The sequence below is a fragment of the Manacus candei genome, unplaced genomic scaffold (assembly GCF_025592945.1).
Source record: "Manacus candei isolate 608988 ecotype Guabito, Panama unplaced genomic scaffold, ASM2559294v1 h1tg000179l, whole genome shotgun sequence".
NCBI classification, from domain to species: domain Eukaryota; kingdom Metazoa; phylum Chordata; class Aves; order Passeriformes; family Pipridae; genus Manacus; species Manacus candei.
In genome coordinates, this window is record NW_026138227.1 from 79,845 (window position 1) to 366,218 (window position 286,374).

General features: G+C 50.1%; 5 protein-coding genes and 5 long non-coding RNA genes across 22 annotated transcripts; 2 read left to right on the forward strand and 8 right to left on the reverse strand.

Annotated features, from left to right (window-relative positions):
- Positions 1–10,910: 10,910 nt before the first annotated feature.
- Positions 10,911–18,294, reverse strand: LOC127463904 (uncharacterized). The gene is made up of 2 exons (XR_007901074.1): positions 17,707–18,294; positions 10,911–11,847 (listed from the first exon to the last, which is right to left on the reverse strand). It is a non-coding gene; the product is annotated as an uncharacterized LOC127463904 (long non-coding RNA).
- An 8,384-nt stretch (positions 18,295–26,678) lies between these two features.
- LOC127463899 (uncharacterized) lies at positions 26,679–55,628 on the reverse strand. The gene is made up of 7 exons (XR_007901069.1): positions 55,168–55,628; positions 45,636–48,393; positions 43,110–43,654; positions 28,648–28,686; positions 28,030–28,103; positions 27,832–27,925; positions 26,679–27,002 (listed from the first exon to the last, which is right to left on the reverse strand). It is a non-coding gene; the product is annotated as an uncharacterized LOC127463899 (long non-coding RNA).
- Positions 31,298–39,513, reverse strand: LOC127463901 (uncharacterized). 2 transcript variants are annotated; one of them, XR_007901071.1, is made up of 3 exons: positions 39,226–39,513; positions 37,989–39,053; positions 31,298–34,600 (listed from the first exon to the last, which is right to left on the reverse strand). It is a non-coding gene; the product is annotated as an uncharacterized LOC127463901 (long non-coding RNA). The 2 variants fall into 2 exon arrangements; XR_007901070.1 differs by having other exon boundaries at positions 37,989–39,513.
- LOC127463903 (uncharacterized) lies at positions 40,709–41,727 on the reverse strand. Its single transcript, XR_007901073.1, has 2 exons — positions 41,329–41,727; positions 40,709–40,907 (listed from the first exon to the last, which is right to left on the reverse strand). It is a non-coding gene; the product is annotated as an uncharacterized LOC127463903 (long non-coding RNA).
- A 3,302-nt stretch (positions 55,629–58,930) lies between the features above and the next one.
- LOC127463898 (uncharacterized) lies at positions 58,931–62,844 on the reverse strand. Its single transcript, XR_007901068.1, has 7 exons — positions 62,510–62,844; positions 61,960–61,998; positions 61,342–61,415; positions 61,144–61,237; positions 60,290–60,588; positions 60,084–60,185; positions 58,931–59,254 (listed from the first exon to the last, which is right to left on the reverse strand). It is a non-coding gene; the product is annotated as an uncharacterized LOC127463898 (long non-coding RNA).
- Positions 62,845–75,099: 12,255 nt separating this feature from the next.
- Positions 75,100–88,838, reverse strand: LOC127463890 (uncharacterized). The gene is made up of 4 exons (XM_051773914.1): positions 88,824–88,838; positions 76,618–77,193; positions 76,140–76,256; positions 75,100–75,590 (listed from the first exon to the last, which is right to left on the reverse strand). The coding sequence occupies exons 1-4, from the start codon at positions 88,836–88,838 to the stop codon at positions 75,486–75,488; spliced, it is 813 nt and encodes a 270-aa protein (XP_051629874.1). The 3' UTR covers positions 75,100–75,485.
- On the reverse strand, positions 87,671–145,466 carry LOC127463893 (uncharacterized). Of its 10 annotated transcripts, XM_051773925.1 has the most exons (15): positions 144,989–145,466; positions 144,438–144,476; positions 143,820–143,893; positions 143,622–143,715; positions 142,768–143,066; positions 142,562–142,663; positions 141,537–141,732; positions 139,212–140,031; positions 138,480–138,742; positions 136,836–136,967; positions 132,823–132,934; positions 132,372–132,501; positions 128,755–129,899; positions 113,536–113,665; positions 109,394–111,063 (listed from the first exon to the last, which is right to left on the reverse strand). In XM_051773925.1, the coding sequence occupies exons 8-13, from the start codon at positions 139,478–139,480 to the stop codon at positions 129,894–129,896; spliced, it is 912 nt and encodes a 303-aa protein (XP_051629885.1). In that variant the 5' UTR covers positions 139,481–140,031; positions 141,537–141,732; positions 142,562–142,663; positions 142,768–143,066; positions 143,622–143,715; positions 143,820–143,893; positions 144,438–144,476; positions 144,989–145,466; the 3' UTR covers positions 109,394–111,063; positions 113,536–113,665; positions 128,755–129,893. The 10 variants fall into 10 exon arrangements, 8 of the variants coding, with proteins under 8 accessions (XP_051629880.1, XP_051629877.1, XP_051629884.1 ...); XR_007901056.1 differs by lacking the exons at positions 109,394–111,063; positions 113,536–113,665; positions 128,755–129,899; ... (4 more) ...; positions 139,212–140,031; positions 141,537–141,732 and adding an exon at positions 141,960–142,292 and having other exon boundaries at positions 144,989–145,425; XR_007901055.1 differs by lacking the exons at positions 109,394–111,063; positions 113,536–113,665; positions 128,755–129,899; ... (5 more) ...; positions 141,537–141,732; positions 142,562–142,663 and having other exon boundaries at positions 143,056–143,164; positions 144,989–145,400.
- On the reverse strand, positions 100,535–107,669 carry LOC127463897 (uncharacterized). The gene is made up of 5 exons (XM_051773931.1): positions 107,335–107,669; positions 106,784–106,822; positions 103,848–103,949; positions 103,440–103,523; positions 100,535–101,317 (listed from the first exon to the last, which is right to left on the reverse strand). The coding sequence occupies exons 3-5, from the start codon at positions 103,878–103,880 to the stop codon at positions 100,970–100,972; spliced, it is 465 nt and encodes a 154-aa protein (XP_051629891.1). The 5' UTR covers positions 103,881–103,949; positions 106,784–106,822; positions 107,335–107,669; the 3' UTR covers positions 100,535–100,969.
- Positions 145,467–221,495: 76,029 nt separating the features above from the next.
- LOC127463892 (proteoglycan 4-like) lies at positions 221,496–260,750 on the forward strand. 3 transcript variants are annotated; one of them, XR_007901054.1, is made up of 3 exons: positions 221,596–222,272; positions 223,868–224,237; positions 248,846–248,936. XR_007901054.1 is itself a non-coding variant. In XM_051773915.1 (2 exons), exons 1-2 carry the CDS (start codon positions 221,596–221,598, stop codon positions 260,482–260,484), a joined length of 2,331 nt encoding a protein of 776 aa, XP_051629875.1. In that variant the 5' UTR covers positions 221,496–221,595; the 3' UTR covers positions 260,485–260,750. The 3 variants fall into 3 exon arrangements, 2 of the variants coding, with proteins under 2 accessions (XP_051629875.1, XP_051629876.1); XM_051773915.1 differs by lacking the exons at positions 223,868–224,237; positions 248,846–248,936 and adding an exon at positions 259,983–260,750 and having other exon boundaries at positions 221,496–223,424; XM_051773916.1 differs by lacking the exon at positions 248,846–248,936 and having other exon boundaries at positions 223,868–224,425.
- Positions 231,173–251,539, forward strand: LOC127463896 (proteoglycan 4-like). The gene is made up of 4 exons (XM_051773930.1): positions 231,173–231,666; positions 241,138–241,382; positions 250,413–250,431; positions 251,112–251,539. Exons 1-4 carry the CDS (start codon positions 231,188–231,190, stop codon positions 251,356–251,358), a joined length of 990 nt encoding a protein of 329 aa, XP_051629890.1. The 5' UTR covers positions 231,173–231,187; the 3' UTR covers positions 251,359–251,539.
- Positions 260,751–286,374: the final 25,624 nt, after the last annotated feature.

Here is a 286,374-nt window from a genome sequence, read left to right on the forward strand (position 1 = left end):
GTATAAAAATCCTAAAATCTGGAGACGAGCCTAAAAATCTAAAAATCAGGAGAAGAGCCTAAAAAAAACCAAAAATCAGGAGAGGAGCCTAAAAAAATTAAAATCAGGAGAAGATCCTAAGAGAATAAAAATCAAGAGAGCAGCCTAAAAAAATTAAAATCAGGAGAGGACACTAAACAAATTAAAATCAGGAGAGGAGTCTAAAAAAAATAAAATCAGGAGAGGAGCCTAAAAAAAATAAAATTAGGAGAGGAGCCTAAAAAAAATAAAATCAGGAGAGGAGACTAAAAATCTAAAAATCAGGAGAGGAGCCTAAAAAAACCAAAAATCAGGAGAGGAGCCTAAAAAAATTAAAATCAGGAGAGGAGCCTAAAAATCATAAAATCAGGAGAAGAGCTTAAAAAAATTAAAATCAGGACAAGAGCATACAAAAATTAAAATCAGGACAGGAGCCTACAAAAACTAGAATAATGAGAGGAGCCTAAAAGAATTAATATCAGGAGGGGAGCCTAAAAAAATTAAAACCAGCAGAGGAGCCTAAAAAAATTAAAAGCAGGAGAGGAGTCTAAGAGAACAAAAATCAGGAGAGGAGCCTAAAAATTTAAAAATCAGGAGAGGAGCCAAAAAAAAATTAAAACCAGCAGAGGAGCCTAAAAAAATAAAAATCAGGACAGCAGCCCAAAAAAATTTTAAATCAGGATAGGAGCCTAAAAATATTAAAAGCAGGAGAAGAGCCTAAGAGAATAAAAATCAAGAGAGCAGCCTAAAAAAATTAAAATCAGGAGAGGACACTAAACAAATTAAAATCAGGAGAGGAGCCTAAAAAAATTAAAATCAGGAGAGGAGCCTAAAAATCTTAAAATCAGGAGAAGAGCATGAAAAACTAAAAATCAGGAGAGGAGCCTAAAAATCTAAAAATCAGGAGAGGAGCCTAAAAATCTAAAAATCAGGAGAGGAGCCTAAAAATCTAAAAATCAGGAGAGGAGCCTAAAAATCTTAAAATCAGGAGAAGAGCCTAAGAGAATAAAAATCAGGAGAGGAGCCTAAAAAAATTAAAATCAGGAGAGGAGCCTAAAAAAATTAAAATCAGGAGAGGAGCCTAAAAAAATTAAAATCAGGAGAGGAGCCAAAAAATCTAAAAATCAGGAGAGGAGCCTAAAAAAATTAAAATCAGGAGAGGAGACTAAAAAAATTAAAATCTGGAGAGGAGCCTAAAAAAATTAAAATAAGGAGATAAGTCTAAAAAAATTAAAATCAGGAGAGGAGCCTTAAAAAATTTTAATCAGGAGAGGAGCCTGAAAAAATTAAAATCAGGAGACGAGCCCAAAAATATTTAAATCAGGAAAGGAGCCTAAAAATCTTAAAATCAGGAGAAGAGCCTAAGAGAATAAAAAAAAAGGAGAGCAGCCTAAAAAAATTAAAATCAGGAGAGGAGCCTAAAAATATTAAAAGCAGGAGAGGAGCCTGAAAAACTAAAATCATGAGAGGAGCCTAAAAATCTGAAAATCAGGAGAGGAGCCTAAAAAAAACAAAAATCTGAAGAGGAGCCTAAAAAAATTAAAATCAGGAGAGGAGCCTAAAAATCTGAAAACCAGGAGAGGAGCGTAAAAATGTGAAAACCAGGAGAGGAGCCTAAAAATCTTAAAATCAAGAGACGAGCCTAAAATCCTAAAAATCAGGAGAGGAGCCTAAAAAAATTAAAATCAGGAGAAGAGCATAAGAGAATAAGAATCAGGAGAGCAGCCTAAAAAAATTAAAATCAGGAGAGGAACCTAAAAAAATTAAAATCAGGAGAAGAGCCTAAAAAAATTAAAATCAGGAGAGGAGCCTAAAAAAATTAAAATCAGGAGAGGAGCCTAAAAAAATTAAAATCAGGAGAGGAGCCTAAAAAAATTAAAATAAGGAGAGGAGTATAAAAATCTTAAAATCAGGAGACGAGCCTAAAAATCTAAAAATCAGGAGAGGAGCCTAAAAAAAAACAAAAATCAGGAGAGGAGCCTAAAAAAATTAATATCAGGAGAGGAAACTAAAAAAACTAAAATCAGGAGAGGAGCCTAAAAAAAGAAAAATCAGGAGAGGAGCCTAAAAAAATTGAAATCAGGAGTGGAGCCAAAAAATCTAAAAATCAGGAGAGGAGCCAAAAAAAATTAAAACCAGCAGAGGAGCCTAAAAAAATAAAAATCAGGACAGGAGCCCAAAAAAATTTTAAATCAGGAAAGGAGCCTAAAAATATTAAAATCAGGAGAAGAGCCTAAGAGAATAAAAATCAAGAGAGCAGCCAAAAAAAATTAAAATCAGGAGAGGAGACTAAAAAAATTAAAACCAGGAGAGGAGCCTAAAAAAATTAAAATCAGACGAGGAGCCCAAAAAAATTAAAATCAAGAGAGGAGCCTACAAAAATTAAAATCAGGACAGGAGCCTACAAAAACTAGAATCATGGGAGGAGCCTAAAAAAATAATATCAGGAGAGGAAACTATAAAAACTAAAATCAGGAGAGGAGCCTAAAAAAATTAAAATCAGGAAAGGAGTATAAAGATCTTAAAATCTGGAGACGAGCCTAAAACACTAAAAATCAGGAGAGGAGCCTAAAAAAATTAAAATCAGGAGAGGAGACTAAAAAAATTAAAATCTGGAGAGGAGACTAAACAAATTAAAATCAGGAGAAGAGTCTAAAAAAATTAAAATCAGGAGAGGAGTCTAAAAAAATTAAAATCAGGAGAGGAGCCTAAGAAAATTAAAATCAGGAGAGGAGCCTAAGAAAATTAAAATCAGGAGAGGAGCCTAAAAAAATTAAAATCAGGAGAGGAGTCTAAAAAAATTAAAATCAGGAGAGGAGCCTAAGAAAATTAAAATCAGGAGAGAAGCCTAAAAAAATTAAAATCAGGAGAGGAGCCTAAAAAAATTAAAACCAGGAGAGGAGCCCAAAAAAATTTTAAATCAGGAAAGGTGCCTAAAAAAATTAAAATCAGGAGAGGAGCCTAAAAATCTAAAAATCAGGAGAGGGGCTTAATAAAATAAAATCAGGAGAAGAGTCTAAAAGTCTAAAAATCAGGAGAGGAGACTTAAAAAATTATAATCAGGAGAGGAGCCTGAAAAAATTAAATCAGGAGAGGAGCCTAAAAATCTTAAAATCAGGAGAAGAGTCTAAAATCCTAAAAATCAGGAGAGGAGCCTAAAAAAAAACAAAAATCAGGAGAGGAGCCTAATAAATTTTAAATCAAGAAATGAGCCTAAAAATCTTAAAATCAGGAGAAGAGCCTAAGAGAATAAAAATAAGGAGAGGAGCCTAAAAAAATTTAAAAAAAGGAGAGGAGCCTAAAAAAATTAAAATCAGGAGAGGAGTCTAAAAAAATTAAAATAAGGAGAGGAGTATAAAAATCTTAAAATCAGGAGACGAGCCTAAAAATCTAAAAATCAGGGGAGGAGCCTAAAAAAAAACAAAAATCAGGAGAGGAGCCTAAAAAAATTAATATCAGGAAAGGAGTCTAAAAAAATTAAAATAAGGAGAGGAGTATAAGAATCTGAAAATCAGGAGAGGAGCCTAAAAATCTAAAAATCAGGAGACGAGCCTTAAATCCTAAAAATCAGGAGAGGAGACTAAAAAAATTAAAATCAGGAGAAGAGCCAAAAAAAAAGTTTAAATCAGGAAATGAGCCTAAAAATCTTAAAATCAGGAGAAGAGCCTAAAAGAATAAAAATAAGGAGAGCAGCCTAAAAAAATTAAAATCAGGAGAGGAGCCTAAGAAAATTAAAATCAGGAGAGGAGCCCAAATAAATTAAAATCAGGAGAGAAGCCTAAAAAAATTAAAATCAGGAGAGGAACCTAAAAAAACTTAAAACCAGGAGAGGAGCCCAAAAAAATTTTAAATCAGGAAAGGTGCCTAAGAAAATTAAAATCAGGAGAGGAGCCAAAAAAAATTAAAATCAGAAAGGAGTATAAAAATCCTAAAATCTGGAGACGAGCCTAAAAATCTAAAAATCAGGAGAGGAGCCTAAAAAAAACCAAAAATCAGGAAAGGAGCCTAAAAAAATTAAAATCAGGAGAAGATCCTAAGAGAATAAAAATCAAGAGAGCAGCCTAAAAAAATTAAAATCAGGAGAGGACACTAAACAAATAAAAATCAGGAGAGGAGTCTAAAAAAAATAAAATCAGGAGAGGAGCCTAAAAAAAATAAAATCAGGAGAGGAGCCTAAAAATCTAAAAATCAGGAGAGGAGCCTAAAAAAAACAAAAATCAGGAGAGGAGCCTAAAAAAATTAAAATCAAGAGAGGAGCCTAAAAATCATAAAATCAGGAGAGGAGCCTAAAAAAATTAAAATCAGGAAAGGAGTATAAAAATCTTAAAATCTGGAGACGAGCCTAAAATCCTAAAAATCAGGAGAGGAGCCTAAGAAAATTAAAATCAGGAGAGGAGACTAAACAAATTAAAATCAGGAGAGGAGACTAAACAAATTAAAATCAGGAGAGGAGTCTAAAAAAATTAAAATCAGGAGAGGAGCCTAAGAAAATTAAAATCAGGAGAGGAGCCTAAAAAAATAAAATCAGGAGAGGAGCCTACAAAAACTAGAATCATGAGAGGAGCCTAAAAAAATTAATATCAGGAGAGGAAACTAAAGAAACTAAAATCAGGAGAGGAGCCTAAAAAAAGAAAAATCAGGAGAGGAGCCTAAAAATCTAAAAATCAGGAGAGGAGCCTAAAAAAAGAAAAATCAGGAGAGGAGCCTAAAAATCTAAAAATCAGGAGAGGAGCCAAAAAAAATTAAAACCAGCAGAGGAGCCTAAAAAAATAAAAATCAGGACAGAAGCCCAAATAAATTTTAAATCAGGATAGGAGCCTAAAAATATTAAAATCAGGAGAGGAGCCTAAGAGAATAAAAATCAAGAGAGCAGCCTAAAAAAATTAAAATCAGGAGAGGAACCTAAAAATCTTAAAATCAGGAGAAGAGCATAAAAATCCAAAAATCATGAGAGGAGCCTAAAAATCTGAAAATCAGGAGAGGAGCCTAAAAAAAACAAAAATCTGGAGAGGAGCCTAAAAAAATTAAAACCAGCAGAGGAGCCTAAAAATCTGAAAACCAGGAGAGGAGCGTAAAAATGTGAAAACCAGGAGAGGAGCCTAAAAATCTTAAAATCAGGAGACGAGCCTAAAATCCTAAAAATCAGGAGAGGAGCCTAAAAAAATTAAAATCAGGAGAAGAGCATAAGAGAATAAGAATCAGGAGAGCAGCCTAAAAAAATTAAAATCAGGAGAGGAACCTAAAAAAATTAAAATCAGGAGAAGAGCCTAAAAAAATTAAAATCAGGAGAGGAGCCTAAAAAAATTAAAATCAGGAGAGGAGCCTAAAAAAATTAAAATCAGGAGAGGAGCCTAAAAAAATTAAAATCAGGAGAGGAGCCTAAAAAAACTAGAATCATGAGAAGAGCCTAAAAAAATTAATATCAGGAGAGGAAACTAAAAAAACTAAAATCAGGAGAGGAGCCTAAAAAAAGAAAAATCAGGAGAGGAGCCAAAAAAAATTAAAACCAGCAGAGGAGCCTAAAAAAATAAAAATCAGGACAGGAGCCCAAAAAAATTTTAAATCAGGAAAGGAGCCTAAAAATATTAAAATCAGGAGAAGAGCCTAAGAGAATAAAAATCAAGAGAGCAGCCAAAAAAAATTAAAATCAGGAGAGGAGACTAAAAAAATTAAAACCAGGAGAGGAGCCTAAAAAAATTAAAATCAGACGAGGAGCCCAAAAAAATTAAAATCAAGAGAGGAGCCTACAAAAATTAAAATCAGGACAGGAGCCTACAAAAACTAGAATCATGAGAGGAGCCTAAAAAAATTAAAATCAGGAGAGGAAACTATAAAAACTAAAATCAGGAGAGGAGCCTAAAAAAATTAAAATCAGGAAAGGAGTATAAAAATCTTAAAATCTGGAGACGAGCCTAAAATACTAAAAATCAGGAGAGGAGCCTAAAAAAATTAAAATCAGGAGAGGAGACTAAAAAAATTAAAATCTGGAGAGGAGACTAAAAAAATTAAAATCAGGAGAGGAGTCTAAAAAAATTAAAACCAGGAGAGGAGCCCAAAAAAATTTTAAATCAGGAAAGGTGCCTAAAAAAATTAAAATCAGGAGAGGAGCCTAAGAAAATTAAAATCAGGAGAGGACCCCAAATAAATTAAAATCAGGAGAGAAGCCTAAAAAAATTAAAATCAGGAGAGGAACCTAAAAAAATTAAAACCAGGAGAGCAGCCTAAAAAAATTTTAAATCAGGAAAGGTGCCTAAAAAAATTAAAATCAGGAGAGGAGCCTAAAAATCTAAAAATCAGGAGAGGGGCTTAATAAAATAAAATCAGGAGAAGAGTCTAAAAGTCTAAAAATCAGGAGAGGAGACTTAAAAAATTATAATCAGGAGAGGAGCCTGAAAAAATTAAATCAGGAGAGGAGCCTAAAAATCTTAAAATCAGGAGAAGAGTCTAAAATCCTAAAAATCAGGAGAGGAGCCTAAAAAAAACAAAAATCAGGAGAGGAGCCTAATAAATTTTAAATCAAGAAATGAGCCTAAAAATCTTAAAATCAGGAGAAGAGCCTAAAAGAATAAAAATAAGGAGAGGAGCCTAAAAAAATTAAAAAAAAGGAGAGGAGCCTAAAAAAATTAAAATCAGGAGAGGAGCCTAAAAAAATTAAAATAAGGAGAGGAGTATAAAAATCTTAAAATCAGGAGACGAGCCTAAAAATCTAAAAATCAGGAGAGGAGCCTAAAAAAAAACAAAAATCAGGAGAGGAGCCTAAAAAAATTAATATCAGGAGAGGAAACTAAAAAAACTAAAATCAGGAGAGGAGCCTAAAAAAAGAAAAATCAGGAGAGGAGCCTAAAAAAATTGAAATCAGGAGTGGAGCCTAAAAATCTAAAAATCAGGAGAGGAGCCAAAAAAAATTAAAACCAGCAGAGGAGCCTAAAAAAATAAAAATCAGGACAGGAGCCCAAAAAAATTTTAAATCAGGAAAGGAGCCTAAAAATATTAAAATCAGGAGAAGAGCCTAAGAGAATAAAAATCAAGAGAGCAGCCAAAAAAAATATAAAATCAGGAGAGGAGACTAAAAAAATTAAAATCAGGAGAGGAGTCTAAAAAAATTAAAACCAGCAGAGGAGCCTAAAACAATTTAAATCAGACGAGGAGCCCAAAAAAATAAAAATCAGGAGAGGAGCCTAAAAAAATTAAAATCAGGAGGGAAGCCTAAGAGAATAAAAATCAGGAGAGGAGACTAAAAATCTAAAAATCTGGAGAGGAGCGTAAAAAAATTAAAATCAGGAGGGAGCCTAAGAGAATAAAAATCAGGAGAGGAGACTAAAAATCTAAAAATCAGGAGAGGAGCCTAAAAAAATTAATATCAGGAGAGGAGCCTAAAAAAATTAAAATCAGGAGAGAAGCCAAATATCTAAAAATCAGGAGAGGAGCCTAAAAAAATTAAAATCAGCAGAGGAGCCTAAGAGAATCAAAATCTGGAGAGGAGACTGAAAATTTAAAAATCAGGAGAGGAGCGTAAAAAAATTAAAATCAGGAGAGGAGCGTAAAAAAATTAAAATCAGGAGAGGAGCCTAAAAAAATTAAAATGAGGAGAGGAGCCTTAAAAAATTATAATCAGGAGAGGAGCCTGAAAAAACTAAAATCAGGAGAGGAGCCTAAAAATCTGAAAATCAGGAGAGGAGCCTAAAGTCCTAAAAATCAGGAGAGGAGCTTAAAAAATTTAAAATCAGGAGAGGAGCCAAAAAAATTTTAAATCAGGAAATGAGCCTAAAAATCTTAAAATCAGGAGAACAGCGTAAGAGAATAAAAATAAGGAGAGCAGCCTAAAAAAATTAAAATTAGGAGAGGAGCCTAAAAAAATTTAAATCAGGAGAAGAGCCTAGAAAAATTAAAATCAGGACAGGAGCCTACAAAAATTAAAATCAGGACAGGAGCCTACGAAAACTAGAATCATGAGAGGAGCCTAAAAAAATTAATATCAGGAGAGGAGCCTAAAAAAACAAAAATCAGGAGAGGAGCCTAAAAAAATTGAAATCAGGAGAGGAGCCTAAAAATCTAAAAATCAGGAGAGAAGCCAAAAAAAATTAAAACCAGCAGAGGAGCCTAAAAAAATTAAAATCAGGACAGGAGCCCAAAAAAATTTTAAATCAGGAAAGGAGCCTAAAAATATTAAAATCAGGAGAAGAGCCTAAGAGAATTAAAATCAAGAGAGCAGCCTAAAAAAATTAAAATCAGGAGAGGAGCCTAAAATAATCAAAATCAGACGAGGAGCCCAAAAAAATTAAAATCAGGAGAGGACACTAAACAAATTAAAATCAGGAGAGGAGTCTAAAAAAATTAAAACCAGGAGAGTAGCCTAAAAATCTTAAAATCAGGAGAAGAGTCTAAAAAAATTAAAATCCGGAGAGGAGCCTTAAAAAATTATAATCAGGAGAGGAGCCTGAAAAAACTAAAATCAGGAGAGGAGCCTAAAAATCTGAAAATCAGGAGAGGAGCCTAAAAATCTTAAAATCAGGAGATGAGCCTAAAAATCTTAAAATCAGGAGACGAGCCTAAAATCCTAAAAATCAGGAGAGGAGCCTAAAGAAATTAAAATCAGGAGAGGAGCCCTAAAAATTTTAAATCAGGAAATGAGCCTAATAATCTTAAAATCAGGAGAAGAGCCTAAGAGAATAAAAATCAAGAGAGCAGCCTAAAAAAATTAAAATCAGGAGAGGAGCCTAAAAAAATTAAAATCAGGAGAGGAGTATAAAAATGTTAAAATCAGGAGACGAGCCTAAAAATCTAAAAATCAGGAGAGGAGCCTAAAAAAAACAAAAATCAGGAGAGGAGCCTAAAAAATTTAAAATCAGGAGAGGAGCCTACAAAAATTAAAATCAGGACAGGAGCCTACAAAAACTAGAATCATGAGAGGAGCCTAAAAAAATTAAAACCAGCAGAGGAGCCTAAAAAAATTAAAACCAGCAGAGGAGCCTAAAAAAATTACAAGCAGGAGAGGAGCCTAAGAGAATAAAAATCAGGAGAGGAGACTAAAAATCTAAAAATCAGGAGAGGAGCCTTAAAAAATTAATATCAGGAGAGGAACCTAAAAAATCTAAAATCAGGAGAGGAGCCTAAGAAAATAAAAATCAGGAGAGGAGACTAAAAACCTTAAAATCAGGAGAGGAGCCTGAAAAAATTAAAATCAGGACAGGAGACTAATACAATAAAAATCAGGGGAGCAGCCTAAAAAAATTAAAATCAGGAGAGGAGCCTGAAAAAATTAAAATGAGGAGAGGAGCCTGAAAAAATTAAAATGAGGAGAGGAGCCTGAAAAAATTAAAATGAGGAGAGGAGCCTGAAAACAGTAAAATCAGGACAGAGGACTAATACAATAAAAATCAGGAGAGAAGCCTGAGAAATTTAAAATCAGGAGAGGAGCCTGAAAAAATTACTATCAGGAGAGACCCAGAACTCACCCAAGTCTCCCCAGAAAACTACCAGAAACTGATTTAAATCTCACCAAAAATGACCCAGAGCTCACCCAAATCTCCCTAAAAAATGACCAGAAACTGATTCAAATCTCCCCAAAAAAGACACAAAAATTGATCCAATTCACCCCTAAAATTGATCCAGAACTGACACAAAACTGGCCCAATTCACCTCAAAAACTAACTCCAAATTGGCCCAAAACCTGACCTAAAAATGCAAAAAACCCCCCCCAAAACTGACCCAAAATGATACAAAATCAGCCCCAAATATGACCAGAAACTGACCCCAAAACCCCAAAACACTGATACCAAGACTCACCCAAATCTCCCCAAAAAATAACACAAAAGTCAGCCCAATCACCCCAAAAAATGACCAGAAATTGACCCAAAATTACCGCAAAAATAGACCCAAAACTCACCCAAATCACCCCAAAAAGCGACCAGAAAGTCAGCCAAATCACCCCATAAAATGACCCAGAACTCACCCAAATCTCCCCAAAAAATCACCCACAAGTCAGCCAAATCACCCCATAAAATTACCAGAAACTGACCCAAATCACCCCCCAAAATGACCCAGAACTCACCCAAATCTCCCCAAAGAATGACCAGAAACTTAGCAAAAAAAACCCCAATAAATGACCCAAAACTGACCCAAATCTCCCCTAAAAAATGATCCGTCACCCAAATCTCCCCAAAAAATGACCAGAAACTGACCCAAATCTCCCCCAAAAATGACCAGAAACTCACAAAAAATAACCCCCAAAAATGATCAGAAACTGACACAAATCTCCCCAACAAATGACCCAAACTTTATTTCTTTTCTTAGCAACAAATCCCTTCCTTTGCTCCCCTCTGGCCCTGCCCACACGGCCCCAGTTCAGCTCTCAGTGAGTTCTTGCTTCTGGGCAGCGACTCCTCTGCCTCTTGCTGGGGCGGCAGCAGCTCCTGTGCCGGCAGGGAGAGGGACCCCGAGCCAGGAGAGGGACCCCGAGCCAGGAGAGGGACCCCAGAGACCCTACAGAGACCCCAGAGCCATTATAGGGACCCCAGAGCCACGATAGAAACCCCAGAGTCCCTACAGAGACCCCAGAGCCATTATAGGGACCCCAGAGCCCTCCAGAGCCCCTATAGAGACCCCAGAGCCCCTATAGAGACCCCAGAGCCCTCCAGAGCCCCTTGCTGGGTCACAGCCCCTCTTCTCCCGCCCAAACCCACCTTTCTGGCTGCAGCTGCTTTTCTTCTCTGGCTCCCCCTTCCTTCCCCAGGGAGCTTTGCCTTGTTCTTTGGCCAGGCTCCAGCTGCAGCTCAAGGGCAAAGCTGCAACTACAATTCCCCCTTCGGGTTTTTCACCTGAAAAACAAAGGCTTGGGCCAAACTCTGACCAGTCACTCGCTGAACACGAGACATCAAACAGGGCACACAGAATAAAATGCATCCAACTCTAAATCATGTTACAATGACTGTCCACCCCAATCCAGCACTGACATTAAAAACCTTCAAGCAATCAAAAAGACCTCCAAACATCCCTTAGATAGAGAAAAGCACACCAGGAACGAATGCAAAAAGAAAAATTCCAAACAATGCTCAATTAAATAACCATGGACTGATATAAAACATGTTTAGGGAACTTAAACCACTTCTTCCCATTATTCTCCATCAGAAATTACCCTTATTTAAGTTCTCCTTTTAACACTTCATTAAAACTGACTTATTAGGAAATGGTTTGAACCAAACTTCATAACTTGATGACTCCAGGGTTTGTGCTCCTTGACTTTGGCCTGAAGGGGTTTGGAACACAGGCTTTGTTCTGGAGAGCTTTTCCCCAATCTACAAACCCTTCTGCAAATGGGACTCCCTTCCCTCAGGGTTCGGTGGCCTCTGGTTTTCCTGAAGGCTGGGGGGGATCTGGGAGCCAAATCCCAAGGGATCCAGCCCAGCTCTGCACACACACACACACACACATTTCCAGCTGGTCACAGTCTCACGGGGGCCACCACCACTCAGCACATTTGCACACAAACAGCCCTCTGAGTTCCTGGCACTGGGTCTGATGGACTAAGAAATGATCAGTCTGGTGGTTTGCCCTCAGAGGAGTAAGATCCAATGATGCATTTCTATTTTCATGACAATATAACCTGGAAAACACAAACATATTTCTGCTTCATGTGCAATTTAAAATTCAAAGACACAGAAACATTCCTAGAGTTCAAGTCCCCAGGTTTGGTTCCAAATGTCACTCGGTCCCCCTGGGACAAGAACAGTGGCACACACGGACTCAACAGCCCTGCACAAGCCCAGGAGTGCGGGGGAAATATCCTTGAGAGCACTGCTGCATTTCAAAAAGAAGTCAGTCACATCAACTCTGTAACAAATAAAAAAGAGAAGCCAAAATAAATAACTGTAGACAGGGTATTAAGTACCTTGAGAATACCAATAAGAAAAAACTAAGAATAAAGGCATCTATTTGAAGTACAAAGAGTTTGGGAGACACCATTTGTTTGCCACAAAGCCTTTATTTTGTTGGCTCTTCTATAGTTAGAACCCAAACCTTACCCTCCCACAAAAAGCAGAAAACCTCTTCAGAGAGTTAGGAGATGGAGTCAGTTTGGATTAATGGGAAGAACATCTCTGGAGACAAAATAAAGCAGAGAAAATAACCCCATCCTCAACAACAGAGCTGCCTCCCCACTGCCTGCCCCTGGACACTTGCTCTGGGGGTGACAGAGCCTGAAGTCTCCTGCCTAGTCCTGGGCAATACTTCCTGGGGACCACAGCACCACTGAGTTCCTAAAAATATCACAGGTTGGGCAGGTGCTTGGATTTTGTCTGGATTAACTCCCCTTCTTCCTTTCCAGGTGCTGCCCTACTCATTGTAATGGTGCTTGTACTCCCTGAGCCATTCCCTCCCCCATCCAACCATCCCTTGTGCCCTCTCTGACAAGGACAGTGGGTCCAGGTGTTCTGCCACGCTCCCAGGGCACAGGGGGGGACTGTGGAGCCACCCTCGAGGGGGGAAACGTGCCCTGCCTGCCCTGCCCAGGGAAAGGGAACTGCCCCAGTGCTCCCCAGCACAAGGCACCCTTGGAAATATCCACTGCAATGGGACACTCAGGGACAGCAACAAGCACTGCACGAGGCTGCTCTGGCACAGGACCAATTTTAGCCTCAGCTTTTCTCTGGACCACTTCACTTTGTTTGCCACCTCATCCTGCAGTCAGAACTTGCTGTCCTTGCAACCTTTCAGGGTGACCAAAAATGAGAGAGGCCTCTGCTCCAGCACCCACAAGGGCCTGATCCATCTGACAGGATCCATTTTTCCAGGGAATTCAAAGCTCCACCTGAGGACTAGGGTCTTTTCTCACCCATCCCTGTGCTGCAGCTTGGCCTCCATCTCACTGTGCTTTCAGTTCCCTCCATGGTTGAACACTGGCAGCCCTGGCCCTGGGCGGAGCTCGGCATCCTGATCCCATCCCTCCTGGCCCCCGGAACCGCTGACTCAGCAATGGGGGGCCCTCCATTGCCAAGGGCACGGGCCCGTCGGGGCTCACGGGGGGAGCAGGAGGGCGAAGGCTCCAGCCCTGCTGCTACAACCTTCCACCACTACAGCCAACAGAGGAGCCTCTCCAGCCCTGCCTCCCAAGGCATCCTCAACAAACCCAGCCCAGCTCCACAGGACAAACTGCTCCCTGTCTGCCCAGGCCAGTCTAATCCCAGAGGCTCCCAGGGTCATGCAAAACAACTGCCCAGGAGATCAGAGACCCCAGTCCATCTCTTCCTAGCACAGGTTTGGGTTAGTTTGGCAAACAGACCAACTGAGGAATTCCCCAATGTTTTCCCAGTTTGACCCCTGTCACACCAATCACCTTAACACTGCCAGTCCATAATTCTCCCTCTCTTGGGTTAAGGACTGAGCAAGTTGGACCTGTGTCTGAGCAGGACATGTGCAAACCAAATGCTGGGGACTGGAACACACACCTGGCACTCCTGCAGCTCTCACAGTCACATTCCAGAGAAAACAGCCAATTGCACCCTCACTGCTCATTTCGTAATCCCAATCCCACACTTGTTTGGCACTTGGAGCACCGCTTTTAGAACCCAATTACAGCCCATTAGAGAGCTCCCTGTCTAGCAGGGACAGGGACCCCTGGGATACTCTCAGCAATGCCTGAATCCATGGCAGGGACCTTGCTTTGAGCTCCCCAGGGCCGGGCACCCCGAGGATCTCCCCGAATAATCCTTTCGGTGCGCGCTGGAGTCCTCGGGGTGCCCCAACCCGGGGGGCACCAACAGCACTGTCCCTCCAGGGGGCCAATTTGGTCCTAAACTGCAGGGGGATCTTGCCTGTGTCCCAGACTGGTCCGGAGATCTGAGGCCCTTCCCGAGAAAATCTCGGTGCCGGCGTGAAGGGCCAGAGATCCCTTGGAGCCACGGGAGAGCAGGCACAGAGTCCCTCCTGGGGGGCAATTTGCCTGCCTGAAATCAGCTCTTCAAAGGAGCCTCTAAGACTCAGCTGGTGACTTTTAGAAGCCAGGCATTCCTTGCTTACAACACCCTGCCATGATCCCAGCCCCACGGGGGTCCTGGCAATCCGCTCCCAAAGGGCACACGGAGGGGTCTCCACTGCAGCTGATGGGAGGGGTCAGCATTACAGGAGGGCTCATTTTCCTTCCCTGCATTCCTGTTCCACATTCAGGACATTTCCCAACACTTATCACCATACACAACTACCCTTAGAAGGTTTCCAAGGGGCTTCACCGAGGGCCTTCCCAGGTCTGCTCTGTCTGGAGCCCTCCAAGTCCTCAGTGCCTGCCTGAGGAACCTCAACACAACTCACCTGCTTACACAGCAACTTGGTGCTGCTTGCCTGCTGCCTCACTTCCCTTCTTCCTTCTTTCTTCACCTCCCTTGCTTGGTCCCTTTCAATCCCTGGGCTCAGCTCTGTGCACTTTCCAGGCTCCATCCCACTGCAAAAAGGATTAGCCCTTGTTACATCTCAACACTCAGAGAGCATTCCACCTTTTGCCTTGACACTGGGCCATCAGGCCAGGGTCTCATTATTTAAAGCACAGTTTGACTCCTCAGTGACAACAACAGCTACAGCCCTGAATCCTAACACAGGCTGAGACACAAACACGGATGGGAACTCTTAAGGATCCACTTTGTCCTGCTCACCAATCAAAAGGAGCTTTCTGAACTCAAGAATAACAGACCCCAGGTCCTTTTACTGCAACTTTACCTGCTATAAATGTGACCCACCAGACCTGCAAAGGGCCTTCCCACTTCACCTGCAGGGCTGGCAGTGCCACCACTGGACACGGCCCCAGTGGCTGGGCAGGAACGGAGGGGCTGGGGCGTCCAATCCATCGGCCCAGGCGGCACCAGGAGTTCCTGCAGTTCCTGAGGGGAGAGCCTCAAGCCAACAAAGGATTAGGAAGAATATTTTAAACTTCAATGTGTCTATCTCCTGGAATATGGGGACTTTGATAAGTCCTACTGGTGCAACAAGGACACACTCAAGGCTATCTATTAAAAGGATCTACCAGCACTCAAAAGCTATCACTGTCCTTCTGTCAGGGGGAACGCAGCAAACTCTCTTTGCCAGGAGCCTCCAGGAGGACTTCCAGCTTTTGGGGCTCCCTTTTAACCATTTTTCCCATAACTGGAGCTGGGACTATCACCTGCCCTACAGGGGGAACAGCCCACAAAGTTCACCATCAGGGATGCCATTAACTGAAAGTCCCTTCTCAGGGGGGTCACTGCACACCTTGGCCTTTGTTTGCCCTCCCCACCAAAGATGCTTCCAACAGTTCTGACACATCTGGCAGACCCAGAGCTCTCCTCAGGGAATGCTTCAGCTGCTTAAAGGCTGCCCTTGCACCATCTATTCAAAAAGTCGCCATAACAGTCTTACCACACATCCCGAGGGAGCAATGCAGAGTCCAGCCCGTCCCACCATTCCCAGCAAGGCAGTTCATGGGCTGTCTGGGGCTCAGGGAGGAGTCACGGGGCTTCTCTTCTTCCTGCCTGCTTGCCCCATTTTCTCCTGCAAAAGCAAAGCTTTCTTGGCTTTCCTTGCTCAAGGAGATGCAAAGGCCATCTTTTAAATCCAATACTGGAAACTCCTCCAGGTTGTCATTCAAGGTGCTTCTCTCAGGTCCTGCACTAATCAATCATCTTGTCCACTGGTTTTCTTGGCAGGTTCTTGCATTCACGTCCTACAAGCAAACCAGGAGGAGCCAATTTAGCTGTTCCTGCAACCAATCCAGTCTGGCATTCTGATTTTAAAGGATACTGGGTTGGCCTTACCCATAGAGATCCCACATCAGGGGTAATACCTACAGGTTCTGCCCTCTTCCACTCTCCTGCAGCTCCACTGGCCCACACCACAGGAACAACTGCAGCTGCCACTTCAGTCAGGGCCTTGCTGCTGACAGGAGTTATTCCCTGCACAACAAGAGCTGCTGCTTGGACACATTTAGTTTCAGCAATTACAGTGTCAAGAGCCCCAGTTTTCAATTCCATTTCTGCCTCAACTTTTCCAGCCCATCACTTCCTAGCAGAGGTTTGGGTGAGTTTGGCAAAAACACAAACTGAGGAATTCCCCAATGTTTTCCCAGTTTGACCCCTGTCACACCAATCACCTTAACACTGCCAGTCCATAATTCTCATTCTGCTGTGTTCAGGACTGAGGAAATTGTACTTGTGTCTGAGCAGGACATGTGCAAACCAAATGCTGGGGACTGGAACACACACCTGGCACTCCTGCAGCTCTCACAGTCACATTCCAGAGAAAACAGCCAATTGCACCCTCACTGCTCATTTCTTAATCCCAATCCCACACTTCTTTGGCACTTGGAGCACCACTTTTAGAACCCAATTACAGCCCATTAGAGAGCTCCCTGTCTAGCAGGGACAGGGACCCCTGGGATACTCTCAGCAATGCCTGAATCCATGGCAGGGACCTTGCTTTGAGCTCCCCAGGGCCGGGCACCCCGAGGATCTCCCCGAATAATCCTTTCGGTGCGCGCTGGAGTCCTCGGGGTGCCCCAACCCGGGGGGCACCAACAGCACTGTCCCTCCAGGGGCCAATTTGGTCCCAAAATGCAGGGGGATCTTGCCTGTGTCCCAGACTGGTCCGGAGATCTGAGGCCCTTCCCGAGAAAATCTCGGTGCCGGCGTGAAGGGCCAGAGATCCCTTGGAGCCACGGGAGAGCAGGCACAGAGTCCCTCCTGGGGGGCAATTTGCCTGCCTGAAAAGAGCTCTTCAAAGGAGCCTCTAAGACTCAGCTGGTGACTTTTAGAAGCCAGGCATTCCTTGCTTACAACACCCTGCCATGATCCCAGCCCCACGGGGGTCCTGGCAATCCGCTCCCAAAGGGCACACGGAGGGGTCTCCACTGCAGCTGATGGGAGGGGTCAGCATGACAGGAGGGTTCATTTTCCTTCCCTGCATTCCTGTTGCACATTCAGGACACTCCCAACACCTGTTCCCATCTACACAAACCCTTATAAGTTCTCTGAGGGGCTCCATTGGGGGTCTCTGGTGGTCACCTGTGCCTGCAGACCCCAAAGTTCTCAGTGACCACCTTATCAACTTCAAGACAACTCACCTGGTTGTAGAGGAGCTTGGTGCTGCTTGGCTGCTGCCTCAGTTCCCTTCTTCATTCTTTCTTGACTTTGCTTGCTCAGTCCCTTTAAGTTCCTTGGCTCAGCTCCATGCACTTTCTAGGGAACATCCCACTGCAAAAACTACCAGTTCTTGGTACATCTCCTAACTCAGATATCAGGGAGTGAGGCAGAAATCAACTCATCCAGGGCACTGCCTCCAAATATTGGGACAAAAACACCATAACATTCCATGGCTCCCCTTGGCAAATCAACCCCAAACTGCTCAGACACAAACAACACCCTGCACACTACAACAATCTGGCACTGCTGGTTCAACCCGGCCAAGTCAGTTGGGAAACTACACAAGGTCAACTTCCTTCCAAGTTTCAGTTATGACACAAAAGTCAGGGAGATCACAGACTCCCCCACAGAGTTTTACTCTGAGGAGAGAAGGAAACCAAAGCCATCCCCAGGGCTGCAATAGCTCAGGCTCCCCAAAAGGCCCAGGGGCTTCAGGTTTCTGAGGGGCTTCACCGAGGGCCTTCCCAGGTCTGCTCTGTCTGGAGCCCTCCAAGTCCTCAGTGCCTGCCTGAGGAACCTCAACACAACTCACCTGCTTACACAGCAACTTGGTGCTGCTTGCCTGCTGCCTCACTTCCCTTCTTCCTTCTTTCTTCACCTCCCTTGCTTGGTCCCTTTCAATCCCTGGGCTCAGCTCTGTGCACTTTCCAGGCTCCATCCCACTGCAAAAAGGATTAGCCCTTGTTACATCTCAACACTCAGAGAGCATTCCACCTTTTGCCTTGACACTGGGCCATCAGGCCAGGGTCTCATTATTTAAAGCACAGTTTGACTCCTCAGTGACAACAACAGCTACAGCCCTGAATCCTAACACAGGCTGAGACACAAACACGGATGGGAACTCTTAAGGATCCACTTTGTCCTGCTCACCAATCAAAAGGAGCTTTCTGAACTCAAGAATAACAGACCCCAGGTCCTTTTACTGCAACTTTACCTGCTATAAATGTGACCCACCAGACCTGCAAAGGGCCTTCCCACTTCACCTGCAGGGCTGGCAGTGCCACCACTGGACACGGCCCCAGTGGCTGGGCAGGAACGGAGGGGCTGGGGCGTCCAATCCATCGGCCCAGGCGGCACCAGGAGTTCCTGCAGTTCCTGAGGGGAGAGCCTCAAGCCAACAAAGGATTAGGAAAAATATTTTAAACTTCAATGTGTCTATCTCCTGGAATATGGGGACTTTGATAAGTCCTACTGGTGCAACAAGGACACACTCAAGGCTATCTATTAAAAGGATCTACCAGCACTCAAAAGCTATCACTGTCCTTCTGTCAGGGGGAACGCAGCAAACTCTCTTTGCCAGGAGCCTCCAGGAGGACTTCCAGCTTTTGGGGCTCCCTTTTAACCATTTTTCCCATAACTGGAGCTGGGACTATCACCTGCCCTACAGGGGGAACAGCCCACAAAGTTCACCATCAGGGATGCCATTAACTGAAAGTCCCTTCTCAGGGGGGTCACTGCACACCTTGGCCTTTGTTTGCCCTCCCCACCAAAGATGCTTCCAACAGTTCTGACACATCTGGCAGACCCAGAGCTCTCCTCAGGGAATGCTTCAGCTGCTTAAAGGCTGCCCTTGCACCATCTATTCAAAAAGTCGCCATAACAGTCTTACCACACATCCCGAGGGAGCAATGCAGAGTCCAGCCCGTCCCACCATTCCCAGCAAGGCAGTTCATGGGCTGTCTGGGGCTCAGGGAGGAGTCACGGGGCTTCTCTTCTTCCTGCCTGCTTGCCCCATTTTCTCCTGCAAAAGCAAAGCTTTCTTGGCTTTCCTTGCTCAAGGAGATGCAAAGGCCATCTTTTAAATCCAATACTGGAAACTCCTCCAGGTTGTCATTCAAGGTGCTTCTCTCAGGTCCTGCACTAATCAATCATCTTGTCCACTGGTTTTCTTGGCAGGTTCTTGCATTCACGTCCTACAAGCAAACCAGGAGGAGCCAATTTAGCTGTTCCTGCAACCAATCCAGTCTGGCATTCTGATTTTAAAGGATACTGGGTTGGCCTTACCCATAGAGATCCCACATCAGGGGTAATACCTACAGGTTCTGCCCTCTTCCACTCTCCTGCAGCTCCACTGGCCCACGCCACAGGAACAACTGCAGCTGCCACTTCAGTCAGGGCCTTGCTGCTGACAGGAGTTATTCCCTGCACAACAAGAGCTGCTGCTTGGACACATTTAGTTTCAGCAATTACAGTGTCAAGAGCCCCAGTTTTCAATTCCATTTCTGCCTCAACTTTTCCAGCCCATCACTTCCTAGCAGAGGTTTGGGTGAGTTTGGCAAAAACACAAACTGAGGAATTCCCCAATGTTTTCCCAGTTTGACCCCTGTCACACCAATCACCTTAACACTGCCAGTCCATAATTCTCATTCTGCTGTGTTCAGGACTGAGGAAATTGTACTTGTGTCTGAGCAGGACATGTGCAAACCAAATGCTGGGGACTGGAACACACACCTGGCACTCCTGCAGCTCTCACAGTCACATTCCAGAGAAAACAGCCAATTGCACCCTCACTGCTCATTTCTTAATCCCAATCCCACACTTCTTTGGCACTTGGAGCACCACTTTTAGAACCCAATTACAGCCCATTAGAGAGCTCCCTGTCTAGCAGGGACAGGGACCCCTGGGATACTCTCAGCAATGCCTGAATCCATGGCAGGGACCTTGCTTTGAGCTCCCCAGGGCCGGGCACCCCGAGGATCTCCCCGAATAATCCTTTCGGTGCGCGCTGGAGTCCTCGGGGTGCCCCAACCCGGGGGGCACCAACAGCACTGTCCCTCCAGGGGCCAATTTGGTCCCAAAATGCAGGGGGATCTTGCCTGTGTCCCAGACTGGTCCGGAGATCTGAGGCCCTTCCCGAGAAAATCTCGGTGCCGGCGTGAAGGGCCAGAGATCCCTTGGAGCCACGGGAGAGCAGGCACAGAGTCCCTCCTGGGGGGCAATTTGCCTGCCTGAAAAGAGCTCTTCAAAGGAGCCTCTAAGACTCAGCTGGTGACTTTTAGAAGCCAGGCATTCCTTGCTTACAACACCCTGCCATGATCCCAGCCCCACGGGGGTCCTGGCAATCCGCTCCCAAAGGGCACACGGAGGGGTCTCCACTGCAGCTGATGGGAGGGGTCAGCATGACAGGAGGGTTCATTTTCCTTCCCTGCATTCCTGTTGCACATTCAGGACACTCCCAACACCTGTTCCCATCTACACAAACCCTTATAAGTTCTCTGAGGGGCTCCATTGGGGGTCTCTGGTGGTCACCTGTGCCTGCAGACCCCAAAGTTCTCAGTGACCACCTTATCAACTTCAAGACAACTCACCTGGTTGTAGAGGAGCTTGGTGCTGCTTGGCTGCTGCCTCAGTTCCCTTCTTCATTCTTTCTTGACTTTGCTTGCTCAGTCCCTTTAAGTTCCTTGGCTCAGCTCCATGCACTTTCTAGGGAACATCCCACTGCAAAAACTACCAGTTCTTGGTACATCTCCTAACTCAGATATCAGGGAGTGAGGCAGAAATCAACTCATCCAGGGCACTGCCTCCAAATATTGGGACAAAAACACCATAACATTCCATGGCTCCCCTTGGCAAATCAACCCCAAACTGCTCAGACACAAACAACACCCTGCACACTACAACAATCTGGCACTGCTGGTTCAACCCGGCCAAGTCAGTTGGGAAACTACACAAGGTCAACTTCCTTCCAAGTTTCAGTTATGACACAAAAGTCAGGGAGATCACAGACTCCCCCACAGAGTTTTACTCTGAGGAGAGAAGGAAACCAAAGCCATCCCCAGGGCTGCAATAGCTCAGGCTCCCCAAAAGGCCCAGGGGCTTCAGGTTTCTGAGGGGCTTCACCGAGGGCCTTCCCAGGTCTGCTCTGTCTGGAGCCCTCCAAGTCCTCAGTGCCTGCCTGAGGAACCTCAACACAACTCACCTGCTTACACAGCAACTTGGTGCTGCTTGCCTGCTGCCTCACTTCCCTTCTTCCTTCTTTCTTCACCTCCCTTGCTTGGTCCCTTTCAATCCCTGGGCTCAGCTCTGTGCACTTTCCAGGCTCCATCCCACTGCAAAAAGGATTAGCCCTTGTTACATCTCAACACTCAGAGAGCATTCCACCTTTTGCCTTGACACTGGGCCATCAGGCCAGGGTCTCATTATTTAAAGCACAGTTTGACTCCTCAGTGACAACAACAGCTACAGCCCTGAATCCTAACACAGGCTGAGACACAAACACGGATGGGAACTCTTAAGGATCCACTTTGTCCTGCTCACCAATCAAAAGGAGCTTTCTGAACTCAAGAATAACAGACCCCAGGTCCTTTTACTGCAACTTTACCTGCTATAAATGTGACCCACCAGACCTGCAAAGGGCCTTCCCACTTCACCTGCAGGGCTGGCAGTGCCACCACTGGACACGGCCCCAGTGGCTGGGCAGGAACGGAGGGGCTGGGGCGTCCAATCCATCGGCCCAGGCGGCACCAGGAGTTCCTGCAGTTCCTGAGGGGAGAGCCTCAAGCCAACAAAGGATTAGGAAGAATATTTTAAACTTCAATGTGTCTATCTCCTGGAATATGGGGACTTTGATAAGTCCTACTGGTGCAACAAGGACACACTCAAGGCTATCTATTAAAAGGATCTACCAGCACTCAAAAGCTATCACTGTCCTTCTGTCAGGGGGAACGCAGCAAACTCTCTTTGCCAGGAGCCTCCAGGAGGACTTCCAGCTTTTGGGGCTCCCTTTTAACCATTTTTCCCATAACTGGAGCTGGGACTATCACCTGCCCTACAGGGGGAACAGCCCACAAAGTTCACCATCAGGGATGCCATTAACTGAAAGTCCCTTCTCAGGGGGGTCACTGCACACCTTGGCCTTTGTTTGCCCTCCCCACCAAAGATGCTTCCAACAGTTCTGACACATCTGGCAGACCCAGAGCTCTCCTCAGGGAATGCTTCAGCTGCTTAAAGGCTGCCCTTGCACCATCTATTCAAAAAGTCGCCATAACAGTCTTACCACACATCCCGAGGGAGCAATGCAGAGTCCAGCCCGTCCCACCATTCCCAGCAAGGCAGTTCATGGGCTGTCTGGGGCTCAGGGAGGAGTCACGGGGCTTCTCTTCTTCCTGCCTGCTTGCCCCATTTTCTCCTGCAAAAGCAAAGCTTTCTTGGCTTTCCTTGCTCAAGGAGATGCAAAGGCCATCTTTTAAATCCAATACTGGAAACTCCTCCAGGTTGTCATTCAAGGTGCTTCTCTCAGGTCCTGCACTAATCAATCATCTTGTCCACTGGTTTTCTTGGCAGGTTCTTGCATTCACGTCCTACAAGCAAACCAGGAGGAGCCAATTTAGCTGTTCCTGCAACCAATCCAGTCTGGCATTCTGATTTTAAAGGATACTGGGTTGGCCTTACCCATAGAGATCCCACATCAGGGGTAATACCTACAGGTTCTGCCCTCTTCCACTCTCCTGCAGCTCCACTGGCCCACACCACAGGAACAACTGCAGCTGCCACTTCAGTCAGGGCCTTGCTGCTGACAGGAGTTATTCCCTGCACAACAAGAGCTGCTGCTTGGACACATTTAGTTTCAGCAATTACAGTGTCAAGAGCCCCAGTTTTCAATTCCATTTCTGCCTCAACTTTTCCAGCCCATCACTTCCTAGCAGAGGTTTGGGTGAGTTTGGCAAAAACACAAACTGAGGAATTCCCCAATGTTTTCCCAGTTTGACCCCTGTCACACCAATCACCTTAACACTGCCAGTCCATAATTCTCATTCTGCTGTGTTCAGGACTGAGGAAATTGTACTTGTGTCTGAGCAGGACATGTGCAAACCAAATGCTGGGGACTGGAACACACACCTGGCACTCCTGCAGCTCTCACAGTCACATTCCAGAGAAAACAGCCAATTGCACCCTCACTGCTCATTTCTTAATCCCAATCCCACACTTCTTTGGCACTTGGAGCACCACTTTTAGAACCCAATTACAGCCCATTAGAGAGCTCCCTGTCTAGCAGGGACAGGGACCCCTGGGATACTCTCAGCAATGCCTGAATCCATGGCAGGGACCTTGCTTTGAGCTCCCCAGGGCCGGGCACCCCGAGGATCTCCCCGAATAATCCTTTCGGTGCGCGCTGGAGTCCTCGGGGTGCCCCAACCCGGGGGGCACCAACAGCACTGTCCCTCCAGGGGCCAATTTGGTCCCAAAATGCAGGGGGATCTTGCCTGTGTCCCAGACTGGTCCGGAGATCTGAGGCCCTTCCCGAGAAAATCTCGGTGCCGGCGTGAAGGGCCAGAGATCCCTTGGAGCCACGGGAGAGCAGGCACAGAGTCCCTCCTGGGGGGCAATTCTGCTGCCTGAACTCAGCTCTTCAAAGGAGCCTCTAAGACTCAGCTGGTGACTTTTAGAAGCCAGGCATTCCTATACACTGTGAGATATTTTAAGGCTTATCTGACTGAAAAGCATAAAGCTTTTATCATGGACACCTGACCTCCCACAGACAGCTCCTTTCCCCTTTCAGTACAAAATTATTTTCATGGAATCACTCAATAGGAAGTGCCCAGGAACCCCAGACTGTTCTTTCCAGAACAGAAAATAAACAGAAGAACGGAGTTTTGCACAAGTGTAACATACTCCAGAACAGACCTGACTTTAGTTTTACCCTTTGTGTTCAAATATTCCATAGAAAAGCTCCAGCAGGAGAGCTGGTACATTCCCAAGAGTATCCTGGAAGTCCCTTTCACGAGGGCTGGAGGAAAATCGCAGTTGTATGAGTCCCTTGTGCCTGCAGATGCCTGGGGATCCTCTCCATCCACCTCGTGCTCTCCCAACAGCAGAAAGGGTGCTGAGACAGGAGGAAGGAAACCTTTAGCATAAAGCTGGGGAGGAATATAAAGCTTCCTTTCCTGGGGAGCTTTGCGAAGTCTGCAACGAGAAAGGGAAAATTTGCATCTCCTTTGGTACACGTGTCAACAGAGACTGAGACTTTTTGCCTTTTTCAGACAACCGTGCCCCTTTTGGCTCCCTGGCAGCTCCAATGGCACCAGAACCCCCCTTCCTGCACACCCACGGCTGTCACACACAGGCACCCACACACCTTTGCTCCAGCCCACACGTGGCCAACATCTCCCCACCCTAGACATCCCAAGGTCAGTAGTTTTGCTAGAGAGCACAGCAACCCCCCTGTCCTCGCAAACTGCCTCCCTGCAAAAAAGGAATCGTTTTCCTGGACATTTCTCCCACAGTCAAGGTCTTTTCAAACTGCTGTCGTGCCACCAAACCTGCTCAGGGTCCCTCCCGGCTTCTACCTGTCCTTGCATTTAAAGGCATAGGCACATTCTATCTTCCAACAGCAAACCCAGCTCCTCACGGGCAGTAGAAGCCCTGCTCTTACCTGGACAGACTGCCGGGCTCGGCACAGCTGTGGCTCATGGAGCAGCTTCCCAAGGCCGTTCTCTCTCCCAGCAGGAAGCACAACTCGCCTCCACACCAGGGGAAACCACGAGCGAGGCTGCAAATGGACACAGAACGAGCAAAAAGCATTAACGCAGCACCAAAAAACCAAGTTAAAGCAGTCTTTGCCTCATAACCCTGCACGGGGAAAGGGTTTGGGATCCCAAAGCAAACCCTCAGACACCCAGAGAGCACAGGACCCACAGCCATGCCACGGCTCTCCCCGGGGGCACCCGGCAGGTAAGGGGCTTACCCGGGCCCCGCCGCCCAGCACAAGGCGCCCCTAAACGCCCCCGGCTGCCCCGGTGCACAAACCCAGCGGCCAAGGCGCTCTCCCCTCCGCAGCCCGGGCAGCAGCGGGGCCACACCCTCAGCCCCCACACACAACCGCCCCCACCTGCCCCGCCGGCCCTTTATACCGCGGGCTGGCAGCGCTGCCCAATCAGCACTCGAGCGCCTCCGCCCAATCCCAGCCCGCCTGGCCCTGCGGCCCCGCCCCGCCCGCTCAGCCCGGCCCCGGCCCTCGGCGCGGCCCCGGCCCCCGTTCCCTCCGCGCGGCTCCCGCCGCAGCCCCGGCGGGCTGAAAGCCCAGAGCCAACGGGAACTCCAGCCAGCTGCAGGCAGATGTTACTCTGTCCCAGTTTGCCAGGGGTGGGCACGAAGGGGCCCTTCCCCGTTCGGAAGTGGAAGTTGTCCCCTGTGCACAGCCCGCTCTCATCCTCGGCCTCGTGGGAGCCAATTCCCTTGTCCCAGCCCACTTCCTGCAGAGAAGAAAGGGAAAGATTGCACAGAAGGGAGACATTCTTCCCTGGGAGGGTGGGGAGGTGGCCTGGCACAGAGAAGTTGTGGCTGCCCCATCCCTGCAAGTGGCCAAGGCCAGGCTGGAGGTCTATTAGAAGGTGTCCCTGCCTGTGGCAGGGGGTGGAAGGAGATGATCCCTGAGATCCTTTCCAACCCAAACCACTCCAGGATCCCAGGATGATTCCATGCTCTCTCTCTGCATTTCTTTGGCATCATTTCCTCTCAAAAACAACATCTGCGATTTAGTTGATTGCTAAAGCCATCATTTTAAAATCATCTCAGGAATCCAAAGGGACTGGAAAACACTTCATTAAAACTGACTTATTAGGAAATGGTTTGAACCAAGAGAATTAAAATCAGGACAAGAGCCTTAAAAAAATTAAAATGAGGACAAGAGCCCAAGAGAATTAAAATCAGGAGAAATTCACGTTATTCCCCCCCCGCACACCCCGGGACAGACGGGAGGCCGCGAGTCCCGCCCTGCCGCCGGAACCGGCCCTTAACTCGAGCAGGGCGCGCTGCACCGGCACGAGAGCCACTGCGCATGCGTCGCCGGTCCCTCTCCTGCCTGCCCTTACTTACCACGTGATCGCCGGCGTCTTGCCAACGACTGCGCATGCGCCCCCCCCCCCACCCCGCCGCCCGACCGCCCGGCTTCGCTTTCTTACTGCGGCTCCCCCTCCACTTTTCCGGCTCCCTGGGGTTCCCTCACCCACATTTCGGGGTCCCCTTCTCACATTTTAGGGGTGATGACCCCGCAATTTACGGTTCGGGGGGGGGGGGGAGGAGAGGAAACGGGGTGCCCAAGAAGGGGTTTCTTTTTTTTTTTTTTCTCTCTTATTTCATTTTCATTTTATTTCCTTTTTAGTTTTTTTGCCTTTTTTTTTAAATTTTCTTTTTTATATTTCCTTCTTTACTTCGTTTATTTTTTATTCTCTTTATTTTTCATTTTCTCTCCCAGTGCTCCCCAGTAACACCCAGTGCTCCCCAACAACCCTCAGTAACACCCAGTGCTCCCCAGTAACACCCAGTGCTCCTCAACAACCCCCAGTAACACCCAGTGCTCCCCAAAAATTGACCCAAAACCGACCCAAATCACCCCAAAAGCTGACCCAAAACTGACCCCAAAACCTGACCCAAATCATCCCAAAAGCTGACCCAAAACTGACCCCAATCATCCCAAAAGCTGACCCAAATCACCCCAAACAATGACCCCAAACTGACCCCAAAAACTGACCCAAATCATCCCCAAAACTGACCCAAAACTCTGCATTTCTTTGGCATCATTTCCTCTCAAAAACAACATCTGCGATTTAGTTGATTGCTAAAGCCATCATTTTAAAATCATCCCAGGAATCCAAAGGGACTGGAAAACACACAGAAATCATTCCTGCACCCACCAAAGCATTAGGAATTGGAACCCGATTCCCTCATCTCTCTCCTTGTTCTTCTTGGCTGGAAAACCTGATGATCCCCACTGGCTGTTTTTAGGCTGCTTTTCTTCCACAGCTCCTTTCCTCCCGGCTGAAACCTCCTGGCATCTTCAGGCCTTATCTGGAGGGAAGCCCCTCTGAAGTATTTCCTCTCGTGGCAATTCTGTGGGATGAAGAAGTAAAAAAAGCACATCAAGAGCTCCTTCTACCCCCTTCCCTCGCAAACACCCTCCCAGCTTGTCCTTGGCAGCTCCATCCCCCCGGCAGCGGCACCCGACGCTTCGGCTCCGCTGGGAAAGGGACAGCAAGTGCAGAAGCAAGTTCAGGTCTGGGCAGGGGCTCCCTGGGGAACGGCACTTGAGTGCTTTAGTCCGTGGCCTTTCCTGCTGCCCTCCCTCCTGGAGGCAGAGGATGACCCGTCCCTTGTTTCTCCCACGCTGGCAGACCCAGGTCCTGCTCCTTTGGCCCCACTTTTCTTGGCAGACCCGGCATCATTTCCCAGGGTCCCCAGGAAACTTCTGCACTTGACCCACTGCTAAGTGCAGAGCACAGGGCGAGGGAAGGCCAAATTTCTCGGCACCCACCCCCTGGAATTTCCCTCCTCCGCAGCACGCTCCCGTTCCCGCTGTCTCTGGAGGTGCCCGCACGAGTCCTCCTTCTCCCAGCACCTCAGAGAATGTCCTTTTCACCCAGGTCCTGCTTACCGTCGTCCAACAAAACACGCTGACAACATTTTTCACGATGCCAGTGGAGAGCTATTAGAGCACACTGCACAGGGAAGCTGAGCCTGCCCCATCCCTGCAAGTGTTCCAGGCCAGGCTGGACGGGACTCGCAGCAACCGGGGACAGTGGAAGGTGTCCCTGCCCACGGAAGACAGGCTGGCCTTTGAAGGTCCCCTTCAAACCAAATCGCTCTGGGATTCCCCTCCAAAATCACTCCCAAAGAGACACAGCAACCAAAGCAGAGGGACTGCACTCCCAGCTTTTCTTACCTGCAGGCACACACAGCACAGCACGTTGGACATAAAAGCCACAGGGTTAGTCCTGCCAGAGGCGTCCCACGGCGACCGAAGGGAAAGAGGCAGCCTGGGAACACGGAGTAAAAGACACCTTAATTAGGACTACCCTGAGCCATAGCCAGGTCATTCCCACAGACAGCTTCACCGTCCAGTCCCACAAAAAGCACTGACCTCCCAGGGCCTCAGTTAGGATGGCTCCTGACGCTGACACCTCCGTTTGCCCCGGGGGGTCAAGAATAACATGCCTGGGAAGAAGTCACCCCCAACAACAAAAAGGGAAAATTAGTGAAGCACGGGGTCCTCTTCTGACTAGATTGCCACCAGCATTCCAGAGCAGATGACACGACTGTTCTGTTACAGACGAGAAAAGCCTGTTCTCCCAAACAAACAGCGAGGAGATTTATGGGCACGCCTGAACATTTCCTGTGAGGAACTTTTTGTAACTAAGGAGCAGGTGCTGTCTTGAGTTGAAGGCATCAATTTGACAGACACTTAGGACAGCAAACTCTTCAGCAGAGCAATTAACTGCAGCCTATTTGAACAGCAGGGGAGAGAAAACGACAGTCGAAGGGAAGACAAGAAAAGCAGAACTGGAATCAGCAGACTTTTCTTCCATCTCTCCCGAGGAAGTCTAGTTTGTCTGTTCTAATAATTCTATGCCCTTTTCTACATGAAACTTAGAGCAAGGCTGAAAAAACAACTAGAAAACACGGAGAGAAGCTTTTTAGAATTTCACGTGATTTTCCCAAACCGATGCCAGAAAAGCAGAACTCGGTAGAATGTACTCACCTCGAGGCCTTTGGTCTTTTCTTCCCTAAGCTTCGTCACCTGATTGAAAAAGCAGAGTAGACTCGGTATTTAGGCTCCCAACAGGAAAACTTCCCCTTCATTTCCTAAAAGAAACTACATTAATCTGCACAGCTGCAGGCGCGTGTCCAGCTGTTAAAGCCTTTCAGCTTTTCGGAGGGTGAGAATGCCCTGCTAAGGAAGGCTGAAAACTGCTCGGAGCCTGCACAGGTCCAAGAGCCCCTTGATTTTGTCTGTGTTCCAGTCCCGGGCTAAAGAAAGGGCAGAAGAAGCGCAGTTGTTCCTTGCCTCTTCCCTAAGAGGTTCGGCCAGGTGCTGGGCCAGCCCGGGCACTCCGGGGGAAGGCCGGCAGTGCCCAAGCAGCGCCGCTTTGCCAGGGGCGTCGCTTGCAAGAGCGCCGCCGAGCGCCGGGCCCTGCCTCACAGTCGCCGCCTGGCGGACACGGCCGGGAGCGGTACTGCAGCCGCGCGCCTCCCCCCCCCCCCCCCCCTCCTTGGCGAGACCCGCGGCGCCTTTGGACGCGCCCAGCTTACCCCGGGGTCGATCTCCGTCGAATCTGCCGCCGTGGGTCGCTTCCGGGGGGGGAAGGCGGCGGCGCAGCCCCGATAGCATCTCCAGGGCACGGCGGGAGCGAGCGGGGCAGAAGCGGGGGCAGGGGCGGGAGCGGGAGCGGAGCGGGGCGAGAGGGCGGCGCGACGTGCGCGCCATGCGGTCCTCGCGCGCCGCGGCCCCGAGACGGGGGCTGCCGGCGCCGGTGCCTGCCGCCGCCCACGAACCTGCCGCCCGCGCCCGGCGCCGCCGAGCGCCCCGCCCTGTCCCCGCAGCGGGAAGCAGCGCGGCGAGACGGCGCTGCGGGCGCGGGGTGGGGGTCCGGGTCGCGGCGGAAGCCTCTCGCCGCCATCTTTAGTGTGGTCGTTCCGGTCCTGGCGGCGCCATCTTTACTGTGGGCTTGGCGAACTTCCGGGCCGGGGCCGCCATCTTTAGTGTGGTCGTTCCGGTCCTGGCGGCGCCATCTTTACTGTGGGCTTGGCGAACTTCCGGGCCGGGGCCGCCATCTTTAGTGTGGTCGTTCCGGTCCTGGTGGCGCCATCTTTGCTATGGGCTTGGCGGACTTCCGGGCCGGGGCCTTGGAGGACTTCCGGTCGCTCACTACTTCCGGTGACCGAGTTTACCCAAATTAGCGTCCCTCCTCGCTAATTTCTGCGCTTTCACCCCAAGAAATCTTCACGTTATTCCCCCCCCGCACACCCCGGGACAGACGGGAGGCCGCGAGTCCCGCCCTGCCGCCGGAACCGGCCCTTAACTCGAGCAGGGAGCGCTGCACCGGCACGAGAGCCACTGCGCATGCGTCGCCGGTCCCTCTCCTGCCTGCCCTTACTTACCACGTGATCGCCGGCGTTTTGCCAACGACTGCGCATGCGCTGTTCAAAATTTTTTCAATGCAGTTCCTGTTTTCCGTCAGCAGGTGGCAGTATTTCATCTCAAATATATGTGCAATTCTTTTTCTCTGTCACCAGGGGGCACTGTTGCTATGCGATTTTTTACTTATGGCATTTTTTTTTTGTTTTATAACCGTATTTGTTCGTGTAGTTCTTTTGGGAAATCGGATAATTGGCTTGTGATTGCTGGTGGTTTGAAAATTTACTTGTGTAATTAGGCTCTTCTCCTGGTTTTAATTCTCTAGGCTCTTCTCCTAAGAGAATTAAAATCAGGAGAAGAGCCTAAAAAAAAAATGAAAATCAGGGGAAGAGCCTAAAAAAAATGAAAATCAGGAGAAGAGTCTAAAAATATAAAAATCAGGAGGAGAGCCCAAGAGAATTAAAATCAGGAGAAGAACCTAAGAGAATTAAAATCAAGAGAAGAGCCTAAAAAAATTACAATCAGGAGAAGAGCCTAAAAAAATTAAAATCAGGAGAGGAGCCTGAAAAAATTAAAATCAGGAGAGGGGACTAAAAAAATTAAAATCAGGAGAGGGGACTAAAAAAATTAAAATCAGGAGAGGGGACTAAAAAAATTAAAATCAGGAGAGGAGCCTAAAAAATTAAAATGAGGAGAAGAGCCTAAAAAAATTAAAATCAGGAGAGGAGCCTGAAGGAATTACAATCAGGAGAGACCCAGAACTCACCCAAGTCTCCCCAAAAAACTACCAGAAACTGATTCAAATCTCCCCAAAAATGACCCAGAACTCACCCAAATCTCCCCAAAAAGTGACACAAAAACTGATCCAATTCACTCCAAAAATTGATCCAGAACTGACCCAAAACTGGCCCAAATCACCTCAAAAACTAACTCCAAATTGGCCCAAAACCTGACCTAAAAATGCAAAAAACCCCCCCCAAAACTGACCCAAAATGATACAAAATCAGCCCCAGATATGACCAGAAACTGACCCCAAAACCCCAAAACACTGACACCAAGACTCACCCAAATCTCCCCAAAAAAATGACCCAAAAGTCAGCCCAATCACCCCAAAAAATGACCAGAAACTGACCCAAAATTACCACAAAAATAAACCCAAAACTCACCCAAATCATCCCGAAAAATGACCAGAAACTGACCCAAATCTCCCCCAAAAATGACCAGAAACTCACTAAAAATAACCCCCAAAAATGATCAGAAACTGACACAAATCTCCCCAACAAATGACCCAAACTTTATTTCTTTTCTTAGCAACAAATCCCTTCCTTTGCTCCCCTCTGGCCCTGCCCACACGGCCCCAGTTCAGCTCTCAGTGAGTTCTTGCTTCTGGGCAGCGACTCCTCTGCCTCTTGCTGGGGCGGCAGCAGCTCCTGTGCCGGCAGGGAGAGGGACCCCGAGCCAGGAGAGGGACCCCGAGCCACGAGAGGGACCCCGAGCCACGAGAGGGACCCCGAGCCACGAGAGGGACCCCAGAGCCCCTACAGAGACCCCAGAGCCATTATAGGGACCCCAGAGCCACGATAGAAACCCCAGAGTCCCTACAGAGACCCCAGAGCCATTATAGGGACCCCAGAGCCACGATAGAAACCCCAGAGTCCCTACAGAGACCCCAGAGCCATTATAGGGACCCCAGAGCCCTCCAGAGCCCCTATAGAGACCCCAGAGCCCCTATAGAGACCCCAGAGCCATTACAGGGACCCCAGAGCCCTCCAGAGCCCCTTGCTGGGTCACAGCCCCTCTTCTCCCGCCCAAACCCACCTTTCTGGCTGCAGCTGCTTTTCTTCTCTGGCTCCCCCTTCCTTCCCCAGGGAGCTTTGCCTTGTTCTTTGGCCAGGCTCCAGCTGCAGCTCAAGGGCAAAGCTGCAACTACAATTCCCCCTTCGGGTTTTTCACCTGAAAAACAAAGGCTTGGGCCAAACTCTGACCAGTCACTCGCTGAACACGAGACATCAAACAGGGCACACAGAATAAAATGCATCCAACTCTAAATCATGTTACAATGACTGTCCACCCCAATCCAGCACTGACATTAAAAACCTTCAAGCAATCAAAAAGACCTCCAAACATCCCTTAGATAGAGAAAAGCACACCAGGAACGAATGCAAAAAGAAAAATTCCAAACAATGCTCAATTAAATAACCATGGACTGATATAAAACATGTTTAGGGAACTTAAACCACTTCTTCCCATTATTCTCCATCAGAAATTACCCTTATTTAAGTTCTCCTTTTAACACTTCATTAAAACTGACTTATTAGGAAATGGTTTGAACCAAACTTCATAACTTGATGACTCCAGGGTTTGTGCTCCTTGACTTTGGCCTGAAGGGGTTTGGAACACAGGCTTTGTTCTGGAGAGCTTTTCCCCAATCTACAAACCCTTCTGCAAATGGGACTCCCTTCCCTCAGGGTTCGGTGGCCTCTGGTTTTCCTGAAGGCTGGGGGGGATCTGGGAGCCAAATCCCAAGGGATCCAGCCCAGCTCTGCACACACACACACACACACATTTCCAGCTGGTCACAGTCTCACGGGGGCCACCACCACTCAGCACATTTGCACACAAACAGCCCTCTGAGTTCCTGGCACTGGGTCTGATGGACTAAGAAATGATCAGTCTGGTGGTTTGCCCTCAGAGGAGTAAGATCCAATGATGCATTTCTATTTTCATGACAATATAACCTGGAAAACACAAACATATTTCTGCTTCATGTGCAATTTAAAATTCAAAGACACAGAAACATTCCTAGAGTTCAAGTCCCCAGGTTTGGTTCCAAATGTCACTCGGTCCCCCTGGGACAAGAACAGCGGCACACACGGACTCAACAGCCCTGCACAAGCCCAGGAGTGGGGGGGAAATATCCTTGAGAGCACTGCTGCATTTCAAAAAGAAGTCAGTCACATCAACTCTGTAACAAATAAAAAAGAGAAGCCAAAATAAATAACTGTAGACAGGGTATCAAGTACCTTGAGAATACCAATAAGAAAAAACTAAGAATAAAGGCATCTATTTGAAGTACAAAGAGTTTGGGAGACACCATTTGTTTGCCACAAAGCCTTTATTTTGTTGGCTCTTCTATAGTTAGAACCCAAACCTTACCCTCCCACAAAAAGCAGAAAACCTCTTCAGAGAGTTAGGAGATGGAGTCAGTTTGGATTAATGGGAAGAACATCTCTGGAGACAAAATAAAGCAGAGAAAATAACCCCATCCTCAACAACAGAGCTGCCTCCCCACTGCCTGCCCCTGGACACTTGCTCTGGGGGTGACAGAGCCTGAAGTCTCCTGCCTAGTCCTGGGCAATACTTCCTGGGGACCACAGCACCACTGAGTTCCTAAAAATATCACAGCTTGGGCAGGTGCTTGGATTTTGTCTGGATTAATCCCCCCTTCCTTTCCAGGTGCTGCCCTACTCATTGTAATGGTGCTTGTACTCCCTGAGCCATTCCCTCCCCCATCCAACCATCCCTTGTGCCCTCTCTGACAAGGACAGTGGGTCCAGGTGTTCTGCCACGCTCCCAGGGCACAGGGGGGGACTGTGGAGCCACCCTCGAGGGGGGAAACGTGCCCTGCCTGCCCTGCCCAGGGAAAGGGAACTGCCCCAGTGCTCCCCAGCACAAGGCACCCTTGGAAATATCCACTGCAATGGGACACTCAGGGACAGCAACAAGCACTGCACGAGGCTGCTCTGGCACAGGGCCAATTTTAGCCTCAGCTTTTCTCTGGACCACTTCACTTTGTTTGCCACCTCATCCTGCAGTCAGAACTTGCTGTCCTTGCAACCTTTCAGGGTGACCAAAAATGAGAGAGGCCTCTGCTCCAGCACCCACAAGGGCCTGATCCATCTGACAGGATCCATTTTTCCAGGGAATTCAAAGCTCCACCTGAGGACTAGGGTCTTTTCTCACCCATCCCTGTGCTGCAGCTTGGCCTCCATCTCACTGTGCTTTCAGTTCCCTGCATGGTTGAACACTGGCAGCCCTGGCCCTGGGCGGAGCTCGGCATCCTGATCCCATCCCTCCTGGCCCCCGGAACCGCTGACTCAGCAATGGGGGGCCCTCCATTGCCAAGGGCACGGGCCCGGCGGGGCTCACGGGGGGAGCAGGAGGGCGAAGGCTCCAGCCCTGCTGCTACAACCTTCCACCACTACAGCCAACAGAGGAGCCTCTCCAGCCCTGCCTCCCAAGGCATCCTCAACAAACCCAGCCCAGCTCCACAGGACAAACTGCTCCCTGTCTGCCCAGGCCAGTCTAATCCCAGAGGCTCCCAGGGTCATGCAAAACAACTGCCCAGGAGATCAGAGACCCCAGTCCATCTCTTCCTAGCACAGGTTTGGGTTAGTTTGGCAAACAGACCAACTGAGGAATTCCCCAATGTTTTCCCAGTTTGACCCCTGTCACACCAATCACCTTAACACTGCCAGTCCTTCATTCTCCCTCTCTTGGGTTAAGGACTGAGCAAGTTGGACCTGTGTCTGAGCAGGACATGTGCAAACCAAATGCTGGGGACTGGAACACACACCTGGCACTCCTGCAGCTCTCACAGTCACATTCCAGAGAAAACAGCCAATTGCACCCTCACTGCTCATTTCTTAATCCCAATCCCACACTTGTTTGGCACTTGGAGCACCACTTTTAGAACCCAATTACAGCCCATTAGAGAGCTCCCTGTCTAGCAGGGACAGGGACCCCTGGGATACTCTCAGCACTGCCTGAATCCATGGCAGGGACCTTGCTTTGAGCTCCCCAGGGCCGGGCACCCCGAGGATCTCCCCGAATAATCCTTTCGGTGCGCGCTGGAGTCCTCGGGGTGCCCCAACCCGGGGGGCACCAACAGCACTGTCCCTCCAGGGGCCAATTTGGTCCCAAAATGCAGGGGGATCTTGCCTGTGTCCCAGACTGGTCCGGAGATCTGAGGCCCTTCCCGAGAAAATCTCGGTGCCGGCGTGAAGGGCCAGAGATCCCTTGGAGCCACGGGAGAGCAGGCACAGAGTCCCTCCTGGGGGGCAATTCTGCTGCCTGAACTCAGCTCTTCAAAGGAGCCTCTAAGACTCAGCTGGTGACTTTTAGAAGCCAGGCGTTCCTTGCTTACAACACCCTGCCATGATCCCAGCCCCACGGGGGTCCTGGCAATCCGCTCCCAAAGGGCACACGGAGGGGTCTCCACTGCAGCTGATGGGAGGGGTCAGCATGACAGGAGGGTTCATTTTCCTTCCCTGCATTCCTGTTGCACATTCAGGACACTCCCAACACCTGTTCCCATCTACACAAACCCTTATAAGTTCTCTGAGGGGCTCCATTGGGGGTCTCTGGTGGTCACCTGTGCCTGCAGACCCCAAAGTTCTCAGTGACCACCTTATCAACTTCAAGACAACTCACCTGGTTGTAGAGGAGCTTGGTGCTGCTTGGCTGCTGCCTCAGTTCCCTTCTTCATTCTTTCTTGACTTTGCTTGCTCAGTCCCTTTAAGTTCCTTGGCTCAGCTCCATGCACTTTCTAGGGAACATCCCACTGCAAAAACTACCAGTTCTTGGTACATCTCCTAACTCAGATATCAGGGAGTGAGGCAGAAATCAACTCATCCAGGGCACTGCCTCCAAATATTGGGACAAAAACACCATAACATTCCATGGCTCCCCTTGGCAAATCAACCCCAAACTGCTCAGACACAAACAACACCCTGCACACTACAACAATCTGGCACTGCTGGTTCAACCCGGCCAAGTCAGTTGGGAAACGACACAAGGTCAACTTCCTTCCAAGTTTCAGTTATGACACAAAAGTCAGGGAGATCACAGACTCCCCCACAGAGTTTTACTCTGAGGAGAGAAGGAAACCAAAGCCATCCCCAGGGCTGCAATAGCTCAGGCTCCCCAAAAGGCCCAGGGGCTTCGGGTTTCTGAGGGGCTTCACCGAGGGCCTTCCCAGGTCTGCTCTGTCTGGAGCCCTCCAAGTCCTCAGTGCCTGCCTGAGGAACCTCAACACAACTCACCTGCTTACACAGCAACTTGGTGCTGCTTGCCTGCTGCCTCACTTCCCTTCTTCCTTCTTTCTTCACCTCCCTTGCTTGGTCCCTTTCAATCCCTGGGCTCAGCTCTGTGCACTTTCCAGGCTCCATCCCACTGCAAAAAGGATTAGCCCTTGTTACATCTCAACACTCAGAGAGCATTCCCCCTTTTTTCTTAACACTGGGCCATCAGGCCAGGGTCTCATTATTTAAAGCACAGTTTGACTCCTCAGTGACAACAACAGCTACAGCCCTGAATCCTAACACAGGCTGAGACACAAACACGGATGGGAACTCTTAAGGATCCACTTTGTCCTGCTCACCAATCAAAAGGAGCTTTCTGAACTCAAGAATAACAGACCCCAGGTCCTTTTACTGCAACTTTACCTGCTATAAATGTGACCCACCAGACCTGCAAAGGGCCTTCCCACTTCACCTGCAGGGCTGGCAGTGCCACCACTGGACACGGCCCCAGTGGCTGGGCAGGAACGGAGGGGCTGGGGCGTCCAATCCATCGGCCCAGGCGGCACCAGGAGTTCCTGCAGTTCCTGAGGGGAGAGCCTCAAGCCAACAAAGGATTAGGAAGAATATTTTAAACTTCAATGTGTCTATCTCCTGGAATATGGGGACTTTGATAAGTCCTACTGGTGCAACAAGGACACACTCAAGGCTATCTATTAAAAGGATCTACCAGCACTCAAAAGCTATCACTGTCCTTCTGTCAGGGGGAACGCAGCAAACTCTCTTTGCCAGGAGCCTCCAGGAGGACTTCCAGCTTTTGGGGCTCCCTTTTAACCATTTTTCCCATAACTGGAGCTGGGACTATCACCTGCCCTACAGGGGGAACAGCCCACAAAGTTCACCATCAGGGATGCCATTAACTGAATGTCCCTTCTCAGGGGGGGTCACTGCACACCTTGGCCTTTGTTTGCCCTCCCCACCAAAGATGCTTCCAACAGTTCTGACACATCTGGCAGACCCAGAGCTCTCCTCAGGGAATGCTTCAGCTGCTTAAAGGCTGCCCTTGCACCATCTATTCAAAAAGTCGCCATAACAGTCTTACCACACATCCCGAGGGAGCAATGCAGAGTCCAGCCCGTCCCACCATTCCCAGCAAGGCAGTTCATGGGCTGTCTGGGGCTCAGGGAGGAGTCACGGGGCTTCTCTTCTTCCTGCCTGCTTGCCCCATTTTCTCCTGCAAAAGCAAAGCTTTCTTGGCTTTCCTTGCTCAAGGAGATGCAAAGGCCATCTTTTAAATCCAATACTGGAAACTCCTCCAGGTTGTCATTCAAGGTGCTTCTCTCAGGTCCTGCACTAATCAATCATCTTGTCCACTGGTTTTCTTGGCAGGTTCTTGCATTCACGTCCTACAAGCAAACCAGGAGGAGCCAATTTAGCTGTTCCTGCAACCAATCCAGTCTGGCATTCTGATTTTAAAGGATACTGGGTTGGCCTTACCCATAGAGATCCCACATCAGGGGTAATACCTACAGGTTCTGCCCTCTTCCACTCTCCTGCAGCTCCACTGGCCCACACCACAGGAACAACTGCAGCTGCCACTTCAGTGGGGGCCTTGCTGCTGACAGGAGTTATTCCCTGCACAACAAGAGCTGCTGCTTGGACACATTTAGTTTCAGCAATTACAGCGTCAAGAGCCCCAGTTTTAAATTCCATTTCTGCCTCAACTTTTCCAGCCCATCACTTCCTAGCAGAGGTTTGGGTGAGTTTGGCAAAAACACAAACTGAGGAATTCCCCAATGTTTTCCCAGTTTGACCCCTGTCACACCAATCACCTTAACACTGCCAGTCCATAATTCTCATTCTGCTGTGTTCAGGACTGAGGAAATTGTACTTGTGTCTGAGCAGGACATGTGCAAACCAAATGCTGGGGACTGGAACACACACCTGGCACTCCTGCAGCTCTCACAGTCACATTCCAGAGAAAACAGCCAATTGCACCCTCACTGCTCATTTCTTAATCCCAATCCCACACTTCTTTGGCACTTGGAGCACCACTTTTAGAACCCAATTACAGCCCATTAGAGAGCTCCCTGTCTAGCAGGGACAGGGACCCCTGGGATACTCTCAGCAATGCCTGAATCCATGGCAGGGACCTTGCTTTGAGCTCCCCAGGGCCGGGCACCCCGAGGATCTCCCCGAATAATCCTTTCGGTGCGCGCTGGAGTCCTCGGGGTGCCCCAACCCGGGGGGCACCAACAGCACTGTCCCTCCAGGGGCCAATTTGGTCCCAAAATGCAGGGGGATCTTGCCTGTGTCCCAGACGGGTCCGGGGATCTGAGGCCCTTCCCGAGAAAATCTCGGTGCCGGCGTGAAGGGCCAGAGATCCCTTGGAGCCACGGGAGAGCAGGCACAGAGTCCCTCCTGGGGGGCAATTTGCCTGCCTGAAAACAGCTCTTCAAAGGAGCCTCTAAGACTCAGCTGGTGACTTTTAGAAGCCAGGCATTCCTATACACTGTGAGATATTTTAAGGCTTATCTGACTGAAAAGCATAAAGCTTTTATCATGGACACCTGACCTCCCACAGACAGCTCCTTTCCCCTTTCAGTACAAAATTATTTTCATGGAATCACTCAATAGGAAGTGCCCAGGAACCCCAGACTGTGCTTTCCAGAACAGAAAATAAACAGAAGAACGGAGTTTTGCACAAGTGTAACATACTCCAGAACAGACCTGACTTTAGTTTTACCCTTTGTGTTCAAATATTCCATAGAAAAGCTCCAGCAGGAGAGCTGGTACATTCCCAAGAGTATCCTGGAAGTCCCTTTCACGAGGGCTGGAGGAAAATCGCAGTTGTATGAGTCCCTTGTGCCTGCAGATGCCTGGGGATCCTCTCCATCCACCTCGTGCTCTCCCAACAGCAGAAAGGGTGCTGAGACAGGAGGAAGGAAACCTTTAGCATAAAGCTGGGGAGGAATATAAAGCTTCCTTTCCTGGGGAGCTTTGCGAAGTCTGCAACGAGAAAGGGAAAATTTGCATCTCCTTTGGTACACGTGTCAACAGAGACTGAGACTTTTTGCCTTTTTCAGACAACCGTGCCCCTTTTGGCTCCCCGGCAGCTCCAATGGCACCAGAACCCCCCTTCCTGCACACCCACGGCTGTCACACACAGGCACCCACACACCTTTGCTCCAGCCCACACGTGGCCAACATCTCCCCACCCTAGACATCCCAAGGTCAGTAGTTTTGCTAGAGAGCACAGCAACCCCCCTGTCCTCGCAAACTGCCTCCCTGCAAAAAAGGAATCGTTTTCCTGGACATTTCTCCCACAGTCAAGGTCTTTTCAAACTGCTGTCGTGCCACCAAACCTGCTCAGGGTCCCTCCCAGCTTCTGCCTGTCCTTGCATTTAAAGGCACGGGCACATTCTATCTTCCAACAGCAAACCCAGCTCCTCACGGGCAGTAGAAGCCCTGCTCTTACCTGGACAGACTGCCGGGCTCGGCACAGCTGTGGCTCATGGAGCAGCTTCCCAAGGCCGTTCTCTCTCCCAGCAGGAAGCACAACTCGCCTCCACACCAGGGGAAACCACGAGCGAGGCTGCAAATGGACACAGAACGAGCAAAAAGCATTAACGCAGCACCAAAAAACCAAGTTAAAGCAGTCTTTGCCTCATAACCCTGCACGGGGAAAGGGTTTGGGATCCCAAAGCAAACCCTCAGACACCCAGAGAGCACAGGACCCACAGCCATGCCACGGCTCCCCCCGGGGGCACCCGGCAGGTAAGGGGCTTACCCGGGTCCCGCCGCCCAGCACAAGGCGCCCCTAAACGCCCCCGGCTGCCCCGGTGCACAAACCCAGCGGCCAAGGCGCTCTCCCCTCCGCAGCCCGGGCAGCAGCGGGGCCGCACCCTCAGCCCCCACACACAACCGCCCCCACCTGCCCCGCCGGCCCTTTATACCGCGGGCTGGCAGCGCTGCCCAATCAGCACTCGAGCGCCTCCGCCCAATCCCAGCCCGCCTGGCCCTGCGGCCCCGCCCCGCCCGCTCAGCCCGGCCCCGGCCCTCGGCGCGGCCCCGGCCCCCGTTCCCTCCGCGCGGCTCCCGCCGCAGCCCCGGCGGGCTGAAAGCCCAGAGCCAACGGGAACTCCAGCCAGCTGCAGGCAGATGTTACTCTGTCCCAGTTTGCCAGGGGTGGGCACGAAGGGGCCCTTCCCCGTTCGGAAGTGGAAGTTGTCCCCTGTGCACAGCCCGCTCTCATCCTCGGCCTCGTGGGAGCCAATTCCCTTGTCCCAGCCCACTTCCTGCAGAGAAGAAAGGGAAAGATTGCACAGAAGGGAGACATTCTTCCCTGGGAGGGTGGGGAGGTGGCCTGGCACAGAGAAGTTGTGGCTGCCCCATCCCTGCAAGTGGCCAAGGCCAGGCTGGAGGTCTATTAGAAGGTGTCCCTGCCTGTGGCAGGGGGTGGAAGGAGATGATCCCTGAGATCCTTTCCAACCCAAACCACTCCAGGATCCCAGGATGATTCCATGCTCTCTCTCTGCATTTCTTTGGCATCATTTCCTCTCAAAAACAACATCTGCGATTTAGTTGATTGCTAAAGCCATCATTTTAAAATCATCTCAGGAATCCAAAGGGACTGGAAAACACACAGAAATCATTCCTGCACCCACCAAAGCATTAGGAATTGGAACCCGATTCCCTCATCTCTCTCCTTGTTCTTCTTGGCTGGAAAACCTGATGATCCCCACTGGCTGTTTTTAGGCTGCTTTTCTTCCACAGCTCCTTTCCTCCCGGCTGAAACCTCCTGGCATCTTCAGGCCTTATCTGGAGGGAAGCCCCTCTGAAGTATTTCCTCTCGTGGCAATTCTGTGGGATGAAGAAGTAAACAAAGCACATCAAGAGCTCCTTCTACCCCCTTCCCTCGCAAACACCCTCCCAGCTTGTCCTTGGCAGCTCCATCCCCCCGGCAGCCGCACCCGACGCTTTGGCTCCGCTGGGAAAGGGACAGCAAGTGCAGAAGCAAGTTCAGGTCTGGGCAGGGGCTCCCTGGGGAACGGCACTTCAGTGCTTTAGTCCGTGGCCTTTCCTGCTGCCCTCCCTCCTGGAGGCAGAGGATGACCCGTCCCTTGTTTCTCCCACGCTGGCAGACCCAGGTCCTGCTCCTTTGGCCCCACTTTTCTTGGCAGACCCGGCATCATTTCCCAGGGTCCCCAGGAAACTTCTGCACTTGACCCACTGCTAAGTGCAGAGCACAGGGCGAGGGAAGGACAAATTTCTCGGCACCCACCCCCTGGAATTTCCCTCCTCCGCAGCACGCTCCCGTTCCCGCTGTCTCTGCAGGTGCCCGCACGAGTCCTCCTTCTCCCAGCACCTCAGAGAATGTCCTTTTCACCCAGGTCCTGCTTACCGTCGTCCAACAAAACACGCTGACAACATTTTTCACGATGCCAGTGGAGAGCTATTAGAGCACACTGCACAGGGAAGCTGAGCCTGCCCCATCCCTGCAAGTGTTCCAGGCCAGGCTGGACGGGACTCGCAGCAACCGGGGACAGTGGAAGGTGTCCCTGCCCACGGAAGACAGGCTGGCCTTTGAAGGTCCCCTTCAAACCAAATCGCTCTGGGATTCCCCTCCAAAATCACTCCCAAAGAGACACAGCAACCAAAGCAGAGGGACTGCACTCCCAGCTTTTCTTACCTGCAGGCACACACAGCACAGCACGCTGGACATAAAAGCCACAGGGTTAGTCCTGCCAGAGGCGTCCGGCACACCCACGGTGACCGAAGGGAAAGAGGCAGCCTGGGAACACGGAGTAAAAGACACCTTAATTAGGACTACACTGAGCCATAGCCAGGGCATTCCCACAGACAGCTTCACCGTCCAGTCCCACAAAAAGCACTGACCTCCCAGGGCCTCAGTTAGGATGGCTCCTGACGCTGACACCTCCGTTTGCCCCGGGGGGTCAAGAATAACATGCCTGGGAAGAAGTCACCCCCAACAACAAAAAGGGAAAATTAGTGAAGCACGGGGTCCTCTTCTGACTAGATTGCCACCAGCATTCCAGAGCAGATGACACGACTGTTCTGTTACAGACGAGAAAAGCCTGTTCTCCCAAACAAACAGCGAGGAGATTTATGGGCACGCCTGAAAATTTCCTGTGAGGAACTTTTTGTAACTAAGGAGCAGGTGCTGTCTTGAGTTGAAGGCATCAATTTGACAGACACTTAGGACAGCAAACTCTTCAGCAGAGCAATTAACTGCAGCCTATTTGAACAGCAGGGGAGAGAAAACGACAGTCGAAGGGAAGACAAGAAAAGCAGAACTGGAATCAGCAGACTTTTCTTCCATCTCTCCCGAGGAAGTCTAGTTTGTCTGTTCTAATAATTCTATGCCCTTTTCTACATGAAACTTAGAGCAAGGCTGAAAAAACAACTAGAAAACACGGAGAGAAGCTTTTTAGAATTTCACGTGATTTTCCCAAACCGATGCCAGAAAAGCAGAACTCGGTAGAATGTACTCACCTCGAGGCCTTTGTTCTTTTCTTCCCTAAGCTTCGTCACCTGATTGAAAAAGCAGAGTAGACTCGGTATTTAGGCTCCCAACAGGAAAACTTCCCCTTCATTTCCTAAAAGAAACTACATTAATCTGCACAGCTGCAGGCGCGTGTCCAGCTGTTAAAGCCTTTCAGCTTTTCGGAGGGTGAGAATGCCCTGCTAAGGAAGGCTGAAAACTGCTCGGAGCCTGCACAGGTCCAAGAGCCCCTTGATTTTGTCTGTGTTCCAGTCCCGGGCTAAAGAAAGGGCAGAAGAAGCGCAGTTGTTCCTTGCCTCTTCCCTAAGAGGTTCGGCCAGGTGCTGGGCCAGCCCGGGCACTCCGGGGGAAGGCCGGCAGTGCCCAAGCAGCGCCGCTTTGCCAGGGGCGTCGCTTGCAAGAGCGCCGCCGAGCGCCGGGCCCTGCCTCACAGTCGCCGCCTGGCGGACACGGCCGGAAGCGGCACTGCAGCCGCGCGCCTCCCCCCCCCCTCCCCTCCTTGGCGAGACCCGCGGCGCCTTTGGACGCGCCCAGCTTACCCCGGGGTCGATCTCCGTCGAATCTGCCGCCGTGGGTCGCTTCCGGGGGGGGAAGGCGGCGGCGCAGCCCCGATAGCATCTCCAGGGCACGGCGGGAGCGAGCGGGGCAGAAGCGGGGGCAGGGGCGGGAGCGGGAGCGGAGCGGGGCGAGAGGGCGGCGCGACGTGCGCGCCATGCGGTCCTCGCGCGCCGCGGCCCCGAGACGGGGGCTGCCGGCGCCGGTGCCTGCCGCCGCCCACGAACCTGCCGCCCGCGCCCGGCGCCGCCGAGCGCCCCGCCCTGTCCCCGCAGCGGGAAGCAGCGCGGCGAGACGGCGCTGCGGGCGCGGGGTGGGGGTCCGGGTCGCGGCGGAAGCCTCTCGCCGCCATCTTTAGTGTGGTCGTTCCGGTCCTGGCGGCGCCATCTTTACTGTGGGCTTGGCGAACTTCCGGGCAGGGGCCGCCATCTTTAGTGTGGTCGTTCCGGTCCTGGCGGCGCCATCTTTACTATGGGCTTGGCGGACTTCCGGGCCGGGGCCTTGGAGGACTTCCGGTCGCTCACTACTTCTGGTGACCGAGTTTACCCAAATTAGCGTCCCTCCTCGCTAATTTCTGCGCTTTCACCCCAAGAAATCTTCACGTTATTCCCCCCCCGCACACCCCGGGACAGACGGGAGACCGCGAGTCCCGCCCTGCCGCCGGAACCGGCCCTTAACTCGAGCAGGGAGCGCTGCACCGGCACGAGAGCCACTGCGCATGCGTCGCCGGTCCCTCTCCTGCCTGCCCTTACTTACCACGTGATCGCCGGCGTTTTGCCAACGACTGCGCATGCGCTGTTCAAAATTTTTTCAATGCAGTTCCTGTTTTCCGTCAGCAGGTGGCAGTATTTCATCTCAAATATATGTGCAATTCCTTTTCTCTGTCACCAGGGGGCACTGTTGCTATGCGATTTTTTACTTATGGCATTTTTTTTTTTGTTTTATAACCGTATTTGTTCGTGTAGTTCTTTTGGGAAATCGGATAATTGGCTTGTGATTGCTGGTGGTTTGAAAATTTACTTGTGTAATTAGGCTCTTCTCCTGGTTTTAATTCTCTAGGCTCTTCTCCTAAGAGAATTAAAATCAGGAGAAGAGCCTAAAAAAAAAATGAAAATCAGGGGAAGAGTCTAAAAATATAAAAATCAGGAGGAGAGCCCAAGAGAATTAAAATCAGGAGAAGAACCTAAGAGAATTAAAATCAAGAGAAGAGCCTAAAAAAATTACAATCAGGAGAAGAGCCTGAAAAAATTAAAATCAGGACACGGGACTAATACAATAAAAATCATGAGAGGAGCCTAAAAAAATTAAAATCAGGAGAGGAGCCTGAAAAAATTAAAATCAGGAGAGGGGACTAAAAAAATTAAAATCAGGAGAGGGGACTAAAAAAATTAAAATCAGGAGAGGGGACTAAAAAAATTAAAATCAGGAGAGGGGACTAAAAAAATTAAAATCAGGAGAGGAGCCTGAAGGAATTACAATCAGGAGAGACCCAGAACTCACCCAAGTCTCCCCAAAAAACTACCAGAAACTGATTCAAATCTCCCCAAAAATGACCCAGAACTCACCCAAATCTCCCCAAAAAGTGACACAAAAACTGATCCAATTCACTCCAAAAATTGATCCAGAACTGACCCAAAACTGGCCCAAATCACCTCAAAAACTAACTCCAAATTGGCCCAAAACCTGACCTAAAAATGCAAGAACCCCCCCCCAAACTGACCCAAAATGATACAAAATCAGCCCCAGATATGACCAGAAACTGACCCCAAAATCCCAAAACACTGATACCAAGACTCACCCAAATCTCCCCAAAAAAATGACCAAAAAGTCAGCCCAATCACCCCAAAAAATGACCAGAAACTGACCCAAAATTACCACAAAAATAAACCCAAAACTCACCCAAATCATCCCGAAAAATGACCAGAAACTGACCCAAATCTCCCCCAAAAATGACCAGAAACTCACTAAAAATAACCCCCAAAAATGATCAGAAACTGACACAAATCTCCCCAACAAGTGACCCAAACTTTATTTCTTTTCTTAGCAACAAATCCCTTCCTTTGCTCCCCTCTGGCCCTGCCCACACGGCCCCAGTTCAGCTCTCAGTGAGTTCTTGCTTCTAGGCAGCGACTCCTCTGCCTCTTGCTGGGGCGGCAGCAGCTCCTGTGCCGGCAGGGAGAGGGACCCCGAGCCAGGAGAGGGACCCCGAGCCAGGAGAGGGACCCCGAGCCAGGAGAGGGACCCCGAGCCACGAGAGGGACCCCGAGCCACGAGAGGGACCCCAGAGACCCTACAGAGACCCCAGAGCCATTATAGGGACCCCAGAGCCACGATAGAAACCCCAGAGTCCCTACAGAGACCCCAGAGCCCTTATAGGGACCCCAGAGGCCTCCAGAGCCCCTATAGAGACCCCAGAGCCCCTACAGAGACCCCAGAGCCATTACAGGGACCCCAGAGCCCTCCAGAGCCCCTTGCTGGGTCACAGCCCCTCTTCTCCCGCCCAAACCCACCTTTCTGGCTGCAGCTGCTTTTCTTCTCTGGCTCCCCCTTCCTTCCCCAGGGAGCTTTGCCTTGTTCTTTGGCCAGGCTCCAGCTGCAGCTCAAGGGCAAAGCTGCAACTACAATTCCCCCTTCGGGTTTTTCACCTGAAAAACAAAGGCTTGGGCCAAACTCTGACCAGTCACTCGCTGAACACGAGACATCAAACAGGGCACACAGAATAAAATGCATCCAACTCTAAATCATGTTACAATGACTGTCCACCCCAATCCAGCACTGACATTAAAAACCTTCAAGCAATCAAAAAGACCTCCAAACATCCCTTAGATAGAGAAAAGCACACCAGGAACGAATGCAAAAAGAAAAATTCCAAACAATGCTCAATTAAATAACCATGGACTGATATAAAACATGTTTAGGGAACTTAAACCACTTCTTCCCATTATTCTCCATCAGAAATTACCCTTATTTAAGTTCTCCTTTTAACACTTCATTAAAACTGACTTATTAGGAAATGGTTTGAACCAAACTTCATAACTTGATGACTCCAGGGTTTGTGCTCCTTGACTTTGGCCTGAAGGGGTTTGGAACACAGGCTTTGTTCTGGAGAGCTTTTCCCCAATCTACAAACCCTTCTGCAAATGGGACTCCCTTCCCTCAGGGTTCGGTGGCCTCTGGTTTTCCTGAAGGCTGGGGGGGATCTGGGAGCCAAATCCCAAGGGATCCAGCCCAGCTCTGCACACACACACACACACACATTTCCAGCTGGTCACAGTCTCACGGGGGCCACCACCACTCAGCACATTTGCACACAAACAGCCCTCTGAGTTCCTGGCACTGGGTCTGATGGACTAAGAAATGATCAGTCTGGTGGTTTGCCCTCAGAGGAGTAAGATCCAATGATGCATTTCTATTTTCATGACAATATAACCTGGAAAACACAAACATATTTCTGCTTCATGTGCAATTTAAAATTCAAAGACACAGAAACATTCCTAGAGTTCAAGTCCCCAGGTTTGGTTCCAAATGTCACTCGGTCCCCCTGGGACAAGAACAGCGGCACACACGGACTCAACAGCCCTGCACAAGCCCAGGAGTGGGGGGGAAATATCCTTGAGAGCACTGCTGCATTTCAAAAAGAAGTCAGTCACATCAACTCTGTAACAAATAAAAAAGAGAAGCCAAAATAAATAACTGTAGACAGGGTATCAAGTACCTTGAGAATACCAATAAGAAAAAACTAAGAATAAAGGCATCTATTTGAAGTACAAAGAGTTTGGGAGACACCATTTGTTTGCCACAAAGCCTTTATTTTGTTGGCTCTTCTATAGTTAGAACCCAAACCTTACCCTCCCACAAAAAGCAGAAAACCTCTTCAGAGAGTTAGGAGATGGAGTCAGTTTGGATTAATGGGAAGAACATCTCTGGAGACAAAATAAAGCAGAGAAAATAACCCCATCCTCAACAACAGAGCTGCCTCCCCACTGCCTGCCCCTGGACACTTGCTCTGGGGGTGACAGAGCCTGAAGTCTCCTGCCTAGTCCTGGGCAATACTTCCTGGGGACCACAGCACCACTGAGTTCCTAAAAATATCACAGCTTGGGCAGGTGCTTGGATTTTGTCTGGATTAATCCCCCCTTCCTTTCCAGGTGCTGCCCTACTCATTGTAATGGTGCTTGTACTCCCTGAGCCATTCCCTCCCCCATCCAACCATCCCTTGTGCCCTCTCTGACAAGGACAGTGGGTCCAGGTGTTCTGCCACGCTCCCAGGGCACAGGGGGGGACTGTGGAGCCACCCTCGAGGGGGGAAACGTGCCCTGCCTGCCCTGCCCAGGGAAAGGGAACTGCCCCAGTGCTCCCCAGCACAAGGCACCCTTGGAAATATCCACTGCAATGGGACACTCAGGGACAGCAACAAGCACTGCACGAGGCTGCTCTGGCACAGGGCCAATTTTAGCCTCAGCTTTTCTCTGGACCACTTCACTTTGTTTGCCACCTCATCCTGCAGTCAGAACTTGCTGTCCTTGCAACCTTTCAGGGTGACCAAAAATGAGAGAGGCCTCTGCTCCAGCACCCACAAGGGCCTGATCCATCTGACAGGATCCATTTTTCCAGGGAATTCAAAGCTCCACCTGAGGACTAGGGTCTTTTCTCACCCATCCCTGTGCTGCAGCTTGGCCTCCATCTCACTGTGCTTTCAGTTCCCTCCATGGTTGAACACTGGCAGCCCTGGCCCTGGGCGGAGCTCGGCATCCTGATCCCATCCCTCCTGGCCCCCGGAACCGCTGACTCAGCAATGGGGGGCCCTCCATTGCCAAGGGCACGGGCCCGTCGGGGCTCACGGGGGGAGCAGGAGGGCGAAGGCTCCAGCCCTGCTGCTACAACCTTCCACCACTACAGCCAACAGAGGAGCCTCTCCAGCCCTGCCTCCCAAGGCATCCTCAACAAACCCAGCCCAGCTCCACAGGACAAACTGCTCCCTGTCTGCCCAGGCCAGTCTAATCCCAGAGGCTCCCAGGGTCATGCAAAACAACTGCCCAGGAGATCAGAGACCCCAGTCCATCTCTTCCTAGCACAGGTTTGGGTTAGTTTGGCAAACAGACCAACTGAGGAATTCCCCAATGTTTTCCCAGTTTGACCCCTGTCACACCAATCACCTTAACAGTGCCAGTCCTTCATTCTCCCTCTCTTGGGTTAAGGACTGAGCAAGTTGGACCTGTGTCTGAGCAGGACATGTGCAAACCAAATGCTGGGGACTGGAACACACACCTGGCACTCCTGCAGCTCTCACAGTCACATTCCAGAGAAAACAGCCAATTGCACCCTCACTGCTCATTTCTTAATCCCAATCCCACACTTGTTTGGCACTTGGAGCACCACTTTTAGAACCCAATTACAGCCCATTAGAGAGCTCCCTGTCTAGCAGGGACAGGGACCCCTGGGATACTCTCAGCACTGCCTGAATCCATGGCAGGGACCTTGCTTTGAGCTCCCCAGGGCCGGGCACCCCGAGGATCTCCCCGAATAATCCTTTCGGTGCGCGCTGGAGTCCTCGGGGTGCCCCAACCCGGGGGGCACCAACAGCACTGTCCCTCCAGGGGCCAATTTGGTCCCAAAATGCAGGGGGATCTTGCCTGTGTCCCAGACTGGTCCGGAGATCTGAGGCCCTTCCCGAGAAAATCTCGGTGCCGGCGTGAAGGGCCAGAGATCCCTTGGAGCCACGGGAGAGCAGGCACAGAGTCCCTCCTGGGGGGCAATTCTGCTGCCTGAACTCAGCTCTTCAAAGGAGCCTCTAAGACTCAGCTGGTGACTTTTAGAAGCCAGGCATTCCTTGCTTACAACACCCTGCCATGATCCCAGCCCCACGGGGGTCCTGGCAATCCGCTCCCAAAGGGCACACGGAGGGGTCTCCACTGCAGCTGATGGGAGGGGTCAGCATGACAGGAGGGTTCATTTTCCTTCCCTGCATTCCTGTTGCACATTCAGGACACTCCCAACACCTGTTCCCATCTACACAAACCCTTATAAGTTCTCTGAGGGGCTCCATTGGGGGTCTCTGGTGGTCACCTGTGCCTGCAGACCCCAAAGTTCTCAGTGACCACCTTATCAACTTCAAGACAACTCACCTGGTTGTAGAGGAGCTTGGTGCTGCTTGGCTGCTGCCTCAGTTCCCTTCTTCATTCTTTCTTGACTTTGCTTGCTCAGTCCCTTTAAGTTCCTTGGCTCAGCTCCATGCACTTTCTAGGGAACATCCCACTGCAAAAACTACCAGTTCTTGGTACATCTCCTAACTCAGATATCAGGGAGTGAGGCAGAAATCAACTCATCCAGGGCACTGCCTCCAAATATTGGGACAAAAACACCATAACATTCCATGGCTCCCCTTGGCAAATCAACCCCAAACTGCTCAGACACAAACAACACCCTGCACACTACAACAATCTGGCACTGCTGGTTCAACCCGGCCAAGTCAGTTGGGAAACTACACAAGGTCAACTTCCTTCCAAGTTTCAGTTATGACACAAAAGTCAGGGAGATCACAGACTCCCCCACAGAGTTTTACTCTGAGGAGAGAAGGAAACCAAAGCCATCCCCAGGGCTGCAATAGCTCAGGCTCCCCAAAAGGCCCAGGGGCTTCAGGTTTCTGAGGGGCTTCACCGAGGGCCTTCCCAGGTCTGCTCTGTCTGGAGCCCTCCAAGTCCTCAGTGCCTGCCTGAGGAACCTCAACACAACTCACCTGCTTACACAGCAACTTGGTGCTGCTTGCCTGCTGCCTCACTTCCCTTCTTCCTTCTTTCTTCACCTCCCTTGCTTGGTCCCTTTAAATCCCTGGGCTCAGCTCTGTGCACTTTCCAGGCTCCATCCCACTGCAAAAAGGATTAGCCCTTGTTACATCTCAACACTCAGAGAGCATTCCACCTTTTGCCTTGACACTGGGCCATCAGGCCAGGGTCTCATTATTTAAAGCACAGTTTGACTGCTCAGTGACAACAACAGCTACAGCCCTGAATCCTAACACAGGCTGAGACACAAACACGGATGGGAACTCTTAAGGATCCACTTTGTCCTGCTCACCAATCAAAAGGAGCTTTCTGAACTCAAGAATAACAGACCCCAGGTCCTTTTACTGCAACTTTACCTGCTATAAATGTGACCCACCAGACCTGCAAAGGCCCTTCCCACTTCACCTGCAGGGCTGGCAGTGCCACCACTGGACACGGCCCCAGTGGCTGGGCAGGAACGGAGGGGCTGGGGCGTCCAATCCATCGGCCCAGGCGGCACCAGGAGTTCCTGCAGTTCCTGAGGGGAGAGCCTCAAGCCAACAAAGGATTAGGAAGAATATTTTAAACTTCAATGTGTCTATCTCCTGGAATATGGGGACTTTGATAAGTCCTACTGGTGCAACAAGGACACACTCAAGGCTATCTATTAAAAGGATCTACCAGCACTCAAAAGCTATCACTGTCCTTCTGTCAGGGGGAACGCAGCAAACTCTCTTTGCCAGGAGCCTCCAGGAGGACTTCCAGCTTTTGGGGCTCCCTTTTAACCATTTTTCCCATAACTGGAGCTGGGACTATCACCTGCCCTACAGGGGGAACAGCCCACAAAGTTCACCATCAGGGATGCCATTAACTGAAAGTCCCTTCTCAGGGGGGTCACTGCACACCTTGGCCTTTGTTTGCCCTCCCCACCAAAGATGCTTCCAACAGTTCTGACACATCTGGCAGACCCAGAGCTCTCCTCAGGGAATGCTTCAGCTGCTTAAAGGCTGCCCTTGCACCATCTATTCAAAAAGTCGCCATAACAGTCTTACCACACATCCCGAGGGAGCAATGCAGAGTCCAGCCCGTCCCACCATTCCCAGCAAGGCAGTTCATGGGCTGTCTGGGGCTCAGGGAGGAGTCACGGGGCTTCTCTTCTTCCTGCCTGCTTGCCCCATTTTCTCCTGCAAAAGCAAAGCTTTCTTGGCTTTCCTTGCTCAAGGAGATGCAAAGGCCATCTTTTAAATCCAATACTGGAAACTCCTCCAGGTTGTCATTCAAGGTGCTTCTCTCAGGTCCTGCACTAATCAATCATCTTGTCCACTGGTTTTCTTGGCAGGTTCTTGCATTCACGTCCTACAAGCAAACCAGGAGGAGCCAATTTAGCTGTTCCTGCAACCAATCCAGTCTGGCATTCTGATTTTAAAGGATACTGGGTTGGCCTTACCCATAGAGATCCCACATCAGGGGTAATACCTACAGGTTCTGCCCTCTTCCACTCTCCTGCAGCTCCACTGGCCCACACCACAGGAACAACTGCAGCTGCCACTTCAGTCAGGGCCTTGCTGCTGACAGGAGTTATTCCCTGCACAACAAGAGCTGCTGCTTGGACACATTTAGTTTCAGCAATTACAGTGTCAAGAGCCCCAGTTTTCAATTCCATTTCTGCCTCAACTTTTCCAGCCCATCACTTCCTAGCAGAGGTTTGGGTGAGTTTGGCAAAAACACAAACTGAGGAATTCCCCAATGTTTTCCCAGTTTGACCCCTGTCACACCAATCACCTTAACACTGCCAGTCCATAATTCTCATTCTGCTGTGTTCAGGACTGAGGAAATTGTACTTGTGTCTGAGCAGGACATGTGCAAACCAAATGCTGGGGACTGGAACACACACCTGGCACTCCTGCAGCTCTCACAGTCACATTCCAGAGAAAACAGCCAATTGCACCCTCACTGCTCATTTCTTAATCCCAATCCCACACTTGTTTGGCACTTGGAGCACCACTTTTAGAACCCAATTACAGCCCATTAGAGAGCTCCCTGTCTAGCAGGGACAGGGACCCCTGGGATACTCTCAGCAATGCCTGAATCCATGGCAGGGACCTTGCTTTGAGCTCCCCAGGGCCGGGCACCCCGAGGATCTCCCCGAATAATCCTTTCGGTGCGCGCTGGAGTCCTCGGGGTGCCCCAACCCGGGGGGCACCAACAGCACTGTCCCTCCAGGGGCCAATTTGGTCCCAAAATGCAGGGGGATCTTGCCTGTGTCCCAGACTGGTCCGGAGATCTGAGGCCCTTCCCGAGAAAATCTCGGTGCCGGCGTGAAGGGCCAGAGATCCCTTGGAGCCACGGGAGAGCAGGCACAGAGTCCCTCCTGGGGGGCAATTTGCCTGCCTGAAATCAGCTCTTCAAAGGAGCCTCTAAGACTCAGCTGGTGACTTTTAGAAGCCAGGCGTTCCTTGCTTACAACACCCTGCCATGATCCCAGCCCCACGGGGGTCCTGGCAATCCGCTCCCAAAGGGCACACGGAGGGGTCTCCACTGCAGCTGATGGGAGGGGTCAGCATGACAGGAGGGTTCATTTTCCTTCCCTGCATTCCTGTTGCACATTCAGGACACTCCCAACACCTGTTCCCATCTACACAAACCCTTATAAGTTCTCTGAGGGGCTCCATTGGGGGTCTCTGGTGGTCACCTGTGCCTGCAGACCCCAAAGTTCTCAGTGACCACCTTATCAACTTCAAGACAACTCACCTGGTTGTAGAGGAGCTTGGTGCTGCTTGGCTGCTGCCTCAGTTCCCTTCTTCATTCTTTCTTGACTTTGCTTGCTCAGTCCCTTTAAGTTCCTTGGCTCAGCTCCATGCACTTTCTAGGGAACATCCCACTGCAAAAACTACCAGTTCTTGGTACATCTCCTAACTCAGATATCAGGGAGTGAGGCAGAAATCAACTCATCCAGGGCACTGCCTCCAAATATTGGGACAAAAACACCATAACATTCCATGGCTCCCCTTGGCAAATCAACCCCAAACTGCTCAGACACAAACAACACCCTGCACACTACAACAATCTGGCACTGCTGGTTCAACCCGGCCAAGTCAGTTGGGAAACTACACAAGGTCAACTTCCTTCCAAGTTTCAGTTATGACACAAAAGTCAGGGAGATCACAGACTCCCCCACAGAGTTTTACTCTGAGGAGAGAAGGAAACCAAAGCCATCCCCAGGGCTGCAATAGCTCAGGCTCCCCAAAAGGCCCAGGGGCTTCAGGTTTCTGAGGGGCTTCACCGAGGGCCTTCCCAGGTCTGCTCTGTCTGGAGCCCTCCAAGTCCTCAGTGCCTGCCTGAGGAACCTCAACACAACTCACCTGCTTACACAGCAACTTGGTGCTGCTTGCCTGCTGCCTCACTTCCCTTCTTCCTTCTTTCTTCACCTCCCTTGCTTGGTCCCTTTCAATCCCTGGGCTCAGCTCTGTGCACTTTCCAGGCTCCATCCCACTGCAAAAAGGATTAGCCCTTGTTACATCTCAACACTCAGAGAGCATTCCCCCTTTTTTCTTAACACTGGGCCATCAGGCCAGGGTCTCATTATTTAAAGCACAGTTTGACTCCTCAGTGACAACAACAGCTACAGCCCTGAATCCTAACACAGGCTGAGACACAAACACGGATGGGAACTCTTAAGGATCCACTTTGTCCTGCTCACCAATCAAAAGGAGCTTTCTGAACTCAAGAATAACAGACCCCAGGTCCTTTTACTGCAACTTTACCTGCTATAAATGTGACCCACCAGACCTGCAAAGGCCCTTCCCACTTCACCTGCAGGGCTGGCAGTGCCACCACTGGACACGGCCCCAGTGGCTGGGCAGGAACGGAGGGGCTGGGGCGTCCAATCCATCGGCCCAGGCGGCACCAGGAGTTCCTGCAGTCCCTGAGGGGAGAGCCTCAAGCCAACAAAGGATTAGGAAGAATATTTTAAACTTCAATGTGTCTATCTCCTGGAATATGGGGACTTTGATAAGTCCTACTGGTGCAACAAGGACACACTCAAGGCTATCTATTAAAAGGATCTACCAGCACTCAAAAGCTATCACTGTCCTTCTGTCAGGGGGAACGCAGCAAACTCTCTTTGCCAGGAGCCTCCAGGAGGACTTCCAGCTTTTGGGGCTCCCTTTTAACCATTTTTCCCATAACTGGAGCTGGGACTATCACCTGCCCTACAGGGGGAACAGCCCACAAAGTTCACCATCAGGGATGCCATTAACTGAAAGTCCCTTCTCAGGGGGGTCACTGCACACCTTGGCCTTTGTTTGCCCTCCCCACCAAAGATGCTTCCAACAGTTCTGACACATCTGGCAGACCCAGAGCTCTCCTCAGGGAATGCTTCAGCTGCTTAAAGGCTGCCCTTGCACCATCTATTCAAAAAGTCGCCATAACAGTCTTACCACACATCCCGAGGGAGCAATGCAGAGTCCAGCCCGTCCCACCATTCCCAGCAAGGCAGTTCATGGGCTGTCTGGGGCTCAGGGAGGAGTCACGGGGCTTCTCTTCTTCCTGCCTGCTTGCCCCATTTTCTCCTGCAAAAGCAAAGCTTTCTTGGCTTTCCTTGCTCAAGGAGATGCAAAGGCCATCTTTTAAATCCAATACTGGAAACTCCTCCAGGTTGTCATTCAAGGTGCTTCTCTCAGGTCCTGCACTAATCAATCATCTTGTCCACTGGTTTTCTTGGCAGGTTCTTGCATTCACGTCCTACAAGCAAACCAGGAGGAGCCAATTTAGCTGTTCCTGCAACCAATCCAGTCTGGCATTCTGATTTTAAAGGATACTGGGTTGGCCTTACCCATAGAGATCCCACATCAGGGGTAATACCTACAGGTTCTGCCCTCTTCCACTCTCCTGCAGCTCCACTGGCCCATACCACAGGAACAACTGCAGCTGCCACTTCAGTCAGGGCCTTGCTGCTGACAGGAGTTATTCCCTGCACAACAAGAGCTGCTGCTTGGACACATTTAGTTTCAGCAATTACAGTGTCAAGAGCCCCAGTTTTCAATTCCATTTCTGCCTCAACTTTTCCAGCCCATCACTTCCTAGCAGAGGTTTGGGTGAGTTTGGCAAAAACACAAACTGAGGAATTCCCCAATGTTTTCCCAGTTTGACCCCTGTCACACCAATCACCTTAACACTGCCAGTCCATAATTCTCATTCTGCTGTGTTCAGGACTGAGGAAATTGTACTTGTGTCTGAGCAGGACATGTGCAAACCAAATGCTGGGGACTGGAACACACACCTGGCACTCCTGCAGCTCTCACAGTCACATTCCAGAGAAAACAGCCAATTGCACCCTCACTGCTCATTTCTTAATCCCAATCCCACACTTCTTTGGCACTTGGAGCACCACTTTTAGAACCCAATTACAGCCCATTAGAGAGCTCCCTGTCTAGCAGGGACAGGGACCCCTGGGATACTCTCAGCAATGCCTGAATCCATGGCAGGGACCTTGCTTTGAGCTCCCCAGGGCCGGGCACCCCGAGGATCTCCCCGAATAATCCTTTCGGTGCGCGCTGGAGTCCTCGGGGTGCCCCAACCCGGGGGGCACCAACAGCACTGTCCCTCCAGGGGCCAATTTGGTCCCAAAATGCAGGGGGATCTTGCCTGTGTCCCAGACTGGTCCGGGGATCTGAGGCCCTTCCCGAGAAAATCTCGGTGCCGGCGTGAAGGGTCAGAGATCCCTTGGAGCCACGGGAGAGCAGGCACAGAGTCCCTCCTGGGGGGGGCAATTTGCCTGCCTGAAAACAGCTCTTCAAAGGAGCCTCTAAGACTCAGCTGGTGACTTTTAGAAGCCAGGCATTCCTATACACTGTGAGATATTTTAAGGCTTATCTGACTGAAAAGCATAAAGCTTTTATCATGGACACCTGACCTCCCACAGACAGCTCCTTTCCCCTTTCAGTACAAAATTATTTTCATGGAATCACTCAATAGGAAGTGCCCAGGAACCCCAGACTGTTCTTTCCAGAACAGAAAATAAACAGAAGAACGGAGTTTTGCACAAGTGTAACATACTCCAGAACAGACCTGACTTTAGTTTTACCCTTTGTGTTCAAATATTCCATAGAAAAGCTCCAGCAGGAGAGCTGGTACATTCCCAAGAGTATCCTGGAAGTCCCTTTCACGAGGGCTGGAGGAAAATCGCAGTTGTATGAGTCCCTTGTGCCTGCAGATGCCTGGGGATCCTCTCCATCCACCTCGTGCTCTCCCAACAGCAGAAAGGGTGCTGAGACAGGAGGAAGGAAACCTTTAGCATAAAGCTGGGGAGGAATATAAAGCTTCCTTTCCTGGGGAGCTTTGCGAAGTCTGCAACGAGAAAGGGAAAATTTGCATCTCCTTTGGTACACGTGTCAACAGAGACTGAGACTTTTTGCCTTTTTCAGACAACCGTGCCCCTTTTGGCTCCCTGGCAGCTCCAATGGCACCAGAACCCCCCTTCCTGCACACCCACGGCTGTCACACACAGGCACCCACACACCTTTGCTCCAGCCCACACGTGGCCAGCATCTCCCCACCCTAGACATCCCAAGGTCAGTAGTTTTGCTAGAGAGCACAGCAACCCCCCTGTCCTCGCAAACTGCCTCCCTGCAAAAAAGGAATCGTTTTCCTGGACATTTCTCCCACAGTCAAGGTCTTTTCAAACTGCTGTCGTGCCACCAAACCTGCTCAGGGTCCCTCCCGGCTTCTGCCTGTCCTTGCATTTAAAGGCATAGGCACATTCTATCTTCCAACAGCAAACCCAGCTCCTCACGGGCAGTAGAAGCCCTGCTCTTACCTGGACAGACTGCCGGGCTCGGCACAGCTGTGGCTCATGGAGCAGCTTCCCAAGGCCGTTCTCTCTCCCAGCAGGAAGCACAACTCGCCTCCACACCAGGGGAAACCACGAGCGAGGCTGCAAATGGACACAGAACGAGCAAAAAGCATTAACGCAGCACCAAAAAACCAAGTTAAAGCAGTCTTTGCCTCATAACCCTGCACGGGGAAAGGGTTTGGGATCCCAAAGCAAACCCTCAGACACCCAGAGAGCACAGGACCCACAGCCATGCCACGGCTCTCCCCGGGGGCACCCGGCAGGTAAGGGGCTTACCCGGGCCCCGCCGCCCAGCACAAGGCGCCCCTAAACGCCCCCGGCTGCCCCGGTGCACAAACCCAGCGGCCAAGGCGCTCTCCCCTCCGCAGCCCGGGCAGCAGCGGAGCCGCACCCTCAGCCCCCACACACAACCGCCCCCACCTGCCCCGCCGGCCCTTTATACCGCGGGCTGGCAGCGCTGCCCAATCAGCACTCGAGCGCCTCCGCCCAATCCCAGCCCGCCTGGCCCTGCGGCCCCGCCCCGCCCGCTCAGCCCGGCCCCGGCCCTCGGCGCGGCCCCGGCCCCCGTTCCCTCCGCGCGGCTCCCGCCGCAGCCCCGGCGGGCTGAAAGCCCAGAGCCAACGGGAACTCCAGCCAGCTGCAGGCAGATGTTACTCTGTCCCAGTTTGCCAGGGGTGGGCACGAAGGGGCCCTTCCCCGTTCGGAAGTGGAAGTTGTCCCCTGTGCACAGCCCGCTCTCATCCTCGGCCTCGTGGGAGCCAATTCCCTTGTCCCAGCCCACTTCCTGCAGAGAAGAAAGGGAAAGATTGCACAGAAGGGAGACATTCTTCCCTGGGAGGGTGGGGAGGTGGCCTGGCACAGAGAAGTTGTGGCTGCCCCATCCCTGCAAGTGGCCAAGGCCAGGCTGGAGGTCTATTAGAAGGTGTCCCTGCCTGGGGCAGGGGGTGGAAGGAGATGATCCCTGAGATCCTTTCCAACCCAAACCACTCCAGGATCCCAGGATGATTCCATGCTCTCTCTCTGCATTTCTTTGGCATCATTTCCTCTCAAAAACAACATCTGCGATTTAGTTGATTGCTAAAGCCATCATTTTAAAATCATCTCAGGAATCCAAAGGGACTGGAAAACACTTCATTAAAACTGACTTATTAGGAAATGGTTTGAACCAAGAGAATTAAAATCAGGACAAGAGCCTTAAAAAAATTAAATTTAGGAGAAGAGCCTTAAAAAAATTAAAATCAGGACAAGAGCCTTCAAAAAATTAAAATCAGGACAAGAGCCTTAAAAAAATTAAAATGAGGACAAGAGCCCAAGAGAATTAAAATCAGGAGAAATTCACGTTATTCCCCCCCCGCACACCCCGGGACAGACGGGAGGCCGCGAGTCCCGCCCTGCCGCCGGAACCGGCCCTTAACTCGAGCAGGGCGCGCTGCACCGGCACGAGAGCCACTGCGCATGCGTCGCCGGTCCCTCTCCTGCCTGCCCTTACTTACCACGTGATCGCCGGCGTCTTGCCAACGACTGCGCATGCGCACCCCCCCACCCCGCCGCCCGACCGCCCGGCTTCGCTTTCTTACTGCGGCTCCCCCTCCACTTTTCCGGCTCCCTGGGGTTCCCTCACCCACATTTCGGGGTCCCCTTCTCACATTTTAGGGGTGATGACCCCGCAATTTACGGTTCGGGGGGGGGGGGAGGAGAGGAAACGGGGTGCCCAAGAAGGGGTTTCTTTTTTTTTTTTTTCTCTCTTATTTCATTTTCATTTTATTTCCTTTTTAGTTTTTTTGCCTTTTTTTTTTAAATTTTCTTTTTTATATTTCCTTCTTTACTTCGTTTATTTTTTATTCTCTTTATTTTTCATTTTCTCTCCCAGTGCTCCCCAGTAACACCCAGTGCTCCCCAACAACCCTCAGTAACACCCAGTGCTCCCCAGTACACCCCAGTAACACCCAGTGCTCCTGAACAACCCCCAGTAACACCCAGTGCTCCCCAAAAATTGACCCAAAACCGACCCAAATCACCCCAAAAGCTGACCCAAAACTGACCCCAAAACCTGACCCCAATCATCCCAAAAGCTGACCCAAAACTGACCCCAATCATCCCAAAAGCTGACCCAAATCACCCCAAACAATGACCCCAAACTGACCCCAAAAACTGACCCAAATCATCCCCAAAACTGACCCAAAACTCTGCATTTCTTTGGCATCATTTCCTCTCAAAAACAACATCTGCGATTTAGTTGATTGCTAAAGCCATCATTTTAAAATCATCCCAGGAATCCAAAGGGACTGGAAAACACACAGAAATCATTCCTGCACCCACCAAAGCATTAGGAATTGGAACCCGATTCCCTCATCTCTCTCCTTGTTCTTCTTGGCTGGAAAACCTGATGATCCCCACTGGCTGTTTTTAGGCTGCTTTTCTTCCACAGCTCCTTTCCTCCCGGCTGAAACCTCCTGGCATCTTCAGGCCTTATCTGGAGGGAAGCCCCTCTGAAGTATTTCCTCTCGTGGCAATTCTGTGGGATGAAGAAGTAAAAAAAGCACATCAAGAGCTCCTTCTACCCCCTTCCCTCGCAAACACCCTCCCAGCTTGTCCTTGGCAGCTCCATCCCCCCGGCAGCGGCACCCGACGCTTCGGCTCCGCTGGGAAAGGGACAGCAAGTGCAGAAGCAAGTTCAGGTCTGGGCAGGGGCTCCCTGGGGAACGGCACTTGAGTGCTTTAGTCCGTGGCCTTTCCTGCTGCCCTCCCTCCTGGAGGCAGAGGATGACCCGTCCCTTGTTTCTCCCACGCTGGCAGACCCAGGTCCTGCTCCTTTGGCCCCACTTTTCTTGGCAGACCCGGCATCATTTCCCAGGGTCCCCAGGAAACTTCTGCACTTGACCCACTGCTAAGTGCAGAGCACAGGGCGAGGGAAGGCCAAATTTCTCGGCACCCACCCCCTGGAATTTCCCTCCTCCGCAGCACGCTCCCGTTCCCGCTGTCTCTGCAGGTGCCCGCACGAGTCCTCCTTCTCCCAGCACCTCAGAGAATGTCCTTTTCACCCAGGTCCTGCTTACCGTCGTCCAACAAAACACGCTGACAACATTTTTCACGATGCCAGTGGAGAGCTATTAGAGCACACTGCACAGGGAAGCTGAGCCTGCCCCATCCCTGCAAGTGTTCCAGGCCAGGCTGGACGGGACTCGCAGCAACCGGGGACAGTGGAAGGTGTCCCTGCCCACGGAAGACAGGCTGGCCTTTGAAGGTCCCCTTCAAACCAAATCGCTCTGGGATTCCCCTCCAAAATCACTCCCAAAGAGACACAGCAACCAAAGCAGAGGGACTGCACTCCCAGCTTTTCTTACCTGCAGGCACACACAGCACAGCACGTTGGACATAAAAGCCACAGGGTTAGTCCTGCCAGAGGCGTCCGGCACACCCACGGCGACCGAAGGGAAAGAGGGAGCCTGGGAACACGGAGTAAAAGACACCTTAATTAGGACTACCCTGAGCCATAGCCAGGTCATTCCCACAGACAGCTTCACCGTCCAGTCGTCCAAAAAGCACTCACCGAGGCCTCAGGTAGGATGGTTCCTGACGCTGACCAGGTGAATACCTCCCTGGAAGCCCGCTCTGCTCCTGCCAGGCACTGGGGCTCACCCAGAGGGGCTTTGCCAAGCATCCAAGGGAAATTAAAATTACAGCCTGGGCAAAGGCGCTTCCCGCAGGACCGCTCCTGGCCAAGGCCACCGGTCCGTGCAAGTCAGACCACTGACCACCCAGGGCTGGGGATTTTCAGGGGCACGCTTCCAGCTTTTATTCTCCAGAAACTCCAGTTCTTCCTGGCACCGCTTGCCAGAAAGTCTTCCCCTGTTGGAAGAGGTCACTTAGTCTTTCGAGGGGCCAGATTGCCAAAGCCCGGCCAGTCCGTTCCCACGAGGAAAGGTAGCTTTGTCTTGTACAAGATACTGGGGGGGAGACACAAAAGTTTAATTTAAAAGAACTGCCTAGAATAGAAAGCAATTCAAACATAAGTCAGACAAGACTCGTGCAAAACTGAATTACATTGGACTTCAAAGGAGAATTCTTTCCCTCTGCACCTCAGAGAACCCCAATTTTCACCCAGGTCCCGCTTACCATTGTCACACAAAACGTGCTGACAAAATTTTTCAGGATGCCAGTGGAGAGATATCAGAGCACACTGCACAGGGAAGCTGAGCCTGCCCCATCCCTGCAAGTGTTCCAGGCCAGGCTGGACGGGACTCGCAGCAACCGGGGACAGTGGAAGGTGTCCCTGCCCACGGAAGACAGGCTGGCCTTTGAAGGTCCCCTTCAAACCAAATCGCTCTGGGATTCCCCTCCAAAATCACTCCCAAAGAGACACAGCAACCAAAGCAGAGGGACTGCACTCCCAGCTTTTCTTACCTGCAGGCACACACAGCACAGCACGTTGGACATAAAAGCCACAGGGTTAGTCCTGCCAGAGGCGTCCCACGGCGACCGAAGGGAAAGAGGCAGCCTGGGAACACGGAGTAAAAGACACCTTAATTAGGACTACCCTGAGCCATAGCCAGGTCATTCCCACAGACAGCTTCACCGTCCAGTCCCACAAAAAGCACTGACCTCCCAGGGCCTCAGTTAGGATGGCTCCTGACGCTGACACCTCCGTTTGCCCCGGGGGGTCAAGAATAACATGCCTGGGAAGAAGTCACCCCCAACAACAAAAAGGGAAAATTAGTGAAGCACGGGGTCCTCTTCTGACTAGATTGCCACCAGCATTCCAGAGCAGATGACACGACTGTTCTGTTACAGACGAGAAAAGCCTGTTCTCCCAAACAAACAGCGAGGAGATTTATGGGCACGCCTGAACATTTCCTGTGAGGAACTTTTTGTAACTAAGGAGCAGGTGCTGTCTTGAGTTGAAGGCATCAATTTGACAGACACTTAGGACAGCAAACTCTTCAGCAGAGCAATTAACTGCAGCCTATTTGAACAGCAGGGGAGAGAAAACGACAGTCGAAGGGAAGACAAGAAAAGCAGAACTGGAATCAGCAGACTTTTCTTCCATCTCTCCCGAGGAAGTCTAGTTTGTCTGTTCTAATAATTCTATGCCCTTTTCTACATGAAACTTAGAGCAAGGCTGAAAAAACAACTAGAAAACACGGAGAGAAGCTTTTTAGAATTTCACGTGATTTTCCCAAACCGATGCCAGAAAAGCAGAACTCGGTAGAATGTACTCACCTCGAGGCCTTTGGTCTTTTCTTCCCTAAGCTTCGTCACCTGATTGAAAAAGCAGAGTAGACTCGGTATTTAGGCTCCCAACAGGAAAACTTCCCCTTCATTTCCTAAAAGAAACTACATTAATCTGCACAGCTGCAGGCGCGTCTCCAGCTGTTAAAGCCTTTCAGCTTTTCGGAGGGTGAGAATGCCCTGCTAAGGAAGGCTGAAAACTGCTCGGAGCCTGCACAGGTCCAAGAGCCCCTTGATTTTGTCTGTGTTCCAGTCCCGGGCTAAAGAAAGGGCAGAAGAAGCGCAGTTGTTCCTTGCCTCTTCCCTAAGAGGTTCGGCCAGGTGCTGGGCCAGCCCGGGCACTCCGGGGGAAGGCCGGCAGTGCCCAAGCAGCGCCGCTTTGCCAGGGGCGTCGCTTGCAAGAGCGCCGCCGAGCGCCGGGCCCTGCCTCACAGTCGCCGCCTGGCGGACACGGCCGGGAGCGGTACTGCAGCCGCGCGCCTCCCCCCCCCCCTCCCCTCCTTGGCGAGACCCGCGGCGCCTTTGGACGCGCCCAGCTTACCCCGGGGTCGATCTCCGTCGAATCTGCCGCCGTGGGTCGCTTCCGGGGGGGGAAGGCGGCGGCGCAGCCCCGATAGCATCTCCAGGGCACGGCGGGAGCGAGCGGGGCAGAAGCGGGGGCAGGGGCGGGAGCGGGAGCGGAGCGGGGCGAGAGGGCGGCGCGACGTGCGCGCCATGCGGTCCTCGCGCGCCGCGGCCCCGAGACGGGGGCTGCCGGCGCCGGTGCCTGCCGCCGCCCACGAACCTGCCGCCCGCGCCCGGCGCCGCCGAGCGCCCCGCCCTGTCCCCGCAGCGGGAAGCAGCGCGGCGAGACGGCGCTGCGGGCGCGGGGTGGGGGACCGGGTCGCGGCGGAAGCCTCTCGCCGCCATCTTTAGTGTGGTCGTTCCGGTCCTGGCGGCGCCATCTTTACTGTGGGCTTGGCGGACTTCCGGGCCGGGGCCTTGGAGGACTTCCGGTCGCTCACTACTTCCGGTGACCGAGTTTACCCAAATTAGCGTCCCTCCTCGCTAATTTCTGCGCTTTCACCCCAAGAAATCTTCACGTTATTCCCCCCCCGCACACCCCGGGACAGACGGGAGGCCGCGAGTCCCGCCCTGCCGCCGGAACCGGCCCTTAACTCGAGCAGGGAGCGCTGCACCGGCACGAGAGCCACTGCGCATGCGTCGCCGGTCCCTCTCCTGCCTGCCCTTACTTACCACGTGATCGCCGGCGTTTTGCCAACGACTGCGCATGCGCTGTTCAAAATTTTTTCAATGCAGTTCCTGTTTTCCGTCAGCAGGTGGCAGTATTTCATCTCAAATATATGTGCAATTCTTTTTCTCTGTCACCAGGGGGCACTGTTGCTATGCGATTTTTTACTTATGGCATTTTTTTTTTGTTTTATAACCGTATTTGTTCGTGTAGTTCTTTTGGGAAATCGGATAATTGGCTTGTGATTGCTGGTGGTTTGAAAATTTACTTGTGTAATTAGGCTCTTCTCCTGGTTTTAATTCTCTAGGCTCTTCTCCTAAGAGAATTAAAATCAGGAGAAGAGCCTAAAAAAAAAATGAAAATCAGGGGAAGAGCCTAAAAAAAATGAAAATCAGGAGAAGAGTCTAAAAATATAAAAATCAGGAGGAGAGCCCAAGAGAATTAAAATCAGGAGAAGAACCTAAGAGAATTAAAATCAAGAGAAGAGCCTAAAAAAATTACAATCAGGAGAAGAGCCTAAAAAAATTAAAAACAGGAGAGGAGCCTGAAAAAATTAAAATCAGGACACGGGACTAATACAATAAAAATCAGGAGAGGAGCCTAAAAAAATTAAAATCAGGAGAGGAGCCTGAAAAAATTAAAATCAGGACACGGGACTAAAAAAATTAAAATCAGGAGAGGGGACTAAAAAAATTAAAATCAGGAGAGGGGACTAAAAAAATTAAAATCAGGAGAGGGGACTAAAAAAATTAAAATCAGGAGAGGAGCCTAAAAAATTAAAATGAGGAGAAGAGCCTAAAAAAATTAAAATCAGGAGAGGAGCCTGAAGGAATTACAATCAGGAGAGACCCAGAACTCACCCAAGTCTCCCCAAAAAACTACCAGAAACTGATTCAAATCTCCCCCAAAATGACCCAGAACTCACCCAAATCTCCCCAAAAAGTGACACAAAAACTGATCCAATTCACTCCAAAAATTGATCCAGAACTGACCCAAAACTGGCCCAAATCACCTCAAAAACTAACTCCAAATTGGCCCAAAACCTGACCTAAAAATGCAAAAAACCCCCCCCAAAACTGACCCAAAATGATACAAAATCAGCCCCAGATATGACCAGAAACTGACCCCAAAACCCCAAAACACTGACACCAAGACTCACCCAAATCTCCCCAAAAAAATGACCCAAAGATCAGCCCAATCACCCCAAAAAATGACCAGAAACTGACCCAAAATTACCACAAAAATAAACCCAAAACTCACCCAAATCATCCCGAAAAATGACCAGAAACTGACCCAAATCTCCCCCAAAAATGACCAGAAACTCACTAAAAATAACCCCCAAAAATGATCAGAAACTGACACAAATCTCCCCAACAAATGACCCAAACTTTATTTCTTTTCTTAGCAACAAATCCCTTCCTTTGCTCCCCTCTGGCCCTGCCCACACGGCCCCAGTTCAGCTCTCAGTGAGTTCTTGCTTCTGGGCAGCGACTCCTCTGCCTCTTGCTGGGGCGGCAGCAGCTCCTGTGCCGGCAGGGAGAGGGACCCCGAGCCAGGAGAGGGACCCCGAGCCAGGAGAGGGACCCCAGAGCCCCTACAGAGACCCCAGAGCCATTATAGGGACCCCAGAGCCACAATAGAAACCCCAGAGTCCCTACAGAGACCCCAGAGCCATTATAGGGACCCCAGAGCCACGATAGAAACCCCAGAGTCCCTACAGAGACCCCAGAGCCATTATAGGGACCCCAGAGCCCTCCAGAGCCCCTATAGAGACCCCAGAGCCCCTATAGAGACCCCAGAGCCATTACAGGGACCCCAGAGCCCTCCAGAGCCCCTTGCTGGGTCACAGCCCCTCTTCTCCCGCCCAAACCCACCTTTCTGGCTGCAGCTGCTTTTCTTCTCTGGCTCCCCCTTCCTTCCCCAGGGAGCTTTGCCTTGTTCTTTGGCCAGGCTCCAGCTGCAGCTCAAGGGCAAAGCTGCAACTACAATTCCCCCTTCGGGTTTTTCACCTGAAAAACAAAGGCTTGGGCCAAACTCTGACCAGTCACTCGCTGAACACGAGACATCAAAGAGGGCACACAGAATAAAATGCATCCAACTCTAAATCATGTTACAATGACTGTCCACCCCAATCCAGCACTGACATTAAAAACCTTCAAGCAATCAAAAAGACCTCCAACCATCCCTTAGATAGAGAAAAGCACACCAGGAACGAATGCAAAAAGAAAAATTCCAAACAATGCTCAATTAAATAACCATGGACTGATATAAAACATGTTTAGGGAACTTAAACCACTTCTTCCCATTATTCTCCATCAGAAATTACCCTTATTTAAGTTCTCCTTTTAACACTTCATTAAAACTGACTTATTAGGAAATGGTTTGAACCAAACTTCATAACTTGATGACTCCAGGGTTTGTGCTCCTTGACTTTGGCCTGAAGGGGTTTGGAACACAGGCTTTGTTCTGGAGAGCTTTTCCCCAATCTACAAACCCTTCTGCAAATGGGACTCCCTTCCCTCAGGGTTCGGTGGCCTCTGGTTTTCCTGAAGGCTGGGGGGGATCTGGGAGCCAAATCCCAAGGGATCCAGCCCAGCTCTGCACACACACACACACACATTTCCAGCTGGTCACAGTCTCACGGGGGCCACCACCACTCAGCACATTTGCACACAAACAGCCCTCTGAGTTCCTGGCACTGGGTCTGATGGACTAAGAAATGATCAGTCTGGTGGTTTGCCCTCAGAGGAGTAAGATCCAATGATGCATTTCTATTTTCATGACAATATAACCTGGAAAACACAAACATATTTCTGCTTCATGTGCAATTTAAAATTCAAAGACACAGAAACATTCCTAGAGTTCAAGTCCCCAGGTTTGGTTCCAAATGTCACTCGGTCCCCCTGGGACAAGAACAGTGGCACACACGGACTCAACAGCCCTGCACAAGCCCAGGAGTGGGGGGGAAATATCCTTGAGAGCACTGCTGCATTTCAAAAAGAAGTCAGTCACATCAACTCTGTAACAAATAAAAAAGAGAAGCCAAAATAAATAACTAGACAGGGTATTAAGTACCTTGAGAATACCAATAAGAAAAAACTAAGAATAAAGGCATCTATTTGAAGTACAAAGAGTTTGGGAGACACCATTTGTTTGCCACAAAGCCTTTATTTTGTTGGCTCTTCTATAGTTAGAACCCAAACCTTACCCTCCCACAAAAAGCAGAAAACCTCTTCAGAGAGTTAGGAGATGGAGTCAGTTTGGATTAATGGGAAGAACATCTCTGGAGACAAAATAAAGCAGAGAAAATAACCCCATCCTCAACAACAGAGCTGCCTCCCCACTGCCTGCCCCTGGACACTTGCTCTGGGGGTGACAGAGCCTGAAGTCTCCTGCCTAGTCCTGGGCAATACTTCCTGGGGACCACAGCACCACTGAGTTCCTAAAAATATCACAGGTTGGGCAGGTGCTTGGATTTTGTCTGGATTAACTCCCCTTCTTCCTTTCCAGGTGCTGCCCTACTCATTGTAATGGTGCTTGTACTCCCTGAGCCATTCCCTCCCCCATCCAACCATCCCTTGTGCCCTCTCTGACAAGGACAGTGGGTCCAGGTGTTCTGCCACGCTCCCAGGGCACAGGGGGGGACTGTGGAGCCACCCTCGAGGGGGGAAACGTGCCCTGCCTGCCCTGCCCAGGGAAAGGGAACTGCCCCAGTGCTCCCCAGCACAAGGCACCCTTGGAAATATCCACTGCAATGGGACACTCAGGGACAGCAACAAGCACTGCACGAGGCTGCTCTGGCACAGGGCCAATTTTAGCCTCAGCTTTTCTCTGGACCACTTCACTTTGTTTGCCACCTCATCCTGCAGTCAGAACTTGCTGTCCTTGCAACCTTTCAGGGTGACCAAAAATGAGAGAGGCCTCTGCTCCAGCACCCACAAGGGCCTGATCCATCTGACAGGATCCATTTTTCCAGGGAATTCAAAGCTCCACCTGAGGACTAGGGTCTTTTCTCACCCATCCCTGTGCTGCAGCTTGGCCTCCATCTCACTGTGCTTTCAGTTCCCTCCATGGTTGAACACTGGCAGCCCTGGCCCTGGGCGGAGCTCGGCATCCTGATCCCATCCCTCCTGGCCCCCGGAACCGCTGACTCAGCAATGGGGGGCCCTCCATTGCCAAGGGCACGGGCCCGTCGGGGCTCACGGGGGGAGCAGGAGGGCGAAGGCTCCAGCCCTGCTGCTACAACCTTCCACCACTACAGCCAACAGAGGAGCCTCTCCAGCCCTGCCTCCCAAGGCATCCTCAACAAACCCAGCCCAGCTCCACAGGACAAACTGCTCCCTGTCTGCCCAGGCCAGTCTAATCCCAGAGGCTCCCAGGGTCATGCAAAACAACTGCCCAGGAGATCAGAGACCCCAGTCCATCTCTTCCTAGCACAGGTTTGGGTTAGTTTGGCAAACAGACCAACTGAGGAATTCCCCAATGTTTTCCCAGTTTGACCCCTGTCACACCAATCACCTTAACACTGCCAGTCCATAATTCTCATTCTGCTGTGTTCAGGACTGAGGAAATTGTACTTGTGTCTGAGCAGGACATGTGCAAACCAAATGCTGGGGACTGGAACACACACCTGGCACTCCTGCAGCTCTCACAGTCACATTCCAGAGAAAACAGCCAATTGCACCCTCACTGCTCATTTCTTAATCCCAATCCCACACTTGTTTGGCACTTGGAGCACCACTTTTAGAACCCAATTACAGCCCATTAGAGAGCTCCCTGTCTAGCAGGGACAGGGACCCCTGGGATACTCTCAGCACTGCCTGAATCCATGGCAGGGACCTTGCTTTGAGTTCCCCAGGGCCGGGCACCCCGAGGATCTCCCCGAATAATCCTTTCGGTGCGCGCTGGAGTCCTCGGGGTGCCCCAACCCGGGGGGCACCAACAGCACTGTCCCTCCAGGGGCCAATTTGGTCCCAAAATGCAGGGGGATCTTGCCTGTGTCCCAGACTGGTCCGGAGATCTGAGGCCCTTCCCGAGAAAATCTCGGTGCCGGCGTGAAGGGCCAGAGATCCCTTGGAGCCACGGGAGAGCAGGCACAGAGTCCCTCCTGGGGGGCAATTCTGCTGCCTGAACTCAGCTCTTCAAAGGAGCCTCTAAGACTCAGCTGGTGACTTTTAGAAGCCAGGCATTCCTTGCTTACAACACCCTGCCATGATCCCAGCCCCACGGGGGTCCTGGCAATCCGCTCCCAAAGGGCACACGGAGGGGTCTCCACTGCAGCTGATGGGAGGGGTCAGCATGACAGGAGGGTTCATTTTCCTTCCCTGCATTCCTGTTGCACATTCAGGACACTCCCAACACCTGTTCCCATCTACACAAACCCTTATAAGTTCTCTGAGGGGCTCCATTGGGGGTCTCTGGTGGTCACCTGTGCCTGCAGACCCCAAAGTTCTCAGTGACCACCTTATCAACTTCAAGACAACTCACCTGGTTGTAGAGGAGCTTGGTGCTGCTTGGCTGCTGCCTCAGTTCCCTTCTTCATTCTTTCTTGACTTTGCTTGCTCAGTCCCTTTAAGTTCCTTGGCTCAGCTCCATGCACTTTCTAGGGAACATCCCACTGCAAAAACTACCAGTTCTTGGTACATCTCCTAACTCAGATATCAGGGAGTGAGGCAGAAATCAACTCATCCAGGGCACTGCCTCCAAATATTGGGACAAAAACACCATAACATTCCATGGCTCCCCTTGGCAAATCAACCCCAAACTGCTCAGACACAAACAACACCCTGCACACTACAACAATCTGGCACTGCTGGTTCAACCCGGCCAAGTCAGTTGGGAAACTACACAAGGTCAACTTCCTTCCAAGTTTCAGTTATGACACAAAAGTCAGGGAGATCACAGACTCCCCCACAGAGTTTTACTCTGAGGAGAGAAGGAAACCAAAGCCATCCCCAGGGCTGCAATAGCTCAGGCTCCCCAAAAGGCCCAGGGGCTTCAGGTTTCTGAGGGGCTTCACCGAGGGCCTTCCCAGGTCTGCTCTGTCTGGAGCCCTCCAAGTCCTCAGTGCCTGCCTGAGGAACCTCAACACAACTCACCTGCTTACACAGCAACTTGGTGCTGCTTGCCTGCTGCCTCACTTCCCTTCTTCCTTCTTTCTTCACCTCCCTTGCTTGGTCCCTTTAAATCCCTGGGCTCAGCTCTGTGCACTTTCCAGGCTCCATCCCACTGCAAAAAGGATTAGCCCTTGTTACATCTCAACACTCAGAGAGCATTCCACCTTTTGCCTTGACACTGGGCCATCAGGCCAGGGTCTCATTATTTAAAGCACAGTTTGACTGCTCAGTGACAACAACAGCTACAGCCCTGAATCCTAACACAGGCTGAGACACAAACACGGATGGGAACTCTTAAGGATCCACTTTGTCCTGCTCACCAATCAAAAGGAGCTTTCTGAACTCAAGAATAACAGACCCCAGGTCCTTTTACTGCAACTTTACCTGCTATAAATGTGACCCACCAGACCTGCAAAGGCCCTTCCCACTTCACCTGCAGGGCTGGCAGTGCCACCACTGGACACGGCCCCAGTGGCTGGGCAGGAACGGAGGGGCTGGGGCGTCCAATCCATCGGCCCAGGCGGCACCAGGAGTTCCTGCAGTTCCTGAGGGGAGAGCCTCAAGCCAACAAAGGATTAGGAAGAATATTTTAAACTTCAATGTGTCTATCTCCTGGAATATGGGGACTTTGATAAGTCCTACTGGTGCAACAAGGACACACTCAAGGCTATCTATTAAAAGGATCTACCAGCACTCAAAAGCTATCACTGTCCTTCTGTCAGGGGGAACGCAGCAAACTCTCTTTGCCAGGAGCCTCCAGGAGGACTTCCAGCTTTTGGGGCTCCCTTTTAACCATTTTTCCCATAACTGGAGCTGGGACTATCACCTGCCCTACAGGGGGAACAGCCCACAAAGTTCACCATCAGGGATGCCATTAACTGAAAGTCCCTTCTCAGGGGGGTCACTGCACACCTTGGCCTTTGTTTGCCCTCCCCACCAAAGATGCTTCCAACAGTTCTGACACATCTGGCAGACCCAGAGCTCTCCTCAGGGAATGCTTCAGCTGCTTAAAGGCTGCCCTTGCACCATCTATTCAAAAAGTCGCCATAACAGTCTTACCACACATCCCGAGGGAGCAATGCAGAGTCCAGCCCGTCCCACCATTCCCAGCAAGGCAGTTCATGGGCTGTCTGGGGCTCAGGGAGGAGTCACGGGGCTTCTCTTCTTCCTGCCTGCTTGCCCCATTTTCTCCTGCAAAAGCAAAGCTTTCTTGGCTTTCCTTGCTCAAGGAGATGCAAAGGCCATCTTTTAAATCCAATACTGGAAACTCCTCCAGGTTGTCATTCAAGGTGCTTCTCTCAGGTCCTGCACTAATCAATCATCTTGTCCACTGGTTTTCTTGGCAGGTTCTTGCATTCACGTCCTACAAGCAAACCAGGAGGAGCCAATTTAGCTGTTCCTGCAACCAATCCAGTCTGGCATTCTGATTTTAAAGGATACTGGGTTGGCCTTACCCATAGAGATCCCACATCAGGGGTAATACCTACAGGTTCTGCCCTCTTCCACTCTCCTGCAGCTCCACTGGCCCACACCACAGGAACAACTGCAGCTGCCACTTCAGTCAGGGCCTTGCTGCTGACAGGAGTTATTCCCTGCACAACAAGAGCTGCTGCTTGGACACATTTAGTTTCAGCAATTACAGTGTCAAGAGCCCCAGTTTTCAATTCCATTTCTGCCTCAACTTTTCCAGCCCATCACTTCCTAGCAGAGGTTTGGGTGAGTTTGGCAAAAACACAAACTGAGGAATTCCCCAATGTTTTCCCAGTTTGACCCCTGTCACACCAATCACCTTAACACTGCCAGTCCATAATTCTCATTCTGCTGTGTTCAGGACTGAGGAAATTGTACTTGTGTCTGAGCAGGACATGTGCAAACCAAATGCTGGGGACTGGAACACACACCTGGCACTCCTGCAGCTCTCACAGTCACATTCCAGAGAAAACAGCCAATTGCACCCTCACTGCTCATTTCTTAATCCCAATCCCACACTTCTTTGGCACTTGGAGCACCACTTTTAGAACCCAATTACAGCCCATTAGAGAGCTCCCTGTCTAGCAGGGACAGGGACCCCTGGGATACTCTCAGCAATGCCTGAATCCATGGCAGGGACCTTGCTTTGAGCTCCCCAGGGCCGGGCACCCCGAGGATCTCCCCGAATAATCCTTTCGGTGCGCGCTGGAGTCCTCGGGGTGCCCCAACCCGGGGGGCACCAACAGCACTGTCCCTCCAGGGGCCAATTTGGTCCCAAAATGCAGGGGGATCTTGCCTGTGTCCCAGACTGGTCCGGAGATCTGAGGCCCTTCCCGAGAAAATCTCGGTGCCGGCGTGAAGGGCCAGAGATCCCTTGGAGCCACGGGAGAGCAGGCACAGAGTCCCTCCTGGGGGGCAATTTGCCTGCCTGAAATCAGCTCTTCAAAGGAGCCTCTAAGACTCAGCTGGTGACTTTTAGAAGCCAGGCGTTCCTTGCTTACAACACCCTGCCATGATCCCAGCCCCACGGGGGTCCTGGCAATCCGCTCCCAAAGGGCACACGGAGGGGTCTCCACTGCAGCTGATGGGAGGGGTCAGCATGACAGGAGGGTTCATTTTCCTTCCCTGCATTCCTGTTGCACATTCAGGACACTCCCAACACCTGTTCCCATCTACACAAACCCTTATAAGTTCTCTGAGGGGCTCCATTGGGGGTCTCTGGTGGTCACCTGTGCCTGCAGACCCCAAAGTTCTCAGTGACCACCTTATCAACTTCAAGACAACTCACCTGGTTGTAGAGGAGCTTGGTGCTGCTTGGCTGCTGCCTCAGTTCCCTTCTTCATTCTTTCTTGACTTTGCTTGCTCAGTCCCTTTAAGTTCCTTGGCTCAGCTCCATGCACTTTCTAGGGAACATCCCACTGCAAAAACTACCAGTTCTTGGTACATCTCCTAACTCAGATATCAGGGAGTGAGGCAGAAATCAACTCATCCAGGGCACTGCCTCCAAATATTGGGACAAAAACACCATAACATTCCATGGCTCCCCTTGGCAAATCAACCCCAAACTGCTCAGACACAAACAACACCCTGCACACTACAACAATCTGGCACTGCTGGTTCAACCCGGCCAAGTCAGTTGGGAAACTACACAAGGTCAACTTCCTTCCAAGTTTCAGTTATGACACAAAAGTCAGGGAGATCACAGACTCCCCCACAGAGTTTTACTCTGAGGAGAGAAGGAAACCAAAGCCATCCCCAGGGCTGCAATAGCTCAGGCTCCCCAAAAGGCCCAGGGGCTTCAGGTTTCTGAGGGGCTTCACCGAGGGCCTTCCCAGGTCTGCTCTGTCTGGAGCCCTCCAAGTCCTCAGTGCCTGCCTGAGGAACCTCAACACAACTCACCTGCTTACACAGCAACTTGGTGCTGCTTGCCTGCTGCCTCACTTCCCTTCTTCCTTCTTTCTTCACCTCCCTTGCTTGGTCCCTTTCAATCCCTGGGCTCAGCTCTGTGCACTTTCCAGGCTCCATCCCACTGCAAAAAGGATTAGCCCTTGTTACATCTCAACACTCAGAGAGCATTCCCCCTTTTTTCTTAACACTGGGCCATCAGGCCAGGGTCTCATTATTTAAAGCACAGTTTGACTCCTCAGTGACAACAACAGCTACAGCCCTGAATCCTAACACAGGCTGAGACACAAACACGGATGGGAACTCTTAAGGATCCACTTTGTCCTGCTCACCAATCAAAAGGAGCTTTCTGAACTCAAGAATAACAGACCCCAGGTCCTTTTACTGCAACTTTACCTGCTATAAATGTGACCCACCAGACCTGCAAAGGCCCTTCCCACTTCACCTGCAGGGCTGGCAGTGCCACCACTGGACACGGCCCCAGTGGCTGGGCAGGAACGGAGGGGCTGGGGCGTCCAATCCATCGGCCCAGGCGGCACCAGGAGTTCCTGCAGTCCCTGAGGGGAGAGCCTCAAGCCAACAAAGGATTAGGAAGAATATTTTAAACTTCAATGTGTCTATCTCCTGGAATATGGGGACTTTGATAAGTCCTACTGGTGCAACAAGGACACACTCAAGGCTATCTATTAAAAGGATCTACCAGCACTCAAAAGCTATCACTGTCCTTCTGTCAGGGGGAACGCAGCAAACTCTCTTTGCCAGGAGCCTCCAGGAGGACTTCCAGCTTTTGGGGCTCCCTTTTAACCATTTTTCCCATAACTGGAGCTGGGACTATCACCTGCCCTACAGGGGGAACAGCCCACAAAGTTCACCATCAGGGATGCCATTAACTGAAAGTCCCTTCTCAGGGGGGTCACTGCACACCTTGGCCTTTGTTTGCCCTCCCCACCAAAGATGCTTCCAACAGTTCTGACACATCTGGCAGACCCAGAGCTCTCCTCAGGGAATGCTTCAGCTGCTTAAAGGCTGCCCTTGCACCATCTATTCAAAAAGTCGCCATAACAGTCTTACCACACATCCCGAGGGAGCAATGCAGAGTCCAGCCCGTCCCACCATTCCCAGCAAGGCAGTTCATGGGCTGTCTGGGGCTCAGGGAGGAGTCACGGGGCTTCTCTTCTTCCTGCCTGCTTGCCCCATTTTCTCCTGCAAAAGCAAAGCTTTCTTGGCTTTCCTTGCTCAAGGAGATGCAAAGGCCATCTTTTAAATCCAATACTGGAAACTCCTCCAGGTTGTCATTCAAGGTGCTTCTCTCAGGTCCTGCACTAATCAATCATCTTGTCCACTGGTTTTCTTGGCAGGTTCTTGCATTCACGTCCTACAAGCAAACCAGGAGGAGCCAATTTAGCTGTTCCTGCAACCAATCCAGTCTGGCATTCTGATTTTAAAGGATACTGGGTTGGCCTTACCCATAGAGATCCCACATCAGGGGTAATACCTACAGGTTCTGCCCTCTTCCACTCTCCTGCAGCTCCACTGGCCCATACCACAGGAACAACTGCAGCTGCCACTTCAGTCAGGGCCTTGCTGCTGACAGGAGTTATTCCCTGCACAACAAGAGCTGCTGCTTGGACACATTTAGTTTCAGCAATTACAGTGTCAAGAGCCCCAGTTTTCAATTCCATTTCTGCCTCAACTTTTCCAGCCCATCACTTCCTAGCAGAGGTTTGGGTGAGTTTGGCAAAAACACAAACTGAGGAATTCCCCAATGTTTTCCCAGTTTGACCCCTGTCACACCAATCACCTTAACACTGCCAGTCCATAATTCTCATTCTGCTGTGTTCAGGACTGAGGAAATTGTACTTGTGTCTGAGCAGGACATGTGCAAACCAAATGCTGGGGACTGGAACACACACCTGGCACTCCTGCAGCTCTCACAGTCACATTCCAGAGAAAACAGCCAATTGCACCCTCACTGCTCATTTCTTAATCCCAATCCCACACTTCTTTGGCACTTGGAGCACCACTTTTAGAACCCAATTACAGCCCATTAGAGAGCTCCCTGTCTAGCAGGGACAGGGACCCCTGGGATACTCTCAGCAATGCCTGAATCCATGGCAGGGACCTTGCTTTGAGCTCCCCAGGGCCGGGCACCCCGAGGATCTCCCCGAATAATCCTTTCGGTGCGCGCTGGAGTCCTCGGGGTGCCCCAACCCGGGGGGCACCAACAGCACTGTCCCTCCAGGGGCCAATTTGGTCCCAAAATGCAGGGGGATCTTGCCTGTGTCCCAGACTGGTCCGGGGATCTGAGGCCCTTCCCGAGAAAATCTCGGTGCCGGCGTGAAGGGTCAGAGATCCCTTGGAGCCACGGGAGAGCAGGCACAGAGTCCCTCCTGGGGGGGGCAATTTGCCTGCCTGAAAACAGCTCTTCAAAGGAGCCTCTAAGACTCAGCTGGTGACTTTTAGAAGCCAGGCATTCCTATACACTGTGAGATATTTTAAGGCTTATCTGACTGAAAAGCATAAAGCTTTTATCATGGACACCTGACCTCCCACAGACAGCTCCTTTCCCCTTTCAGTACAAAATTATTTTCATGGAATCACTCAATAGGAAGTGCCCAGGAACCCCAGACTGTTCTTTCCAGAACAGAAAATAAACAGAAGAACGGAGTTTTGCACAAGTGTAACATACTCCAGAACAGACCTGACTTTAGTTTTACCCTTTGTGTTCAAATATTCCATAGAAAAGCTCCAGCAGGAGAGCTGGTACATTCCCAAGAGTATCCTGGAAGTCCCTTTCACGAGGGCTGGAGGAAAATCGCAGTTGTATGAGTCCCTTGTGCCTGCAGATGCCTGGGGATCCTCTCCATCCACCTCGTGCTCTCCCAACAGCAGAAAGGGTGCTGAGACAGGAGGAAGGAAACCTTTAGCATAAAGCTGGGGAGGAATATAAAGCTTCCTTTCCTGGGGAGCTTTGCGAAGTCTGCAACGAGAAAGGGAAAATTTGCATCTCCTTTGGTACACGTGTCAACAGAGACTGAGACTTTTTGCCTTTTTCAGACAACCGTGCCCCTTTTGGCTCCCTGGCAGCTCCAATGGCACCAGAACCCCCCTTCCTGCACACCCACGGCTGTCACACACAGGCACCCACACACCTTTGCTCCAGCCCACACGTGGCCAGCATCTCCCCACCCTAGACATCCCAAGGTCAGTAGTTTTGCTAGAGAGCACAGCAACCCCCCTGTCCTCGCAAACTGCCTCCCTGCAAAAAAGGAATCGTTTTCCTGGACATTTCTCCCACAGTCAAGGTCTTTTCAAACTGCTGTCGTGCCACCAAACCTGCTCAGGGTCCCTCCCGGCTTCTGCCTGTCCTTGCATTTAAAGGCATAGGCACATTCTATCTTCCAACAGCAAACCCAGCTCCTCACGGGCAGTAGAAGCCCTGCTCTTACCTGGACAGACTGCCGGGCTCGGCACAGCTGTGGCTCATGGAGCAGCTTCCCAAGGCCGTTCTCTCTCCCAGCAGGAAGCACAACTCGCCTCCACACCAGGGGAAACCACGAGCGAGGCTGCAAATGGACACAGAACGAGCAAAAAGCATTAACGCAGCACCAAAAAACCAAGTTAAAGCAGTCTTTGCCTCATAACCCTGCACGGGGAAAGGGTTTGGGATCCCAAAGCAAACCCTCAGACACCCAGAGAGCACAGGACCCACAGCCATGCCACGGCTCTCCCCGGGGGCACCCGGCAGGTAAGGGGCTTACCCGGGCCCCGCCGCCCAGCACAAGGCGCCCCTAAACGCCCCCGGCTGCCCCGGTGCACAAACCCAGCGGCCAAGGCGCTCTCCCCTCCGCAGCCCGGGCAGCAGCGGAGCCGCACCCTCAGCCCCCACACACAACCGCCCCCACCTGCCCCGCCGGCCCTTTATACCGCGGGCTGGCAGCGCTGCCCAATCAGCACTCGAGCGCCTCCGCCCAATCCCAGCCCGCCTGGCCCTGCGGCCCCGCCCCGCCCGCTCAGCCCGGCCCCGGCCCTCGGCGCGGCCCCGGCCCCCGTTCCCTCCGCGCGGCTCCCGCCGCAGCCCCGGCGGGCTGAAAGCCCAGAGCCAACGGGAACTCCAGCCAGCTGCAGGCAGATGTTACTCTGTCCCAGTTTGCCAGGGGTGGGCACGAAGGGGCCCTTCCCCGTTCGGAAGTGGAAGTTGTCCCCTGTGCACAGCCCGCTCTCATCCTCGGCCTCGTGGGAGCCAATTCCCTTGTCCCAGCCCACTTCCTGCAGAGAAGAAAGGGAAAGATTGCACAGAAGGGAGACATTCTTCCCTGGGAGGGTGGGGAGGTGGCCTGGCACAGAGAAGTTGTGGCTGCCCCATCCCTGCAAGTGGCCAAGGCCAGGCTGGAGGTCTATTAGAAGGTGTCCCTGCCTGGGGCAGGGGGTGGAAGGAGATGATCCCTGAGATCCTTTCCAACCCAAACCACTCCAGGATCCCAGGATGATTCCATGCTCTCTCTCTGCATTTCTTTGGCATCATTTCCTCTCAAAAACAACATCTGCGATTTAGTTGATTGCTAAAGCCATCATTTTAAAATCATCTCAGGAATCCAAAGGGACTGGAAAACACTTCATTAAAACTGACTTATTAGGAAATGGTTTGAACCAAGAGAATTAAAATCAGGACAAGAGCCTTAAAAAAATTAAATTTAGGAGAAGAGCCTTAAAAAAATTAAAATCAGGACAAGAGCCTTCAAAAAATTAAAATCAGGACAAGAGCCTTAAAAAAATTAAAATGAGGACAAGAGCCCAAGAGAATTAAAATCAGGAGAAATTCACGTTATTCCCCCCCCGCACACCCCGGGACAGACGGGAGGCCGCGAGTCCCGCCCTGCCGCCGGAACCGGCCCTTAACTCGAGCAGGGCGCGCTGCACCGGCACGAGAGCCACTGCGCATGCGTCGCCGGTCCCTCTCCTGCCTGCCCTTACTTACCACGTGATCGCCGGCGTCTTGCCAACGACTGCGCATGCGCACCCCCCCACCCCGCCGCCCGACCGCCCGGCTTCGCTTTCTTACTGCGGCTCCCCCTCCACTTTTCCGGCTCCCTGGGGTTCCCTCACCCACATTTCGGGGTCCCCTTCTCACATTTTAGGGGTGATGACCCCGCAATTTACGGTTCGGGGGGGGGGGGAGGAGAGGAAACGGGGTGCCCAAGAAGGGGTTTCTTTTTTTTTTTTTTCTCTCTTATTTCATTTTCATTTTATTTCCTTTTTAGTTTTTTTGCCTTTTTTTTTTAAATTTTCTTTTTTATATTTCCTTCTTTACTTCGTTTATTTTTTATTCTCTTTATTTTTCATTTTCTCTCCCAGTGCTCCCCAGTAACACCCAGTGCTCCCCAACAACCCTCAGTAACACCCAGTGCTCCCCAGTACACCCCAGTAACACCCAGTGCTCCTGAACAACCCCCAGTAACACCCAGTGCTCCCCAAAAATTGACCCAAAACCGACCCAAATCACCCCAAAAGCTGACCCAAAACTGACCCCAAAACCTGACCCCAATCATCCCAAAAGCTGACCCAAAACTGACCCCAATCATCCCAAAAGCTGACCCAAATCACCCCAAACAATGACCCCAAACTGACCCCAAAAACTGACCCAAATCATCCCCAAAACTGACCCAAAACTCTGCATTTCTTTGGCATCATTTCCTCTCAAAAACAACATCTGCGATTTAGTTGATTGCTAAAGCCATCATTTTAAAATCATCCCAGGAATCCAAAGGGACTGGAAAACACACAGAAATCATTCCTGCACCCACCAAAGCATTAGGAATTGGAACCCGATTCCCTCATCTCTCTCCTTGTTCTTCTTGGCTGGAAAACCTGATGATCCCCACTGGCTGTTTTTAGGCTGCTTTTCTTCCACAGCTCCTTTCCTCCCGGCTGAAACCTCCTGGCATCTTCAGGCCTTATCTGGAGGGAAGCCCCTCTGAAGTATTTCCTCTCGTGGCAATTCTGTGGGATGAAGAAGTAAAAAAAGCACATCAAGAGCTCCTTCTACCCCCTTCCCTCGCAAACACCCTCCCAGCTTGTCCTTGGCAGCTCCATCCCCCCGGCAGCGGCACCCGACGCTTCGGCTCCGCTGGGAAAGGGACAGCAAGTGCAGAAGCAAGTTCAGGTCTGGGCAGGGGCTCCCTGGGGAACGGCACTTGAGTGCTTTAGTCCGTGGCCTTTCCTGCTGCCCTCCCTCCTGGAGGCAGAGGATGACCCGTCCCTTGTTTCTCCCACGCTGGCAGACCCAGGTCCTGCTCCTTTGGCCCCACTTTTCTTGGCAGACCCGGCATCATTTCCCAGGGTCCCCAGGAAACTTCTGCACTTGACCCACTGCTAAGTGCAGAGCACAGGGCGAGGGAAGGCCAAATTTCTCGGCACCCACCCCCTGGAATTTCCCTCCTCCGCAGCACGCTCCCGTTCCCGCTGTCTCTGCAGGTGCCCGCACGAGTCCTCCTTCTCCCAGCACCTCAGAGAATGTCCTTTTCACCCAGGTCCTGCTCACCGTCGTCCAACAAAACACGCTGACAACATTTTTCACGATGCCAGTGGAGAGCTATTAGAGCACACTGCACAGGGAAGCTGAGCCTGCCCCATCCCTGCAAGTGTTCCAGGCCAGGCTGGACGGGACTCGCAGCAACCGGGGACAGTGGAAGGTGTCCCTGCCCACGGAAGACAGGCTGGCCTTTGAAGGTCCCCTTCAAACCAAATCGCTCTGGGATTCCCCTCCAAAATCACTCCCAAAGAGACACAGCAACCAAAGCAGAGGGACTGCACTCCCAGCTTTTCTTACCTGCAGGCACACACAGCACAGCACGTTGGACATAAAAGCCACAGGGTTAGTCCTGCCAGAGGCGTCCGGCACACCCACGGCGACCGAAGGGAAAGAGGGAGCCTGGGAACACGGAGTAAAAGACACCTTAATTAGGACTACCCTGAGCCATAGCCAGGTCATTCCCACAGACAGCTTCACCGTCCAGTCGTCCAAAAAGCACTCACCGAGGCCTCAGGTAGGATGGTTCCTGACGCTGACCAGGTGAATACCTCCCTGGAAGCCCGCTCTGCTCCTGCCAGGCACTGGGGCTCACCCAGAGGGGCTTTGCCAAGCATCCAAGGGAAATTAAAATTACAGCCTGGGCAAAGGCGCTTCCCGCAGGACCGCTCCTGGCCAAGGCCACCGGTCCGTGCAAGTCAGACCACTGACCACCCAGGGCTGGGGATTTTCAGGGGCACGCTTCCAGCTTTTATTCTCCAGAAACTCCAGTTCTTCCTGGCACCGCTTGCCAGAAAGTCTTCCCCTGTTGGAAGAGGTCACTTAGTCTTTCGAGGGGCCAGATTGCCAAAGCCCGGCCAGTCCGTTCCCACGAGGAAAGGTAGCTTTGTCTTGTACAAGATACTGGGGGGGAGACACAAAAGTTTAATTTAAAAGAACTGCCTAGAATAGAAAGCAATTCAAACATAAGTCAGACAAGACTCGTGCAAAACTGAATTACATTGGACTTCAAAGGAGAATTCTTTCCCTCTGCACCTCAGAGAACCCCAATTTTCACCCAGGTCCCGCTTACCATTGTCACACAAAACGTGCTGACAAAATTTTTCAGGATGCCAGTGGAGAGATATCAGAGCACACTGCACAGGGAAGCTGAGCCTGCCCCATCCCTGCAAGTGTTCCAGGCCAGGCTGGACGGGACTCGCAGCAACCGGGGACAGTGGAAGGTGTCCCTGCCCACGGAAGACAGGCTGGCCTTTGAAGGTCCCCTTCAAACCAAATCGCTCTGGGATTCCCCTCCAAAATCACTCCCAAAGAGACACAGCAACCAAAGCAGAGGGACTGCACTCCCAGCTTTTCTTACCTGCAGGCACACACAGCACAGCACGTTGGACATAAAAGCCACAGGGTTAGTCCTGCCAGAGGCGTCCCACGGCGACCGAAGGGAAAGAGGCAGCCTGGGAACACGGAGTAAAAGACACCTTAATTAGGACTACCCTGAGCCATAGCCAGGTCATTCCCACAGACAGCTTCACCGTCCAGTCCCACAAAAAGCACTGACCTCCCAGGGCCTCAGTTAGGATGGCTCCTGACGCTGACACCTCCGTTTGCCCCGGGGGGTCAAGAATAACATGCCTGGGAAGAAGTCACCCCCAACAACAAAAAGGGAAAATTAGTGAAGCACGGGGTCCTCTTCTGACTAGATTGCCACCAGCATTCCAGAGCAGATGACACGACTGTTCTGTTACAGACGAGAAAAGCCTGTTCTCCCAAACAAACAGCGAGGAGATTTATGGGCACGCCTGAACATTTCCTGTGAGGAACTTTTTGTAACTAAGGAGCAGGTGCTGTCTTGAGTTGAAGGCATCAATTTGACAGACACTTAGGACAGCAAACTCTTCAGCAGAGCAATTAACTGCAGCCTATTTGAACAGCAGGGGAGAGAAAACGACAGTCGAAGGGAAGACAAGAAAAGCAGAACTGGAATCAGCAGACTTTTCTTCCATCTCTCCCGAGGAAGTCTAGTTTGTCTGTTCTAATAATTCTATGCCCTTTTCTACATGAAACTTAGAGCAAGGCTGAAAAAACAACTAGAAAACACGGAGAGAAGCTTTTTAGAATTTCACGTGATTTTCCCAAACCGATGCCAGAAAAGCAGAACTCGGTAGAATGTACTCACCTCGAGGCCTTTGGTCTTTTCTTCCCTAAGCTTCGTCACCTGATTGAAAAAGCAGAGTAGACTCGGTATTTAGGCTCCCAACAGGAAAACTTCCCCTTCATTTCCTAAAAGAAACTACATTAATCTGCACAGCTGCAGGCGCGTGTCCAGCTGTTAAAGCCTTTCAGCTTTTCGGAGGGTGAGAATGCCCTGCTAAGGAAGGCTGAAAACTGCTCGGAGCCTGCACAGGTCCAAGAGCCCCTTGATTTTGTCTGTGTTCCAGTCCCGGGCTAAAGAAAGGGCAGAAGAAGCGCAGTTGTTCCTTGCCTCTTCCCTAAGAGGTTCGGCCAGGTGCTGGGCCAGCCCGGGCACTCCGGGGGAAGGCCGGCAGTGCCCAAGCAGCGCCGCTTTGCCAGGGGCGTCGCTTGCAAGAGCGCCGCCGAGCGCCGGGCCCTGCCTCACAGTCGCCGCCTGGCGGACACGGCCGGGAGCGGTACTGCAGCCGCGCGCCTCCCCCCCCCCCCTCCCCTCCTTGGCGAGACCCGCGGCGCCTTTGGACGCGCCCAGCTTACCCCGGGGTCGATCTCCGTCGAATCTGCCGCCGTGGGTCGCTTCCGGGGGGGGAAGGCGGCGGCGCAGCCCCGATAGCATCTCCAGGGCACGGCGGGAGCGAGCGGGGCAGAAGCGGGGGCAGGGGCGGGAGCGGGAGCGGAGCGGGGCGAGAGGGCGGCGCGACGTGCGCGCCATGCGGTCCTCGCGCGCCGCGGCCCCGAGACGGGGGCTGCCGGCGCCGGTGCCTGCCGCCGCCCACGAACCTGCCGCCCGCGCCCGGCGCCGCCGAGCGCCCCGCCCTGTCCCCGCAGCGGGAAGCAGCGCGGCGAGACGGCGCTGCGGGCGCGGGGTGGGGGACCGGGTCGCGGCGGAAGCCTCTCGCCGCCATCTTTAGTGTGGTCGTTCCGGTCCTGGCGGCGCCATCTTTACTGTGGGCTTGGCGGACTTCCGGGCCGGGGCCTTGGAGGACTTCCGGTCGCTCACTACTTCCGGTGACCGAGTTTACCCAAATTAGCGTCCCTCCTCGCTAATTTCTGCGCTTTCACCCCAAGAAATCTTCACGTTATTCCCCCCCCGCACACCCCGGGACAGACGGGAGGCCGCGAGTCCCGCCCTGCCGCCGGAACCGGCCCTTAACTCGAGCAGGGAGCGCTGCACCGGCACGAGAGCCACTGCGCATGCGTCGCCGGTCCCTCTCCTGCCTGCCCTTACTTACCACGTGATCGCCGGCGTTTTGCCAACGACTGCGCATGCGCTGTTCAAAATTTTTTCAATGCAGTTCCTGTTTTCCGTCAGCAGGTGGCAGTATTTCATCTCAAATATATGTGCAATTCTTTTTCTCTGTCACCAGGGGGCACTGTTGCTATGCGATTTTTTACTTATGGCATTTTTTTTTTGTTTTATAACCGTATTTGTTCGTGTAGTTCTTTTGGGAAATCGGATAATTGGCTTGTGATTGCTGGTGGTTTGAAAATTTACTTGTGTAATTAGGCTCTTCTCCTGGTTTTAATTCTCTAGGCTCTTCTCCTAAGAGAATTAAAATCAGGAGAAGAGCCTAAAAAAAAAATGAAAATCAGGGGAAGAGCCTAAAAAAAATGAAAATCAGGAGAAGAGTCTAAAAATATAAAAATCAGGAGGAGAGCCCAAGAGAATTAAAATCAGGAGAAGAACCTAAGAGAATTAAAATCAAGAGAAGAGCCTAAAAAAATTACAATCAGGAGAAGAGCCTAAAAAAATTAAAAACAGGAGAGGAGCCTGAAAAAATTAAAATCAGGACACGGGACTAATACAATAAAAATCAGGAGAGGAGCCTAAAAAAATTAAAATCAGGAGAGGAGCCTGAAAAAATTAAAATCAGGACACGGGACTAAAAAAATTAAAATCAGGAGAGGGGACTAAAAAAATTAAAATCAGGAGAGGGGACTAAAAAAATTAAAATCAGGAGAGGAGCCTAAAAAATTAAAATGAGGAGAAGAGCCTAAAAAAATTAAAATCAGGAGAGGAGCCTGAAGGAATTACAATCAGGAGAGACCCAGAACTCACCCAAGTCTCCCCAAAAAACTACCAGAAACTGATTCAAATCTCCCCCAAAATGACCCAGAACTCACCCAAATCTCCCCAAAAAGTGACACAAAAACTGATCCAATTCACTCCAAAAATTGATCCAGAACTGACCCAAAACTGGCCCAAATCACCTCAAAAACTAACTCCAAATTGGCCCAAAACCTGACCTAAAAATGCAAAAAACCCCCCCCAAAACTGACCCAAAATGATACAAAATCAGCCCCAGATATGACCAGAAACTGACCCCAAAACCCCAAAACACTGACACCAAGACTCACCCAAATCTCCCCAAAAAAATGACCCAAAGATCAGCCCAATCACCCCAAAAAATGACCAGAAACTGACCCAAAATTACCACAAAAATAAACCCAAAACTCACCCAAATCATCCCGAAAAATGACCAGAAACTGACCCAAATCTCCCCCAAAAATGACCAGAAACTCACTAAAAATAACCCCCAAAAATGATCAGAAACTGACACAAATCTCCCCAACAAATGACCCAAACTTTATTTCTTTTCTTAGCAACAAATCCCTTCCTTTGCTCCCCTCTGGCCCTGCCCACACGGCCCCAGTTCAGCTCTCAGTGAGTTCTTGCTTCTGGGCAGCGACTCCTCTGCCTCTTGCTGGGGCGGCAGCAGCTCCTGTGCCGGCAGGGAGAGGGACCCCGAGCCAGGAGAGGGACCCCGAGCCAGGAGAGGGACCCCAGAGCCCCTACAGAGACCCCAGAGCCATTATAGGGACCCCAGAGCCACAATAGAAACCCCAGAGTCCCTACAGAGACCCCAGAGCCATTATAGGGACCCCAGAGCCACGATAGAAACCCCAGAGTCCCTACAGAGACCCCAGAGCCATTATAGGGACCCCAGAGCCCTCCAGAGCCCCTATAGAGACCCCAGAGCCCCTATAGAGACCCCAGAGCCATTACAGGGACCCCAGAGCCCTCCAGAGCCCCTTGCTGGGTCACAGCCCCTCTTCTCCCGCCCAAACCCACCTTTCTGGCTGCAGCTGCTTTTCTTCTCTGGCTCCCCCTTCCTTCCCCAGGGAGCTTTGCCTTGTTCTTTGGCCAGGCTCCAGCTGCAGCTCAAGGGCAAAGCTGCAACTACAATTCCCCCTTCGGGTTTTTCACCTGAAAAACAAAGGCTTGGGCCAAACTCTGACCAGTCACTCGCTGAACACGAGACATCAAAGAGGGCACACAGAATAAAATGCATCCAACTCTAAATCATGTTACAATGACTGTCCACCCCAATCCAGCACTGACATTAAAAACCTTCAAGCAATCAAAAAGACCTCCAACCATCCCTTAGATAGAGAAAAGCACACCAGGAACGAATGCAAAAAGAAAAATTCCAAACAATGCTCAATTAAATAACCATGGACTGATATAAAACATGTTTAGGGAACTTAAACCACTTCTTCCCATTATTCTCCATCAGAAATTACCCTTATTTAAGTTCTCCTTTTAACACTTCATTAAAACTGACTTATTAGGAAATGGTTTGAACCAAACTTCATAACTTGATGACTCCAGGGTTTGTGCTCCTTGACTTTGGCCTGAAGGGGTTTGGAACACAGGCTTTGTTCTGGAGAGCTTTTCCCCAATCTACAAACCCTTCTGCAAATGGGACTCCCTTCCCTCAGGGTTCGGTGGCCTCTGGTTTTCCTGAAGGCTGGGGGGGATCTGGGAGCCAAATCCCAAGGGATCCAGCCCAGCTCTGCACACACACACACACACATTTCCAGCTGGTCACAGTCTCACGGGGGCCACCACCACTCAGCACATTTGCACACAAACAGCCCTCTGAGTTCCTGGCACTGGGTCTGATGGACTAAGAAATGATCAGTCTGGTGGTTTGCCCTCAGAGGAGTAAGATCCAATGATGCATTTCTATTTTCATGACAATATAACCTGGAAAACACAAACATATTTCTGCTTCATGTGCAATTTAAAATTCAAAGACACAGAAACATTCCTAGAGTTCAAGTCCCCAGGTTTGGTTCCAAATGTCACTCGGTCCCCCTGGGACAAGAACAGTGGCACACACGGACTCAACAGCCCTGCACAAGCCCAGGAGTGGGGGGGAAATATCCTTGAGAGCACTGCTGCATTTCAAAAAGAAGTCAGTCACATCAACTCTGTAACAAATAAAAAAGAGAAGCCAAAATAAATAACTAGACAGGGTATTAAGTACCTTGAGAATACCAATAAGAAAAAACTAAGAATAAAGGCATCTATTTGAAGTACAAAGAGTTTGGGAGACACCATTTGTTTGCCACAAAGCCTTTATTTTGTTGGCTCTTCTATAGTTAGAACCCAAACCTTACCCTCCCACAAAAAGCAGAAAACCTCTTCAGAGAGTTAGGAGATGGAGTCAGTTTGGATTAATGGGAAGAACATCTCTGGAGACAAAATAAAGCAGAGAAAATAACCCCATCCTCAACAACAGAGCTGCCTCCCCACTGCCTGCCCCTGGACACTTGCTCTGGGGGTGACAGAGCCTGAAGTCTCCTGCCTAGTCCTGGGCAATACTTCCTGGGGACCACAGCACCACTGAGTTCCTAAAAATATCACAGGTTGGGCAGGTGCTTGGATTTTGTCTGGATTAACTCCCCTTCTTCCTTTCCAGGTGCTGCCCTACTCATTGTAATGGTGCTTGTACTCCCTGAGCCATTCCCTCCCCCATCCAACCATCCCTTGTGCCCTCTCTGACAAGGACAGTGGGTCCAGGTGTTCTGCCACGCTCCCAGGGCACAGGGGGGGACTGTGGAGCCACCCTCGAGGGGGGAAACGTGCCCTGCCTGCCCTGCCCAGGGAAAGGGAACTGCCCCAGTGCTCCCCAGCACAAGGCACCCTTGGAAATATCCACTGCAATGGGACACTCAGGGACAGCAACAAGCACTGCACGAGGCTGCTCTGGCACAGGGCCAATTTTAGCCTCAGCTTTTCTCTGGACCACTTCACTTTGTTTGCCACCTCATCCTGCAGTCAGAACTTGCTGTCCTTGCAACCTTTCAGGGTGACCAAAAATGAGAGAGGCCTCTGCTCCAGCACCCACAAGGGCCTGATCCATCTGACAGGATCCATTTTTCCAGGGAATTCAAAGCTCCACCTGAGGACTAGGGTCTTTTCTCACCCATCCCTGTGCTGCAGCTTGGCCTCCATCTCACTGTGCTTTCAGTTCCCTCCATGGTTGAACACTGGCAGCCCTGGCCCTGGGCGGAGCTCGGCATCCTGATCCCATCCCTCCTGGCCCCCGGAACCGCTGACTCAGCAATGGGGGGCCCTCCATTGCCAAGGGCACGGGCCCGGCGGGGCTCACGGGGGGAGCAGGAGGGCGAAGGCTCCAGCCCTGCTGCTACAACCTTCCACCACTACAGCCAACAGAGGAGCCTCTCCAGCCCTGCCTCCCAAGGCATCCTCAACAAACCCAGCCCAGCTCCACAGGACAAACTGCTCCCTGTCTGCCCAGGCCAGTCTAATCCCAGAGGCTCCCAGGGTCATGCAAAACAACTGCCCAGGAGATCAGAGACCCCAGTCCATCTCTTCCTAGCACAGGTTTGGGTTAGTTTGGCAAACAGACCAACTGAGGAATTCCCCAATGTTTTCCCAGTTTGACCCCTGTCACACCAATCACCTTAACACTGCCAGTCCATAATTCTCCCTCTCTTGGGTTAAGGACTGAGCAAGTTGGACCTGTGTCTGACCAGGACATGTGCAAACCAAATGCTGGGGACTGGAACACACACCTGGCACTCCTGCAGCTCTCACAGTCACATTCCAGAGAAAACAGCCAATTGCACCCTCACTGCTCATTTCTTAATCCCAATCCCACACTTGTTTGGCACTTGGAGCACCGCTTTTAGAACCCAATTACAGCCCATTAGAGAGCTCCCTGTCTAGCAGGGACAGGGACCCCTGGGATACTCTCAGCAATGCCTGAATCCATGGCAGGGACCTTGCTTTGAGCTCCCCAGGGCCGGGCACCCCGAGGATCTCCCCGAATAATCCTTTCGGTGCGCGCTGGAGTCCTCGGGGTGCCCTACGGCGGATTGGGGATATTGGGGGAAACCTCCAGGCCTTATGCTGCTTGACCCATTACCTGCGAGGTGAATGCCCTTCCTCCCACCCCTGCACGTGGCCCGGTGACCCCGCAAGGAGCACACACAGACCACCTGGGAGGGACGGACGAAAGAGAGAGTTTATTGTGGGGTTGGGGTTTATAAGGCTTTTAGGAGGGTCAAAGGGGACCAATCACAAGTTCAGGGTCACACAAAAGAAACCATCAGGTAAGGGGTCAACAGCCAATAGGAAGGGGTTAACAGGGAACCAATGGGACACCTTGTGTGGAAGACAATAGCTTCACAGGGGGGTGTTGGGAAGAGGGAGACAGTGACACTGCAGAAAATACACAAACATGTTGAGACATGTTCAAACTACAGTAAAAGCTTCTGTTTCCATAGGGTTTGAGCTGTTTTCCTCACCAGTCCATCTCTGACAGGACTTTTTCCATACTGTGTATGGCAAGTTCCTTGCTACATCTCCTCCTTTTTTGTCTTTTAAAGCTGGATATGCTTTTAATGATTGAGAAGTTCTGGCACAACTAAGGAAACATGGAAAGACACACATAAAGAGAAACACTACGGAAAGTACTAGTACGATAACTACAATAATTTTCTTAATAGTGGAAGAGAGGCCTTTGAAGGGCAACCAGCTGAAAAAATCATCAAAGGTCAGAGGATCAGCTCGCTTGATTTCATGAACTAAGGACTTAAGCTGATTAATCTGAGAGTGGATAGATTAGGAGTGATCAGAGAAGTTGAGGCAGCCGAGGCCTTCAAACTCTTGACACCCATGGCCATTTACTAGAAGGAGAAAATCTATTGCAGCACGATTTTGTAACAAAGCTTTCTTATTGGTTTGGGTATCTTGTAAGAGATCATCAAGGGCAGCACTTGTAGCATTAGCTTCTTTTGCTAGCCAACATCCCATTCTGGTAAGGAGAGTTAAGGCTTTTGTGGAGCTGACAATTGGAAGTATACCACTGATAATGTTTGCAGTGTCTGACCAAAAATGCATGTTGGAGTTGCATTCTGCTGTGAATTCACTCAGGGACTGTAATTTTGCTAAAGGATGTTCTTCAGCTGGATGTGGGGGTGCTGCAGCTACAGGGACCTGCACTGCTTTAGGTGGAGAAAGGGATTTTTGTTGTGGTGGATAGAAATTAAGATGTGGGTGCAAACCTTGGAATTGCCTGCGCACTCTATGATGTGAGAAGGGTGAGGTGCTTTGGAGGTCACTGTTTCTTTTTGCACGATTTTTGGGAGGCCTTACAGGTAAAGATTTCATAAGGGTAGCTGGATTGTACAGTGTTAATTTTCCAAATGTGCAGGGGCCTCCAGCAGCTAATCTGGGAATCATATTCCAGACTCTAAGTCCACAAATTAAAAAGACTCCTTTTGGAAGAATAACCGAATCAGGGGTGGCATGTATCTGGTAAGGAACCTCTTCCTTGCACCAGAAACTGAAATTGGAATAAGGTCCATAAGAGGTGACATTAATTAATTCAGGAGGGGCAACATATTTGTTGTGAATGAAGTAAAAACAGAGAGGAGAAACAATACTCCCCAAGATTTCTAATTCCTCAGGTCTCTGCCACTGATAGCTAAATGTCTGCCTGTCATGTGAAGTTTTTGCTGGTCTTGTGAGACAGTCCAAGAATGGATTCTTGAACTGATCGTGGTCATCACACCAGGGGATATACTGATTTCAAAAATTACCCCATTCGCTGGGTGTCCAGGGGATTCCTACCAGACAGGTCTTAAAAGGGTGAGAGGGATCTAAGGTAGAGAGACAGATAGAGTCAGTATTTAGTGATTGTGCCAGGTTTAGCCAAACATTTTGGCCAGAGAGCATTACCCAATTAGGAATTGTTGGAGGAGGTGGATTAGAGCTTTTTATGTCTACGCGCTGCTCTAAGCGCTCGTCAAGCCGTTTCCCGAATTCTGTGTTTTGTGAGAAGGTCTGGGTGATAGTGGGTTTCCGTGTTTGTCAAATAGAGATCGACAATGTACAGCCCAATGTACCTCTTTTTTACATCTGGGGCAAAGGCCTGGACGAATGGTTTTCTTTTGAGAATTGGGGCTTTGAACTTGTGGGCAGTTAGCTTTTATATGACCTGCACGTTTGCAATTATGGCATATTATTTTGGAGTGGTCTAGGGCAGCTGCTAAAACTTCGGTCATTTTTTCTACCATCTGCTGAGTTGCCTCAGCAATCTGATTGCCCAATTGTGTATTAGCTTCAACTAATTGGCTTGACACAGATGCCAGAGCTTGGACCAGGCTATCTGCTAATTTGTCATTAGGACTAATATCTTTGCAAGCCTTTACCATATCCATGGGGGTAGGGTCCCGAAGGTTTCTAAGTATTTGCTGACACTGTGCATTTGAATTGGAGATAGCTAGCTTCAAGAACAGAGCATCTTGTGCTTCTTTCACCTTTATTTGTTTTTCTATAGATCCTTTTAACCGTTCTGCAAAGTCAATAAAAGATTCATCAGGCCTTTGAACTATATTATTGAAAGGTGGAGTTGTTTCAGAAGCTTCAGCTACTGATTGCAGTGCCAAAAATGCCATATTTTTAGTAGCAATTAAGTCTTGTTTTGGAATTCTGGCCTGATCTGTATTTGCAGAATAAGGACCTTCACCAAAAAGCATTTGTATGGTAGTTTTTATAGGTCTACGTGTAGTAGAGCTAGTTTCATGAGCATATTTTCTAATTAAGGCTTGCCATTCATCTAAAAACAATGATACTTGTACTTTAGTTAGTAAAGCTCTCATGATATCTTTTAAATCATTTGGGGTTAGTATAAAACCAGAGAATATAGATGACAGAATTCCCATTGCATAAGCTGAGTTCAACCCATAAGTTGTTACCGCTTTTTTTGCATCCTTGAGAAGGGGTATGGATAAGGGGTCCCACACTGGGGCTGAACCTGGATTATAGAACACTGGATATGCCTGCAATAAATTTACATCATTAACAGGTGTATCAACATCATCTATATCATTACAATCATTGGTCTGGTCGGTTCCTGTGGAAGAAACAAAAGGGTTAGAAGGGAAAACAGAATTGTTAAAATTATTTGACATATTTGAAAATGGATTATTGGGAGAAAATTGGTTAAATGCTTTTAAGGATTGTGAGTTCAGTGTTGCTGAGTCTATCACCGCTGGATTCACGCTGTAAGAAGTGGGGGAAACACTGTCTGTTAGTTGCGGGTTTCTTTGCATGTTGCAGCATGATGTGGGAAGAAGCGGAGCAGAGTTGGAGCTGCAGGGCAGGGGTTGTCTCGTCCCCGGGGCCGGGCACGGACGAGGTCCCGATGACGTCATCCTGTCCTGCTGGGCATCCGTAGGGAAGGCAGGAAATCTCGCTGCTGGTCCGGCGTGGTTGAAAGTTGGGAACTCTCCGCCTCCTTTGTTTGACCATGCGGTGATAGTTGTCGGGGGTTGCGGCTGAGGGAAGTCGGGGTTTGGGAGCGGCGGGATGGTTTCGCTTGCTCTCGGAGGGAGAGGGGGAGGGGGGCGAGGAGGGATCCCGTTGGAGCTAACCGCGGGCGGCTTCTCCTCCCCTTGCTGCACCGGCGGCCACGGCGGAGGAGCCCGGGACGGGGCAGGGGCCGCCCCGATGTTAATGCCCGGGATGGGGGTTGCCGCTCCGGGTCCCATCTGCGCAGGGGGCTGAGGCTGGCCAGTTCCAAAGCCTCCTGCTGTATCAGGGACCGGGGGCGCGGCTCCGCCATGTGCTGACCGCGATGGGGGGGGGTAAGAGGGGGTGCCTGCCCAGGGCTGTCGGTCGTGATCTCCGTTTCCCTCCTCCCCTGCTTCCCGCGGCGATTTCGATCTCCCACCCTCTCTTAGACCACGGAGGGAAGCTGTGCTGCTTTCTCGTTGGGACTCAGAATCTTTTTCTTGCATTTCAAGAATAGTTACGATATGAGTCCAAGCTATGTTGGCATGTATTGCTGCTTTATCGTTGGAATTTGCAGCTATCCAAATCTGTCTGCCTAGTAATTCCCAGTCTTTAGTCGTCAGACAGAAAGGAAGTTTAAAGTCAGTTTTAACCATAACTTTGGAAAGGCTTTTTAAGGATTTTTTGTTACAACTTAATAAATGTTTCAAATGCTTATAGTTCTCTTTTTCTGTCTTAGTGAGGGATGCTCCCATTTTTGTTTTTTTTTTTTCTTTTTGTTTGTTTCTTTATATAAGGGAATATGCCGGGTCTGCTCCTTACCTGAATGTCGTCAGGAAGGTTGAAGTACTCAAAACAGGATGCTCTCTTGTGGTGATGCAGCCTGCTAGTACTTTTGCTGCTTAGACTCCGGATCCGCCGTTGCTACACAAACTACTCCCGTTTGTGCGTTAGGACTGCTATAATCTTCACAGAAGAGTTCAAACAATCTTGGCCTCACCACGGTGCACCAATTACGGCGGATTGGGGATATTGGGGGAAACCTCCAGGCCTTATGCTGCTTGCCCCATTACCTGCGAGGTGAATGCCCTTCCTCCCACCCCTGCACGTGGCCCGGTGACCCCGCAAGGAGCACACACAGACCACCTGGGAGGGACGGACGAAAGAGAGAGTTTATTGTGGGGTTGGGGTTTATAAGGCTTTTAGGAGGGTCAAAGGGGACCAATCACAAGTTCAGGGTCACACAAAAGAAACCATCAGGTAAGGGGTCAACAGCCAATAGGAAGGGGTTAACAGGGAACCAATGGGACACCTTGTGTGGAAGACAATAGCTTCACAGGGGGGTGTTGGGAAGAGGGAGACAGTGACACTGCAGAAAATACACAAACATGTTGAGACATGTTCAAACTACAGTAAAAGCTTCTGTTTCCATAGGGTTTGAGCTGTTTTCCTCACCAGTCCATCTCTGACAGGACTTTTTCCATACTGTGTATGGCAAGTTCCTTGCTACAGTGCCCCAACCCGGGGGGCACCAACAGCACTGTCCCTCCAGGGGGCCAATTTGGTCCTAAACTGCAGGGGGATCTTGCCTGTGTCCCAGACTGGTCCGGGGATCTGAGGCCCTTCCCGAGAAAATCTCGGTGCCGGCGTGAAGGGCCAGAGATCCCTTGGAGCCACGGGAGAGCAGGCACAGAGTCCCTCCTGGGGGGCAATTTGCCTGCCTGAACTCAGCTCTTCAAAGGAGCCTTTAAGACTCAGCTGGTGACTTTTAGAAGCCAGGCATTCCTTGCTTACAACACCCTGCCATGATCCCAGCCCCACGGGGGTCCTGGCAATCCGCTCCCAAAGGGCACACGGAGGGGTCTCCACTGCAGCTGATGGGAGGGGTCAGCATTACAGGAGGGCTCATTTTCCTTCCCTGCATTCCTGTTGCACATTCAGGACACTCCCAACACCTGTTCCCATCTACACAAACCCTTATAAGGTCTCTGAGGGGCTCCATCGGGGGTCTCTGGTGGTCACCTGTGCCTGCAGCCCCCAAAGTTCTCAGTGACCACCTTATCAACTTCAAGACAACTCACCTGGTTGTAGAGGAGCCTGATGCTGCTTGGCTGCTGCCTCAGTTCCCCTCTTCATTCTTTCTTGACTTTGCTTGCTTAGTCCCTTTAAGTTCCTTGGCTCAGCTCCATGCACTTTCTAGGGAACATCCCACTGCAAAAACTCCCAGTTCTTGGTACATCTCCTAACTCAGATATCAGGGAGTGAGGCAGAAATCAACTCATCCAGGGCACTGCCTCCAAATATTGGGACAAAAACACCATAACATTCCACGGCCTCCCTTGGCAAATCAACCCCAAACTGCTCAGACACAAACAACACCCTGCACACTACAACAATCTGGCACTGCTGGTTCAACCCGGCCAAGTCAGTTGGGAAACTACACAAGGTCAACTTCCTTCCAAGTTTCAGTTATGACACAAAAGTCAGGGAGATCACAGACTCCCCCACAGAGTTTTACTCTGAGGAGAGAAGGAAACCAAAGCCATCCCCAGGGCTGCAATAGCTCAGGCTCCCCAAAAGGCCCAGGGGCTTCAGGTTTCTGAGGGGCTTCACCGAGGGCCTTCCCAGGTCTGCTCTGTCTGGAGCCCTCCAAGTCCTCAGTGCCTGCCTGAGGAACCTCAACACAACTCACCTGCTTACACAGCAACTTGGTGCTGCTTGCCTGCTGCCTCACTTCCCTTCTTCCTTCTTTCTTCACCTCCCTTGCTTGGTCCCTTTCAATCCCTGGGCTCAGCTCTGTGCACTTTCCAGGCTCCATCCCACTGCAAAAAGGATTAGCCCTTGTTACATCTCAACACTCAGAGAGCATTCCACCTTTTGCCTTGACACTGGGCCATCAGGCCAGGGTCTCATTATTTAAAGCACAGTTTGACTCCTCAGTGACAACAACAGCTACAGCCCTGAATCCTAACACAGGCTGAGACACAAACACGGATGGGAACTCTTAAGGATCCACTTTGTCCTGCTCACCAATCAAAAGGAGCTTTCTGAACTCAAGAATAACAGACCCCAGGTCCTTTTACTGCAACTTTACCTGCTATAAATGTGACCCACAAGACCTGCAAAGGCCCTTCCCACTTCACCTGCAGGGCTGGCAGTGCCACCACTGGACACGGCCCCAGTGGCTGGGCAGGAACGGAGGGGCTGGGGCGTCCAATCCATCGGCCCAGGCGGCACCAGGAGTTCCTGCAGTTCCTGAGGGGAGAGCCTCAAGCCAACAAAGGATTAGGAAGAATATTTTAAACTTCAATGTGTCTATCTCCTGGAATATGGGGACTTTGATAAGTCCTACTGGTGCAACAAGGACACACTCAAGGCTATCTATTAAAAGGATCTACCAGCACTCAAAAGCTATCACTGTCCTTCTGTCAGGGGGAACGCAGCAAACTCTCTTTGCCAGGAGCCTCCAGGAGGACTTCCAGCTTTTGGGGCTCCCTTTTAACCATTTTTCCCATAACTGGAGCTGGGACTATCACCTGCCCTACAGGGGGAACAGCCCACAAAGTTCACCATCAGGGATGCCATTAACTGAAAGTCCCTTCTCAGGGGGGTCACTGCACACCTTGGCCTTTGTTTGCCCTCCCCACCAAAGATGCTTCCAACAGTTCTGACACATCTGGCAGACCCAGAGCTCTCCTCAGGGAATGCTTCAGCTGCTTAAAGGCTGCCCTTGCACCATCTATTCAAAAAGTCGCCATAACAGTCTTACCACACATCCCGAGGGAGCAATGCAGAGTCCAGCCCGTCCCACCATTCCCAGCAAGGCAGTTCATGGGCTGTCTGGGGCTCAGGGAGGAGTCACGGGGCTTCTCTTCTTCCTGCCTGCTTGCCCCATTTTCTCCTGCAAAAGCAAAGCTTTCTTGGCTTTCCTTGCTCAAGGAGATGCAAAGGCCATCTTTTAAATCCAATACTGGAAACTCCTCCAGGTTGTCATTCAAGGTGCTTCTCTCAGGTCCTGCACTAATCAATCATCTTGTCCACTGGTTTTCTTGGCAGGTTCTTGCATTCACGTCCTACAAGCAAACCAGGAGGAGCCAATTTAGCTGTTCCTGCAACCAATCCAGTCTGGCATTCTGATTTTAAAGGATACTGGGTTGGCCTTACCCATAGAGATCCCACATCAGGGGTAATACCTACAGGTTCTGCCCTCTTCCACTCTCCTGCAGCTCCACTGGCCCACACCACAGGAACAACTGCAGCTGCCACTTCAGTCAGGGCCTTGCTGCTGACAGGAGTTATTCCCTGCACAACAAGAGCTGCTGCTTGGACACATTTAGTTTCAGCAATTACAGTGTCAAGAGCCCCAGTTTTCAATTCCATTTCTGCCTCAACTTTTCCAGCCCATCACTTCCTAGCAGAGGTTTGGGTGAGTTTGGCAAAAACACAAACTGAGGAATTCCCCAATGTTTTCCCAGTTTGACCCCTGTCACACCAATCACCTTAACACTGCCAGTCCATAATTCTCATTCTGCTGTGTTCAGGACTGAGGAAATTGTACTTGTGCCTGAGCAGGACATGTGCAAACCAAATGCTGGGGACTGGAACACACACCTGGCACTCCTGCAGCTCTCACAGTCACATTCCAGAGAAAACAGCCAATTGCACCCTCACTGCTCATTTCTTAATCCCAATCCCACACTTCTTTGGCACTTGGAGCACCACTTTTAGAACCCAATTACAGCCCATTAGAGAGCTCCCTGTCTAGCAGGGACAGGGACCCCTGGGATACTCTCAGCAATGCCTGAATCCATGGCAGGGACCTTGCTTTGAGCTCCCCAGGGCCGGGCACCCCGAGGATCTCCCCGAATAATCCTTTCGGTGCGCGCTGGAGTCCTCGGGGTGCCCCAACCCGGGGGGCACCAACAGCACTGTCCCTCCAGGGGCCAATTTGGTCCCAAAATGCAGGGGGATCTTGCCTGTGTCCCAGACTGGTCCGGAGATCTGAGGCCCTTCCCGAGAAAATCTCGGTGCCGGCGTGAAGGGCCAGAGATCCCTTGGAGCCACGGGAGAGCAGGCACAGAGTCCCTCCTGGGGGGCAATTTGCCTGCCTGAAATCAGCTCTTCAAAGGAGCCTCTAAGACTCAGCTGGTGACTTTTAGAAGCCAGGCATTCCTTGCTTACAACACCCTGCCATGATCCCAGCCCCACGGGGGTCCTGGCAATCCGCTCCCAAAGGGCACACGGAGGGGTCTCCACTGCAGCTGATGGGAGGGGTCAGCATGACAGGAGGGTTCATTTTCCTTCCCTGCATTCCTGTTGCACATTCAGGACACTCCCAACACCTGTTCCCATCTACACAAACCCTTATAAGTTCTCTGAGGGGCTCCATTGGGGGTCTCTGGTGGTCACCTGTGCCTGCAGACCCCAAAGTTCTCAGTGACCACCTTATCAACTTCAAGACAACTCACCTGGTTGTAGAGGAGCCTGATGCTGCTTGGCTGCTGCCTCAGTTCCCTTCTTCATTCTTTCTTGACTTTGCTTGCTCAGTCCCTTTAAGTTCCTTGGCTCAGCTCCATGCACTTTCTAGGGAACATCCCACTGCAAAAACTACCAGTTCTTGGTACATCTCCTAACTCAGATATCAGGGAGTGAGGCAGAAATCAACTCATCCAGGGCACTGCCTCCAAATATTGGGACAAAAACACCATAACATTCCATGGCTCCCCTTGGCAAATCAACCCCAAACTGCTCAGACACAAACAACACCCTGCACACTACAACAATCTGGCACTGCTGGTTCAACCCGGCCAAGTCAGTTGGGAAACTACACAAGGTCAACCTCCTTCCAAGTTTCAGTTATGACACAAAAGTCAGGGAGATCACAGACTCCCCCACAGAGTTTTACTCTGAGGAGAGAAGGAAACCAAAGCCATCCCCAGGGCTGCAATAGCTCAGGCTCCCCAAAAGGCCCAGGGGCTTCAGGTTTCTGAGGGGCTTCACCGAGGGCCTTCCCAGGTCTGCTCTGTCTGGAGCCCTCCAAGTCCTCAGTGCCTGCCTGAGGAACCTCAACACAACTCACCTGCTTACACAGCAACTTGGTGCTGCTTGCCTGCTGCCTCACTTCCCTTCTTCCTTCTTTCTTCACCTCCCTTGCTTGGTCCCTTTCAATCCCTGGGCTCAGCTCTGTGCACTTTCCAGGCTCCATCCCACTGCAAAAAGGATTAGCCCTTGTTACATCTCAACACTCAGAGAGCGTTCCACCTTTTGCCTTGACACTGGGCCATCAGGCCAGGGTCTCATTATTTAAAGCACAGTTTGACTGCTCAGTGACAACAACAGCTACAGCCCTGAATCCTAACACAGGCTGAGACACAAACACGGATGGGAACTCTTAAGGATCCACTTTGTCCTGCTCACCAATCAAAAGGAGCTTTCTGAACTCAAGAATAACAGACCCCAGGTCCTTTTACTGCAACTTTACCTGCTATAAATGTGACCCACCAGACCTGCAAAGGCCCTTCCCACTTCACCTGCAGGGCTGGCAGTGCCACCACTGGACACGGCCCCAGTGGCTGGGCAGGAACGGAGGGGCTGGGGCGTCCAATCCATCGGCCCAGGCGGCACCAGGAGTTCCTGCAGTTCCTGAGGGGAGAGCCTCAAGCCAACAAAGGATTAGGAAGAATATTTTAAACTTCAATGTGTCTATCTCCTGGAATATGGGGACTTTGATAAGTCCTACTGGTGCAACAAGGACACACTCAAGGCTATCTATTAAAAGGATCTACCAGCACTCAAAAGCTATCACTGTCCTTCTGTCAGGGGGAACGCAGCAAACTCTCTTTGCCAGGAGCCTCCAGGAGGACTTCCAGCTTTTGGGGCTCCCTTTTAACCATTTTTCCCATAACTGGAGCTGGGACTATCACCTGCCCTACAGGGGGAACAGCCCACAAAGTTCACCATCAGGGATGCCATTAACTGAAAGTCCCTTCTCAGGGGGGTCACTGCACACCTTGGCCTTTGTTTGCCCTCCCCACCAAAGATGCTTCCAACAGTTCTGACACATCTGGCAGACCCAGAGCTCTCCTCAGGGAATGCTTCAGCTGCTTAAAGGCTGCCCTTGCACCATCTATTCAAAAAGTCGCCATAACAGTCTTACCACACATCCCGAGGGAGCAATGCAGAGTCCAGCCCGTCCCACCATTCCCAGCAAGGCAGTTCATGGGCTGTCTGGGGCTCAGGGAGGAGTCACGGGGCTTCTCTTCTTCCTGCCTGCTTGCCCCATTTTCTCCTGCAAAAGCAAAGCTTTCTTGGCTTTCCTTGCTCAAGGAGATGCAAAGGCCATCTTTTAAATCCAATACTGGAAACTCCTCCAGGTTGTCATTCAAGGTGCTTCTCTCAGGTCCTGCACTAATCAATCATCTTGTCCACTGGTTTTCTTGGCAGGTTCTTGCATTCACGTCCTACAAGCAAACCAGGAGGAGCCAATTTAGCTGTTCCTGCAACCAATCCAGTCTGGCATTCTGATTTTAAAGGATACTGGGTTGGCCTTACCCATAGAGATCCCACATCAGGGGTAATACCTACAGGTTCTGCCCTCTTCCACTCTCCTGCAGCTCCACTGGCCCATACCACAGGAACAACTGCAGCTGCCACTTCAGTCAGGGCCTTGCTGCTGACAGGAGTTATTCCCTGCACAACAAGAGCTGCTGCTTGGACACATTTAGTTTCAGCAATTACAGTGTCAAGAGCCCCAGTTTTCAATTCCATTTCTGCCTCAACTTTTCCAGCCCATCACTTCCTAGCAGAGGTTTGGGTGAGTTTGGCAAAAACACAAACTGAGGAATTCCCCAATGTTTTCCCAGTTTGACCCCTGTCACACCAATCACCTTAACACTGCCAGTCCATAATTCTCATTCTGCTGTGTTCAGGACTGAGGAAATTGTACTTGTGCCTGAGCAGGACATGTGCAAACCAAATGCTGGGGACTGGAACACACACCTGGCACTCCTGCAGCTCTCACAGTCACATTCCAGAGAAAACAGCCAATTGCACCCTCACTGCTCATTTCTTAATCCCAATCCCACACTTCTTTGGCACTTGGAGCACCACTTTTAGAACCCAATTACAGCCCATTAGAGAGCTCCCTGTCTAGCAGGGACAGGGACCCCTGGGATACTCTCAGCAATGCCTGAATCCATGGCAGGGACCTTGCTTTGAGCTCCCCAGGGCCGGGCACCCCGAGGATCTCCCCGAATAATCCTTTCGGTGCGCGCTGGAGTCCTCGGGGTGCCCCAACCCGGGGGGCACCAACAGCACTGTCCCTCCAGGGGCCAATTTGGTCCCAAAATGCAGGGGGATCTTGCCTGTGTCCCAGACTGGTCCGGGGATCTGAGGCCCTTCCCGAGAAAATCTCGGTGCCGGCGTGAAGGGCCAGAGATCCCTTGGAGCCACGGGAGAGCAGGCACAGAGTCCCTCCTGGGGGGCAATTTGCCTGCCTGAAAACAGCTCTTCAAAGGAGCCTCTAAGACTCAGCTGGTGACTTTTAGAAGCCAGGCATTCCTATACACTGTGAGATATTTTAAGGCTTATCTGACTGAAAAGCATAAAGCTTTTATCATGGACACCTGACCTCCCACAGACAGCTCCTTTCCCCTTTCAGTACAAAATTATTTTCATGGAATCACTCAATAGGAAGTGCCCAGGAACCCCAGACTGTTCTTTCCAGAACAGAAAATAAACAGAAGAACGGAGTTTTGCACAAGTGTAACATACTCCAGAACAGACCTGACTTTAGTTTTACCCTTTGTGTTCAAATATTCCATAGAAAAGCTCCAGCAGGAGAGCTGGTACATTCCCAAGAGTATCCTGGAAGTCCCTTTCACGAGGGCTGGAGGAAAATCGCAGTTGTATGAGTCCCTTGTGCCTGCGGATGCCTGGGGATCCTCTCCATCCACCTCGTGCTCTCCCAACAGCAGAAAGGGTGCTGAGACAGGAGGAAGGAAACCTTTAGCATAAAGCTGGGGAGGAATATAAAGCTTCCTTTCCTGGGGAGCTTTGCGAAGTCTGCAACGAGAAAGGGAAAATTTGCATCTCCTTTGGTACACGTGTCAACAGAGACTGAGACTTTTTGCCTTTTTCAGACAACCGTGCCCCTTTTGGCTCCCTGGCAGCTCCAATGGCACCAGAACCCCCCTTCCTGCACACCCACGGCTGTCACACACAGGCACCCACACACCTTTGCTCCAGCCCACACGTGGCCAACATCTCCCCACCCTAGACATCCCAAGGTCAGTAGTTTTGCTAGAGAGCACAGCAACCCCCCTGTCCTCGCAAACTGCCTCCCTGCAAAAAAGGAATCGTTTTCCTGGACATTTCTCCCACAGTCAAGGTCTTTTCAAACTGCTGTCGTGCCACCAAACCTGCTCAGGGTCCCTCCCGGCTTCTGCCTGTCCTTGCATTTAAAGGCATAGGCACATTCTATCTTCCAACAGCAAACCCAGCTCCTCACGGGCAGTAGAAGCCCTGCTCTTACCTGGACAGACTGCCGGGCTCGGCACAGCTGTGGCTCATGGAGTAGCTTCCCAAGGCCGTTCTCTCTCCCAGCAGGAAGCACAACTCGCCTCCGCACCAGGGGAAACCACGAGCGAGGCTGCAAATGGACACAGAACGAGCAAAAAGCATTAACGCAGCACCAAAAAACCAAGTTAAAGCAGTCTTTGCCTCATAACCCTGCACGGGGAAAGGGTTTGGGATCCCAAAGTAAACCCTCAGACACCCAGAGAGCACAGGACCCACAGCCATGCCACGGCTCTCCCCGGGGGCACCCGGCAGGTAAGGGGCTTACCCGGGCCCCGCCGCCCAGCACAAGGCGCCCCTAAACGCCCCCGGCTGCCCCGGTGCACAAACCCAGCGGCCAAGGCGCTCTCCCCTCCGCAGCCCGGGCAGCAGCGGGGCCGCACCCTCAGCCCCCACACACAACCGCCCCCACCTGCCCCGCCGGCCCTTTATACCGCGGGCTGGCAGCGCTGCCCAATCAGCACTCGAGCGCCTCCGCCCAATCCCAGCCCGCCTGGCCCTGCGGCCCCGCCCCGCCCGCTCAGCCCGGCCCCGGCCCTCGGCGCGGCCCCGGCCCCCGTTCCCTCCGCGCGGCTCCCGCCGCAGCCCCGGCGGGCTGAAAGCCCAGAGCCAACGGGAACTCCAGCCAGCTGCAGGCAGATGTTACTCTGTCCCAGTTTGCCAGGGGTGGGCACGAAGGGGCCCTTCCCCGTTCGGAAGTGGAAGTTGTCCCCTGTGCACAGCCCGCTCTGATCCTCGGCCTCGTGGGAGCCAATTCCCTTGTCCCAGCCCACTTCCTGCAGAGAAGAAAGGGAAAGATTGCACAGAAGGGAGACATTCTTCCCTGGGAGGGTGGGGAGGTGGCCTGGCACGGAGAAGTTGTGGCTGCCCCATCCCTGCAAGTGGCCAAGGCCAGGCTGGAGGTCTATTAGAAGGTGTCCCTGCCTGTGGCAGGGGGTGGAAGGAGATGATCCCTGAGATCCTTTCCAACCCAAACCACTCCAGGATCCCAGGATGATTCCATGCTCTCTCTCTGCATTTCTTTGGCATCATTTCCTCTCAAAAACAACATCTGCGATTTAGTTGATTGCTAAAGCCATCATTTTAAAATCATCTCAGGAATCCAAAGGGACTGGAAAACACTTCATTAAAACTGACTTATTAGGAAATGGTTTGAACCAAGAGAATTAAAATCAGGACAAGAGCCTTAAAAAAATTAAATTTAGGAGAAGAGCCTTCAAAAAATTAAAATCAGGACAAGAGCCTTAAAAAAATTAAAATGAGGACAAGAGCCCAAGAGAATTAAAATCAGGAGAAATTCACGTTATTCCCCCCCCGCACACCCCGGGACAGACGGGAGGCCGCGAGTCCCGCCCTGCCGCCGGAACCGGCCCTTAACTCGAGCAGGGCGCGCTGCACCGGCACGAGAGCCACTGCGCATGCGTCGCCGGTCCCTCTCCTGCCTGCCCTTACTTACCACGTGATCGCCGGCGTCTTGCCAACGACTGCGCATGCGCCCCCCCCCCCACCCCGCCGCCCGACCGCCCGGCTTCGCTTTCTTACTGCGGCTCCCCCTCCACTTTTCCGGCTCCCTGGGGTTCCCTCACCCACATTTCGGGGTCCCCTTCTCACATTTTAGGGGTGATGACCCCGCAATTTACGGTTCGGGGGGGGGGGGAGGAGAGGAAACGGGGTGCCCAAGAAGGGGTTTCTTTTTTTTTTTTCTCTCTTATTTCATTTTCATTTTATTTCCTTTTTAGTTTTTTTGCCTTTTTTTTTAAATTTTCTTTTTTATATTTCCTTCTTTACTTCGTTTATTTTTTATTCTCTTTATTTTTCATTTTCTCTCCCAGTGCTCCCCAGTAACACCCAGTGCTCCCCAACAACCCTCAGTAACACCCAGTGCTCCCCAGTACACCCCAGTAACACCCAGTGCTCCTCAACAACCCCCAGTAACACCCAGTGCTCCCCAAAAATTGACCCAAAACCGACCCAAATCACCCCAAAAGCTGACCCAAAACTGACCCCAAAACCTGACCCCAATCATCCCAAAAGCTGACCCAAAACTGACCCCAATCATCCCAAAAGCTGACCCAAATCACCCCAAACAATGACCCCAAACTGACCCCAAAAACTGACCCAAATCATCCCCAAAACTGACCCAAAACTCTGCATTTCTTTGGCATCATTTCCTCTCAAAAACAACATCTGCGATTTAGTTGATTGCTAAAGCCATCATTTTAAAATCATCCCAGGAATCCAAAGGGACTGGAAAACACACAGAAATCATTCCTGCACCCACCAAAGCATTAGGAATTGGAACCCGATTCCCTCATCTCTCTCCTTGTTCTTCTTGGCTGGAAAACCTGATGATCCCCACTGGCTGTTTTTAGGCTGCTTTTCTTCCACAGCTCCTTTCCTCCCGGCTGAAACCTCCTGGCATCTTCAGGCCTTATCTGGAGGGAAGCCCCTCTGAAGTATTTCCTCTCGTGGCAATTCTGTGGGATGAAGAAGTAAAAAAAGCACATCAAGAGCTCCTTCTACCCCCTTCCCTCGCAAACACCCTCCCAGCTTGTCCTTGGCAGCTCCATCCCCCCGGCAGCGGCACCCGACGCTTCGGCTCCGCTGGGAAAGGGACAGCAAGTGCAGAAGCAAGTTCAGGTCTGGGCAGGGGCTCCCTGGGGAACGGCACTTGAGTGCTTTAGTCCGTGGCCTTTCCTGCTGCCCTCCCTCCTGGAGGCAGAGGATGACCCGTCCCTTGTTTCTCCCACGCTGGCAGACCCAGGTCCTGCTCCTTTGGCCCCACTTTTCTTGGCAGACCCGGCATCATTTCCCAGGGTCCCCAGGAAACTTCTGCACTTGACCCACTGCTAAGTGCAGAGCACAGGGCGAGGGAAGGCCAAATTTCTCGGCACCCACCCCCTGGAATTTCCCTCCTCCGCAGCACGCTCCCGTTCCCGCTGTCTCTGCAGGTGCCCGCACGAGTCCTCCTTCTCCCAGCACCTCAGAGAATGTCCTTTTCACCCAGGTCCTGCTCACCGTCGTCCAACAAAACACGCTGACAACATTTTTCACGATGCCAGTGGAGAGCTATTAGAGCACACTGCACAGGGAAGCTGAGCCTGCCCCATCCCTGCAAGTGTTCCAGGCCAGGCTGGACGGGACTCGCAGCAACCGGGGACAGTGGAAGGTGTCCCTGCCCACGGAAGACAGGCTGGCCTTTGAAGGTCCCCTTCAAACCAAATCGCTCTGGGATTCCCCTCCAAAATCACTCCCAAAGAGACACAGCAACCAAAGCAGAGGGACTGCACTCCCAGCTTTTCTTACCTGCAGGCACACACAGCACAGCACGTTGGACATAAAAGCCACAGGGTTAGTCCTGCCAGAGGCGTCCGGCACACCCACGGCGACCGAAGGGAAAGAGGGAGCCTGGGAACACGGAGTAAAAGACACCTTAATTAGGACTACCCTGAGCCATAGCCAGGTCATTCCCACAGACAGCTTCACCGTCCAGTCGTCCAAAAAGCACTCACCGAGGCCTCAGGTAGGATGGTTCCTGACGCTGACCAGGTGAATACCTCCCTGGAAGCCCGCTCTGCTCCTGCCAGGCACTGGGGCTCACCCAGAGGGGCTTTGCCAAGCATCCAAGGGAAATTAAAATTACAGCCTGGGCAAAGGCGCTTCCCGCAGGACCGCTCCTGGCCAAGGCCACCGGTCCGTGCAAGTCAGACCACTGACCACCCAGGGCTGGGGATTTTCAGGGGCACGCTTCCAGCTTTTATTCTCCAGAAACTCCAGTTCTTCCTGGCACCGCTTGCCAGAAAGTCTTCCCCTGTTGGAAGAGGTCACTTAGTCTTTCGAGGGGCCAGATTGCCAAAGCCCGGCCAGTCCGTTCCCACGAGGAAAGGTAGCTTTGTCTTGTACAAGATACTGGGGGGGAGACACAAAAGTTTAATTTAAAAGAACTGCCTAGAATAGAAAGCAATTCAAACATAAGTCAGACAAGACTCGTGCAAAACTGAATTACATTGGACTTCAAAGGAGAATTCTTTCCCTCTGCACCTCAGAGAACCCCAATTTTCACCCAGGTCCCGCTTACCATTGTCACACAAAACGTGCTGACAACATTTTTCAGGATGCCAGTGGAGAGATATCAGAGCACACTGCACAGGGAAGCTGAGCCTGCCCCATCCCTGCAAGTGTTCCAGGCCAGGCTGGACGGGACTCGCAGCAACCGGGGACAGTGGAAGGTGTCCCTGCCCACGGAAGACAGGCTGGCCTTTGAAGGTCCCCTTCAAACCAAATCGCTCTGGGATTCCCCTCCAAAATCACTCCCAAAGAGACACAGCAACCAAAGCAGAGGGACTGCACTCCCAGCTTTTCTTACCTGCAGGCACACACAGCACAGCACGTTGGACATAAAAGCCACAGGGTTAGTCCTGCCAGAGGCGTCCGGCACACCCACGGCGACCGAAGGGAAAGAGGGAGCCTGGGAACACGGAGTAAAAGACACCTTAATTAGGACTACCCTGAGCCATAGCCAGGTCATTCCCACAGACAGCTTCACCGTCCAGTCGTCCAAAAAGCACTCACCGAGGCCTCAGGTAGGATGGTTCCTGACGCTGACCAGGTGAATACCTCCCTGGAAGCCCGCTCTGCTCCTGCCAGGCACTGGGGCTCACCCAGAGGGGCTTTGCCAAGCATCCAAGGGAAATTAAAATTACAGCCTGGGCAAAGGCGCTTCCCGCAGGACCGCTCCTGGCCAAGGCCACCGGTCCGTGCAAGTCAGACCACTGACCACCCAGGGCTGGGGATTTTCAGGGGCACGCTTCCAGCTTTTATTCTCCAGAAACTCCAGTTCTTCCTGGCACCGCTTGCCAGAAAGTCTTCCCCTGTTGGAAGAGGTCACTTAGTCTTTCGAGGGGCCAGATTGCCAAAGCCCGGCCAGTCCGTTCCCACGAGGAAAGGTAGCTTTGTCTTGTACAAGATACTGGGGGGGAGACACAAAAGTTTAATTTAAAAGAACTGCCTAGAATAGAAAGCAATTCAAACATAAGTCAGACAAGACTCGTGCAAAACTGAATTACATTGGACTTCAAAGGAGAATTCTTTCCCTCTGCACCTCAGAGAACCCCAATTTTCACCCAGGTCCCGCTTACCATTGTCACACAAAACGTGCTGACAAAATTTTTCAGGATGCCAGTGGAGAGATATCAGAGCACACTGCACAGGGAAGCTGAGCCTGCCCCATCCCTGCAAGTGTTCCAGGCCAGGCTGGACGGGACTCGCAGCAACCGGGGACAGTGGAAGGTGTCCCTGCCCACGGAAGACAGGCTGGCCTTTGAAGGTCCCCTTCAAACCAAATCGCTCTGGGATTCCCCTCCAAAATCACTCCCAAAGAGACACAGCAACCAAAGCAGAGGGACTGCACTCCCAGCTTTTCTTACCTGCAGGCACACACAGCACAGCACGTTGGACATAAAAGCCACAGGGTTAGTCCTGCCAGAGGCGTCCCACGGCGACCGAAGGGAAAGAGGCAGCCTGGGAACACGGAGTAAAAGACACCTTAATTAGGACTACCCTGAGCCATAGCCAGGTCATTCCCACAGACAGCTTCACCGTCCAGTCCCACAAAAAGCACTGACCTCCCAGGGCCTCAGTTAGGATGGCTCCTGACGCTGACACCTCCGTTTGCCCCGGGGGGTCAAGAATAACATGCCTGGGAAGAAGTCACCCCCAACAACAAAAAGGGAAAATTAGTGAAGCACGGGGTCCTCTTCTGACTAGATTGCCACCAGCATTCCAGAGCAGATGACACGACTGTTCTGTTACAGACGAGAAAAGCCTGTTCTCCCAAACAAACAGCGAGGAGATTTATGGGCACGCCTGAACATTTCCTGTGAGGAACTTTTTGTAACTAAGGAGCAGGTGCTGTCTTGAGTTGAAGGCATCAATTTGACAGACACTTAGGACAGCAAACTCTTCAGCAGAGCAATTAACTGCAGCCTATTTGAACAGCAGGGGAGAGAAAACGACAGTCGAAGGGAAGACAAGAAAAGCAGAACTGGAATCAGCAGACTTTTCTTCCATCTCTCCCGAGGAAGTCTAGTTTGTCTGTTCTAATAATTCTATGCCCTTTTCTACATGAAACTTAGAGCAAGGCTGAAAAAACAACTAGAAAACACGGAGAGAAGCTTTTTAGAATTTCACGTGATTTTCCCAAACCGATGCCAGAAAAGCAGAACTCGGTAGAATGTACTCACCTCGAGGCCTTTGGTCTTTTCTTCCCTAAGCTTCGTCACCTGATTGAAAAAGCAGAGTAGACTCGGTATTTAGGCTCCCAACAGGAAAACTTCCCCTTCATTTCCTAAAAGAAACTACATTAATCTGCACAGCTGCAGGCGCGTCTCCAGCTGTTAAAGCCTTTCAGCTTTTCGGAGGGTGAGAATGCCCTGCTAAGGAAGGCTGAAAACTGCTCGGAGCCTGCACAGGTCCAAGAGCCCCTTGATTTTGTCTGTGTTCCAGTCCCGGGCTAAAGAAAGGGCAGAAGAAGCGCAGTTGTTCCTTGCCTCTTCCCTAAGAGGTTCGGCCAGGTGCTGGGCCAGCCCGGGCACTCCGGGGGAAGGCCGGCAGTGCCCAAGCAGCGCCGCTTTGCCAGGGGCGTCGCTTGCAAGAGCGCCGCCGAGCGCCGGGCCCTGCCTCACAGTCGCCGCCTGGCGGACACGGCCGGGAGCGGTACTGCAGCCGCGCGCCTCCCCCCCCCCCCTCCCCTCCTTGGCGAGACCCGCGGCGCCTTTGGACGCGCCCAGCTTACCCCGGGGTCGATCTCCGTCGAATCTGCCGCCGTGGGTCGCTTCCGGGGGGGGAAGGCGGCGGCGCAGCCCCGATAGCATCTCCAGGGCACGGCGGGAGCGAGCGGGGCAGAAGCGGGGGCAGGGGCGGGAGCGGGAGCGGAGCGGGGCGAGAGGGCGGCGCGACGTGCGCGCCATGCGGTCCTCGCGCGCCGCGGCCCCGAGACGGGGGCTGCCGGCGCCGGTGCCTGCCGCCGCCCACGAACCTGCCGCCCGCGCCCGGCGCCGCCGAGCGCCCCGCCCTGTCCCCGCAGCGGGAAGCAGCGCGGCGAGACGGCGCTGCGGGCGCGGGGTGGGGGACCGGGTCGCGGCGGAAGCCTCTCGCCGCCATCTTTAGTGTGGTCGTTCCGGTCCTGGCGGCGCCATCTTTACTGTGGGCTTGGCGGACTTCCGGGCCGGGGCCTTGGAGGACTTCCGGTCGCTCACTACTTCCGGTGACCGAGTTTACCCAAATTAGCGTCCCTCCTCGCTAATTTCTGCGCTTTCACCCCAAGAAATCTTCACGTTATTCCCCCCCCGCACACCCCGGGACAGACGGGAGGCCGCGAGTCCCGCCCTGCCGCCGGAACCGGCCCTTAACTCGAGCAGGGAGCGCTGCACCGGCACGAGAGCCACTGCGCATGCGTCGCCGGTCCCTCTCCTGCCTGCCCTTACTTACCACGTGATCGCCGGCGTTTTGCCAACGACTGCGCATGCGCTGTTCAAAATTTTTTCAATGCAGTTCCTGTTTTCCGTCAGCAGGTGGCAGTATTTCATCTCAAATATATGTGCAATTCTTTTTCTCTGTCACCAGGGGGCACTGTTGCTATGCGATTTTTTACTTATGGCATTTTTTTTTTGTTTTATAACCGTATTTGTTCGTGTAGTTCTTTTGGGAAATCGGATAATTGGCTTGTGATTGCTGGTGGTTTGAAAATTTACTTGTGTAATTAGGCTCTTCTCCTGGTTTTAATTCTCTAGGCTCTTCTCCTAAGAGAATTAAAATCAGGAGAAGAGCCTAAAAAAAAAATGAAAATCAGGGGAAGAGCCTAAAAAAAATGAAAATCAGGAGAAGAGTCTAAAAATATAAAAATCAGGAGGAGAGCCCAAGAGAATTAAAATCAGGAGAAGAACCTAAGAGAATTAAAATCAAGAGAAGAGCCTAAAAAAATTACAATCAGGAGAAGAGCCTAAAAAAATTAAAAACAGGAGAGGAGCCTGAAAAAATTAAAATCAGGACACGGGACTAATACAATAAAAATCAGGAGAGGAGCCTAAAAAAATTAAAATCAGGAGAGGAGCCTGAAAAAATTAAAATCAGGACACGGGACTAAAAAAATTAAAATCAGGAGAGGGGACTAAAAAAATTAAAATCAGGAGAGGGGACTAAAAAAATTAAAATCAGGAGAGGGGACTAAAAAAATTAAAATCAGGAGAGGAGCCTAAAAAATTAAAATGAGGAGAAGAGCCTAAAAAAATTAAAATCAGGAGAGGAGCCTGAAGGAATTACAATCAGGAGAGACCCAGAACTCACCCAAGTCTCCCCAAAAAACTACCAGAAACTGATTCAAATCTCCCCCAAAATGACCCAGAACTCACCCAAATCTCCCCAAAAAGTGACACAAAAACTGATCCAATTCACTCCAAAAATTGATCCAGAACTGACCCAAAACTGGCCCAAATCACCTCAAAAACTAACTCCAAATTGGCCCAAAACCTGACCTAAAAATGCAAAAAACCCCCCCCAAAACTGACCCAAAATGATACAAAATCAGCCCCAGATATGACCAGAAACTGACCCCAAAACCCCAAAACACTGACACCAAGACTCACCCAAATCTCCCCAAAAAAATGACCCAAAAGTCAGCCCAATCACCCCAAAAAATGACCAGAAACTGACCCAAAATTACCACAAAAATAAACCCAAAACTCACCCAAATCATCCCGAAAAATGACCAGAAACTGACCCAAATCTCCCCCAAAAATGACCAGAAACTCACTAAAAATAACCCCCAAAAATGATCAGAAACTGACACAAATCTCCCCAACAAATGACCCAAACTTTATTTCTTTTCTTAGCAACAAATCCCTTCCTTTGCTCCCCTCTGGCCCTGCCCACACGGCCCCAGTTCAGCTCTCAGTGAGTTCTTGCTTCTGGGCAGCGACTCCTCTGCCTCTTGCTGGGGCGGCAGCAGCTCCTGTGCCGGCAGGGAGAGGGACCCCGAGCCACGAGAGGGACCCCGAGCCACGAGAGGGACCCCAGAGCCCCTACAGAGACCCCAGAGCCATTATAGGGACCCCAGAGCCACGATAGAAACCCCAGAGTCCCTACAGAGACCCCAGAGCCATTATAGGGACCCCAGAGCCACGATAGAAACCCCAGAGTCCCTACAGAGACCCCAGAGCCATTATAGGGACCCCAGAGCCCTCCAGAGCCCCTATAGAGACCCCAGAGCCCCTATAGAGACCCCAGAGCCATTACAGGGACCCCAGAGCCATTACAGGGACCCCAGAGCCCTCCAGAGCCCCTTGCTGGGTCACAGCCCCTCTTCTCCCGCCCAAACCCACCTTTCTGGCTGCAGCTGCTTTTCTTCTCTGGCTCCCCCTTCCTTCCCCAGGGAGCTTTGCCTTGTTCTTTGGCCAGGCTCCAGCTGCAGCTCAAGGGCAAAGCTGCAACTACAATTCCCCCTTCGGGTTTTTCACCTGAAAAACAAAGGCTTGGGCCAAACTCTGACCAGTCACTCGCTGAACACGAGACATCAAAGAGGGCACACAGAATAAAATGCATCCAACTCTAAATCATGTTACAATGACTGTCCACCCCAATCCAGCACTGACATTAAAAACCTTCAAGCAATCAAAAAGACCTCCAACCATCCCTTAGATAGAGAAAAGCACACCAGGAACGAATGCAAAAAGAAAAATTCCAAACAATGCTCAATTAAATAACCATGGACTGATATAAAACATGTTTAGGGAACTTAAACCACTTCTTCCCATTATTCTCCATCAGAAATTACCCTTATTTAAGTTCTCCTTTTAACACTTCATTAAAACTGACTTATTAGGAAATGGTTTGAACCAAACTTCATAACTTGATGACTCCAGGGTTTGTGCTCCTTGACTTTGGCCTGAAGGGGTTTGGAACACAGGCTTTGTTCTGGAGAGCTTTTCCCCAATCTACAAACCCTTCTGCAAATGGGACTCCCTTCCCTCAGGGTTCGGTGGCCTCTGGTTTTCCTGAAGGCTGGGGGGGATCTGGGAGCCAAATCCCAAGGGATCCAGCCCAGCTCTGCACACACACACACACACATTTCCAGCTGGTCACAGTCTCACGGGGGCCACCACCACTCAGCACATTTGCACACAAACAGCCCTCTGAGTTCCTGGCACTGGGTCTGATGGACTAAGAAATGATCAGTCTGGTGGTTTGCCCTCAGAGGAGTAAGATCCAATGATGCATTTCTATTTTCATGACAATATAACCTGGAAAACACAAACATATTTCTGCTTCATGTGCAATTTAAAATTCAAAGACACAGAAACATTCCTAGAGTTCAAGTCCCCAGGTTTGGTTCCAAATGTCACTCGGTCCCCCTGGGACAAGAACAGTGGCACACACGGACTCAACAGCCCTGCACAAGCCCAGGAGTGGGGGGGAAATATCCTTGAGAGCACTGCTGCATTTCAAAAAGAAGTCAGTCACATCAACTCTGTAACAAATAAAAAAGAGAAGCCAAAATAAATAACTGTAGACAGGGTATTAAGTACCTTGAGAATACCAATAAGAAAAAACTAAGAATAAAGGCATCTATTTGAAGTACAAAGAGTTTGGGAGACACCATTTGTTTGCCACAAAGCCTTTATTTTGTTGGCTCTTCTATAGTTAGAACCCAAACCTTACCCTCCCACAAAAAGCAGAAAACCTCTTCAGAGAGTTAGGAGATGGAGTCAGTTTGGATTAATGGGAAGAACATCTCTGGAGACAAAATAAAGCAGAGAAAATAACCCCATCCTCAACAACAGAGCTGCCTCCCCACTGCCTGCCCCTGGACACTTGCTCTGGGGGTGACAGAGCCTGAAGTCTCCTGCCTAGTCCTGGGCAATACTTCCTGGGGACCACAGCACCACTGAGTTCCTAAAAATATCACAGGTTGGGCAGGTGCTTGGATTTTGTCTGGATTAACTCCCCTTCTTCCTTTCCAGGTGCTGCCCTACTCATTGTAATGGTGCTTGTACTCCCTGAGCCATTCCCTCCCCCATCCAACCATCCCTTGTGCCCTCTCTGACAAGGACAGTGGGTCCAGGTGTTCTGCCACGCTCCCAGGGCACAGGGGGGGACTGTGGAGCCACCCTCGAGGGGGGAAACGTGCCCTGCCTGCCCTGCCCAGGGAAAGGGAACTGCCCCAGTGCTCCCCAGCACAAGGCACCCTTGGAAATATCCACTGCAATGGGACACTCAGGGACAGCAACAAGCACTGCACGAGGCTGCTCTGGCACAGGACCAATTTTAGCCTCAGCTTTTCTCTGGACCACTTCACTTTGTTTGCCACCTCATCCTGCAGTCAGAACTTGCTGTCCTTGCAACCTTTCAGGGTGACCAAAAATGAGAGAGGCCTCTGCTCCAGCACCCACAAGGGCCTGATCCATCTGACAGGATCCATTTTTCCAGGGAATTCAAAGCTCCACCTGAGGACTAGGGTCTTTTCTCACCCATCCCTGTACTGCAGCTTGGCCTCCATCTCACTGTGCTTTCAGTTCCCTCCATGGTTGAACACTGGCAGCCCTGGCCCTGGGCGGAGCTCGGCATCCTGATCCCATCCCTCCTGGCCCCCGGAACCGCTGACTCAGCAATGGGGGGCCCTCCATTGCCAAGGGCACGGGCCCGGCGGGGCTCACGGGGGGAGCAGGAGGGCGAAGGCTCCAGCCCTGCTGCTACAACCTTCCACCACTACAGCCAACAGAGGAGCCTCTCCAGCCCTGCCTCCCAAGGCATCCTCAACAAACCCAGCCCAGCTCCACAGGACAAACTGCTCCCTGTCTGCCCAGGCCAGTCTAATCCCAGAGGCTCCCAGGGTCATGCAAAACAACTGCCCAGGAGATCAGAGACCCCAGTCCATCTCTTCCTAGCACAGGTTTGGGTTAGTTTGGCAAACAGACCAACTGAGGAATTCCCCAATGTTTTCCCAGTTTGACCCCTGTCACACCAATCACCTTAACACTGCCAGTCCTTCATTCTCCCTCTCTTGGGTTAAGGACTGAGCAAGTTGGACCTGTGTCTGAGCAGGACATGTGCAAACCAAATGCTGGGGACTGGAACACACACCTGGCACTCCTGCAGCTCTCACAGTCACATTCCAGAGAAAACAGCCAATTGCACCCTCACTGCTCATTTCTTAATCCCAATCCCACACTTCTTTGGCACTTGGAGCACCGCTTTTAGAACCCAATTACAGCCCATTAGAGAGCTCCCTGTCTAGCAGGGACAGGGACCCCTGGGATACTCTCAGCAATGCCTGAATCCATGGCAGGGACCTTGCTTTGAGCTCCCCAGGGCCGGGCACCCCGAGGATCTCCCCGAATAATCCTTTCGGTGCGCGCTGGAGTCCTCGGGGTGCCCCAACCCGGGGGGCACCAACAGCACTGTCCCTCCAGGGGGCCAATTTGGTCCTAAACTGCAGGGGGATCTTGCCTGTGTCCCAGACTGGTCCGGAGATCTGAGGCCCTTCCCGAGAAAATCTCGGTGCCGGCGTGAAGGGCCAGAGATCCCTTGGAGCCACGGGAGAGCAGGCACAGAGTCCCTCCTGGGGGGCAATTTGCCTGCCTGAAAACAGCTCTTCAAAGGAGCCTCTAAGACTCAGCTGGTGACTTTTAGAAGCCAGGCATTCCTTGCTTACAACACCCTGCCATGATCCCAGCCCCACGGGGGTCCTGGCAATCCGCTCCCAAAGGGCACACTGAGGGGTCTCCACTGCAGCTGATGGGAGGGGTCAGCATTACAGGAGGGCTCATTTTCCTTCCCTGCATTCCTGTTCCACATTCAGGACATTTCCCAACACTTATCACCATACACAACTACCCTTAGAAGGTTTCCAAGGGGCTTCACCGAGGGCCTTCCCAGGTCTGCTCTGTCTGGAGCCCTCCAAGTCCTCAGTGCCTGCCTGAGGAACCTCAACACAACTCACCTGCTTACACAGCAACTTGGTGCTGCTTGCCTGCTGCCTCACTTCCCTTCTTCCTTCTTTCTTCACCTCCCTTGCTTGGTCCCTTTCAATCCCTGGGCTCAGCTCGGTGCACTTTCCAGGCTCCATCCCACTGCAAAAAGGATTAGCCCTTGTTACATCTCAACACTCAGAGAGCATTCCCCCTTTTTTCTTAACACTGGGCCATCAGGCCAGGGTCTCATTATTTAAAGCACAGTTTGACTCCTCAGTGACAACAACAGCTACAGCCCTGAATCCTAACACAGGCTGAGACACAAACACGGATGGGAACTCTTAAGGATCCACTTTGTCCTGCTCACCAATCAAAAGGAGCTTTCTGAACTCAAGAATAACAGACCCCAGGTCCTTTTACTGCAACTTTACCTGCTATAAATGTGACCCACCAGACCTGCAAAGGCCCTTCCCACTTCACCTGCAGGGCTGGCAGTGCCACCACTGGACACGGCCCCAGTGGCTGGGCAGGAACGGAGGGGCTGGGGCGTCCAATCCATCGGCCCAGGCGGCACCAGGAGTTCCTGCAGTTCCTGAGGGGAGAGCCTCAAGCCAACAAAGGATTAGGAAGAATATTTTAAACTTCAATGTGTCTATCTCCTGGAATATGGGGACTTTGATAAGTCCTACTGGTGCAACAAGGACACACTCAAGGCTATCTATTAAAAGGATCTACCAGCACTCAAAAGCTATCACTGTCCTTCTGTCAGGGGGAACGCAGCAAACTCTCTTTGCCAGGAGCCTCCAGGAGGACTTCCAGCTTTTGGGGCTCCCTTTTAACCATTTTTCCCATAACTGGAGCTGGGACTATCACCTGCCCTACAGGGGGAACAGCCCACAAAGTTCACCATCAGGGATGCCATTAACTGAAAGTCCCTTCTCAGGGGGGTCACTGCACACCTTGGCCTTTGTTTGCCCTCCCCACCAAAGATGCTTCCAACAGTTCTGACACATCTGGCAGACCCAGAGCTCTCCTCAGGGAATGCTTCAGCTGCTTAAAGGCTGCCCTTGCACCATCTATTCAAAAAGTCGCCATAACAGTCTTACCACACATCCCGAGGGAGCAATGCAGAGTCCAGCCCGTCCCACCATTCCCAGCAAGGCAGTTCATGGGCTGTCTGGGGCTCAGGGAAGAGTCACGGGGCTTCTCTTCTTCCTGCCTGCTTGCCCCATTTTCTCCTGCAAAAGCAAAGCTTTCTTGGCTTTCCTTGCTCAAGGAGATGCAAAGGCCATCTTTTAAATCCAATACTGGAAACTCCTCCAGGTTGTCATTCAAGGTGCTTCTCTCAGGTCCTGCACTAATCAATCATCTTGTCCACTGGTTTTCTTGGCAGGTTCTTGCATTCACGTCCTACAAGCAAACCAGGAGGAGCCAATTTAGCTGTTCCTGCAACCAATCCAGTCTGGCATTCTGATTTTAAAGGATACTGGGTTGGCCTTACCCATAGAGATCCCACATCAGGGGTAATACCTACAGGTTCTGCCCTCTTCCACTCTCCTGCAGCTCCACTGGCCCACACCACAGGAACAACTGCAGCTGCCACTTCAGTCAGGGCCTTGCTGCTGACAGGAGTTATTCCCTGCACAACAAGAGCTGCTGCTTGGACACATTTAGTTTCAGCAATTACAGTGTCAAGAGCCCCAGTTTTCAATTCCATTTCTGCCTCAACTTTTCCAGCCCATCACTTCCTAGCAGAGGTTTGGGTGAGTTTGGCAAAAACACAAACTGAGGAATTCCCCAATGTTTTCCCAGTTTGACCCCTGTCACACCAATCACCTTAACACTGCCAGTCCATAATTCTCATTCTGCTGTGTTCAGGACTGAGGAAATTGTACTTGTGCCTGAGCAGGACATGTGCAAACCAAATGCTGGGGACTGGAACACACACCTGGCACTCCTGCAGCTCTCACAGTCACATTCCAGAGAAAACAGCCAATTGCACCCTCACTGCTCATTTCTTAATCCCAATCCCACACTTCTTTGGCACTTGGAGCACCACTTTTAGAACCCAATTACAGCCCATTAGAGAGCTCCCTGTCTAGCAGGGACAGGGACCCCTGGGATACTCTCAGCAATGCCTGAATCCATGGCAGGGACCTTGCTTTGAGCTCCCCAGGGCCGGGCACCCCGAGGATCTCCCCGAATAATCCTTTCGGTGCGCGCTGGAGTCCTCGGGGTGCCCCAACCCGGGGGGCACCAACAGCACTGTCCCTCCAGGGGCCAATTTGGTCCCAAAATGCAGGGGGATCTTGCCTGTGTCCCAGACTGGTCCGGAGATCTGAGGCCCTTCCCGAGAAAATCTCGGTGCCGGCGTGAAGGGCCAGAGATCCCTTGGAGCCACGGGAGAGCAGGCACAGAGTCCCTCCTGGGGGGCAATTTGCCTGCCTGAAATCAGCTCTTCAAAGGAGCCTCTAAGACTCAGCTGGTGACTTTTAGAAGCCAGGCATTCCTTGCTTACAACACCCTGCCATGATCCCAGCCCCACGGGGGTCCTGGCAATCCGCTCCCAAAGGGCACACGGAGGGGTCTCCACTGCAGCTGATGGGAGGGGTCAGCATGACAGGAGGGTTCATTTTCCTTCCCTGCATTCCTGTTGCACATTCAGGACACTCCCAACACCTGTTCCCATCTACACAAACCCTTATAAGTTCTCTGAGGGGCTCCATTGGGGGTCTCTGGTGGTCACCTGTGCCTGCAGACCCCAAAGTTCTCAGTGACCACCTTATCAACTTCAAGACAACTCACCTGGTTGTAGAGGAGCTTGGTGCTGCTTGGCTGCTGCCTCAGTTCCCTTCTTCATTCTTTCTTGACTTTGCTTGCTCAGTCCCTTTAAGTTCCTTGGCTCAGCTCCATGCACTTTCTAGGGAACATCCCACTGCAAAAACTACCAGTTCTTGGTACATCTCCTAACTCAGATATCAGGGAGTGAGGCAGAAATCAACTCATCCAGGGCACTGCCTCCAAATATTGGGACAAAAACACCATAACATTCCATGGCTCCCCTTGGCAAATCAACCCCAAACTGCTCAGACACAAACAACACCCTGCACACTACAACAATCTGGCACTGCTGGTTCAACCCGGCCAAGTCAGTTGGGAAACTACACAAGGTCAACCTCCTTCCAAGTTTCAGTTATGACACAAAAGTCAGGGAGATCACAGACTCCCCCACAGAGTTTTACTCTGAGGAGAGAAGGAAACCAAAGCCATCCCCAGGGCTGCAATAGCTCAGGCTCCCCAAAAGGCCCAGGGGCTTCAGGTTTCTGAGGGGCTTCACCGAGGGCCTTCCCAGGTCTGCTCTGTCTGGAGCCCTCCAAGTCCTCAGTGCCTGCCTGAGGAACCTCAACACAACTCACCTGCTTACACAGCAACTTGGTGCTGCTTGCCTGCTGCCTCACTTCCCTTCTTCCTTCTTTCTTCACCTCCCTTGCTTGGTCCCTTTCAATCCCTGGGCTCAGCTCTGTGCACTTTCCAGGCTCCATCCCACTGCAAAAAGGATTAGCCCTTGTTACATCTCAACACTCAGAGAGCGTTCCACCTTTTGCCTTGACACTGGGCCATCAGGCCAGGGTCTCATTATTTAAAGCACAGTTTGACTGCTCAGTGACAACAACAGCTACAGCCCTGAATCCTAACACAGGCTGAGACACAAACACGGATGGGAACTCTTAAGGATCCACTTTGTCCTGCTCACCAATCAAAAGGAGCTTTCTGAACTCAAGAATAACAGACCCCAGGTCCTTTTACTGCAACTTTACCTGCTATAAATGTGACCCACCAGACCTGCAAAGGCCCTTCCCACTTCACCTGCAGGGCTGGCAGTGCCACCACTGGACACGGCCCCAGTGGCTGGGCAGGAACGGAGGGGCTGGGGCGTCCAATCCATCGGCCCAGGCGGCACCAGGAGTTCCTGCAGTTCCTGAGGGGAGAGCCTCAAGCCAACAAAGGATTAGGAAGAATATTTTAAACTTCAATGTGTCTATCTCCTGGAATATGGGGACTTTGATAAGTCCTACTGGTGCAACAAGGACACACTCAAGGCTATCTATTAAAAGGATCTACCAGCACTCAAAAGCTATCACTGTCCTTCTGTCAGGGGGAACGCAGCAAACTCTCTTTGCCAGGAGCCTCCAGGAGGACTTCCAGCTTTTGGGGCTCCCTTTTAACCATTTTTCCCATAACTGGAGCTGGGACTATCACCTGCCCTACAGGGGGAACAGCCCACAAAGTTCACCATCAGGGATGCCATTAACTGAAAGTCCCTTCTCAGGGGGGTCACTGCACACCTTGGCCTTTGTTTGCCCTCCCCACCAAAGATGCTTCCAACAGTTCTGACACATCTGGCAGACCCAGAGCTCTCCTCAGGGAATGCTTCAGCTGCTTAAAGGCTGCCCTTGCACCATCTATTCAAAAAGTCGCCATAACAGTCTTACCACACATCCCGAGGGAGCAATGCAGAGTCCAGCCCGTCCCACCATTCCCAGCAAGGCAGTTCATGGGCTGTCTGGGGCTCAGGGAGGAGTCACGGGGCTTCTCTTCTTCCTGCCTGCTTGCCCCATTTTCTCCTGCAAAAGCAAAGCTTTCTTGGCTTTCCTTGCTCAAGGAGATGCAAAGGCCATCTTTTAAATCCAATACTGGAAACTCCTCCAGGTTGTCATTCAAGGTGCTTCTCTCAGGTCCTGCACTAATCAATCATCTTGTCCACTGGTTTTCTTGGCAGGTTCTTGCATTCACGTCCTACAAGCAAACCAGGAGGAGCCAATTTAGCTGTTCCTGCAACCAATCCAGTCTGGCATTCTGATTTTAAAGGATACTGGGTTGGCCTTACCCATAGAGATCCCACATCAGGGGTAATACCTACAGGTTCTGCCCTCTTCCACTCTCCTGCAGCTCCACTGGCCCACACCACAGGAACAACTGCAGCTGCCACTTCAGTCAGGGCCTTGCTGCTGACAGGAGTTATTCCCTGCACAACAAGAGCTGCTGCTTGGACACATTTAGTTTCAGCAATTACAGTGTCAAGAGCCCCAGTTTTCAATTCCATTTCTGCCTCAACTTTTCCAGCCCATCACTTCCTAGCAGAGGTTTGGGTGAGTTTGGCAAAAACACAAACTGAGGAATTCCCCAATGTTTTCCCAGTTTGACCCCTGTCACACCAATCACCTTAACACTGCCAGTCCATAATTCTCATTCTGCTGTGTTCAGGACTGAGGAAATTGTACTTGTGCCTGAGCAGGACATGTGCAAACCAAATGCTGGGGACTGGAACACACACCTGGCACTCCTGCAGCTCTCACAGTCACATTCCAGAGAAAACAGCCAATTGCACCCTCACTGCTCATTTCTTAATCCCAATCCCACACTTCTTTGGCACTTGGAGCACCACTTTTAGAACCCAATTACAGCCCATTAGAGAGCTCCCTGTCTAGCAGGGACAGGGACCCCTGGGATACTCTCAGCAATGCCTGAATCCATGGCAGGGACCTTGCTTTGAGCTCCCCAGGGCCGGGCACCCCGAGGATCTCCCCGAATAATCCTTTCGGTGCGCGCTGGAGTCCTCGGGGTGCCCCAACCCGGGGGGCACCAACAGCACTGTCCCTCCAGGGGCCAATTTGGTCCCAAAATGCAGGGGGATCTTGCCTGTGTCCCAGACTGGTCCGGGGATCTGAGGCCCTTCCCGAGAAAATCTCGGTGCCGGCGTGAAGGGCCAGAGATCCCTTGGAGCCACGGGAGAGCAGGCACAGAGTCCCTCCTGGGGGGCAATTTGCCTGCCTGAAAACAGCTCTTCAAAGGAGCCTCTAAGACTCAGCTGGTGACTTTTAGAAGCCAGGCATTCCTATACACTGTGAGATATTTTAAGGCTTATCTGACTGAAAAGCATAAAGCTTTTATCATGGACACCTGACCTCCCACAGACAGCTCCTTTCCCCTTTCAGTACAAAATTATTTTCATGGAATCACTCAATAGGAAGTGCCCAGGAACCCCAGACTGTTCTTTCCAGAACAGAAAATAAACAGAAGAACGGAGTTTTGCACAAGTGTAACATACTCCAGAACAGACCTGACTTTAGTTTTACCCTTTGTGTTCAAATATTCCATAGAAAAGCTCCAGCAGGAGAGCTGGTACATTCCCAAGAGTATCCTGGAAGTCCCTTTCACGAGGGCTGGAGGAAAATCGCAGTTGTATGAGTCCCTTGTGCCTGCGGATGCCTGGGGATCCTCTCCATCCACCTCGTGCTCTCCCAACAGCAGAAAGGGTGCTGAGACAGGAGGAAGGAAACCTTTAGCATAAAGCTGGGGAGGAATATAAAGCTTCCTTTCCTGGGGAGCTTTGCGAAGTCTGCAACGAGAAAGGGAAAATTTGCATCTCCTTTGGTACACGTGTCAACAGAGACTGAGACTTTTTGCCTTTTTCAGACAACCGTGCCCCTTTTGGCTCCCTGGCAGCTCCAATGGCACCAGAACCCCCCTTCCTGCACACCCACGGCTGTCACACACAGGCACCCACACACCTTTGCTCCAGCCCACACGTGGCCAACATCTCCCCACCCTAGACATCCCAAGGTCAGTAGTTTTGCTAGAGAGCACAGCAACCCCCCTGTCCTCGCAAACTGCCTCCCTGCAAAAAAGGAATCGTTTTCCTGGACATTTCTCCCACAGTCAAGGTCTTTTCAAACTGCTGTCGTGCCACCAAACCTGCTCAGGGTCCCTCCCGGCTTCTGCCTGTCCTTGCATTTAAAGGCATAGGCACATTCTATCTTCCAACAGCAAACCCAGCTCCTCACGGGCAGTAGAAGCCCTGCTCTTACCTGGACAGACTGCCGGGCTCGGCACAGCTGTGGCTCATGGAGTAGCTTCCCAAGGCCGTTCTCTCTCCCAGCAGGAAGCACAACTCGCCTCCGCACCAGGGGAAACCACGAGCGAGGCTGCAAATGGACACAGAACGAGCAAAAAGCATTAACGCAGCACCAAAAAACCAAGTTAAAGCAGTCTTTGCCTCATAACCCTGCACGGGGAAAGGGTTTGGGATCCCAAAGTAAACCCTCAGACACCCAGAGAGCACAGGACCCACAGCCATGCCACGGCTCTCCCCGGGGGCACCCGGCAGGTAAGGGGCTTACCCGGGCCCCGCCGCCCAGCACAAGGCGCCCCTAAACGCCCCCGGCTGCCCCGGTGCACAAACCCAGCGGCCAAGGCGCTCTCCCCTCCGCAGCCCGGGCAGCAGCGGGGCCGCACCCTCAGCCCCCACACACAACCGCCCCCACCTGCCCCGCCGGCCCTTTATACCGCGGGCTGGCAGCGCTGCCCAATCAGCACTCGAGCGCCTCCGCCCAATCCCAGCCCGCCTGGCCCTGCGGCCCCGCCCCGCCCGCTCAGCCCGGCCCCGGCCCTCGGCGCGGCCCCGGCCCCCGTTCCCTCCGCGCGGCTCCCGCCGCAGCCCCGGCGGGCTGAAAGCCCAGAGCCAACGGGAACTCCAGCCAGCTGCAGGCAGATGTTACTCTGTCCCAGTTTGCCAGGGGTGGGCACGAAGGGGCCCTTCCCCGTTCGGAAGTGGAAGTTGTCCCCTGTGCACAGCCCGCTCTGATCCTCGGCCTCGTGGGAGCCAATTCCCTTGTCCCAGCCCACTTCCTGCAGAGAAGAAAGGGAAAGATTGCACAGAAGGGAGACATTCTTCCCTGGGAGGGTGGGGAGGTGGCCTGGCACGGAGAAGTTGTGGCTGCCCCATCCCTGCAAGTGGCCAAGGCCAGGCTGGAGGTCTATTAGAAGGTGTCCCTGCCTGTGGCAGGGGGTGGAAGCAGATGATCCCTGAGATCCTTTCCAACCCAAACCACTCCAGGATCCCAGGATGATTCCATGCTCTCTCTCTGCATTTCTTTGGCATCATTTCCTCTCAAAAACAACATCTGCGATTTAGTTGATTGCTAAAGCCATCATTTTAAAATCATCTCAGGAATCCAAAGGGACTGGAAAACACTTCATTAAAACTGACTTATTAGGAAATGGTTTGAACCAAGAGAATTAAAATCAGGACAAGAGCCTTAAAAAAATTAAATTTAGGAGAAGAGCCTTCAAAAAATTAAAATCAGGACAAGAGCCTTAAAAAAATTAAAATGAGGACAAGAGCCCAAGAGAATTAAAATCAGGAGAAATTCACGTTATTCCCCCCCCGCACACCCCGGGACAGACGGGAGGCCGCGAGTCCCGCCCTGCCGCCGGAACCGGCCCTTAACTCGAGCAGGGCGCGCTGCACCGGCACGAGAGCCACTGCGCATGCGTCGCCGGTCCCTCTCCTGCCTGCCCTTACTTACCACGTGATCACCGGCGTCTTGCCAACGACTGCGCATGCGCCCCCCCCCACCCCGCCGCCCGACCGCCCGGCTTCGCTTTCTTACTGCGGCTCCCCCTCCACTTTTCCGGCTCCCTGGGGTTCCCTCACCCACATTTCGGGGTCCCCTTCTCACATTTTAGGGGTGATGACCCCGCAATTTACGGTTCGGGGGGGGGGGGAGGAGAGGAAACGGGGTGCCCAAGAAGGGGTTTCTTTTTTTTTTTTTCTCTCTTATTTCATTTTCATTTTATTTCCTTTTTAGTTTTTTTGCCTTTTTTTTTAAATTTTCTTTTTTATATTTCCTTCTTTACTTCGTTTATTTTTTATTCTCTTTATTTTTCATTTTCTCTCCCAGTGCTCCCCAGTAACACCCAGTGCTCCCCAACAACCCTCAGTAACACCCAGTGCTCCCCAGTACACCCCAGTAACACCCAGTGCTCCTCAACAACCCCCAGTAACACCCAGTGCTCCCCAAAAATTGACCCAAAACCGACCCAAATCACCCCAAAAGCTGACCCAAAACTGACCCCAAAACCTGACCCCAATCATCCCAAAAGCTGACCCAAAACTGACCCCAATCATCCCAAAAGCTGACCCAAATCACCCCAAACAATGACCCCAAACTGACCCCAAAAACTGACCCAAATCATCCCCAAAACTGACCCAAAACTCTGCATTTCTTTGGCATCATTTCCTCTCAAAAACAACATCTGCGATTTAGTTGATTGCTAAAGCCATCATTTTAAAATCATCCCAGGAATCCAAAGGGACTGGAAAACACACAGAAATCATTCCTGCACCCACCAAAGCATTAGGAATTGGAACCCGATTCCCTCATCTCTCTCCTTGTTCTTCTTGGCTGGAAAACCTGATGATCCCCACTGGCTGTTTTTAGGCTGCTTTTCTTCCACAGCTCCTTTCCTCCCGGCTGAAACCTCCTGGCATCTTCAGGCCTTATCTGGAGGGAAGCCCCTCTGAAGTATTTCCTCTCGTGGCAATTCTGTGGGATGAAGAAGTAAAAAAAGCACATCAAGAGCTCCTTCTACCCCCTTCCCTCGCAAACACCCTCCCAGCTTGTCCTTGGCAGCTCCATCCCCCCGGCAGCGGCACCCGACGCTTCGGCTCCGCTGGGAAAGGGACAGCAAGTGCAGAAGCAAGTTCAGGTCTGGGCAGGGGCTCCCTGGGGAACGGCACTTGAGTGCTTTAGTCCGTGGCCTTTCCTGCTGCCCTCCCTCCTGGAGGCAGAGGATGACCCGTCCCTTGTTTCTCCCACGCTGGCAGACCCAGGTCCTGCTCCTTTGGCCCCACTTTTCTTGGCAGACCCGGCATCATTTCCCAGGGTCCCCAGGAAACTTCTGCACTTGACCCACTGCTAAGTGCAGAGCACAGGGCGAGGGAAGGCCAAATTTCTCGGCACCCACCCCCTGGAATTTCCCTCCTCCGCAGCACGCTCCCGTTCCCGCTGTCTCTGGAGGTGCCCGCACGAGTCCTCCTTCTCCCAGCACCTCAGAGAATGTCCTTTTCACCCAGGTCCTGCTCACCGTCGTCCAACAAAACACGCTGACAACATTTTTCACGATGCCAGTGGAGAGCTATTAGAGCACACTGCACAGGGAAGCTGAGCCTGCCCCATCCCTGCAAGTGTTCCAGGCCAGGCTGGACGGGACTCGCAGCAACCGGGGACAGTGGAAGGTGTCCCTGCCCACGGAAGACAGGCTGGCCTTTGAAGGTCCCCTTCAAACCAAATCGCTCTGGGATTCCCCTCCAAAATCACTCCCAAAGAGACACAGCAACCAAAGCAGAGGGACTGCACTCCCAGCTTTTCTTACCTGCAGGCACACACAGCACAGCACGTTGGACATAAAAGCCACAGGGTTAGTCCTGCCAGAGGCGTCCGGCACACCCACGGCGACCGAAGGGAAAGAGGGAGCCTGGGAACACGGAGTAAAAGACACCTTAATTAGGACTACCCTGAGCCATAGCCAGGTCATTCCCACAGACAGCTTCACCGTCCAGTCGTCCAAAAAGCACTCACCGAGGCCTCAGGTAGGATGGTTCCTGACGCTGACCAGGTGAATACCTCCCTGGAAGCCCGCTCTGCTCCTGCCAGGCACTGGGGCTCACCCAGAGGGGCTTTGCCAAGCATCCAAGGGAAATTAAAATTACAGCCTGGGCAAAGGCGCTTCCCGCAGGACCGCTCCTGGCCAAGGCCACCGGTCCGTGCAAGTCAGACCACTGACCACCCAGGGCTGGGGATTTTCAGGGGCACGCTTCCAGCTTTTATTCTCCAGAAACTCCAGTTCTTCCTGGCACCGCTTGCCAGAAAGTCTTCCCCTGTTGGAAGAGGTCACTTAGTCTTTCGAGGGGCCAGATTGCCAAAGCCCGGCCAGTCCGTTCCCACGAGGAAAGGTAGCTTTGTCTTGTACAAGATACTGGGGGGGAGACACAAAAGTTTAATTTAAAAGAACTGCCTAGAATAGAAAGCAATTCAAACATAAGTCAGACAAGACTCGTGCAAAACTGAATTACATTGGACTTCAAAGGAGAATTCTTTCCCTCTGCACCTCAGAGAACCCCAATTTTCACCCAGGTCCCGCTTACCATTGTCACACAAAACGTGCTGACAAAATTTTTCAGGATGCCAGTGGAGAGATATCAGAGCACACTGCACAGGGAAGCTGAGCCTGCCCCATCCCTGCAAGTGTTCCAGGCCAGGCTGGACGGGACTCGCAGCAACCGGGGACAGTGGAAGGTGTCCCTGCCCACGGAAGACAGGCTGGCCTTTGAAGGTCCCCTTCAAACCAAATCGCTCTGGGATTCCCCTCCAAAATCACTCCCAAAGAGACACAGCAACCAAAGCAGAGGGACTGCACTCCCAGCTTTTCTTACCTGCAGGCACACACAGCACAGCACGTTGGACATAAAAGCCACAGGGTTAGTCCTGCCAGAGGCGTCCCACGGCGACCGAAGGGAAAGAGGTAGCCTGGGAACACGGAGTAAAAGACACCTTAATTAGGACTACCCTGAGCCATAGCCAGGTCATTCCCACAGACAGCTTCACCGTCCAGTCCCACAAAAAGCACTGACCTCCCAGGGCCTCAGTTAGGATGGCTCCTGACGCTGACACCTCCGTTTGCCCCGGGGGGTCAAGAATAACATGCCTGGGAAGAAGTCACCCCCAACAACAAAAAGGGAAAATTAGTGAAGCACGGGGTCCTCTTCTGACTAGATTGCCACCAGCATTCCAGAGCAGATGACACGACTGTTCTGTTACAGACGAGAAAAGCCTGTTCTCCCAAACAAACAGCGAGGAGATTTATGGGCACGCCTGAACATTTCCTGTGAGGAACTTTTTGTAACTAAGGAGCAGGTGCTGTCTTGAGTTGAAGGCATCAATTTGACAGACACTTAGGACAGCAAACTCTTCAGCAGAGCAATTAACTGCAGCCTATTTGAACAGCAGGGGAGAGAAAACGACAGTCGAAGGGAAGACAAGAAAAGCAGAACTGGAATCAGCAGACTTTTCTTCCATCTCTCCCGAGGAAGTCTAGTTTGTCTGTTCTAATAATTCTATGCCCTTTTCTACATGAAACTTAGAGCAAGGCTGAAAAAACAACTAGAAAACACGGAGAGAAGCTTTTTAGAATTTCACGTGATTTTCCCAAACCGATGCCAGAAAAGCAGAACTCGGTAGAATGTACTCACCTCGAGGCCTTTGGTCTTTTCTTCCCTAAGCTTCGTCACCTGATTGAAAAAGCAGAGTAGACTCGGTATTTAGGCTCCCAACAGGAAAACTTCCCCTTCATTTCCTAAAAGAAACTACATTAATCTGCACAGCTGCAGGCGCGTCTCCAGCTGTTAAAGCCTTTCAGCTTTTCGGAGGGTGAGAATGCCCTGCTAAGGAAGGCTGAAAACTGCTCGGAGCCTGCCCAGGTCCAAGAGCCCCTTGATTTTGTCTGTGTTCCAGTCCCGGGCTAAAGAAAGGGCAGAAGAAGCGCAGTTGTTCCTTGCCTCTTCCCTAAGAGGTTCGGCCAGGTGCTGGGCCAGCCCGGGCACTCCGGGGGAAGGCCGGCAGTGCCCAAGCAGCGCCGCTTTGCCAGGGGCGTCGCTTGCAAGAGCGCCGCCGAGCGCCGGGCCCTGCCTCACAGTCGCCGCCTGGCGGACACGGCCGGGAGCGGTACTGCAGCCGCGCGCCTCCCCCCCCCCCCTCCCCTCCTTGGCGAGACCCGCGGCGCCTTTGGACGCGCCCAGCTTACCCCGGGGTCGATCTCCGTCGAATCTGCCGCCGTGGGTCGCTTCCGGGGGGGGAAGGCGGCGGCGCAGCCCCGATAGCATCTCCAGGGCACGGCGGGAGCGAGCGGGGCAGAAGCGGGGGCAGGGGCGGGAGCGGGAGCGGAGCGGGGCGAGAGGGCGGCGCGACGTGCGCGCCATGCGGTCCTCGCGCGCCGCGGCCCCGAGACGGGGGCTGCCGGCGCCGGTGCCTGCCGCCGCCCACGAACCTGCCGCCCGCGCCCGGCGCCGCCGAGCGCCCCGCCCTGTCCCCGCAGCGGGAAGCAGCGCGGCGAGACGGCGCTGCGGGCGCGGGGTGGGGGACCGGGTCGCGGCGGAAGCCTCTCGCCGCCATCTTTAGTGTGGTCGTTCCGGTCCTGGCGGCGCCATCTTTACTGTGGGCTTGGCGGACTTCCGGGCCGGGGCCTTGGAGGACTTCCGGTCGCTCACTACTTCCGGTGACCGAGTTTACCCAAATTAGCGTCCCTCCTCGCTAATTTCTGCGCTTTCACCCCAAGAAATCTTCACGTTATTCCCCCCCCGCACACCCCGGGACAGACGGGAGGCCGCGAGTCCCGCCCTGCCGCCGGAACCGGCCCTTAACTCGAGCAGGGAGCGCTGCACCGGCACGAGAGCCACTGCGCATGCGTCGCCGGTCCCTCTCCTGCCTGCCCTTACTTACCACGTGATCGCCGGCGTTTTGCCAACGACTGCGCATGCGCTGTTCAAAATTTTTTCAATGCAGTTCCTGGTTTCCGTCAGCAGGTGGCAGTATTTCATCTCAAATATATGTGCAATTCTTTTTCTCTGTCACCAGGGGGCACTGTTGCTATGCGATTTTTTACTTATGGCATTTTTTTTTTGTTTTATAACCGTATTTGTTCGTGTAGTTCTTTTGGGAAATCGGATAATTGGCTTGTGATTGCTGGTGGTTTGAAAATTTACTTGTGTAATTAGGCTCTTCTCCTGGTTTTAATTCTCTAGGCTCTTCTCCTAAGAGAATTAAAATCAGGAGAAGAGCCTAAAAAAAAAATGAAAATCAGGGGAAGAGCCTAAAAAAAATGAAAATCAGGAGAAGAGTCTAAAAATATAAAAATCAGGAGGAGAGCCCAAGAGAATTAAAATCAGGAGAAGAACCTAAGAGAATTAAAATCAAGAGAAGAGCCTAAAAAAATTACAATCAGGAGAAGAGCCTAAAAAAATTAAAAACAGGAGAGGAGCCTGAAAAAATTAAAATCAGGACACGGGACTAATACAATAAAAATCAGGAGAGGAGCCTAAAAAAATTAAAATCAGGAGAGGAGCCTGAAAAAATTAAAATCAGGACACGGGACTAAAAAAATTAAAATCAGGAGAGGGGACTAAAAAAATTAAAATCAGGAGAGGGGACTAAAAAAATTAAAATCAGGAGAGGGGACTAAAAAAATTAAAATCAGGAGAGGAGCCTAAAAAATTAAAATGAGGAGAAGAGCCTAAAAAAATTAAAATCAGGAGAGGAGCCTGAAGGAATTACAATCAGGAGAGACCCAGAACTCACCCAAGTCTCCCCAAAAAACTACCAGAAACTGATTCAAATCTCCCCCAAAATGACCCAGAACTCACCCAAATCTCCCCAAAAAGTGACACAAAAACTGATCCAATTCACTCCAAAAATTGATCCAGAACTGACCCAAAACTGGCCCAAATCACCTCAAAAACTAACTCCAAATTGGCCCAAAACCTGACCTAAAAATGCAAAAAACCCCCCCCAAAACTGACCCAAAATGATACAAAATCAGCCCCAGATATGACCAGAAACTGACCCCAAAACCCCAAAACACTGACACCAAGACTCACCCAAATCTCCCCAAAAAAATGACCCAAAAGTCAGCCCAATCACCCCAAAAAATGACCAGAAACTGACCCAAAATTACCACAAAAATAAACCCAAAACTCACCCAAATCATCCCGAAAAATGACCAGAAACTGACCCAAATCTCCCCCAAAAATGACCAGAAACTCACTAAAAATAACCCCCAAAAATGATCAGAAACTGACACAAATCTCCCCAACAAATGACCCAAACTTTATTTCTTTTCTTAGCAACAAATCCCTTCCTTTGCTCCCCTCTGGCCCTGCCCACACGGCCCCAGTTCAGCTCTCAGTGAGTTCTTGCTTCTGGGCAGCGACTCCTCTGCCTCTTGCTGGGGCGGCAGCAGCTCCTGTGCCGGCAGGGAGAGGGACCCCGAGCCACGAGAGGGACCCCGAGCCACGAGAGGGACCCCGAGCCACGAGAGGGACCCCAGAGCCCCTACAGAGACCCCAGAGCCATTATAGGGACCCCAGAGCCACGATAGAAACCCCAGAGTCCCTACAGAGACCCCAGAGCCATTATAGGGACCCCAGAGCCACGATAGAAACCCCAGAGTCCCTACAGAGACCCCAGAGCCATTATAGGGACCCCAGAGCCCTCCAGAGCCCCTATAGAGACCCCAGAGCCCCTATAGAGACCCCAGAGCCATTACAGGGACCCCAGAGCCATTACAGGGACCCCAGAGCCCTCCAGAGCCCCTTGCTGGGTCACAGCCCCTCTTCTCCCGCCCAAACCCACCTTTCTGGCTGCAGCTGCTTTTCTTCTCTGGCTCCCCCTTCCTTCCCCAGGGAGCTTTGCCTTGTTCTTTGGCCAGGCTCCAGCTGCAGCTCAAGGGCAAAGCTGCAACTACAATTCCCCCTTCGGGTTTTTCACCTGAAAAACAAAGGCTTGGGCCAAACTCTGACCAGTCACTCGCTGAACACGAGACATCAAAGAGGGCACACAGAATAAAATGCATCCAACTCTAAATCATGTTACAATGACTGTCCACCCCAATCCAGCACTGACATTAAAAACCTTCAAGCAATCAAAAAGACCTCCAACCATCCCTTAGATAGAGAAAAGCACACCAGGAACGAATGCAAAAAGAAAAATTCCAAACAATGCTCAATTAAATAACCATGGACTGATATAAAACATGTTTAGGGAACTTAAACCACTTCTTCCCATTATTCTCCATCAGAAATTACCCTTATTTAAGTTCTCCTTTTAACACTTCATTAAAACTGACTTATTAGGAAATGGTTTGAACCAAACTTCATAACTTGATGACTCCAGGGTTTGTGCTCCTTGACTTTGGCCTGAAGGGGTTTGGAACACAGGCTTTGTTCTGGAGAGCTTTTCCCCAATCTACAAACCCTTCTGCAAATGGGACTCCCTTCCCTCAGGGTTCGGTGGCCTCTGGTTTTCCTGAAGGCTGGGGGGGATCTGGGAGCCAAATCCCAAGGGATCCAGCCCAGCTCTGCACACACACACACACACATTTCCAGCTGGTCACAGTCTCACGGGGGCCACCACCACTCAGCACATTTGCACACAAACAGCCCTCTGAGTTCCTGGCACTGGGTCTGATGGACTAAGAAATGATCAGTCTGGTGGTTTGCCCTCAGAGGAGTAAGATCCAATGATGCATTTCTATTTTCATGACAATATAACCTGGAAAACACAAACATATTTCTGCTTCATGTGCAATTTAAAATTCAAAGACACAGAAACATTCCTAGAGTTCAAGTCCCCAGGTTTGGTTCCAAATGTCACTCGGTCCCCCTGGGACAAGAACAGTGGCACACACGGACTCAACAGCCCTGCACAAGCCCAGGAGTGGGGGGGAAATATCCTTGAGAGCACTGCTGCATTTCAAAAAGAAGTCAGTCACATCAACTCTGTAACAAATAAAAAAGAGAAGCCAAAATAAATAACTGTAGACAGGGTATTAAGTACCTTGAGAATACCAATAAGAAAAAACTAAGAATAAAGGCATCTATTTGAAGTACAAAGAGTTTGGGAGACACCATTTGTTTGCCACAAAGCCTTTATTTTGTTGGCTCTTCTATAGTTAGAACCCAAACCTTACCCTCCCACAAAAAGCAGAAAACCTCTTCAGAGAGTTAGGAGATGGAGTCAGTTTGGATTAATGGGAAGAACATCTCTGGAGACAAAATAAAGCAGAGAAAATAACCCCATCCTCAACAACAGAGCTGCCTCCCCACTGCCTGCCCCTGGACACTTGCTCTGGGGGTGACAGAGCCTGAAGTCTCCTGCCTAGTCCTGGGCAATACTTCCTGGGGACCACAGCACCACTGAGTTCCTAAAAATATCACAGGTTGGGCAGGTGCTTGGATTTTGTCTGGATTAACTCCCCTTCTTCCTTTCCAGGTGCTGCCCTACTCATTGTAATGGTGCTTGTACTCCCTGAGCCATTCCCTCCCCCATCCAACCATCCCTTGTGCCCTCTCTGACAAGGACAGTGGGTCCAGGTGTTCTGCCACGCTCCCAGGGCACAGGGGGGGACTGTGGAGCCACCCTCGAGGGGGGAAACGTGCCCTGCCTGCCCTGCCCAGGGAAAGGGAACTGCCCCAGTGCTCCCCAGCACAAGGCACCCTTGGAAATATCCACTGCAATGGGACACTCAGGGACAGCAACAAGCACTGCACGAGGCTGCTCTGGCACAGGACCAATTTTAGCCTCAGCTTTTCTCTGGACCACTTCACTTTGTTTGCCACCTCATCCTGCAGTCAGAACTTGCTGTCCTTGCAACCTTTCAGGGTGACCAAAAATGAGAGAGGCCTCTGCTCCAGCACCCACAAGGGCCTGATCCATCTGACAGGATCCATTTTTCCAGGGAATTCAAAGCTCCACCTGAGGACTAGGGTCTTTTCTCACCCATCCCTGTACTGCAGCTTGGCCTCCATCTCACTGTGCTTTCAGTTCCCTCCATGGTTGAACACTGGCAGCCCTGGCCCTGGGCGGAGCTCGGCATCCTGATCCCATCCCTCCTGGCCCCCGGAACCGCTGACTCAGCAATGGGGGGCCCTCCATTGCCAAGGGCACGGGCCCGTCGGGGCTCACGGGGGGAGCAGGAGGGCGAAGGCTCCAGCCCTGCTGCTACAACCTTCCACCACTACAGCCAACAGAGGAGCCTCTCCAGCCCTGCCTCCCAAGGCATCCTCAACAAACCCAGCCCAGTTCCACAGGACAAACTGCTCCCTGTCTGCCCAGGCCAGTCTAATCCCAGAGGCTCCCAGGGTCATGCAAAACAACTGCCCAGGAGATCAGAGACCCCAGTCCATCTCTTCCTAGCACAGGTTTGGGTTAGTTTGGCAAACAGACCAACTGAGGAATTCCCCAATGTTTTCCCAGTTTGACCCCTGTCACACCAATCACCTTAACACTGCCAGTCCTTCATTCTCCCTCTCTTGGGTTAAGGACTGAGCAAGTTGGACCTGTGTCTGAGCAGGACATGTGCAAACCAAATGCTGGGGACTGGAACACACACCTGGCACTCCTGCAGCTCTCACAGTCACATTCCAGAGAAAACAGCCAATTGCACCCTCACTGCTCATTTCTTAATCCCAATCCCACACTTCTTTGGCACTTGGAGCACCGCTTTTAGAACCCAATTACAGCCCATTAGAGAGCTCCCTGTCTAGCAGGGACAGGGACCCCTGGGATACTCTCAGCAATGCCTGAATCCATGGCAGGGACCTTGCTTTGAGCTCCCCAGGGCCGGGCACCCCGAGGATCTCCCCGAATAATCCTTTCGGTGCGCGCTGGAGTCCTCGGGGTGCCCCAACCCGGGGGGCACCAACAGCACTGTCCCTCCAGGGGGCCAATTTGGTCCTAAACTGCAGGGGGATCTTGCCTGTGTCCCAGACTGGTCCGGAGATCTGAGGCCCTTCCCGAGAAAATCTCGGTGCCGGCGTGAAGGGCCAGAGATCCCTTGGAGCCACGGGAGAGCAGGCACAGAGTCCCTCCTGGGGGGCAATTTGCCTGCCTGAAAACAGCTCTTCAAAGGAGCCTCTAAGACTCAGCTGGTGACTTTTAGAAGCCAGGCATTCCTTGCTTACAACACCCTGCCATGATCCCAGCCCCACGGGGGTCCTGGCAATCCGCTCCCAAAGGGCACACTGAGGGGTCTCCACTGCAGCTGATGGGAGGGGTCAGCATTACAGGAGGGCTCATTTTCCTTCCCTGCATTCCTGTTCCACATTCAGGACATTTCCCAACACTTATCACCATACACAACTACCCTTAGAAGGTTTCCAAGGGGCTTCACCGAGGGCCTTCCCAGGTCTGCTCTGTCTGGAGCCCTCCAAGTCCTCAGTGCCTGCCTGAGGAACCTCAACACAACTCACCTGCTTACACAGCAACTTGGTGCTGCTTGCCTGCTGCCTCACTTCCCTTCTTCCTTCTTTCTTCACCTCCCTTGCTTGGTCCCTTTCAATCCCTGGGCTCAGCTCGGTGCACTTTCCAGGCTCCATCCCACTGCAAAAAGGATTAGCCCTTGTTACATCTCAACACTCAGAGAGCATTCCCCCTTTTTTCTTAACACTGGGCCATCAGGCCAGGGTCTCATTATTTAAAGCACAGTTTGACTCCTCAGTGACAACAACAGCTACAGCCCTGAATCCTAACACAGGCTGAGACACAAACACGGATGGGAACTCTTAAGGATCCACTTTGTCCTGCTCACCAATCAAAAGGAGCTTTCTGAACTCAAGAATAACAGACCCCAGGTCCTTTTACTGCAACTTTACCTGCTATAAATGTGACCCACCAGACCTGCAAAGGGCCTTCCCACTTCACCTGCAGGGCTGGCAGTGCCACCACTGGACACGGCCCCAGTGGCTGGGCAGGAACGGAGGGGCTGGGGCGTCCAATCCATCGGCCCAGGCGGCACCAGGAGTTCCTGCAGTTCCTGAGGGGAGAGCCTCAAGCCAACAAAGGATTAGGAAGAATATTTTAAACTTCAATGTGTCTATCTCCTGGAATATGGGGACTTTGATAAGTCCTACTGGTGCAACAAGGACACACTCAAGGCTATCTATTAAAAGGATCTACCAGCACTCAAAAGCTATCACTGTCCTTCTGTCAGGGGGAACGCAGCAAACTCTCTTTGCCAGGAGCCTCCAGGAGGACTTCCAGCTTTTGGGGCTCCCTTTTAACCATTTTTCCCATAACTGGAGCTGGGACTATCACCTGCCCTACAGGGGGAACAGCCCACAAAGTTCACCATCAGGGATGCCATTAACTGAAAGTCCCTTCTCAGGGGGGTCACTGCACACCTTGGCCTTTGTTTGCCCTCCCCACCAAAGATGCTTCCAACAGTTCTGACACATCTGGCAGACCCAGAGCTCTCCTCAGGGAATGCTTCAGCTGCTTAAAGGCTGCCCTTGCACCATCTATTCAAAAAGTCGCCATAACAGTCTTACCACACATCCCGAGGGAGCAATGCAGAGTCCAGCCCGTCCCACCATTCCCAGCAAGGCAGTTCATGGGCTGTCTGGGGCTCAGGGAGGAGTCACGGGGCTTCTCTTCTTCCTGCCTGCTTGCCCCATTTTCTCCTGCAAAAGCAAAGCTTTCTTGGCTTTCCTTGCTCAAGGAGATGCAAAGGCCATCTTTTAAATCCAATACTGGAAACTCCTCCAGGTTGTCATTCAAGGTGCTTCTCTCAGGTCCTGCACTAATCAATCATCTTGTCCACTGGTTTTCTTGGCAGGTTCTTGCATTCACGTCCTACAAGCAAACCAGGAGGAGCCAATTTAGCTGTTCCTGCAACCAATCCAGTCTGGCATTCTGATTTTAAAGGATACTGGGTTGGCCTTACCCATAGAGATCCCACATCAGGGGTAATACCTACAGGTTCTGCCCTCTTCCACTCTCCTGCAGCTCCACTGGCCCACACCACAGGAACAACTGCAGCTGCCACTTCAGTCAGGGCCTTGCTGCTGACAGGAGTTATTCCCTGCACAACAAGAGCTGCTGCTTGGACACATTTAGTTTCAGCAATTACAGTGTCAAGAGCCCCAGTTTTCAATTCCATTTCTGCCTCAACTTTTCCAGCCCATCACTTCCTAGCAGAGGTTTGGGTGAGTTTGGCAAAAACACAAACTGAGGAATTCCCCAATGTTTTCCCAGTTTGACCCCTGTCACACCAATCACCTTAACACTGCCAGTCCATAATTCTCATTCTGCTGTGTTCAGGACTGAGGAAATTGTACTTGTGCCTGAGCAGGACATGTGCAAACCAAATGCTGGGGACTGGAACACACACCTGGCACTCCTGCAGCTCTCACAGTCACATTCCAGAGAAAACAGCCAATTGCACCCTCACTGCTCATTTCTTAATCCCAATCCCACACTTCTTTGGCACTTGGAGCACCACTTTTAGAACCCAATTACAGCCCATTAGAGAGCTCCCTGTCTAGCAGGGACAGGGACCCCTGGGATACTCTCAGCAATGCCTGAATCCATGGCAGGGACCTTGCTTTGAGCTCCCCAGGGCCGGGCACCCCGAGGATCTCCCCGAATAATCCTTTCGGTGCGCGCTGGAGTCCTCGGGGTGCCCCAACCCGGGGGGCACCAACAGCACTGTCCCTCCAGGGGCCAATTTGGTCCCAAAATGCAGGGGGATCTTGCCTGTGTCCCAGACTGGTCCGGAGATCTGAGGCCCTTCCCGAGAAAATCTCGGTGCCGGCGTGAAGGGCCAGAGATCCCTTGGAGCCACGGGAGAGCAGGCACAGAGTCCCTCCTGGGGGGCAATTTGCCTGCCTGAAATCAGCTCTTCAAAGGAGCCTCTAAGACTCAGCTGGTGACTTTTAGAAGCCAGGCATTCCTTGCTTACAACACCCTGCCATGATCCCAGCCCCACGGGGGTCCTGGCAATCCGCTCCCAAAGGGCACACGGAGGGGTCTCCACTGCAGCTGATGGGAGGGGTCAGCATGACAGGAGGGTTCATTTTCCTTCCCTGCATTCCTGTTGCACATTCAGGACACTCCCAACACCTGTTCCCATCTACACAAACCCTTATAAGTTCTCTGAGGGGCTCCATTGGGGGTCTCTGGTGGTCACCTGTGCCTGCAGACCCCAAAGTTCTCAGTGACCACCTTATCAACTTCAAGACAACTCACCTGGTTGTAGAGGAGCTTGGTGCTGCTTGGCTGCTGCCTCAGTTCCCTTCTTCATTCTTTCTTGACTTTGCTTGCTCAGTCCCTTTAAGTTCCTTGGCTCAGCTCCATGCACTTTCTAGGGAACATCCCACTGCAAAAACTACCAGTTCTTGGTACATCTCCTAACTCAGATATCAGGGAGTGAGGCAGAAATCAACTCATCCAGGGCACTGCCTCCAAATATTGGGACAAAAACACCATAACATTCCATGGCTCCCCTTGGCAAATCAACCCCAAACTGCTCAGACACAAACAACACCCTGCACACTACAACAATCTGGCACTGCTGGTTCAACCCGGCCAAGTCAGTTGGGAAACTACACAAGGTCAACCTCCTTCCAAGTTTCAGTTATGACACAAAAGTCAGGGAGATCACAGACTCCCCCACAGAGTTTTACTCTGAGGAGAGAAGGAAACCAAAGCCATCCCCAGGGCTGCAATAGCTCAGGCTCCCCAAAAGGCCCAGGGGCTTCAGGTTTCTGAGGGGCTTCACCGAGGGCCTTCCCAGGTCTGCTCTGTCTGGAGCCCTCCAAGTCCTCAGTGCCTGCCTGAGGAACCTCAACACAACTCACCTGCTTACACAGCAACTTGGTGCTGCTTGCCTGCTGCCTCACTTCCCTTCTTCCTTCTTTCTTCACCTCCCTTGCTTGGTCCCTTTCAATCCCTGGGCTCAGCTCTGTGCACTTTCCAGGCTCCATCCCACTGCAAAAAGGATTAGCCCTTGTTACATCTCAACACTCAGAGAGCGTTCCACCTTTTGCCTTGACACTGGGCCATCAGGCCAGGGTCTCATTATTTAAAGCACAGTTTGACTGCTCAGTGACAACAACAGCTACAGCCCTGAATCCTAACACAGGCTGAGACACAAACACGGATGGGAACTCTTAAGGATCCACTTTGTCCTGCTCACCAATCAAAAGGAGCTTTCTGAACTCAAGAATAACAGACCCCAGGTCCTTTTACTGCAACTTTACCTGCTATAAATGTGACCCACCAGACCTGCAAAGGCCCTTCCCACTTCACCTGCAGGGCTGGCAGTGCCACCACTGGACACGGCCCCAGTGGCTGGGCAGGAACGGAGGGGCTGGGGCGTCCAATCCATCGGCCCAGGCGGCACCAGGAGTTCCTGCAGTTCCTGAGGGGAGAGCCTCAAGCCAACAAAGGATTAGGAAGAATATTTTAAACTTCAATGTGTCTATCTCCTGGAATATGGGGACTTTGATAAGTCCTACTGGTGCAACAAGGACACACTCAAGGCTATCTATTAAAAGGATCTACCAGCACTCAAAAGCTATCACTGTCCTTCTGTCAGGGGGAACGCAGCAAACTCTCTTTGCCAGGAGCCTCCAGGAGGACTTCCAGCTTTTGGGGCTCCCTTTTAACCATTTTTCCCATAACTGGAGCTGGGACTATCACCTGCCCTACAGGGGGAACAGCCCACAAAGTTCACCATCAGGGATGCCATTAACTGAAAGTCCCTTCTCAGGGGGGTCACTGCACACCTTGGCCTTTGTTTGCCCTCCCCACCAAAGATGCTTCCAACAGTTCTGACACATCTGGCAGACCCAGAGCTCTCCTCAGGGAATGCTTCAGCTGCTTAAAGGCTGCCCTTGCACCATCTATTCAAAAAGTCGCCATAACAGTCTTACCACACATCCCGAGGGAGCAATGCAGAGTCCAGCCCGTCCCACCATTCCCAGCAAGGCAGTTCATGGGCTGTCTGGGGCTCAGGGAGGAGTCACGGGGCTTCTCTTCTTCCTGCCTGCTTGCCCCATTTTCTCCTGCAAAAGCAAAGCTTTCTTGGCTTTCCTTGCTCAAGGAGATGCAAAGGCCATCTTTTAAATCCAATACTGGAAACTCCTCCAGGTTGTCATTCAAGGTGCTTCTCTCAGGTCCTGCACTAATCAATCATCTTGTCCACTGGTTTTCTTGGCAGGTTCTTGCATTCACGTCCTACAAGCAAACCAGGAGGAGCCAATTTAGCTGTTCCTGCAACCAATCCAGTCTGGCATTCTGATTTTAAAGGATACTGGGTTGGCCTTACCCATAGAGATCCCACATCAGGGGTAATACCTACAGGTTCTGCCCTCTTCCACTCTCCTGCAGCTCCACTGGCCCACACCACAGGAACAACTGCAGCTGCCACTTCAGTCAGGGCCTTGCTGCTGACAGGAGTTATTCCCTGCACAACAAGAGCTGCTGCTTGGACACATTTAGTTTCAGCAATTACAGTGTCAAGAGCCCCAGTTTTCAATTCCATTTCTGCCTCAACTTTTCCAGCCCATCACTTCCTAGCAGAGGTTTGGGTGAGTTTGGCAAAAACACAAACTGAGGAATTCCCCAATGTTTTCCCAGTTTGACCCCTGTCACACCAATCACCTTAACACTGCCAGTCCATAATTCTCATTCTGCTGTGTTCAGGACTGAGGAAATTGTACTTGTGCCTGAGCAGGACATGTGCAAACCAAATGCTGGGGACTGGAACACACACCTGGCACTCCTGCAGCTCTCACAGTCACATTCCAGAGAAAACAGCCAATTGCACCCTCACTGCTCATTTCTTAATCCCAATCCCACACTTCTTTGGCACTTGGAGCACCACTTTTAGAACCCAATTACAGCCCATTAGAGAGCTCCCTGTCTAGCAGGGACAGGGACCCCTGGGATACTCTCAGCAATGCCTGAATCCATGGCAGGGACCTTGCTTTGAGCTCCCCAGGGCCGGGCACCCCGAGGATCTCCCCGAATAATCCTTTCGGTGCGCGCTGGAGTCCTCGGGGTGCCCCAACCCGGGGGGCACCAACAGCACTGTCCCTCCAGGGGCCAATTTGGTCCCAAAATGCAGGGGGATCTTGCCTGTGTCCCAGACTGGTCCGGGGATCTGAGGCCCTTCCCGAGAAAATCTCGGTGCCGGCGTGAAGGGCCAGAGATCCCTTGGAGCCACGGGAGAGCAGGCACAGAGTCCCTCCTGGGGGGCAATTTGCCTGCCTGAAAACAGCTCTTCAAAGGAGCCTCTAAGACTCAGCTGGTGACTTTTAGAAGCCAGGCATTCCTATACACTGTGAGATATTTTAAGGCTTATCTGACTGAAAAGCATAAAGCTTTTATCATGGACACCTGACCTCCCACAGACAGCTCCTTTCCCCTTTCAGTACAAAATTATTTTCATGGAATCACTCAATAGGAAGTGCCCAGGAACCCCAGACTGTTCTTTCCAGAACAGAAAATAAACAGAAGAACGGAGTTTTGCACAAGTGTAACATACTCCAGAACAGACCTGACTTTAGTTTTACCCTTTGTGTTCAAATATTCCATAGAAAAGCTCCAGCAGGAGAGCTGGTACATTCCCAAGAGTATCCTGGAAGTCCCTTTCACGAGGGCTGGAGGAAAATCGCAGTTGTATGAGTCCCTTGTGCCTGCGGATGCCTGGGGATCCTCTCCATCCACCTCGTGCTCTCCCAACAGCAGAAAGGGTGCTGAGACAGGAGGAAGGAAACCTTTAGCATAAAGCTGGGGAGGAATATAAAGCTTCCTTTCCTGGGGAGCTTTGCGAAGTCTGCAACGAGAAAGGGAAAATTTGCATCTCCTTTGGTACACGTGTCAACAGAGACTGAGACTTTTTGCCTTTTTCAGACAACCGTGCCCCTTTTGGCTCCCTGGCAGCTCCAATGGCACCAGAACCCCCCTTCCTGCACACCCACGGCTGTCACACACAGGCACCCACACACCTTTGCTCCAGCCCACACGTGGCCAACATCTCCCCACCCTAGACATCCCAAGGTCAGTAGTTTTGCTAGAGAGCACAGCAACCCCCCTGTCCTCGCAAACTGCCTCCCTGCAAAAAAGGAATCGTTTTCCTGGACATTTCTCCCACAGTCAAGGTCTTTTCAAACTGCTGTCGTGCCACCAAACCTGCTCAGGGTCCCTCCCGGCTTCTGCCTGTCCTTGCATTTAAAGGCATAGGCACATTCTATCTTCCAACAGCAAACCCAGCTCCTCACGGGCAGTAGAAGCCCTGCTCTTACCTGGACAGACTGCCGGGCTCGGCACAGCTGTGGCTCATGGAGTAGCTTCCCAAGGCCGTTCTCTCTCCCAGCAGGAAGCACAACTCGCCTCCGCACCAGGGGAAACCACGAGCGAGGCTGCAAATGGACACAGAACGAGCAAAAAGCATTAACGCAGCACCAAAAAACCAAGTTAAAGCAGTCTTTGCCTCATAACCCTGCACGGGGAAAGGGTTTGGGATCCCAAAGTAAACCCTCAGACACCCAGAGAGCACAGGACCCACAGCCATGCCACGGCTCTCCCCGGGGGCACCCGGCAGGTAAGGGGCTTACCCGGGCCCCGCCGCCCAGCACAAGGCGCCCCTAAACGCCCCCGGCTGCCCCGGTGCACAAACCCAGCGGCCAAGGCGCTCTCCCCTCCGCAGCCCGGGCAGCAGCGGGGCCGCACCCTCAGCCCCCACACACAACCGCCCCCACCTGCCCCGCCGGCCCTTTATACCGCGGGCTGGCAGCGCTGCCCAATCAGCACTCGAGCGCCTCCGCCCAATCCCAGCCCGCCTGGCCCTGCGGCCCCGCCCCGCCCGCTCAGCCCGGCCCCGGCCCTCGGCGCGGCCCCGGCCCCCGTTCCCTCCGCGCGGCTCCCGCCGCAGCCCCGGCGGGCTGAAAGCCCAGAGCCAACGGGAACTCCAGCCAGCTGCAGGCAGATGTTACTCTGTCCCAGTTTGCCAGGGGTGGGCACGAAGGGGCCCTTCCCCGTTCGGAAGTGGAAGTTGTCCCCTGTGCACAGCCCGCTCTGATCCTCGGCCTCGTGGGAGCCAATTCCCTTGTCCCAGCCCACTTCCTGCAGAGAAGAAAGGGAAAGATTGCACAGAAGGGAGACATTCTTCCCTGGGAGGGTGGGGAGGTGGCCTGGCACGGAGAAGTTGTGGCTGCCCCATCCCTGCAAGTGGCCAAGGCCAGGCTGGAGGTCTATTAGAAGGTGTCCCTGCCTGTGGCAGGGGGTGGAAGGAGATGATCCCTGAGATCCTTTCCAACCCAAACCACTCCAGGATCCCAGGATGATTCCATGCTCTCTCTCTGCATTTCTTTGGCATCATTTCCTCTCAAAAACAACATCTGCGATTTAGTTGATTGCTAAAGCCATCATTTTAAAATCATCTCAGGAATCCAAAGGGACTGGAAAACACTTCATTAAAACTGACTTATTAGGAAATGGTTTGAACCAAGAGAATTAAAATCAGGACAAGAGCCTTAAAAAAATTAAATTTAGGAGAAGAGCCTTCAAAAAATTAAAATCAGGACAAGAGCCTTAAAAAAATTAAAATGAGGACAAGAGCCCAAGAGAATTAAAATCAGGAGAAATTCACGTTATTCCCCCCCCGCACACCCCGGGACAGACGGGAGGCCGCGAGTCCCGCCCTGCCGCCGGAACCGGCCCTTAACTCGAGCAGGGCGCGCTGCACCGGCACGAGAGCCACTGCGCATGCGTCGCCGGTCCCTCTCCTGCCTGCCCTTACTTACCACGTGATCGCCGGCGTCTTGCCAACGACTGCGCATGCGCCCCCCCCCCCACCCCGCCGCCCGACCGCCCGGCTTCGCTTTCTTACTGCGGCTCCCCCTCCACTTTTCCGGCTCCCTGGGGTTCCCTCACCCACATTTCGGGGTCCCCTTCTCACATTTTAGGGGTGATGACCCCGCAATTTACGGTTCGGGGGGGGGGGGAGGAGAGGAAACGGGGTGCCCAAGAAGGGGTTTCTTTTTTTTTTTTCTCTCTTATTTCATTTTCATTTTATTTCCTTTTTAGTTTTTTTGCCTTTTTTTTTAAATTTTCTTTTTTATATTTCCTTCTTTACTTCGTTTATTTTTTATTCTCTTTATTTTTCATTTTCTCTCCCAGTGCTCCCCAGTAACACCCAGTGCTCCCCAACAACCCTCAGTAACACCCAGTGCTCCCCAGTACACCCCAGTAACACCCAGTGCTCCTCAACAACCCCCAGTAACACCCAGTGCTCCCCAAAAATTGACCCAAAACCGACCCAAATCACCCCAAAAGCTGACCCAAAACTGACCCCAAAACCTGACCCCAATCATCCCAAAAGCTGACCCAAAACTGACCCCAATCATCCCAAAAGCTGACCCAAATCACCCCAAACAATGACCCCAAACTGACCCCAAAAACTGACCCAAATCATCCCCAAAACTGACCCAAAACTCTGCATTTCTTTGGCATCATTTCCTCTCAAAAACAACATCTGCGATTTAGTTGATTGCTAAAGCCATCATTTTAAAATCATCCCAGGAATCCAAAGGGACTGGAAAACACACAGAAATCATTCCTGCACCCACCAAAGCATTAGGAATTGGAACCCGATTCCCTCATCTCTCTCCTTGTTCTTCTTGGCTGGAAAACCTGATGATCCCCACTGGCTGTTTTTAGGCTGCTTTTCTTCCACAGCTCCTTTCCTCCCGGCTGAAACCTCCTGGCATCTTCAGGCCTTATCTGGAGGGAAGCCCCTCTGAAGTATTTCCTCTCGTGGCAATTCTGTGGGATGAAGAAGTAAAAAAAGCACATCAAGAGCTCCTTCTACCCCCTTCCCTCGCAAACACCCTCCCAGCTTGTCCTTGGCAGCTCCATCCCCCCGGCAGCGGCACCCGACGCTTCGGCTCCGCTGGGAAAGGGACAGCAAGTGCAGAAGCAAGTTCAGGTCTGGGCAGGGGCTCCCTGGGGAACGGCACTTGAGTGCTTTAGTCCGTGGCCTTTCCTGCTGCCCTCCCTCCTGGAGGCAGAGGATGACCCGTCCCTTGTTTCTCCCACGCTGGCAGACCCAGGTCCTGCTCCTTTGGCCCCACTTTTCTTGGCAGACCCGGCATCATTTCCCAGGGTCCCCAGGAAACTTCTGCACTTGACCCACTGCTAAGTGCAGAGCACAGGGCGAGGGAAGGCCAAATTTCTCGGCACCCACCCCCTGGAATTTCCCTCCTCCGCAGCACGCTCCCGTTCCCGCTGTCTCTGGAGGTGCCCGCACGAGTCCTCCTTCTCCCAGCACCTCAGAGAATGTCCTTTTCACCCAGGTCCTGCTCACCGTCGTCCAACAAAACACGCTGACAACATTTTTCACGATGCCAGTGGAGAGCTATTAGAGCACACTGCACAGGGAAGCTGAGCCTGCCCCATCCCTGCAAGTGTTCCAGGCCAGGCTGGACGGGACTCGCAGCAACCGGGGACAGTGGAAGGTGTCCCTGCCCACGGAAGACAGGCTGGCCTTTGAAGGTCCCCTTCAAACCAAATCGCTCTGGGATTCCCCTCCAAAATCACTCCCAAAGAGACACAGCAACCAAAGCAGAGGGACTGCACTCCCAGCTTTTCTTACCTGCAGGCACACACAGCACAGCACGTTGGACATAAAAGCCACAGGGTTAGTCCTGCCAGAGGCGTCCGGCACACCCACGGCGACCGAAGGGAAAGAGGCAGCCTGGGAACACGGAGTAAAAGACACCTTAATTAGGACTACCCTGAGCCATAGCCAGGTCATTCCCACAGACAGCTTCACCGTCCAGTCGTCCAAAAAGCACTCACCGAGGCCTCAGGTAGGATGGTTCCTGACGCTGACCAGGTGAATACCTCCCTGGAAGCCCGCTCTGCTCCTGCCAGGCACTGGGGCTCACCCAGAGGGGCTTTGCCAAGCATCCAAGGGAAATTAAAATTACAGCCTGGGCAAAGGCGCTTCCCGCAGGACCGCTCCTGGCCAAGGCCACCGGTCCGTGCAAGTCAGACCACTGACCACCCAGGGCTGGGGATTTTCAGGGGCACGCTTCCAGCTTTTATTCTCCAGAAACTCCAGTTCTTCCTGGCACCGCTTGCCAGAAAGTCTTCCCCTGTTGGAAGAGGTCACTTAGTCTTTCGAGGGGCCAGATTGCCAAAGCCCGGCCAGTCCGTTCCCACGAGGAAAGGTAGCTTTGTCTTGTACAAGATACTGGGGGGGAGACACAAAAGTTTAATTTAAAAGAACTGCCTAGAATAGAAAGCAATTCAAACATAAGTCAGACAAGACTCGTGCAAAACTGAATTACATTGGACTTCAAAGGAGAATTCTTTCCCTCTGCACCTCAGAGAACCCCAATTTTCACCCAGGTCCCGCTTACCATTGTCACACAAAACGTGCTGACAAAATTTTTCAGGATGCCAGTGGAGAGATATCAGAGCACACTGCACAGGGAAGCTGAGCCTGCCCCATCCCTGCAAGTGTTCCAGGCCAGGCTGGACGGGACTCGCAGCAACCGGGGACAGTGGAAGGTGTCCCTGCCCACGGAAGACAGGCTGGCCTTTGAAGGTCCCCTTCAAACCAAATCGCTCTGGGATTCCCCTCCAAAATCACTCCCAAAGAGACACAGCAACCAAAGCAGAGGGACTGCACTCCCAGCTTTTCTTACCTGCAGGCACACACAGCACAGCACGTTGGACATAAAAGCCACAGGGTTAGTCCTGCCAGAGGCGTCCCACGGCGACCGAAGGGAAAGAGGCAGCCTGGGAACACGGAGTAAAAGACACCTTAATTAGGACTACCCTGAGCCATAGCCAGGTCATTCCCACAGACAGCTTCACCGTCCAGTCCCACAAAAAGCACTGACCTCCCAGGGCCTCAGTTAGGATGGCTCCTGACGCTGACACCTCCGTTTGCCCCGGGGGGTCAAGAATAACATGCCTGGGAAGAAGTCACCCCCAACAACAAAAAGGGAAAATTAGTGAAGCACGGGGTCCTCTTCTGACTAGATTGCCACCAGCATTCCAGAGCAGATGACACGACTGTTCTGTTACAGACGAGAAAAGCCTGTTCTCCCAAACAAACAGCGAGGAGATTTATGGGCACGCCTGAACATTTCCTGTGAGGAACTTTTTGTAACTAAGGAGCAGGTGCTGTCTTGAGTTGAAGGCATCAATTTGACAGACACTTAGGACAGCAAACTCTTCAGCAGAGCAATTAACTGCAGCCTATTTGAACAGCAGGGGAGAGAAAACGACAGTCGAAGGGAAGACAAGAAAAGCAGAACTGGAATCAGCAGACTTTTCTTCCATCTCTCCCGAGGAAGTCTAGTTTGTCTGTTCTAATAATTCTATGCCCTTTTCTACATGAAACTTAGAGCAAGGCTGAAAAAACAACTAGAAAACACGGAGAGAAGCTTTTTAGAATTTCACGTGATTTTCCCAAACCGATGCCAGAAAAGCAGAACTCGGTAGAATGTACTCACCTCGAGGCCTTTGGTCTTTTCTTCCCTAAGCTTCGTCACCTGATTGAAAAAGCAGAGTAGACTCGGTATTTAGGCTCCCAACAGGAAAACTTCCCCTTCATTTCCTAAAAGAAACTACATTAATCTGCACAGCTGCAGGCGCGTCTCCAGCTGTTAAAGCCTTTCAGCTTTTCGGAGGGTGAGAATGCCCTGCTAAGGAAGGCTGAAAACTGCTCGGAGCCTGCCCAGGTCCAAGAGCCCCTTGATTTTGTCTGTGTTCCAGTCCCGGGCTAAAGAAAGGGCAGAAGAAGCGCAGTTGTTCCTTGCCTCTTCCCTAAGAGGTTCGGCCAGGTGCTGGGCCAGCCCGGGCACTCCGGGGGAAGGCCGGCAGTGCCCAAGCAGCGCCGCTTTGCCAGGGGCGTCGCTTGCAAGAGCGCCGCCGAGCGCCGGGCCCTGCCTCACAGTCGCCGCCTGGCGGACACGGCCGGGAGCGGTACTGCAGCCGCGCGCCTCCCCCCCCCCCCTCCCCTCCTTGGCGAGACCCGCGGCGCCTTTGGACGCGCCCAGCTTACCCCGGGGTCGATCTCCGTCGAATCTGCCGCCGTGGGTCGCTTCCGGGGGGGGAAGGCGGCGGCGCAGCCCCGATAGCATCTCCAGGGCACGGCGGGAGCGAGCGGGGCAGAAGCGGGGGCAGGGGCGGGAGCGGGAGCGGAGCGGGGCGAGAGGGCGGCGCGACGTGCGCGCCATGCGGTCCTCGCGCGCCGCGGCCCCGAGACGGGGGCTGCCGGCGCCGGTGCCTGCCGCCGCCCACGAACCTGCCGCCCGCGCCCGGCGCCGCCGAGCGCCCCGCCCTGTCCCCGCAGCGGGAAGCAGCGCGGCGAGACGGCGCTGCGGGCGCGGGGTGGGGGTCCGGGTCGCGGCGGAAGCCTCTCGCCGCCATCTTTAGTGTGGTCGTTCCGGTCCTGGCGGCGCCATCTTTACTGTGGGCTTGGCGAACTTCCGGGCAGGGGCCGCCATCTTTAGTGTGGTCGTTCCGGTCCTGGCGGCGCCATCTTTACTGTGGGCTTGGCGAACTTCCGGGCCGGGGCCGCCATCTTTAGTGTGGTCGTTCCGGTCCTGGTGGCGCCATCTTTGCTATGGGCTTGGCGGACTTCCGGGCCGGGGCCTTGGAGGACTTCCGGTCGCTCACTACTTCCGGTGACCGAGTTTACCCAAATTAGCGTCCCTCCTCGCTAATTTCTGCGCTTTCACCCCAAGAAATCTTCACGTTATTCCCCCCCCGCACACCCCGGGACAGACGGGAGGCCGCGAGTCCCGCCCTGCCGCCGGAACCGGCCCTTAACTCGAGCAGGGAGCGCTGCACCGGCACGAGAGCCACTGCGCATGCGTCGCCGGTCCCTCTCCTGCCTGCCCTTACTTACCACGTGATCGCCGGCGTTTTGCCAACGACTGCGCATGCGCTGTTCAAAATTTTTTCAATGCAGTTCCTGTTTTCCGTCAGCAGGTGGCAGTATTTCATCTCAAATATATGTGCAATTCTTTTTCTCTGTCACCAGGGGGCACTGTTGCTATGCGATTTTTTACTTATGGCATTTTTTTTTTGTTTTATAACCGTATTTGTTCGTGTAGTTCTTTTGGGAAATCGGATAATTGGCTTGTGATTGCTGGTGGTTTGAAAATTTACTTGTGTAATTAGGCTCTTCTCCTGGTTTTAATTCTCTAGGCTCTTCTCCTAAGAGAATTAAAATCAGGAGAAGAGCCTAAAAAAAAAATGAAAATCAGGGGAAGAGCCTAAAAAAAATGAAAATCAGGAGAAGAGTCTAAAAATATAAAAATCAGGAGGAGAGCCCAAGAGAATTAAAATCAGGAGAAGAACCTAAGAGAATTAAAATCAAGAGAAGAGCCTAAAAAAATTACAATCAGGAGAAGAGCCTAAAAAAATTAAAAACAGGAGAGGAGCCTGAAAAAATTAAAATCAGGACACGGGACTAATACAATAAAAATCAGGAGAGGAGCCTAAAAAAATTAAAATCAGGAGAGGAGCCTGAAAAAATTAAAATCAGGAGAGGGGACTAAAAAAATTAAAATCAGGAGAGGGGACTAAAAAAATTAAAATCAGGAGAGGGGACTAAAAAAATTAAAATCAGGAGAGGGGACTAAAAAAATTAAAATCAGGAGAGGAGCCTAAAAAATTAAAATGAGGAGAAGAGCCTAAAAAAATTAAAATCAGGAGAGGAGCCTGAAGGAATTACAATCAGGAGAGACCCAGAACTCACCCAAGTCTCCCCAAAAAACTACCAGAAACTGATTCAAATCTCCCCCAAAATGACCCAGAACTCACCCAAATCTCCCCAAAAAGTGACACAAAAACTGATCCAATTCACTCCAAAAATTGATCCAGAACTGACCCAAAACTGGCCCAAATCACCTCAAAAACTAACTCCAAATTGGCCCAAAACCTGACCTAAAAATGCAAAAAACCCCCCCCAAAACTGACCCAAAATGATACAAAATCAGCCCCAGATATGACCAGAAACTGACCCCAAAACCCCAAAACACTGACACCAAGACTCACCCAAATCTCCCCAAAAAAATGACCCAAAAGTCAGCCCAATCACCCCAAAAAATGACCAGAAACTGACCCAAAATTACCACAAAAATAAACCCAAAACTCACCCAAATCATCCCGAAAAATGACCAGAAACTGACCCAAATCTCCCCCAAAAATGACCAGAAACTCACTAAAAATAACCCCCAAAAATGATCAGAAACTGACACAAATCTCCCCAACAAATGACCCAAACTTTATTTCTTTTCTTAGCAACAAATCCCTTCCTTTGCTCCCCTCTGGCCCTGCCCACACGGCCCCAGTTCAGCTCTCAGTGAGTTCTTGCTTCTGGGCAGCGACTCCTCTGCCTCTTGCTGGGGCGGCAGCAGCTCCTGTGCCGGCAGGGAGAGGGACCCCGAGCCACGAGAGGGACCCCGAGCCACGAGAGGGACCCCAGAGCCCCTACAGAGACCCCAGAGCCATTATAGGGACCCCAGAGCCACGATAGAAACCCCAGAGTCCCTACAGAGACCCCAGAGCCATTATAGGGACCCCAGAGCCACGATAGAAACCCCAGAGTCCCTACAGAGACCCCAGAGCCATTATAGGGACCCCAGAGCCCTCCAGAGCCCCTATAGAGACCCCAGAGCCCCTATAGAGACCCCAGAGCCATTACAGGGACCCCAGAGCCCTCCAGAGCCCCTTGCTGGGTCACAGCCCCTCTTCTCCCGCCCAAACCCACCTTTCTGGCTGCAGCTGCTTTTCTTCTCTGGCTCCCCCTTCCTTCCCCAGGGAGCTTTGCCTTGTTCTTTGGCCAGGCTCCAGCTGCAGCTCAAGGGCAAAGCTGCAACTACAATTCCCCCTTCGGGTTTTTCACCTGAAAAACAAAGGCTTGGGCCAAACTCTGACCAGTCACTCGCTGAACACGAGACATCAAAGAGGGCACACAGAATAAAATGCATCCAACTCTAAATCATGTTACAATGACTGTCCACCCCAATCCAGCACTGACATTAAAAACCTTCAAGCAATCAAAAAGACCTCCAACCATCCCTTAGATAGAGAAAAGCACACCAGGAACGAATGCAAAAAGAAAAATTCCAAACAATGCTCAATTAAATAACCATGGACTGATATAAAACATGTTTAGGGAACTTAAACCACTTCTTCCCATTATTCTCCATCAGAAATTACCCTTATTTAAGTTCTCCTTTTAACACTTCATTAAAACTGACTTATTAGGAAATGGTTTGAACCAAACTTCATAACTTGATGACTCCAGGGTTTGTGCTCCTTGACTTTGGCCTGAAGGGGTTTGGAACACAGGCTTTGTTCTGGAGAGCTTTTCCCCAATCTACAAACCCTTCTGCAAATGGGACTCCCTTCCCTCAGGGTTCGGTGGCCTCTGGTTTTCCTGAAGGCTGGGGGGGATCTGGGAGCCAAATCCCAAGGGATCCAGCCCAGCTCTGCACACACACACACACATTTCCAGCTGGTCACAGTCTCACGGGGGCCACCACCACTCAGCACATTTGCACACAAACAGCCCTCTGAGTTCCTGGCACTGGGTCTGATGGACTAAGAAATGATCAGTCTGGTGGTTTGCCCTCAGAGGAGTAAGATCCAATGATGCATTTCTATTTTCATGACAATATAACCTGGAAAACACAAACATATTTCTGCTTCATGTGCAATTTAAAATTCAAAGACACAGAAACATTCCTAGAGTTCAAGTCCCCAGGTTTGGTTCCAAATGTCACTCGGTCCCCCTGGGCCAAGAACAGTGGCACACACGGACTCAACAGCCCTGCACAAGCCCAGGAGTGGGGGGGAAATATCCTTGAGAGCACTGCTGCATTTCAAAAAGAAGTCAGTCACATCAACTCTGTAACAAATAAAAAAGAGAAGCCAAAATAAATAACTGTAGACAGGGTATTAAGTACCTTGAGAATACCAATAAGAAAAAACTAAGAATAAAGGCATCTATTTGAAGTACAAAGAGTTTGGGAGACACCATTTGTTTGCCACAAAGCCTTTATTTTGTTGGCTCTTCTATAGTTAGAACCCAAACCTTACCCTCCCACAAAAAGCAGAAAACCTCTTCAGAGAGTTAGGAGATGGAGTCAGTTTGGATTAATGGGAAGAACATCTCTGGAGACAAAATAAAGCAGAGAAAATAACCCCATCCTCAACAACAGAGCTGCCTCCCCACTGCCTGCCCCTGGACACTTGCTCTGGGGGTGACAGAGCCTGAAGTCTCCTGCCTAGTCCTGGGCAATACTTCCTGGGGACCACAGCACCACTGAGTTCCTAAAAATATCACAGGTTGGGCAGGTGCTTGGATTTTGTCTGGATTAACTCCCCTTCTTCCTTTCCAGGTGCTGCCCTACTCATTGTAATGGTGCTTGTACTCCCTGAGCCATTCCCTCCCCCATCCAACCATCCCTTGTGCCCTCTCTGACAAGGACAGTGGGTCCAGGTGTTCTGCCACGCTCCCAGGGCACAGGGGGGGACTGTGGAGCCACCCTCGAGGGGGGAAACGTGCCCTGCCTGCCCTGCCCAGGGAAAGGGAACTGCCCCAGTGCTCCCCAGCACAAGGCACCCTTGGAAATATCCACTGCAATGGGACACTCAGGGACAGCAACAAGCACTGCACGAGGCTGCTCTGGCACAGGACCAATTTTAGCCTCAGCTTTTCTCTGGACCACTTCACTTTGTTTGCCACCTCATCCTGCAGTCAGAACTTGCTGTCCTTGCAACCTTTCAGGGTGACCAAAAATGAGAGAGGCCTCTGCTCCAGCACCCACAAGGGCCTGATCCATCTGACAGGATCCATTTTTCCAGGGAATTCAAAGCTCCACCTGAGGACTAGGGTCTTTTCTCACCCATCCCTGTGCTGCAGCTTGGCCTCCATCTCACTGTGCTTTCAGTTCCCTCCATGGTTGAACACTGGCAGCCCTGGCCCTGGGCGGAGCTCGGCATCCTGATCCCATCCCTCCTGGCCCCCGGAACCGCTGACTCAGCAATGGGGGGCCCTCCATTGCCAAGGGCACGGGCCCGGCGGGGCTCACGGGGGGAGCAGGAGGGCGAAGGCTCCAGCCCTGCTGCTACAACCTTCCACCACTACAGCCAACAGAGGAGCCTCTCCAGCCCTGCCTCCCAAGGCATCCTCAACAAACCCAGCCCAGCTCCACAGGACAAACTGCTCCCTGTCTGCCCAGGCCAGTCTAATCCCAGAGGCTCCCAGGTCATGCAGGACAACTGCCCAGGAGATCAGAGACCCCAGTCCATCTCTTCCTAGCACAGGTTTGGGTTAGTTTGGCAAACAGACCAACTGAGGAATTCCCCAATGTTTTCCCAGTTTGACCCCTGTCACACCAATCACCTTAACACTGCCAGTCCATAATTCTCCCTCTCTTGGGTTAAGGACTGAGCAAGTTGGACCTGTGTCTGAGCAGGACATGTGCAAACCAAATGCTGGGGACTGGAACACACACCTGGCACTCCTGCAGCTCTCACAGTCACATTCCAGAGAAAACAGCCAATTGCACCCTCACTGCTCATTTCTTAATCCCAATCCCACACTTGTTTGGCACTTGGAGCACCGCTTTTAGAACCCAATTACAGCCCATTAGAGAGCTCCCTGTCTAGCAGGGACAGGGACCCCTGGGATACTCTCAGCAATGCCTGAATCCATGGCAGGGACCTTGCTTTGAGCTCCCCAGGGCCGGGCACCCCGAGGATCTCCCCGAATAATCCTTTCGGTGCGCGCTGGAGTCCTCGGGGTGCCCTACGGCGGATTGGGGATATTGGGGGAAACCTCCAGGCCTTATGCTGCTTGCCCCATTACCTGCGAGGTGAATGCCCTTCCTCCCACCCCTGCACGTGGCCCGGTGACCCCGCAAGGAGCACACACAGACCACCTGGGAGGGACGGACGAAAGAGAGAGTTTATTGTGGGGTTGGGGTTTATAAGGCTTTTAGGAGGGTCAAAGGGGACCAATCACAAGTTCAGGGTCACACAAAAGAAACCATCAGGTAAGGGGTCAACAGCCAATAGGAAGGGGTTAACAGGGAACCAATGGGACACCTTGTGTGGAAGACAATAGCTTCACAGGGGGGTGTTGGGAAGAGGGAGACAGTGACACTGCAGAAAATACACAAACATGTTGAGACATGTTCAAACTACAGTAAAAGCTTCTGTTTCCATAGGGTTTGAGCTGTTTTCCTCACCAGTCCATCTCTGACAGGACTTTTTCCATACTGTGTATGGCAAGTTCCTTGCTACAGTGCCCCAACCCGGGGGGCACCAACAGCACTGTCCCTCCAGGGGGCCAATTTGGTCCTAAACTGCAGGGGGATCTTGCCTGTGTCCCAGACTGGTCCGGGGATCTGAGGCCCTTCCCGAGAAAATCTCGGTGCCGGCGTGAAGGGCCAGAGATCCCTTGGAGCCACGGGAGAGCAGGCACAGAGTCCCTCCTGGGGGGCAATTTGCCTGCCTGAACTCAGCTCTTCAAAGGAGCCTTTAAGACTCAGCTGGTGACTTTTAGAAGCCAGGCATTCCTTGCTTACAACACCCTGCCATGATCCCAGCCCCACGGGGGTCCTGGCAATCCGCTCCCAAAGGGCACACGGAGGGGTCTCCACTGCAGCTGATGGGAGGGGTCAGCATTACAGGAGGGCTCATTTTCCTTCCCTGCATTCCTGTTGCACATTCAGGACACTCCCAACACCTGTTCCCATCTACACAAACCCTTATAAGGTCTCTGAGGGGCTCCATCGGGGGTCTCTGGTGGTCACCTGTGCCTGCAGCCCCCAAAGTTCTCAGTGACCACCTTATCAACTTCAAGACAACTCACCTGGTTGTAGAGGAGCCTGATGCTGCTTGGCTGCTGCCTCAGTTCCCCTCTTCATTCTTTCTTGACTTTGCTTGCTTAGTCCCTTTAAGTTCCTTGGCTCAGCTCCATGCACTTTCTAGGGAACATCCCACTGCAAAAACTCCCAGTTCTTGGTACATCTCCTAACTCAGATATCAGGGAGTGAGGCAGAAATCAACTCATCCAGGGCACTGCCTCCAAATATTGGGACAAAAACACCATAACATTCCACGGCCTCCCTTGGCAAATCAACCCCAAACTGCTCAGACACAAACAACACCCTGCACACTACAACAATCTGGCACTGCTGGTTCAACCCGGCCAAGTCAGTTGGGAAACTACACAAGGTCAACTTCCTTCCAAGTTTCAGTTATGACACAAAAGTCAGGGAGATCACAGACTCCCCCACAGAGTTTTACTCTGAGGAGAGAAGGAAACCAAAGCCATCCCCAGGGCTGCAATAGCTCAGGCTCCCCAAAAGGCCCAGGGGCTTCAGGTTTCTGAGGGGCTTCACCGAGGGCCTTCCCAGGTCTGCTCTGTCTGGAGCCCTCCAAGTCCTCAGTGCCTGCCTGAGGAACCTCAACACAACTCACCTGCTTACACAGCAACTTGGTGCTGCTTGCCTGCTGCCTCACTTCCCTTCTTCCTTCTTTCTTCACCTCCCTTGCTTGGTCCCTTTCAATCCCTGGGCTCAGCTCTGTGCACTTTCCAGGCTCCATCCCACTGCAAAAAGGATTAGCCCTTGTTACATCTCAACACTCAGAGAGCATTCCACCTTTTGCCTTGACACTGGGCCATCAGGCCAGGGGCTCATTATTTAAAGCATAGTTTGACTCCTCAGTGACAACAACTGACAGCGCTGCTGGGGCCGGGGAAGGGCGGGTGGGAGAATAAAAATCAGGAGAGGAGACTAAAAATCTAAAAATCAGGAGACGAGCCTAAAAGAATTACAATCAGAAGAGGAGCCTAAAAATATTAAAAACAGGAAAAGAGCCTGAAAAAATTAAAATCAGAAGAGGAGCCTGAAAAAATTAAAATCAGGACAGGGGACTAATACAATAAAAATCAGGAGAGGAGCTTAAAAAAATTAAAAACAGGAGGGGAGCCTGAAAAAATTAAAATCAGGAGGGGAGCCTGAAAAAATTAAAATCAGGAGGGGAGCCTGAAAAAATTAAAATCAGGAGGGGAGCCTGAAAAAATTAAAATCAGGAGAGACCCAGAACTCACCCAAGTCTCCCCAAAAAACTACCAGAAACTGATTCAAATCTCCCCAAAAATGACCCAGAACTCACCCAAATCTCCCCAAAAAATGACTAGAAACTGATTCAAATCTCCCCAAAAAAGACACAAAAACTGATCCAATTCACCTCAAAAATTGATCCAGAACTGACCCAAAACTGGCCCAAATCACCTCAAAAACTAACTCCAAATTGGCCCAAAACCTGACCTAAAAATGCAAACCCCCCCCCCCAAAACTGACCCAAAATGATACAAAATCAGCCCCAGATATGACCAGAAACTGACCCCAAAACCCCAAAACACTGACACCAAGACTCACCCAAATATCCCCAAAAAATGACCCAAGTCAGCCCAATCACCCCCAAAAATGATCAGAAACTGACACAAATCTCCCCAACAAATGACCCAAACTTTATTTCTTTTCTTAGCAACAAATCCCTTCCTTTGCTCCCCTCTGGCCCTGCCCACACGGCCCCAGTTCAGCTCTCAGTGAGTTCTTGCTTCTGGGCAGCGACTCCTCTGCCTCTTGCTGGGGCGGCAGCAGCTCCTGTGCCGGCAGGGAGAGGGACCCCGAGCCAGGAGAGGGACCCCGAGCCAGGAGAGGGACCCCAGAACCAGGAGAGGGACCACAGAGCCATTACAGGGACCCCAGAGCCATTATAGGGACCCCAGAGCCCCTACAGAGACCCCAGAGCCCCTACAGAGACCCCAGAGCCCCTACAGAGACCCCAGAGCCCCTACAGAGACCCCAGAGCCACGATAGAAACCCCAGAGTCCCTACAGAGACCCCAGAGCCATTATAGGGACCCCAGAGCCCTCCAGAGCCCCTATAGAGACCCCAGAGCCCCTATAGAGACCCCAGAGCCCCTATAGAGACCCCAGAGCCATTACAGGGACCCCAGAGCCATTACAGGGACCCCAGAGCCATTACAGGGACCCCAGAGCCCTCCAGAGCCCCTTGCTGGGTCACAGCCCCTCTTCTCCCGCCCAAACCCACCTTTCTGGCTGCAGCTGCTTTTCTTCTCTGGCTCCCCCTTCCTTCCCCAGGGAGCTTTGCCTTGTTCTTTGGCCAGGCTCCAGCTGCAGCTCAAGGGCAAAGCTGCAACTACAATTCCCCCTTCGGCTTTTTCACCTGAAAAACAAAGGCTTGGGCCAAACTCTGACCAGTCACTCGCTGAACACGAGACATCAAACAGGGCACACAGAATAAAATGCATCCAACTCTAAATCATGTTACAATGACTGTCCACCCCAATCCAGCACTGACATTAAAAACCTTCAACCAACCAAAATGACCTCCAAACATCCCTTAGATAGAGAAAAGCACACCAGGAACAATGCAAAAAGAAAAATTCCAAACAATGCTCAATTAAATAACCATGGACTGATATAAAACATGTTTAGTTAACTTAAACCACTTCTTCCCATTATTCTCCATCAGAAATTACCCTTATTTAAGTTCTCCTTTTAACACTTCATTAAAACTGACTTATTAGGAAATGGTTTGAACCAAGAGAATTAAAATCAGGACAAGAGCCTTCAAAATATTAAAATCAGGACAAGAGCCTTAAAAAAATTAAATTTAGGAGAAGAGCCTTAAAAATATTAAAATCAGGACAAGAGCCTTAAAAAAATTAAAATGAGGACAAGAGCCCAAGAGAATTAAAATCAGGAGAAATTCACGTTATTCCCCCCCCGCACACCCCGGGACAGACGGGAGGCCGCGAGTCCCGCCCTGCCGCCGGAACCGGCCCTTAACTCGAGCAGGGCGCGCTGCACCGGCACGAGAGCCACTGCGCATGCGTCGCCGGTCCCTCTCCTGCCTGCCCTTACTTACCACGTGATCGCCGGCGTCTTGCCAACGACTGCGCATGCGCCCCCCCCCACCCCGCCGCCCGACCGCCCGGCTTCGCTTTCTTACTGCGGCTCCCCCTCCACTTTTCCGGCTCCCTGGGGTTCCCTCACCCACATTTCGGGGTCCCCTTCTCACATTTTAGGGGTGATGACCCCGCAATTTACGGTTCGGGGGGGGGGGAGGAGAGGAAACGGGGTGCCCAAGAAGGGGTTTCTTTTTTTTTTTTCTCTCTTTTATTTCATTTTCATTTTATTTCCTTTTTAGTTTTTTTGCCTTTTTTTTAAATTTTCTTTTTTATATTTCCTTCTTTACTTCGTTTATTTTTTATTCTCTTTATTTTTCATTTTCTCTCCCAGTGCTCCCCAGTAACACCCAGTGCTCCCCAACAACCCTCAGTAACACCCAGTGCTCCCCAGTACACCCCAGTAACACCCAGTGCTCCTCAACAACCCCCAGTAACACCCAGTGCTCCCCAAAAATTGACCCAAAACCGACCCAAATCACCCCAAAAGCTGACCCAAAACTGACCCCAAAACCTGACCCCAATCATCCCAAAAGCTGACCCAAAACTGACCCCAATCATCCCAAAAGCTGACCCAAATCACCCCAAACAATGACCCCAAACTGACCCCAAAAACTGACCCAAATCATCCCAAAAACTGACCCAAAACTCTGCATTTCTTTGGCATCATTTCCTCTCAAAAACAACATCTGCGATTTAGTTGATTGCTAAAGCCATCATTTTAAAATCATCTCAGGAATCCAAAGGGACTGGAAAACACACAGAAATCATTCCTGCACCCACCAAAGCATTAGGAATTGGAACCCGATTCCCTCATCTCTCTCCTTGTTCTTCTTGGCTGGAAAACCTGATGATCCCCACTGGCTGTTTTTAGGCTGCTTTTCTTCCACAGCTCCTTTCCTCCCGGCTGAAACCTCCTGGCATCTTCAGGCCTTATCTGGAGGGAAGCCCCTCTGAAGTATTTCCTCTCGTGGCAATTCTGTGGGATGAAGAAGTAAAAAAAGCACATCAAGAGCTCCTTCTACCCCCTTCCCTCGCAAACACCCTCCCAGCTTGTCCTTGGCAGCTCCATCCCCCCGGCAGCGGCACCCGACGCTTCGGCTCCGCTGGGAAAGGGACAGCAAGTGCAGAAGCAAGTTCAGGTCTGGGCAGGGGCTCCCTGGGGAACGGCACTTCAGTGCTTTAGTCCGTGGCCTTTCCTGCTGCCCTCCCTCCTGGAGGCAGAGGATGACCCGTCCCTTGTTTCTCCCACGCTGGCAGACCCAGGTCCTGCTCCTTTGGCCCCACTTTTCTTGGCAGACCCGGCATCATTTCCCAGGGTCCCCAGGAAACTTCTGCACTTGACCCACTGCTAAGTGCAGAGCACAGGGCGAGGGAAGGACAAATTTCTCGGCACCCACCCCCTGGAATTTCCCTCCTCCGCAGCACGCTCCCGTTCCCGCTGTCTCTGGAGGTGCCCACACGAGTCCTCCTTCTCCCAGCCCTGCCAAACTGACACACACACAGGAGAAATAACAAGTCTTGCTTGCACAATTCCCCACCCTAACCCTTGCCTGTCCTGCCCAGAGCTGAGGGAAATCTGACGGAATATTAATAAACCACCTTTGTTAAGAGCAGTCATCAGCCCGGTCCTTCAGGCTTTGCAGGAGTTTGTAGGGAACAGCCCCAAATTCCAGTCCTACCTCTAAATTTGTAACAGCTTTCCTTGGAGAGATTCTGGACAGTAACACATACAACAGAAAGAAAAGACTGCACAAGGAGAAACAGAAGGTTTGCCATGAAGAACAGAGGTTCCTGTTCTCCCTCATCAGGCTGGGACTGGAGGACCCAGTCTTTGCCATCAAGAGACCAGAGCGTTGTCATTAAGACTTAAACCTCTCCCCCACGGGTGTTTCTCAGAGAACTGGGCCAGCACTGAGCTACTCCCATGTGCCTGCAGTGCTTTGGGGAGGGACAAGACAACCTTCCACTTGTGCTTGGAAGAGAATGAAAAGTCATTCCCCTTCTCTCTCTCTGACCCAGCACCAAAGCAGTCCTGTAGGACAACACTGGACTAGGCCTGATTCAACTGGGAAAGAAAAAAATCCTAAACAAACAAACAAAACCACCCTGAATTTCAGGTAAAAATACGCTGCTTCCTGAACAGGAGCACACAAAATGCATTGAAGCCAAAGAGAAAATGACAAACCAGAAGAAAAAAAGAGCCAAAAGAAATGCTCTGCCTGCCTTGATACGCTCTCTGTTTGACCATTCCAAAGGGAATTCTCCACAGATCAGAAGCAATTACCAATCATTTTTCCTCTGTAACAAATGAACAACTTGGGTTTCTGCTGAGGGGCTGGACATGTCCAGTGAGGGTTCAGGGTCTGGGGGGTTGTTTATGGCAGATCCTGACCAGCCCAGGCCAAACCCAACCACCCCCATTGCTGCTCCATCCCACATGGAGAATATTGATACTGTATGGAAATACTCCCCTTCTCTGCTGCTCCATCCTTCCTTACACATGCGTGGAGCAGGTTTTCTCCACCCTTTGTTCCCAGCAACAGCTCTCCAGCCCGAATCCCAGCTCCCACAGACACAAACTAAACACACCTAAGGTGATGGTTCCATCAGCACCTGGAATTCCAAGCCCCCTGTTCGCTGGAATGCTCATCCCAACACTCACAGCAATCTCACCTCAGCCCACAGGCTCTCTGTCCTCAGAGGCAAGCACAGCCTGCTCTGGCACCATGTTTCCTCTCATTCCTGATCTCCTGCAAACCCCCAGGGAAATCCAATCCCTCAGACCCTGCATCCCTGGACACGAGGGGAACTGGAGTTTGACCCGGATCCCAGCACCCTGGATAAGTGTGTTCCCACGAGCACGTGCCTGTGGCTCCATCCAGCCCATCCATCCCTCCTTTTCCCCCAGGGAGTCCCAAACCCTCCCCCAGCTCCCCTGCGTCTGTCCCCCGGCCCAGCCCAGCTCCAGGCTCTCCCCCAGCACTGTGTCAGCCCCAGCCCTGGCAGAGCTGCAAACAGCCCCCAGCTCGGCCCCCCGGGCTCCTGAACCCCCAAGCCAAGGCTCGGGCTCACCAACGGGGACCCACCTGCCCCTCTCAACACAGCCCAACCCCACAGCTCGGGGACCCCACGCTCACCCAGCCCTTCACCCCTTCCTCTCCACCCTTCCCAGCACGGCAAGGACCAACCTGCAGTGGAAACAGAGCCAGTGCCCAGGGAGCAAATGCCAACAGGCAGGAGGAGAGAAACGTGTCCCTCTGACTTACTTCACCCCACGGGCTGCACCAGGTGCCCCCAGCGCCGGTCGGTGGGGCTGGAGCCTGTTGCCTTTGGCTGCTCACACCCCAACACATTCGGCATTGCTGGACCCAAGTCAACGATTTTCCCTGTCCTGAAAGAGAGGAGAACAAGAAAATTAAGTGCACCGGGGAAGTCAAAGGCCCTTGGCTTTCACCCTTCTCTTCTGATTACTCACCACAGGCGTTTCTTCCCTAAAACCTGCTCTTACCCCGCACCCCCCGCCCCGGCCGGTCGCCGCCACTGCCCTGCCCGGCGGCCCCGAGCGCTTCAGGCCCGGCCCGGCCAACGCCTCGCTCTGCGCAGGCGCCGCTTCCCGGCCCACGCCTCGCTCTGCGCAGGCGCCGCTTCCCGGCCCGCCCCGACCGCCGGGCGCTGCCTCGCGGTCGCCGCCTGGCGGACACGGCCGGGAACGGCACTGCAGCCGCGCCCCCCCCTTGCGAGACCCGCGGCGCCTTTCGCGAGGACGGGCCTTTCTTCCCTAAAACCTGCCCTTCCCTAGGAAAAGCTGAGCAATTCACAGAGTTGCTGTTTTTATCCCGGCTTCCCAAAGGACTTCTCTCTCCCGGCGGCGGCGGCGGCAGCAACGCTCCCTGGGAAGCCCTGACCGAGGCTGGGAACTGACACACAACAAGCCAAGAGCATTAACTCGGCCCCAAAACACTCCACAACAGACCAATTTACAGTCACCTTTGCCTCCTCTCCCCCGTGCAGGCCCAGGCTTTGGGATTCCAAGGCAAACCCCGAGAGGCCCAGAGAGCAGCAGCCCCTCAGCCCCAGCATGGCCTCCCCCGGCCGGGAACCGGCCCAGCCAGCCCCTGCTGTGCAGCACAGCAGGCGGGGGGATGACTTTTGGGACCCCTCCCTGGCCGCTGCAGAGCAATGCAGGCATCGGGGCCAAGTCCTGCCCGGACCCCGGGCACCGCAGACAGTTCAGCCCCAGCAGCAGCAGCAGCAGCAGCAGCAGCTGTTCTGCCTCTTGCTCCCCTCTCATTTGGAACCGAACGGTGAGGAACAAGCCCCGGGCACAATCGGCACCGAGCAGCAAGGCCTGGGCTCGCCAGAGGCCCGGGCCTGCCTACTCCAGGCTCTGGGCTTCCTTTGCTTTCTTGCGCCGCAATTCTCCTGCCCCCGCAAGCGTTAAAAGACAGACTGCCCGGTGAGACGTGCCCCGAAACAGCCATCAGTTCCAAGGCCAGAAAATCTCAGGGCCACACTTCGAAACCCTGCCGCGAGGCCCCCGGAGAAGCCAAGGGGAGCTGGGATTCCCTGGAGTCCCAGGGAACCGAGGGGAAGGTGGTGAACGAGCAGAGAGCAAACGCCTCCAGCTGCTTCTCCCTGCAGCCCCCACGGCAGGTGCAGCGAACGCACACCGGTGTGGAGTTTTTAAGAGAGCTTTAAAATAAACTAAAAAACAATCAGTTTACCGAAAAATCCTTCTGCAGTCCGCGCTGTCAAACAACTCAAATTGCTCACTAAGAAAATGACCTAATTTAGAACAACTGAATTGTAGAACCTCAGTGCAGCTGCCCTGGGATTTCATGCCCCCAGTGTATCTTGCATCGGGGAAAAGGACTGGGATGCACTGGGAGGGACTGGGGGCAGTGCGGAGGGATGGGGATGGGACTGAGGGCAATGGAGAGGGGCTTGGGGGACTGGACTGGGAGTGGGGGCACTGCACTGCCATCCACTGGTATGGGATTCTCAGGGGAGGGACTGGGGGAACTGGGATGGGACAGGGGCCATAGGGGAGGGATTGGGGACAGTGGGACTACAGGCACAGGGATGGGCTGAGATGCACTGGGGAGGGACTGGGATGGGACTGAGATGTTCTGGGGAGGGAGTGGGATGCACTGGGAGGGACTGGGGGCAGTGGGGAGGGATGGGGATGGGATTGGTGGCACTTGGAATGGCACTAGGGTAGACTGGGATTGGACTGGGGGCACTGGGGAGGGACTGCAATGGGTTTGAGGCAAATTTGGAAGGACTGGGAGCACTGGGGAGGTTCTGGAAGGAACTGTGCAGGGAGCTGGGTTGGGACTGAGGGTACTAGGGATGGATTGAAATGGGACTGAGGGTACTGGAGACGGAGTGGGATGGGACTGGGGTGCACTGGGGGCAACTGGGAAGGAGTGGAGGCACTGGGGAAGGAACGGGGATGGCACTCGCTGAACTGGGCTGGGGTTTGGGACACTTAGGAGAAACTGGGATGGACTGAGGAGAGACTGGGGACAGTGGGAGGGGACTGGAAAGCTGAAATTGAAACAGACTCACCTGAGTCGCCATCTAAGAAGTCCAGCTCCAGCTCCTGAGCCTGAACAACAGCCAAGGGGACTCAGCCCCAGCCCTGGTCCCTCCTCCCCCTCATTGTTAACACCTGGGCCTTCTCATTGTTAACACCTGGGCCTTCTCCATAGAACAGCTGACTCTACCCAGTACTCCCAGTTCTCTACAGTGGCTTGCAACAGAAATAAGAGACTCCCTAGAGGGCTCCAAAAATACAATCCTAAACCCACAGTAATTTCTACTAAAAAAAAACAGTCCCTGACCAAAGCATCCAGTTCATATTCTAGCCTCAATATCTACCCCAGCCCCCCGTGATTTCAGCTCAAGACCCACAAGCTTTATTGCACTGCCAGCTCTGCTCTCTCAGCAGTAGCTCTGCATCTTGCCAGCGCCGCCACGGGAAGCTGCTCCAGGTTCTCACTGCAGGATTTTCAGCTTGGCTCCAGCTCTGCCACTTTCCAGCTCCACCCTCACACGCCCAATCCCACTCCCCCAGCTACTCCTCCTGCCCCATAACTCCTAGCGCAACTCCAAACTCTCAGTCCCAGCCCTACACTGATTTCAGCCCCAGACTCTCACTCCACATTCCCAATTAGAATCCCAATTCCAAACACACAGAGATTTCAGCGACAGTGCCACAGGCCCTATCTCACACTACTTGATATAATTACTGCCCCAAGTGTTACAGTCCCAAGCCCAGAACCCAGCCCTATCCCAGCCCCTCAGTGATTTCAGCTCGAGACCCACAAGCTTTATTGCACTGCCAGCTCTGCTCTCTCAGCAGTAGCTCTGCATCTTGCCAGCGCCGCCACGGGAAGCTGCTCCAGGTTCTCGCTGCAGGATCTTCAGCTTGGCTCCAGCTCTGCCACTTTCCAGCTCCACCCTCACATTCCAATCCCAGTCTCCCACTTCCCAATTCCTCACCCTCCCAATTCCCGTCCACCAGGTACTCCTCCTACCCCAGAACTCCTAGCCCAACTCCAAAGTCAAAACCCCAGCTCTAGACTCATTTCAGCCCTACCCACCCAGCCCACGTTCCTGCTCATCAATCCTTATTCCACAGACACACAGGGATTTCAGTGACGCTGCCACAGTCCTCATCTGAGCTCCAGACACCCTCCCAGCTCCAGAGACGCAATCCCAGCCCTATATGTATTTCAGCCCCAGCCTCTCACTCCACATTCCCAATTATAATCCCAATTCCACAGACACACAGATTTCAGCGACAGTGCCACAGGCCCTATCTCACAGGGATTGCTGTCATTCCTGCCCCAAGTGTTACAGTCCCAAGCCCAGAACCCATCCCTATCCCAGCCCCTCAGTGATTTCAGCTCGAGACCCACAAGCTTTATTGCACTGCCAGCTCTGCTCTCTCAGCAGTAGCTCTGCATCTTGCCAGCGCCGCCACGGGAAGCTGCTCCAGGTTCTCGCTGCAGGATCTTCAGCTTGGCTCCAGCTCTGGGATTTTCCAGCTCCACCCTCACACTCCCAATCCCACTCCCCCAGCTACTCCTCTTACCCCAGAACTCCTAGCCCAACTGCAAACTCTCAATCCCAGCCCTATACTGATTTCAGCCCCAGCCTCTCACTCCACATTCCCAATTATAATCCCAATTCCACAGACACACAGGGATTTCAGCGACGGTGCCACAGGCCCTATCTCCGCCCCACACTGATTCCTGCCCAGGTGTTACAGTCCCGAGCCCAGAACCCAGCCCTACCCCAGCCCCTCAGTGATTTCAGCTCGAGACCCACAAGCTTTATTGCACTGCCAGCTCTGCTCTCTCAGCAGTAGCTCTGCATCTTGCCAGCGCCGCCACGGGAAGCTGCTCCAGGTTCTCGCTGCAGGATCTTCAGCTTGGCTCCAGCTCTGGGATTTTCCAGCTCCACCCTCACATTCCAATCCCAGTCTCCCACTTCCCAATTCCTCACCCTCCCAATTCCCGTCCACCAGGTACTCCTCCTACCCCAGAACTCCTAGCCCAACTCCAAAGTCAAAACCCCAGCTCTAGACTCATTTCAGCCCTACCCACCCAGCCCACGTTCCTGCTCATCAATCCTTATTCCACAGACACACAGGGATTTCAGTGACGCTGCCACAGTCGTCATCTGAGCTCCAGACACCCTCCCAGTTCCAGAGACGCAATCCCAGCCCTATATGGATTTCAGCCCCAGCCTCTCACTCCACATTCCCAATTAGAATCCCGAGTCCAAACACACACAGATTTCAGCGACAGTGCCACAGGCCCTATCTCACAGGGATTGCTGTCATTCCTGCCCCAAGTGTTACAGTCCCAAGCCCAAACCCTGTCCCTATCCCAGCCCCTCAGTGATTTCAGCTCGAGACCCACAAGCTTTATTGCACTGCCAGCTCTGCTCTCTCAGCAGTAGCTCTGCATCTTGCCAGCGCCGCCACGGGAAGCTGCTCCAGGTTCTCGCTGCAGGATCTTCAGCTTGGCTCCAGCTCTGGGATTTTCCAGCTCCACCCTCACACTCCCAATCCCACTCCCCCAGCTACTCCTCTTACCCCAGAACTCCTAGCCCAACTGCAAACTCTCAATCCCAGCCCTATACTGATTTCAGCCCCAGCCTCTCACTCCACATTCCCAATTAGAATCCCAATTCCACAGACACACAGGGATTTCAGCGACGGTGCCACAGGCCCTATCTCCGCCCCACACTGATTCCTGCCCAGGTGTTACAGTCCCGAGCCCAGAACCCAGCCCTACCCCAGCCCCTCAGTGATTTCAGCTCGAGACCCACAAGCTTTATTGCACTGCCAGCTCTGCTCTCTCAGCAGTAGCTCTGCATCTTGCCAGCGCCGCCACGGGAAGCTGCTCCAGGTTCTCGCTGCAGGATCTTCAGCTTGGCTCCAGCTCTGCCACTTTCCAGCTCCCACCTCACATTCCAATCCCAGTCTCCCACTTCCCAATTCCTCACCCTCCCAATTCCCGTCCACCAGGTACTCCTCCTACCCCAGAACTCCTAGCCCAACTCCAAAGTCAAAACCCCAGCTCTAGACTCATTTCAGCCCTACCCACCCAGCCCACGTTCCTGCTCATCAATCCTTATTCCACAGACACACAGGGATTTCAGTGACGCTGCCACAGTCCTCATCTGAGCTCCAGACACCCTCCCAGCTCCAGAGACGCAATCCCAGCCCTATATGGATTTCAGCCCCAGCCTCTCACTCCACATTCCCAATTAGAATCCCGAGTCCAAACACACACAGATTTCAGCGACAGTGCCACAGGCCCTATCTCACAGGGATTGCTGTCATTCCTGCCCCAAGTGTTACAGTCCCGAGCCCAGAACCCTGTCCCTACCCCAGCCCCTCAGTGATTTCAGCTCGAGACCCACAAGCTTTATTGCACTGCCAGCTCTGCTCTCTCAGCAGTAGCTCTGCATCTTGCCAGCGCCGCCACGGGAAGCTGCTCCAGGTTCTCGCTGCAGGATCTTCAGCTTGGCTCCAGCTCTGCCACTTTCCAGCTCCACCCTCACATTCCAATCCCAGTCTCCCACTTCCCAATTCCTCACCCTCCCAATTCCCGTCCACCAGGTACTCCTCCTACCCCAGAACTCCTAGCCCAACTCCAAAGTCAAAACCCCAGCTCTAGACTCATTTCAGCCCTACCCACCCAGCCCACGTTCCTGCTCATCAATCCTTATTCCACAGACACACAGGGATTTCAGTGACGCTGCCACAGTCGTCATCTGAGCTCCAGACACCCTCCCAGCTCCAGAGACGCAATCCCAGCCCTATATGGATTTCAGCCCCAGCCTCTCACTCCACATTCCCAATTAGAATCCCGAGTCCAAACACACACAGATTTCAGCGACAGTGCCACAGGCCCTATCTCACAGGGATTGCTGTCATTCCTGCCCCAAGTGTTACAGTCCCAAGCCCAAACCCTGTCCCTATCCCAGCCCCTCAGTGATTTCAGCTCGAGACCCACAAGCTTTATTGCACTGCCAGCTCTGCTCTCTCAGCAGTAGCTCTGCATCTTGCCAGCGCCGCCACGGGAAGCTGCTCCAGGTTCTCGCTGCAGGATCTTCAGCTTGGCTCCAGCTCTGGGATTTTCCAGCTCCACCCTCACACTCCCAATCCCACTCCCCCAGCTACTCCTCTTACCCCATAACTCCTAGCCCAACTGCAAACTCTCAATCCCAGCCCTATACTGATTTCAGCCCCAGCCTCTCACTCCACATTCCCAATTATAATCCCAATTCCACAGACACACAGGGATTTCAGCGACGGTGCCACAGGCCCTATCTCCGCCCCACACTGATTCCTGCCCAGGTGTTACAGTCCCGAGCCCAGAACCCAGCCCTACCCCAGCCCCTCAGTGATTTCAGCTCGAGACCCACAAGCTTTATTGCACTGCCAGCTCTGCTCTCTCAGCAGTAGCTCTGCATCTTGCCAGCGCCGCCACGGGAAGCTGCTCCAGGTTCTCGCTGCAGGATCTTCAGCTTGGCTCCAGCTCTGCCACTTTCCAGCTCCCACCTCACATTCCAATCCCAGTCTCCCACTTCCCAATTCCTCACCCTCCCAATTCCCGTCCACCAGGTACTCCTCCTACCCCAGAACTCCTAGCCCAACTCCAAAGTCAAAACCCCAGCTCTAGACTCATTTCAGCCCTACCCACCCAGCCCACGTTCCTGCTCATCAATCCTTATTCCACAGACACACAGGGATTTCAGTGACGCTGCCACAGTCCTCATCTGAGCTCCAGACACCCTCCCAGCTCCAGAGACGCAATCCCAGCCCTATATGGATTTCAGCCCCAGCCTCTCACTCCACATTCCCAATTAGAATCCCGAGTCCAAACACACACAGATTTCAGCGACAGTGCCACAGGCCCTATCTCACAGGGATTGCTGTCATTCCTGCCCCAAGTGTTACAGTCCCGAGCCCAGAACCCAGCCCTACCCCAGCCCCTCAGTGATTTCAGCTCGAGACCCACAAGCTTTATTGCACTGCCAGCTCTGCTCTCTCAGCAGTAGCTCTGCATCTTGCCAGCGCCGCAACGGGAAGCTGCTCCAGGTTCTCGCTGCAGGATCTTCAGCTTGGCTCCAGCTCTGCCACTTTCCAGCTCCACCCTCACATTCCAATCCCAGTCTCCCACTTCCCAATTCCTCACCCTCCCAATTCCCGTCCACCAGGTACTCCTCCTACCCCAGAACTCCTAGCCCAACTCCAAAGTCAAAACCCCAGCTCTAGACTCATTTCAGCCCTACCCACCCAGCCCACGTTCCTGCTCATCAATCCTTATTCCACAGACACACAGGGATTTCAGTGACGCTGCCACAGTCGTCATCTGAGCTCCAGACACCCTCCCAGCTCCAGAGACGCAATCCCAGCCCTATATGGATTTCAGCCCCAGCCTCTCACTCCACATTCCCAATTAGAATCCCGAGTCCAAACACACACAGATTTCAGCGACAGTGCCACAGGCCCTATCTCACAGGGATTGCTGTCATTCCTGCCCCAAGTGTTACAGTCCCAAGCCCAAACCCTGTCCCTATCCCAGCCCCTCAGTGATTTCAGCTCGAGACCCACAAGCTTTATTGCACTGCCAGCTCTGCTCTCTCAGCAGTAGCTCTGCATCTTGCCAGCGCCGCCACGGGAAGCTGCTCCAGGTTCTCGCTGCAGGATCTTCAGCTTGGCTCCAGCTCTGGGATTTTCCAGCTCCACCCTCACACTCCCAATCCCACTCCCCCAGCTACTCCTCTTACCCCATTACTCCTAGCCCAACTGCAAACTCTCAATCCCAGCCCTATACTGATTTCAGCCCCAGCCTCTCACTCCACATTCCCAATTATAATCCCAATTCCACAGACACACAGGGATTTCAGCGACGGTGCCACAGGCCCTATCTCTGCCCCACACTGATTCCTGCCCAGGTGTTACAGTCCCGAGCCCAGAACCCAGCCCTACCCCAGCCCCTCAGTGATTTCAGCTCGAGACCCACAAGCTTTATTGCACTGCCAGCTCTGCTCTCTCAGCAGTAGCTCTGCATCTTGCCAGCGCCGCCACGGGAAGCTGCTCCAGGTTCTCGCTGCAGGATCTTCAGCTTGGCTCCAGCTCTGCCACTTTCCAGCTCCCACCTCACATTCCAATCCCAGTCTCCCACTTCCCAATTCCTCACCCTCCCAATTCCCGTCCACCAGGTACTCCTCCTACCCCAGAACTCCTAGCCCAACTCCAAAGTCAAAACCCCAGCTCTAGACTCATTTCAGCCCTACCCACCCAGCCCACGTTCCTGCTCATCAATCCTTATTCCACAGACACACAGGGATTTCAGTGACGCTGCCACAGTCCTCATCTGAGCTCCAGACACCCTCCCAGCTCCAGAGACGCAATCCCAGCCCTATATGGATTTCAGCCCCAGCCTCTCACTCCACATTCCCAATTAGAATCCCGAGTCCAAACACACACAGATTTCAGCGACAGTGCCACAGGCCCTATCTCACAGGGATTGCTGTCATTCCTGCCCCAAGTGTTACAGTCCCAAGCCCAAACCCTGTCCCTATCCCAGCCCCTCAGTGATTTCAGCTCGAGACCCACAAGCTTTATTGCACTGCCAGCTCTGCTCTCTCAGCAGTAGCTCTGCATCTTGCCAGCGCCGCCACGGGAAGCTGCTCCAGGTTCTCGCTGCAGGATCTTCAGCTTGGCTCCAGCTCTGGGATTTTCCAGCTCCACCCTCACACTCCCAATCCCACTCCCCCAGCTACTCCTCTTACCCCAGAACTCCTAGCCCAACTGCAAACTCTCAATCCCAGCCCTATACTGATTTCAGCCCCAGCCTCTCACTCCACATTCCCAATTATAATCCCAATTCCACAGACACACAGGGATTTCAGTGACGCTGCCACAGTCGTCATCTGAGCTCCAGACACCCTCCCAGCTCCAGAGACGCAATCCCAGCCCTATATGGATTTCAGCCCCAGCCTCTCACTCCACATTCCCAATTATAATCCCAATTCCACAGACACACAGATTTCAGCGACAGTGCCACAGGCCCTATCTCACAGGGATTGCTGTCATTCCTGCCCCAAGTGTTACAGTCCCAAGCCCAAACCCTGTCCCTATCCCAGCCCCTCAGTGATTTCAGCTCGAGACCCACAAGCTTTATTGCACTGCCAGCTCTGCTCTCTCAGCAGTAGCTCTGCATCTTGCCAGCGCCGCCACGGGAAGCTGCTCCAGGTTCTCGCTGCAGGATCTTCAGCTTGGCTCCAGCTCTGGGATTTTCCAGCTCCACCCTCACACTCCCAATCCCACTCCCCCAGCTACTCCTCTTACCCCAGAACTCCTAGCCCAACTGCAAACTCTCAATCCCAGCCCTATACTGATTTCAGCCCCAGCCTCTCACTCCACATTCCCAATTATAATCCCAATTCCACAGACACACAGGGATTTCAGTGACGCTGCCACAGTCCTCATCTGAGCTCCAGACACCCTCCCAGCTCCAGAGACGCAATCCCAGCCCTATATGGATTTCAGCCCCAGCCTCTCACTCCACATTCCCAATTAGAATCCCGAGTCCAAACACACACAGATTTCAGCGACAGTGCCACAGGCCCTATCTCACAGGGATTGCTGTCATTCCTGCCCCAAGTGTTACAGTCCCGAGCCCAGAACCCAGCCCTATCCCAGCCCCTCAGTGATTTCAGCTCGAGACCCACAAGCTTTATTGCACTGCCAGCTCTGCTCTCTCAGCAGTAGCTCTGCATCTTGCCAGCGCCGCCACGGGAAGCTGCTCCAGGTTCTCGCTGCAGGATCTTCAGCTTGGCTCCAGCTCTGGGATTTTCCAGCTCCACCCTCACACTCCCAATCCCACTCCCCCAGCTACTCCTCTTACCCCAGAACTCCTAGCCCAACTGCAAACTCTCAATCCCAGCCCTATACTGATTTCAGCCCCAGCCTCTCACTCCACATTCCCAATTAGAATCCCAATTCCACAGACACACAGGGATTTCAGCGATGGTGCCACAGCCCCTATCTCTGCCCCACACTGATTCCTGCCCAGGTGTTACAGTCCCGAGCCCAGAACCCAGCCCTACCCCAGCCCCTCAGTGATTTCAGCTCGAGACCCACAAGCTTTATTGCACTGCCAGCTCTGCTCTCTCAGCAGTAGCTCTGCATCTTGCCAGCGCCGCCACGGGAAGCTGCTCCAGGTTCTCGCTGCAGGATCTTCAGCTTGGCTCCAGCTCTGGGATTTTCCAGCTCCACCCTCACATTCCAATCCCAGTCTCCCACTTCCCAATTCCTCACCCTCCCAATTCCCGTCCACCAGGTACTCCTCCTACCCCAGAACTCCTAGCCCAACTCCAAAGTCAAAACCCCAGCTCTAGACTCATTTCAGCCCTACCCACCCAGCCCACGTTCCTGCTCATCAATCCTTATTCCACAGACACACAGGGATTTCAGTGACGCTGCCACAGTCGTCATCTGAGCTCCAGACACCCTCCCAGCTCCAGAGACGCAATCCCAGCCCTATATGGATTTCAGCCCCAGCCTCTCACTCCACATTCCCAATTAGAATCCCGAGTCCAAACACACACAGATTTCAGCGACAGTGCCACAGGCCCTATCTCACAGGGATTGCTGTCATTCCTGCCCCAAGTGTTACAGTCCCAAGCCCAAACCCTGTCCCTATCCCAGCCCCTCAGTGATTTCAGCTCGAGACCCACAAGCTTTATTGCACTGCCAGCTCTGCTCTCTCAGCAGTAGCTCTGCATCTTGCCAGCGCCGCCACGGGAAGCTGCTCCAGGTTCTCGCTGCAGGATCTTCAGCTTGGCTCCAGCTCTGGGATTTTCCAGCTCCACCCTCACACTCCCAATCCCACTCCCCCAGCTACTCCTCTTACCCCAGAACTCCTAGCCCAACTGCAAACTCTCAATCCCAGCCCTATACTGATTTCAGCCCCAGCCTCTCACTCCACATTCCCAATTATAATCCCAATTCCACAGACACACAGGGATTTCAGCGACGGTGCCACAGGCCCTATCTCCGCCCCACACTGATTCCTGCCCAGGTGTTACAGTCCCGAGCCCAGAACCCAGCCCCTCAGTGATTTCAGCTCGAGACCCACAAGCTTTATTGCACTGCCAGCTCTGCTCTCTCAGCAGTAGCTCTGCATCTTGCCAGCGCCGCCACGGGAAGCTGCTCCAGGTTCTCGCTGCAGGATCTTCAGCTTGGCTCCAGCTCTGCCACTTTCCAGCTCCACCCTCACATTCCAATCCCAGTCTCCCACTTCCCAATTCCTCACCCTCCCAATTCCCGTCCACCAGGTACTCCTCCTACCCCAGAACTCCTAGCCCAACTCCAAAGTCAAAACCCCAGCTCTAGACTCATTTCAGCCCTACCCACCCAGCCCACGTTCCTGCTCATCAATCCTTATTCCACAGACACACAGGGATTTCAGTGACGCTGCCACAGTCCTCATCTGAGCTCCAGACACCCTCCCAGCTCCAGAGACGCAATCCCAGCCCTATATGGATTTCAGCCCCAGCCTCTCACTCCACATTCCCAATTAGAATCCCGAGTCCAAACACACACAGATTTCAGCGACAGTGCCACAGGCCCTATCTCACAGGGATTGCTGTCATTCCTGCCCCAAGTGTTACAGTCCCGAGCCCAGAACCCAGCCCTACCCCAGCCCCTCAGTGATTTCAGCTCGAGACCCACAAGCTTTATTGCACTGCCAGCTCTGCTCTCTCAGCAGTAGCTCTGCATCTTGCCAGCGCCGCCACGGGAAGCTGCTCCAGGTTCTCGCTGCAGGATCTTCAGCTTGGCTCCAGCTCTGCCACTTTCCAGCTCCACCCTCACATTCCAATCCCAGTCTCCCACTTCCCAATTCCTCACCCTCCCAATTCCCGTCCACCAGGTACTCCTCCTACCCCAGAACTCCTAGCCCAACTCCAAAGTCAAAACCCCAGCTCTAGACTCATTTCAGCCCTACCCACCCAGCCCACGTTCCTGCTCATCAATCCTTATTCCACAGACACACAGGGATTTCAGTGACGCTGCCACAGTCGTCATCTGAGCTCCAGACACCCTCCCAGCTCCAGAGACGCAATCCCAGCCCTATATGGATTTCAGCCCCAGCCTCTCACTCCACATTCCCAATTAGAATCCCGAGTCCAAACACACACAGATTTCAGCGACAGTGCCACAGGCCCTATCTCACAGGGATTGCTGTCATTCCTGCCCCAAGTGTTACAGTCCCAAGCCCAAACCCTGTCCCTATCCCAGCCCCTCAGTGATTTCAGCTCGAGACCCACAAGCTTTATTGCACTGCCAGCTCTGCTCTCTCAGCAGTAGCTCTGCATCTTGCCAGCGCCGCCACGGGAAGCTGCTCCAGGTTCTCGCTGCAGGATCTTCAGCTTGGCTCCAGCTCTGGGATTTTCCAGCTCCACCCTCACACTCCCAATCCCACTCCCCCAGCTACTCCTCTTACCCCATAACTCCTAGCCCAACTGCAAACTCTCAATCCCAGCCCTATACTGATTTCAGCCCCAGCCTCTCACTCCACATTCCCAATTATAATCCCAATTCCACAGACACACAGGGATTTCAGCGACGGTGCCACAGGCCCTATCTCCGCCCCACACTGATTCCTGCCCAGGTGTTACAGTCCCGAGCCCAGAACCCAGCCCTACCCCAGCCCCTCAGTGATTTCAGCTCGAGACCCACAAGCTTTATTGCACTGCCAGCTCTGCTCTCTCAGCAGTAGCTCTGCATCTTGCCAGCGCCGCCACGGGAAGCTGCTCCAGGTTCTCGCTGCAGGATCTTCAGCTTGGCTCCAGCTCTGCCACTTTCCAGCTCCCACCTCACATTCCAATCCCAGTCTCCCACTTCCCAATTCCTCACCCTCCCAATTCCCGTCCACCAGGTACTCCTCCTACCCCAGAACTCCTAGCCCAACTCCAAAGTCAAAACCCCAGCTCTAGACTCATTTCAGCCCTACCCACCCAGCCCACGTTCCTGCTCATCAATCCTTATTCCACAGACACACAGGGATTTCAGTGACGCTGCCACAGTCCTCATCTGAGCTCCAGACACCCTCCCAGCTCCAGAGACGCAATCCCAGCCCTATATGGATTTCAGCCCCAGCCTCTCACTCCACATTCCCAATTAGAATCCCGAGTCCAAACACACACAGATTTCAGCGACAGTGCCACAGGCCCTATCTCACAGGGATTGCTGTCATTCCTGCCCCAAGTGTTACAGTCCCAAGCCCAAACCCTGTCCCTATCCCAGCCCCTCAGTGATTTCAGCTCGAGACCCACAAGCTTTATTGCACTGCCAGCTCTGCTCTCTCAGCAGTAGCTCTGCATCTTGCCAGCGCCGCCACGGGAAGCTGCTCCAGGTTCTCGCTGCAGGATCTTCAGCTTGGCTCCAGCTCTGGGATTTTCCAGCTCCACCCTCACACTCCCAATCCCACTCCCCCAGCTACTCCTCTTACCCCAGAACTCCTAGCCCAACTGCAAACTCTCAATCCCAGCCCTATACTGATTTCAGCCCCAGCCTCTCACTCCACATTCCCAATTAGAATCCCAATTCCACAGACACACAGGGATTTCAGCGATGGTGCCACAGCCCCTATCTCTGCCCCACACTGATTCCTGCCCAGGTGTTACAGTCCCGAGCCCAGAACCCAGCCCTACCCCAGCCCCTCAGTGATTTCAGCTCGAGACCCACAAGCTTTATTGCACTGCCAGCTCTGCTCTCTCAGCAGTAGCTCTGCATCTTGCCAGCGCCGCCACGGGAAGCTGCTCCAGGTTCTCGCTGCAGGATCTTCAGCTTGGCTCCAGCTCTGCCACTTTCCAGCTCCACCCTCACATTCCAATCCCAGTCTCCCACTTCCCAATTCCTCACCCTCCCAATTCCCGTCCACCAGGTACTCCTCCTACCCCAGAACTCCTAGCCCAACTCCAAAGTCAAAACCCCAGCTCTAGACTCATTTCAGCCCTACCCACCCAGCCCACGTTCCTGCTCATCAATCCTTATTCCACAGACACACAGGGATTTCAGTGACGCTGCCACAGTCCTCATCTGAGCTCCAGACACCCTCCCAGCTCCAGAGACGCAATCCCAGCCCTATATGGATTTCAGCCCCAGCCTCTCACTCCACATTCCCAATTAGAATCCCGAGTCCAAACACACACAGATTTCAGCGACAGTGCCACAGGCCCTATCTCACAGGGATTGCTGTCATTCCTGCCCCAAGTGTTACAGTCCCAAGCCCAAACCCTGTCCCTATCCCAGCCCCTCAGTGATTTCAGCTCGAGACCCACAAGCTTTATTGCACTGCCAGCTCTGCTCTCTCAGCAGTAGCTCTGCATCTTGCCAGCGCCGCCACGGGAAGCTGCTCCAGGTTCTCGCTGCAGGATCTTCAGCTTGGCTCCAGCTCTGGGATTTTCCAGCTCCACCCTCACACTCCCAATCCCACTCCCCCAGCTACTCCTCTTACCCCAGAACTCCTAGCCCAACTGCAAACTCTCAATCCCAGCCCTATACTGATTTCAGCCCCAGCCTCTCACTCCACATTCCCAATTATAATCCCAATTCCACAGACACACAGGGATTTCAGTGACGCTGCCACAGTCGTCATCTGAGCTCCAGACACCCTCCCAGCTCCAGAGACGCAATCCCAGCCCTATATGGATTTCAGCCCCAGCCTCTCACTCCACATTCCCAATTATAATCCCAATTCCACAGACACACAGATTTCAGCGACAGTGCCACAGGCCCTATCTCACAGGGATTGCTGTCATTCCTGCCCCAAGTGTTACAGTCCCAAGCCCAAACCCTGTCCCTATCCCAGCCCCTCAGTGATTTCAGCTCGAGACCCACAAGCTTTATTGCACTGCCAGCTCTGCTCTCTCAGCAGTAGCTCTGCATCTTGCCAGCGCCGCCACGGGAAGCTGCTCCAGGTTCTCGCTGCAGGATCTTCAGCTTGGCTCCAGCTCTGGGATTTTCCAGCTCCACCCTCACACTCCCAATCCCACTCCCCCAGCTACTCCTCTTACCCCAGAACTCCTAGCCCAACTGCAAACTCTCAATCCCAGCCCTATACTGATTTCAGCCCCAGCCTCTCACTCCACATTCCCAATTATAATCCCAATTCCACAGACACACAGGGATTTCAGTGACGCTGCCACAGTCCTCATCTGAGCTCCAGACACCCTCCCAGCTCCAGAGACGCAATCCCAGCCCTATATGGATTTCAGCCCCAGCCTCTCACTCCACATTCCCAATTAGAATCCCGAGTCCAAACACACACAGATTTCAGCGACAGTGCCACAGGCCCTATCTCACAGGGATTGCTGTCATTCCTGCCCCAAGTGTTACAGTCCCGAGCCCAGAACCCAGCCCTACCCCAGCCCCTCAGTGATTTCAGCTCGAGACCCACAAGCTTTATTGCACTGCCAGCTCTGCTCTCTCAGCAGTAGCTCTGCATCTTGCCAGCGCCGCCACGGGAAGCTGCTCCAGGTTCTCGCTGCAGGATCTTCAGCTTGGCTCCAGCTCTGGGATTTTCCAGCTCCACCCTCACACTCCCAATCCCACTCCCCCAGCTACTCCTCTTACCCCAGAACTCCTAGCCCAACTGCAAACTCTCAATCCCAGCCCTATACTGATTTCAGCCCCAGCCTCTCACTCCACATTCCCAATTAGAATCCCAATTCCACAGACACACAGGGATTTCAGCGATGGTGCCACAGCCCCTATCTCTGCCCCACACTGATTCCTGCCCAGGTGTTACAGTCCCGAGCCCAGAACCCAGCCCTACCCCAGCCCCTCAGTGATTTCAGCTCGAGACCCACAAGCTTTATTGCACTGCCAGCTCTGCTCTCTCAGCAGTAGCTCTGCATCTTGCCAGCGCCGCCACGGGAAGCTGCTCCAGGTTCTCGCTGCAGGATCTTCAGCTTGGCTCCAGCTCTGCCACTTTCCAGCTCCACCCTCACATTCCAATCCCAGTCTCCCACTTCCCAATTCCTCACCCTCCCAATTCCCGTCCACCAGGTACTCCTCCTACCCCAGAACTCCTAGCCCAACTCCAAAGTCAAAACCCCAGCTCTAGACTCATTTCAGCCCTACCCACCCAGCCCACGTTCCTGCTCATCAATCCTTATTCCACAGACACACAGGGATTTCAGTGACGCTGCCACAGTCCTCATCTGAGCTCCAGACACCCTCCCAGCTCCAGAGACGCAATCCCAGCCCTATATGGATTTCAGCCCCAGCCTCTCACTCCACATTCCCAATTAGAATCCCGAGTCCAAACACACACAGATTTCAGCGACAGTGCCACAGGCCCTATCTCACAGGGATTGCTGTCATTCCTGCCCCAAGTGTTACAGTCCCGAGCCCAGAACCCAGCCCTACCCCAGCCCCTCAGTGATTTCAGCTCGAGACCCACAAGCTTTATTGTACTGCCAGCTCTGCTCTCTCAGCAGTAGCTCTGCATCTTGCCAGCGCCGCCACGGGAAGCTGCTCCAGGTTCTCGCTGCAGGATCTTCAGCTTGGCTCCAGCTCTGGGATTTTCCAGCTCCACCCTCACACTCCCAATCCCACTCCCCCAGCTACTCCTCTTACCCCAGAACTCCTAGCCCAACTGCAAACTCTCAATCCCAGCCCTATACTGATTTCAGCCCCAGCCTCTCACTCCACATTCCCAATTATAATCCCAATTCCACAGACACACAGGGATTTCAGTGACGCTGCCACAGTCGTCATCTGAGCTCCAGACACCCTCCCAGCTCCAGAGACGCAATCCCAGCCCTATATGGATTTCAGCCCCAGCCTCTCACTCCACATTCCCAATTATAATCCCAATTCCACAGACACACAGATTTCAGCGACAGTGCCACAGGCCCTATCTCACAGGGATTGCTGTCATTCCTGCCCCAAGTGTTACAGTCCCAAGCCCAAACCCTGTCCCTATCCCAGCCCCTCAGTGATTTCAGCTCGAGACCCACAAGCTTTATTGCACTGCCAGCTCTGCTCTCTCAGCAGTAGCTCTGCATCTTGCCAGCGCCGCCACGGGAAGCTGCTCCAGGTTCTCGCTGCAGGATCTTCAGCTTGGCTCCAGCTCTGGGATTTTCCAGCTCCACCCTCACACTCCCAATCCCACTCCCCCAGCTACTCCTCTTACCCCAGAACTCCTAGCCCAACTGCAAACTCTCAATCCCAGCCCTATACTGATTTCAGCCCCAGCCTCTCACTCCACATTCCCAATTATAATCCCAATTCCACAGACACACAGGGATTTCAGTGACGCTGCCACAGTCCTCATCTGAGCTCCAGACACCCTCCCAGCTCCAGAGACGCAATCCCAGCCCTATATGGATTTCAGCCCCAGCCTCTCACTCCACATTCCCAATTAGAATCCCGAGTCCAAACACACACAGATTTCAGCGACAGTGCCACAGGCCCTATCTCACAGGGATTGCTGTCATTCCTGCCCCAAGTGTTACAGTCCCAAGCCCAAACCCTGTCCCTATCCCAGCCCCTCAGTGATTTCAGCTCGAGACCCACAAGCTTTATTGCACTGCCAGCTCTGCTCTCTCAGCAGTAGCTCTGCATCTTGCCAGCGCCGCCACGGGAAGCTGCTCCAGGTTCTCGCTGCAGGATCTTCAGCTTGGCTCCAGCTCTGGGATTTTCCAGCTCCACCCTCACACTCCCAATCCCACTCCCCCAGCTACTCCTCTTACCCCATTACTCCTAGCCCAACTGCAAACTCTCAATCCCAGCCCTATACTGATTTCAGCCCCAGCCTCTCACTCCACATTCCCAATTATAATCCCAATTCCACAGACACACAGGGATTTCAGCGACGGTGCCACAGGCCCTATCTCTGCCCCACACTGATTCCTGCCCAGGTGTTACAGTCCCGAGCCCAGAACCCAGCCCTACCCCAGCCCCTCAGTGATTTCAGCTCGAGACCCACAAGCTTTATTGCACTGCCAGCTCTGCTCTCTCAGCAGTAGCTCTGCATCTTGCCAGCGCCGCCACGGGAAGCTGCTCCAGGTTCTCGCTGCAGGATCTTCAGCTTGGCTCCAGCTCTGGGATTTTCCAGCTCCACCCTCACACTCCCAATCCCACTCCCCCAGCTACTCCTCTTACCCCAGAACTCCTAGCCCAACTGCAAACTCTCAATCCCAGCCCTATACTGATTTCAGCCCCAGCCTCTCACTCCACATTCCCAATTATAATCCCAATTCCACAGACACACAGGGATTTCAGCGACGGTGCCACAGGCCCTATCTCTGCCCCACACTGATTCCTGCCCAGGTGTTACAGTCCCGAGCCCAGAACCCAGCCCTACCCCAGCCCCTCAGTGATTTCAGCTCGAGACCCACAAGCTTTATTGCACTGCCAGCTCTGCTCTCTCAGCAGTAGCTCTGCATCTTGCCAGCGCCGCCACGGGAAGCTGCTCCAGGTTCTCGCTGCAGGATCTTCAGCTTGGCTCCAGCTCTGCCACTTTCCAGCTCCCACCTCACATTCCAATCCCAGTCTCCCACTTCCCAATTCCTCACCCTCCCAATTCCCGTCCACCAGGTACTCCTCCTACCCCAGAACTCCTAGCCCAACTCCAAAGTCAAAACCCCAGCTCTAGACTCATTTCAGCCCTACCCACCCAGCCCACGTTCCTGCTCATCAATCCTTATTCCACAGACACACAGGGATTTCAGTGACGCTGCCACAGTCGTCATCTGAGCTCCAGACACCCTCCCAGCTCCAGAGACGCAATCCCAGCCCTATATGGATTTCAGCCCCAGCCTCTCACTCCACATTCCCAATTAGAATCCCGAGTCCAAACACACACAGATTTCAGCGACAGTGCCACAGGCCCTATCTCACAGGGATTGCTGTCATTCCTGCCCCAAGTGTTACAGTCCCAAGCCCAAACCCTGTCCCTATCCCAGCCCCTCAGTGATTTCAGCTCGAGACCCACAAGCTTTATTGCACTGCCAGCTCTGCTCTCTCAGCAGTAGCTCTGCATCTTGCCAGCGCCGCCACGGGAAGCTGCTCCAGGTTCTCGCTGCAGGATCTTCAGCTTGGCTCCAGCTCTGGGATTTTCCAGCTCCACCCTCACACTCCCAATCCCACTCCCCCAGCTACTCCTCTTACCCCATAACTCCTAGCCCAACTGCAAACTCTCAATCCCAGCCCTATACTGATTTCAGCCCCAGCCTCTCACTCCACATTCCCAATTATAATCCCAATTCCACAGACACACAGGGATTTCAGCGACGGTGCCACAGGCCCTATCTCCGCCCCACACTGATTCCTGCCCAGGTGTTACAGTCCCGAGCCCAGAACCCAGCCCTACCCCAGCCCCTCAGTGATTTCAGCTCGAGACCCACAAGCTTTATTGCACTGCCAGCTCTGCTCTCTCAGCAGTAGCTCTGCATCTTGCCAGCGCCGCCACGGGAAGCTGCTCCAGGTTCTCGCTGCAGGATCTTCAGCTTGGCTCCAGCTCTGCCACTTTCCAGCTCCCACCTCACATTCCAATCCCAGTCTCCCACTTCCCAATTCCTCACCCTCCCAATTCCCGTCCACCAGGTACTCCTCCTACCCCAGAACTCCTAGCCCAACTCCAAAGTCAAAACCCCAGCTCTAGACTCATTTCAGCCCTACCCACCCAGCCCACGTTCCTGCTCATCAATCCTTATTCCACAGACACACAGGGATTTCAGTGACGCTGCCACAGTCCTCATCTGAGCTCCAGACACCCTCCCAGCTCCAGAGACGCAATCCCAGCCCTATATGGATTTCAGCCCCAGCCTCTCACTCCACATTCCCAATTAGAATCCCGAGTCCAAACACACACAGATTTCAGCGACAGTGCCACAGGCCCTATCTCACAGGGATTGCTGTCATTCCTGCCCCAAGTGTTACAGTCCCAAGCCCAAACCCTGTCCCTATCCCAGCCCCTCAGTGATTTCAGCTCGAGACCCACAAGCTTTATTGCACTGCCAGCTCTGCTCTCTCAGCAGTAGCTCTGCATCTTGCCAGCGCCGCCACGGGAAGCTGCTCCAGGTTCTCGCTGCAGGATCTTCAGCTTGGCTCCAGCTCTGGGATTTTCCAGCTCCACCCTCACACTCCCAATCCCACTCCCCCAGCTACTCCTCTTACCCCAGAACTCCTAGCCCAACTGCAAACTCTCAATCCCAGCCCTATACTGATTTCAGCCCCAGCCTCTCACTCCACATTCCCAATTAGAATCCCAATTCCACAGACACACAGGGATTTCAGCGATGGTGCCACAGCCCCTATCTCTGCCCCACACTGATTCCTGCCCAGGTGTTACAGTCCCGAGCCCAGAACCCAGCCCTACCCCAGCCCCTCAGTGATTTCAGCTCGAGACCCACAAGCTTTATTGCACTGCCAGCTCTGCTCTCTCAGCAGTAGCTCTGCATCTTGCCAGCGCCGCCACGGGAAGCTGCTCCAGGTTCTCGCTGCAGGATCTTCAGCTTGGCTCCAGCTCTGCCACTTTCCAGCTCCACCCTCACATTCCAATCCCAGTCTCCCACTTCCCAATTCCTCACCCTCCCAATTCCCGTCCACCAGGTACTCCTCCTACCCCAGAACTCCTAGCCCAACTCCAAAGTCAAAACCCCAGCTCTAGACTCATTTCAGCCCTACCCACCCAGCCCACGTTCCTGCTCATCAATCCTTATTCCACAGACACACAGGGATTTCAGTGACGCTGCCACAGTCCTCATCTGAGCTCCAGACACCCTCCCAGCTCCAGAGACGCAATCCCAGCCCTATATGGATTTCAGCCCCAGCCTCTCACTCCACATTCCCAATTAGAATCCCGAGTCCAAACACACACAGATTTCAGCGACAGTGCCACAGGCCCTATCTCACAGGGATTGCTGTCATTCCTGCCCCAAGTGTTACAGTCCCAAGCCCAAACCCTGTCCCTATCCCAGCCCCTCAGTGATTTCAGCTCGAGACCCACAAGCTTTATTGCACTGCCAGCTCTGCTCTCTCAGCAGTAGCTCTGCATCTTGCCAGCGCCGCCACGGGAAGCTGCTCCAGGTTCTCGCTGCAGGATCTTCAGCTTGGCTCCAGCTCTGGGATTTTCCAGCTCCACCCTCACACTCCCAATCCCACTCCCCCAGCTACTCCTCTTACCCCAGAACTCCTAGCCCAACTGCAAACTCTCAATCCCAGCCCTATACTGATTTCAGCCCCAGCCTCTCACTCCACATTCCCAATTATAATCCCAATTCCACAGACACACAGGGATTTCAGTGACGCTGCCACAGTCCTCATCTGAGCTCCAGACACCCTCCCAGCTCCAGAGACGCAATCCCAGCCCTATATGGATTTCAGCCCCAGCCTCTCACTCCACATTCCCAATTATAATCCCAATTCCACAGACACACAGATTTCAGCGACAGTGCCACAGGCCCTATCTCACAGGGATTGCTGTCATTCCTGCCCCAAGTGTTACAGTCCCAAGCCCAAACCCTGTCCCTATCCCAGCCCCTCAGTGATTTCAGCTCGAGACCCACAAGCTTTATTGCACTGCCAGCTCTGCTCTCTCAGCAGTAGCTCTGCATCTTGCCAGCGCCGCCACGGGAAGCTGCTCCAGGTTCTCGCTGCAGGATCTTCAGCTTGGCTCCAGCTCTGGGATTTTCCAGCTCCACCCTCACACTCCCAATCCCACTCCCCCAGCTACTCCTCTTACCCCAGAACTCCTAGCCCAACTGCAAACTCTCAATCCCAGCCCTATACTGATTTCAGCCCCAGCCTCTCACTCCACATTCCCAATTATAATCCCAATTCCACAGACACACAGGGATTTCAGTGACGCTGCCACAGTCCTCATCTGAGCTCCAGACACCCTCCCAGCTCCAGAGACGCAATCCCAGCCCTATATGGATTTCAGCCCCAGCCTCTCACTCCACATTCCCAATTAGAATCCCGAGTCCAAACACACACAGATTTCAGCGACAGTGCCACAGGCCCTATCTCACAGGGATTGCTGTCATTCCTGCCCCAAGTGTTACAGTCCCGAGCCCAGAACCCAGCCCTACCCCAGCCCCTCAGTGATTTCAGCTCGAGACCCACAAGCTTTATTGCACTGCCAGCTCTGCTCTCTCAGCAGTAGCTCTGCATCTTGCCAGCGCCGCCACGGGAAGCTGCTCCAGGTTCTCGCTGCAGGATCTTCAGCTTGGCTCCAGCTCTGGGATTTTCCAGCTCCACCCTCACACTCCCAATCCCACTCCCCCAGCTACTCCTCTTACCCCAGAACTCCTAGCCCAACTGCAAACTCTCAATCCCAGCCCTATACTGATTTCAGCCCCAGCCTCTCACTCCACATTCCCAATTAGAATCCCAATTCCACAGACACACAGGGATTTCAGCGACGGTGCCACAGGCCCTATCTCCGCCCCACACTGATTCCTGCCCAGGTGTTACAGTCCCGAGCCCAGAACCCAGCCCTACCCCAGCCCCTCAGTGATTTCAGCTCGAGACCCACAAGCTTTATTGCACTGCCAGCTCTGCTCTCTCAGCAGTAGCTCTGCATCTTGCCAGCGCCGCCACGGGAAGCTGCTCCAGGTTCTCGCTGCAGGATCTTCAGCTTGGCTCCAGCTCTGCCACTTTCCAGCTCCACCCTCACATTCCAATCCCAGTCTCCCACTTCCCAATTCCTCACCCTCCCAATTCCCGTCCACCAGGTACTCCTCCTACCCCAGAACTCCTAGCCCAACTCCAAAGTCAAAACCCCAGCTCTAGACTCATTTCAGCCCTACCCACCCAGCCCACGTTCCTGCTCATCAATCCTTATTCCACAGACACACAGGGATTTCAGTGACGCTGCCACAGTCCTCATCTGAGCTCCAGACACCCTCCCAGCTCCAGAGACGCAATCCCAGCCCTATATGGATTTCAGCCCCAGCCTCTCACTCCACATTCCCAATTAGAATCCCGAGTCCAAACACACACAGATTTCAGCGACAGTGCCACAGGCCCTATCTCACAGGGATTGCTGTCATTCCTGCCCCAAGTGTTACAGTCCCGAGCCCAGAACCCAGCCCTACCCCAGCCCCTCAGTGATTTCAGCTCGAGACCCACAAGCTTTATTGTACTGCCAGCTCTGCTCTCTCAGCAGTAGCTCTGCATCTTGCCAGCGCCGCCACGGGAAGCTGCTCCAGGTTCTCGCTGCAGGATCTTCAGCTTGGCTCCAGCTCTGGGATTTTCCAGCTCCACCCTCACACTCCCAATCCCACTCCCCCAGCTACTCCTCTTACCCCAGAACTCCTAGCCCAACTGCAAACTCTCAATCCCAGCCCTATACTGATTTCAGCCCCAGCCTCTCACTCCACATTCCCAATTATAATCCCAATTCCACAGACACACAGGGATTTCAGTGACGCTGCCACAGTCGTCATCTGAGCTCCAGACACCCTCCCAGCTCCAGAGACGCAATCCCAGCCCTATATGGATTTCAGCCCCAGCCTCTCACTCCACATTCCCAATTATAATCCCAATTCCACAGACACACAGATTTCAGCGACAGTGCCACAGGCCCTATCTCACAGGGATTGCTGTCATTCCTGCCCCAAGTGTTACAGTCCCAAGCCCAAACCCTGTCCCTATCCCAGCCCCTCAGTGATTTCAGCTCGAGACCCACAAGCTTTATTGCACTGCCAGCTCTGCTCTCTCAGCAGTAGCTCTGCATCTTGCCAGCGCCGCCACGGGAAGCTGCTCCAGGTTCTCGCTGCAGGATCTTCAGCTTGGCTCCAGCTCTGGGATTTTCCAGCTCCACCCTCACACTCCCAATCCCACTCCCCCAGCTACTCCTCTTACCCCAGAACTCCTAGCCCAACTGCAAACTCTCAATCCCAGCCCTATACTGATTTCAGCCCCAGCCTCTCACTCCACATTCCCAATTATAATCCCAATTCCACAGACACACAGGGATTTCAGTGACGCTGCCACAGTCCTCATCTGAGCTCCAGACACCCTCCCAGCTCCAGAGACGCAATCCCAGCCCTATATGGATTTCAGCCCCAGCCTCTCACTCCACATTCCCAATTAGAATCCCGAGTCCAAACACACACAGATTTCAGCGACAGTGCCACAGGCCCTATCTCACAGGGATTGCTGTCATTCCTGCCCCAAGTGTTACAGTCCCAAGCCCAAACCCTGTCCCTATCCCAGCCCCTCAGTGATTTCAGCTCGAGACCCACAAGCTTTATTGCACTGCCAGCTCTGCTCTCTCAGCAGTAGCTCTGCATCTTGCCAGCGCCGCCACGGGAAGCTGCTCCAGGTTCTCGCTGCAGGATCTTCAGCTTGGCTCCAGCTCTGGGATTTTCCAGCTCCACCCTCACACTCCCAATCCCACTCCCCCAGCTACTCCTCTTACCCCATTACTCCTAGCCCAACTGCAAACTCTCAATCCCAGCCCTATACTGATTTCAGCCCCAGCCTCTCACTCCACATTCCCAATTATAATCCCAATTCCACAGACACACAGGGATTTCAGCGACGGTGCCACAGGCCCTATCTCTGCCCCACACTGATTCCTGCCCAGGTGTTACAGTCCCGAGCCCAGAACCCAGCCCTACCCCAGCCCCTCAGTGATTTCAGCTCGAGACCCACAAGCTTTATTGCACTGCCAGCTCTGCTCTCTCAGCAGTAGCTCTGCATCTTGCCAGCGCCGCCACGGGAAGCTGCTCCAGGTTCTCGCTGCAGGATCTTCAGCTTGGCTCCAGCTCTGGGATTTTCCAGCTCCACCCTCACACTCCCAATCCCACTCCCCCAGCTACTCCTCTTACCCCAGAACTCCTAGCCCAACTGCAAACTCTCAATCCCAGCCCTATACTGATTTCAGCCCCAGCCTCTCACTCCACATTCCCAATTATAATCCCAATTCCACAGACACACAGGGATTTCAGCGACGGTGCCACAGGCCCTATCTCTGCCCCACACTGATTCCTGCCCAGGTGTTACAGTCCCGAGCCCAGAACCCAGCCCTACCCCAGCCCCTCAGTGATTTCAGCTCGAGACCCACAAGCTTTATTGCACTGCCAGCTCTGCTCTCTCAGCAGTAGCTCTGCATCTTGCCAGCGCCGCCACGGGAAGCTGCTCCAGGTTCTCGCTGCAGGATCTTCAGCTTGGCTCCAGCTCTGCCACTTTCCAGCTCCCACCTCACATTCCAATCCCAGTCTCCCACTTCCCAATTCCTCACCCTCCCAATTCCCGTCCACCAGGTACTCCTCCTACCCCAGAACTCCTAGCCCAACTCCAAAGTCAAAACCCCAGCTCTAGACTCATTTCAGCCCTACCCACCCAGCCCACGTTCCTGCTCATCAATCCTTATTCCACAGACACACAGGGATTTCAGTGACGCTGCCACAGTCCTCATCTGAGCTCCAGACACCCTCCCAGCTCCAGAGACGCAATCCCAGCCCTATATGGATTTCAGCCCCAGCCTCTCACTCCACATTCCCAATTAGAATCCCGAGTCCAAACACACACAGATTTCAGCGACAGTGCCACAGGCCCTATCTCACAGGGATTGCTGTCATTCCTGCCCCAAGTGTTACAGTCCCGAGCCCAGAACCCAGCCCTACCCCAGCCCCTCAGTGATTTCAGCTCGAGACCCACAAGCTTTATTGTACTGCCAGCTCTGCTCTCTCAGCAGTAGCTCTGCATCTTGCCAGCGCCGCCACGGGAAGCTGCTCCAGGTTCTCGCTGCAGGATCTTCAGCTTGGCTCCAGCTCTGGGATTTTCCAGCTCCACCCTCACACTCCCAATCCCACTCCCCCAGCTACTCCTCTTACCCCATTACTCCTAGCCCAACTGCAAACTCTCAATCCCAGCCCTATACTGATTTCAGCCCCAGCCTCTCACTCCACATTCCCAATTAGAATCCCAATTCCACAGACACACAGGGATTTCAGCGACGGTGCCACAGGCCCTATCTCCGCCCCACACTGATTCCTGCCCAGGTGTTACAGTCCCGAGCCCAGAACCCAGCCCTACCCCAGCCCCTCAGTGATTTCAGCTCGAGACCCACAAGCTTTATTGCACTGCCAGCTCTGCTCTCTCAGCAGTAGCTCTGCATCTTGCCAGCGCCGCCACGGGAAGCTGCTCCAGGTTCTCGCTGCAGGATCTTCAGCTTGGCTCCAGCTCTGCCACTTTCCAGCTCCACCCTCACATTCCAATCCCAGTCTCCCACTTCCCAATTCCTCACCCTCCCAATTCCCGTCCACCAGGTACTCCTCCTACCCCAGAACTCCTAGCCCAACTCCAAAGTCAAAACCCCAGCTCTAGACTCATTTCAGCCCTACCCACCCAGCCCACGTTCCTGCTCATCAATCCTTATTCCACAGACACACAGGGATTTCAGTGACGCTGCCACAGTCCTCATCTGAGCTCCAGACACCCTCCCAGCTCCAGAGACGCAATCCCAGCCCTATATGGATTTCAGCCCCAGCCTCTCACTCCACATTCCCAATTAGAATCCCGAGTCCAAACACACACAGATTTCAGCGACAGTGCCACAGGCCCTATCTCACAGGGATTGCTGTCATTCCTGCCCCAAGTGTTACAGTCCCAAGCCCAAACCCTGTCCCTATCCCAGCCCCTCAGTGATTTCAGCTCGAGACCCACAAGCTTTATTGCACTGCCAGCTCTGCTCTCTCAGCAGTAGCTCTGCATCTTGCCAGCGCCGCCACGGGAAGCTGCTCCAGGTTCTCGCTGCAGGATCTTCAGCTTGGCTCCAGCTCTGGGATTTTCCAGCTCCACCCTCACACTCCCAATCCCACTCCCCCAGCTACTCCTCTTACCCCATTACTCCTAGCCCAACTGCAAACTCTCAATCCCAGCCCTATACTGATTTCAGCCCCAGCCTCTCACTCCACATTCCCAATTATAATCCCAATTCCACAGACACACAGGGATTTCAGCGACGGTGCCACAGGCCCTATCTCTGCCCCACACTGATTCCTGCCCAGGTGTTACAGTCCCGAGCCCAGAACCCAGCCCTACCCCAGCCCCTCAGTGATTTCAGCTCGAGACCCACAAGCTTTATTGCACTGCCAGCTCTGCTCTCTCAGCAGTAGCTCTGCATCTTGCCAGCGCCGCCACGGGAAGCTGCTCCAGGTTCTCGCTGCAGGATCTTCAGCTTGGCTCCAGCTCTGGGATTTTCCAGCTCCACCCTCACACTCCCAATCCCACTCCCCCAGCTACTCCTCTTACCCCAGAACTCCTAGCCCAACTGCAAACTCTCAATCCCAGCCCTATACTGATTTCAGCCCCAGCCTCTCACTCCACATTCCCAATTATAATCCCAATTCCACAGACACACAGGGATTTCAGCGACGGTGCCACAGGCCCTATCTCTGCCCCACACTGATTCCTGCCCAGGTGTTACAGTCCCGAGCCCAGAACCCAGCCCTACCCCAGCCCCTCAGTGATTTCAGCTCGAGACCCACAAGCTTTATTGCACTGCCAGCTCTGCTCTCTCAGCAGTAGCTCTGCATCTTGCCAGCGCCGCCACGGGAAGCTGCTCCAGGTTCTCGCTGCAGGATCTTCAGCTTGGCTCCAGCTCTGCCACTTTCCAGCTCCCACCTCACATTCCAATCCCAGTCTCCCACTTCCCAATTCCTCACCCTCCCAATTCCCGTCCACCAGGTACTCCTCCTACCCCAGAACTCCTAGCCCAACTCCAAAGTCAAAACCCCAGCTCTAGACTCATTTCAGCCCTACCCACCCAGCCCACGTTCCTGCTCATCAATCCTTATTCCACAGACACACAGGGATTTCAGTGACGCTGCCACAGTCCTCATCTGAGCTCCAGACACCCTCCCAGCTCCAGAGACGCAATCCCAGCCCTATATGGATTTCAGCCCCAGCCTCTCACTCCACATTCCCAATTAGAATCCCGAGTCCAAACACACACAGATTTCAGCGACAGTGCCACAGGCCCTATCTCACAGGGATTGCTGTCATTCCTGCCCCAAGTGTTACAGTCCCGAGCCCAGAACCCAGCCCTACCCCAGCCCCTCAGTGATTTCAGCTCGAGACCCACAAGCTTTATTGTACTGCCAGCTCTGCTCTCTCAGCAGTAGCTCTGCATCTTGCCAGCGCCGCCACGGGAAGCTGCTCCAGGTTCTCGCTGCAGGATCTTCAGCTTGGCTCCAGCTCTGGGATTTTCCAGCTCCACCCTCACACTCCCAATCCCACTCCCCCAGCTACTCCTCTTACCCCATTACTCCTAGCCCAACTGCAAACTCTCAATCCCAGCCCTATACTGATTTCAGCCCCAGCCTCTCACTCCACATTCCCAATTAGAATCCCAATTCCACAGACACACAGGGATTTCAGCGACGGTGCCACAGGCCCTATCTCCGCCCCACACTGATTCCTGCCCAGGTGTTACAGTCCCGAGCCCAGAACCCAGCCCTACCCCAGCCCCTCAGTGATTTCAGCTCGAGACCCACAAGCTTTATTGCACTGCCAGCTCTGCTCTCTCAGCAGTAGCTCTGCATCTTGCCAGCGCCGCCACGGGAAGCTGCTCCAGGTTCTCGCTGCAGGATCTTCAGCTTGGCTCCAGCTCTGCCACTTTCCAGCTCCACCCTCACATTCCAATCCCAGTCTCCCACTTCCCAATTCCTCACCCTCCCAATTCCCGTCCACCAGGTACTCCTCCTACCCCAGAACTCCTAGCCCAACTCCAAAGTCAAAACCCCAGCTCTAGACTCATTTCAGCCCTACCCACCCAGCCCACGTTCCTGCTCATCAATCCTTATTCCACAGACACACAGGGATTTCAGTGACGCTGCCACAGTCCTCATCTGAGCTCCAGACACCCTCCCAGCTCCAGAGACGCAATCCCAGCCCTATATGGATTTCAGCCCCAGCCTCTCACTCCACATTCCCAATTAGAATCCCGAGTCCAAACACACACAGATTTCAGCGACAGTGCCACAGGCCCTATCTCACAGGGATTGCTGTCATTCCTGCCCCAAGTGTTACAGTCCCAAGCCCAAACCCTGTCCCTATCCCAGCCCCTCAGTGATTTCAGCTCGAGACCCACAAGCTTTATTGCACTGCCAGCTCTGCTCTCTCAGCAGTAGCTCTGCATCTTGCCAGCGCCGCCACGGGAAGCTGCTCCAGGTTCTCGCTGCAGGATCTTCAGCTTGGCTCCAGCTCTGGGATTTTCCAGCTCCACCCTCACACTCCCAATCCCACTCCCCCAGCTACTCCTCTTACCCCATTACTCCTAGCCCAACTGCAAACTCTCAATCCCAGCCCTATACTGATTTCAGCCCCAGCCTCTCACTCCACATTCCCAATTATAATCCCAATTCCACAGACACACAGGGATTTCAGCGACGGTGCCACAGGCCCTATCTCTGCCCCACACTGATTCCTGCCCAGGTGTTACAGTCCCGAGCCCAGAACCCAGCCCTACCCCAGCCCCTCAGTGATTTCAGCTCGAGACCCACAAGCTTTATTGCACTGCCAGCTCTGCTCTCTCAGCAGTAGCTCTGCATCTTGCCAGCGCCGCCACGGGAAGCTGCTCCAGGTTCTCGCTGCAGGATCTTCAGCTTGGCTCCAGCTCTGCCACTTTCCAGCTCCCACCTCACATTCCAATCCCAGTCTCCCACTTCCCAATTCCTCACCCTCCCAATTCCCGTCCACCAGGTACTCCTCCTACCCCAGAACTCCTAGCCCAACTCCAAAGTCAAAACCCCAGCTCTAGACTCATTTCAGCCCTACCCACCCAGCCCACGTTCCTGCTCATCAATCCTTATTCCACAGACACACAGGGATTTCAGTGACGCTGCCACAGTCCTCATCTGAGCTCCAGACACCCTCCCAGCTCCAGAGACGCAATCCCAGCCCTATATGGATTTCAGCCCCAGCCTCTCACTCCACATTCCCAATTAGAATCCCGAGTCCAAACACACACAGATTTCAGCGACAGTGCCACAGGCCCTATCTCACAGGGATTGCTGTCATTCCTGCCCCAAGTGTTACAGTCCCGAGCCCAGAACCCAGCCCTACCCCAGCCCCTCAGTGATTTCAGCTCGAGACCCACAAGCTTTATTGCACTGCCAGCTCTGCTCTCTCAGCAGTAGCTCTGCATCTTGCCAGCGCCGCCACGGGAAGCTGCTCCAGGTTCTCGCTGCAGGATCTTCAGCTTGGCTCCAGCTCTGGGATTTTCCAGCTCCACCCTCACACTCCCAATCCCACTCCCCCAGCTACTCCTCTTACCCCAGAACTCCTAGCCCAACTGCAAACTCTCAATCCCAGCCCTATACTGATTTCAGCCCCAGCCTCTCACTCCACATTCCCAATTAGAATCCCAATTCCACAGACACACAGGGATTTCAGCGATGGTGCCACAGCCCCTATCTCTGCCCCACACTGATTCCTGCCCAGGTGTTACAGTCCCGAGCCCAGAACCCAGCCCTACCCCAGCCCCTCAGTGATTTCAGCTCGAGACCCACAAGCTTTATTGCACTGCCAGCTCTGCTCTCTCAGCAGTAGCTCTGCATCTTGCCAGCGCCGCCACGGGAAGCTGCTCCAGGTTCTCGCTGCAGGATCTTCAGCTTGGCTCCAGCTCTGCCACTTTCCAGCTCCACCCTCACATTCCAATCCCAGTCTCCCACTTCCCAATTCCTCACCCTCCCAATTCCCGTCCACCAGGTACTCCTCCTACCCCAGAACTCCTAGCCCAACTCCAAAGTCAAAACCCCAGCTCTAGACTCATTTCAGCCCTACCCACCCAGCCCACGTTCCTGCTCATCAATCCTTATTCCACAGACACACAGGGATTTCAGTGACGCTGCCACAGTCCTCATCTGAGCTCCAGACACCCTCCCAGCTCCAGAGACGCAATCCCAGCCCTATATGGATTTCAGCCCCAGCCTCTCACTCCACATTCCCAATTAGAATCCCGAGTCCAAACACACACAGATTTCAGCGACAGTGCCACAGGCCCTATCTCACAGGGATTGCTGTCATTCCTGCCCCAAGTGTTACAGTCCCGAGCCCAGAACCCAGCCCTACCCCAGCCCCTCAGTGATTTCAGCTCGAGACCCACAAGCTTTATTGCACTGCCAGCTCTGCTCTCTCAGCAGTAGCTCTGCATCTTGCCAGCGCCGCCACGGGAAGCTGCTCCAGGTTCTCGCTGCAGGATCTTCAGCTTGGCTCCAGCTCTGGGATTTTCCAGCTCCACCCTCACACTCCCAATCCCACTCCCCCAGCTACTCCTCTTACCCCATAACTCCTAGCCCAACTGCAAACTCTCAATCCCAGCCCTATACTGATTTCAGCCCCAGCCTCTCACTCCACATTCCCAATTATAATCCCAATTCCACAGACACACAGGGATTTCAGCGACGGTGCCACAGGCCCTATCTCTGCCCCACACTGATTCCTGCCCAGGTGTTACAGTCCCGAGCCCAGAACCCAGCCCTACCCCAGCCCCTCAGTGATTTCAGCTCGAGACCCACAAGCTTTATTGCACTGCCAGCTCTGCTCTCTCAGCAGTAGCTCTGCATCTTGCCAGCGCCGCCACGGGAAGCTGCTCCAGGTTCTCGCTGCAGGATCTTCAGCTTGGCTCCAGCTCTGCCACTTTCCAGCTCCCACCTCACATTCCAATCCCAGTCTCCCACTTCCCAATTCCTCACCCTCCCAATTCCCGTCCACCAGGTACTCCTCCTACCCCAGAACTCCTAGCCCAACTCCAAAGTCAAAACCCCAGCTCTAGACTCATTTCAGCCCTACCCACCCAGCCCACGTTCCTGCTCATCAATCCTTATTCCACAGACACACAGGGATTTCAGTGACGCTGCCACAGTCCTCATCTGAGCTCCAGACACCCTCCCAGCTCCAGAGACGCAATCCCAGCCCTATATGGATTTCAGCCCCAGCCTCTCACTCCACATTCCCAATTAGAATCCCGAGTCCAAACACACACAGATTTCAGCGACAGTGCCACAGGCCCTATCTCACAGGGATTGCTGTCATTCCTGCCCCAAGTGTTACAGTCCCAAGCCCAAACCCTGTCCCTATCCCAGCCCCTCAGTGATTTCAGCTCGAGACCCACAAGCTTTATTGCACTGCCAGCTCTGCTCTCTCAGCAGTAGCTCTGCATCTTGCCAGCGCCGCCACGGGAAGCTGCTCCAGGTTCTCGCTGCAGGATCTTCAGCTTGGCTCCAGCTCTGGGATTTTCCAGCTCCACCCTCACACTCCCAATCCCACTCCCCCAGCTACTCCTCTTACCCCAGAACTCCTAGCCCAACTGCAAACTCTCAATCCCAGCCCTATACTGATTTCAGCCCCAGCCTCTCACTCCACATTCCCAATTATAATCCCAATTCCACAGACACACAGGGATTTCAGTGACGCTGCCACAGTCCTCATCTGAGCTCCAGACACCCTCCCAGCTCCAGAGACGCAATCCCAGCCCTATATGGATTTCAGCCCCAGCCTCTCACTCCACATTCCCAATTATAATCCCAATTCCACAGACACACAGATTTCAGCGACAGTGCCACAGGCCCTATCTCACAGGGATTGCTGTCATTCCTGCCCCAAGTGTTACAGTCCCAAGCCCAAACCCTGTCCCTATCCCAGCCCCTCAGTGATTTCAGCTCGAGACCCACAAGCTTTATTGCACTGCCAGCTCTGCTCTCTCAGCAGTAGCTCTGCATCTTGCCAGCGCCGCCACGGGAAGCTGCTCCAGGTTCTCGCTGCAGGATCTTCAGCTTGGCTCCAGCTCTGGGATTTTCCAGCTCCACCCTCACACTCCCAATCCCACTCCCCCAGCTACTCCTCTTACCCCAGAACTCCTAGCCCAACTGCAAACTCTCAGTCCCAGCCCTATACTGATTTCAGCCCCAGCCTCTCACTCCACATTCCCAATTATAATCCCAATTCCACAGACACACAGGGATTTCAGCGACGGTGCCACAGGCCCTATCTCTGCCCCACACTGATTCCTGCCCAGGTGTTACAGTCCCGAGCCCAGAACCCAGCCCTACCCCAGCCCCTCAGTGATTTCAGCTCGAGACCCACAAGCTTTATTGCACTGCCAGCTCTGCTCTCTCAGCAGTAGCTCTGCATCTTGCCAGCGCCGCCACGGGAAGCTGCTCCAGGTTCTCGCTGCAGGATCTTCAGCTTGGCTCCAGCTCTGCCACTTTCCAGCTCCACCCTCACATTCCAATCCCAGTCTCCCACTTCCCAATTCCTCACCCTCCCAATTCCCGTCCACCAGGTACTCCTCCTACCCCAGAACTCCTAGCCCAACTCCAAAGTCAAAACCCCAGCTCTAGACTCATTTCAGCCCTACCCACCCAGCCCACGTTCCTGCTCATCAATCCTTATTCCACAGACACACAGGGATTTCAGTGACGCTGCCACAGTCCTCATCTGAGCTCCAGACACCCTCCCAGCTCCAGAGACGCAATCCCAGCCCTATATGGATTTCAGCCCCAGCCTCTCACTCCACATTCCCAATTAGAATCCCGAGTCCAAACACACACAGATTTCAGCGACAGTGCCACAGGCCCTATCTCACAGGGATTGCTGTCATTCCTGCCCCAAGTGTTACAGTCCCAAGCCCAAACCCTGTCCCTACCCCAGCCCCTCAGTGATTTCAGCTCGAGACCCACAAGCTTTATTGCACTGCCAGCTCTGCTCTCTCAGCAGTAGCTCTGCATCTTGCCAGCGCCGCCACGGGAAGCTGCTCCAGGTTCTCGCTGCAGGATCTTCAGCTTGGCTCCAGCTCTGGGATTTTCCAGCTCCACCCTCACACTCCCAATCCCACTCCCCCAGCTACTCCTCTTACCCCAGAACTCCTAGCCCAACTGCAAACTCTCAGTCCCAGCCCTATACTGATTTCAGCCCCAGCCTCTCACTCCACATTCCCAATTATAATCCCAATTCCACAGACACACAGGGATTTCAGCGACGGTGCCACAGGCCCTATCTCTGCCCCACACTGATTCCTGCCCAGGTGTTACAGTCCCGAGCCCAGAACCCAGCCCTACCCCAGCCCCTCAGTGATTTCAGCTCGAGACCCACAAGCTTTATTGCACTGCCAGCTCTGCTCTCTCAGCAGTAGCTCTGCATCTTGCCAGCGCCGCCACGGGAAGCTGCTCCAGGTTCTCGCTGCAGGATCTTCAGCTTGGCTCCAGCTCTGGGATTTTCCAGCTCCAACTTCACATTCCCAATCCCAGTTCCCCAGGTGCTCCTCCAGCCCCAGAAACCCGATCCCAACTCTAAAGTCCAGATCCCTGCCCTAGACTGATTTCAGCTCTTTCCCCTTAGTGCACGTTTCCACCCATCAATCCCTATTCCACAGACACACAGATGTTTCAGCGACGGTGCCAGTCCCTGTCTCAATCCTACAGTGATATCTGCTGCAGTGCCTCAGTCCCTCTCCATACTCCACAGTCCCTTTCCGAGCACCACTCTCCCTATCCCATACCCAGACCCACAACCTTTATTTCTCTGCCAGCCCTGCTGTCACCTCCTGGTAAAGCTGCCGCACATTCCAATCCTAGCATCTTTCTTTTGTTAAAGGTCTGAGTTTTCCACCCCAGCTCTCAAGCCCACATTCCAGGCCAGGCCTGACTATTTTTATCCCAGCTCCATCCCTGCAGTATTTATGCCAGGTCCATGCTCCCTAAGCCAGCCCCACTCTTGTTCTGCCCACAGTCCTACCGTCTTTATGTCTCCACCAGTTCTGCTGCCTCAGCTCCAGGTTCTGCCTCAGCTTTCTGCTGCCTCTGCCTCAGCTTTCTGCTGCCTCTGCCTCAGCTTTCTGCTGCCTCTGCCTAAATCTTCTCCTGGGTGTCTCTGCAGCCCGGGGCTGTTGACAAGGTCACAAATCAGTCTTTGTCGTTCACTTAAATATCTCTAGGAGCTGTCCCACCCATCCCAACGGGAAGAGCAACAAAACAATAGAATAAACAATCAAGTAGTCAAAGATGAAAATAAAAGTAAAATAAAATTATAATAGAATGAAACATCTTTTATTACTTTTCTTTGTAATAATACTTTCAATACCAGCCGCACTGAGAGGCTGCATCCTAGTCCTTCTGGTTCGGGGGAGCACCCCTGAGCACGGGTCGCTCCCCCACTGAGCACTGACCAAAGCTGGCCGGCACAGCTGCCCGGGACACCGCCTGCCCAACGCCCTGCCTCGGCAGCTGTGGGGGACCGACCCCGGCTCCCCCTGGATCGGCAGCCGAGGGGGTGCTGCCCCATGGCTCCCCACCGCTCCCTGGAGCGGCAGCCGCGAGGGTCCCACCCGGGCTCACCGCCGCTCCTCGGCCCAGCGGCCGCGCCGCTCCCGGGCCGCTCCCGCCGCTCCAGCGCCGCCCCAGCCCCGCCGCCGAACTGCCCCCAGCGCCCCCCGCCCACGCCCTTTATAGCCGCGGCCCGCACAGCCCCGCCCCCCTCGTGCCAGTCCAGCCAATCCCAGCGTCCGGCAGCGTCCGGCCCCGCCAATCCCCGCCTGCCCGTTCCCGCCCTGCCCGTCCCCAAGAACGCCGCTGTCCCCTCAGGCCCCGCTCCCAGGGGCTGCTCCGCTCCCGCCCGCTGCCCGCCTCCCTCCCCTTCTCCCGGGAGAACTACGGGACGGGACGGGACCGCGGACCTCCCGCCCGCCCTTCCAACAGCGCCTGCGGGTGCCGCGGCAGCGCAGGCGCGGCTCCGCCGGATCCCGAAGCAAAGGCGCCGAGAGCGGCGCCTGAGGGGAACGCGGGGGGCGAGGTGGAGAGGGGGGGGCTCCGCGCCGCGGCTGAGCGGGCAGAGCTTGTTCGACCGCGGCCCCATTGAAAGGGCCGCCGTCGCTCCCGCCCCCTCCCCGCCTCCCGGAAGAACTCCCAGACGGGACGTGAGCGCGGAGCTGTGCCACCCGCCCTCCCTGGTCCCAACAGGGCCTGTCGGGGGCTGCGGCAGCGCAGGCGCGGCTCCGGAAGCAAAGGCGCCGGCATCTACAGCGCCTGAGGGGAACGTGAGGAAGGGGGGCGGCGCCGCGACGCGGCTGAGCGGGCACAGCTTACGGGACCGCGGCCTCATTGAAAGGGCGGGCTACGATTGGACGGAGCGGAGAAAAGCGGGCTGGGAGTGGCGGGCCGGGATCGGACCTGCACGTCGGGAGCCACAACCTCCCGGAGAGAGCGGCCCCTCTGCCCAAGACAGGCCACGTGCCTGGAGCGGCAGCCGCGGGAGTCCCGCCCCAGCTCACCGCCGATCTCGCCCCGGCTCCCGCCGCTCCAGCGCCGCTTCCACCTGCGCCGCCGCTTCCACCTCCGCCGCCGAACTGCCCCCCCCGCGCCCCCTCCCCCGCTATTTATAGACCGCGGCCCGCATAGCCCCGCCCCCCCGTGCCAGCCCCGCCAATCCCCGCCCGCCCGTTCCCGAGAACGCCGCTGGCCCCGCAGGCCCCGCTCCCGGAGCCCCTCCCGCCCGCTCCCCGCCTCCCTCCCCTTCTCCTGGGAGAGCTCCCGGACGGGACGTGACCGCGGAGCTCCCACCGCCCTTCCGTGGTCCCAGCAGCGCCTGTGGGGAACGGGGAGACGGTGCCGCGCGGAGGGGCTGCGCCGCGGCTGAGCGGGCAGAGCTTGCGGGACCGCGGCCGGATTGAAAAGGCGGGCTGTGATTGGACGGCGCCGAGAAAGGCGGGCCGGGATTGGCGGGCCAGACGCTGCCTCGGGCCCGGATTGGCGGGGCTTGGAGCCCGCGGGGCCGCGGCCCCGGGTGGCGGGAGGTGCTCGGGTGGTCGGGCGGAGGGACGAGGGCCGTGTCGGAGGGGCCCTTCCCGCGGGTCCGTGGCCGCCCCGGGTCCCGCCCCCGGGACCCCGTCCCCTGCCCCGCCCCTTGGTCGGGCTGCACCCCCGGGGGCCCGGCCCCAAGGCCCCTGCAGAGCCCCTCGGGGAGCCCCCCACCGGCACACGGGGCGGTTCCGGGTCGCGAAGGCGGACTGTGCGGCATGGGGGACCGGGGAGCAGCGGCGACGTGGTGGGCCGGGAGTCGGCGGCGGGGAGCGGGGAGGACGCAGAGCGGCAGTGCGCCTCTGACCGCCTCTCCCCACGCAGCAGTTCTGCTTCTACGGGGACTTAAACTGCCCCGACTGGGTGCTGGCTGAGATCAGCTCCCTGGCCGAAATCTTTTAAGTGCCCGCCCCCACCCCCATCCCCCTGCCCGCCCCAGGCCCGCTGCCCACCCTCCTTCTCCTGCGCAGTCCCTGCTGCTGCTGAAGTTCAGCGCTATTTCAGTACTTGTTCTACTTGTGCTTCTGAAAAAAAGCTAGAATCAGGATAGCCAAATCAACATAGAAAGTCTATTCCATCTTCAACTACATTACAGGGCAAAGGAAATAAGTGATCCTACCCATCAGTGGAACAGGGGAAGAATGAAGATTAAGTCTGTGAGCTATAGAAGAGAAAAATCACACTGTAACAACTTAGAAGATTGCTCCAAGACCACAGTCACAGGAAAAGGGAAGAGAGCCAGGGGCAGAAACTGTAAGGCCAAAAAGATGATGGACACATCTGTGCATCAATCAGGTTCAGAGGTCACTGCATGCCCCAAGCCTAACGAGTTCTCTGGTTTATGTGTGTTATACACCTATTAATTACTTGAATAGAAAATTTACAATTGAACTTTCACAAAGGTTACAGAGTGATATCCCTGCACTGACCATTGCAGCTGAGCTTCTGCTACACATTCTGACACGTCAGGTGACTGAATGTTTGCTTGTTTTCTAGGCTCTCCTTACAGTCCATCCAGGTCATGAAATACAGAGGGGATTTCTTGAGAGGCAGCTTTTAGACCTCATTCCCTTACCTTCATGGTCAATGCCATCAGTGTCACTCTCCCTCTCTTCTTGCTCTTCATCGAGAGTTCCTCGTGTTAGTATTAGCTCAGAGGGACCCATTGCAGAAGCATCAGGTCCTTGAAGGGAACAGAAACGGCTGTACACAAACCAGCTTGCTAAAGGTAAGGTTTCTGTCTGCACAGAAACCCAGCAATGAACACCTGCTCTAAGGGGACAGAAAGCTGCTTGTGGATCCCAGACACAGGACAGACTCCATCAGCACCTACTCGCCTCATCTAAGGAACAGTGCAGCCAACAGCAGAGCTTTCTCACATTCTGATCTGACTGTTTCGCCTTTTCTAAAGTATTGCATTATTTCTAGTAGGTCCCCTGCTTTAGCTACACAGTGGGGTTTCTTCCAAACCTGTGACTGACACAGAAGAGCTGAGTGTGACCAATCCCACAGGAACTAAAGCCCCACTCCTCTAACATGGAGCTGCTTTCACACGTCTGCTGTGAGGATAAAGAAGCACTGTACTACTTCACAAGGCAAACTCTTCAGAAAACTTCTGCAGTAACCTTTATCCTCCTGGGGAGGTACCTGCCAGTGTGCTGCCCTGCACACACACGCTGCCCATGTCCTTCCACAAGTGTTCCAGCTGCTCTCTCTTTTGCTTATTTTGAGCTTTCTCCCGTAGACAAAGATTTCCATGTGGATTCTGAGAACATTTAAAACATCAGGAGAAGAGAAACCTCACCCAAACCCAGCAGCCTGTCCCCAAGTCAGAGAGCAGAAGTCACTATGCAGGTCTTACATTTCAACTCAGGTTACACAGAACTTCTGACTAAGCATGGAAAGCAACCTCCAGTCAGGTGGGATTCTAGGACATTTTCTAGGACATCTAGGTGGGATTTTAAGCAGCACCGGGAAGCCAAACTCTGTGTAGCTGTGCCTGCAGAGAACTGTCCTTTGGACAGCCAGAACTCAAGGTGAGCAGAGCTACTGATTTTGGCACTGCAATTCAGTCTTTCTTACTAAGTCAAACTAGTGCTCTTCACTGGTGCAGGAAGATACAGGGATAGTCTCAACAAATCCCTTTGGAAATTTATTTTTAAGAACTCTCTATCCATCTGAATGGAAGACACAATCTTATTTCCCAATAATTTTCACACAATTAGCTCAAATATTAGCACTAAACCAGTGAGCAACATCTGTTTTACAAAATCTTTATTTTTGTAAAGATATGCTCCACCACATCTAGGAAAAAAAAGGCAAATGGTGGACTCCTTCAGGACAGGAGTTTTCCCACAGTGAGTACGACTAGTAAATGAAATGTTAGACCCTCTCAACATAAAGGCAATTGTGTGCATAAAAGTGACCCAAGACACACTGTTCAGGTGTAAAACAGCTAAAAACACTTACCAGTGTTCTTCTCAGGCGCTCGTATTCTGGCCGATACTCTCTGAAAAGGTGAACAAAGGGAGTGCATTCAGTCTGAAAAACACATGATTTGTATTGCAGAAGGATCATCCTGGAGGCTTCGTTTTACTCAAAAAAAAAAGTTTTCTCTAGGCTTTCATGTTTGAGAGACATTTCAGAAAGACTAACAGTACTTTTTTCCCCAGATTTGGATTCTGAAACCAATGGATGCAAAATCAATGAACATACTTCATTAAAACAGCAACAATTCAAAACTTGGTATGGAATTACAAGAAAAAAATTACTTCACAGACTTGCTGGCACAGATAGCTTTTACTTTTTCACGGAACAGCACAAAAATTCATCTCTGAATTGTTCCTTTTTACTGCTGCTTTTTATGCTGATACTGGACACCCTAAGCTACCTTGGCTATGGCAACTGTACACTCCTCCAAATCAAAGGAGCAGACTCATGAATCAGGACCTTCAGGAAGTGGTCACTGGGTCGCAGACCAGAAGTTATCCCCTTACCTCTCCTATTCATCTACAGCTTTAGAAAGCTGGGTAAAAAACTCACCCAGTCCTGTGCCAAACACTGCAGAAACACCAACCACCTGGAAAAGAAAACACACCAGAACTAGAGAGTAACTGAGCCAGATTCTTAATACAGAAAAAAAACCAAAATAAAAACAAACAAACAAACAATCCCCCACAACGACAACAAAAAAATCAACACCACCGAAAAACCCAACAACAACAAACTATTAATCTAAACCTAACAACAGCCATTTAATCAGCACAGTGGCCTAAGAGTGGGCAGTAACACTTCTGCTTCTGTCCAGCCCGCTTTCAAACTCTTCCTCCACTTGCTGCTCATGTTTGTTACTTCTGCTTTTTGGTTGTCGGTGATTTTCTGTTTGGTGAGTTGTTGAGGTATTTTGGGGGGTGTTTCTTTGGGGAAGGAGGTTTGTTTGGTATTTTTTATCACTGTAGGGTAATTCAAAAGAAAGGTCAAGTCTTTCTGCTGTTTACTTGTTTATTGTTAATAACCCAAGTTCTCATTCTGCATCTAGGGTTTTAAGTGGTTAGCAAGTATCAGTGTAGTAGAATTAAAGTGCAAAAGAGACAACAAGAACTGACCTTTTGGCTCTGAAATAGTCTAATACTTTTTATTTAGCCAAAGCACATTTAAAAGGTCCCCAGAACAGCAAGAGAGGGAGAATTTAATCAGTTGCTATGACAATACATTCAAAATGCACATCTACTTTCTAATTTCAACTTGTCTCTCATTACACTTCTGGCCATTTGTTCTGCTTGTATTAAATCAATTCTCTAAAAATACCTTGAATTAAGACTATTACCAGCCAGAATCCTACATCCTCTAACGAAAATTCTCCCTCTTTTTCATAGGCAAGACAGTCTCAACTACTGACTTCCAAATGGAAGACCTTTCCCAACACAGCCTTGCATTGATCATTAATACAGTAAATATGCAGACAGCTCTCCAAAGGATTTTAAGCATTAAGGCCAGGCGCTGTGCCAATATATATAAATATTTATACTTACCCTGCACTTAAGTACAAGCTGCCTTTTACTCCGTAATCCTCTTCATATGACCTGCTCTCCATCCAGTGCTCCAACAGTCCTGACAGGCAGATAAATATGACCTGATCAGCAAATAAGGAACAGGAAGTATGTTAGTTCTGTATATGGGACCACTACAATCCCTTTTGAAATTCTGTATGTTGTTCCACACAGGACACTTACAATATTTTTGTTTTGGCTCTTATCATTATCTACATGAATGGAATCATTTCGTTCCTGTAATATCCACGCAGCTGAGAAGGCTTGCTTTTTCTTTAGTAAAAGCTGATGACAAACACAATCAGCTAAAACCTTTAGCACAGACTATGGGATCATTAACAGCCTCCAATGGATAGTGTTGTCAGAGAAACAATTAATTTGTCCTCTCAAAACCTGGTTGAGTGGAAGAACAATCTTCTTCTTGTACAAGCAAATATAAAGGGGTTTTTTGTTCATTTATTTGTTTTTGAGATTTCTTTTGTTTTTTATATATCCTTTTTTATTTCGTTTATTTTTTATTCTCTTTATTTTCCATTTTCTCTCCCAGTGCTCCCCAACAACCCTCAGTAACACCCAGTGCTCCCCAAAATTGACCCAAAACCGACCCAAATCACCCCAAAAGCTGACCCAAAACTGACCCCAAAAACTGACCCAAGTCATCCCAAAAACTGACCCAAAACTCTGCATTTCTTTGGCATCATTTCCTCTCAAAAACAACATCTGCGATTTAGTTGATTGCTAAAGCCATCATTTTAAAATCATCTCAGGAATCCAAAGGGACTGGAAAACACACAGAAATCATTCCTGCACCCACCAAAGCATTAGGAATTGGAACCCGATTCCCTCATCTCTCTCCTTGTTCTTCTTGGCTGGAAAACCTGATGATCCCCACTGGCTGTTTTTAGGCTGCTTTTCTTCCACAGCTCCTTTCCTCCCGGCTGAAACCTCCTGGCATCTTCAGGGCTTATCTGGAGGGAAGCCCCTCTGAAGTATTTCCTCTCGTGGCAATTCTGTGGGATGAAGAAGTAAAAAAAGCACATCAAGAGCTCCTTCTACCCCCTTCCCTGGCAAACACCCTCCCAGCTTGTCCTTGGCAGCTCCATCCCCCCGGCAGCGGCACCCGACGCTTCGGCTCCGCTGGGAAAGGGACAGCAAGTGCAGAAGCAAGTTCAGGTCTGGGCAGGGGCTCCCTGGGGAACGGCACTTCAGTGCTTTAGTCCGTGGCCTTTCCTGCTGCCCTCCCTCCTGGAGGCAGAGGATGACCCGTCCCTTGTTTCTCCCACGCTGGCAGACCCAGGTCCTGCTCCTTTGGCCCCACTTTTCTTGGCAGACCCGGCATCATTTCCCAGGGTCCCCAGGAAACTTCTGCACTTGACCCACTGCTAAGTGCAGAGCACAGGGCGAGGGAAGGACAAATTTCTCGGCACCCACCCCCTGGAATTTCCCTCCTCCGCAGCACGCTCCCGTTCCCGCTGTCTCTGCAGGTGCCCGCACGAGTCCTCCTTCTCCCAGCACCTCAGAGAATGTCCTTTTCACCCAGGTCCTGCTCACCGTCGTCCAACAAAACACGCTGACAACATTTTTCACGATGCCAGTGGAGAGCTATTAGAGCACACTGCACAGGGAACCCGAGGCTGCCCCTGGATCCCTGCAAGTGTTCCAGGCCAGGCTGGACGGGACTCGCAGCAACCGGGGACAGTGGAAGGTGTCCCTGCCCACGGAAGACAGGCTGGCCTTTGAAGGTCCCCTTCAAACCAAATCGCTCTGGCATTCCCCTCCAAAATCACTCCCAAAGAGACACAGCAACCAAAGCAGAGGGACTGCACTCCCAGCTTTTCTTACCTGCAGGCACACACAGCACAGCACGTTGGACATAAAAGCCACAGGGTTAGTCCTGCCAGAGGCGTCCCACGGCGACCGAAGGGAAAGAGGCAGCCTGGGAACACGGAGTAAAAGACACCTTAATTAGGACTACCCTGAGCCATAGCCAGGTCATTCCCACAGACAGCTTCACCGTCCAGTCCCACAAAAAGCACTGACCTCCCAGGGCCTCAGTTAGGATGGCTCCTGACGCTGACACCTCCGTTTGCCCCGGGGGGTCAAGAATAACATGCCTGGGAAGAAGTCACCCCCAACAACAAAAAGGGAAAATTAGTGAAGCACGGGGTCCTCTTCTGACTAGATTGCCACCAGCATTCCAGAGCAGATGACACGACTGTTCTGTTACAGACGAGAAAAGCCTGTTCTCCCAAACAAACAGCGAGGAGATTTATGGGCACGCCTGAACATTTCCTGTGAGGAACTTTTTGTAACTAAGGAGCAGGTGCTGTCTTGAGTTGAAGGCATCAATTTGACAGACACTTAGGACAGCAAACTCTTCAGCAGAGCAATTAACTGCAGCCTATTTGAACAGCAGGGGAGAGAAAACGACAGTCGAAGGGAAGACAAGAAAAGCAGAACTGGAATCAGCAGACTTTTCTTCCATCTCTCCCGAGGAAGTCTAGTTTGTCTGTTCTAATAATTCTATGCCCTTTTCTACATGAAACTTAGAGCAAGGCTGAAAAAACAACTAGAAAACACGGAGAGAAGCTTTTTAGAATTTCACGTGATTTTCCCAAACCGATGCCAGAAAAGCAGAACTCGGTAGAATGTACTCACCTCGAGGCCTTTGGTCTTTTCTTCCCTAAGCTTCGTCACCTGATTGAAAAAGCAGAGTAGACTCGGTATTTAGGCTCCCAACAGGAAAACTTCCCCTTCATTTCCTAAAAGAAACTACATTAATCTGCACAGCTGCAGGCGCGTGTCCAGCTGTTAAAGCCTTTCAGCTTTTCGGAGGGTGAGAATGCCCTGCTAAGGAAGGCTGAAAACTGCTCGGAGCCTGCCCAGGTCCAAGAGCCCCTTGATTTTGTCTGTGTTCCAGTCCCGGGCTAAAGAAAGGGCAGAAGAAGCGCAGTTGTTCCTTGCCTCTTCCCTAAGAGGTTCGGCCAGGTGCTGGGCCAGCCCGGGCACTCCGGGGGAAGGCCGGCAGTGCCCAAGCAGCGCCGCTTTGCCAGGGGCGTCGCTTGCAAGAGCGCCGCCGAGCGCCGGGCCCTGCCTCACAGTCGCCGCCTGGCGGACACGGCCGGGAGCGGTACTGCAGCCGCGCGCCTCCCCCCCCCCCCTCCCCTCCTTGGCGAGACCCGCGGCGCCTTTGGACGCGCCCAGCTTACCCCGGGGTCGATCTCCGTCGAATCTGCCGCCGTGGGTCGCTTCCGGGGGGGGAAGGCGGCGGCGCAGCCCCGATAGCATCTCCAGGGCACGGCGGGAGCGAGCGGGGCAGAAGCGGGGGCAGGGGCGGGAGCGGGAGCGGAGCGGGGCGAGAGGGCGGCGCGACGTGCGCGCCATGCGGTCCTCGCGCGCCGCGGCCCCGAGACGGGGGCTGCCGGCGCCGGTGCCTGCCGCCGCCCACGAACCTGCCGCCCGCGCCCGGCGCCGCCGAGCGCCCCGCCCTGTCCCCGCAGCGGGAAGCAGCGCGGCGAGACGGCGCTGCGGGCGCGGGGTGGGGGTCCGGGTCGCGGCGGAAGCCTCTCGCCGCCATCTTTAGTGTGGTCGTTCCGGTCCTGGCGGCGCCATCTTTACTGTGGGCTTGGCGAACTTCCGGGCCGGGACCGCCATCTTTAGTGTGGTCGTTCCGGTCCTGGCGGCGCCATCTTTACTGTGGGCTTGGCGAACTTCCGGGCCGGGGCCGCCATCTTTAGTGTGGTCGTTCCGGTCCTGGCGGCGCCATCTTTACTGTGGGCTTGGCGAACTTCCGGGCCGGGGCCGCCATCTTTAGTGTGGTCGTTCCGGTCCTGGCGGCGCCATCTTTACTATGGGCTTGGCGGACTTCCGGGCCGGGGCCTTGGAGGACTTCCGGTCGCTCACTACTTCTGGTGACCGAGTTTACCCAAATTAGCGTCCCTCCTCGCTAATTTCTGCGCTTTCACCCCAAGAAATCTTCACGTTATTCCCCCCCCGCACACCCCGGGACAGACGGGAGACCGCGAGTCCCGCCCTGCCGCCGGAACCGGCCCTTAACTCGAGCAGGGAGCGCTGCACCGGCACGAGAGCCACTGCGCATGCGTCGCCGGTCCCTCTCCTGCCTGCCCTTACTTACCACGTGATCGCCGGCGTTTTGCCAACGACTGCGCATGCGCTGTTCAAAATTTTTTCAATGCAGTTCCTGTTTTCCGTCAGCAGGTGGCAGTATTTCATCTCAAATATATGTGCAATTCTTTTTCTCTGTCACCAGGGGGCACTGTTGCTATGCGATTTTTTACTTATGGCATTTTTTTTTTGTTTTATAACCGTATTTGTTTGTGTAGTTCTTTTGGGAAATCGGATAATTGGCTTGTGATTGCTGGTGGTTTGAAAATTTACTTGTGTAATTAGGCTCTTCTCCTGGTTTTAATTCTCTAGGCTCTTCTCCTAAGAGAATTAAAATCAGGAGAAGAGCCTAAAAAAAAAATGAAAATCAGGGGAAGAGCCTAAAAAAATGAAAATCAGGAGAAGAGCCTAAAAATATAAAAATCAGGAGGAGAGCCCAAGAGAATTAAAATCAGGAGAAGAACCTAAGAGAATTAAAATCAGGACAAGAGCCTTTAAAAAATTAGATCAGGAGAAGAGCCCAAGAGAATTCAAATCAGGACAAGAGCCTTCAAAATATTAAAATCAGGACAAGAGCATTTAAAAAATTAAATTTAGGAGAAGAGCCTTAAAAAAATTAAAATCAGGACAAGAGACCAAGAGAATTAAAATCAGGAGAAGAGCCTTCAAAAAATTACAATCAGGACAAGAGCCTTCAAAAAATTAAAATCAGAACAAGAGCCTTCAAAAAATTAAAATCAGGACAAGAGCCTTCCAAAAATTAAAATCAGGACAAGAGCCTTAAAAAAATTAAAATCAGGATAGGAGCCTGATAAAATTACAATCAGAAGAGGAGCCTGAAAAAATTAAAATCAGGAGAGGAGCCTGAAAAAATTAAAATCAGGACAGGGGACTAATACAATAAAAACCAGGAGAGGAGCCTTAAAAAATTAAAATCAGGAGAGGAGCCTAAAAAAATTACAATCAGGAGGGGAGCCTGAAAAAATTAAAATCAGGAGAGGAGCCTAAAAAAATTACAATCAGGACAGGGGACTAACACAATAAAAATCAGGAGAGGAGCCTGAAAAAATTAAAATCAGGACAGGAGCCTAAAAAATTAAAATCAGGAGAGGGGACAAATAAAATTAAAAACAGGAGACGAACCTGAAAAAATTACAATCAGGAGAGACCCAGAACTCACCCAAGCCTCCCCAAAAACTACCAGAAACTGATTCAAATCTCACCAAAAATGACCCAGAACTCACCCAAATCTCCCCAAAAACTGACCAGAAACTGATCCAATTCACTCCAAAAATTGATCCAGAACTGACACAAAACTGGCCCAAATCACCTCAAAAACTAACTCCAAATTGGCCCAAAACCTGACCTAAAAATGCAAAAAACCCCCCCCAAAACTGACCCAAAAATGATACAAAATCAGCCAAAAATGGCCAGAAACTCTCCCAAATCTCCCCAAAAACATGGCCAGAAACTCACCCAAATCTCCCCCCAAAAATGGCCAGAAACTCACCCAAATCTCCCCAAAAAAATGGCCAGAAACTCACCCAAATCTCCCCAAAAAAAATGGCCAGAAACTCACCCAAATCTCCCCCTAAAAATGGCCAGAAACTCACCCAAATCTCCCCAAAAAAATGGTCAGAAACTCACCCAAATCTCCCCACAAAAATGGCAAGAAACTAACCTAAATCTCCCCCCAAAACTGGCCAGAATATCACCCAAATCTCCCCAAAAATATAGTCAGAAACTCTCCCAAATCTCCCCTAAAAAATTGGCAAGAAACTCACCCAAATCTCCCCCAAAACATGGCCAGAAACTCACCCAAATCTCCCCAAAAACATGGCCAGAAACTCACCCAAATCTCCCCAAAAAAATGGTCAGAAAATCAACCAAATCTCCCCAAAAATATAGCCAAAAACTCAACAAAATCTCCCAAAAAAAATGGCCAGAAACTCACCCAAATCTCCCCCCAAAAATGGTCAGAAACTCACCAAATTCTCCCCAAAAATGGTCAGAAACTCACCCAAATCTCCCCAAAAACATGGTCAGAAAATCACCCAAATCTCCCCAAAAACATGGTCAGAAACTCACCCAAATCTCCCCCCAAAAATGGTCAGAAACTCACCCAAATCTCCCCAAAAATATAGCCAGAAACTCACCCAAATCTCCCCAAAAAAATGGCCAGAAACTCACCCAAATCTCTCCCCAAAAAATGGTCAGAAACTCACCCAAATCTCCCCCAAAAACAGCCAGAAACTCTCCCAAATCTCCCAGAAAACATGCCAAGAAACTCACCCAAATCTCCCCAAAAAAATGGTCAGAAACTCACCCAAATCTCCCCAAAAACATGGCCAGAAACTCACCCAAATCTCCCCAAAAAAATGGTCAGAAACTCACCCAAATCTCCCCAAAAAAATGGCCATAAACTCACCCAAATCTCCCCAAAAAAATAGCCAGAAACTCACCCAAATCTCCCCAAAAACATGGACAGAAACTCACCCAAATCTCCCCAAAAAAATGGCCAGAAACTCACCCAAATCTCCCCAAAAACATGGTCAGAAAATCACCCAAATCTCCCCAAAAACCTGGACAGAAACTCACCCAAATCTCCCCAAAAATATGGCCAGAAACTCACCCAAATCTCCCCAAAAACATGGTCAGAAACTCACCCAAATCTCCCCCCAAAAATGGTCAGAAACTCACCCAAATCTCCCCAAAAACATGGCCAGAAACTCACCCAAATCTCCCCCAAAAACAGCCAGAAACTCACCCAAAACTCCCCCCAAAAATGGTCAGAAACTCACCCAAATCTCGCCCCAAAATTGGCCAGAAATTCTCCCAAATCTCCCCAGAAACTCACCCAAATCTCCCCAAAAACATGGCCAGAAACTCACCCAAATCTCCCCCAAAAATGGCCAGAAACTCACCCAAATCTCCCAAAAAACATGGCCAGAAACTCACCCAAATCTCTCCAAAAACATGGCCAGAACCACACCCAAATCTCCCCAAAAACATAGTCAGAATCTCACCAAAATCTCCCCAAAAACATGGACAGAAACTCACCAAAATCTCCCCCAAAAATATAGCCAGAAACTCACCCAAATCTCCCTAAAAAAATAGCCAGAAACTCACCCAAATCTCCCCAAAAACATGGCCAGAAACTCACCCAAATCTCCCCCCAAAAATGGCCAGAAACTCACCCAAATCTCCCCAAAAACATGGTCTGAAACTCACCAAAATCTCCCCAAAATCATGGCCAGAAACTCACCCAAATCTCCCCCCAAAAATGGCAAGAAACTCGCCGAAATCTCCCCCCAAAAATGGCCAGAAACTCACCCAAATCTCCCCAAAAACATGGTCAGAAAATCACCAAAATCTCCCAAAAAACATAGTCAGAAACTCACCCAAATCTCCCCAAAAATATGGCCAGAAACTCACCCAAATCTCCCCCAAAAACAGCCAGAAACTCACCCAAAACTCCCCCCAAAAATGGTCAGAAACTCACCCAAATCTCGCCCCAAAATTGGCCAGAAATTCTCCCAAATCTCCCCAGAAACTCACCCAAATCTCCCCAAAAACATGGCCAGAAACTCACCCAAATCTCCCCAAAAACATGGCCAGAAACTCACCAAAATCTCCCCCAAAAATATAGCCAGAAACTCACCCAAATCTCCCTAAAAAAATAGCCAGAAACTCACCCAAATCTCCCCAAAAATATAGCCAGAAAGTCACCCAAATCTCCCCAAAAAAATGGTCAGAAACTCACCCAAATCTCCCCCCAAAAATGGTCAGAAACTCACCCAAATCTCCCCAAAAACATGGCCAGAAACTCACCCAAATCTCCCCAAAAAAATAGCCAGAAACTCACCCAAATCTCCCCAAAAAAATGGTCAGAGACTAATCCAAATCTCCCCAAAAACATGGCCAGAAACTCTCCCAAATCTCCCCACAAAAATGGTCAGAAACTCACCAAAATCTCCCCAAAAACATGGTCAGAAACTCACCAAAATCTCCCCAAAAACATGGACAGAAACTCACCCAAATCTCCCCCAAAAAATAGCAAGTAACTCACCCAAATCTCCAAAAAAATGGTCAGAAACTCACCCAAATCTCCCCCAAAAATATAGCCAGAAACTCACCCAAATCTCCCCAAAAAAAAGGTCAGAAACTCACCCAAATCTCCCCAAAAACATGGTCAGAAACTCACCAAAATCTCCCCAAAAACCTGGACAGAAACTCACCAAAATCTCCCCAAAAACATGGCCAGAAACTCACCCAAATCTCCCCAAAAAAATGGCCAGAAACTCACCCAAATCTCCCCAAAAACATAATCAGAATCTCACCAAAATCTCCCCAAAAAAATGGACAGAAACTCACCAAAATCTCCCCAAAAAAATAGTCAGAAACTCACCAAAATCTCCCCAAAAAAATAGCCAGAAACTCACCCAAATCTCCCCCCAAAAATGGCCAGAAACTCACCCAAATCTCCACAAAAACATGGCCAGAAACTCACCAAAATCTCCCCAAAAACATGGCCAGAAACTCACCCAAATCTCCCCCAAAAAAAGGTCAGAAACTCACCCAAATCTCCCGAAAAACATGGCCAGAAACTCACCCAAATCTCCCCAAAAACATGGTCAGAATCTCACCCAAATCTCCCCAAAAACCTGGACAGAAACTCACCCAAATCTCCCCAAAAAATGGCCAGAAACTCACCCAAATCTATCCAAAAAAATGGTCAGAAACTCACCCAAAGCTCCCCAAAAAAATGGTCAGAAACTCACCCAAATCTCCCCCCAAAAATGGTCAGAAACTCACCCAAATTTCCCCAAAAACATGGCCAGAAACTCACCCAAATCTCCCCAAAAATGTAGCCAGAAACTCACCCAAATCTCCCCAAAAATATAGCCAGAAACTCACCCAAATCTCCCCAAAAAATAGCCAGAAACTCACCAAAATCTCCCCAAAAAAATTGCCAGAAACTCACCCAAATCTCCCCAAAAACATGGACAGAAACTCACCCAAATCTCCCCAAAAAAATAGCCAGAAACTCACCCAAATCTCCAAAAAAAGGTCAGAAACTCACCCAAATCTCCCCCCAAAAATGGTCAGAAACTCACCCAAATCTCCCCCCAAAATATAGCCAGAAACTCACCCAAATCTCCCCAAAAAAAGGTCAGAAACTCACCCAAATCTCCCCCCAAATATGGCCAGAAACTCACCCAAATCTCCCCAAAAACATGGTCAGAAACTCACCAAAATCTCCCCAAAAACCTGGACAGAAACTCACCCAAATCTCCCCAAAAACATGGCCAGAAACTCACCAAAATCTCCCCCCAAAAATGGCCAGAAACTCACCCAAATCTCCCCAAAAACATGGCCAGAAACTCACCCAAATCTCCCCAAAAACATGGCCAGAAACTCACCCAAATCTCCCCAAAAAAATTGCCAGAAACTCACCCAAATCTCCCCAAAAATGTAGCCAGAATCTCACCCAAATCTCCCCCCAAAAATGGTCAGAAACTCACCCAAATCTCCCCAAAAATGTAGCCAGAAACTCACCCAAATCTCCCCCAAAAATATAGCCAGAAACTCACCCAAATCTCCCCCAAAAAATAGCCAGAAACTCACCAAAATCTCCCCAAAAAAATAGCCAGAAACTCACCCAAATCTCCCCAAAAAAATGGTCAGAAACTCATCCAAATCTCCCCAAAAACATGGTCAGAAAGTCACCCAAATCTCCCCCCAAAAATGGCCAGAAACTCACCCAAATCTCCCCAAAAACATGGTCTGAAACTCACCAAAATCTCCCCAAAAAAAGGTCAGAAACTCCCCCAAATCTCCCCAAAAACATGGCCAGAAACTCACCCAAATCTCCCCCCAAATATGGCCAGAAACTCACCCAAATCTCCCCAAAAACATGGTCAGAAACTCACCCAAATCTCCCCAAAAACCGGGACAGAAACTCACCAAAATCTCCCCAAAAACATGGCCAGAAACTCACCCAAATCTCCCGAAAAAATGGCCAGAATCTCACCCAAATCTCCCCAAAAAAATGGCCAGAATCTCACCCAAATCTCCACCCAAAAATGGTCAGAAACTCATCCAAATCTCCCCAAAAACATGGCCAGAAACTCACCCAAATCTCTCCAAAAACATAGTCAGAATCTCACCAAAATCTCCCCAAAAACATGGACAGAAACTCACCCAAATCTCCCCAAAAACATGGCCAGAAACTCACCAAAATCTCCCCCCAAAAATGGCCAGAAACTCACCCAAATCTCCCCAAAAACATGGACAGAAACTCACCCAAATCTCCCCAAAAAATGGCCAGAAACTCACCCAAATCTCTCCAAAAACATGGCCAGAAACTCACCCAAATCTCCCCAAAAACATGGCCAGAAACTCACCCAAATCTCCCCAAAAACATGGCCAGAAACTCACCCAAATCTCCCCAAAAACATGGACAGAAACTCACCAAAATCTCCCCAAAAAAATAGCCAGAAACTCACCCAAATCTCCCCCCAAAAATGGCCAGAAACTCACCCAAATCTCCCCAAAAACATGGTCTGAAACTCACCAAAATCTCCCCAAAAAAAGGTCAGAAACTCACCCAAATCTCCCCAAAAACATGGTCAGAAACTCACCCAAATCTCGCCAAAAACATGGACAGAAACTCACCAAAATCTCCCCAAAAACATGGTCAGAAACTCACCAAAATCTCCTGAAAAAAATGGTGAGAAACTCACCCAAATCTCCCCCAAAAAATAGCCAGAAATTCACCCAAATCTCCCCCAAAAATTGCCAGAAACTCACCGAAATCTCCCCAAAAAAATGGTCAGAAACTCATCCAAATCTCCCCAAAAAAATAGCCAGAAACTCACCCAAATCTCCCCCAAAAACATGGACAGAAACTCACCCAAATCTCCCCAAAAACATGGTCAGAAACTCACCAAAATCTCCTGAAAAAAATGGTGAGAAACTCACCCAAAGCTCCCCAAAAAAATGGTGAGAAACTCACCCAAACCTCCCCAAAAAAATAGCCAGAAACTCACCCAAATCTCCCCAAAAAAATGGTCAGAAACTCATCCAAATCTCCCCAAAAAAATAGCCAGAAACTCACCCAAATCTCCCCAAAAAAAAGGTCAGAAACTCACCAAAATCTCCCCAAAAACATGGACAGAAACTCACCCAAATCTCCCCCCAAAAATGGTCAGAAACTCATCCAAATCTCCCCAAAAAAATAGCCAGAAACTAACCCAAATCTCCCCAAAAACATGGACAGAAACTCACCCAAATCTCCCCAAAAACATGGTCAGAAACTCACCAAAATCTCCTGAAAAAAATGGTGAGAAACTCACCCAAAGCTCCCCAAAAAAATGGTCAGAAACTCACCCAAATCTCCCCAAAAAAAATAGACAGAAACTCACCCAAATCTCTCCAAAAACATGGTCAGAAACTCATCCAAATCTCCCCAAAAAAATAGCCAGAAACTCACCCAAATCTCCAAAAAAAAGGTCAGAAACTCACCCAAATCTCCCCCCAAATATGGCCAGAAACTCACCCAAATCTCCCCAAAAACATGGTCAGAAACTCACCCAAATCTCCCCAAAAACATGGCCAGAAACTCTCCAAAATCTCCCCAAAAAATGGCCAGAAACTCACCGAAATCTCCCCAAAAAAATGGTCAGAAACTCATCCAAATCTCCCCAAAAAAATGGTCAGAAATTCACCCAAAGCTCCCCCCAAAAATGGTCAGAAACTCACCCAAATCACCCCATAAATATAGCCAGAAACTCACCCAAATCTCCCCAAAAAAATAGCCAGAAACTCACCCAAATCTCCCCAAAAAAATGGTCAGAAACTCATCCAAATCTCCCCAAAAACATGGTCAGAAACTCACCCAAATCTCCCCCCAAAAATGGTCAGAAACTCACCCAAATCTCCCCAAAAACATGGCCAGAAACTCACCCAAATCTCCCCAAAAACATGGCCAGAAACTCACCCAAATCTCCCCAAAAACATGGACAGAAACTCACCAAAATCTCCCCAAAAACATGGACAGAAACTCACCAAAATCTCCCCAAAAAAATAGCCAGAAACTCACCCAAATCTCCCCAAAAACATGGTCAGAAACTCACCAAAATCTCCTGAAAAAAATGGTGAGAAACTCACCCAAAGCTCCTCTAAAAAATGGTCAGAAACACACCCAAATCTCCCCAAAAAATAGCCAGTAACTTACCCAAATCTCCCCAAAAAAATGGTCAGAAACTCATCCAAATCTCCCCAAAAAAATAGCCAGAAACTCACACAAATCTCCTGAAAAAAATGGTGAGAAACTCACCCAAAGCTCCCCAAAAAAATGGTCAGAAACTCACCCAAATCTCCCCAAAAAAATATCCAGAAACTCACCCAAATCTCCAAAAAAATGGTCAGAAACTCACCCAAATCTCCCTCCAAAAATGGTCAGAAACTCACCCAAATCTCCCCCAAAAATATAGTCAGAAACTCACCCAAATCTCCCCCAAAAAAAGGTCAGAATCTCACCCAAATCTCCCCAAAAACATGGACAGAAACTCACCCAAATCTCCCCCCAAATATGGCCAGAAACTCACCCAAATCTCCCCAAAAACATAGTCAGAAACTCACCAAAATCTCCCCAAAAACATGGCCAGAAACTCACCCAAATCTCCCCAAAAAATGGTGAGAAACTCACCCAAATCTCCCCAAAAAAATGGCCAGAAACTCACCCAAATCCCCCCAAAAAAATAGCCAGAAACTCACCCAAATCTCCCCAAAAACATGGCCAGAAACTCACCCAAATCTCCCCAAAAATATAGCCAGAAACTCTCCCAAATCTCCCCAAAAACATGGCCAGAAACTCACCCAAATCTCCCCAAAAACATGGTCAGAAACTCACCAAGTTCTACCCAAAAACATGGACAGAAACTCACCAAAACCTCTCCAAAAAAATGGTCAGAAACTCACCCAAATCTCCCCCCAAAAATGGTCAGAAACTCACCCAAATCTCCCCAAAAACATGGCCAGAAACTCACCCAAATCTCCCCAAAAACATGGCCAGAAACTCACCCAAATCTCCCCAAAAACATGGACAGAAACTCACCAAAATCTCTCCAAAAACATGGCCAGAAACTCACCCAAATCTCCCCAAAAAATGGCCAGAAACTCACCCAAATCTCCCCAAAAACATGGCCAGAAACTCACCCAAATCTCCCCAAAAACATGGTCAGAAACTCACCCAAATCTCCCCAAAAACATGGACAGAAACTCACCCAAATCTCCCCCCAAAAATGGTCAGAAACTCACCCAAATCTCCCCAAAATATAGCCAGAAACTCACCCAAATCTCCACCCAAAAATGGCCAGAAACTCACCCAAATCTCCCCCCAAAAATGGCCAGAAACTCACCCAAATCTCCCCAAAAACATGGCCAGAAACTCACCCAAATCTCCCCAAAAAAATGGCCAGAAACTCACCCAAATCTCCCCAAAAACATGGACAGAAACTCACCAAAATCTCCCCAAAAAATGGCCAGAAACTCACCCAAATCTCCCCAAAAACATGGTCAGAAACTCACCCATATCTCCATCAAAAATGGTCAGAAACTCACCCAAATCTCCTAAAAAAAAGGTCAGAAACTCACCCAAATCTCCCCCCAAAAATTGTCAGAAATTCACCCAAATCTCCCCAAAAAAATAGCCAGAAACTCACCCAAATCTCCTGAAAAAAATGGTGAGAAACTCACCCAAATCTCCCCAAAAATATAGCCAGAAACTCACCCAAATCTCCCCCCAAAAGAGGCCAGAAACTCACCCAAACCTCCCCCCAAAAATGGCCAGAAACTCACCCAAACCTCCCCCCAAAAATGGCCAGAAACTCACCCAAATCTCCCCCCAAAAATGGCCAGAAACTCACCCAAATCTCCCCAAAAACATGGCCAGAAACTCACCCAAATCTCCCCAAAAACATGGCCAGAAACTCACCCAAATCTCCCCAAAAAATGGCCAGAAACTCACCCAAATCTCCCCAAAAAATGGCCAGAAACTCACCCAAATCTCCCCAAAAAAATGGTGAGAAACTCACCAAAATTTCCCCAAAAAAATGGCCAGAAACTCACCCAAATCTCCCCAAAAACATGGCCAGAAACTCACCCAAATCTCCCCCCAAAAATGACCCAAAACTCACCCAAACCTCCCCAAAAACATGGACAGAAACTCTCCCAAATCTCCCAGAAAACATGGCCAGAAACTCACCCAAATCTCCCCAAAAACATGGTCAGAAACTCACCCAAATCTCCCCCCAAAAATGGTCAGAAACTCACCAAAATCTCCCCAAAAAAATAGCCAGAAACTCACCCAAATCTCCCCCAAAAATATAGCCAGAAACTCACCCAAATCTCCCCCCAAAAATGGCCAGAAACTCACCAAAATCTCCCAAAAACATGGTCAGAAACTCTCCCAAATCTCCCCAAAAAAATGGGCAGAAACTCACCCAAATCTCCCGAAAAACAAGGTCAGAAACTCACCAAATTCTACCCAAAAACATGGACAGAAACTCACCAAAACCTCTCCAAAAAAATGGCCAGAAACTCACCCAAATCTCCCCCCAAAATGGTCAGAAACTCTCCCAAATCTCCCCAAAAACATGGACAGAAACTCACCCAAATCTCCCCAAAAACATGGACAGAAACTCACCCAAATCTCACCAAAAACGTGGTCAGAAACTCACCCAAATCTCCCCAAAAAATGGTCAGAAATTCACCCAAATCTCCCCCCAAAAATGGTCAGAAACTCACCCAAATCTCCCCAAAAAATGGTCAGAAACTCACCCAAATCTCCCCAAAAACATGGCCAGAAACTCACCCAAATCTCCCAAAAAACATGGCCAGAAACTCACCCAAATCTCCCCAAAAAAATGGCCAGAAACTCACCCAAATCTCCCCAAAAACATGGCCAGAAACTCACCCAAATCTCCTGAAAAAAATGGTGAGAAACTCAACCAAATCTCCTGAAAAAAATGGTGAGAAACTCACCCAAATCTCCCCAAAAAAATGGCCAGAAACTCACCCAAATCTCCCCAAAAACATGGACAGAAACTCACCCAAATCTCCCCCCAAAAATGGCCAGAAAGTCACCCAAATCTCCCCAAAAACATGGACAGAAACTCACCCAAATCTCCCCCCAAAAATGGCCAGAAACTCACCCAAATCTCCCCCCAAAAATGGCCAGAAACTCACCCAAATCTCCCCAAAAAAATGGCCAGAAACTCACCCAAATCTCCCCAAAAACATGGACAGAAACTCACCAAAAGCTCCCCAAAAACATGGTCAGAAACTCACCCAAATCTCCCCAAAAATATAGCCAGAAACTCACACAAATCTCCCCAAAAACATGGCCAGAAACTCACCCAAATCTCCCCAAAAATAATGACCCAAAACTCACCCAAATCTCCCCAAAAACATGGTCAGAAACTTACCCAAATCTCCCCAAAAAAATGGCCAGAAACTTACCCAAATCTCCCCCCAAAAATGGCCAGAAACTCACCCAAATCTCCCAAAAACATGGACAGAAACTCACCAAAACCTCCCCCAAAAAAATGGCCAGAAACTCACCCAAATCTCCCCAAAAAAATGGCCAGAAACTCACCCAAATCTCCCCAAAAATGGTCAGAAACTCACCCAGATCTCCCCAAAAACATCGCCAGAAACTCACCCAAATCTCCCCAAAAACATGGCCAGAAACTCACCCAAATCTCCCCAAAAACATGGCCAGAAACTCACCAAAACCTCCCCAAAAAAAATGGTCAGAAACTCACCCAAATCTCCCCAAAAAATGGCCAGAGTCTCACCCAAATCTCCCCAAAAACATGGGCAGAAACTCACCCAAATCTCCCCCCAAAAATGGCCAGAAACTCACCCAAATCTCCCCAAAAACATGGCCAGAAACTCACCCAAATCTCCCCAAAAAAATGGTCAGAAACTCACCCAAATCTCCCCAAAAACATGGCCAGAAACTCACCCAAATCTCCCCAAAAACATGGACAGAAACTCACCCAAATCTCCCCCCAAAAATGGTCAGAAACTCACCCAAATCTCCCCCCAAAAATGGTCAGAAACTCACCCAAATCTCCCCAAAAACATGGCCAGAAACTCACCCAAATCACTCCAAAAAATGATCCAAAACTCACCCAAATCTCCCCCAAAAAATGGCCAGAAACTCACCCAAATCTCCCCAAAAATATAGCCAGAAACTCACCCAAATCTCCCCAAAAAAATGGCCAGAAACTCAACCAAATCTCCCCCCAAAAATGGTCAGAAACTCACCCAAATCTCCCCCTAAAAATGGCCAGAAACTCACCCAAATCTCCCCAAAAAAAAGGTCAGAAACTCACCCAAATCTCCCCAAAAACATGGCCAGAAACTCACCCAAATCACTCCAAAAAATGACCCAAAACTCACTCAAATCTCCCCAAAAACCTGGTCAGAAACTCACACAAATCTCATCAAAAAATGGTGAGAAACTCACCCAAATCTCCCCCAAAAATGGCCAGAAACTCTCCCAAATCTCCCCCCAAAAATGGCCAGAAATTCTCCCAAATCTCCCCCCAAAAATGGTCAGAAACTCACCCAAAACTGCCCCCAAAAATGGTCAGAAACTCACCCAAATCTCCCCCCAAAAATGGCCAGAAACTCACCCAAATCTCCCCTCAAAAATAGCCAGAAACTCACCCAAATCTCCGCAAAAACATGGCCAGAAACTCACCCAAATCTCCCCAAAAAAATGGCCAGAAACTCACCCAAATCTCCTTAAAAAAATGGTCAGAAAATCACCCAAATCTCCCCAAAAATATAGCCAGAAACTCACCCAAATCTCCCCCCAAAAATGGCAAGAAACTCGCCGAAATCTCCCCCCAAAAATGGTCAGAAACTCACCCAAATCTCCCCAAAAACATGGTCAGAAACTCACCCAAATCTCTCCAAAAAAATGGACAGAAACTCACCCAAATCTCCCCAAAAACACATTGAGAAACTTACCCAAATCTCCCCAAAAACATGGCCAGAAACTCACCCAAATCTCCCCAAAAAAATGGTCAGAAACTCACCCAAATCTCCCCAAAAAATGGCCAGAAACTCACCCAGATCTCCCTTAAAAAAATGGCCAGAAACTCACCCAAATCTCCCCAAAAACATGGCCAGAAACTCACCCAAATCTCCTCAAAAAAATGGTGAGAAACTCACCCAAATCTCCCCAAAAAATTGGCCAGAAACTCACCCAAATCTCCTCCCAAAAATGGCCAGAAACTCACCAAAATCTCCCCCCAAAAATGGTCAGAAACTCACCCAAATCTACGCCAAAAAAATAGCCAGAAACTCACCCAAATCTCCCCCCAAAAATGGTCAGAAACTCACCAAAATCTCCCCAAAAAAATGGCCAGAAACTCACCAAAATCGCCCCAAAAACATGGTCAGAAACTCACCCAAATCTCCTCAAAAAAATGGGGAGAAATTCACCCAAATCTCCCCCAAAAAATGGTCAGAAACTCACCCAAATCTCCCCCCAAAAATGGTCAGAAACTCACCAAAATCTCCCAAAAAAATGGCCAGAAACTCACCCAAATCTCCCCCCAAAAATGGTCAGAAACTCACCCAAATCTCCCCAAAAACATGGCCAGAAACTCACCCAAATCTCCCCAAAAACATGGCCAGAAACTAAACCAAATCTCCCCCCCAAAATAGTCAGAAACTCACCCAAATCTCCCCAAAAACATGGCCAGAAACTCACCCAAATCTCCCCAAAAAAATGGTCAGAAACTCACCCAAATCTCCCCCCAAAAATGGTCAGAAACTCACCCAAATCTCCCCCTAAAAATGGCCAGAAACTCACCCAAATCTCCCCAAAAAAAAGGTCAGAAACTCACCCAAATCTCCCCAAAAAAATGGCCAGAAACTCACCCAAATATCCCCCCAAAAATGGTCAGAAACTCACCCAAATCACTCCAAAAAATGACCCAAAACTCACTCAAATCTCCCCAAAAACCTGGTCAGAAACTCACACAAATCTCATCAAAAAATGGTGAGAAACTCACCCAAATCTCCCCCAAAAATGGCCAGAAACTCTCCCAAATCTCCCCCCAAAAATGGCCAGAAATTCTCCCAAATCTCCCCCCAAAAATGGCCAGAAACTCACCCAAATCTCCCTAAAAAAATGGTCAAAAAATCACCCAAATCTCCCCAAAAATATAGCCAGAAACTCACCCAAATCTCCCTAAAAAAATGGTCAGAAAATCACCCAAATCTCCCCTCAAAAATAGCCAGAAACTCACCCAAATCTCCCCCCAAAAATGGCAAGAAACTCGCCGAAATCTCCCCCCAAAAATGGCCAGAAACTCACCCAAATCTCCCCAAAAAAATGGCCAGAAACTCACCCAAATCTCCCCAAAAACATGGACAGAAACTCACCAAAAGCTCCCCAAAAACATGGTCAGAAACTCACCCAAATCTCCCCAAAAATATAGCCAGAAACTCACACAAATCTCCCCAAAAACATGGCCAGAAACTCACCCAAATCTCCCCAAAAATAATGACCCAAAACTCACCCAAATCTCCCCAAAAACATGGTCAGAAAATTACCCAAATCTCCCCAAAAAAATGGCCAGAAACTTACCCAAATCTCCCGCCAAAAATGGCCAGAAACTCACCCAAATCTCCCAAAATCATGGACAGAAACTCACCAAAACCTCCCCCAAAAAAATGGCCGGAAACTCACCCAAATCTCCCCAAAAAAATGGCCAGAAACTCACCCAAATCTCCCCCCAAAAATGGTCAGAAACTCACCCAGATCTCCCCAAAAACATCGCCAGAAACTCACCCAAATCTCCCCAAAAACATGGACAGAAACTCACCCAAATCTCCCCAAAAACATGGCCAGAAACTCACCAAAACCTCCCCAAAAAAAATGGTCAGAAACTCACCCAAATCTCCCCAAAAAATGGCCAGAGTCTCACCCAAATCTCCCCAAAAACATGGGCAGAAACTCACCCAAATCTCCCCCCAAAAATGGCCAGAAACTCACCCAAATCTCCCCAAAATCATGGCCAGAAACTCACCCAAATCTCCCAAAAAACATGGCCAGAAACTCACCCAAATCTCCCCCCAAAAAAATGGTCAGAATCTCACCCAAATCTCCCCCCAAAAATGGCCAGAAACTCACCCAAATCTCCCCAAAAACATGGCCAGAAACTCACCCAAATCTCCCCAAAAAAATGGTCAGAAACTCACCCAAATCTCCCCAAAAACATGGCCAGAAACTCACCCAAATCTCCCCAAAAACATGGACAGAAACTCACCCAAATCTCCCCCCAAAAATGGTCAGAAACTCACCCAAATCTCCCCCCAAAAATGGTCAGAAACTCACCCAAATCTCCCCAAAAACATGGCCAGAAACTCACCCAAATCACTCCAAAAAATGATCCAAAACTCACCCAAATCTCCCCCAAAAAATGGCCAGAAACTCACCCAAATCTCCCCAAAAATATAGCCAGAAACTCACCCAAATCTCCCCAAAAAAATGGCCAGAAACTCAACCAAATCTCCCCCCAAAAATGGTCAGAAACTCACCCAAATCTCCCCCTAAAAATGGCCAGAAACTCACCCAAATCTCCCCAAAAAAAAGGTCAGAAACTCACCCAAATCTCCCCAAAAACATGGCCAGAAACTCACCCAAATCACTCCAAAAAATGACCCAAAACTCACTCAAATCTCCCCAAAAACCTGGTCAGAAACTCACACAAATCTCATCAAAAAATGGTGAGAAACTCACCCAAATCTCCCCCAAAAATGGCCAGAAACTCTCCCAAATCTCCCCCCAAAAATGGCCAGAAATTCTCCCAAATCTCCCCCCAAAAATGGTCAGAAACTCACCCAAAACTGCCCCCAAAAATGGTCAGAAACTCACCCAAATCTCCCCCCAAAAATGGCCAGAAACTCACCCAAATCTCCCCTCAAAAATAGCCAGAAACTCACCCAAATCTCCGCAAAAACATGGCCAGAAACTCACCCAAATCTCCCTAAAAAAATGGCCAGAAACTCACCCAAATCTCCTTAAAAAAATGGTCAGAAAATCACCCAAATCTCCCCAAAAATATAGCCAGAAACTCACCCAAATCTCCCCCCAAAAATGGCAAGAAACTCGCCAAAATCTCCCCCCAAAAATGGTCAGAAACTCACCCAAATCTCCCCAAAAACATGGTCAGAAACTCACCCAAATCTCTCCAAAAAAATGGACAGAAACTCACCCAAATCTCCCCAAAAACATGGCCAGAAACTCACCCAAATCTCCCCAAAAAAATGGTCAGAAACTCACCCAAATCTCCCCAAAAAAATGGCCAGAAACTCACCCAGATCTCCCTTAAAAAAATGGCCAGAAACTCACCCAAATCTCCCCAAAAACATGGCCAGAAACTCACCCAAATCTCCTCAAAAAAATGGTGAGAAACTCACCCAAATCTCCCCAAAAAATTGGCCAGAAACTCACCCAAATCTCCTCCCAAAAATGGCCAGAAACTCACCAAAATCTCCCCCCAAAAATGGTCAGAAACTCACCCAAATCTACGCCAAAAAAATAGCCAGAAACTCACCCAAATCTCCCCCCAAAAATGGTCAGAAACTCACCAAAATCTCCCCAAAAAAATGGCCAGAAACTCACGCAAATCTCCCCAAAAACATGGCCAGAAACTCACCCAAATCGCCCCAAAAACATGGTCAGAAACTCACCCAAATCTCCTCAAAAAAATGGTGAGAAATTCACCCAAATCTCCCCCAAAAAATGGTCAGAAACTCACCCAAATCTCCCCCCAAAAATGGTCAGAAACTCACCCAAATCTCCCAAAAAAATGGCCAGAAACTCACCCAAATCTCCCCCCAAAAATGGTCAGAAACTCACCCAAATCTCCCCAAAAACATGGCCAGAAACTCACCCAAATCTCCCCAAAAACATGGCCAGAAACTAAACCAAATCTCCCCCCCAAAATAGTCAGAAACTCACCCAAATCTCCCCAAAAACATGGCCAGAAACTCACCCAAATCTCCCCAAAAAAATGGTCAGAAACTCACCCAAATCTCCCCCCAAAAATGGTCAGAAACTCACCCAAATCTCCCCCTAAAAATGGCCAGAAACTCACCCAAATCTCCCCAAAAAAAAGGTCAGAAACTCACCCAAATCTCCCCAAAAAAATGGCCAGAAACTCACCCAAATATCCCCCCAAAAATGGTCAGAAACTCACCCAAATCACTCCAAAAAATGACCCAAAACTCACTCAAATCTCCCCAAAAACCTGGTCAGAAACTCACACAAATCTCATCAAAAAATGGTGAGAAACTCACCCAAATCTCCCCCAAAAATGGCCAGAAACTCTCCCAAATCTCCCCCCAAAAATGGCCAGAAATTCTCCCAAATCTCCCCCCAAAAATGGCCAGAAACTCACCCAAATCTCCCTAAAAAAATGGTCAAAAAATCACCCAAATCTCCCCAAAAATATAGCCAGAAACTCACCCAAATCTCCCTAAAAAAATGGTCAGAAAATCACCCAAATCTCCCCTCAAAAATAGCCAGAAACTCACCCAAATCTCCCCCCAAAAATGGCAAGAAACTCGCCGAAATCTCCCCCCAAAAATGGCCAGAAACTCACCCAAATCTCCCCCCAAAAATGGTCAGAAACTCACCCAAATCTCCCCAAAAACATGGTCAGAATCTCACCCAAATCTCCCCCCAAAAATAGCCAGAAACTCACCCAAATCTCCCCAAAAACATGGTCAGAAACTCACCCAAATCGCCCCAAAAAAATGGTCAGAAACTCTCCCAAATCTCCCCAAAAACAGGGTCAGAATCTCACCCAAATCTCCCCAAAAAAATGGCCAGAAACTCACCCAAATCTCCCCCCAAAAATGGCCAAAAACTCACCCAGATCTCCCCCCAAAAATGGCCAGAAACTCACCCAAATCTCCCCAAAAACATGGCCAGAAACTCACCCAAATCTCCCCCCAAAAATGGTCAAAAACTCACCCAAATCTCCCCAAAAACATGGACAGAAACTCACCCAAATCTCCCCAAAAACATGGCCAGAAACTCACCCAAATCTCCCCCAAAAATGGTCAGAAACTCACCCAAATCTCCCCAAAAACATGGTCAGAAACTCACCAAAATCTCCCAAAAACATGGACAGAAACTCACCCAAATCTCCCCAAAAACATGGTCAGAAACTCACCAAAATCTCCCAAAAACATGGACAGAAACTCACCCAAATCTCCCCAAAAACATGGTCAGAAACTCACCAAAATCTCCCAAAAACATGGCCAGAAACTCACCCAAATCTCCCCAAAAAAATGGCCAGAAACTCTCCAAAATCTCCCCCCAAAATGGCCAGAAACTCACCCAAATCTCCCCAAAAAAATGGCCAGAAACTCACCCAAATCTCCCCAAAAACATGGTCAGAAACTCACCCAAATCTCCCCAAAAAAATTGCCAGAAACTCACCTAAATCTCCCCAAAAACATGGCCAGAAACTCACCCAAATCTCCCCAAAAACATGGCCAGAAACTCACCCAAATCTCCCCCCAAAAATGGTCAGAAACTCACCCAAATCTCCCCAAAAACATGGACAGAAACTCACCCAAATCTCCCCAAAAACATGGCCAGAAACTCACCCAAATCTCCCCCAAAAATGGTCAGAAACTCACCCAAATCTCCCCAAAAACATGGTCAGAAACTCACCAAAATCTCCCAAAAACATGGACAGAAACTCACCCAAATCTCCCCAAAAACATGGTCAGAAACTCACCAAAATCTCCCAAAAACATGGCCAGAAACTCACCCAAATCTCCCCAAAAAAATGGCCAGAAACTCTCCAAAATCTCCCCCCAAAAATGGCCAGAAACTCACCCAAATCTCCCCAAAAAAATGGCCAGAAACTCTCCAAAATCTCCCCCCAAAAATGGCCAGAAACTCACCCAAATCTCCCCCAAAAAATGGCCAGAAACTCACCCAAATCTCACCAAAAACATGGTCAGAAACTCACCCAAATCTCCCCAAAAACATGGCCAGAATCTCACCAAAATCTCCCCAAAAAAATGGTCAGAAACTCAGCCAGATATCCCCCAAAAATGGCCAGAAACTCACCCAAATCTCCCCAAAAATATAGCCAGAAACTCACCCAAATCTCCCCAAAAAAATGGCCAGAATCTCACCCAAATCTCCCCAAAAACATGGCCAGAAACTCACCAAAATCTCCCCAAAAACATGGACAGAAACTCACCCAAATCTCCCCAAAAAAATGGCCAGAAACTCTCCAAAATCTCCCTCCAAAAATGGCCAGAATCTCACCCAAATCTCCCCAAAAAAATGGCCAGAAACTCACCCAAATCTCCCCAAAAACATGGACAGAAACTCACCCAAATCTCCCCCCAAAAATGGTCAGAAACTCACCCAAATCTCCCCAAAAATATAGCAGGAAACTCACCCAAATCTCCCCAAAAACATGGCCAGAAACTCACCCAAATCTCCCCCCAAAAATGGTCAGAAACTCACCCAAATCTCCCCAAAAAAATGGTCAAAACCTCACCCAAATCTCCCCCCAAAAATGGCCAGAAACTCTCCCAAATCACCCCAAAAACATGGCCAGAAACTCACCCAAATCTCCCCAAAAAAATGGCCAGAAACTCACCCAAATCTCCCCAAAAACATGGCCAGAAACTCACCAAAATCTCCCCAAAAACATGGACAGAAACTCACCCAAATCTCCCAAAAAAATGGGCAAAAACTCACCCAAATCTCCCCCCAAAAATGGCCAGAAACTCACCCAAATCTCCCCAAAAAAATGGCCAGAAACTCACCCAAATCTCCCCAAAAAAATGGTCAGAAACTCATCCAAATCTCCCCAAAAACATGGACAGAAACTCACCCAAATCTCCCCAAAAAAATGGCCAGAAACTCACCCAAATCTCCCCAAAAACATGGCCAGAAACTCACCCAAATCTCCCCAAAAAAATGGACAGAAACTCACCCAAATCTCCCCAAAAACATGGCCAGAAACTCACCCAAATCTTCCCAAAAACCTGGTCAGAAACTCACCCAAATCTCCTCAAAAAAATGGTCAGAAACTCACCCAAATCTCCCCAAAAACATGGCCAGTAACTCACCCAAATCTCCCCAAAAACCTGGTAAGAAACTCACCCAAATCTCCCCAAAAACATGGCCAGAAACTCACCCAAATCTCCCCAAAAACATGGCCAGAAACTCATCAAAACCTCCCCAAAAAATAGCCAGAAACTCACCCAAATCTCCCCCAAAAATATAGCCAGAAACTCACCCAAATCTCCCCAAAAAAATGGTCAGAAACTCACCCAAATCTCCCCCAAAAATGGTCAGAAACTCACCCAAATTGCCCCAAAAATATAGCCAGAAACTCACTCAAATCTCCCCAAAAACATGGCCAGAAACTCACCCAAATCTCCACAAAAAATGGTCAGAAACTCACCCAAATCTCCCCAAAAACATGGACAGAAACTCACCAAAATCTCCCCAAAAACATGGTCAGAAACTCACCCAAATCTCCCCAAAAATATAGCAGGAAACTCACCCAAATCTCCCCAAAAATATAGCAGGAAACTCACCCAAATCTCCCCAAAAACATGGCCAGAAACTCACCCAAATCTCCCCCAAAAATGGTCAGAAACTCACCCAAATCTCCCCAAAAACATGACCAGAAACTCACCAAAATCTCCCCAAAAACATGGCCAGAAACTCACCCAAATCTCCCCCCAAAAATGGCCAGAAACTCACCCAAATCTCCCCAAAAACATGGTCAGAAACTCACCCAAATCTCCCCAAAAACATGGACAGAAACTCACCCAAATCTCCCCAAAAACATGGCCAGAAACTCACCCAAATCTCCCCCCAAAAATGGTCAGAAACTCACCCAAATCTTCGCCAAAAAATGGTCAGAAACTCACCCAAATCTCCCCAAAAACATGGCCAGAAACTCACCCAAATCTCCCCAAAAAAATGGTCAGAAACTCACCCAAATCTCCCCAAAAACATGGCCAGAAACTCACCAAAATCTCCTCAAAAAAAAGGTCAGAAACTCACCCAAATCTCCCCCCAAAAATGGTCAGAAACTCACCAAAATCTCCCAAAAACATGGACAGAAACTCACCAAAATCTCCCCCCAAAAAAATGGTCAGAAACTCACCCAAATCTCCCCCAAAAATGGCCAGAAACTCACCCAAATCTCCCCAAAAACATGGCCAGAAACTCACCAAAATCTCCCCCCAAAAAAATGGTCAGAAACTCACCCAAATCTCCCCCAAAAATGGCCAGAAACTCACCCAAATCTCCCCAAAAACATGGACAGAAACTCACCCAACTCTCCCCAAAAAACTGGTCAGAAACTCACACAAATCTCCCCAAAAACATGGACAGAAACTCACCAAAATCTCCACAAAAAAAAGGTCAGAAACTCACCCAAATCTCCCCCCAAAAATGGTCAGAAACTCCCCCAAATCTCCCAAATAATATAGCAGGAAACTCACCCAAATCTCCCCAAAAACATGGCCAGAAACTCACCCAAATCTCCCCAAAAAAATGGTCAGAAACTCACCCAAATCTTCCCAAAAACATGGACAGAAACTCAACAAAATCTCCCCAAAAAAATGGTCAGAAACTCACCCAAATCTCCCCAAAAATATAGCAGGAAACTCACCCAAATCTCCCAAAAATATAGCAGGAAACTCACCCAAATCTCCCCAAAAACATGGCCAGAAACTCACCCAAATCTCCCCCCAAAAATGGCCAGAAACTCACCCAAATCTCCCCAAAAATATAGCCAGAAACTCACCCAAATCTCCCCCCAAAAATGGCCAGAAACTCAGCCAAATCTCCCCAAAAACATGGCCAGAAACTCACCCAAATCTCCCCAAAAACATGGCCAGAAACTCACCCAAATCTCCCCCCAAAAATGGCCAGAAACTCACCCAAATCTCCCCAAAAACATGGCCAGAAACTCACCAAAATCTCCCCAAAAACATGGCCAGAAACTCACCCAAATCTCCCCCCAAAAATGGCCAGAAACTCACCCAAATCTCCCCAAAAACATGGTCAGAAACTCACCCAAATCTCCCCAAAAACATGGACAGAAACTCACCCAAATCTCCCCAAAAACATGGACAGAAACTCACCCAAATCTCCCCCCAAAAATGGTCAGAAACTCACCCAAATCTTTGCCAAAAAATGGTCAGAAACTCACCCAAATCTCCCCAAAAACATGGCCAGAAACTCACCCAAATCTCCCCAAAAACATGGCCAGAAACTCACCCAAATCTCCACAAAAAATGGTCAGAAACTCAACCAAATCTCCCCCCAAAAATGGCCAGAAACTCACCCAAATCTCCCCCCAAAAATGGCCAGAAACTCACCCAAATCTCCCCAAAAACATGGCCAGAAACTCACCCAAATCTCCTCCCAAAAATGGTCAGAAACTCACCCAAATCTCCCCAAAAATATAGCAGGAAACTCACCCAAATCTCCCCAAAAACATGGCCAGAAACTCACCCAAATCTCCCCCCAAAAATGGCCAGAAACTCACCCAAATCTCCCCAAAAACATGGTCAGAAACTCACCCAAATCTCCCCAAAAACATGGCCAGAAACTCACCCAAATCTCCCCAAAAACATGGCCAGAAACTCACACAAATCTCCCCAAAAACTTGGACAGAAACTCAGCCAAATCTCCCCAAAAACGTGGACAGAAACTCACCCAAATCTCCCCCCAAAAATGGTCAGAAACTCACCCAAATCTCCCCAAAAAATGGTCAGAAACTCACCCAAATCTCCCCAAAAAAATGGCCAGAAACTCACCCAAATCTCCCCCCAAAAATGGCCAGAAACTCACCCAAATCTCCCCAAAAACATGGTCAGAAACTCACCAAAATTTCCCCAAAAAATTGGTCAGAAACTCAGCCAGATCTCCCCCCAAAAATGGCCAGAAACTCACCCAAATCTCCCCAAAAACATGGTCAGAAACTCACCCAAATCTCCCCAAAAACATGGACAGAAACTCACCAAAATCTCCCCAAAAAAATGGCCAGAAACTCACCCAAATCTCCCCCAAAAATGGCCAGAAACTCACCCAAATCTCCCCCCAAAAATGGCCAGAAACTCACCCAAATCTCCCCAAAAACATGGCCAGAAACTCACCCAAATCTCCCCAAAAACATGGACAGAAACTCACCCAAATCTCCCCAAAAATGGTCAGAAACTCACCCAAATCTCCCCCAAAAACATGGTCAGAAACTCACCCAAATCTCCCCAAAAACATGGCCAGAAACTCACCCAAATCTCCCCAAAAACATGGCCAGAAACTCACCCAAATCTCCCCAAAAACATGGACAGAAACTCACCCAAATCTCCCCAAAAACATGGCCAGAAACTCACCCAAATCTCCCCAAAAACATGGCCAGAAACTCACCAAAATCTCCCCAAAAACATGGACAGAAACTCACCCAAATCTCCCCCAAAAATGGCCAGAAACTCACCCAAATCTCCCCCCAAAAATGGTCAGAAACTCACCCAAATCTCCCCAAAAACATGGCCAAAAACTCACCCAAATCTCCCCCCAAAAAATGGCCAGAAACTCACCCAAATCTCCCCCCAAAAATGGCCAGAAACTCACCCAAATCTCCCCAAAAACATGGCCAGAAACTCACCCAAATCTCCCCAAAAACATGGACAGAAACTCACCAAAATCTCCCCAAAAACATGGACAGAAACTCACCCAAATCTCCCCAAAAACATGGTCAGAAACTCACCCAAATCTCCTCCCAAAAATGGTCAGAAACTCACCCAAATCTCCCCAAAAATATAGCAGGAAACTCACCCAAATCTCCCCAAAAACATGGCCAGAAACTCACCCAAATCTCCCCCAAAAATGGTCAGAAACTCACCCAAATCTCTCCAAAAACATGGCCAGAAACTCACCCAAATCTCCCCCCAAAAATGGCCAGAAACTCTCCCAAATCACCCCAAAAAAAATGGCCAGAAACTCACCCAAATATCCCCAAAAAAATGGACAGAACTCACTTAAATCTCCCCAAAAATATAGCCAGAAACTCACCCAAATCTCCCAAAAAACATGGACAGAAACTCACCAAAATCTCCCCAAAAAAATGGCCAGAAACTCACCCAAATCTCCCCAAAAACATGGCCAGAAACTCACCCAAATCTCTCCAAAATAATGACCCAAAACTCACACAAATCTCCCCAAAAACTTGGACAGAAACTCAGCCAAATCTCCCCAAAAACGTGGACAGAAACTCACCCAAATCTCCCCCCAAAAATGGTCAGAAACTCACCCAAATCTCCCCAAAAAATGGCCAGAAACTCACCCAAATCTCCCCAAAAACATGGCCAGAAACTCACCCAAATCTCCCCCCAAAAATGGCCAGAAACTCACCCAAATCTCCCCAAAAACACGGTCAGAAACTCACCAAAATTTCCCCAAAAAATTGGTCAGAAACTCAGCCAGATCTCCCCCCAAAAATGGCCAGAAACTCACCCAAATCTCCCCAAAAACATGGTCAGAAACTCACCCAAATCTCCCCCAAAACATGGACAGAAACTCACCCAAATCTCCCCAAAAACATGGCCAGAAACTCACCCAAATCTCCCCAAAAAAATGGCCAGAAACTCACCCAAATCTCCCCCCAAAAATGGCCAGAAACTCACCCAAATCTCCCCCCAAAAATGGCCAGAAACTCACCCAAATCTCCCCAAAAACATGGTCAGAAACTCACCAAAATCTCCCAAAAACATGGCCAGAAACTCACCCAAATCTCCCCAAAAACATGGTCAGAAACTCACCCAAATCTCCTCCCAAAAATGGTCAGAAACTCACCCAAATCTCCCCCAAAAAATGGTCAGAAACTCACCCAAATCTCCCCAAAAACATGGCCAGAAACTCACCCAAATCTCCCCAAAAACATGGCCAGAAACTCACCCAAATCTCCCCAAAAACATGGCCAGAAACTCACCCAAATCTCCCCAAAAACATGGTCAGAAACTCACCCAAATCTCCCCCAAAAATGGTCAGAAACTCACCCAAATCTCCCCAAAAATATAGCAGGAAACTCACCCAAATCTCCCCAAAAACATGGCCAGAAACTCACCCAAATCTCCCCCCAAAAATGGTCAGAAACTCACCCAAATCTCCCCAAAAAATGGCCAGAAACTCACCCAAATCTCCCCAAAAACATGGACAGAAACTCACCCAAATCTCCCCCAAAAATGGTCAGAAACTCACCCAAATCTCCCCCAAAAAATGGTCAGAAACTCACCCAAATCTCCCCAAAAACATGGCCAGAAACTCACCCAAATCTCCCCAAAAACATGGCCAGAAACTCACCCAAATCTCCCCAAAAACATGGCCAGAAACTCACCAAAATCTCCCCAAAAACATGGACAGAAACTCACCCAAATCTCCCCAAAAACATGGACAGAAACTCACCCAAATCTCCCCAAAAACATGGACAGAAACTCCCCCAAATCTCCCCAAAAAAATGGCCAGAAACTCACCCAAATCTCCCCAAAAACATGGTCAGAAACTCACCAAAATTTCCCGAAAAAATTGGTCAGAAACTCAGCCAGATCTCCCCTCAAAAATGGCGAGAAACTCACCCAAATCTCCCCAAAAACATGGTCAGAAACTCACCCAAATCTCCCCAAAAACATGGCCAGAAACTCACCCAAATCTCCCCAAAAACATGGCCAGAAACTCACCCAAATCTCCCCCAAAAATCGTCAGAAACTCACCCAAATCTCCCCCCAAAAATGGTCAGAAACTCACCCAAATCTCCCCCAAAAATGGTCAGAAACTCACCCAAATCTCCCCAAAAATATAGCAGGAAACTCACCCAAATCTCCCCAAAAACAGGGCCAGAAACTCACCCAAATCTCCCCCAAAAATGGTCAGAAACTCACCCAAATCTCCCCAAAAACAGGGCCAGAAACTCACCCAAATCTCCCCCAAAAATGGCCAAAAACTCACCCAAATCTCCCCCAAAAATGGCCAGAAACTCTCCCAAATCACCCCCAAAAAAATGGCCAGAAACTCACCCAAATATCCCCAAAAATATAGCCAGAAACTCACCCAAATCTCCCCAAAAACATGGACAGAAACTCACCAAAATCTCCCCAAAAAAATGGCCAGAAACTCACCCAAATCTCCCCAAAAAAATGGTCAGAAACTCAACCAAATCTCCCCCCAAAAATGGCCAGAAACTCACCCAAATCTCTCCAAAATAATGACCCAAAACTCACACAAATCTCCCCAAAAACTTGGACAGAAACTCAGCCAAATCTCCCCAAAAACGTGGACAGAAACTCACCCAAATCTCCCCCCAAAAATGGTCAGAAACTCCCCCAAATCTCCTCAAAAAAATGGTCAGAAACTCACCCAAATCTCCCCAAAAACATGGACAGAAACTCACCAAAACCTCCACAAAAAAAAGGTCAGAAACTCACCCAAATCTCCCCCCAAAAATGGTCAGAAACTCCCCCAAATCTCCCCCCAAAAATGGTCAGAAACTCACCCAAATCTCCCCAAAATATAGCCAGAAACTCACCCAAATCTCCCCCCAAAAATGGCCAGAAACTCACCCAAATCTCCCCCCAAAAATGGTCAGAAACTCACCCAAATCTCCCCAAAAACATGGCCAAAAACTCACCCAAATCTCCCCAAAAAAATGGCCAGAAACTCACCCAAATCTCCCCAAAAACATGGCCAGAAACTCACCCAAATCTCCCCAAAAACATGGCCAGAAACTCACCCAAATCTCCCCAAAAACATGGCCAGAAACTCACCCAAATCTCCCCAAAAACATGGCCAGAAACTCACCCAAATCTCCCCAAAAACATGGCCAGAAACTCACCCAAATCTCCACAAAAAATGGCCAGAAACTGACCCAAATCTCCCAAAAAACATGGCCAGAAACTCACCCAAATCTCCCCAAAAACATGGCCAGAAACTCACCCAAATCTCCCCAAAAACATGGACAGAAACTCACCCAAATCTCCCCCCAAAAATGGCCAGAAACTCACCCAAATCTCCCCCCAAAAATGGTCAGAAACTCACCCAAATCTCCCCAAAAACATGGCCAAAAACTCACCCAAATCTCCCCAAAAAAATGGCCAGAAACTCACCCAAATCTCCCCAAAAACATGGCCAGAAACTCACCCAAATCTCCCCAAAAACATGGACAGAAACTCACCAAATTCTACCCAAAAACATGGACAGAAACTCACCAAAACCTCTCCAAAAAAATAGTCAGAAACTCACCCAAATCTCCCCCCAAAATGGTCAGAAACTCACCCAAATCTCCCCAAAAATATAGCCAGAAACTCTCCCAAATCTCCCCAAAAACATGGACAGAAACTCACCCAAATCTCCCCAAAAACATGGCCAGAAACTGACCCAAATCTCCCCAAAAACATGGCCAGAAACTCACCCAAATCTCCCCCCAAAAATGGCCAGAAACTCACCCAAATCTTCCCCCAAAAATGGCCAGAAACTCACCCAAATCTCCCCAAAAACATGGTCAGAAACTCACCAAAATCTCCCCAAAAACATGGACAGAAACTCACCCAAATCTCTCCCCAAAAATGGCCAGAAACTCACCCAAATCTCCCCAAAAACATGGTCAGAAACTCACCCAAATCTCCCCAAAAACATGGACAGAAACTCACCCAAATCTCCCCCCAAAAATGGCCAGAAACTCACCCAAATCTCCCCAAAAACATGGCCAGAAACTCACCAAAATCTCCCCAAAAATATGGTCAGAAACTCACCCAAATCTCCCCAAAAACATGGCCAGAAACTCACCCAAATCTCCCCAAAAACATGGCCAGAAACTCACCCAAATCTCCCCAAAAACATGGTCAGAAACTCACCCAAATCTCCCCAAAAAAATGGCCAGAAACTCACCCAAATCTTCCCCCAAAAATGGTCAGAAACTCACCCAAATCTCCCCAAAAACATGGTCAGAAACTCACCAAAATCTCCCCAAAAACATGGTCAGAAACTCACCCAAATCTCCCCAAAAAAATGGTCAGAAACTCACCCAAATCTCCCCCCAAAAATGGTCAGAAACTCCCCCAAATCTCCCCAAAAAAATGGTCAGAAACTCACCCAAATCTCCCCAAAGAAATAGCCAGAAACTCACCCAAATCTCTCCCCAAAAATGGCCAGAAACTCACCCAAATCTTCCCCCAAAAATGGCCAGAAACTCACCCAAATCTCCCCAAAAACATGGTCAGAAACTCACCCAAATCTCCCCAAAAACATGGCCAGAAACTCATCCAAATCTCCCCAAAAAAATGGTCAGAAACTCACCCAAATCGCCCCCCAAAAATGGTCAGAAACTCACCCAAATCTCCCCAAAAACATGGACAGAAACTCACCCAAATCTCCCCAAAAACATGGCCAGAAACTCACCCAAATCTCCCCAAAAAAATGGACAGAAACTCACCCAAATCTCCCCCCAAAAATGGTGAGAAACTCACCCAAATCTCCCCCAAAAATATAGTCAGAAACTCACCCAAATCTCCCCCAAAAAATGGCCAGAAACTCACCCAAATCTCCCCAAAAACATGGCCAGAAACTCACCCAAATCTCCCCAAAAACATGGCCAGAAACTCACCCAAATCTCCCCAAAAACATGGCCAGAAACTCACCCAAATCTCCCCAAAAACATGGTCAGAAACTCACCCAAATCTCCCCCAAAAATGGTCAGAAACTCACCCAAATCTCCCCAAAAATATAGCAGGAAACTCACCCAAATCTCCCCAAAAACATGGCCAGAAACTCACCCAAATCTCCCCCCAAAAATGGTCAGAAACTCACCCAAATCTCCCCAAAAAATGGCCAGAAACTCACCCAAATCTCCCCAAAAACATGGACAGAAACTCACCCAAATCTCCCCCCAAAAATGGTCAGAAACTCACCCAAATCTCCCCCAAAAAATGGTCAGAAACTCACCCAAATCTCCCCAAAAACATGGCCAGAAACTCACCCAAATCTCCCCAAAAACATGGCCAGAAACTCACCCAAATCTCCCCAAAAACATGGCCAGAAACTCACCCAAATCTCCCCAAAAACATGGCCAGAAACTCACCCAAATCTCCCCAAAAACATGGACAGAAACTCACCCAAATCTCCCCAAAAACATGGCCAGAAACTCACCCAAATCTCCCCAAAAACATGGCCAGAAACTCACCAAAATCTCCCCAAAAACATGGACAGAAACTCACCCAAATCTCCCCAAAAACATGGACAGAAACTCACCCAAATCTCCCCCAAAAATCGTCAGAAACTCACCCAAATCTCCCCCCAAAAATGGTCAGAAACACACCCAAATCTCCCCAAAAATATAGCAGGAAACTCACCCAAATCTCCCCAAAAACATGGCCAGAAACTCACCCAAATCTCCCCCAAAAATGGTCAGAAACTCACCAAAATCTCCCCAAAAACATGGCCAAAAACTCACCCAAATCTCCCCCCAAAAATGGCCAGAAACTCTCCCAAATCACCCCAAAAAAAATGGTCAGAAACTCACCCAAATATCCCCAAAAATATAGCCAGAAACTCACCCAAATCTCCCCAAAAACATGGACAGAAACTCACCAAAATCTCCCCAAAAAAATGGCCAGAAACTCACCCAAATCTCCCCAAAAAAATGGCCAGAAACTCACCCAAATCTCCCCAAAAACATGGTCAGAAACTCACCAAAATTTCCCCAAAAAATTGGTCAGAAACTCACCCAAATCTCCCCAAAAACATGGTCAGAAACTCACCAAAATTTCCCGAAAAAATTGGTCAGAAACTCAGCCAGATCTCCCCTCAAAAATGGCGAGAAACTCACCCAAATCTCCCCAAAAACATGGTCAGAAACTCACCCAAATCTCCCCAAAAACATGGCCAGAAACTCACCCAAATCTCCCCAAAAACATGGCCAGAAACTCACCCAAATCTCCCCCAAAAATCGTCAGAAACTCACCCAAATCTCCCCCCAAAAATGGTCAGAAACTCACCCAAATCTCCCCCAAAAATGGTCAGAAACTCACCCAAATCTCCCCAAAAATATAGCAGGAAACTCACCCAAATCTCCCCAAAAACAGGGCCAGAAACTCACCCAAATCTCCCCCAAAAATGGTCAGAAACTCACCCAAATCTCCCCAAAAACATGGCCAAAAACTCACCCAAATCTCCCCCAAAAATGGCCAGAAACTCTCCCAAATCACCCCAAAAAAAATGGCCAGAAACTCACCCAAATATCCCCAAAAATATAGCCAGAAACTCACCCAAATCTCCCCAAAAACATGGACAGAAACTCACCAAAATCTCCCCAAAAAAATGGCCAGAAACTCACCCAAATCTCCCCAAAAAAATGGTCAGAAACTCAACCAAATCTCCCCCCAAAAATGGCCAGAAACTCACCCAAATCTCTCCAAAATAATGACCCAAAACTCACACAAATCTCCCCAAAAACTTGGACAGAAACTCAGCCAAATCTCCCCAAAAACGTGGACAGAAACTCACCCAAATCTCCCCCCAAAAATGGTCAGAAACTCCCCCAAATCTCCCCAAAAAAATGGTCAGAAACTCACCCAAATCTCCCCAAAACCATGGACAGAAACTCACCCAAATCTCCCCAAAAACATGGCCAGAAACTCACCCAAATCTCCCCAAAAAATGGTCAGAAACTCACCAAAATCTCCCCAAAAACATGGACAGAAACTCACCCAAATCTCCCCAAAAAAATGGTCAGAAACTCACCCAAATCTCCCCAAAAACATGGACAGAAACTCACCCAAATCTCCCCAAAAAAATGGTCAGAAACTCACCCAAATCTCCCCAAAAACATGGACAGAAACTCACCAAAACCTCCACAAAAAAAAGGTCAGAAACTCACCCAAATCTCCCCCCAAAAATGGTCAGAAACTCCCCCAAATCTCCCCCCAAAAATGGTCAGAAACTCACCCAAATCTCCCCAAAATATAGCCAGAAACTCACCCAAATCTCCCCCCAAAAATGGCCAGAAACTCACCCAAATCTCCCCCCAAAAATGGTCAGAAACTCACCCAAATCTCCCCAAAAACATGGCCAAAAACTCACCCAAATCTCCCCAAAAAAATGGCCAGAAACTCACCCAAATCTCCCCAAAAACATGGCCAGAAACTCACCCAAATCTCCCCAAAAACATGGCCAGAAACTCACCCAAATCTCCACAAAAAATGGCCAGAAACTGACCCAAATCTCCCAAAAAACATGGCCAGAAACTCACCCAAATCTCCCCAAAAACATGGCCAGAAACTCACCCAAATCTCCCCAAAAACATGGACAGAAACTCACCCAAATCTCCCCCCAAAAATGGCCAGAAACTCACCCAAATCTCCCCCCAAAAATGGTCAGAAACTCACCCAAATCTCCCCAAAAACATGGCCAAAAACTCACCCAAATCTCCCCAAAAAAATGGCCAGAAACTCACCCAAATCTCCCCAAAAACATGGCCAGAAACTCACCCAAATCTCCCCAAAAACATGGCCAGAAACTCACCCAAATCTCCCCAAAAACATGGACAGAAACTCACCAAATTCTACCCAAAAACATGGACAGAAACTCACCAAAACCTCTCCAAAAAAATAGTCAGAAACTCACCCAAATCTCCCCCCAAAATGGTCAGAAACTCACCCAAATCTCCCCAAAAATATAGCCAGAAACTCTCCCAAATCTCCCCAAAAACATGGACAGAAACTCACCCAAATCTCCCCAAAAACATGGCCAGAAACTGACCCAAATCTCCCCAAAAACATGGCCAGAAACTCACCCAAATCTCCCCCCAAAAATGGCCAGAAACTGACCCAAATCTCCCCAAAAACATGGCCAGAAACTCACCCAAATCTCCCCCCAAAAATGGCCAGAAACTCACCCAAATCTTCCCCCAAAAATGGCCAGAAACTCACCCAAATCTCCCCAAAAACATGGTCAGAAACTCACCAAAATCTCCCCAAAAACATGGACAGAAACTCACCCAAATCTCTCCCCAAAAATGGCCAGAAACTCACCCAAATCTCCCCAAAAACATGGTCAGAAACTCACCCAAATCTCCCCAAAAACATGGACAGAAACTCACCCAAATCTCCCCCCAAAAATGGCCAGAAACTCACCCAAATCTCCCCAAAAACATGGCCAGAAACTCACCAAAATCTCCCCAAAAATATGGTCAGAAACTCACCCAAATCTCCCCAAAGAAATAGCCAGAAACTCACCCAAATCTCTCCCCAAAAATGGCCAGAAACTCACCCAAATCTTCCCCCAAAAATGGCCAGAAACTCACCCAAATCTCCCCAAAAACATGGTCAGAAACTCACCCAAATCTCCCCAAAAACATGGCCAGAAACTCATCCAAATCTCCCCAAAAAAATGGTCAGAAACTCACCCAAATCGCCCCCCAAAAATGGTCAGAAACTCACCCAAATCTCCCCAAAAACATGGACAGAAACTCACCCAAATCTCCCCAAAAACATGGCCAGAAACTCACCCAAATCTCCCCAAAAACATGGCCAGAAACTCACCCAAATCTCCCCAAAAAAATGGACAGAAACTCACCCAAATCTCCCCCCAAAAATGGTGAGAAACTCACCCAAATCTCCCCCAAAAATATAGTCAGAAACTCACCCAAATCTCCCCCAAAAAATGGTCAGAAACTCACCCAAATCTTTCCCCAAAAATGGTCAGAAACTCACCCAAATCTCCCCCCAAAAATGGCCAGAAACTCACCCAAATCTCCCCCCAAAAATGGCCAGAAACTCACCCAAATCTCCCCAAAAACATGGCCAGAAACTCACCCAAATCTCCCCCCAAAAATGGCCAGAAACTCACCCAAATCTCCCCAAAAACGTAGTCAGAAACTCACCCAAATCTCCCCAAAAACATGGCCAGAAACTCACCCAAATCTCCCCAAAAACATGGTCAGAAACTCACCCAAATCTCCCCCCAAAAATGGCCAGAAACTCACCCAAATCTCCCCAAAAACATGGTCAGAAACTCACCAAAATCTCCCCAAAAACATGGTCAGAAACTCACCCAAATCTCCCCCCAAAAATAGTCAGAAACTCACCCAAATCTCCCCAAAAACATGGCCAGAAACTCACCCAAATCTCCCCAAAAATATGGTCAGAAACTCACCCAAATCTCCCCAAAAACATGGCCAGAAACTCACCCAAATCTCCCCAAAAACATGGTCAGAAACTCACCCAAATCTCCCCAAAAACATGGTCAGAAACTCACCCAAATCTCCCCAAAAAAATAGCCAGAAACTCACCCAAATCTCCCCAAAAAAATGGTCAGAAACTCAACCAAATCTCCCCAAAAAAATGGCCAGAAACTCATCCAAATCTCCCCAAAAAAATGGTCAGAAACTCACCCAAATCTCCCCCCAAAAATGGTCAGAAACTCACCCAAATCTCCCCCAAAAATATAGTCAGAAACTCACCCAAATCTCCCCAAAAAAATGGTCAGAAACTCACCCAAATCTCCCCCCAAAAATGGTCAGAAACTCACCCAAATCTCCCCCCAAAAATGGTCAGAAACTCACCCAAATCTCCCCAAAAACATGGCCAGAAACTCACCAAAATCTCCCCAAAAACATGGTCAGAATCTCACCCAAATCTCCCCCCAAAAATGGCCAGAAACTCACCCAAATCTCCCCAAAAACATGGCCAGAAACTCACCAAAATCTCCCCAAAAACATGGACAGAAACTCACCAAAATCTCCCCAAAAAAATGGCCAGAAACTCACCCAAATCTCCCCAAAAAAATGGTCAGAAACTCAACCAAATCTCCCCCCAAAAATGGCCAGAAACTCACCCAAATCTCTCCAAAATAATGACCCAAAACTCACACAAATCTCCCCAAAAACTTGGACAGAAACTCAGCCAAATCTCCCCAAAAACGTGGACAGAAACTCACCCAAATCTCCCCCCAAAAATGGTCAGAAACTCCCCCAAATCTCCCCAAAAAAATGGTCAGAAACTCACCCAAATCTCCCCAAAACCATGGACAGAAACTCACCCAAATCTCCCCAAAAACATGGCCAGAAACTCACCCAAATCTCCCCAAAAAATGGTCAGAAACTCACCAAAATCTCCCCAAAAACATGGACAGAAACTCACCCAAATCTCCCCAAAAAAATGGTCAGAAACTCACCCAAATCTCCCCAAAAACATGGACAGAAACTCACCCAAATCTCCCCAAAAAAATGGTCAGAAACTCACCCAAATCTCCCCAAAAACATGGACAGAAACTCACCAAAACCTCCACAAAAAAAAGGTCAGAAACTCACCCAAATCTCCCCCCAAAAATGGTCAGAAACTCCCCCAAATCTCCCCCCAAAAATGGTCAGAAACTCACCCAAATCTCCCCAAAATATAGCCAGAAACTCACCCAAATCTCCCCCCAAAAATGGCCAGAAACTCACCCAAATCTCCCCCCAAAAATGGTCAGAAACTCACCCAAATCTCCCCAAAAACATGGCCAAAAACTCACCCAAATCTCCCCAAAAAAATGGCCAGAAACTCACCCAAATCTCCCCAAAAACATGGCCAGAAACTCACCCAAATCTCCCCAAAAACATGGCCAGAAACTCACCCAAATCTCCACAAAAAATGGCCAGAAACTGACCCAAATCTCCCAAAAAACATGGCCAGAAACTCACCCAAATCTCCCCAAAAACATGGCCAGAAACTCACCCAAATCTCCCCAAAAACATGGACAGAAACTCACCCAAATCTCCCCCCAAAAATGGCCAGAAACTCACCCAAATCTCCCCAAAAATGGTCAGAAACTCACCCAAATCTCCCCAAAAACATGGCCAAAAACTCACCCAAATCTCCCCAAAAAAATGGCCAGAAACTCACCCAAATCGCCCCAAAAACATGGCCAGAAACTCACCCAAATCTCCCCAAAAACATGGACAGAAACTCACCAAATTCTACCCAAAAACATGGACAGAAACTCACCAAAACCTCTCCAAAAAAATAGTCAGAAACTCACCCAAATCTCCCCCCAAAATGGTCAGAAACTCACCCAAATCTCCCCAAAAATATAGCCAGAAACTCTCCCAAATCTCCCCAAAAACATGGACAGAAACTCACCCAAATCTCCCCAAAAACATGGCCAGAAACTCACCCAAATCTCCCCCCAAAAATGGCCAGAAACTCACCCAAATCTTCCCCCAAAAATGGCCAGAAACTCACCCAAATCTCCCCAAAAACATGGTCAGAAACTCACCAAAATCTCCCCAAAAACATGGACAGAAACTCACCCAAATCTCTCCCCAAAAATGGCCAGAAACTCACCCAAATCTCCCCAAAAACATGGTCAGAAACTCACCCAAATCTCCCCAAAAACATGGACAGAAACTCACCCAAATCTCCCCCCAAAAATGGCCAGAAACTCACCCAAATCTCCCCAAAAACATGGCCAGAAACTCACCAAAATCTCCCCAAAAATATGGTCAGAAACTCACCCAAATCTCCCCAAAAACATGGCCAGAAACTCACCCAAATCTCCCCAAAAACATGGTCAGAAACTCACCAAAATCTCCCCAAAAACATGGTCAGAAACTCACCCAAATCTCCCCCCAAAAAAATGGCCAGAAACTCACCCAAATCTTCCCCCAAAAATGGTCAGAAACTCACCCAAACCTCCCCAAAAACATGGACAGAAACTCACCCAAATCTCCCCAAAGAAATAGCCAGAAACTCACCCAAATCTCTCCCCAAAAATGGCCAGAAACTCACCCAAATCTTCCCCCAAAAATGGCCAGAAACTCACCCAAATCTCCCCAAAAACATGGTCAGAAACTCACCCAAATCTCCCCAAAAACATGGCCAGAAACTCATCCAAATCTCCCCAAAAAAATGGTCAGAAACTCACCCAAATCGCCCCCCAAAAATGGTCAGAAACTCACCCAAATCTCCCCAAAAACATGGCCAGAAACTCACCCAAATCTCCCCAAAAACATGGTCAGAAACTCACCCAAATCTCCCCCAAAAATGGTCAGAAACTCACCCAAATCTCCCCAAAAATATAGCAGGAAACTCACCCAAATCTCCCCAAAAACATGGCCAGAAACTCACCCAAATCTCCCCCCAAAAATGGTCAGAAACTCACCCAAATCTCCCCAAAAAATGGCCAGAAACTCACCCAAATCTCCCCAAAAACATGGACAGAAACTCACCCAAATCTCCCCCCAAAAATGGTCAGAAACTCACCCAAATCTCCCCCAAAAAATGGTCAGAAACTCACCCAAATCTCCCCAAAAACATGGCCAGAAACTCACCCAAATCTCCCCAAAAACATGGCCAGAAACTCACCCAAATCTCCCCAAAAACATGGCCAGAAACTCACCCAAATCTCCCCAAAAACATGGCCAGAAACTCACCCAAATCTCCCCAAAAACATGGACAGAAACTCACCCAAATCTCCCCAAAAACATGGCCAGAAACTCACCCAAATCTCCCCAAAAACATGGCCAGAAACTCACCAAAATCTCCCCAAAAACATGGACAGAAACTCACCCAAATCTCCCCAAAAACATGGACAGAAACTCACCCAAATCTCCCCCAAAAATCGTCAGAAACTCACCCAAATCTCCCCCCAAAAATGGTCAGAAACACACCCAAATCTCCCCAAAAATATAGCAGGAAACTCACACAAATCTCCCCAAAAACATGGCCAGAAACTCACCCAAATCTCCCCCAAAAATGGTCAGAAACTCACCAAAATCTCCCCAAAAACATGGCCAAAAACTCACCCAAATCTCCCCCCAAAAATGGCCAGAAACTCTCCCAAATCACCCCAAAAAAAATGGTCAGAAACTCACCCAAATATCCCCAAAAATATAGCCAGAAACTCACCCAAATCTCCCCAAAAACATGGACAGAAACTCACCAAAATCTCCCCAAAAAAATGGCCAGAAACTCACCCAAATCTCCCCAAAAAAATGGTCAGAAACTCAACCAAATCTCCCCCCAAAAATGGCCAGAAACTCACCCAAATCTCTCCAAAATAATGACCCAAAACTCACACAAATCTCCCCAAAAACTTGGACAGAAACTCAGCCAAATCTCCCCAAAAACGTGGACAGAAACTCACCCAAATCTCCCCCCAAAAATGGTCAGAAACTCCCCCAAATCTCCCCAAAAAAATGGTCAGAAACTCACCCAAATCTCCCCAAAACCATGGACAGAAACTCACCCAAATCTCCCCAAAAACATGGCCAGAAACTCACCCAAATCTCCCCAAAAAATGGTCAGAAACTCACCAAAATCTCCCCAAAAACATGGACAGAAACTCACCCAAATCTCCCCAAAAAAATGGTCAGAAACTCACCCAAATCTCCCCAAAAACATGGACAGAAACTCACCCAAATCTCCCCAAAAAAATGGTCAGAAACTCACCCAAATCTCCCCAAAAACATGGACAGAAACTCACCAAAACCTCCACAAAAAAAAGGTCAGAAACTCACCCAAATCTCCCCCCAAAAATGGTCAGAAACTCCCCCAAATCTCCCCCCAAAAATGGTCAGAAACTCACCCAAATCTCCCCAAAATATAGCCAGAAACTCACCCAAATCTCCCCCCAAAAATGGCCAGAAACTCACCCAAATCTCCCCCCAAAAATGGTCAGAAACTCACCCAAATCTCCCCAAAAACATGGCCAAAAACTCACCCAAATCTCCCCAAAAAAATGGCCAGAAACTCACCCAAATCTCCCCAAAAACATGGCCAGAAACTCACCCAAATCTCCCCAAAAACATGGCCAGAAACTCACCCAAATCTCCCCAAAAACATGGCCAGAAACTCACCCAAATCTCCCCAAAAACATGGCCAGAAACTCACCCAAATCTCCCCAAAAACATGGCCAGAAACTCACCCAAATCTCCACAAAAAATGGCCAGAAACTGACCCAAATCTCCCAAAAAACATGGCCAGAAACTCACCCAAATCTCCCCAAAAACATGGCCAGAAACTCACCCAAATCTCCCCAAAAACATGGACAGAAACTCACCCAAATCTCCCCCCAAAAATGGCCAGAAACTCACCCAAATCTCCCCCAAAAATGGTCAGAAACTCACCCAAATCTCCCCAAAAACATGGCCAAAAACTCACCCAAATCTCCCCAAAAAAATGGCCAGAAACTCACCCAAATCTCCCCAAAAACATGGCCAGAAACTCACCCAAATCTCCCCAAAAACATGGCCAGAAACTCACCCAAATCTCCCCAAAAACATGGACAGAAACTCACCAAATTCTACCCAAAAACATGGACAGAAACTCACCAAAACCTCTCCAAAAAAATAGTCAGAAACTCACCCAAATCTCCCCCCAAAATGGCCAGAAACTCTCCCAAATCTCCCCAAAAACATGGACAGAAACTCACCCAAATCTCCCCAAAAACATGGCCAGAAACTGACCCAAATCTCCCCAAAAACATGGCCAGAAACTCACCCAAATCTCCCCCCAAAAATGGCCAGAAACTGACCCAAATCTCCCCAAAAACATGGCCAGAAACTCACCCAAATCTCCCCCCAAAAATGGCCAGAAACTCACCCAAATCTTCCCCCAAAAATGGCCAGAAACTCACCCAAATCTCCCCAAAAACATGGTCAGAAACTCACCAAAATCTCCCCAAAAACATGGACAGAAACTCACCCAAATCTCTCCCCAAAAATGGCCAGAAACTCACCCAAATCTCCCCAAAAACATGGTCAGAAACTCACCCAAATCTCCCCAAAAACATGGACAGAAACTCACCCAAATCTCCCCCCAAAAATGGCCAGAAACTCACCCAAATCTCCCCAAAAACATGGCCAGAAACTCACCAAAATCTCCCCAAAAATATGGTCAGAAACTCACCCAAATCTCCCCAAAAACATGGCCAGAAACTCACCCAAATCTCCCCAAAAACATGGCCAGAAACTCACCCAAATCTCCCCAAAAACATGGTCAGAAACTCACCCAAATCTCCCCAAAAAAATGGCCAGAAACTCACCCAAATCTTCCCCCAAAAATGGTCAGAAACTCACCCAAATCTCCCCAAAAACATGGTCAGAAACTCACCAAAATCTCCCCAAAAACATGGTCAGAAACTCACCCAAATCTCCCCAAAAAAATGGTCAGAAACTCACCCAAATCTCCCCAAAAACATGGCCAGGAACTCACCCAAACCTCCCCAAAAACATGGACAGAAACTCACCCAAATCTCCCCAAAGAAATAGCCAGAAACTCACCCAAATCTCTCCCCAAAAATGGCCAGAAACTCACCCAAATCTTCATCCAAAAATGGCCAGAAACTCACCCAAATCTCCCCAAAAACATGGTCAGAAACTCACCCAAATCTCCCCAAAAACATGGCCAGAAACTCATCCAAATCTCCCCAAAAAAATGGTCAGAAACTCACCCAAATCGCCCCCCAAAAATGGTCAGAAACTCACCCAAATCTCCCCAAAAACATGGACAGAAACTCACCCAAATCTCCCCAAAAACATGGCCAGAAACTCACCCAAATCTCCCCAAAAAAATGGACAGAAACTCACCCAAATCTCCCCCCAAAAATGGTGAGAAACTCACCCAAATCTCCCCCAAAAATATAGTCAGAAACTCACCCAAATCTCCCCCAAAAAATGGTCAGAAACTCACCCAAATCTCCCCCCAAAAATGGTCAGAAACTCACCCAAATCTTTCCCCAAAAATGGTCAGAAACTCACCCAAATCTCCCCCCAAAAATGGCCAGAAACTCACCCAAATCTCCCCCCAAAAATGGCCAGAAACTCACCCAAATCTCCCCAAAAACATGGCCAGAAACTCACCCAAATCTCCCCCCAAAAATGGCCAGAAACTCACCCAAATCTCCCCAAAAACGTAGTCAGAAACTCACCCAAATCTCCCCAAAAACATGGCCAGAAACTCACCCAAATCTCCCCAAAAACATGGTCAGAAACTCACCCAAATCTCCCCCCAAAAATGGCCAGAAACTCACCCAAATCTCCCCAAAAACATGGTCAGAAACTCACCAAAATCTCCCCAAAAACATGGTCAGAAACTCACCCAAATCTCCCCCCAAAAATAGTCAGAAACTCACCCAAATCTCCCCAAAAACATGGCCAGAAACTCACCCAAATCTCCCCAAAAATATGGTCAGAAACTCACCCAAATCTCCCCAAAAACATGGCCAGAAACTCACCCAAATCTCCCCAAAAACATGGTCAGAAACTCACCCAAATCTCCCCAAAAACATGGTCAGAAACTCACCCAAATCTCCCCAAAAAAATAGCCAGAAACTCACCCAAATCTCCCCAAAAAAATGGTCAGAAACTCAACCAAATCTCCCCAAAAAAATGGCCAGAAACTCATCCAAATCTCCCCAAAAAAATGGTCAGAAACTCACCCAAATCTCCCCCCAAAAATGGTCAGAAACTCACCCAAATCTCCCCCAAAAATATAGTCAGAAACTCACCCAAATCTCCCCAAAAAAATGGTCAGAAACTCACCCAAATCTCCCCCCAAAAATGGTCAGAAACTCACCCAAATCTCCCCCCAAAAATGGTCAGAAACTCACCCAAATCTCCCCAAAAACATGGCCAGAAACTCACCAAAATCTCCCCAAAAACATGGTCAGAATCTCACCCAAATCTCCCCCCAAAAATGGCCAGAAACTCACCCAAATCTCCCCAAAAACATGGCCAGAAACTCACCCAAATCTCCCCAAAAACATGGCCAGAAACTCACCAAAACCTCCCCCAAAAAAATGGTCAGAAAGTCACCCAAATCTCCCCCCAAAAATAGCCAGAAACTCACCCAAATCTCCCCAAAAAAATGGTCAGAAACTCACCCAAATCGCCCCCCAAAAATGGTCAGAAACTCATCCAAATCTCCCCAAAAATATGGTCAGAAACTCACCCAAATCTCCCCAAAAACATGGCCAGAAACTCACCCAAATCTCCCCAAAAACATGGTCAGAAACTCACCCAAATCTCCCCCCAAAAATTGTCAGAAACTCACCCAAATCTCCCCAAAAACATGGTCAGAAACTCACCCAAATCTCCCCAAAAACATGGTCAGAAACTCACCCAAATCTCCCCAAAAACATGGTCAGAAACTCACCCAAATCTCCCCAAAAACATGGCCAGAAACTCACCCAAATCTCCCCAAAAACATGGCCAGAAACTCACCCAAATCTCCCCCCAAAAATGGCCAGAAACTCACCCAAATCTCCCCAAAAAAAAGGTCAGAAACTCATCCAAATCTCTCCCCAAAAATGGTCAGAAACTCACCCAAATCTCCCCAAAAACCTGGTCAGAAACTCACCAAAATCTCCCCCCAAAAATGGCCAGAAACTCTCCAAAATCTCCCCAAAAAAAATGGCCAGATACTCACCCAAATCTCCCCAAAAACATGGCCAGAAACTCACCAAAATCTCCCCAAAAACATGGCCAGAAACTCACCCAAATCTCCCCAAAAAAATGGTCAGAAACTCACCGAAATCTCCCCCCAAAAATGGTCAGAAACTCACCCAAATCTCCCCAAAAACATGGCCAGAATCTCACCCAAATCTCCCCAAAAACATGGCCAGAAACATACCCAAATCTCCACAAAAACATGGCCAGAAACTCACCCAAATCTCCCCAAAAAAATGGCCAGAAAGTCACCCAAATCTCCCCAAAAACATGGACAGAAACTCAACAAAATCTCCCCCCAAAAATGGCCAGAAACTCACCCAAATCTCCCCCCATAAATGGCCAGAAACTCACCCAAATCTCCCCAAAAACATGGCCAGAAACTCACCCAAATATCCCCCCAAAAATGGCCAGAAACTCACCCAAATCTCCCAAAAAAAATGGTCAGAAACTCACCAAAATCTCAAAAAAATGGTGAGAAACTCACCAAAATCTCCCCAAAAACATGGACAGAAACTCACCCAAATCTCCCCAAAAACATGGACAGTAAGTCACCAAAATCTCCCCCAAAAAATGGCCAGAAACTCACCCAAATCTCCCCAAAAACATGGCCAGAAACTCACCCAAATCTCCCCAAAAGAATGGCCAGAAACTCACCCAAATCTCCCCAAAAACAAGGCCAGAAACTCACCAAAATCTCCCCAAAAAAATGGTCAGAAACTCACCCAAATCGCCCCCCAAAAATATTCAGAAACTCATCCAAATCTCCCCCCAAAAATATTCAGAAACTCACCCAAATCTCCCCAAAAAAATGGCCAGAAACTCACCCAAATCTCCCCCCAAAAATGGCCAGAAACTCACCCAAATCTCCCCAAAAACATGGTCAGAAACTCACCAAAATCTCCCCAAAAAAATGGTCAGAAACTCACCCAAATCTCCCCAAAAACATGGCCAGAAACTCACCAAAATCTCAAAAAAATGGTGAGAAACTCACCCAAATCTCCTCCCAAAAATGGCCAGAAACTCACCCAAATCTCCCCCCAAAAATGGTCAGAAACTCACCCAAATCTCCCCAAAAAAATAGCCAGAAACTCACCCAAATCTCCCCCCAAAAATGGTCAGAAACTCACCAAAATCTCCCCAAAAACATGGCCAGAAACTCACCCAAATCTCCCCCCAAAAATGGCCAGAAACTCACCCAAATCTCCCCAAAAACATGGCCAGAAACTCACCCAAATCGCCCCAAAAAAATGGCCAGAAACTCACCCAAATCTCCCCAAAAACATGGTCAGAAACTCACCCAAATCTCCCCAAAAAACCAGGCAGAATCTCTCCCAAATCTCCCAAAAAAATGGCCAGAAACTCACCCAAATCTCCCCCTAAAAATAGCCAGAAACTCACCCAAATCTGCCAAAAAAAATGGCCAGAAACTCACCAAAATCTCCCAAAAAAAATGGCCAGAAACTCACCCAAATCTCCCCAAAAACATGGTAAGAAACTCACCCAAATCTCCCCAAAAAAATGGCCAGAAACTCACCCAAATCTCCTCCCAAAAATGGTCAGAAACTCACCCAAATCTCCTCTAAAAATGGCAAGAAACTCACCCAAATCTCCCCCCAAAAATGGCCAAAAACTCACCCAGATCTCCCCCCAAAAATGGCCAGAACATCACCCAAATCTCCCCCTAAAAATGGTCAGAAACTCACTCAAATCTTCCCAAAAATATAGCCAGAAACTCACCCAAATCTCCCCAAAAAAATGGTCAGAAACTCACCCAAATCTCCCCAAAAATATAGCAAGAAACTCACCCAAATCTCCCCAAAAAAATGGCCAGAAACACCCAAATCTCCCCAAAAACATGGTGATACGGTTTGAAGCTGGCTCCCTGCCAAGTCTCCAAACCTTACCACCAGAGTTCCCCCCCCCCTCAAACCTCAGGGAGAAGAGGGGGAAAAAAATACGAAAGAAAACCCGAAACGAGAGAGAGACAACTAATGTGAGATATATAAATATATTTGCACTTATATACAATTAAAAATAAGGGAAAGGGAAGGGGGAAGGGAAAAAGAACAAAACCAAAATATTATATATATATATAAATATCCCAATTGGCAGCCAATATCTATCCACTAAAAGAGTTAGCAAAGAAATAGCTCACTACTCTCCTGGGACAACCGAGGGTCGCTCCGGAACGATCGCCGGCAACCTCTGTGTCCCAAGGTCGACAAGGCCCAACCAGGCCTCGCTCCCCAACACGGCAGATCAACAGCAGGGAACCTGCACCTCCAAGCCGCCGGAGGAAAGAGAGCGAAGGCCTCTCCTCCTTTCTTCTTATAGCCCAGTTTACGTAAAAATCGTAGAGAATATTGGGTAAATATAGACCCTTCCTTTGTTACAAACTAGTCACCAAGGAAGGCCTAGCCCAAACCACCACACATGGCCAGAAACTCACCCAAATCTCCCCCCAAAAGAGGCCAGAAACTCACCCAAATCTCCCCAAAAAAATGTTTAGAAACTCACCCAAATCTCCCCAAAAACATGGCCAGAAACTCACCCAAATCTCTCCAAAAAAAATGGCCAGAAACTCACCCAAATCTCCCCAAAAAATGGTCAGAAACTCACCCAAATCTCCCCCCAAAAATGGTCAGAAACCCGCCCAAATCTCCCCAAAAACATGGCCAGAAACTCACCCAAATCTCCCCCCAAAATTGGTCAGAAAATCACCCAAATCGCCCCCCAAAAATGGTCAGAAACTCATCCAAATCTCCCCCCAAAAATGGCCAGAAACTCACCCAAATCTCCCCAAAAACATGGTCAGAAACTCACCCAAATCTCACCAAAAACAGGGTCAGAAACTCTCCCAAATCTCCCCAAAAACATGGCCAGAAACTCACCCAAATCTCCCCCCAAAAATGGCCAGAAACTCACCCAAATCTCCCCAAAAACATGGCCAGAAACTCACCCAAATCTCCCCCCAAAAATGGCCAGAAACTCACCAAAATCTCCCCAAAAAAATGGTCAGAAACTCACCCAAATCGCCCCCCAAAAATGGTCAGAAACTCATCCAAATATCCCCCCAAAAATGGTCAGAAACTCACCCAAATCTCCCCAAAAAAATTGCCAGAAACTCACCCAAATCTCCCCAAAAACCTGGCCAGAAACTCACCCAAATCTCCCCCCAAAAATGGTCTGAAACTCACCCAAATCTCCCCCCAAAAATGGTCAGAAACTCACCCAAATCTCCCTCAAAAAATGGCCAGAATCTCACCCAAATCTCCCCCCAAAAATGGCCAGAAACTCACCCAAATCTCCCCAAAAACATGGCCAGAAACTCACCCAAATCTCCCCAAAAAAATGGTCAGAAACTCACCCAAATCTCCCCAAAAATATAGCCAGAAACTCACCCAAATCTCCCCCCAAAAATGGTCAGAAACTCACCCAAATCTCCCCAAAAACATGGCCAGAAACTCACCAAAATCTCCCAAAAACATGGACAGAAACTCACCCAAATCTCCCCAAAAACATGGCCAGAAACTCACCCAAAGCTCCCCAAAAAAATGGTCAGAAACTCACCCAAATCTCCCCCCAAAAATGGTCAGAAACTCACCCAAATCTCCCCAAAAACATGGACAGAAACTCACCCAAATCTCCCCCCAAAAATGGCCAGAAACTAATCCAAATCTCCCCAAAAAAATAGCCAGAAACTCACCCAAATCTCCCCAAAAACATGGCCAGAAAGTCACCCAAATCTCCCCAAAAACATAGTCAGAATCTCACCAAAATCTCCCCAAAAACATGGACAGAAACTCACCCAAATCTCCCCCCAAAAATGGTCAGAAACACACCCAAATCTCCCCAAAAACATGGACAGAAACTCACCCAAATCTCCCCCCAAAAATGGTCAGAAACACACCCAAATCGCCCCCCAAAAATGGTCAGAAACTCACCCAAATCTCCCCAAAAACATGGACAGAAACTCACCCAAATCTCCCCCCAAAAATTGTCAGAAACTCACCCAAATCTCCCCAAAAAAATGGCCAGAAACTCACCCAAATCTCCCCAAAAACATGGCCAGAAACTCACCCAAATCTCCCCAAAAACATGGTCAGAAACTCACCCAAATCTCCCCAAAAACATGGCCAGAATCTCACCCAAATCTCCCCAAAAAAATGGCCAGAAACTCACCCAAATCTCCACCCAAAAATGGCCAGAAACTCACCCAAATCTCCCCAAAAAAATGGTCAGAAACTCACCCAAATCTCCCCCCAAAAATGACCAGAAACTCACCCAAATCTCCCCAAAAACATGGCCAGAAACTCACCCAAATCTCCCCCCAAAAATGGTCAGAAACTCACCCAAATCTCCCCAAAAACATGGCCAGAAACTCACCCAAATCTCCCCCCAAAAATGGCCAGAAACTCTCCAAAATCTCCCCAAAAAAATGGCCAGAAACTCACCAAAATCACCCCAAAAACATGGCCAGAAACTCATCCAAATCTCCCCCCAAAAATGGTCAGAAACTCACCCAAATCTCCCCAAAAACATGGCCAGAAACTCACCCAAATCTCCCCCCAAAAATGGTCAGAAACTCACCCAAATCTCCCCAAAAACATGGCCAGAAACTCACCAAAATCTCCCCAAAAAAATGGCCAGAAACTCACCAAAATCTCTCCAAAAACCTGGTCACAAACTCACCCAAATCTCCCTCAAAAAATGGCCAGAAACTCACCCAAATCTCCCCAAAAAAATGGACAGAAACTCACCCAAATCTCCCCAAAAATGGCCAGAAACTCACCCAAATCTCCCCAAAAAAATGGCCAGAAACTCACCCAAATCTCCCCAAAAAAATGGCCAGAAACTCTCCAAAATCTCCCCCAAAAAATGGCCAGAAACTCACCCAAATCTCCCCAAAAAAATGGCCAGAAACTCACCCAAATCTCCACAAAAACATGGCCAGAAACTCACCAAAATCTCCCCAAAAAAATGGCCAGAAACTCACCAAAATCTCCCCAAAAAAATGGTCAGAAACTCACCCAAATCTTCCCAAAAACATGGTCAGAAACTCAGCCAAATCTCTCCAAAATAATGACCCAAAACTCACCAAAATCTCCCTAAAAAAATGGTCAGAAACTCACCCAAATCTCCCAAAAAAAATGGTCAGAAACTCACCCAAATCTCCCCAAAAACATGGCCAGAAACTCACCATAATCTCAAAAAAATGGTGAGAAACTCACCAAAATCTCGCCAAAAACATGGACAGAAAGTCACCAAAATCTCCCAAAAAAATTAGCCAGAAACTCACCCAAATCTCCCCCCAAAAATGGTCAGAAACTCACACAAATCTCCCCCCAAAAACATGGCCAGAAACTCACCCAAATCTCCCCAAAAACATGGTCAGAAACTCACCCAAATCTCCCCAAAAACATGGACAGAAACTCACCAAAACCTCCCCAAAAATATGGTCAGAAACTCACCCAAATCTCCCCCCAAAAATGGCCAGAAACTCACCCAAATCTCCCCAAAAAATGGCCAGAAACTCACCCAAATCTCCCCAAAAACATGGCCAGAAACTCACCCAAATCTCCCCAAAAAAAGGTCAGAAACTCACCCAAATCTCCCCAAAAAAATGGCCAGAAACTCACCCAAATCTCCCCCCCCAAAAATGGTCAGAAACTCACCCAAATCTCCCCCCCAAAAATGGTCAGAAACTCACCCAAATCTCCCCAAAAATGGTCAGAAACTCATCCAAATCTCCCCAAAAACATGGCCAGAAACTCACCCAAATCTCCCCAAAAACATGGTCAGAAACTCACCCAAATCTCCCCAAAAAAATGGTCAGAAACTCACCCAAATCTCCCCAAAAACATGGCCAGAAACTCACCCAAATCTCCCCCAAAAAATGGCCAGAAACTCACCCAAATCTCCCCAAAAATATAGCCAGAAACTCACCCAAATCTCCCCCCAAAAATGGCCAGAAACTCACCCAAATCTACCCAAAAAAATGGTCAGAAACTCACCCAAATCTCCCCCCAAAAATGACCAGAAACTCACCCAAATCTCCCCAAAAACATGGCCAGAAACTCACCCAAATCTCCCCAAAAACATGGCCAGAAACTCACCCAAATCTCCCCAAAAACATGGCCAGAAACTCACCCAAATCTCCCCAAAAACATGGTCAGAAACTCACCCAAATCTCCCCAAAAAAATGGTCAGAAACTCACCCAAATCTCCCCAAAAAAATGGCCAGAAACTCACCCAAATCTCCCCCAAAAATATAGCCAGAAACTCACCCAAATCTCCCCAAAAAAATGGCCAGAAACTCACCCAAATCTCCCCAAAAACATGGCGAGAAACTCACCCAAATCTCCCCAAAAAATGGCCAGAAACTCACCCAAATCTCCCCAAAAAAATGGTGAGAAACTCACCCAAATATCCCCAAAAACATGGCCACAAACTCACCCAAATCTCCCCAAAAATATAGCCAGAAACTCACCCAAATCTCCCCCCCAAAATATAGCCAGAAACTCACCAAAATCTCCCCCAAAAATGGCCAGAAACTCACCCAAATCTCCCCAAAAACATGGCCAGAAACTCACCCAAATCTCCCCAAAAACATGGACAGAATCTCACCAAAATCTCCCCTAAAAAATAGCCAGAAACTCACCCAAATCTCCCCCCAAAAATGGCCAGAAACTCACCCAAATCTCCCCAAAAACATGGCCAGAAACTCACCCAAATCTCCCCAAAAACATGGCCAGAAACTCACCCAAATCTCCTGAAAAAAATGGTGAGAAACTCACCCAAATCTCCCCAAAAACATGGCCAGAAACTCACCCAAATCTCCTGAAAAAAATGGTGAGAAACTCACCCAAATCTCCCCAAAATATAGCCAGAAACTCACCCAAATCTCCACCCAAAAATGGTGAGAAACTCACCCAAATCTCCCCCCAAAAATGGCCAGAAACTCACCCAAATCTCCCCAAAAACATGGCCAGAAACTCACCCAAATCTCCCCAAAAACATGGACAGAAACTCACCCAAATCTCCCCAAAAACATGGCCAGAAACTCACCCAAATCTCCCCAAAAACATGGACAGAAACTCACCCAAATCTCCCCAAAAACATGGCCAGAAACTCACCAAAATCTCCCCAAAAACATGGCCAGAAACTCACCAAAATCTCCCCAAAAACATGGCCAGAAACTCACCCAAATCACCCCCAAAAAATGGTCAGAAACTCACCCAAATCTCCCCCCAAAAATTGTCAGAAATTCACCCAAATCTCCCCAAAAAAATAGCCAGAAACTCACCCAAATCTCCTGAAAAAAATGGTGAGAAACTCACCCAAATCTCCCCAAAAATATAGCCAGAAACTCACCCAAATCTCCCCCCAAAATATAGCCAGAAACTCACCCAAATCTCCCCCCAAAAATGGCCAGAAACTCACCCAAACCTCCCCCCAAAAATGGCCAGAAACTCACCCAAATCTCCCCCCAAAAATGGCCAGAAACTCACCCAAATCTCCCCAAAAACATGGCCAGAAACTCACCCAAATCTCCTGAAAAAAATGGTGAGAAACTCACCTAAATCTCCCCAAAAAAATGGCCAGAAACTCACCCAAATCTCCCCAAAAAAATGGCCAGAAACTCACCCAAATCTCCCCAAAAACATGGTCAGAAACTCACCAAATTCTACCCAAAAACATGGACAGAAACTCACCAAAATCTCTCCAAAAAAATGGTCACAAACTCACCCAAATCTCCCCCCAAAATTGTCAGAAACTCACCCAAATCTCCCCAAAGATATAGCCAGAAACTCTCCCAAATCTCCCCAAAAACATGGACAGAAACTCACCCAAATCTCCCCAAAAAAAGGTCAGAAACTCACCCAAATCTCCCCAAAAAAATGGCCAGAAACTCACCCAAATCTCCCCAAAAACATGGTCAGAAACTCACCCAAATCTCCCCAAAAACATGGACAGAATCTCAACAAAATCTCCCCTAAAAAATAGCCAGAAACTCACCCAAATCTCCCCCCAAAAATGGCCAGAAACTCACCCAAATCTCCCCAAAAACATGGCCAGAAACTCACCCAAATCTCCCCAAAAACATGGTCAGAAACTCACCCAAATCTCCTGAAAAAAATGGCCAGAAACTCACCCAAATCTCCCCAAAAAAATGGACAGAAACTCACCCAAATCTCCCCCCAAAAATGGTCAGAAACTCACCCAAATCTCCCCAAAATATAGCCAGAAACTCACCCAAATCTCCACCCAAAAATGGCCAGAAACTCACCCAAATCTCCCCCCAAAAATGGCCAGAAACTCACCCAAATCTCCCCAAAAACATGGCCAGAAACTCACCCAAATCTCCCCAAAAACATGGCCAGAAACTCACCAAAATCTCCCCAAAAACATGGTCAGAAACTCACCAAAACCTCCCCAAAAACATGGACAGATACTCACCAAAATCTCCCCAAAAAAATGGTCAGAAACTCACCCAAATCTCCCCAAAAACATGGACAGAATCTCACCAAAATCTCCCCTAAAAAATAGCCAGAAACTCACCCAAATCTCCCCCCAAAAATGGCCAGAAACTCACCCAAATCTCCCCAAAAACATGGCCAGAAACTCACCCAAATCTCCCCAAAAACATGGCCAGAAACTCACCCAAATCTCCTGAAAAAAATGGTGAGAAACTCACCCAAATCTCCGCAAAAAAATGGTCAGAAACTCACCCAAATCTCCCCAAAATATAGCCAGAAACTCACCCAAATCTCCACCCAAAAATGGTGAGAAACTCACCCAAATCTCCCCCCAAAAATGGCCAGAAACTCACCCAAATCTCCCCAAAAACATGGCCAGAAACTCACCCAAATCTCCCCAAAAAAATGGCCAGAAACTCACCCAAATCTCCCCAAAAACATGGCCAGAAACTCACCCAAATCTCCCCAAAAACATGGACAGAAACTCACCCAAATCTCCCCAAAAACATGGCCAGAAACTCACCAAAATCTCCCCAAAAACATGGCCAGAAACTCACCAAAATCTCCCCAAAAACATGGCCAGAAACTCACCCAAATCACCCCCAAAAAATGGTCAGAAACTCACCCAAATCTCCCCCCAAAAATTGTCAGAAATTCACCCAAATCTCCCCAAAAAAATAGCCAGAAACTCACCCAAATCTCCTGAAAAAAATGGTGAGAAACTCACCCAAATCTCCCCAAAAATATAGCCAGAAACTCACCCAAATCTCCCCCCAAAATATAGCCAGAAACTCACCCAAATCTCCCCCCAAAAATGGCCAGAAACTCACCCAAACCTCCCCCCAAAAATGGCCAGAAACTCACCCAAATCTCCCCCCAAAAATGGCCAGAAACTCACCCAAATCTCCCCAAAAACATGGCCAGAAACTCACCCAAATCTCCTGAAAAAAATGGTGAGAAACTCACCTAAATCTCCCCAAAAAAATGGCCAGAAACTCACCCAAATCTCCCCAAAAACATGGTCAGAAACTCACCAAATTCTACCCAAAAACATGGACAGAAACTCACCAAAATCTCTCCAAAAAAATGGTCACAAACTCACCCAAATCTCCCCCCAAAATTGTCAGAAACTCACCCAAATCTCCCCCCCCAAAAATGGTCAGAAACTCACCCAAATCTCCCCCCCAAAAATGGTCAGAAACTCACCCAAATCTCCCCAAAAATGGTCAGAAACTCATCCAAATCTCCCCAAAAACATGGCCAGAAACTCACCCAAATCTCCCCAAAAACATGGTCAGAAACTCACCCAAATCTCCCCAAAAAAATGGTCAGAAACTCACCCAAATCTCCCCAAAAACATGGCCAGAAACTCACCCAAATCTCCCCCAAAAAATGGCCAGAAACTCACCCAAATCTCCCCAAAAATATAGCCAGAAACTCACCCAAATCTCCCCCCAAAAATGGCCAGAAACTCACCCAAATCTACCCAAAAAAATGGTCAGAAACTCACCCAAATCTCCCCCCAAAAATGACCAGAAACTCACCCAAATCTCCCCAAAAACATGGCCAGAAACTCACCCAAATCTCCCCAAAAACATGGCCAGAAACTCACCCAAATCTCCCCAAAAACATGGCCAGAAACTCACCCAAATCTCCCCAAAAAAATGGTGAGAAACTCACCCAAATATCCCCAAAAACATGGCCACAAACTCACCCAAATCTCCCCAAAAATATAGCCAGAAACTCACCCAAATCTCCCCCCCAAAATATAGCCAGAAACTCACCAAAATCTCCCCCAAAAATGGCCAGAAACTCACCCAAATCTCCCCAAAAACATGGCCAGAAACTCACCCAAATCTCCCCAAAAACATGGACAGAATCTCACCAAAATCTCCCCTAAAAAATAGCCAGAAACTCACCCAAATCTCCCCCCAAAAATGGCCAGAAACTCACCCAAATCTCCCCAAAAACATGGCCAGAAACTCACCCAAATCTCCCCAAAAACATGGCCAGAAACTCACCCAAATCTCCTGAAAAAAATGGTGAGAAACTCACCCAAATCTCCCCAAAAAAATGGTCAGAAACTCACCCAAATCTCCCCAAAATATAGCCAGAAACTCACCCAAATCTCCACCCAAAAATGGTGAGAAACTCACCCAAATCTCCCCCCAAAAATGGCCAGAAACTCACCCAAATCTCCCCAAAAACATGGCCAGAAACTCACCCAAATCTCCCCAAAAAAATGGCCAGAAACTCACCCAAATCTCCCCAAAAACATGGCCAGAAACTCACCCAAATCTCCCCAAAAACATGGACAGAAACTCACCCAAATCTCCCCAAAAACATGGCCAGAAACTCACCAAAATCTCCCCAAAAACATGGCCAGAAACTCACCAAAATCTCCCCAAAAACATGGCCAGAAACTCACCCAAATCACCCCCAAAAAATGGTCAGAAACTCACCCAAATCTCCCCCCAAAAATTGTCAGAAATTCACCCAAATCTCCCCAAAAAAATAGCCAGAAACTCACCCAAATCTCCTGAAAAAAATGGTGAGAAACTCACCCAAATCTCCCCAAAAATATAGCCAGAAACTCACCCAAATCTCCCCCCAAAAATGGCCAGAAACTCACCCAAACCTCCCCCCAAAAATGGCCAGAAACTCACCCAAATCTCCCCCCAAAAATGGCCAGAAACTCACCCAAATCTCCCCAAAAACATGGCCAGAAACTCACCCAAATCTCCTGAAAAAAATGGTGAGAAACTCACCTAAATCTCCCCAAAAAAATGGCCAGAAACTCACCCAAATCTCCCCAAAAAAATGGCCAGAAACTCACCCAAATCTCCCCAAAAACATGGTCAGAAACTCACCAAATTCTACCCAAAAACATGGACAGAAACTCACCAAAATCTCTCCAAAAAAATGGTCACAAACTCACCCAAATCTCCCCCCAAAATTGTCAGAAACTCACCCAAATCTCCCCAAAGATATAGCCAGAAACTCTCCCAAATCTCCCCAAAAACATGGACAGAAACTCACCCAAATCTCCCCAAAAAAAGGTCAGAAACTCACCCAAATCTCCCCAAAAAAATGGCCAGAAACTCACCCAAATCTCCCCAAAAACATGGTCAGAAACTCACCCAAATCTCCCCAAAAACATGGACAGAATCTCACCAAAATCTCCCCTAAAAAATAGCCAGAAACTCACCCAAATCTCCCCCCAAAAATGGCCAGAAACTCACCCAAATCTCCCCAAAAACATGGCCAGAAACTCACCCAAATCTCCCCAAAAACATGGCCAGAAACTCACCCAAATCTCCTGAAAAAAATGGCCAGAAACTCTCCCAAATCTCCCCAAAAACATGGACAGAAACTCACCCAAATCTCCCCAAAAAAAGGTCAGAAACTCACCCAAATCTCCCCAAAAAAATGGCCAGAAACTCACCCAAATCTCCCCAAAAACATGGTCAGAAACTCACCCAAATCTCCCCAAAAACATGGACAGAATCTCACCAAAATCTCCCCTAAAAAATAGCCAGAAACTCACCCAAATCTCCCCCCAAAAATGGCCAGAAACTCACCCAAATCTCCCCAAAAACATGGCCAGAAACTCACCCAAATCTCCCCAAAAACATGGCCAGAAACTCACCCAAATCTCCTGAAAAAAATGGCCAGAAACTCACCCAAATCTCCCCAAAAAAATGGACAGAAACTCACCCAAATCTCCCCCCAAAAATGGTCAGAAACTCACCCAAATCTCCCCAAAATATAGCCAGAAACTCACCCAAATCTCCACCCAAAAATGGCCAGAAACTCACCCAAATCTCCCCCCAAAAATGGCCAGAAACTCACCCAAATCTCCCCAAAAAAATGGTCAGAAACTCACCCAAATCTCCCCAAAAACATGGCCAGAAACTCACCCAAATCTCCCCAAAAACATGGACAGAAACTCACCAAAATCTCCCCAAAAAATGGCCAGAAACTCACCCAAATCTCCCCAAAAACATGGCCAGAAACTCACCGAAATCTCCCCCAAAAAAAGGTCAGAAACTCACCCAAATCTCTCCAAAAATATAGCCAGAAACTCACCCAAATCTCCCCCCAAAAATGGCCAGAAACTCACCCAAATCTCCCCAAAAACATGGCCAGAAACTCACCCAAATCTCCCCAAAAACATGGCCAGAAACTCACCAAAATCTCCCCAAAAACATGGTCAGAAACTCACCAAAATCTCCCCAAAAACATGGACAGATACTCACCAAAATCTCCCCAAAAAAATGGTCAGAAACTCACCCAAATCTCCCCAAAAACATGGACAGAATCTCACCAAAATCTCCCCTAAAAAATAGCCAGAAACTCACCCAAATCTCCCCCCAAAAATGGCCAGAAACTCACCCAAATCTCCCCAAAAACATGGCCAGAAACTCACCCAAATCTCCTGAAAAAAATGGTGAGAAACTCACCCAAATCTCCCCAAAAAAATGGTCAGAAACTCACCCAAATCTCCCCAAAATATAGCCAGAAACTCACCCAAATCTCCACCCAAAAATGGTGAGAAACTCACCCAAATCTCCCCCCAAAAATGGCCAGAAACTCACCCAAATCTCCCCAAAAACATGGCCAGAAACTCACCCAAATCTCCCCAAAAAAATGGCCAGAAACTCACCCAAATCTCCCCAAAAACATGGCCAGAAACTCACCCAAATCTCCCCAAAAACATGGACAGAAACTCACCCAAATCTCCCCAAAAACATGGCCAGAAACTCACCAAAATCTCCCCAAAAACATGGCCAGAAACTCACCAAAATCTCCCCAAAAACATGGCCAGAAACTCACCCAAATCACCCCCAAAAAATGGTCAGAAACTCACCCAAATCTCCCCCCAAAAATTGTCAGAAATTCACCCAAATCTCCCCAAAAAAATAGCCAGAAACTCACCCAAATCTCCTGAAAAAAATGGTGAGAAACTCACCCAAATCTCCCCAAAAATATAGCCAGAAACTCACCCAAATCTCCCCCCAAAATATAGCCAGAAACTCACCCAAATCTCCCCCCAAAAATGGCCAGAAACTCACCCAAACCTCCCCCCAAAAATGGCCAGAAACTCACCCAAATCTCCCCCCAAAAATGGCCAGAAACTCACCCAAATCTCCCCAAAAACATGGCCAGAAACTCACCCAAATCTCCTGAAAAAAATGGTGAGAAACTCACCTAAATCTCCCCAAAAAAATGGCCAGAAACTCACCCAAATCTCCCCAAAAAAATGGCCAGAAACTCACCCAAATCTCCCCAAAAACATGGTCAGAAACTCACCAAATTCTACCCAAAAACATGGACAGAAACTCACCAAAATCTCTCCAAAAAAATGGTCACAAACTCACCCAAATCTCCCCCCAAAATTGTCAGAAACTCACCCAAATCTCCCCAAAGATATAGCCAGAAACTCTCCCAAATCTCCCCAAAAACATGGACAGAAACTCACCCAAATCTCCCCAAAAAAAGGTCAGAAACTCACCCAAATCTCCCCAAAAAAATGGCCAGAAACTCACCCAAATCTCCCCAAAAACATGGTCAGAAACTCACCCAAATCTCCCCAAAAACATGGACAGAATCTCACCAAAATCTCCCCTAAAAAATAGCCAGAAACTCACCCAAATCTCCCCCCAAAAATGGCCAGAAACTCACCCAAATCTCCCCAAAAACATGGCCAGAAACTCACCCAAATCTCCCCAAAAACATGGCCAGAAACTCACCCAAATCTCCTGAAAAAAATGGCCAGAAACTCACCCAAATCTCCCCAAAAAAATGGACAGAAACTCACCCAAATCTCCCCCCAAAAATGGTCAGAAACTCACCCAAATCTCCCCAAAATATAGCCAGAAACTCACCAAAATCTCCACCCAAAAATGGCCAGAAACTCACCCAAATCTCCCCCCAAAAATGGCCAGAAACTCACCCAAATCTCCCCAAAAACATGGCCAGAAACTCACCCAAATCTCCCCAAAAAAATGGTCAGAAACTCACCCAAATCTCCCCAAAAACATGGCCAGAAACTCACCCAAATCTCCCCAAAAACATGGACAGAAACTCACCAAAATCTCCCCAAAAAATGGCCAGAAACTCACCCAAATCTCCCCAAAAACATGGCCAGAAACTCACCCAAATCTCCTGAAAAAAATGGTCAGAAACTCAACCAAATCTCCCCAAAAAAATGGTGAGAAACTCACCCAAATCTCCCCAAAAACATGGACAGAAACTCACCCAAATCTCCCCCAAAAATATAGCCAGAAACTCACCCAAATCTCCACCCAAAAATGGCCAGAAACTCACCCAAATCTCCCCAAAAAAATGGTGAGAAACTCACTCAAATCTCCCCAAAAACATGGCCAGAAACTCACCGAAATCTCCCCCAAAAAAAGGTCAGAAACTCACCCAAATCTCTCCAAAAATATAGCCAGAAACTCACCCAAATCTCCCCCCAAAAATGGCCAGAAACTCACCCAAATCTCCCCAAAAACATGGCCAGAAACTCACCCAAATCTCCCCAAAAACATGGCCAGAAACTCACCAAAATCTCCCCAAAAACATGGACAGATACTCACCAAAATCTCCCCAAAAAAATGGTCAGAAACTCACCCAAATCTCCCCCCAAAAATGGTCAGAAACTCACCCAAATCTCCCCCCAAAAATGGCCAGAAACTCACCCAAATCTCCCCAAAAACATGGCCAGAAACTCACCCAAATCTCCCCAAAAACATGGACAGAATCTCACCAAAATCTCCCCTAAAAAATAGCCAGAAACTCACCCAAATCTCCCCCCAAAAATGGCCAGAAACTCACCCAAATCTCCCCAAAAACATGGCCAGAAACTCACCCAAATCTCCCCAAAAACATGGCCAGAAACTCACCCAAATCTCCTGAAAAAAATGGTGAGAAACTCACCCAAATCTCCCCAAAAACATGGTCAGAAACTCACCCAAATCTCCCCCCAAAAATGGTCAGAAACTCACCAAAATCTCCCCCCAAAAATGGCCAGAAACTCACCCAAATCTCCCCAAAAACATGGCCAGAAACTCACCCAAATCTCCCCCCAAAAATGGCCAGAAACTCACCCAAATCTCCCCAAAAAAATGGCCAGAAACTCACCCAAATCTCCCCAAAAAAATGGTCAGAAACTCACCCAAATCTCCCCAAAAACATGGACAGAAACTCAACAAAATCTACCCAAAAAACCGGTCAGAAACTCACCCAAATCTCCCCCCAAAAATGGCCAGAAACTCACCCAAATCACCCAAAAAAAATGGACAGAAACTCACCCAAATCTCCCCCCAAAAATGGCCAGAAACTCACCCAAATCTCCCCAAAAACATGGACAGAAACTCACCAAAAGCTCCCCAAAAACATGGTCAGAAACTCACCCAAATCTCCCCAAAAATATAGCCAGAAACTCACACAAATCTCCCCAAAAACATGGCCAGAAACTCACCAAAATCTCCCCAAAAATAATGACCCAAAACTCACCCAAATCTCCCCAAAAACATGGTCAGAAACTTACCCAAATCTCCCCAAAAAAATGGCCAGAAACTCACCCAAATCTCCCCCCAAAAATGGCCAGAAACTCACCCAAATCTCCCAAAAACATGGCCAGAAACTCACCCAAATCTCCCCCCAAAAATGGCCAGAAACTCACCCAAATCACCCGAAAAAAATGGACAGAAACTCACCCAAATCTCCCCCCAAAAATGGCCAGAAACTCACCCAAATCTCCCCAAAAACATGGCCAGAAACTCACGCAAATCTCCCCAAAAATATAGCCAGAAACTCACACAAATCTCCCCAAAAACATGGCCAGAAACTCACCAAAATCTCCCCAAAAATAATGACCCAAAACTCACCCAAATCTCACCAAAAACATGGTCAGAAACTCACCCAAATCTCCCCAAAAACATGGACAGAAACTCACCAAAACCTCCCCCAAAAAAATGGCCAGAAACTCACCCAAATCTCCCCAAAAAAATGGCCAGAAACTCACCCAAATCTCCCCCTAAAAATGGCCAGAAACTCACCCAGATCTCCCCAAAAACATCGCCAGAAACTCACCCAAATCTCCCCAAAAACATGGCCAGAAACTCTCCCAAATCTCCCCAAAAACATGGCCAGAAACTCACCCAAATCTCCCCAAAAAAAATGGTCAGAAACTCACCCAAATCTCCCCAAAAAATGGCCAGAGTCTCACCCAAATCTCCCCCCAAAAATGGCCAGAAACTCACCCAAATCTCCCCAAAAACATGGCCAGAAACTCACCCAAATCTCCCCCCAAAAATGGCCAGAAACTCACCCAAATCTCCCCAAAAACATGGCCAGAAACTCACCCAAATCTCCCCAAAAACATGGACAGAAACTCACCCAAATCTCCCCCCAAAAATGGTCAGAAACTCACCCAAATCTCCCCAAAAACATGGCCAGAAACTCACCCAAATCACTCCAAAAAATGACCCAAAACTCACTCAAATCTCCCCAAAAACCTGGTCAGAAACTCAAACAAATCTCATCAAAAAATGGTGAGAAACTCACCCAAATCTCCCCCAAAAATGGCCAGAAACTCTCCCAAATCTCCCCCCAAAAATGGCCAGAAACTCACCCAAATCTCCCCAAAAACATGGTCAGAAACTCACCCAAATCGCCCCAAAAAAATGGCCAGAAACTCTCCCAAATCTCCCCAAAAACAGGGTCAGAATCTCACCCAAATCTCCCCAAAAACATGGTAAGAAACTTACCCAAATCTCCCCAAAAAAATGGCCAGAAACTCACCCAAATCTCCTCCCAAAAATGGCCAGAAACTCACCCAAATCTCCCCCCAAAAATGGCCAGAAACTCACCCAAATCTCCCCAAAAATATAGCAAGAAACTCACCCAAATCTCCCCAAAAAAATGGCCAGAAACACCCAAATCTCCCCAAAAACATGGTGATACGGTTTGAAGCTGGCTCCCTGCCAAGTCTCCAAACCTTACCACCAGAGTTCCCCCCACCCTCAAACCTCAGGGAGAAGAGGGGGAAAAAAATACGAAAGAAAACCCGAAACGAGAGAGAGACAACTAATGTGAGATATATAAATATATTTGCACTTATATACAATTAAAAATAAGGGAAAGGGAAGGGGGAAGGGAAAAAGAACAAAACCAAAATATTATATATATATATAAATATCCCAATTGGCAGCCAATATCTATCCACTAAAAGAGTTAGCAAAGAAATAGCTCACTACTCTCCTGGGACAACCGAGGGTCGCTCCGGAACGATCGCCGGCAACCTCTGTGTCCCAAGGTCGACAAGGCCCAACCAGGCCTCGCTCCCCAACACGGCAGATCAACAGCAGGGAACCTGCACCTCCAAGCCGCCGGAGGAAAGAGAGCGAAGGCCTCTCCTCCTTTCTTCTTATAGCCCAGTTTACGTAAAAATCGTAGAGAATATTGGGTAAATCTGGACCCTTCCTTTGTTACAAACTAGTCACCAAGGAAGGCCTAGCCCAAACCACCACACATGGCCAGAAACTCACCCAAATCTCCCCAGAAACATGGTCAGAAACTCACCCAAATCTCCCCAGAAACATGGTCAGAAACTCACCGAAATCTCCCCAAAAAAATGGTCAGAAACTCACCCAAATCTCCCCAAAAACATGGCCAGAAACTCACCCAAATCTCTCCAAAAAAATGGCCAGAAACTCACCCAAATCTCCCCCCAAAAATGGTCAGAAACTCACCCAAATCTCCCCAAAAACATGGCCAGAAACTCACCCAAATCTCCCCCCAAAAATGGCCAGAAACTCACCAAAATCTCCCCAAAAAAATGGTCAGAAACTCACCCAAATCGCCCCCCAAAAATGGTCAGAAACTCATCCAAATATCCCCCCAAAAATGGCCAGAAACTCACCCAAATCTCCCCAAAAACATGGCCAGAAACTCACTCAAATCTCCCCAAAAACATGGACAGAAACTCACCCAAATCTCCCCAAAAACATGGCCAGAAACTCATCCAAATCTCCCCAAAAACATGGACAGAAACTCACCCAAATCTCCCCAAAAAAATGGCCAGAAACTCAACCAAATCTCCCCCCAAAAATGGTCAGAAACTCACCCAAATCTCCCCAAAAAAAATTGCCAGAAACTCACCCAAATCTCCCCAAAAACATGGCCAGAAACTCACCCAAATCTCCCCAAAAACATGGCCAGAAACTCACCCAAATCTCCCCAAAAAAATAGCCAGAAACTCACCCAAATCTCCCCAAAAACATGGCCAGAAACTCACCCAAATCTCCCCAAAAACATGGCCAGAAACTCACCCAAATCTCCCCCCAAAAATGGCAAGAAACTCACCCAAATCTCCCCAAAAACATGGCCAGAAACTCATCCAAATCTCCCCAAAAAAATGGTCAGAAACTCACCCAAATCTCCCCCAAAAAATGGCCAGAAACTCACCCAAATCTCCCCAGAAAAATGGTCAGAAACTCACCCAAATCACTCCAAAAAATGACCCAAAATTCACCCAAATCTCAAAAACATGGTCAGAAACTCACCCAAATCTCCTCAAAAAAATGGTGAGAAACTCACCCAAATCTCCCCCAAAAAATGGTCAGAAACTCACCCAAATCTCCCTAAAAACATGGCCAGTAACTCACCAAAATCTCCCCCCAAAAATGGCCAGAAACTCACCCAAATCTCCCCAAAAATATAGCCAGAAACTCACCCAAATCTCCCCAAAAACATGGCCAGAAACTCATCCAAATCTCCCCAAAAACCTGGTAAGAAACTCACCCAAATCTCCCCAAAAACATGGCCAGAAACTCACCCAAATCTCCCCAAAAACATGGCCAGAAACTCACCAAAACCTCCCCAAAAAATAGCCAGAAACTCACCCAAATCTCCGCCAAAAATATAGCCAGAAACTCACCCAAATCTCCCCCCAAAAATGGTCAGAAACTCACCCAAATTGCCCCAAAAATATAGCCAGAAACTCACACAAATCTCCCCAAAAACATGGCCAGAAACTCACCCAAATCTCCCCAAAAAAATGGTCAGAAACTCACCCAAATCTCCCCAAAAATATAGCCAGAAACTCACCCAAATCTCCCCAAAAACATGGCCAGAAACTCACCCAAATCTCCCCAAAAAAATGGCCAGAAACTCACCCAGATCTCCCCAAAAAAATGGCCAGAAACTCACCCAAATCTCCCTAAAAAAATGGCCAGAAACTCACCCAAATCTCCCCCCAAAAATGGCCAGAAACTCACCCAAATCTCCCCAAAAAAATGGCCAGAAACTCACCCAAATCTCCCCCAAAAAATGGCCAGAAACTCACCCAAATCTCCCCAAAAAAATGGCAAGAAACTCTCCCAAATCTCCCCCCAATAATGGTCAGAAACTCTCCCAAATCTCCCCCCAAAAATGGTCAGAAACTCACCCAAATCTCCCCTAAAATATAGCCAGAAACTCACCCAAATCTCCCCAAAAACATGGTCAGAAACTCATCCAAATCTCCCCAAAAAAAGGCCAGAAACTCACCCAAATCTCCCCAAAAACATGGCCAGAAACTCACCCAAATCTCCCCAAAAAAATGGCCAGAAACTCACCCAAATCTCCCCAAAAATATAGCCAGAAACTCACCCAAATCTCCCCCCAAAAATGGCCAGAAACTCACCCAAATCTCCCCAAAAACATGGTCAGAAACTCACCAAAATCTCCCCAAAAACGTGGCCAGAAACTCACCCAAATCTACCCAAAAAAATGGCCAGAAACTCACCCAAATCTCCCCCCAAAAATGGCCAGAAACTCACCCAAATCTCCCCCCAAAAATGGCCAGAAACTCACCCAAATCTCCCCAAAAACATGGCCAGAAACTCACCCAAATCTCCCCAAAAACATGGCCAGAAACTCTCCCAAATCTCCCCCCAAAAATGGCCAGAAACTCACCCAAATCTCCCCAAAAACATAGTCAGAAACTCACCCAAATCTCCCCAGAAACATGGCCAGAAACTCACCCAAATCTCCCCAAAAACATGGTCAGAAACTCACCAAAATCTCCCCAAAAACATGGACAGAAACTCACCAAAACCTCCCCAAAAAAAATGGTCAGAAACTCACCCAAATCTGCATAAAAAAATAGCCAGAAACTCACCCAAATCTCCCCCCAAAAATGGTCAGAAACTCACCCAAATCTCTCCCCAAAAATGGTCAGAAACTCACCCAAATCTCCCCAAAAACATGGCCAGAAACTCTCCCAAATCTCCCCCCAAAAATGGCCAGAAACTCACCCAAATCTCCCCAAAAACATGGACAGAAACTCACCCAAATCTCCCCAAAAACATGGCCAGAAACTCTCCCAAATCTCCCCAAAAAAATGGCCAGAAACTCACCCAAATCTCCCTAAAAACATAGTCAGAAACTCACCCAAATCTCCCCAAAAACATGGCCAGAAACTCACCCAAATCTCCCCAAAAACATGGTCAGAAACTCACCAAAATCTCCCCAAAAACATGGACAGAAACTCACCCAAATCTCCCCCCAAAAATGGTCAGAAACTCACCCAAATCTGCCTAAAAAAATAGCCAGAAACTCACCCAAATCTCCCCCCAAAAATGGCCAGAAACTCACAAAAATCTCGAAAAACATGGTCAGAAACTCACCCAAATCTCCCCAAAAACATGGCCAGAAACTCACCCAAATCTCCAAAAAATGGCCAGAAACTCACCCAAATCTCCCCCCAAAAATGGTCCGAAACTCACCCAAATCTCCCCAAAAACATGGTCAGAAACTCACCCAAATCTCCCCAAAAATAGCCAGAAACTCTCCCAAATCTCCCCCTAAAAATGGTCATAAATTCACCCAAATCTTCCCAAAAACAGCCAGAAACTCACCTAAATCTCCCCCCAAAAACATGGCCAGAAACTCACCCAAATCTCCCCCCAAAAATGGTCAGAAACTCACCCAAATCTCCCCCCAAAAATGGTCAGAAACTCACCCAAATCTCCTCAAAAAAACAGCCAGAAACTCACCCAAATCTCCCCCCAAAAATGGCCAGAAACTCACCCAAATCTCCCCAAAGACATGGCCAGAAACTCAGCCAAATCACTCCAAAAAATTACCCAAAATTCACCCAAATCTCAAAAACATGGTCAGAAACTCACCCAAATCTCCTCAAAAAAATGGTGAGAAACTCACCCAAATCTCCCCCAAAAAATGGTCAAAAACTCACCCAAATCTCCCTAAAAACATGGCCAGTAACTCACCAAAATCTCCCCCCAAAAATGGCCAGAAACTCACCCAAATCTCCCCAAAAAATAGCCAGAAACTCACCCAAATCTCCCCAAAAACATGGACAGAAACTCACCCAAATCTCCCCAAAAAAATGGTCAGAAACTCACCCAAATCTCCCCCCAAAAATGGTCAGAAACTCACCCAAATTGCCCCAAAAATATAGCCAGAAACTCACCCAAATCTCCCCAAAATCATGGCCAGAAACTCACCCAAATCTCCCCCCAAAAATGGCCAGAAACTCACCCAAATCTCCCCAAAAACATGGTCAGAAACTCACCCAAATCTCCCCAAAAACATGGCCAGAAACTCACCCAAATCTCCCCAAAAAAATGGCCAGAAACTCACCCAAATCTCCCTAAAAAAATGGCCAGAAACTCACCCAAATCTCCCCCCAAAAATGGCCAGAAACTCACCCAAATCTCCCCCAAAAAATGGCCAGAAACTCACCCAAATCTCCCCCAAAAAATGGCCAGAAACTCACCCAAATCTCCCCAAAAAAATGGCAAGAAACTCTCCCAAATCTCCCCCCAATAATGGTCAGAAACTCTCCCAAATCTCCCCCCAAAAATGGTCAGAAACTCACCCAAATCTCCCCTAAAATATAGCCAGAAACTCACCCAAATCTCCCCAAAAACATGGTCAGAAACTCACCCAAATCTCCCCAAAAAAAGGCCAGAAACTCACCCAAATCTCCCCAAAAACATGGCCAGAAACTCACCCAAATCTCCCCAAAAAAATGGCCAGAAACTCACCCAAATCTCCCCAAAAATATAGCCAGAAACTCACCCAAATCTCCCCCCAAAAATGGCCAGAAACTCACCCAAATCTCCCCCAAAAAATGGCCAGAAACTCACCCAAATCTCCCCCCAATAATGGTCAGAAACTCTCCCAAATCTCCCCCCCAAAATGGTCAGAAACTCACCCAAATCTCCCCTAAAATATAGCCAGAAACTCACCCAAATCTCCCCCCAAAAATGGTCAGAAACTCACCCAAATCTCCTCAAAAAAACAGCCAGAAACTCACCCAAATCTCCCCCCAAAAATGGCCAGAAACTCACCCAAATCTCCCCAAAAAAATGGCCAGAAACTCACCCAAATCTCCCCAAAAAAATGGCCAGAAACTCACCCAAATCTCCCCAAAAAAATGGCCAGAAACTCACCCAAATCTCCCCCAAAAAATGGCCAGAAACTCACCCAAATCTCCCCAAAAAAATGGCAAGAAACTCTCCCAAATCTCCCCCCAATAATGGTCAGAAACTCTCCCAAATCTCCCCCCAAAAATGGTCAGAAACTCACCCAAATCTCCCCTAAAATATAGCCAGAAACTCACCCAAATCTCCCCAAAAAAATGGTCAGAAACTCACCCAAATCTCCCCCCAAAAATGGTCAGAAACTCACCCAAATTGCCCCAAAAATATAGCCAGAAACTCACCCAAATCTCCCCATAAACATGGCCCGAAACTCACCCAAATCTCCCCCAAAAAATGGCCAGAAACTCACCCAAATCTCCCCAAAAAAATGGCCAGAAACTCTCCCAAATCTCCCCCCAAAAATGGTCAGAAACTCACCCAAATCTCCCCTAAAATATAGCCAGAAACTCACCCAAATCTCCCCCCAAAAATGGTCAGAAACTCACCCAAATCTCCCCCCAAAAATGGTCAGAAACTCACCCAAATCTCCCCAAAAAATGGCCAGAAACTCACCCAAATCTCCCCAAAAACATGGCCAGAAACTCACCAAAATCTCTCCAAAAACCTGATCACAAACTCACCCAAATCTCCCCCAAAAATGGTCAGAAACTCTCCCAAATCTCCCCAAAAACATGGCCAGAAACTCACCAAAATCTCCCCAAAAAAATGGGCAGAAACTCACCCAAATCGCCCCCCAAAAATGGTCAGAAACTCATCCAAATATACCCCCCAAAATGGCCAGAAACTCACCCAAATCTCCCCAAAAAAATAGCCAGAAACTCACCCAAATATCCCCCAAAAAATAGTCAGAAACTCACCCAAATCTCCCCAAAAACCTGGTCAGAAACTCACCCAAATCTCCCCAAAAACATGGCCAGAAACTCACCCAAATCTCCCCAAAAACATGGACAGAAACTCACCCAAATCTCCCCCCAAAAATGGTCAGAAACTCACCCAAATCTCCCCAAAAACATGGACAGAAACTCACCCAAATCTCCCCAAAAACATGGTCAGAAACTCACCCAAATCTCCCCCAAAAAATGGTCAGAAACTCACACAAATCTCATCAAAAAATGGCCAGAAACTCACCCAAATCTCCCAAAAACATGGCCAGAAACTCACCCAAATCTCCCCCCAAAAATGGCCAGAAACTCACCCAAATCTCCCCAAAAATGGTCAGAAACTCACCCAAATCTCCCCCCAAAAATGGTCAGAAACTCACCCAAATCTCCCCAAAAACATTGTCAGAAACTAACGCAAATCTCCCCAAAAAAATGGTCAGAAACTCTCCCAAATCTCCCCCCAAAAATGGCCAGAAACTCACCCAAATCTCCCCAAAAACATAATCAGAAACTCACCCAAATCTCCCCAGAAACATAATCAGAAACTCACCCAAATCTCCCCAAAAACATGGCCAGAAACTCACCCAAACCTCCCCCCAAAAATGGTGAGAAACTCACCCAAATCTCCCCCAAAAAATGGTCAGAAACTCTCCCAAATCTCCCCAAAAAAATGGCCAGAAACTCTCCAAAATCTCCCCCCAAAAATGGCCAGAAACTCACCAAAATCTCCCAAAAACATGGCCAGAAACTCCCCAAAATCTCCCCAAAAAAATGGTCAGAAACTCACCCAAATCTCCCCCAAAAAAGGCCAGAAACTCACCAAAATCTCCCCAAAAACATGGCCACAAACACCCAAATCTCCCCCCAAAAATGGTCAGAAACTCACCCAAATCTCCCCAAAAACATGGCGAGAAACTCACCCAAATCTCCCCAAAAACATGGACAGAAACTCACCCAAATCTCCCCAAAAAAATAGCCAGAAACTCACCCAAATCTCCCCAAAAACATGGACAGAAACTCACCCAAATCTCTCCCCAAAAATGGTCAGAAACTCACCCAAATCTCCCCCCCAAAATGGTCAGAAACTCACCCAAATCTCCCCAAAAACATGGTCAGAAACTCACCCAAATCTCCCCAAAAAAAATGGTCACAAATTCACCCAAATCTCCCCAAAAAAATGGCAAGAAACTCACCCAAATCTCCCCCCAAAAATGGTCAGAAACTCACCCAAATCTCCCCCAAAAACATGGTCAGAAACTCACCCAAATCTCCCCCCAAAAATGGCCAGAAACTCACCCAAATCTCCCCAAAAACATGGCCAGAAACTCACCCAAATCTCCCCAAAAACATGGCCAGAAACTCACCCAAATCTCCCCCCAAAAATTGTCAGAAACTCACCCAAATCTCCCCAAAAACATGGCCAGAAACTCACCCAAATCTCCCCAAAAAAATAGCCAGAAACTCACCCAAATCTCCCCAAAAACATGGACAGAAACTCACCCAAATCTCTCCCCAAAAATGGTCAGAAACTCACCCAAATCTCCCCAAAAAAATGGTCAGAAACTCACCCAAATCTCCCCAAAAACATGGTCAGAAACTCACCCAAATCTCCCCAAAAACATGGCCAGAATCTCACCCAAATCTCCCCAAAAAAATGGTCAGAAACTCACCCAAATCTCCCCAAAAATATAGCCAGAAACTCACCCAAATCTCCCCCCAAAAATGGCCAGAAACTCACCCAAATCTCCCCAAAAAAATGGTCAGAAACTCACCCAAATCTCCCCAAAAACATGGACAGAAACTCACCCAAATCTCTCCCCAAAAATGGCCAGAAACTCACCCAAATCTCCCCAAAAACATGGCCAGAAACTCACCCAAATCTCCCCAAAAACATGGCCAGAAACTCACCCAAATCTCCCCCCAAAAATGGTCAGAAACTCACCCAAATCTCTCCCCAAAAATGGTCAGAAACTCACCCAAATCTCCCCAAAAACATAGTCAGAAACTCACCCAAATCTCCCCAAAAACATGGCCAGAAACTCACCCAAATCTCCCCAAAAACATGGTCAGAAACTCACCCAAATCTCCCCAAAAACATGGCCAGAAACTCACCCAAATCTCCCCCCAAAAAAATTGCCAGAAACTCACCCAAATCTCCCCAAAAACATGGTCAGAAACTCACCCAAATCTCCCCAAAAACATGGCCAGAAACTCACCCAAATCTCCCCAAAAATATGGTCAGAAACTCACCCAAATCTCCCCAAAAACATGGCCAGAAACTCACCCAAATCTCCCCAAAAAAATGGTCAGAAACTCACCCAAATCTCCCCAAAAAAATGGCCAGAAACTCACCCAAATCTCCCCAAAAACATGGCCAGAAACTCTCCCAAATCTCCCCCCAAAAATGGTCAGAAACTCACCCAAATCTCCCCAAAAACATGGTCAGAAACTCACCAAAACCTCCCCAAAAACATGGCCAGAAACTCAGCCAAATCTCCCCCCAAAAATGGCCAGAAACTCACCCAAATCTCCCCAAAAACATGGCCAGAAACTCACCAAAACCTCCCCAAAAAAAATGGTCAGAAACTCACCCAAATCTCCCTAAAAAAATAGCCAGAAACTCACCCAAATCTCCCCAAAAAATGGTCAGAAACTCACCCAAATCGCCCCCCAAAAATGGTCAGAAACTCATCCAAATCTCCCCAAAAATATGGTCAGAAACTCACCCAAATCTCCCCAAAAACATGGCCAGAAACTCACCCAAATCTCCCCAAAAACATGGCCAGAAACTCACCCAAATCTCCCCCCAAAAATTGTCAGAAACTCACCCAAATCTCCCCAAAAACATGGTCAGAAACTCACCCAAATCTCCCCAAAAACATGGTCAGAAACTCACCCAAATCTCCCCAAAAACATGGCCAGAAACTCACCCAAATCTCCCCCCAAAAATGGTCAGAAACTCACCCAAATCTCCCCCCAAAAATGGCCAGAAACTCACCCAAATCTCCCCCCAAAAATGGCCAGAAACTCACCCAAATCTCCCCCCAAAAATGGCCAGAAACTCACCCAAATCTCCCCCAAAAAATGGCCAGAAACTCACCCAAATCTCCCCTAAAATATAGCCAGAAACTCACCCAAATCTCCCCAAAAACATGGTCAGAAACTCACCCAAATCTCCCCAAAAAAGGTCAGAAACACACCCAAATCTCCCCAAAAACATGGCCAGAAACTCACCCAAATCTCCCCAAAAAAATGGCCAGAAACTCACCCAAATCTCCCCAAAAAAATGGCCAGAAACTCACCCAAATCTCCCCCCAAAAATGGCCAGAAACTCACCCAAATCTCCCCAAAAAAATGGTCAGAAACTCTCCCAAATCTCCCCCCAAAAATGGTCAGAAACTCACCCAAATCCCCCCTAAAATATAGACAGAAACTCACCCAAATCTCCCCCCAAAAATGGCCAGAAACTCACCCAAATCTCCCCCCAAAAATGGTCAGAAACTCACCCAAATCTCCTCAAAAAAACAGCCAGAAACTCACCCAAATCTCCCCCCAAAAATGGCCAGAAACTCACCCAAATCTCCCCAAAAAAATGGCCAGAAACTCACCCAAATCTCCCCCAAAAAATGGCCAGAAACTCACCCAAATCTACCCCAAAAAATGGCCAGAAACTCACCCAAATCTCCCCCCAAAAATGGCCAGAAACTCACCCAAATCTCCCCAAAAACCTGGTCAGAAACTCACCCAAATCTCCCCAAAAACCTGGTCAGAATCTCACCAAAATCTCCCCCCAAAAATGGCCAGAAACTCACCCAAATCGCCCCCCAAAAATATTCAGAAACTCATCCAAATCTCCCCCCAAAAATGGCCAGAAACTCTCCAAAATCTCCCAAAAAAAAATGGCCAGAAACTCATCCAAATCTCCCCAAAAACATGGCCAGAAACTCACCAAAATCTCCCCAAAAATGGCCAGAAACTCACCCAAATCTCCCCCAAAAATGGTCAGAAAACTCACCCAAATCTCCCCAAAAAAATGGCCAGAAACTCTCCCAAATCTCCCCCCAATAATGGTCAGAAACTCTCCCAAATCTCCCCCCAAAAATGGTCAGAAACTCACCCAAATCTCCCCAAAAACATTGACAGAAACTCACCAAAACCTCCCCAAAAACATGGACAGAAACTCACCCAAAACTCCCCAAAAACATGGCCAGAATCTCACCCAAATCTCCCCTAAAACATGGCCAGAAACTCACCCAAATCTCCACAAAAACATGGCCAGAAACTCACCCAAATCTCCCCAAAAACATGGACAGAAACTCAACAAAATCTCCCCAAAAAAATGGTCAGAAACTCACCCAAATCTCTCCCCAAAAATGGTCAGAAACTCACCCAAATCTCCCCAAAAATATAGCCAGAAACTCACCCAAATCTCCCCCCATAAATGGCCAGAAACTCACCCAAATCTCCCCAAAAACATGGCCAGAAACTCACCCAAATCTCACCCCAAAAATGGTCAGAAACTCACCCAAATCTCCCCAAAAACATGGTCAGAAACTCACCCAAATCTCCCAAAAAAATTAGCCAGAAACTCACCCAAATCTCCCCAAAAACATGTCCCGAAACTCACTCAAATCTCCCCAAAAAATGACCCAAAACTCACCAAAATCTCCCCAAAAAAAGGTCAGAAACTCACCCAAATCTCCCCAAAAAAATGGCCAGAAACTCACCCAAATCTCCCCAAAAAAATGGTCAGAAACTCACCCAAATCTCCCCCCCCAAAAATGGTCAGAAACTCACCCAAATCTCCCCCCCAAAAATGGTCAGAAACTCACCCAAATCTCCCCAAAAATGGTCAGAAACTCATCCAAATCTCCCCAAAAACATGGCCAGAAACTCACCCAAATCTCCCAAAAACATGGCCAGAATCTCACCCAAATCTCCCCAAAAAAATGGCCAGAAACTCACCCAAATCTCCCCAAAAATATAGCCAGAAACTCACCCAAATCTCCCCAAAAAAATGGCCAGAAACTCACCCAAATCTCCCCCCAAAAATGGTCAGAAACTCACCCAAATCTCCCCAAAAACATGGTCAGAAACTCACCAAAACCTCCCCAAAAAAATGGTCAGAAACTCACCCAAATCTCCCCAAAAAAATGGTCAGAAACTCACAAAAATCTCCCGAAAAACATGGTCAGAAACTCACCAAAATCTCCCCAAAAACATGGCCAGAAACTCACCCAAATCTCCCCAAAAACATGGCCAGAAACTCACCCAAATCTCCCCAAAAACATGGACAGAAACTCACCCAAATCTCCCCCCAAAAATGGTCAGAAACTCACCCAAATCTCCCCAAAAACATGGCCAGAAACTCACCCAAATCTCCCCAAAAACATGGCCAGAAACTCATCAAAATCTCTCCAAAAAAACAGCCAGAAACTCACCCAAATCTCCCCCCAAAAATGGCCAGAAACTCACCCAAATCTCCCCAAAAACATGGTCAGAAACTCACCAAAATCTCCCCAAAAACATGGACAGAAACTCACCCAAATCTCTCCCCAAAAATGGCCAGAAACTCACCCAAATCTCCCCAAAAACATGGCCAGAAACTCACCCAAATCTCCCCCCAAAAATGGCCAGAAACTCACCCAAATCTCCCCAAAAACATGGTCAGAAACTCACCCAAATCTCCCCCAAAAAATGGTCAGAAACTCACCCAAATCTTTCCCCAAAAATGGTCAGAAACTCACCCAAATCTCCCCCCAAAAATGGCCAGAAACTCACCCAAATCTCCCCAAAAAATAGGTCAGAAACCCACCCAAATCTCCCCAAAAACATGGTCAGAAACTCACCCAAATCTCCCCAAAAACATGGCCAGAAACTCACCCAAATCTCCCCAAAAAAATGGCCAGAAACTCACCCAAATCTCCCCAAAAACATGGACAGAAACTCAACAAAATCTCCCCAAAAAAATGGTCAGAAACTCACCCAAATCTCTCCCCAAAAATGGTCAGAAACTCACCCAAATCTCCCCAAAAATATAGCCAGAAACTCACCCAAATCTCCCCCCATAAATGGCCAGAAACTCACCCAAATCTCCCCAAAAACATGGCCAGAAACTCACCCAAATCTCACCCCAAAAATGGTCAGAAACTCACCCAAATCTCCCCAAAAACATGGCCAGAAACTCACCAAAATCTCAAAAAAATGGTGAGAAACTCACCAAAATCTCCCCAAAAACATGGACAGAAACTCACCCAAATCTCCCCAAAAACATGGACAGTAAGTCACCAAAATCTCCCCAAAAAAATAGCCAGAAACTCACCCAAATCTCCCCAAAAACATGGTCAGAAACTCACCCAAATCTCCCAAAAAAATTAGCCAGAAACTCACCCAAATCTCCCCAAAAACATGTCCCGAAACTCACTCAAATCTCCCCAAAAAATGACCCAAAACTCACCAAAATCTCCCCAAAAAAAGGTCAGAAACTCACCCAAATCTCCCCAAAAAAATGGCCAGAAACTCACCCAAATCTCCCCAAAAAAATGGTCAGAAACTCACCCAAATCTCCCCCCCCAAAAATGGTCAGAAACTCACCCAAATCTCCCCCCCAAAAATGGTCAGAAACTCACCCAAATCTCCCCAAAAATGGTCAGAAACTCATCCAAATCTCCCCAAAAACATGGCCAGAAACTCACCCAAATCTCCCCAAAAACATGGCCAGAATCTCACCCAAATCTCCCCAAAAAAATGGCCAGAAACTCACCCAAATCTCCCCAAAAATATAGCCAGAAACTCACCCAAATCTCCCCAAAAAAATGGCCAGAAACTCACCCAAATCTCCCCTAAAATATAGCCAGAAACTCACCCAAATCTCCCCAAAAACATGGTCAGAAACTCACCCAAATCTCCCCAAAAAAAGGTCAGAAACACACCCAAATCTCCCCAAAAACATGGCCAGAAACTCACCCAAATCTCCCCAAAAAAATGGCCAGAAACTCACCCAAATCTCCCCCCAAAAATGGCCAGAAACTCACCCAAATCTCCCCAAAAAAATGGTCAGAAACTCTCCCAAATCTCCCCCCAAAAATGGTCAGAAACTCACCCAAATCTCCCCTAAAATATAGACAGAAACTCACCCAAATCTCCCCCCAAAAATGGCCAGAAACTCACCCAAATCTCCTCAAAAAAACAGCCAGAAACTCACCCAAATCTCCCCCCAAAAATGGCCAGAAACTCACCCAAATCTCCCCAAAAAAATGGCCAGAAACTCACCCAAATCTCCCCCAAAAAATGGCCAGAAACTCACCCAAATCTACCCCAAAAAATGGCCAGAAACTCACACAAATCTCCCCCCAAAAATGGCCAGAAACTCACCCAAATCTCCCCAAAAACCTGGTCAGAAACTCACCCAAATCTCCCCAAAAAAAAGGTCAGAAACTCATCCAAATCTCTCCCCAAAAATGGTCAGAAACTCACCCAAATCTCCCCAAAAACCTGGTCAGAAACTCACCAAAATCTCCCCCCAAAAATGGCCAGAAACTCACCCAAATCGCCCCCCAAAAATATTCAGAAACTCATCCAAATCTCCCCCCAAAAATGGCCAGAAACTCTCCAAAATCTCCCCAAAAAAATGGCCAGAAACTCATCAAAATCTCTCCAAAAACCTGGTCACAAACTCACCCAAATCTCCCTCAAAAAATGGTCAGAAACTCATCCAAATCTCCCCAAAAACATGGCCAGAAACTCACCAAAATCTCCCCAAAAATGGCCAGAAACTCACCCAAATCTCCCCCAAAAATGGTCAGAAACTCACCCAAATCTCCCCAAAAAAATGGCCAGAAACTCTCCCAAATCTCCCCCCAATAATGGTCAGAAACTCTCCCAAATCTCCCCCCAAAAATGGTCAGAAACTCACCCAAATCTCCCCTAAAATATAGCCAGAAACTCACCCAAATCTCCCCCCAAAAATGGTCAGAAACTCACCCAAATCTCCCCCCAAAAATGGTCAGAAACTCACCCAAATCTCCCCAAAAACATTGACAGAAACTCACCAAAACCTCCCCAAAAACATGGACAGAAACTCACCCAAATCTCCCCAAAAACATGGCCAGAATCTCACCCAAATCTCCCCAAAAACATGGCCAGAAACTCACCCAAATCTCCACAAAAACATGGCCAGAAACTCACCCAAATCTCCCCAAAAAAATGGCCAGAAACTCACCCAAATCTCCCCAAAAACATGGACAGAAACTCAACAAAATCTCCCCAAAAAAATGGTCAGAAACTCACCCAAATCTCTCCCCAAAAATGGTCAGAAACTCACCCAAATCTCCCCAAAAATATAGCCAGAAACTCACCCAAATCTCCCCAAAAACATGGCCAGAAACTCACCCAAATCTCCCCCCATAAATGGCCAGAAACTCACCCAAATCTCCCCAAAAACATGGCCAGAAACTCACCAAAATCTCAAAAAAATGGTGAGAAACTCACCAAAATCTCCCCAAAAACATGGACAGTAAGTCACCAAAATCTCCCCAAAAAAATAGCCAGAAACTCACCCAAATCTCCCCAAAAACATCATCAGAAACTCACCCAAATCTCCCAAAAAAATTAGCCAGAAACTCACCCAAATCTCCCCAAAAACATGTCCCGAAACTCACTCAAATCTCCCCAAAAAATGACCCAAAACTCACCAAAATCTCCCCAAAAAAAGGTCAGAAACTCACCCAAATCTCCCCAAAAAAATGGCCAGAAACTCACCCAAATCTCCCCAAAAAAATGGTCAGAAACTCACCCAAATCTCCCCCCCCAAAAATGGTCAGAAACTCACCCAAATCTCCCCCCCAAAAATGGTCAGAAACTCACCCAAATCTCCCCAAAAATGGTCAGAAACTCATCCAAATCTCCCCAAAAACATGGCCAGAAACTCACCCAAATCTCCCCAAAAACATGGCCAGAATCTCACCCAAATCTCCCCAAAAAAATGGCCAGAAACTCACCCAAATCTCCCCAAAAATATAGCCAGAAACTCACCCAAATCTCCCCAAAAAAATGGCCAGAAACTCACCCAAATCTCCCCAAAAAAATGGTCAGAAACTCACCCAAATCTCCCCAAAAACATGGTCAGAAACTCACCAAAACCTCCCCAAAAAAATGGTCAGAAACTCACCCAAATCTCCCCAAAAACATGGACAGAAACTCACCCAAATCTCCCCCCAAAAATGGTCAGAAACTCACCCAAATCTCTCCCCAAAAATGGTCAGAAACTCACCCAAATCTCCCCAAAAACATGGCCAGAAACTCACCCAAATCTCCCCAAAAACATGGCCAGAAACTCATCAAAATCTCTCCAAAAAAACAGCCAGAAACTCACCCAAATCTCCCCCCAAAAATGGCCAGAAACTCACCCAAATCTCCCCAAAAACATGGTCAGAAACTCACCAAAATCTCCCCAAAAACATGGACAGAAACTCACCCAAATCTCTCCCCAAAAATGGCCAGAAACTCACCCAAATCTCCCCAAAAACATGGTCAGAAACTCACCCAAATCTCCCCAAAAACATGGCCAGAAACTCACCCAAATCTTCCCAAAAACATGGTCAGAAACTCACCCAAATCTCCCCAAAAACATGGTCAGAAACTCACCCAAATCTCCCCAAAAAAATGGTCAGAAATTCACCCAAATCTCCCCAAAAAAATGGCCAGAAACTCACCCAAATCTCCCCCAAAAATATAGCCAGAAACTCATCCAAATCTCCCCAAAAAAATGGTCAGAAACTCACCCAAATCGCCCCCCAAAAATGGTCAGAAACTCACCCAAATCTCCCCAAAAACATGGCCAGAAACTCACCCAAATCTCCCCAAAAACATGGTCAGAAACTCACCCAAATCTCCCCAAAAACATGGTCAGAAACTCACCCAAATCTCCCCCAAAAAATGGTCAGAAACTCACCCAAATCTCCCCCCAAAAATGGTCAGAAACTCACCCAAATCTTTCCCCAAAAATGGTCAGAAACTCACCCAAATCTCCCCCCAAAAATGGCCAGAAACTCACCCAAATCTCCCCAAAAAATAGGTCAGAAACCCACCCAAATCTCCCCAAAAACATGGTCAGAAACTCACCAAAATCTCCCCAAAAACATGGTCAGAAACTCACCCAAATCTCCCCAAAAACATGGCCAGAAACTCACCCAAATCTCCCCAAAAAAATGGCCAGAAACTCACCCAAATCTCCCCAAAAACATGGACAGAAACTCAACAAAATCTCCCCAAAAAAATGGTCAGAAACTCACCAAAATCTCTCCCCAAAAATGGTCAGAAACTCACCCAAATCTCCCCAAAAATATAGCCAGAAACTCACCCAAATCTCCCCCCATAAATGGCCAGAAACTCACCCAAATCTCCCCAAAAACATGGCCAGAAACTCACCCAAATCTCACCCCAAAAATGGTCAGAAACTCACCCAAATCTCCCCAAAAACATGGCCAGAAACTCACCAAAATCTCAAAAAAATGGTGAGAAACTCACCCAAATCTCCCCAAAAACATGGCCAGAAACTCATCAAAATCTCTCCAAAAAAACAGCCAGAAACTCACCCAAATCTCCCCCCAAAAATGGCCAGAAACTCACCCAAATCTCCCCAAAAACATGGTCAGAAACTCACCAAAATCTCCCCAAAAACATGGACAGAAACTCACCCAAATCTCTCCCCAAAAATGGCCAGAAACTCACCCAAATCTCCCCAAAAACATGGTCAGAAACTCACCCAAATCTCCCCAAAAACATGGCCAGAAACTCACCCAAATCTTCCCAAAAACATGGTCAGAAACTCACCCAAATCTCCCCAAAAACATGGTCAGAAACTCACCCAAATCTCCCCAAAAAAATGGTCAGAAATTCACCCAAATCTCCCCAAAAAAATGGCCAGAAACTCACCCAAATCTCCCCCAAAAATATAGCCAGAAACTCATCCAAATCTCCCCAAAAAAATGGTCAGAAACTCACCCAAATCGCCCCCCAAAAATGGTCAGAAACTCACCCAAATCTCCCCAAAAACATGGCCAGAAACTCACCCAAATCTCCCCAAAAACATGGTCAGAAACTCACCCAAATCTCCCCAAAAACATGGTCAGAAACTCACCCAAATCTCCCCCAAAAAATGGTCAGAAACTCACCCAAATCTCCCCCCAAAAATGGTCAGAAACTCACCCAAATCTTTCCCCAAAAATGGTCAGAAACTCACCCAAATCTCCCCCCAAAAATGGCCAGAAACTCACCCAAATCTCCCCAAAAAATAGGTCAGAAACCCACCCAAATCTCCCCAAAAACATGGTCAGAAACTCACCAAAATCTCCCCAAAAACATGGTCAGAAACTCACCCAAATCTCCCCAAAAACATGGCCAGAAACTCACCCAAATCTCCCCAAAAAAATGGCCAGAAACTCACCCAAATCTCCCCAAAAACATGGACAGAAACTCAACAAAATCTCCCCAAAAAAATGGTCAGAAACTCACCAAAATCTCTCCCCAAAAATGGTCAGAAACTCACCCAAATCTCCCCAAAAATATAGCCAGAAACTCACCCAAATCTCCCCCCATAAATGGCCAGAAACTCACCCAAATCTCCCCAAAAACATGGCCAGAAACTCACCCAAATCTCACCCCAAAAATGGTCAGAAACTCACCCAAATCTCCCCAAAAACATGGCCAGAAACTCACCAAAATCTCAAAAAAATGGTGAGAAACTCACCCAAATCTCCCCAAAAACATGGACAGAAACTCACCCAAATCTCCCCAAAAAAATAGCCAGAAACTCACCCAAATCTCCCCAAAAACATGGACAGAAACTCACCCAAATCTCCCCAAAAACATGGTCAGAAACTCACCCAAATCTCCCCAAAAAATAGCCAGAAACTCACCCAAATCTCCCCAAAAACATGGCCAGAAACTCACCCAAATCTCCCCAAAAACATGGTCAGAAACTCACCCAAATCTCCCCAAAAACATGGACAGAAACTCACCCAAATCTCCCCCTAAAAATAGCCAGAAACTCACCCAAATCTCCCCAAAAAAATGGCCAGAAACTCACCCAAATCTCCTCCCAAAAATGGTCAGAAACCCGCCCAAATCTCCCTAAAAACATGGCCAGAAACTCACCCAAATCTCCCCAAAAAAATGGTCAGAAACTCACCCAAATCGCCCCCCAAAAATGGTCAGAAACTCACCCAAATCTCCCTAAAAACATGGCCAGAAACTCACCCAAATCTCCCCCCAAAAACGGCCAGAAACTCACCCAAATCGCCCCCAAAAAATGGCCAGAAACTCACCCAAATCTCCCCCAAAAAATGGCCAGAAACTCACCCAAATCTCCCCAAAAACATGGCCAGAAACTCACCCAAATCTCCCCCCAAAAATGGCCAGAAACTCACCCAAATCTCCCCCAAAAAATGGCCAGAAACTCACCCAAATCTCCCCCAAAAAATGGCCAGAAACTCACCCAAATCTCCCCAAAAAAATGGCAAGAAACTCACCCAAATCTCCCCCCAATAATGGTCAGAAACTCTCCCAAATCTCCCCCCAAAAATGGTCAGAAACTCACCCAAATCTCCTCAAAAAAACAGCCAGAAACTCACCCAAATCTCCCCCCAATAATGGCCAGAAACTCACCCAAATCTCCCCAAAAAAATGGCCAGAAACTCACCCAAATCTCCCCCAAAAAATGGCCAGAAACTCACCCAAATCTACCCCAAAAAATGGCCAGAAACTCACACAAATCTCCCCCCAAAAATGGCCAGAAACTCACCGAAATCTCCCCAAAAAACTGGTCAGAAACTCACCCAAATCTCCCCCCAAAAACGGCCAGAAACTCACCCAAATCTCCCCAAAAACATGGTCAGAAACTCACCCAAATCTCTCCAAAATAATGACCCAAAACTCACCCAAACCTCACAAAAAAAATGGTCAGAAACTCATCCAAATCTCTTCAAAAAAATGGTGAGAAACTCACCCAAATCTTCCCCCCAAAAATGGCCAGAAACTCACCCAAATCTCCCCCAAAAATGGCCAGAAACTCAGCCAAATCTCCCCAAAAACATGGTCAGAAACTCACCAAAATCTCCCCAAAAATATGGTCAGAAACTCACCCAAATCTCCCCCCAAATATGGCCAGAAACTCACCCAAATCTCCCCAAAAACATGGTCAGAAACTCACCAAAATCTCCCCAAAAACATGGAGAGAATCTCACCAAAACCTCCCCCAAAAAAATGGTCAGAAACTCACCCAAATCTCCCCAAAAAATGGCCAGAATCTCAACAAAATCTCCCCAAAAACATGGCCAGAAACTCACCCAAATTCTCCCACAAAAAATGGCCAGAAATTCACTGAAATCCCCCCAAAAAAATGGTCAGAAAGTCACCAAATCTCCCCCCAAAAATGGCCAGAAACTCAACCAAATCTCCCCAAAAATATAGCCAGAAACTCACCCAAATCTCCCTCAAAAATGGCCAGAAACTCACCCAAATCTCCCCCAAAAAATGGTCAGAAACTCACCCAAACCTCCCCCCAAAAATGGCCAGAAACTCACTCAAATCTACCCAAAAAAAAGGCCAGAAAGTCACCTAAATGTCCACAAAAAAATGGCCAGAAACTCACCCAAATCTCCCTTAAAATATGGTCAGAAACTCACCCAAATCTCCCCAAAATATGGTCAGAAACTCACCCAAATCTCCCCAAAAACATGGTCAGAAACTCACCCAAATCTCCCCCCAAAAATGGCCAGAAACTCGCCCAAATCTCCCCAAAAACATGGTCAGAAACTCACCAAAATCTCCCAAAAACATGGCCAGAATCTCACCCAAATCTCCCCAAAAAAATGGTCAGAAACTCTCCAAAATCTCCCCCCAAAAATGGCCAGAAACTCACCCAAATCTCCCCAAAAACATGGACAGAAACTCACCCAAATCTCCCCAAAAACATGGCCAGAAACTCACCCAAATCTCCCCAAAAAATGACCCAAAACTCACCAAAATCTCCAAAAAAAAAGGTCAGAAACTCACCCAAATCTCCCCAAAAACATGGTCAGAAACTCACCCAAATCTCCCCCCAAAAATGGCCAGAAACTCGCCCAAATCTCCCCAAAAACATGGCCAGAAACTCACCCAAATCTCCCCCAAAAACTGGCCAGAAACTCACCCAAATCTCCCCAAAAACATGGCCAGAAACTCACCCAAATCTCCCCAAAAACATGGCCAGAAACTCACCCAAATCTCCCCAAAAACATGGACAGAAACTCACCAAAATCTCCTCAAAAAAATGGTGAGAAACTCACCCAAATCTCCCCAAAAACATGGACAGAAACTCACCCAAATCTCCCCAAAAACATGGTCAGAAACTCACCCAAATCTCCCCAAAAAATAGCCAGAAACTCACCCAAATCTCCCCAAAAACATGGCCAGAAACTCACCCAAATCTCCCCAAAAACATGGCCAGAAACTCACCCAAATCTCCCCAAAAACATGGACAGAAACTCACCAAAATCTCCTCAAAAAAATGGTGAGAAACTCACCAAAATCTCCCCAAAAACATGGACAGAAACTCACCCAAATCTCCCCAAAAACATGGACAGAAAGTCACCCAAATCTCCCCAAAAAATTAGTCAGAAACTCACCCAAATCTCCCCCCAAAAATGGTCAGAAACTCACCCAAATCTCCCCCCAAAAATGGTCAGAAACACACCCAAATCTCCCCAAAAACATGGACAGAAACTCACCCAAATCTCCCCCCAGAAATGGTCAGAAACTCACCCAAATCTCCCCAAAAATGGCCAGAAACTCACCCAAATCTCCCCAAAAACATGGACAGAAACTCACCCAAATCTCCCCAAAAACATGGACAGAAACTCAACAAAATCTCCCCAAAAAAATGGTCAGAAACTCACCCAAATCTCCCCCCCAAAAATGGTCAGAAACTCACCCAAATCTCCCCCCAAAAATGGTGAGAAACTCACCCAAATCTCCACAAAAATATAGCCAGAAACTCACCCAAATCTCCCCCCATAAATGGCCAGAAACTCACCCAAATCTCCCCAAAAACATGGCCAGAAACTCACCCAAATCTCCCCAAAAACATGGCCAGAAACTCACCCAAATCTCCCCAAAAAAATGGCCAGAAACTCACCCAAATCTCCCCAAAAAAATGGTCAGAAACTCACCCAAATCTCCCCAAAAACATGGCCAGAAACTCACCGAAACCTCCCCAAAAACATGGCCAGAAACTCACCGAAACCTCCCCAAAAACATGGCCAGAAACTCACCCAAATCTCCCCAAAAAATGGCCAGAAACTCACTGAAATCTCCCCCCAAAAATGGCCAGAAACTCACCAAAATCTCCCCAAAAAAATGGTCAGAAACTCACCCAAATCTCCCCAAAAAAATGGTCAGAAACTCACCCAAATCTCCCCAAAAACATGGTCAGAAACTCACCCAAATCTCCCCCCAAAAATGGCCAGAAACTCACCCAAATCTCCCCAAAAACATGGACAGAAACTCACCCAAATCTCCCCCCAAAAATGGCCAGAAACTCACCCAAATCTCCCCAAAAACATGGTCAGAAACTCACCAAAACCTCCCCCAAAAAAATGGTCAGAAACTCACCCAAATCTCCCCCCAAAAATGGTCAGAAACTCACCCAAATCTCCCCAAAAACATGGCCAGAATCTCACCCAAATCTCCCCAAAAAATGGCCAGAAACTCACCCAAATCTCCCAAAAACATGGCCAGAAACTCACCCAAATCTTCCCCCAAAAATGGCCAGAAACTCACCCAAATCTCCCCAAAGAATGACCAGAAACTTACCAAAAACAACCCCAAAAATGACCCAAAACTGACCCAAATCTCCCCTAAAAAATGATCCGTCAGGCAAATCTCCCCCAAAAATGACCAGAAACTCACAAAAAATAACCCCCAAAAATGATCAGAAACTGACACAAATCTCCCCAAAAAATGACCCAAACTTTATTTCTTTTCTTAGCAACAAATCCCTTCCTTTGCTCCCCTCTGGCCCTGCCCACACGGCCCCAGTTCAGCTCTCAGTGAGTTCTTGCTTCTGGGCAGCGACTCCTCTGCCTCTTGCTGGGGCGGCAGCAGCTCCTGTGCCGGCAGGGAGAGGGACCCCGAGCCAGGAGAGGGACCCCAGAGCCCCTACAGAGACCCCAGAGCCCCTACAGGGACCCTATAGAGACCCCAGAGCCCCTACAGGGACCCTATAGAGACCCCAGAGCCCCTACAGGGACCCTATAGAGACCCCAGAGCCCCTACAGGGACCCTATAGAGACCCCAGAGCCCCTACAGGGACCCTATAGAGACCCCAGAGCCCCTACAGGGACCCCAGAGCCCCTACAGAGACCCCAGAGCCCCTACAGAGACCCCAGAGCCCCTATAGAGACCCCAGAGCCCCTATAGAGACCCCAGAGCCCCTACAGAGACCCCAGAGCCCCTATAGAGCCCCTTGCTGGGTCACAGCCCCTCTTCTCCCGCCCAAACCCACCTTTCTGGCTGCAGCTGCTTTTCTTCTCTGGCTCCCCCTTCCTTCCCCAGGGAGCTTTGCCTTGTTCTTTGGCCAGGCTCCAGCTGCAGCTCAAGGGCAAAGCTGCAACTACAATTCCCCCTTCGGGTTTTTCACCTGAAAAACAAAGGCTTGGGCCAAACTCTGACCAGTCACTCGCTGAACACGAGACATCAAACAGGGCACACAGAATAAAATGCATCCAACTCTAAATCATGTTACAATGACTGTCCACCCCAATCCAGCACTGACATTAAAAACCTTCAAGCAATCAAAATGACCTCCAAACATCCCTTAGATAGAGAAAAGCACACCAGGAACAATGCAAAAAGAAAAATTCCAAACAATGCTCAATTAAATAACCATGGACTGATATAAAACATGTTTAGGGAACTTAAACCACTTCTTCCCATTATTCTCCATCAGAAATTACCCTTATTTAAGTTCTCCTTTTAACACTTCATTAAAACTGACTTATTAGGAAATGGTTTGAACCAAACTTCATAACTTGATGACTCCAGGGTTTGTGCTCCTTGACTTTGGCCTGAAGGGGTTTGGAACACAGGCTTTGTTCTGGAGAGCTTTTCCCCAATCTACAAACCCTTCTGCAAATGGGACTCCCTTCCCTCAGGGTTCGGTGGCCTCTGGTTTTCCTGAAGGCTGGGGGGGATCTGGGAGCCAAATCCCAAGGGATCCAGCCCAGCTCTGCACACACACACACACACACATTTCCAGCTGGTCACAGTCTCACGGGGGCCACCACCACTCAGCACATTTGCACACAAACACCCCTCTGAGTTCCTGGCACTGGGTCTGATGGACTAAGAAATGATCAGTCTGGTGGTTTGCCCTCAGAGGAGTAAGATCCAATGATGCATTTCTATTTTCATGACAATATAACCTGGAA

What these genes read in the sequence shown, in the direction of transcription:
- LOC127463896 (XM_051773930.1), top strand. Translation starts at nt 231,188, where the DNA reads ATGGACAGAAACTCACCCAAATCTCTCCCCAAAAATGGCCAGAAACTC. An exon ending in CAAATCTCCCCAAAAAAATG is followed by an intron (nt 231,667 to 241,137) that starts GTCAGAAACTCA and finishes CACAAAAAAAAG; the next exon opens with GTCAGAAACTCACCCAAATC.
- LOC127463890 (XM_051773914.1), bottom strand. An exon ending in GGCAGCGCTGCCAGCCCGCG is followed by an intron (nt 76,257 to 76,617) that starts GTATAAAGGGCC and finishes GTCCATTTGCAG; the next exon opens with CCTCGCTCGTGGTTTCCCCT. An exon ending in GAGCCCGGCAGTCTGTCCAG is followed by an intron (nt 75,591 to 76,139) that starts GTAAGAGCAGGG and finishes CTCCTGTCTCAG; the next exon opens with CACCCTTTCTGCTGTTGGGA.
- LOC127463892 (XM_051773915.1), top strand. Translation starts at nt 221,596, where the DNA reads ATGGACAGAAACTCACCCAAATCTCCCCAAAAACATGGCCAGAAACTC. An exon ending in CAAATCTCCCCAAAAAAATG is followed by an intron (nt 223,425 to 259,982) that starts GTCAGAAACTCA and finishes CCCCAAAAAAAG; the next exon opens with GTCAGAAACTCACCCAAATC.
- LOC127463893 (XM_051773924.1), bottom strand. Translation starts at nt 91,720, where the DNA reads ATGGGAGCATCCCTCACTAAGACAGAAAAAGAGAACTATAAGCATTTG.
- LOC127463897 (XM_051773931.1), bottom strand. Translation starts at nt 103,880, where the DNA reads ATGTCCAACGTGCTGTGCTGTGTGTGCCTGCAG. An exon ending in TGTGCTGTGTGTGCCTGCAG is followed by an intron (nt 103,524 to 103,847) that starts GTAAGAAAAGCT and finishes ACATTCTCTGAG; the next exon opens with GTGCTGGGAGAAGGAGGACT. An exon ending in GAGGAGGGAAATTCCAGGGG is followed by an intron (nt 101,318 to 103,439) that starts GTGGGTGCCGAG and finishes TCTTCTCTGCAG; the next exon opens with GAAGTGGGCTGGGACAAGGG.